This window comes from Panthera tigris, chromosome B1 (assembly GCF_018350195.1).
Source record: "Panthera tigris isolate Pti1 chromosome B1, P.tigris_Pti1_mat1.1, whole genome shotgun sequence".
NCBI classification, from domain to species: domain Eukaryota; kingdom Metazoa; phylum Chordata; class Mammalia; order Carnivora; family Felidae; genus Panthera; species Panthera tigris.
The window spans coordinates 202970748-203247859 of NC_056663.1; the positions used below are offsets into that span (position 1 = coordinate 202970748).

The window sequence follows — 277112 nt, forward strand, 5'->3', positions numbered from 1 at the left end:
CCCCCAGAGACCAAGAGCTGGGCAGGCCTCGGCCAAACACAGCCCTCCTCTGCCCGGCCACCCCCAGAACGAATTCCTGGACGGCGGCGGATGGCCACGGACAGGCCACAGGTGCAGCTGACCTGCCCTGGCCCCCAGCCCCTTGGGACTCTGCACGCTGGCTGCCGTGTGTCCACAGCAGGCAGCTGGGGAGAGGCAGGTGCCGTGGGGGTACATCCGGAAGCACCCCTACAGTGGGGACCTCAGGGGGTCTGGGGGGACAGGCCAGGGCAGCGGGACCCCTCTGGGAGCCATGCCCCCGGGGGGCCTCAGGAGGTCTCAGAGGCCTCAGGCCCCGCCAGCTCTGTGGCCTCCACTCTCCTGGGTTGGGAGCTGCAGAGCCTGGGAGCCCCGTGACCTGCTTGGATCAGGACACAGAAGCAGATCCTCGGTAGGCTCAGGAGAAGAAGGTCCAAGTGGGAAACCAGGATGGATGGATGTGGGCACCACTGCACGCTCCCCGCTGACCCTGGCCTCTCCTGGGCAGCGACCCAGTGGCCGGGCCAGCCGTCCCCACCCATGGCCTGGACCAATCACAGCCCCACGCAGGGCGGGAAGAGGAGGACAAAGGCCGAAGGGGGATGAGGGAAGAAGCGAGAGGAGAGACAATCAACTGGGAGGAGAAGGCCTGCAGAGCACGGGCCACAGAGCCCGCCTGGTCACCTCTGCTGACCGCCAGCCCAGACGCCACAGGAGGCAGGGGCTGACCGCCAGGGGTGTCCACTCTGAGCAGCCCCACCTGCACGCGCCCTGCCTGTGGCCAGGTCTTCCACCAACCACCCCCACCTTCTCCCCTTGAGTAGCCAAACTCTCCCCCCAGAAAGGTTCTGCACCTGACCCTGCCCAGAGATCTCACCCCTTTGCCTGACCCCCAAGGGTCCCCCACTGTCTTGTCTGCCAGCAGGCCGCCATCGGCCCGTCAGCTTGGCCACAGGGTCTCCCGTCTCCTTCCCTGCCATACTGACACCTGGCCTGTAGCCAGAGCTCAGGAACGGCCGAGGGCCCCCCGCCCTGATGGGCCCCTACCAGCCGGCCTGCCCACCATCAGGGTTTCTGGCTCCCCCCACACACCCAGGCCAGACCAAGTCTCCCCGTACCCCGAGCCGCACGGCCCCGTCGGCTAGCCTCCCTGCCCCCGGGGCCCCTTCCTGCAACCTGCTGAACGTCTCCGGGGGGAGCAGGGCACACCCTGCACTCACACCCAGGGAGACCATGGCCCAGAAAGAAGAGCAGGGCCGACAGCAGGGTCCTCCCAGCTCCTAGCCTGAGCCCCGATCTGCTCCTGCGGCCTGGGCCTTGGCACCAGCTAGGTGGGCTTTGCCCTTCTGCAGAAGCTGGGACTCCGTGGAGGCCGAGAAGATGCTGAGTTCAAGCTGAGGAAAGGGGCCAGGAAAGCCGAAGGTGCCGAAGGGCTGGGAATGGGGGTGGGGACAGGGCAGGACAGGGCACCACAGGCTGGGGCTGGCGGTGCCAAGGTGGGGCACCCTTGCTCCGGAAGCCTTGCTGCTCTTGTCCCCGTGACCCGCAGCTCCTCCCTAGAGCTCACCAACCGTTCGGGCCACACGGTCCCCTCTCCTCAGCCTAGGAACCCTCCGGCACCTGGGAGACCCCAACACCCCAGAGGGCTGAGACGCAGGCTCCCTCCTCCAGCTGGCTCAGGACATGGAGAAAAACATGTGGCCCTGCCTCCCAGGACCCAGCCTGCCTCAGGGCCAGCCTGGAGGACAGAGGACAGCCCCCAAGGGCTGCAGACCCTTCTAGACCAGACCCAGGCCCTCCTTCTACAGAAGCCCGGGGGCTGGGGCAAGACCCTCTGCCTCACTAACTGGCCCAGAAACCAGAAGTGGGGGCGAGACTGAAAACCCCTGCTCTTGCAGGGCTCACAGCCCTCAGCGACCCCACGGAGAACCTTCTCGCCACCATGAGGTCCCCCTCCGCCAGGGCCCTGGCCGCTCCAGGCCAGCCCAAGATCCAGCAAAGCACAGCAGAGGGGCCCGAGGAGAGGTGAGAGAGATCCCACCCGCTCTGAGCAGCAGGCACCGGGGAAAGGGCATCCGGAAGGCGGCGCTGCCCAGGGCCGGCTCAGGACACACGCACCAGCCCCCACGGGACACAGGACAGAGGCCTGGGGTCTGTGCGGAGGCTCGGGGGCCTTGCTTCGGCACCAAGGACCTAGCTCCGCCTCCCCCAGCCCTTGCCGGCCCGCTGCACCCCCAACCCCCCCGCCAGAGCCCTGGCTCAGAAGACTCGGGGCCCCGGATGCGCCAGCCCAGGCCCGCCCAGGCCCGGTCCGTCCCCCCAGGCCAGTCCCCGGGCGGCTGGCAGCGTGAGGGTGGCCCCGCCGGAAGGAGGGGCGGTGGGAGGGGCGAGGAAGGGGCCGGAGACACGCGACTCACCGGGGGGCTTCATGTAGTACTGCTCGATGTCGGCCATGTCCGTGTGCAGAGCGCAGTCCAGGTAGGCGAGGACCACCTTCCGGCTGTAGTAGTAACGCAGGCCCAGCAGCCCCGCCGGCACCAGGCACGTCAGCAGCAGCGAGCGGGTCAGGGCAAAACACAGCACTGCGGGGAGAGGGGGGCCCCGGTGAGCAGCGGGCGGAGCGGGCGACCCCAGGCTGGGGGAGAGACACCCCCCCCCCCCCGGCAGCTCCCTGCTAAACAAGCCAGCCGGGCACATGCGCCCAGCACGCCGCGGCCGCTTCTCCGCGGGAGCAGCGGGTCGGCCTGCCGGCCTCTCCCTCTCTTCCCTCGCGGCAAACTTCCCACCGTCAGGACGCGCCGTTCGGTAACCTGACATCACGGGATCTCTAACCGCTCTGAGCACAGCGGCGGCTTCTGGGCAGCCGCCTTGCATGGCTGGCAGGAAGAGCCCCCCGGGGCGGGGCTCCTCGTGGCCCGTGCCCACCGCCCATGTGGCCCCCATGTGGCAGCGGCCGTGCACACACCCCTGCGCCCTCGAGCGAGGCTCGGACAGGCTGTCCCACCTTGTAAACTCGGGGAGTCGCAGGGGGCACCTTCCGGCAGAGGGCCCCAGGGCCAGCCCCCCAGTGTTCTGAGGTGAGGGTGGGGGGATGAGGGAGGGAAGCCCGAGATGGTTTCCAGACCCATCTAGGCTGCCAGGAGACAGACGCGCCTGCAGTGAAAGTCACTTCTGCTGCGTGACCTTGGGAGAGCAACCACCCCCGGCCTCGAGCTCATCTGTGAAATGGGGGCAACCGCCCTCCGGGGCTCCATGGAAAAGGCCTCAAAGCCCCTGCGGGGGCTGCCTCCCCCCCCCCCCCCGGCCCCCTCGCTCTGCCTCCTCGGTACTCACCCTCCCCCGGCACCCGGGGAGCTGGCTGTCTTCCCCTCATAAATTAGCACTTGGAGCCGCCGAGGCAGCCTCCCCCGCCCCGCGGATTATATATAGTTACACGCGCCAGGCGCGGAGCCTCAGCAGCGGGCGCTACCTGCCGCCACCCCGCCCCCACCCGGGATGACCGCGGACGGGACCGGAGAGGCGGGGCCGGGCCGAGAGGGGACGCAGGTGGAGACCCCGGCTCTCCCCCGCCCTCTCCCCCGCCCGCGGCCCCCCACCCTCCGCCGGCGCTCGTTCCCACGCCCCCACCCGGCGCGCCTTGGCCAAGAGCCCGGACGCCGCCGCCGCCGCCGCCGCCGCCGCCGCCGCCGCCGCCGGGGGCCACCTCGCCCCAGGCCACCGCAGAAAGCCGATGGCGTGCGGGTGCGCGTCCGTGCGCGTGCGAGAGGGCATGAGGGGGCCTGAGGGGTGGGCTTCCCTCCCGGGGCCGGGCCCCGCGGTGGGGGCGAGCGGGGCTCGGGGGGTCCTGTGCGTCTGTCCCCGGGGGCGAGGGGGGCGGGCGGGCGCGGACTGCGGCAGGCGGAGCGCGGCGGGGTCCCCCGCGCACTGACCGGCCAGCAGGGCGTAGAGCAGCTGCGTGCGCGGGTGCTGCCGCAGGCCGCGGAAGGCCGTGTTGGGGATGCGCTCCATGATGCCGTCGTAGAAGATGCGGCGCGCCGCCTCCTGCTCGGCCGCGCGGAACTCGCGGATGTACACGCCGCGCCCCCCCGGCGGCCCCGCGCCCCCCGCGCCGCCGCGGGGCTGGGGGCCGGGCGCGGGAGGGGGCGCGGCGGGCGCGGCGGCCGGCCCGGGCGCGGCGGGCAGCGGGGGCCACATGGCGCCGGCGGCGGCGAGCAGCGCGTCCTTCTTGGCCCCCGGCAGCGCCTCATGGTCCTCGGCGGCCACGATCTTCGTCTCGCAGACCATGTCGGGAGGCCCACAATGCATGCACCCGGCCGGGCGGCGCAGCGCGGGGACGCGGGCCGGGCTGCGGGCGGGCACAGCCCGGGCCCAGGGCAAGGGCGCGGCGCCCTCGGACCGGCGGCGGCGGCGGCGGCGGCGGCGGTGGTGGCGGCGGCGGCGGCGGCGGCGGCGGCGGCGGCGGCGGCGGAGGCTCAGGGGCGCGGGGCGGAGGCGGCGGGCGGCCGGGGCGCGCGCAGGGAGCTGCGCCGCATTTTGGAGAAGTATTTATAATGCAGCGGCGCCGGTGCAGTCGCGGCGCCCGGGGTCCCGCAGGGTCCTAGCGTCCACTGCATTGGCTGCCGAGGGTCACCATGTGATCTCGGGGGTGGGAGCAGACACCGCCTCCGCGCCCGCCCGATGGCACACTTGGGCGCTGCGCCGCGGCCGGTGCGGGCGGCCGGCGGGAGTGCGCCTGGGCGGGGGCGGCGCGGGGCAGCCCGGGGCACGACGGAGCGGCCGAGCCCCGCGAGGTGGCCGGGGACGAGCGAGCGCGCGGCCGGGGTTCCCGGCCCGGAGGGGGCGCTCCTCGGGGCTCCTGGCGGGGCTCCTCCCGCCCGGCCCCGGCACCTCCGCGCCGCCACCCCTCCGCGCGAGCCTGGGAGCGTCGGGTCCTGGGGCCGGGCCGTTGGAGCCCGCAGCGCCGCGTCCTCCTCCTCTTCGGCCGCCGGGCTCAGTCACGGAACCATCTCCATCTCCTGCCCCTTTGTCTGAATGCGACGCCCGGCCGGGGCCCTGAGGACCAGAGCCGCGGCTTCCCGGGCCTGGCGCCCCTGGGAACCCGCGCCCGGGGCCACACGGGCTGGACGCGCGGGTGCGCGGTCGGAGCAGGCGCTGATGCCCAGGTCGCTCGCAGCCCCTCGCGTCCGGGCGCAGCTCAGCAACCTTCTGCTCCGACACCGAATTCCCGCAGCGGGCACGGGGGGCGCTGGGCCCGCAGGACCCCTCCCGGCCCGGCCCCCCGCCCTCCTCGGCCCGCGCATGCGCTCCAAGATCTCGGTGCAGGTGCGGGGCGGGGGGGTGTGGGGGGGTGGTTCTTGCTGAGTCTCCCCGGTCCCCGCGAGCTCTACCTGCCTGCCGGCGCTGCGGGCCGGGGGTGTGATGGTTGGTGAGGGTGAGGGTGCGGGACAGGTAGTCCCAGATCCCCCCTCTAACTCTTTGAACCCAGCCCCCCTGCAACTGTGCTCCCCTTCCCCGCGTCCTTTCCCGCGTCCCCCCGCGTTCCCCGCGGTGACCCCGCAGGGCAGCCTAGAGCCGAGTTTACCGCACCCTCAGGGTTGGAGTCGAGACCTAGGGCACCAGGCCTAAGGACCCTCGACCTGCGTTGGGGCCCAGCGAGGCCGCTACGACCACCTAGAGGCAGGGAAGGGGACTAGCCCTCGCCAGCGTCATGCCAAGGGACCCCCGCAGAGTGGGGAGGACCCTGCACCCAGGAGCTGAACTGGTCGGAGGCCAGGATCGCCAATGCGAGCGCCGTGGCGGGAGGGGGCAAACGGGAAGCCAGCTCACATCATGTTTCCCAGATGCGAGGATTTGTCTGGCGGTTGTCCTCCAGGAGAGGAAAGTGGAGTCATGGAGCCTCTCACAGGCGCACACAGATCCACTCAGAAATCCCTCCGTGTGCTGCCTGAGTGCTGCCGGAAGCTCGGACCAGCCACCGGGGGACCAGGCTCCAGGGTGTCCTGAGGTTGCCCAGGTGGATGGCAGAAGTGTTGCAAAGCCAGCACCATTAGCAAGGGGTCCAGGCGGGAAAAACAAGGAACGGAGAGGGGCAGCTGATGCGGCTTCAGAGGAAGGGGTGGTGGAGCTTGGGACTTGAGCCTTGAACACCGTATCAGGGATTTGGGGGACACTGTTGTGCTGTGATGGGGCCAGGAGAAGGGAGGACCGGGTCCAGGGTCCAGGAGCTCCTGGTCCCTGACCTCTGATCCCAGACTTGGTGTGAAGAGGTCCCTCGGTGCAGAGTGGCCCAGCCCCTGTAGGGCCACAGCCTTTGCTGGCTACCACCCAACCCACCTCACCCCCAGACCCTGGGCTTGAGGCTACCCCTCCCCTGGCCCCCAAGAGCCAATGGAGAAAAGGACCTGGACTTCCACTCAGCCTGATCCTGGTGGCCCCTCAGCTCTGCATCTGCAGAGGCTCCTCCCTCCTGGTGGCCCAAGTCCTTGAAAGCCACCACCCCCCCCACCCCCCCACCCCCACGGGCCATAATGGCTTGACTAGCCTAATGCTGCTGCTTCCTGGTCTAGAGGGCCCTGCAGAGTGCTGGGACGAGGTGGGGAGGAGGCAGCCAGACTCAGCTTGCAAGGGGCAGAGCTGGACCCCAGGGACAGCCACCTGGAAGGTGTTGGAGACGTCATGGCCTGGGCTTTAGCACTCTGAGTAGGGTGGCCTTAAAGGGAAGCCTGCACAGGCTGCAGAGTGCTCCCAGGCCCGCCAATGAGCCCGTTTCCTCCCGGGTGACGTGAGGGTGCCCCCTGTGTGCCCTCTGCCCGCATGAGGAACCCATTTCACAGACAAAGAAATCAAGGGTCGGCGAAGTCGGGCCAGTCTGTTCTCCCCGCCCATTTTCCCGGGCACCCCTCTGGCTGCTGCTGCCCGGAGTCTCCTCCCCACCGGCAACGCCAAGGCTGCCCCGACCACCTGCAGTCCCACCCCGAGCCCCTTGGGTCTGGACACTGCAGTCAGAGCTAGGCAGAGGCCCAAGGGAGGTGGGGCGTGCGGGGGGGGCGGGGCAGGACCCCTCCCGGACTCCAAAAGCTGCAGGGGGAGGGAGGGCGCCAAACACCAGATGGTGCATTAGCAGAATAGTCCTCACCCCAGGTGAAGGGACCCTTGGGTCCATCTGGGGGCAGACCCACGTCCTCTGAGAATGTGGCAAGGGCCAGCCGGTCCCTCCCTGTGGGGGGAGAACTGGGGACTGAGTCTGAAGCTTCGCTGGCAGTCAGAGGTACAGGGGCCTGGGAAGCGACAGAGGTGGGTGGGAGTGCTGGAGGAAGGCCAAGGGGTCTCCAGGGAAGTGAACCAAAAGACCAGGGGGTAGGAAGAAAAAAAGAAGAAAAACAGACGAGATGGGAAGGCCGTGTGCAACTGACAGGCGCTGCCCCAGGAGAAAAGGGGGTGGGGCGCAATAGTGATTATTATTATTGCCCCAAGCTAAGGGACTGAGTGCTGAGTGAAGCCCGCCCAGCACCCTGCGTGGACCTTCAGTCCCCAGAGCTGCCTGGGTGGGGAGGGAACAAAGCTCCCGACAGGCAGCGGTTGCCAGCAGCTGGAGGCAGGTGGACCCAAACTGCTCAAGCTTCTCACCCAGAGTTCATGCCCCAGCACCCATCCTTCCCTTGCACACAGGTTCAGTGAGTGCCCACCCTCTACTGGGTCCTGAAAAGAACAAAGCCCTGTTTGTTGTCCTGAGGCTTTCCAATCCAGTGAGGGAGGGGCAGGAAATAAACTAATGAAAGAGATGGACACTGGGACAAACAAACCAAAGGAAGGTGCTGTAAGGGACTCAAGACTGAACAGGTCAAGGAGGAGGCCAAGTGGGTAACTCCACGGAGGAGTGGTGACAGCCTGTGCAAAGGCCCCGAGGTAGGAAGGGCCATGAATTGAACACGCAAGCAAAAGCTGTCTTCAGACGGGCCAGCTCAGAAAGTTCGCTTCCCACAGTGTTTCCTAGGAAGATACTTGAAGACATGCAACATGGAGAATGACACGAGGTCTAGGAGGCAGGGCTCTAAACCGGGGGCTCTACCCCTTCAGGGCAGCCAGTGGGCAGTAGGAGTGCCCAGCTGGCTGGGAGCAGGAGGGCAAGGGCCTGGCAAGGGACAGAGGAGTGACTCGAAGGTAAGGATGTGACAACAGCAGACAGCACTGAGACACTAAGGCAACACCAAGCCCAGAAAACACAAAAGCTGTCGTGGAGATACTTCATTTCCGGTTCACTGCTTAGCGGACACAGTCTCGGCAAGTGCTCTTGATGGACTGTGCCTCAGATGCGCAGGAAAGCCACGTCCCAGCCCCGCGACGGCTGTTCGCCTCGAAAGACTAAACTTGCAAGTTGTCCGCGCCGACTCTCCCCACCTCCACTGCCTGCCACGAAACCTCCATTCAGGCCTTCCCCACCCACAACTGACCCCGTTCTTACCAAGGGCGACAACGACCGGTGTTTGTTCTGGTGGTCCGGAACCAGGCTTGGCCCTCGCTTGACCTCAGCAGCACGTGACACGTTGACCCCTCCTTTCTAACCGAAGCCCTCACCTGTCTCAGGGCTCTTCCTGCCTCACGGCTGCCCCCTCTCCTCTGGGGCCCCTCATCTCTCTTCCCTCTTAGCGCTCACCTCTGCTCTGGCCGCCCCCAGGCCACAGGGTCTCGGCCAGCACCTGTGTTCCTGACCTTCTGTCCCCAGCCCCTTTCCCAGGCACATCTACCCAGTTGCTCCCTGGACCTCTCTGTCACCTTGAGGGGTCCAGAACATACCCCAAGACTAGCATGGCAGGCATAGCAGCATCCTGGCCCCTGCACCTGCCACTCCAGGCCCTGCCTGCGGGGCTCGGGCCCCTACTTCCTCCCCAAGGGTGCTCCCAGGAGAGGCTTTCTGAGACAAGCCCTTGGCCGTCCTGATCTTTCACAGTAATAGAAACCCCAATTTGTGCCAGGGCTTGTGGCTGCCCACAAAATACAGGATGCCCAGCTAAATTTAAATTTTGGATATATGAATAACTTGTAGTATAAATAAGTCTGAAACATTGCACGGGACACGCTTCTACTTAAAGAGTACTTACATTAGAAGTACTTGTACCTTCTATACTGAAAAGTACCTGCCGGTCCCAGATCTGTATTTGCTACATCTGACCACCCAAGCAGAGAACACAGGGTGCATCCCCACCGAAGCCAGCCAACGGAACACCAGCACCCTCTGGGCGGGCCCCGGGGGAAGAGGCACTTGCCTCAGCCACCCCTCTGCTCCATCCTGGGGCCCCAGGACATTGGAATTCTGATGCTATGCCCCCCCCCACCCCCGTGTACCTCGCTCATTTCCAGAATCGAGCGCCGGCCTAGGCTTCAGATGGCTTCGGCACCCCTTTGTCTTTCCCTGGCCTGTTTTAGAGACACCGTCGCTGCCAAGACGGTTACCTCAACCTCCCACCGCGACCAAGGTAGGACTCTGGTTTGCTCACCGTGGCCCAGACACCTGCATGCTCACCTGCAGGCCAGGCACTTGCAGGCGGAGAAGCACCGAGGGCCGAACAGGCCACGGGGTGGGAGCACCGCCCTGAGGAGCTCAGAGGCCCAGAGGGAGGGTCTGAGCGAAAGTGTGCGCACGAACCCTGACAGGGACAAGCTGGGGGCGGAGAGCCGGGAGCCCCTCTCTGGGAGCCGACCGGACCAGAAACCCCCACTCACCTGCCCACCACAGCTGCCAACACACCTGGCCTCCTGCCTGGCACTACTCATGGGTGGGTGACTACGGGCCTGTTACCCACAGGCACAACACTCCTATCCAGATTCCAATTCTCTGGTGCCCGGGAGCTGGGCTCAGGCTATGGGAGGGGCCCGGCAGGCTGGGTGGAGACCGTGGGGACCGTGCCGGCCCTCCCTTCCCGGAGGAGCCTTCCCAGGCTGCCCGGGCCGCCTCCCTCTCCCCGCCTCCCTCTCCCGGTGGCCACGGCAGGCTAGGCTCCGTGGGAGTCCACGGGCTGGGCCTCCACGGAGCTCCCACCAGAGCCATCCCCAGGACAGTGCAGGGGAGCCCTTGGGGGCTCAGCACCGGGGCAGCTGTTCCAGGGGAGCGGGCCAACTTCTGTGCTCCCCTGGCCTCAAAACAAGGGCAGGCAGGCAAGGAAGCAGGTCTCTGAAGGCGGACTGGCAGTGGCCACGGTGCCTGTGGGTCCAGGTCCACACGTGTGGCCACGCATGCCCATCTGCTTGGCACTGGCGCTGGTGTGCAGCAGGTGCCCAGTGGGCCTCAGCCCAAATGGAACAGCTGGGGGTCCAAGACCCACAGAGGAGCCCACCCAGGGACGTGGGGGGCGATGCAGGTGGGCTGTGGTGGCCAGAACAGGGAGACAGGACACGGCGTGCTGGGCTGGGCATTTATTGATGAGGGGACAGTGGTGTCTGAGGATCCTCAGCGCCCGGCAGGCCAGCAGGCACACAGGGCCCGGCGCTCGGCCTGCAGCAGGAGGGTCTCCGTCTGCAAAGCAACAAGGCGCGGTGACGGAGGGCACTTGTACGACTGCTGCCCCCCACCAGCTCCCGTGGGCACTCTGCCCGTGTCCCCCCAAAACCCACAGGCAGTACCCTCTCCACCAGCTCCCCAGACCTCAGAGCCACCCCCCCCCTACAACGCCTCCCCACCACTGATTGTCAGACCCTCTGCTACTGGGTGGGCCTCCTCTCCTCCCCACTCCCCTCTTCCAGGAGGGAAAGAGACTCTGTGGTTTCTGCCAGCACCGCAGTCCTGCCCTGGGCCCTGCACACGCCGATCCCACACCTGGACTACTTCTCACCCGCTCTCCTTCTATGCACATGCCCCTTCCCAGGCTGCCCCCAGCACCGGCCCAGGATGGGCTGGGGGCTGCTGCTCTCAGGAGCCTGGCCTCAGACTCTAGGAGATTCTGGATCCTCAGACCCTGGGGGGCAGTCTAGGCTTCAATCTGGGGAACCCTGGGGGGGCTGCCTAGAAAAGGGGATCAGAGTGGGGTCTCCCCTTCTTTCCACTCTTGGACACTCTCCCCTTTCCCCAGAGGAGTACCTATCTCTGTCCTAAGTGAAAACTACCCTCCCTCCCCCCCCCCCCCCCCCCCCCCCCCCCCCCCCCCCCGCCAGACCGAGGGACAGCGAGGACATGGGAGAATGTGGGGAGGCTGTGTTCATTCCAGATTTGGGGGGGTGATCCCTGTGCCCTGGGACCCTGTGTGCACACTCGTTCCTCCCCAGGTGAGGCTGGGGAGTGAGGAGCCTCCCAGACCAGACGGCTCTGCCCAACCCTCCCCCACCAAGCCCTTTCTGACTCCCTGCCCCAGTTTCCCCTCCCCACTGGGTCTCACTGCCCCGCGTAGGGAATGCTGAACTGAGGCTGGCGGTGCCCGGTGGGGCTCACAGGGAATAAGGCCGAGAGGCCTGGGGGAGAAGAGGCACCCTCCCTCACTGAGGCCGGAAACGGTGTGCCAGATGAGGGCGGGAAGATCGCGGGCGCTGCGGGAGGTCCTACCCCACCCCCACCCCGTCCCCGCCCTCAGGCAGCACCCTGAGCCAGTGGTCCGGCCAGGCCAGGCCTCCTCCTGGCCAGAGAGGCTCACCCTCGAGTCCAGGCTGTAGGCCGTCTTCCGAAGATCCTGCAGGGCGCGCTGCATGAACTCGAACGCGTGGCAGTCCACACACGGGCGGCCTACGGAGATGCGCATCAGGGCGGCGAGAACGTGACCCTAGCCCGGTCCCACCCGTGCGCCCCCCACCCAAGGGGTGGCCCGAGCGCCGGACCGCGGCAGGGGCGCCGGGAACAATGGGGAGGCACGGCGCTCCCGCACACCCGGGTGGAGTCACGGCCCCGCGGGGACCCTCCGCGACGCACGTACTCTGCGCGGGGACGGCGCTCCCAGCGGCGGGCTCGGCTCGGGCCTGGGAGCCCAGCAGCGCCACACTCAACAGCAGCAGCAGCAGCCACGGCGGCAGCGACCTCGGGAGCCTGCACGGAGGCGGGGGGGCCATGGCCGAGCGCAGGGAGCCGGGGCCGCCCTGCAGCAAGGCACAGGGGTCAGCCCGACCCGTTCACCCACCTGGGCGACGCCCCCCGCGCCCGCGACCCCTCCCAGCCCGCCCTCACCGGGGTTCACGGACTCCCACCCCGCCCACCCCGGGCCCGCGAACCTCTCCCACCCCGCCCTCACCCGGGCTCATGGACACCCCCCCCACCCCGCCCACCCCGGGCCCGCGAACCCCTCCCATCCGGCTCTCACCGGGGCTCATGGACCCCACCCACCCCGCTCTCACCCCAGTTCATGGACACCCCCCCACCCCGCCCACCCCGGGCCCGCGAACCCCTCCCACCCTGCCCTCACCCCAGTTTATGGACCTCCCCATCCTACCCCCCGCCCCGGGCCCGTGAACCCCTCACACTTCGACACCCCATCCCCGGGCCTGCGAACCCCTCCCACCCCGCCTTCACCCCCGTTCATGGACCCCTCGCCCCGTCCCTTCCCGGGTTCGCTAACCCCTCCCACCCCGCCCTCAGCTAGGTCCCAAGACCACCCCCCACCTCTGCACCCCGAGCCCGCGACCCGCCCCCCGGGCCCGCGAACGCCCCACCCCGCCCTCACCGCGGTTCAGGGACCCCGCGACAGCAGCGCGGGCGACTCGGGAAGACGTGCCGCGTCGGGCGCGTACCGCGCATGCGCTCCGACAAGACCCCGCCCGGGTCCCCCTTCCGCCGTTGTTGTCATGGGAACCCCGGGACTGCGCGAAGCACCGGTTTAAAGGGACCGCGGAAGCTCCAGGACTCCGAGTACTCAGCCCTGGCGCGAGCTGCGCTTGCAGCCCCCGTCAGGCTCACAGGCGTTGGAGTCGGGAGGGCTGCCGGGAGGAGGCGGCATCTGGGCAGAACCTCCAGAGCCACTGGCGGCGGGAACCAAGCTGAGGAAGCGGGAAATTTGCTTCCAGCGGTGCGGGGTCTCGGGGTGTCCCTGGGGCCGATCCTGAGGGTGGGGCTCTATGCACTCTAGGAGCTGGGGAGGCTCCCCGCCGGTCGGTAAGGTCCGGTCGAGTTGGATTGCCCCGGGGAGATCAGGGCCAGGAGCGAGCCAGGCCGTGAGGTGGTGGGGAATCCGCGCTCCCGGGTCTTCACTCGGCCCAGCCTGGCCCCCGACCCTCCCGGCCAGGAAAGAAGCCCGCCGGCCCGCCAGGTCCTTCCTCTCCACCTTCGGTGCACGGACACCTACTTGCCACTCCCCTTCCGCCCGCCTTTCCCAGCCTCCAGGTCCAACCACCTGCCCCGGCTGTGTGACCTCGGAGGGGTAGCTTGGCTTCTCTGTGCCCTTTTCTCCCTCGTGGAAGCGCACGGTTGTTGGAAGTAAAGAACCTCGCTTGACCCCCCCCCCCCCAGTAGGTGCCAGATGCGCGCGGGCTTCAGGTCCTCGCCGGGCGGAGCTGTTCCCTCTGGGAAGGATGGGCTCCACTTGGCGTCTGCTTGCTGCCTCCAAGGCCCAGCGCCTCCGGGGAAGGCGCCCCAGGTCCACGTCCCGGCCGCGTGAGTGCCAGAGAGCCCAGCGGCCCACGCTGTTCGGGGCAGCGCCGGGTCCCCTTCCCGAGCCTGCACGCCCTCCACCCCCTCCGCCGGGCCTGGGGTCAGCTGTGGCCCCGGCCGGACGCGGGCTTCCTGACCCAGGGGAGGGGCCCGTGCTCGTGACCGCCACCCTCTCCTCTTCCCCGTCGGGCGGACGCCGGGCCGGGCTCCCGGTCTGGGGCTCTGGGGCTGGGGGACTGCGGGCCGCGGTCCCGGACGTGCGCATTTCCGCGCCCTTCTTGGCCGGGAGCCCCACGTCCCGGTCGCGAACGGAGCCCAGAAGGCGGAGCCTTCTTGCGGGGCCACTCGGTTGAGACCTGCGCGCCGACGCCACACGGCATTGGCTTTTTCTACCTATGGGTCCCAAGCTTGTGACCTGCGCGGGTCCCCCGTCCGCGCACAGGCACAGGGCCGCGTCCACGCGCGGAGGGGGAACTAGCCCACCCAGAAGCAAGGCTCCGGCTGGACCTCGGGCAGCGGTGCTCTTGGAACCACGTTCTTCCCCGCACCGCTGCAGGCTTGTCGAGCGCGTTCTGCTCAGCGGGGAGCGGGTGCCGGTGCGCAGCGTCCCCAGCGTCCCTCCAACACCGCGGATCCATCATCGCGTACCTACCCCCCCCCCTTCGCCGGCGCCCCGGGATCCTCTCCTTTGGACTCACTTCATCGCACCTTCCCACCCGACCCTCCGGGGTCGAGACCCCCTGCCGCGGCCGTGCGCCCCCTAGCGAGGGGACCGCGCCGCCCGAGGGGGCAGCGGGATGTCGGGGATGGAACCTCGGGCGGCCCTCGGGGCTGCCAGGGTCTAGAGTGCCGAGGCCACACGTGCTCTGTCTCTCTGCATCCCCCCAGCAGAGATGTCCCCTCGCCGCAGTCTGCTTCCCCCTCCGCCTCCCCCTGCCCCTCCTCAGGGCACTGGATGTTCCCTCTCAGCTGGAGCCTTCTCTTCAGCGAACAGGCTGTGATTTATTTTCTATCCAAACGAAACAAACCTCGCGAGTCGCGAGCCCCCACCCCACCTCCGCCGCACCTCTTCTTTCTCTCGAGCCCACTCCTGCCCTGTCTGAATCCTCGCTGCCTTGACCCACCTGCGGAATCTGGGGACGGTCCTCAGTCCCCCCCCCCCACGTGACCATCAGCAGCCCCCGCAGTCCCCTTCCCCTCGGCGCTCCACCTCCGCCTGCACCCTCAGGGCGCGGCTGGGCAGACCTTTGCCCCCCACTTCATGTCCCTCCTGAGGGTCCCGTCCTCTGTGACTGCTTCCGATTGCGGCTGTGAAGACCAGCCATGCAGCCTCGGATCCCACGTCCAGCCGCCTCCTGAACGCCACCACGTGGACAGCTGACTTCTCCATGTCAGCAGGTCCTAAACTGACCTCCTGATTTCACCCCTCCGTGTGCTGCCCCACCCCCACCCCAAGATAAAATGCTCCGGCCTTCCCTGTCTCAGGTCCAGGCAGACCGTCCCTGCAGATGCTCGGACCAAACCTGCAGCAATCCTTCTAGAAGTTCTGTCTGCCCCACTCTCAGAGCACCCAGACTCCCTCTCCCCATCCCATGGCCGCTGGCCCTGCCCCTGGCCGCCGCCCCTCCGGACTCTTGACTCGCCGCGCTGTCTTCCTGTTGCGCCCCCTTGTGGTCCAGTCTCCCTAACAGCCAGAAGGACTTTTTCTTAGACCTTCTTTCTTTAGTTTTTTGAAGTTTATTTATTTTGAGAGAGAGAGAGAGAGCTCGCCCGCGAGTGGGGGAGGGGCGGAGAGGGAGGGAGAGAGAATCCCAAGCAGGCTCCGGGCTGTCAGTGCGGAGCCGGACACCAGGGCTGCGTCTCACCAACCACGAGACCATGACCTGAGCCACCCAGGCCACCCCCATACCTTCCTTTTTACATTGCAGTAACGCATACATACATGCAGTAACATAAAATATACCATTTTAACCATTTTTAAGTGTCCGGTTCAATGGCAGTAAGTACGTTCACACTGTCGTGCAGCCGTCCCCGCCCTCCATCTCCGGGAGTCCCCATCTTCCCAAACTGACACTGTCCCCATTAAACACTAACTCCCAACCCCCGGCACCCACCACCCTACTTGTCTCTGTGACTCTGGCTGCTCGAGGGGCCCCAAAGAAGTGGCCTCATACAGTGTTTGTCCCTTTGTGACTGGCTTATTTCACTGAGCATAGTGTCCTCAAGGTTCATCTGTGTGGTGGCAGGTGGTAGGAGGTCCTTCCCTTTAAGGTGAGTAATACTCCGCTGTATGGATGGGCCACCTTCCGCTTCTCCATTGACCTGTAGGGGCACCTGGGCTGTTCTGTTGTAAATACCACTGCTGTGACAGAAGGACCGTTTTAAATGTTTTTAAGTCTTATTTGTTTACTTTTGAGAGAGACAGAGATAGCTTGAGCAGGGGAGGGGCAGAGAGAGAGAGGAAGAGAGAGAATCCCAAGCGGGCTCTGTGCTCCAATTCACGAAACCTGTGAGATCCTGATCGGAGCCAAAACCAAGAGTCAGACCCTTAACCAGCTGAGCCACCCTGGCGCCCCCTAGAAGGGCCGTTTTAAATCATCATCAGACACTGTCCCCTGTCCGCTCACAGCCCTCCCGGAGCCCATCTTACCCCAGGGACAGTCCAAGTCCTTATGTGGCGGAGAGGCTATGAATATGGGCAGGCAGATGTCTTTTCAAATTAGTGTTTTCTTTTTCTTTTCTTTTTTTTTTTTCCAGATAAAAACCCAGTAGTAGGATTGCTGGATCATGGGATAGTTCTATTTTTAAGTTTTTCAGGAGGCTCCACACTGTTTTCCACAGCAGCTGCACCAATTTGCATTCCCACCGACAGTGCAGGGAGGCCCCCTTTTCTCCACATGCTCACCAACACTGTTTGCTTCTTGTCTTTTTAATGCAAGCTGGTCTGACAGGGGTGAGGTCATTCCTCACTGCGGTGGTGTCTCTTATAAGGACACTAACCCTACAAGATTAGGGCCCCACCTCTAGGACTTAGTTTAACCTGAATGTTTTTCCATAAAGCACCCCCCAAATGCAGCCACACTGGGGGTTAGGGCTCCACGACATAGATTTGGGGGGATACAAACCTTCCGTCCGTAACACCCCCACCCTCCCCAGCCCCCTCTACCCTGTCCTACATTCTTTATTGTCCTTACAATTCTCACCTTCTGACACTCTCTGTACTTTATTAAATATGTTGATTGCTCATTGGGCGCAGAGTTCCTGGGGGGAGGGGAGGAACTTTGCCCTCAGGGATATCTGGCCGTTTCCGGAGACTTTTGGGGCCGTCAGGGCGCAGGGCAGAGGCGCGGGACGCTGCCGGAGCTACACCGCCGGGAGAACCCTGCCGAAGAGCCGGGGCAGCACTTGGCCGGATGTCCGCGGCGCTGCGGGGTGGGGGGTGGGGGAGGGGCGGTTTCTGCAGCATCTACAACTGAGGGCCTTCGGAAGGCATGTGTGCGTGGGGACCGGGGTGCGGGGACCGGGCCGGGGGCAGGAAGCGGCCTGGCGGGCACAGAGCAGGCTTTTCTCAGGGCTGGCAGGAGCTAGGACCAAGGGGCACGTCGTCAGGAGGCCGCTGGGGGCAGATGTAGGGAAGCCCGTGCTTGCTGGGTGACTGGATACGGAGGCACCACCTTGACAGATGAGGGAGTGAAGGGGTGCTGGGAGAGTGCTGGGGGGAAGCGGGGAATTCTCGCCAGAACCCGGCTCTCCCGCCTGGCCCCGTCGGGTTGGAGACTGAATGTGGGAGTGGTCAGCACAAGTGTGGCCTCTGCAGTGACACCAGGAAGCTCTGGGACCACGTTTTGTTTTTTTAAGTAATCTCTCCTCCCCACATGGGGCTTGGACTCCTGACCCCGAGAGCGCCCTGAGCCAGCCAGGTGCCCCGAGGAAAGAATCCTTTGAGGCCACCCACCCCAATGCCCGGAGCCCTCAGCCGCTCCTTGTCTCTGTGGCTGCCGCCACCTTGTGCCCCGGGTGAGGGTCTGGGCCCTGGGGAACATCAAAGAGACGGGGTCGGCGGCTTTGTGCTCGCCTTGGGCTCTGCCTGCTACCGTGTCTCAGGGACCCTCGCCTCCTTCCAGAGCAGATGCACCCACAGGTCCACCATCCCCAATCTCCAGCAGTCAGCACGCCCTCTCCCGTCACCCCTGCATTCACCTTCCAGAAGGAACGACCACGTTGGAGATGGAGCCACGGGAGTCACAGAGGCACACGGGGTGTGAGAGAACCAGAGGAGACGACGAACGATGGCATCTGGTACAGCCTGGGGGAGACTGGAGGCTTGAGTCCCGGGTGCCGAGGACCAGGGTTTGGCCTTAGCCACGTCAGGTGAGGTCAGCTGAGGCCGTGAGAGCCGGGCAGGGCTAGGAGAACAGAGGTGGGCTTCGTGGCCCCAAAGGTTAGCTGGCTGAGCGCTGGGGTCTGACGCATACACACAACAGGTGAAGCAGAAAAGGGAGACCCAAAGAAAGCCCTGCCTTTCCTTGCCCCCAGGCCTGGGAGTGAGCTCTCTTGATGTGGAGGGGGAGGGCAGAGAAGACCCACCCCTGAGAGGCTGTGACACCGGTCCAGTGTGGAATTGACAACCAACAGTTCTACCAATTAACATGCTAAGAAAATGCAGGCCATGAAATTCTTTTAAAATGGTTTTGGACCAGCTACTCATGGCAACTGGCAGAAGTTAATTCGAATGACCCCAGGGAGAAGGTTTCTTCATCCTTCGACCCAACCAACAATCTTTCAAGGGCAATGAGTGGTACGTGGTTAAAGCAAACTAGGCGTGCACAAGGGAGCACCCACCATGAGTGGGGGGAAGAGAAACTGACCACAAATGATCAGAAATACAAAAATTATCAGACACAGGTTTTAAAGTAGCTATGCGGAAGGAAGGGAGGAAGGAAGGAAGGGAGGGAGGAAGGGAGCAAGGAAGGAAGGAAGGGAAGAAGGAAGGAAGGAAGGGAGGGAGGGAGGAAGGAAGGGAGCAAGGAAGAAACCTTGAGTATATCAGGAAACAGGGAACAGAAAAGGTGATGAATACAATTTGAAAAAGAACCAAATAAGAATTCTAGAGCTTAAAAGTGCAATCCTCAAAACCCAGTTAGCAGTCTTGGCTGCATATTGAACACAGCTGAGAAGCATATTAGTGAACTGACGGGAGTCTGGGGGGCTCAGTCGGTTAAGCGTCCGACTTCAGCTCAGGTCATGATCTCGCGGTTTATGGGTTTGAGCCCCCCATCGGGCTCTGTGCTGACTGCTCAAAACCCGGAGCCTGCTTCGGATTCTGTGTCTCCCTTTCTCTGTCCCTCCCGTGCTCGTTGTCTATCTCTCAAAAATAAATAAACGTTAAAAAAAAAAAAAAGAGTATTAGTGAGCTGAAAGATCAATAAAATGCCCAGAATTAAGAACAAACAGGTTGGAAGATGCGGGACAGGTGGCATTAACACCAGAACTCTGCTCCCCACCTGGGGCGGGGCAGGGGCAGAATCTCACGTGTGGTAACTGATGGTTAATTTATATTAATTTCCACTTTCACGGGTAGCACGGGAGCCGCTACCCAGCCCACAGCACACAGCTGTGCATGGGTTTCTGGAGCAGCTGGCCTTCAGCGTGCGGGAGCCAGGGTGGGCAAAAGGGACCCTATCCTGTGCCCTCTGGGGATGTGTTTTGATGACTGCTTTTGATCACATGGGTGCAGGCACAGAGGTGGGTGGTCGTTGTCGTCGCACCTCCCCCATCATTGCAAGACCCTTCCCATCCCGCTGAACTGCCTTCCAGGGGATTGGAGGGGTGGGGCCCTTTTTCTCCTACTCACTTGATCTTTTTTCCTCCCTCTGGGAGCCGGGCATCGAAGGCGAGGGTGTTCAAAACAAAGTGCTAGTGAGGGGAAAATCGGGAAGTGATCGTGCCAGTGCTGGGAATGCTCAGAACTGACCTGAGAGGACCTTCAGTAAGGCCTCCGGCTGATCCTCAGCCCAGAGACAGCCGACAGCAATTAAAAAAAAAATTAATAATAAAACAATACCACAAACAGCAAACCCTGAGGAAGGAGGAACATCTGATTTTCAGAGTTGCCACATTATTATATTCGAATGTCCCGTTTTCAACAAAAAAATCAATCACAGGGCATACAAAGAAACAGGAAAGCATCCCATTCAAAGGTATATAAAAAAAAATTCAACAGAAGCTGTCCCTGAAAAAGACCTAATGACTACTAAAGACATTAAAACAATTGTCCTTAGGGGCGCCTGGGTGGCTCAGTCGGTTGAGTGCCCGACTCAGGTCATGAGCTCATGGTTCGTGAGCTCGAGCCCCACGTCAGGCCCTGTGCTGGCTGCTTGGAGCCTAGAGCCTACTTCAGATTCTGTGTCCCCTTTCTCTCCGCCCCCCTCCTGCTTGCTCTCTTTCTCTCTTTGAAAAAAATTTGTTTTTAAAGAAACATCTTGGGGCACCTGGGTGGCTCAGTCGGTTAAGTGTCTGACTTCAGCTCAAGTCATGATCTCACAGTTAGTGAGTTCGAGCCCCGTCTGTGCTGACAGCTCGGAGCCTGGAGCCTGCTTCCGATTCTGTGTCTCCCTCTTTCTCCGCCCCTCTCCCACTTGTGCTCTGTCCGTCTCTCAAAAATGAATAAATGTTAGGGGCGCCTGGGTGGCGCAGTCGGTTAAGCGTCCGACTTCAGCCAGGTCACGATCTCGCGGTCCGTGAGTTTGAGCCCCGCGTCAGGCTCTGGGCTGATGGCTCGGAGCCTGGAGCCTGTTTCCGATTCTGTGTCTCCCTCTCTCTCTGCCCCTCCCCCGTTCATGCTCTGTCTCTCTCTGTCCCAAAAATAAATAAAAAACGTTGAAAAAAAATTAAAAAAAAAAAATGAATAAATGTTTAAAAAAATTAAAAAAAAAACACAATTGTCTTTAAAGACATTCGAAGAACTGAAGGAGGATGTGGAAAAAGCCAAGAAAACTATGTGGGAACAGAATGAAATATCAAGGGGGCACACGGGCAGCTCAGGCAGTTAAGCATCCGGCTCTTGATTTCGGCTCAGGTCGCGATCTCACAGTTCCCGAGACTGAGCCCTGTGTTGGGCTCTGTGCTGACAGCAGAGCCTGCTTGGGATTCTCTCTCTCCCTCTCTCTGTTCCTCTCCAACTTGTGCTCACTCTGTCTCCCCCTCTCTCTCTCTCAAAATAAATAAATGTGTTTAAAGTTATTAAAAAAAAAAAAAAAACCACACCAGAATGATTGAGTCGGAGGAACAGATGGAAAAAGAAAGTGAACATAACCCAGGGACGTGTGGGACACTGTGAAGCAGACCAGCATATGCATTATGGGCATCCTGGAAGGAGGAGAGAGAGAGAAAGGGGCAGGGAGACTACTGGAAGAAATAGTGGCTGAAAACTTCCCAAATTTGATGAAACATATAAATACAGATACTTGAGAATCTCCGTGAATTCCAAGTAATGGGAACTGAGAGAGATCAACACCCAAACATATTATAATCAAACTTTTGAAAGCTAAAGAGAAAGAGAGAATCTTGGAACCTTGTGTGTACTTACCACATATAGGGGATCCCCAATAAGGTCAGTGAGAAGATTTCTCATCAGACACTTGAGAGGCCAGCAGGCAGTGGGCCGATACTTTCAAAGTGCAAAAAGGAAAGAAGAAAAGGAAGGGAAAGAAAGAGAAGGGAAGGGGAGGGGAGGGGAGTGATGCCTGTCAACCAAGAATCTTGCGTCTGGCAGAACTGTCCTTGAAGCATGAGGGAGAGATGAAGACCTCCCCAGATAAAGAAAGGCCGAAGGAGATGTGATCACCTCACCTGCCCAGGAAGAAATGCTAAAGGGATCCTCCAGGTGAGACGAAAGGACACTAGACAGTGTCTCAAAGCCACATGGAAAAATAAAGATCTCGAGAAAGGTAAACACGTGGGCAATTATACAAGCCATGGTAACAATGGTTTGTAACTCCACATTTTGTTTTCTAGGTGATGTAAGAGATTAATGCATTTAAAATAATTATTACTGGAGCACCTGGGTGGCTCAGTCGGTTGAGGGTCCAACTTTGGCTCAGGTCATGATCTCGCGGTTTGCGGGTTCGAGCCCCATGTCGGGCTCTGTGCTGACAGCCCAGAGCCTGGAGCCCGCTTTGGTTTCTGTGCCTCCCTTTCTCTCTGCTCCTCCCCTGCTCATGCTCTGTGTCTCTATCTTACAAAAATAAATAAACATGCAGAAAATTTTTTAAATAAATAAATAAATAACATAATTATTACCTTGTGTTTGTAAAGATGTAATTATGTGGCATCAACACCTGAAAGGGTGGGGACAGAGCCGTAAAGGAGCAGAGTTTTTGCATGTTGGTGGAGTTATGCTGGGATAAAGCCAAGTTAGAGTGTTACAACATTATTTCCATGGTAACCACAGAGAAAATAGCTATAGAATATACACAAAAGGAAATGAGAAAGGAATTTAAACATTTCACTACAAAAAATAATCAGCTAAACAGAAGACAGTAATGCAGGAAATGAGGGACCAAAAAAACTCTATAATGTACAAAGAAAACAGTGACAGAAGTCCCTCCTTACCCATAATTACTTAAATATAAATATAAATGGGTTAAAATCTCCAGTTAAAAGAGACTGGAAGAATGGATAAAAACACAAGATCCAAACACAGGTTGTCTACAGGAGACTCACTTGAGATCCAACGGCACAAACAGGTTGAAAGTAAAAGAATGGAAAACACAGTCCAGGCAAATGGTCACCGAAGGAGAGCAGGGAAATACCAGACAAAACAGACTTAAATTCAAAACGGTTACAAGAGACAAAGGACGGTGCATGTTGATGAAATCCCGACACAAGAAAACATAACAATTACAAACATGTACACACCTGACGACAGACCATCGAAATATATGGAGCGAAAACTGACGGAACGGAGGGAGAAGTAGACAGTCCGGCAGTGGTGGTGACCTGAATCCCCCACTCTCACTGGTGGATAAACAACAGACCGAAGAGGAGTCCGGGAAAGAGGACGCAACCCAAGCCACCAGCCAGACGCAACAGACACACAGAGCCCGCCCAGCCACGAGCGCACACGTTCTCCTCACGCGCACACGGCCGTCTTCCGGGACAGACCGTGTGTCGGAGCGCGTGGTGAATCTCAGTAGGTTTTAAAAGATGTGTCTTCTGTGACCGCAACAGGATGGAGTTAGGAGTCAATAAGAAGGAAAACGGGAACATTCACAAATTTGTGGAAATTAAGTAATAACACTCTTAAATCAATTGATCAAAGAAGAAATCACAAGAAAATTAGAAAATACTTAGGAACAAGTGAAGATGAAAACACAACAAAACTTAGGGAAGACAGTGGGGGCGATGCTGAAGTTAGGGGAGATGTATAGCTACAAACACACTGAAAACAGAGAAGATTTCAAATCAGGAACCGAAGTTTACTACTTAATGAACTAGGAGGAGAAGAGCAGGCTACACCCAAAGCCATCAGAAGAAAGGAAATAATAAAGGTGAGAGCGTACATAAACAAAACAGACAATGGAAAAACAACAGGGAAAATGCATGAAACCAAAAGCTGCCTCTTTGACAAGACCAACAAAGTTGACAAACCTCTAGCTATACATGGACTGAGAGACAAAGAGAGAAGTCTCATTACTAAAACCAGAAACGAAGCAGGAACATTATTACCGATTCTACAGAAATAAGAAGGATGGTAAGAAAGTATTGTGGACAGTTGTCCACCAACAAATCAGATCCCTTTAGATGAAACGGACCAATTGCTGGAAACACAGGACCTGCGGAGACTAAGTCACAGGGACACAGGAAGTCTGAATAGACCTACAGCTGGTATGGAGACTGAATCACTAATCAAAAATCTCCCAGCAGAGAAAAGCCCAGGACCTGTCGGCTTCGCAGGTGAATTCTGTCAAATATTTAAAGAAGAATTAACACCAGTCCTTCCCAAACTTTTCCCAAAAAATTTGGAACACTTTCCAACTCATCCTACGAGGCCAGAATTACCCTGTTACCAAAGCCAGACAGGAACACTGTGAGAAAACTACAGACCAACATCCCTTATGAACATTGATGCAAAATCCTCAACAAAATACAAGCAAACAGAAGCACATGACAAGGCTTACCCTAGGAGGGGGCAATGGGATGATTCCAGCCTGTGGGTAACACTCTAGTTCTTTCTTTTTTTAATTTTTTAATGCTTATTTATTTTTGAGAGAGAGAGAGCGTGAGCAGGGGAGGGGGCAGAGAGAAAGGGAGACACAGAATGTGAAGCAGTCTCCAGGCTCTGAGCTGTCAGCACAGAGCCTGATGTGGGGCTGGAACCCACGAATTGTGGGATCATGACCTGAGCTGAAGTTGGACACTCAACCGACTGAGCTGCACAGGTGCCCCTATAGTTCTTGATTCAGACGTTGGAGACACAGTGCATTTCCTTTGTGGAAGTTCAACTGTGCATTTATGATTTGTGCACGTTTCTATATGCACTCACTATAAAGTTTATATTTTTAAACAAAAGATGAGGCAAAATAAAGACATGTTCAGACAGAGACAGAAGGTCCTGAGGAAAGAAATGCCGAGGCTGTGGTTCAGGCTGAGATCCCCGTGGAAGATGCGAGATATGAGAGAAAGCAGGACCAAGGCAAGAGGAGCATCTGGCGGGAAACATTAAGAAAACATGTCTGCTGGGGCACCTGGGAGGCTCAGTCAGTTTAGCGTCTGACTTCAGCTCAGGTCATGATCTCGCCGTCCATGGGTTCAAGCCCCACATCGGACTCTGTGCTGACAGCTCAGAGCCTGGAGCCTGCTTCCGATTCTGTCTCCCTCTCTCTCTGCCCCTCCCCCTCTCATGCTCTGTCTCTCGCTCTCTCAAAAATAAATAAACATTTTAAGAAAACTTCAAAAAAGTAAAAGAAAACATGACTGCCTTCAACAACAACAGAAGGATAGAAATAAGGCAGATGATAATGAATAAATCAGGCAAGGGTAAATGGAGTTATATTGTTCTAGATAACACACCCCGAAGACCTGTGTTTACAGAGGAGGTGCAGGCATTGTTTGTTTTATCACTTTTGTACAGGTTCTGTTGGTGTTGATCAGTTTTGACACAGATGCATACCTATGATGCCATCACCACCTTCAAGATCACTGGGCACTCCCTCCCTCTGCCTCTCGCTGGCCCCTCTCCACAGACCACCTGCCAACCCATGTGCTTCCTGTTGCTATAGATTAGTTTGCATTCTCTACAAGTTTGTGTAAGTGGAGTCATATATTCTATGTTTTGCCTGTCTTCTTTGAGTTAGTATCATTATTTTGAGTTCTATCTCTGTCGTTGGGCGTATCACCAGGGCTTCCTTTTTTCAGTGAGTCGTGTTCCACTGTATGGAAAACCAGTTTGTTTATGCGTTCACTTGCGGATGGACGTTTCGGTAATTTCCAGCATTTGGCCATTACAAATAAAGCTGTTCTGAATAATCATGTATGTGTCTTTATATGGACATGTGATTTCATTTGGGTGTTTTAAAACCTCTACTTAACATTTTTAAAAATTCCGGCATAGTTAACATGCAGTGTTATATTAGCCCCAGGTACACAATGTAGTGATTCAACAATTTTATACATCTCCTTTTTTTTCATCTTTTAAAATTCAAATTTCAGTTAGTTAACATACAGAGCAATAATGATTTCAGGAGTAGAATTCAGTGATTCATCACTTACATACGATGCCCAGTGCTCACCCCAACAAGCACACTCCTTAGTACCCGTCCCCCATCCAGCCCATTCCCCACCCACCTCTTTCCGTCAACTGTTTGTTCTCTATCATTAAGGACCTCTTGTATACATCTACATTTTTAATCTTTCTTGTAGCTTCCTGAACATTTGGAATACAGTTATGACTTCTAATGTCTTCATCTGCTGATTCTATCATCAATGTCCTTTCCTGTTCAGTTCTGAATAACTGATTTTTTCCCATCTTTATGAATTGTATCTACAGGCTTCTTTGCATTTATGGTAAGTTTGACTGGGTGGCAGATATTGTGAATTTTACAATGTTGGGTCATGGAGACTTTCTGTTCCTTCGTGTACATACATTTGGGCTTGTTCTGGAATGCAGTTTAGTTACTTGGACATGAATTGGGTCTTCCTTTTAAATTTTGTTAGGTGGGCTCAGAACAATCTAATCCTTTTTTTTTTTTTTAATGTGTATTTTCGAGAAAGAGAGAGAGAGGGAGGGAGGGAGGGAGGAAGGGGCAGGCAGAGAGAAAGGGACAGAGGATCCCAAGGAGGCTCTGTGCTGAGAGCAGGGAGTCCGATATGGGGCTCGAACTCACAAACTGCGAGATCATGACCTGCAGTCGGATGTTCAACCGACTGAACCACCCAGGCACCCCAGAACAATCTTTAGGTCAATTTGACCATGGCTGGTGGGAACACACCCTATCTCTGGACCCATGTGAACTCTGAGGGTTGTTCGTCCTTATCCATCACAGTGGTTCTTTCCCTAGCTGTGGGTGGTTACACTTGTGGGAAACAAAGGCAAAAGAAAAAATTAAATTTCCCTTACTGCTTACAGCCCACTGGCCAGTCCTTGAGACACGCAGAGTGACCTTCCTCCGGGAGCTTAGCTGCTCCAATATTACTGCTTTGCCAGAGGCAAAGAGCGACCTCAGCTGGACATGAGTTCGACCTCCACGATCCTGTAAGTCTTCTTTAACATATAAAAATCTCTTTGGAAAATTCCTCTATCTCTACCTGTACCCCCCACCCCACGATATATATTAGCAGTCATCCCCCAAGCATGTGGCCCCCTGACGGACAGCTGAAGGGTCTCGTGACTATCTCGCTAGACAACAGTAAGTCACCTTAACAGCAGCTAGCCCCCTCAAGGTCCTGGGAACCTTGCTCCCAAAATTCCTCAGACGCTTAGGCTGTCCCTAACCCCCTCCCCACCTGAAGGTATACAATCAGTCACCTGTCATAACCCCAGTGCGGCTCTTTCTGCCCACGGGTCCTGTCCCCGGGCTTTAGGAAAACCACCTGTTTGCACCGAAGACGTCTCAAGAATTCTTCCTTGACCACCACTTCAAACCCCATCAGTTACTGCACATGCATGTTCGATCAGCACTCAGCTGGGGATTTGCAGGGCAAACCACAAAACCCGGAGCTCTTCCCTCTCTCTCTGGTACTCTGTCCTCGAACTGCTAGCCACCCTGGGCACCCCAAACTCTGAACTCTGTCCCTTCAAGTCAGGGTTACTGCCTAGCTTTCTTGGGTTCCTCGACCCTCTCCTGTAGCCTGGAAAATTCCTCCGGGAGTAGCCTGGGCTAACTGTAGAGCTTCCTGTGTTGTTTGCCTCTTTCAAGGATCCCTGTTGCCCGCTGCCTGCAAAGCTGTGTTTCGTATTCTGCCCAGTTCTTTAGATGTGGTGGATGTGGGAGTTCTTTAGATGTGGTAGACCATATAGCCCTAAGTGGAAGTTGGTATTACTCATTTTTAGTATGCTAAGCAGACCCATTGTGATTTCTTGTGAGTCGACTACAAAAAGGCAGAGTGGATAACTTTTATTTTCTTTTTTGAAATGGATTTATTGATGGATAACTTTTAAACTAACGTGTGTATTGATAAAATGAATAAGGAACAATCAATCCAAAAGAAGACACAAAAGGAGAGAACAAACGTATCAATGAGTTTTATTCGACGATAATGGACAGAATATCCCAGTTAACAAAGATTTTATTTTTTGAATAAAAAAGCGAACGCAGCACAGCTATATGCTGTTTATATGAGACACAAGTACATCATAAGGACACACAGAAAGGCTAAAAATAAAATAATGGATAAAAGGCATATTATGTAAACGCTGATTAAAAACAAGACTGGTATCACTCTGTTGATATCAGATAGAATAGATGTCAAGGCAACGACAAGAGAGAAACAGATGAATCTGCTACTGCAGCGGGACATTTCAACACCCTGCTGGCAGGGGGCAGAGAATCGCGAAGGACATGGTTAAGACCGTCCATCATAGTCCTGAATCTAGTCTCTAGTGGACTCTAGGCCACTTCACTCAACAGTGGCGGCACACACATTCTCCGTAAGCTCGCGTGGAACGCTCCAAGACGGTTCACGTTCTGGGCCAGAACACTCCCCTTAAGAAACTTGAAAGAATAGAAATCATACACTGTCTGCTCTCTGACCACAATGGAATTAAATTAGCAATCAGTAAAGAAAGAAGCCTGGAAAGTCCCCCCAAATACTTGGAAGATTAAATAGCACTCTTGTAAATAACATGAGTCAAAGAAGAAATGGCAAGAGAAATTTTAAAATATTTTGAACTAAATGAAAATGAAACCCAACTTATCAAAATTTGTGGGATGCAGAGAAAGCAATGCTTAGAGGGAGATTTATAGCATCTAATGCATATATCAGAAAATAAGAGATATCTATAACCAATAATCTAAGTTCTACCTTAGGAAACTAGAAAAAGAAGAGCAAATTAAATCCAACATAAGCAGAAGAAAATAAATAATAAAAATTAGAGCAGAGGGGCACCTGGGTGGCTCAGTCGGTGAAGTGTGGCTCTTGATTTCGGCTCAGGTCATGATCTCAGGGTTCATGAGTTCAAGCCCCACATTGGGCTCTGTGCTGACAGTGTGGAACCTGCTTGGGATTCACTCCCTCCCTCTTTCTCTGTCCCTCCCCTCTCTCTCAAAATAAAAATAAACTTAAAAAAATTAGAGTAGGAATGAGTGAAGTTGAAGAAATGAAATCGATAGAAAAAAATCAATGAAACCAAAGCTAATTCTTCGAAAAGATCAATAGAATTGATGAGTCGCAAGCCAGGTTAACTAAGAAAAAAAGAATAATATATATAAGCATCAAGTCATTATATTGGACACTTGGAACTAATATATGTCAATTATAGCTCAATTGAAAAAAAAATTAAAAGAGAGGATACAAATTACTAATAACAGGTTATCACTGCAGATCCCACGGACATTAAACCCGATAATAAAGGAACACTGCGAACAACTCTATGCCCACACATTTTTTTTTTCTAGAAATTGACAAATGATTCTAAAATGCATACGGAAATGCAAAGGGTGTAAAATAGCCAAATAACTTTGCAAAAGAACAAAGTCAGAGGACAAACACTACCTGATTGCAAGATGAATCATCAAACTATAATAATCAAGACAGTATGGTGTAAAGCCAGATGAATAAATCAGGATACAGAAGTGTCCACAGATATACCCACACATATACGGACAACAGATTTTGAACAAAGGTTCAAAGGTGGTTCATTTGAGAAATAGTCTTTTCAGCAAATGGTGTTGGGACAATTAGATATCCACGTTTAAAAACAAAAACTTGTAGGGCATCTGGCAGGCTCTGTCCGTGTGGAGCGTGTAACTCTTAATCTCAGGGTCTTGAGTTTGAGACATTGCGGGTAGAGATTACTTAAAAAACGACAGCAAAACTTTTGACTTTCTAATTCTGCAATCGAATGGGTATAACGGGGCATCTCGTTATGTTAATTTGGACTTTTTAGGTTACTGAGAAGTTTAAGCATCTTCCCTGCTTCTCAAGTATTTGGGTTTTTCTTCTAGGAACTATCTCTTCCTTCCTGGGTGCCCTTTGGTCACTCCCTCCACTGTGGGGCATGCACCTCCCAGGTCCTCACACACAGTCCTGGAGGGACTGGTAGGAGGGTCCACATGGTGGGTTGTCTGTAGGGTGGGCAACTAGAACCAATGTGAGGGTTTAATCCTAGAGGAATGGAAAGCCTGAATGTGGCACATTCAAGATTGGGCATAATCTCACCATCCGAGACACAAACGTACATGTAACACTGAAGGTTTGTTAATGAGACACACATCAGTACACACTCCCAACACATTAGAGTTGGGGCGGGGGGAGGTACCTGGAGAGAGAAGTGAGCCGTGGGATTGGATCTGAGGGGTCTGGACTGCAGATCTGTCCACCAGCCAGGTGCAGAAGGAAAGGGGAGGCAGTGGGTGTGTCCCACCTCCCTCCCCACAGCCGTCTTAATGAGGTGGAAAGATGGAGCCTATGGGAGTGGAGAGCGGAAGGAACAGGTCGGAAGGGGAGATTTGGGCACAGGCATGTTCCTGAGACAAGGAGGTCCTGGCTGTGACAGGGGAGGGGTAGATGTGTGTGGGGGGGGGGGGAGGTGAGGCACTGGGAGGCCGGTACCTTCCTGAGCCACTGAGGTGCTCCCAGTGTGGTCGCCCTTCCTCCTGCTCACTACCTGCCGTCTCTTCCACCCTCGGCTGCAGTGTCCCCTCCTCAGAGACATGGCCCCAGCCATGCCATGCCATGCCATGCCATGCCATGCCATGCCATGGTGAGCACGTCCTCACTCCTCCTGGTTTGTCACCATACTCCAGAGCACCTCCTGGTCCACCAGAGGCCCATCCTCTGAGCAGGACTCTGAGCGATGTCTCCAGCTGGCCTGGGGGAAGGACGGGGTCGGCCAAGGTGGAGAGGGCCCCCTCCAGGCACAGGGGCACTCACTCAATTTTGTGCTTTCCTTGATTATATGCCCAGAGCCGGCTGGAGCCAAGGCAGGGCCGACTTCCTCTTAAAAAGGGCTTGGCTGCTGATTCTCCCCTACTTTGTATATCTGGAAAGGGCAGGCCCAAGTCTGGCAGGCGTGGGTGTCCGGGACAGGCCCCGGGAAAGCTGCCTGCAGCTGACCTTGAGGACATGGAGCCACCCAGTCCTTTCCTGGGACAGCTGCCTGGCCAATGGCAAACAGCGGCACTGGGGACGAGATGGTTTGGCCAGGCTTCCGTCCTCCCATCACTCCTGCCCACTCCCCCCACCCCCGCCCCCACCCCCGCGCAGCTCTTTCTCTCCACACCACCTCTGGATCGAGGAACCCAAAAGGCGAAGTTTGGGTCTGTGCTCGCTACTGTATCCTCAGCACCTGGAACAGCACCAGGCACAAAGCAAGTGCTCCGTGCACTTTGCTGCATGAATGAATGCAAGCAGGAAGGCATGCATGCGCAAGGGAAGCACGCGTGAGCCTGCCTCCGGGCCACCCTGGACAGCCTGGCCGGCGCGGAGCCGGGCCCCATCTGCTTCGCGGCCCGACGGGGAGCGAGCAGGCACGCGCAGCCGGGCAGGCGCCCCGGGGCGTCGGCCAACCCAGCAAGTGAGCACACGCAGCACCCGCTTGGACTTCCGCCGGCCTCCGCCGGCCTCTGCTCCCAGGCGCCCCGCCCACCCGCCGCTTGGGCACGACACCCCCTCTCCTGACGTCATCTCCCGCGGCCTTCCAGAGAGCCGGCCGCGGACGCCGCCATGCTATGTTACGGCGGCTGGCGGGCCTTCCTCGGCGTCGCTGCGAAGCGTCTCGCCGAGGCCCCGCCCCCCCGGAAACGTCACCGCGGCTCGTCCGGGCGGGCGCCGCCATGTTGGGGGTCCTCGCCGCGGGCGCGTAGGTGTCTTCATAAGATGCCGGCTCGGCGGCGTCCGGCTTTCTCCCCCCCAAGATGGCGTCCATGCGGGAGAGCGACACGGGCCTGTGGCTGCACAACAAACTGGGGGCCACGGACGAGCTGTGGGCGCCGCCCAGCATCGCGTCCCTGCTCACCGCCGCGGTCATCGACAACATCCGCCTCTGCTTCCATGGCCTCTCGTCGGCCGTGAAGCTCAAGCTGCTGCTCGGGACGCTGCACCTTCCGCGACGCACCGTGGACGAGGTGAGGCGGGCGGCGGTGGGGGCCCGGGCCGCCCCTTCCAGTGACCAGAGACCCCGGGTCCTGCTCCCTCCCCCCCGACCGTCCCTACGTACCCCCTCGCACCCCTGGCCCTGACCCTCACGGCCAACCGCCCCCTCACCCCCCCCCCCCGTCCCCGCGGACCCTCATTCCCGCCCGGGACCCTCCCCCTCACCCCGCCTCCCCGCGGACCCCCAATCTCGCCCGGGACCCCCTTCCCACACCTCCCTCCCCGCGGACCCTCGTTTCCACCTCGGACCCTCCTCTTCACACCCCTTCCTGCGGACCCTCATTCCCGTCCCGGACCCCCTCCCCACACCTCCCTCCCCCTCCGACTCTCATTCCTGCCCCGGTCCCTGGTCCCCGACCCTCATCCGCCCTCCCCGCGAACCCTCATTCTCGCCCCGGACCCTCCCCCTCACACCCCCTCCCCGCAGACCCTCATTCCCGCTCCGGACCCTCCCCTTCACACCCCCTCCCCGCGAACCCTCATTCCCGCTCCGGGCCCCCTCCCCACGCCCCCTCCCCGCAGACCGTCCTTCCCGCTCCGGACCCTCCCCCTCACACCCCTCTCCCGGAGGATCCTCTTTCCCTCCCGGGACCCTGGTCCCCGACCCTCACACCCCCTCCCCGCGGATCCTCACTCCTTCCCCCCAGGCCCCGCCCCCCCCCCTCCGGCCCGTCCCCCGCCACAGGCCCCACCCTGCTCGCGCCGGTGTCCCGGGGTCGGGAGCGGCCGGTGCGCCCTGGCCGGGAGGGGAGGTTGGGGCGGGGGCCGCGGGGCCGGGGCACCTGTTGGCGGCAGGGCTGCGGCGGGCTCCCGCGCTGCGAGCGGCCTGGGGGGCGGCGAGGCGTCTGGGACGAGACGGGAGGAGCTGCGGCCCTGGTGGCCCCGCAGTCTCGGTCCCTTGCAGAACAGCCGCTCGTTCAGGGCCCCGAATCCTTGGAGTCTTGCCACACTCCCGTTTTCCGTCTTCCGGGTCAGTGGGCAGGGGCGTGTCTCTGTGCTTTCCTGGACGGTCCTTGGCGTCGCTTTTCGTGCACGCGACACTAGTTTTCCCGAATACCGAAGCCCCGCCGTGGTGCCGGCGGCCCGCAGCCGCGCTGCGGTGGTGGGTGGCTTGTGCGGGAGCTGTGCCGAAGCGCCCGCGGGGGGCCGGTCCGCGCCGCCCGGCCTCCCCGCCCGCGGCCCGCGTGCCTTTACCGCGGCGGGTGCCCGGCCGGTAGTGGGCGGGGCTCGGCTGGAACGGGCCGGGGGCTGCCGCTTCCCGCGTGGCGCGTGCGGCGTGGCGCGTCCGCTCTGCCGCCGGCCCTGGGCCGTTTTCCTGGCGAGTGGCCTTCCCTTCCCGGGGCAGGCAGCTCTCCGTCCACCCCGACCTGGGGAGACCGTGGCTGGCGGCCAGCTTTGTGCGCTGGCGTCCTGCTGTTGCCCGCGTCGTGGTGTTTGCGGTAGGGTGTCCGTAAGCGTGTCTCTGTCCAGGGTACAGTTTCTGGGATTGGAACTCGGGGGCGGGGGGGGGGGGGTTCGGCGCGATGCTGAGTTGTTTTTCCAAGTGGTTGTATCAAATTGGACTCCTCACCGGCGCCTGCCGGCCTGGAGGGTGTGGGAAGGTGTTTGGTGAGGCTTTCTTGTTTGCTTTTTCCCAAAGTACCTACTCCATTTTTTAGATTGAGGTATAATTGACATACAGTTACATTAGTTATATTCGGCCGTGCAGCATAACGATGCAGTGTTTGTATGTATTGTGTGATCACGTGAATACATCGATCATATACGCAGATCGTTTCCTGTGATGAGAACGTTAAAAAAGTGTTTAATGTTTACTTTTCAGAGAGAGAGAGAGAGAGAGTGTACGAGTGTGTGTGTGTTGGGGAGAGAGACAGAGAGAGAGAGAGAGAAATGGAGACACAGAGTCCGAAGCAGGCGCCAGGCTCGCAAACAGATCGTGACCTGAGCCGAAGTGGGAAGCTCAACCCACTGAGCCACCCAGGCTCCCCTAATGTTTATTTATTTTTGAGAGGGGGTGGGGGAGGGCAGAGAGCAAGGGAGACACAGAATCCCAAGCAGGCTCCAGGCTCTGAGCCGTGGGAGCAGAGCCCCTTCAGGGGCTGGAACTCAGGAGCCATGAGACCGTGACCTGAGCCCCCCAGGAGCCCTGTGACGAGAACTTTTAAAGACTTACTCTCTTAAAGCTTTCAAATGTGCACTACAGTATTAAGTGTAGGCACTTCATTCAGTGGCTTTAACTTGTGTTTGCCTTAATACTATTATGGTTGAGCTACTACTACTAATGTGGTTCATGTGTTTATTCACTGTGTGATTTTATTTGTTGTGAATATTCAAATCTTCTGTGTTTTCCTGTCTTTTTTAAATTGCTTTGTAGGTTGAAAATATCCATACATACGCACGTTGGGTAGCAGTCCTTTTTCAGTTATATATGTTACAGACGTTTTCCAGTTTCAGCTTGACTTGGCCCCTTTCCTGGAACCTTTGGACGTTCAGAAGCTCTTAGCTCCCAAGTGTGTGCTTGTACCAGTCCCGCCTCCCTCACGATTGGGACGGATTTGATCTGGTCTGGCATGTGCCTCCCTGTGGGGGGCGGGGGGCGGGGGGGGGGCGGGGGGCGGGGGGGGGCGGGGCTCCTGCTGTCCGGTTTGAGCTGCACAGTCTGCCTTTCACTTGCCAGCCTTCAGTCCACCTGCAATTGACTGTGCTGTGAGGCTGGGAGTGCAATTTCACTTTCCAAATGGATGTCCAGTTAGTCCAGCACCACTTGCTGAAACAGCTGTCTCTCCCGGTTGATTTGCACTGTCACTGCCTCGGGTCGGGTCGTTTCTGGGCTCTGCTCTGTTTCTTCAGGCTATTAGAATGCGTCATTGTGCTCATAGCCCACTGAGTCCTCTTACTGCCACTTGGCACAGAGGCCTTGACAAGCAGCCCCTCCCGTTTTGCTCTTCGGGGGCATCTCGGGCTATTCTTGGTCGTTTCTACTTCCACGTGTGTTTGATCTTCCCTTGTGAGGTTACACATACCTCACGTTGGGATTTTGACCGACATCGAAGACCGACTTGAACTCCCGATGCACTCTGGGGTGAAACCGTCTTAATAATACTCAATCTGATAGATTGTGAATATGGACATATCTCTCTATTTAGATCTGCTTTGATATTTGTTATGAACTGTTAACGATTTTCTCCACAGAGGCCTGCCATCCTGTTAGATGTATTACTCGATATTTCACATTTTTCATGCTGTTGTAGGTGGTATCTGTTAAAATTTTATTTTTTAGATGAGTTTGTGAATAGTATCTGTGCCAAAGGCTTACTAATTGCGTTAATTTTTTCTGTAAACTATTTCTCTGTGTCTTTCCTATTCTCTTTCCAGTTATGTTTTTTCTTGCCTTACTGGGCTCACCAGGACTCTGTCTTGTTTTTCATCACACAGGAAGAACTTGGACTGTTTTGCCAGTAAAGACTATGTTTCCTACTATTTTAGATGGCTAGCTTTTGTCTGGTTAAGGAAATTCTTCTCTATTTCTAGATTTTGTTTTAAGTTATAATCATGAATGAGTTTCAAGAGTTCTATTTAGATATAATTTACAAAGCATACAATTCACTCATTTGAAATGTACAGTTCAGCAGCTTTCAGTATCTTCACATTTGTGTAACCATCGTTCTAGACAATTTTAGAACATTTTCATCAGCCCCCAAATAAAGCCTGTACCCATTAGCAGTCTCCCCCTCCAGCCCTACCCCCCTTCCCTAGCCTGAGGCACCCACTTACCTGCTTTCTGTGTCTAATGATTTGTCTATTCTGGACATTTCATATGAACGGAATCATACAACGTGTGGTCTTTGGGGACGGGCTGCTTTCAAGGCTCATCCATGTTGTAGCACGTGGAAGTATTTCATTTCTTTTTTGCAACTGAATGATATCCACTGTATTGATAGAACACATTTTATTCATCAGTTGATGGCCATTTAGGTTGTTTATACTGTTTTACTATTATGAATAATACTGTGAAAGTTCATGGCAAGTTTTTATGGGCATATGTTTTCAATGTGGACATTGGATGTCAATTCTCAGGTATATGCCTTGGAGAAGAATTGTTTGGATCATAACTATTTTGAGGAACTGCCAAACTATTTTCCATAGTAGCTTCAGCATTTTTACATTTTACACGAGTGATTTTTGAGTGTTCCAATTTCTTACATCCTTCCCAACTTTGTTGTTATCAGTCTTTTTGGTATAGCCATCCTAATAGTGTGAACATGAATGGATTTTGAAATTTGTCAGATGGTTAAAATATCCCTTGGCATGTAACTCACCACATTTATAGAATAGTTTCAATTGTAAACCAGCTTTGCACCCCTGAGGTACAAACCTAATTTAGTCATTTATATATATGTTGCCCAGATATTTTGTGTAAGAATTTTGTATTTATGTTCCTGGGTGAAATTAACCTTTAATTTTACTTTTTGAAATTGTCCTTGTCATATTTTGGTACTGAAGTTATGCTATCCTTATAAAAGGAATTGTGGTGTAGCCTCTGTTTTCCTTTTCTTTGGAGTTTAATAATCTAATTATTTCTTCCTAAATGTTTGGTAGGACTTAGTAATAAAGCTATGTGGGGGAGCCTGGATTTCCTTTGTGGGGAGATTTTTGAGTATTGATTTTTTTTTCTTATTTATTATCTTTATTTTATTTTTAAAGTTTATTTATTTATTTTGAGAGAGAGTGCTGTGTGCATGTGTGTGAGTGGGAGAAGGGCAGAGAGAGGGAAAGAGAGAATCCCAAGCAGGCTCCACGATGTCAGCACAGAGTGGGATGCAGGGCTAGATCTCATGACCCTCGGATCATGGCCTGAGCTGAAATCAAGGGTTGGATGCTCAACTGACTGAGTCACTTAGGCACCCTGTTTTATATTCTTCTTAAGTAAAAGTTTGATGTTATTTTTTTTTAAAGGATTGACCGTTTCTACTAAAACTTCAAATGTATTGGCATAAAGTAGTTAATATCCTCTTGTCTTTTTAATATCAGAAGCATGTGTAGTGATGGTCCCTTTTTCATTTTTCTTTTTTTTTGATCTATCTCACCAGATATCTGTTAATTTTATAAAACTTCAAAGGACCAACTGTTGGCTTTGTTGATATTCTCTGTTATGTTATGTATTTGTTATCCGTTTAACTACTTTTTTTCATTTTCATTATCTTCTTCCTTGTATTTCCTTTTTTCTTTTGGTCTTTTACGAATCTCTTAAGATGGAAGCTGACCTCGTTTTCAATGCTTTTTCCCTAAGATACACGTATAAAGCCGCAAGGTTTTTTGTAATCACAGCTTTAGCTGCATCCTGCAAGTTTTGTTAAATAGCATTTTCGTTAAGTCGCAATACTTCCTCATTTCTGTGATTTCTTCACTGACACTGTGTAGTTTAGAATTGTTTCTTAGTTTCTGTACATTGGAGAGGGAGAGATTTTCGTTATGTTTTGTTAGTGATTTCTAGCTGTATTGAGTGCTCATCAGGATACAGTCTACATTATTTCAGTTGTTTGAAATTTAAGATTGCTTAATGGCAAAATATGTAGTCAATTTTTGTAGACATTGCGATTGAACTTGAGAAGCAGATTTATTCACTAGTTTTGAGTTCCATTGCCCTGTATATGTTCATTAGGTCAGTTTGTTTATTGTATTGTATAGGTCTACTGTAGTCTTAATTGATTTTTAAAAGAATTACTTCATTTATTAGTGAGAGGGGTATGTTGATCTCTGTTATGATTATAGATTTGTCCATTTCTCCTTACCGTTTTATCAGCTTTTGCTTTATATATTTGGAGGCTATGTTATTAGGTGCATGCAAGTTTAGAATTGTTTTAGTTGCCTGTTAAGCTGAACCATGGATCTTTACATAGAGCTTTCTGTATGTGGTAATGTTTTTTGTGCTTAAAGTCTTTTTTGGTCCAACTTTAATATAGATATATCAGCTTTCTTTCACTGATATATATCAATATATGTAGTTCTGGGACTTCATAATACCAAAACAATTTTTATTTATTTATTTGAGAGAGAGAGTATGCATGTGCACGCATCTGATTGGGAGAGGGGATGGGGAGAGAATCTCAAGCATGCTCTACCCAACACGGAGCTCTATCTCATTAACTGTGAGATCATGACCTCAGTGGAAAATAAGAAGTCCAGAGTCAGAGCTTTAACCAACTGAGCCACTCAGACCCAGGCACCCCCCACACCAGTGTGTGTGTGTGTGTAAGGTAAGCTCTACGCCCAGTATGGGGCTTGAACTCAATGACCCCAAGATCAAGAGTCTCATGCTATACCAACTGAGCCAGCCACGTGCCCCTATATTACAAGAAATTACAATAAAGGAATTATTGGCTAGGTTGCAAAAGGATTAGGCCATTCTGGGTAGTTTACTTTTCTGAAAAGCATTTTTATTTTCTTGGTATAAAACTTTTTTATTTTTCCCATTTTTTAAAATGTTTATTTATTTTTGAGAGAGAGGGGGTGTTTGTGAGCAGGGAAGGGGCAGAGGGAGAGGGAGACAGGGTCCGAAGTGGCCTCTGTGTTGACGGCAGAGCGCCTGCTGTGGGGCTCGAACGCATGAATCATGAGATCATGACCTGAGCCAGAGTTGGGTGCTTAACTGACTGAGCCACCCAGGCGCCCCTCTTTTTTTTTTTTTTTGTTAGTATTTTAAGTAATCTGTACACCCAGCATGGGGTTTAAACTCACAACTCTAAGATCGAGAGTCTCATGCACTACCAACTGAGCCAGCCAGGTGCCCCAAGCAAATATGCTGAAACATCTTAATTCACTTAGCTATCTTAATTATCTTTAAGTTATTTAAGTATCTAATACATTTGAAATGTCATTCTAAAGATTAAGTTTTTCTATATAAGACTGTAGATACAGGGGGACTAGATGATTGGGCTGGATGTGTCCACAGTGTGTTAGAGTTCTCCAGAGAAATAGAACCAACAGGGTGTGTGTGTGTGTGTGTGTGTGCGCGCGCGTGTGTGTGTGCGCGCGCGCGCGCGTGAGTGCACGCCCTATAAATACTCACATATGCCATATACGGGGGTGGTGGTGGAAGGAGTTGGCTCACGTGATTAAGGAATCAGAGAAATCCCAAGATCTGCAGCAGCATGCGAGACACCAGGGAGAGCTGATAGGTAGTGCTAGTCAGAAAGCCAGCAAGCTGGAGACGCCAAAGACTGGAAAAGACCAGTGTCCCACTTTGGCCAAGCAGGAGTTCTGTCTTCAGTTGGTTGAATGAGGCCCACCCATATCAGGGAGGGCAATCTACTTTATCTAGTGTACCAATTCAAATGTTAATCTCATCCAGACACACCTAGAATTGACATTTGGCCGATGTCTCGGCACCCCCTGGCCCAGTCACGTTGACACATAAGTTTAACCATCACAACAGCATCTGCTACAACCTGTGTGTCATTGTGAAATCCTGAAACCAGTTTACTAGTTTTGTGACGTATCTAGTCTTCTTAAAAGCTAAGTAAACAACAGTCTGTGGCTAATACCAGGGGGAGGAAAAGAGATTTGGATGATCCGGTATTTTAGTTTATTTAGTAAGGGGTACAGAAGTAGGTTAGGGCTCCTGCTCTTTAAGAAATTTTTATTCTGGCTAGGGGAGTCAGAATGATGCCTTGAAAATGGAGGCGAACGATCTCAGGATATTATGTACGTGAGGTGTTTTGCTGACTACAGAGTGTCATAAAATGTAAATAGTGACTTTGGGATGTTTGAGCTGTATTTGAAAAGGCATTCTAGGAAATAAATGCTACCGGATAACACCAGCGACCACTGTGGTCTAAGACACTGACATTGGCGCCAGTGGAAGTCTTAGAAGAGCGGGACTGGGAGATTCTGTGTATTCTGTAGAGTTAGCCAAGTCCGGGGTGACCGTGGGAAGTCTTGGGGATTCCAGTGACCAGTGACCGGGAGGGCGAGAGATTTCTCAGCTGGAGGTCAAAATGACAAGGCCAGCTGCACAGGGAATGATACCCAGTTTCCCCCAAGGACACACACTGCTGCTGTGAAGTGCTGAGCCTTCCCTTGCGTGGCTGTCTTACTGAGAAACCGTTGACTAAAATTACAGACTCAGAAACTTGTTTGTCTGAACTCAGGAAGAAGGAAATGTCCCACTTGTACCTGCAGGATCTCAGATGCTTAGACACAGAGAAGCAGCGTCAGTTTCCAACCCAGGGGCGGAGGGTCAGATGAGGAGGGTCTGAACGGGACTTCTACCTCTCTTACCTGTGTTGTTTCCAAGGACACTGGACCTGGGTCTGCATCACAGTTCTGACACAGACCTTTTTTACACACGGACTCACCACTTCATTGAAATTTCACCTAAACTTTGCTGTCCCCCTGGAACCTAGTACCTCTGTTGTTTTTCTGCGATGGTGCCCGTGAGCCTCTGGCCTGCAGCTGTGTCACCACGGCGAGCCAGCAGCCTGGCACCAGGCCGTAGGCTCGGCTGTGATGGTCCCAGACCGTTGGTGCAGGACCGTGGTTCACTCGGCCGTCCTGCGAGTTTCCAGTGGCACGTTTTGGTGGGCTTTTCACATTACAGTTATCTTTAACCTGTCTGTTCTAGAAAATCTCAGCAGTTATTTCTTCAAATATTGCCTTCACCCCAGTTTCTCTCCCTTTCTCCCTGATTCTGCAGTTAGGTGCATATGGGACTTTCCTCTCTTTCCTGGGTAGCCCCTTCCATATTTTCTAGTGGCTTCCTTTCTTTGGTATGGTCTGGATAGTGCCTGACTTACCACCCCATCCCTTACTTCTGTCTGCTGTTAAACTTTTTACTGGCTTCCTTTTCCTTCCTACGAAGTCTGTTCTGTCGCACTTATTCTTTGACCCCTACATCCTGCTCCCACGTTCCCTGTAGGCAACAACCATTCTGTTCTGTTTAAAAGAGCGTCTTGCTTTTAGGTAGGGACTTTTCTTTCCTTTCAGGTGTAAGTGATCTAAGCTGCCTGTATTTAAGGTGTGCAATGTGACATGTACACACCTGTAACATTAAGACAGTGAAGGTACCGGCGGATCACAACCCACGTCTCCTCCTGGCCCTGTCCCGTGCAACTGCTTTCTGTCACTACAGATTAAGTTGCACATTATAGAACATTATACACATGGAATCGTACAGGGTGGGTTTTTTAGGTCTCGCTTCTTTCACTCAGCGTGTAATTTTGATATTCACCCATGTGTTACGTATGCTAACAGTTCATAACTTTTGTTTTTAAGCTTATTTCTTTAAGTGATGTCGACACCCATCCCGGGGCCGGAACTCACAACCCCGAGCTCTAGAGTCGCACGCTCCACTGACTGAGCCAGCCAGGCTCCCTGTAGTTCATAATTTTACTGCTGAGTAGGTTGCCTCGCTATGGGCATGCCCCATTTACGGCTATGTCCCTGCGTGCTCTGCTGTTCTCTGGAGGACGCGTGTAGGAGAGGGATGGCTGGGTCCTTTTTCTTTTTAACGTTCATTTGTTTTTGAGAGAGAGCCTGCACGTGCACATGAGTGAGGGAGGGGCAAGGAGAGAGGGGGACAGACGATCCGAAGCAGCCTCTACGATGACAGCGGGGAGCCCGACGTGGGGCTCAAACTCACGAACCATGAGCTCATGACCTGAGCCCAAGTCGGACACTTAACCGACTGAGCCACCCAGGCACACTGCTCCCCAAGGTGACGGTACCACTCACCTTCCCACCAGCGACATACAAGGGCTCCAGTTGTCTTCCACATTTGGTAGCGCCTTTCTAATTTTAGGCATTTTTTCAAAAAGATTTTATTTTTAAGTAATCTGTGTGCCCAACATGGGGCTCGAATTCACAACGCTGAGATCAATAGTCGCACAGTCCCCTGGCTGAGCCAGCCAGGTGTCCCTACAGTCAGGCGTCCTAATAGGTGTCAGTTTGTACTTCCATAATGATGGTGACATTGAGCATCTTTTCTATCAGTCTTACGTTGCAAGTCTTCCATATTTTTAAAAAACCTTTTGAAGTTTATTTCTGAGAGAGAGAGAGAGAGAGAGAGAGAGACAGCCAGTGGGGGAAGGGCAGAGAGAGAGGGAGAGGGAGAATCCCGAGCAGGCTTGGTGCTTGTCAGCACGGAGCCCAACCTGGGGCTTGAACTCATGAACTGTGAGGTCATGACCTGAGCCGAAATAAAAGAGACTCGGACTCGTAACTGAGGCACCCAGGGGCCCCTTCACATATTTAAAAAAAAAATTTTTATTAATGTTTAATATTTTTGAAAGAGAGACAGCAAGCAGGAGAGGGACAGAGAACGAGTGAGACACAGAATCCAAAGCAGGCTCCAGGCTCTGAGCTGTCAGCACAGAGCCTGACGCGGGGCTCAAGCTTACAAACCACAAGATCATGACTTGAGCTGAAATCGGCCACTTAACTGACTGAGCCACCCAGGCACCCCCACTTACTACTTTTAATTGATGTAAAATTATATTGTCTACGTACTTCAGCAATTTTTTTTATTCATTTATTTTTTTAAATGTTCATTTTTGAGAGGGAGAATGCACGGGCACGCAAAGTGGGGGAGGGACCGAGACAAAGGGGGACAGAGAATCCCAAGCAGGCTCAGCACTCAGTGCAGAGCCCAGTGTGGGTCTTTGAAGTCATGAACTGTGAGAACATGACCTGAGCTAAAGTCGATGCTTCGCCAACTGAGCCATCCAGGTGCCCCACTTCAGTTCATTTTTTGTAAACAAAACATTATTTTTAATTATTTTCAGCCATGTTGCTGTTTATCTAATCCAAGGGTTGATAAACTGACCTGTGACCTGTCTGTATGGTCTGTGAGCTAAGAATGTTTGCACGTTATTGAAAAGTTTATTTAAGCCTGTCTCATATCTTCCTCCCTCCTCCCCTCCCCTCCCCTCCCCTCCCCTCCCCTCCCCTTCCCATGTGGCCCACAAGCCCTAAAATAGTCACTGTCCGGCCCTTCAGAGAAAAGTGGGCTGACTCCTGCTCAACTGTGCCCCCGCAGTTGGTGTCCCTGTGCACGTCCCTCCAGCCCTGGGTGGCAGGCTGCAACCAGCTTGGTTGTAACAAGCAGTGCTGTAGCACAGGGCTTCTTACCCCTGGGTCACTGTGGAGCTGTCTTTGAAATCTGCGCCCAGGTGGAAGTGTTGGGTCACAGAATGTATCTGCTTAAGTGGTGACATTGTAGTGTCCACACTCCCACCTGCAGCGCCTGAGGGTACCGATTCCCCCTCACTCTTCTCACACCTGGTTTTGTCCACTTTTCTGGTTTTGTGGATCAGATGGTTGGAAATTGATAGTTTGTGTTCATTTGAGGCATCTGTCCCCTGTGTTCTTGCCTTGTCAAATTTCCTTTGTTTGTTGCCTATTAATAGCATCTGCCTTTGTTTCTGTTGGGGTTGCTGTCTTGTTGATTTGCAGGGACTCTGTATATTTTGGGTAGTAAACGCTGCTGGTTTTGAACATTACAGGTTGCATCTGCCATTTTGTTACCTGTTAACTTTTTCATTTGTCTTTCCCTGAACAGAAATCTTTCATTTTAATACACAGTAAGTTTTTGGTTTATGTTTTGTGCTTCTGAAGTTTTAAGAAGTCGTTAGATGTGCCTCTTTTGTTTCTTTTCACTTTGTAGTTCTTCCTTTCACAGGTAGGTCTTTAATGCGTCAGGAGTGCACCTTTGTACGTGCTGTTATATTGGAAGCCAGTCTCACTTTTCTCTGTTCTGAGTCCGAGATCTGTGTCCAACCATGCATTTAGATGCATGCATTTTTCTCATGGATTTGTGACGCTGTGTGTATGTGAGAGAGAGAGTGTGTTGTGTGCATGCTTTAGGGCATGCAGCGTTGCCCTCTTGGCAAGAACTAGAAGGTCCTTACTCAAGCATCTGCCTCCCCCCAGAGACCCGATGAAAGCTACCATGAGAACACGGTTGAAGATAGGATTCTTCTTTTTTTTCTTTTAATGTTTATTTATTTTTGAGAGAGAGAGAGAGAGCATGAGCAGGGGAGGGGAAGACAGGGAGGGAGACACAGAATCCAAAACAGGCTCCAGGCTCTGAGCTCTCAGTACAGAGCCCGACACTGAACTCGAACTCACGAACTGTGAGATCATGACCTGAGTGGAAGTCGGACACTTAACCGACTGAGCGACCCAGCCGCTCCTGAAGGTGGGATTCTTGCTGAAGATTTGGTTTAATCTAAAAATGGTTTCGGGGTGCCTGGGTGGCATAGTTGGTTAAGCATCTGACTTTGATTCAGGTCATGATCTCATAATTTGTGAATTTGAGCCCCGTGTCAGGCTGTCTGCTGTCAGCTCAGAGCCCTATTCGGCTCTTCTGTCGTGCTCTGTCTGCCCCTCCCCTGCCTGCACTCTCTCGGAAATAAACATTTAAAATATAAATGAATGAATGAATGAGGTTTGGTCTGCCGTAATGAAACACAACACAGCAGACATTCACTTTCTTTTTTTTTTTTTTAATTTTTTTAATGTTTATTCATTATTGAAAGACAGAGACAGAGCACAAGCAGGGGGTGGGGTGGAGCGGGGCGGGGGTGGGGGGGGGGTGGGGGTGGGGGGTGGACACAGAATCCGAAGCAGGCTCCAGGCACTGAGCTGTCAGCACAGAGCCCAATGCTGGGCTCGAATTCAGGAACCGCGAAATCATGACCTGAGCCAAAGCTGGATGCTCAACCGACTGAGCCCCCAGGAGCCCCAGACATTTACTTTCTTACAATTCTGGACTATAGGACATCGAGACCGAGGTGCTAGCTGATTCAGTGTCTTCTGAGGGCTGTCCTCCTGGCCTGCAGACGGCAGCCTTCAGGCTGTGTGCTCACACCGTAAGAGAGGTCTGGGATCCCTTTTGTAAAAGGCAGGCACCCCTTCCCTCAGGACCCCGTCTCCTCCCACTACCATCACATTGGGAATTAGGGCTTCAGCGTGTAGTTTGAGGGAACACACATTCAGTCCATAACAATAGTCTTTTTGTTTTTAACCTCCGTGCCTTTTTTTGTTAACATTTTTATAAACTACTGTCCATTTTGCCTTAGGGTTGTTGTATTAGTTTGCCAGGGCTGCTGTAACAAAGTAGCACAAACTAGATGGCTTAGAACAACAGAAACATAGTCTCACGGCTCTGGGTGGCCTCTCCTGACTTGGGATGGCCTCGGCTGTTTGGTTGCTCATAGGAGCATCGCTCCAGTCACAGAGCTGTTTTCTCCCTGTTTGTTTACCTTGTCTTTCTTCTGTGAGTATCTCCTGTGTGTCCAAGTTTCCCCTCTTCATAAGGACACCAGTCACAATGACTGCATTTTAACTTGACCACCTCTGTAAAGGCTCTGTTTCTGAATAGAGTCCTATTCTGAGCCACTGGGCATTAGGACTCTGCCATATCTTTTTGGAGGAGTACAGTTCAACTTAAAACACTAGGTTTACAGGGCATCTGGGTGGCTTAGTTGGTCTAACATCTGACTCTTGATTTTGGCTGAGGTCATGGTCCCAGGGTCGTGGGATCGAGCCCTGCATCAGGTTCTGCACTGAGCGTGGAGCCTGCTTGAGATTCCCCCCCCCCCCCACACACACACAGCAGCTCTCACTTGTCCTCTTAAAGAAAACACCCAAAACAGGGGCGCCTCTGACTTCAGCTCTCGTCATGATCTCACGGTTCAAGGGTTCAAGCCCCACATTGGGCTCTGAGCTAACAGCTCAGCCTGGAGCCCGCTTCGGATTCTGTGTCTCCCTCTCTGCCCCTCCCCCACTTGTGCTCTGTCTCTGTCTCTCTCTCTCTCTCAAAAAAAATAAAATAAATTAAAAAACCAAAACCACTAGGTTTTTGTGAACGCAGGTGGGTTCTCAGTTTATTTTGTGCTCATGTGTGAGCTGTTTTGAGAGCACGTCTTGTGTCTTGCTTGTTTCTGCAGCTCTAACACCGCACCTCACCTGGCTCTCGGGAGAGACTCTGTCTATAGAACAACTAAGTCATTAGAGGGTCTGGTTAGCTGCACATCTCCTCTTGGGGAAGCTTGGGGAGGGGGTCGCGCACGCGTCATTCCCTTCACTGCCTCGCAGAGTCTGCTTTATCTGGTGGGTCTCTTGGTGGGCGCAGAGCTGTTCCCGTCTTCCGCTGCCGGGAATGCTCTGCCTGAGTGTCCTGTTGCCTAGGTGTGCAAGAGAGCCGGAGGGCACGTTCTTCTCGCCCGGGTGTGCAAGAGAGCCGGAGGGCACGTTCTCGGAAGTGCTGACTGCCCTGAGAGCACATAGCATTTAAATTGTGACGCATGTTGCTAAGGTAAAAGCTTTGTAGACGTTATGCCCGCTTGCGTTCTGGCATCAGCTGCTGTTCCTTTATTCGCGGAGGGGAGTTGTGGCACAGGCACGCCTGGGAATGTGCCCGTGCTTTTCCAGGGAGTGGTGACAGATTTGGGGTTTGGCCCGAGGTGGCTGAGTCCAGGCTGTTCTCCCAGAGGGGCCGCGGTGGTCACCTGCCCAGGTACCTGCCCCGCGCCGCCAAGCTCACGCGTGGGAAGCTTGTGTCCTTTCCGTTTGCATTTCTTTTACATGGAGTGAGGCTGAGTATCCTTTGCATTTTTCAGAGTTTTGAATCGTTTTCTGGTAAACCTTTTCTTACTGACTTGTAGGATCAAGTGTGTGTGTGTTTGATGCCTGTGATAGGAGTTGCAAGTACTTTTTCTCTAGCTTGTCGCTGCTCTTTTGATTATATTTATGGGGTTTGGACTTTTTTGGGTTTTTCCATGCCAAAATAGTTGTGTAGTAAAATTGATATTCTTGCCTTTTGTGGTCCTTGGTTTAGAATCATATGTACAGACGTCTTTCTCACTTAGCAGTCACAAAAAAGATTCCTGTGGTTTCTTCTAGTATTTTTACAGTCTTATTTTTCCAACTGAAATCGGATCCACTTGCGGCTTATTTGGAAATAAAGTGAGAGACAGGGAGCGTTCTCCCTCGTGTGGCACATTCATAACATTTTCACATCTGCTAAGATTAACGCCCTCTCGTTACCTTCCTTTTAAATGTTTCTCTTATTTTTCTTTGTCGATTTTCTCAGAGGAATTTGGAATCAGATTGTCCGGTTGTGTGAAGAAAATCAGGAATTTGAGAGGGGCGGGTGACCCCACACTTAGCGGCCGAAGGAGAACGGCCTTCCCTGTGGCATCGCGTGCCCTCCCCTCGCCCGCCAGGTCGGCGCAGGGCTCCTGCCCTCACTGCTCCGTTACCTTCTGTTGAACTCATTTCTCTGCTTTATGTTTTTATTGGAGACAGCTGTAAACATCCATGGCACTGTAACCGGCCACCAGCATCACACGCTCTGGAGGAGTATTTGCCGAGTACTGGATTTTGCCTCTCTTCCTCTTTGCTTCGACTCTGGCTGTGACTGTGCCAGTGCCTGCAGAATTAAAGCTCCTTTTGACCCAAGTACATGCTTCCTGACCCAGCTGTTGTCAGAGCTGCATCCTGGTGATGGGGACTGTCCCAGGCCGGCCTGGGCCGCCTCCTGGAGACACCACCCGGCTGTGCCTCTTGGGTGCTCAGGCGTGTGACGTCACCCAGGCAGGGGCCCGGGCCCGGGGGTGATGCCGGATTTGGAGACATCCTGCAGGCTTTGGCTAAGTTTCCCTCGGTTACCCTCCCGGGCACGTCCCCCACAGATTTTTCTGCCTCGCATAATTTCTCAGATTGAGATATTCATACAGGACTCGTTCTCTGCACGTGCAGTTTGGTGGTCTGGGTACGTTCACAGTGTTGTGCAGACGTCACCACTCTCTAATCCAGAGCAGTTCGTCACCCCAGCAGGGTGTCCTGTCCTCATTAGCAGTCACTTCTGTTCCCGTCGGGCCCCTGTCACATCTCTACAGCGCACCTGGAACTGGTCCACTGTGTGCTCTTCTAGTACCGGCTTCTTTGACTCAGCGTCACGTACTGAAGTTCAGGTTGCATCTGTGCTGTGGGTACACCCTGGTCGAGTCACCCCTTCACTGCTGAGCTCTTAGGAAGAAAGCCGTTGGCATGCAGGTCTCTGGGTGGACGTGCGTTTTCGTTCTCTTGTGTTTGTGCAGGGAGTGGAGCCACGGGTCGCACGGTCAACTCCGTGCGCGTCTCACTGAGGGACAGCCAGGCTGGCTCCCCGCGCGGCATCATTTTGCATTGCCGGCAGCGGTGTCCAGAGGGTTCCGGTCTCTCTGCCCCTTTGCCCACGTCGCCCACCTGTTTGATTCTGCCCTCGCCCGGCTCGTGAGGCAGCGCCCGCCGGTGTGGGCCACGTCATGTTTGCAGCCTCTCGTCTGCGTGGTCGTTTGCGAGTATGGACATTCGGGAGTTTCCTCAGACGCAGTCTGCGTGTGTTTCTTGTTCTTCGTGCTTCGGAGCCGTTGCCCAGGGTGGAACCTGCGATCTTTCTGAGCCACTTAGAATGCTGGGCGCTCAGTACGTGTCATTTTCTTAGGCACAATTTTAGTTGGCCTGGGACGTGTTTTTATGCTCTTCTTGTAGCAAGGGACGCATAAAGTTGTTTTAATTTGAGGGGCACCTGGGTGGCTCAGTCGGTTAAGCATCCAACTCTTGATTTCGGCTCAGGTCACAATATCATGTTTCGTGAGTCTGAGCCCCACGTTAGGCTCTGTGCTGTCAGTGCTGAGCCTGCTTGGGATTCTCTCCCTCCCTCTCTCTCTCAAAATAAATAAATAAACATCTTTTAAAAATTGTTTAATTTTTTGGGGCGCCTTGGTGGCTCAGTTGGTTAAGCATCCAACTCTTGATTTTGGCTCAGGTCATGATCTCACAGTTCATGAGTTCGAGCCCCACATCAGGCTCCATGCTGATGATGCAGAACCTGCTTGGGATTCTCTCTCTCCCCCTGTCTTTCTGCCCCTCCCCTGCTCGCTCGCGCACTCTCTCTCTCTCTCTCTCTCTCTCTCTCTCTCAAATAAACTTTTAAAAAAATTTTTAAATTGTTTAATTTTTCACTTTGTGCTTTTTTGTTTTTAACGCAGAACAGAGCTTATATTATACCTCGATGAAAGTAAAGGGGAAGGCAGTGGATGGCGGCACTCTTCTGTAACAGCAAAAAGCCCCCCCTACCACAAATGTTTACAAATAAATGTTTGCTGCTTTTCTTCTTTTCGAATATTCATTTAAATTCTAGTTAGTGAACATATAGTACAATGTTGGTTTCAGGGTTTATCATTTTTACCATCAAAGAACATATTTCTGCATATTTCAAGATATGGCCTTTTAGAACTGGTCAGCTGGCACCTGACCCTGTGTGTGGCTGGCAGGGGAGGGGGGCCCACCCTGAAGCTTTGACCTCACACGTGGGTACCTCTCCTCCAGTGGGTGGGAATGGGAGGGGGGCAGGGAGCTGTGGTGCAGGTGAGAAGGGCGGTTGCTGCCCCTGCGGGGCGAGGAGTGAGGAATCACATGTCTGAGGGATGGAAAGACCAGTGACCAGGTGGGGTGAGTGTAGGGCTAGTGTGGTCTTGCAGCGGCTCAAGGGTCCTGCCTTCTCCCCTTCCCCGGCCCTCTGTCTCCTGCATCCGTGCTCCCCCGTCAGGACTGTGAGCTCGCCTCTCCTTCCTGAAGGTGCCCCATCAGCGGGTTTCCTAGATGGGGGTGTGGGCCTGGCAAAGGCAGGGGCTTGTGTATGGACAGCCCTCCCTCCTGCTGCTGTCCTGGCACACGGTCACCGGGTGCCGCTAGGAGCCATCTAGGAGGCTGTGGGGAGAGGCTGCTGCGGGAGGGGGAGTGGGCAACAGGCGGAGGTGGGGGCGCTCAGTGTGAGTGGGCATCGCGACCTGGCAGAGGCCGTGGTGGCCCAGGGGAGCGGGATGGCCCTGGGGTGGGGGGAGCACAGAGGAAGGGGAGCCCAGGTTCCCGTGAGGAGGGGGCCCGGCATGGAGGCGGTTGCTGTGGAGGCTGGACGCTTCCCCACAGAGCTTCAGTGGGGTGTGAAGGGGGCTGCTGTCTGTGTTTGGGAACAAAGGTGTGCAGACACCTGCACCTGCGGGGGCTGCTGTCCCCAGCTGGTTGCCAAGGCCTGTCAGCAGTGGGCGGGGCTTCCGGGAGGGGTGGCCGTGCAGCCCCCAGGCTCAGGACACTGTCTCTCCTTTCTCTGCAGATGAAGGGCGCCCTGGCGGAGATTATCCAGCTGGCTACCCTGGACTCGGACCCCTGGGTTCTCATGGTAGCTGACATCCTGAAGTCCTTTCCCGACACCGGCTCGCTTAACCTTGACCTTGAGGAACAGAATCCCAACGTTCAAGATATTCTAGGAGAACTTAGAGAAAAGGGTATTTGTGTGTGTGTTTTTTACGTGGGGAGGAGGGAAATGTGAACTTGACATCTACAGTGTTGCGTTGTTTGCGGGGCAGTTGCTGTGGTTCCGGATATGTTATCTGTGTGCATTTTCCACCCCCACCCCCACCCCCCGCCAGAGCTGCTGCCCAGCTTCTGGCCAGTCTCAGAATACCAAGCGTGTCAACAGCCCACAAGCCGCTCCTCACTGCTCAGCTCCTTGAGGCCATGGGCTCTGCCCATTCAGGTTGCGTCTCTAGAGCGTAGAACATTCCCTGGCACAGAGGAGATGCGCAGAACTGTGTGTTTAAAGTATCACCAGTTGAGTTATTTTGAGCTTGAACTGAAAATTATTTAGAAAATTCTCGTAAATGATCAGAGAAGACATAGAAAGATGAGGAGGGCTGTTCCTCCCAGATCTCTCTCTGTGTCTGGAGACAGGTGCTGGTGCCCCTTAAAGATGGAGCCTGTGCTGCCACAGGGCCAGTAGCCTGGCCATTCCCCCCACACAACACAGAGTCTTTGGGAGCCCTGGGAAGCAAACCCGGGACGTCTTTGTCCTGGTGGTTATCTTGACCAGGGTCCAGGTGAGGTCTGCCTCTGAGGTGGGGAAGGGCCTGCTTTGTCTTCGGCTGCAGGGGGCTTCTTGGCCCCTGGAGGGGGGTGGGGCCTGGTCCTATCGTGGGGGGGCAGGAAAAATAGGGGTGCATTTGAGCTCCTTCCTCAAGGGTTTTCCCTGAGTTCTGACTCTTGGGGGGACAGAGAAGCCACCCGAGTGCTGCTTCTGAGAGCCAGGATCCAGCAGAAGCCAGAAGAGACCACTGACAGGGGCCCGTGGAGGCTGCAGAGAGAAGCCTGTGGTGACCACAGACTCACCTTACCTATTGCTCGGGGTGTGTCTGGGCATTTCCGAAGCCTGGGAATGCCGGAGACACTCTCCAAAAATTGTTGTATTGATGTACACCGGTGGGGCCCCGTCCTGGTGGGTGGCCACCCACTTGACCACCAGCCACGTGGGTGGCCTTGACTGGCGGGCGACCGGTGGAGTGGAGACGCTGGGGAGTCCGTCTTTGACGGATCAAAGCGGAAGACCCGCAGCTGTAAACAGGAAACTGCACTTTGGGTTGTGTTTTCACGTCAGTGGTGGCGACGGTGGCCTGGGTGAGGGAGCTCCTAACGAGTTGTGTCGGTTCTTGAATGAGCAGTGAATGAGTGTGAAGCGTCGGCCATGCTGCCACTGGAGTGCCAGTACCTGAATAAAAACGCCCTGACGACCCTCGCCGGACCCCTCACTCCCCCAGTGAAACATTTTCAATTAAAGAGGAAGCCGAAGAGTGCCACGCTGAGGGCAGAGCTCCTGCAGAAATGTGAGTGTCCGCTATCTAGGCGCCGGGCTGGCGGGGACCCTGTCCTCTCGGGGCCGCCCTGCCGAGCTCACGGCCGTGCTTCGGCCTCGGTCTGTGCTTTCACCTTCAGAGTTCTTTGATTTATGGCTCCGAACCTGTCTTTTTGAGACCGAGGTCTGCAAAAGTTTTTTAGAAATACTTACTGCTACGCTAAACTGTGTCTTCTAAAATCTGCTCTAGAAACTTCAGAATTTTCGGGTTAAAGTGTAATCTTGTTACAGAAAGTGAAATCTGCAAACAGCGATGTGGGCAGTGATAGGTGGCCTGGCAAAAGCTCCTGAAAGGCTGGCCCCTCCTGTAACTGCCTTTTTCTGGAGTTGCAGATGGCATGCATTTCACTGTAAAGATGTTTGAGCATTTTATTTAACGTTTTCTCAGATAGTAGCATGCGAAATGGGTGTGGAAGTTATTTGCTAGAAAAAAGGCAAGGAAGTTGATTCTTTTCAACCAAATTGCAAAACATATCCCGATAAACTTTTATTTTGAATGGCTACAGAATTGGTATCGATGACATGCGTAAATGCCCTGGTTGCAAAGCATCTGGGTAAAACACACCAGCCGTTGTGACTCTTAGTTCAGAATAGACAGTGTCTTGGGTCTGGTGCTGTGCTGTGGCTGCATGGGGCTGGTGGCCCCGCTGTCCCCTGTGGCAGAGCCTAGTGCTGGGGACCAGGCTTCCGGCCCCGCCTCGCTGCTCCCTTCCCCTTCCCCAGCACCCACTGAGCCATCTCAGGAAAATCTCGTTCCCTCCTCATACTTCTGCGTCTGCGAGGAGAAACGCCACACACACTTTGCCTGATGACCACGGTCATCAGTGTCCAGTGAGGACACTCCCATCGGGGCTGCCCGATTTGAGACCTCACACAGGGTGCCCGGGAGGCCTCCCTCCAGCCCCCCTGCCGGGCCCCTCTGGAGTACGGTTCTGCCCCTTCCGGGCAGCCCCACGGCTCTCCTTACTTGAAAGTAGGTCTTCTAAGCAAAAAACCATACCATTTGCAGTCACATTGGGCTTCGGGGAACGTATGAATGTGTCTTTAGGAAGAGAGACCCGTGTGTGTGTGTGTGTGTGTGTGTGTGTGTGTGTGTGTGTGAATACTTACAGCACCTACTTCCTAGCGAGTCATTTCGTGAGCGCCACACACATGTACCGCGGGACACGCTGCTGACACGTGCAACCCTCTTACAGCCACTGAGACGGCCCAGCAGCTGAAGCGGAGCGCGGGCGTGCCCTTCCACGCCAAGGGCCGGGGACTGCTCCGGAAGATGGACACCACAAGTAAGGCCTTGCCCGCTGCGCTGCGCCCTGGCAGCCCGGGCACGGAGCCGCAGGACTCCTTCCTGCTTCCGGGCTTGCCTCTGGGTCGGAGATTGGGGTTTGACTTCAAAGACGGTTTTTCCTGGTTAGCCACACCATTTAAATGTTGGGCCCCAAAGGTGCCTTAAGAGGTGTTGGGAAAGGAACGCTGGAATGAGGAGAGCTCAGGGTTAATGCAGGTTTTCCACCTACGGAAAGACCTGGAAGGATATACGGGGACATGCCAAGAGGAGCAAGACCAGAATTTGAGCAGGATGCGGGTGGGGGGGGGAGGGAGAGGGCGCCCCCTGCACACGGTGAGTGCCGCCCCACCGCAGAGCTTCGGGACTGACGGGACTGACGGTGGACTGCGAAATGCCCCGGTGGCTGGTGCTCCTGGGCCGTACCTTCTTCCTTCCCTCAGGGCTGGAAACAGCCCTGCGCGCACATCACCGGAGCAGATAGGAGGAGCAGAGAACAGGTGGCCTGGAGCGTGCCTCCAGAAGGCACCGGACAAACCAACCCAAGGGCAAGAGGCAGGGCCCGGGGTGACCAGGCAGCAGGGGAGGGGTGTCACCTGAAAACAGAGGGCACCCTGTTGGAGCCGACGGGGAAGCCTTGCGGGGTCCCTTCTAGAGGCCCGCCCACCCCGCTCACCGGAGAAAGCTCTCAGGTTCTCCACACCCCAGCGACGTGTCCTGAGGGCAGTGCTGGCCAGAGGCTGCGTGTGCCCTGGGCCTGGCTCACGGGGGGAGACCTGAGCAGGAGCAGGCCTGCGGGCTGAGCATGGAGATGGGGTCCCGGGGGCGAGGGTGGGGAGGTGCTAGATGCCCAGCGGTGGGGGGGCAGGCCCTGCTTGAAAGGGAAGGTCGCTGTGTGTCAGGTGACTTCTTTTTGACACACTAAGGACCAACTTGAGGAAGGGAGGGAGGGAGGGAAGGAGGAAGGAAGGAAGGGAGGGAGGGAGGGAGGGAGGGTGATTCTGGCTGCAGTGTGTGGGTATCTAGCCTTTCATGGTCAGTTTGCTGGGAGGTACAAGAAGGGAGCGTGGGTAGAAGTCGCGTCCGTGCCGTCGGAAGCTCGCTGTGTTAGGATGGATGGCTGCAGACACGGTGTCTGTTTTTGTTCACGTTTTGGCAACAATATCCTAGATTGGCTGTGATGTCATTGCTTCCTATGGCCTTGCCCTCAGACTCGACACCTGAGCTCTTGGCCACCAGGAGAGGGTCGCCCAGGGTCGCAGGTGTGCTGGTGATGTCGCCTCCACCCACCCTCGCAGAGACACGGCGGTCCGTGGGAATTGGGGTTGCACCCGCTGGGCTCGCGCATGGTGTCACGGGGCCGGTGAAGCGGGCGGTGTGCTGGCAGGGTGGCCTCGCTCCTCAGAGGGAACCGTGAGAGTGGCGGGAGACGGGCCAGTCCCTGAGGTCCCCACCTCTTTGCAGCCCCACTCAAAGGCATCCCGAAGCAGGCGCCCTTCAGAAGCCCCACCACCCCCAGTGTCTTCAGCCCCGCCGGGAACCGGACCCCCATCCCGCCTTCGAGGACCCCCCTGCGGAAGGAGAGGGGAGTGAAGGTAGGCACTTCCCCTCTGGTATCCGCGGCCTCGCGAGACCGGCCTCGGTGTCCCTCACACCGCGGGTAAGGGCCGGCTTCTGTCTGTTTCGACAGCTGCTCGACATTTCTGAGCTGGACATGGTGGGAGCCGGCCGAGAGGCAAAGAGGAGGAGGAAGACGCTGGGTGTGTACACGGGGCTCCCTACAGGGTCTGGGCTGCCCTCCGCCCGGGCGCTCGGTCGGGGAGCCGGGGGTCAGGCATCGGGGTGGGTCTGGGCTGCAGTCCATCTGGGGGCTGCGCTTCCTGGCCGGTCCCTCTCCCGGTGACTCGTCCCGCCGGTGGCTTTTATCTTGACGCTAGGTCCTCAACTTGGGGCGCGGTGATCACACGGGGCAGGACTTCTGGAAAATGAGCTCACTTTGTTCTTTGCCTGGAGACCGTGTTTGAAGCACACGTTCAGTGTGGCGGTTCGGGATTGCACCCCGGGGGCCCGCTGGGCCTGCTCGTGGGGTGCGCGCAGTCGGGGCCACTGGCGAGGACTCTGTTTTGTCAGCAGATGCGGAAGTGGTGGAAAAGCCAGCCAAGGAGGAGACCGTCGTGGAGAACGCCACCCCAGATTACGCGGCCGGCCTGGTGTCCACACAGGTGGGGCCTGGGCGCTGCAGGGGCGCCTTCCACAACCGCCCATCTCCCCCCCCCCCACCCCCCCCCAGCTCCTCATGCGGCCGACATGTGGTTAGCCACACAGTGTGCCCTGTAGGGAGCGTGTGTGTGTGTGTGTGTGGATACGGGTGCGAGAGGCGTTGCACTAGGGCTGTGTGTGCGTGTCCCACATGTGCTCTCCGGGGGGCTCTATGGTGAGTCTCCTCACCTCTAGGCCTTGGTTTCCCCTCTCTAGTGGGGACCTGTCTTTGGGGCCTCAGTCCCGCCCACAGTGGAGGGGGTCAGCGGGTAAGCATAGTCTGCTTCTCGGATTCTCGTCCACGCAGACCATCCCCACGCAGCTTGTGGGGATGGGGCCATGGGCCAGGGCTGGAGAAAGGCCTTGTGAGCATGGCTTGTTTCCGGCCCAGTTTCCTTCTGTTGTGGAGTGGTGTTTTCTCTCCTCCTGGCTGGCTGGTTTGGGAAGCCCCCCCCTCCCCCGCCCCCCACTGAGGCAGGTCCAGATAGGGGCTGAGGAGAGCAGTGCCCGCTGTCCTGCCCCAGGGTTGGGAGTGCCTCCCGTGGGGGTGGAGGATTGAGTCTGAGGCTCACAGGGGAGCCGGCACAGGCCAGCGTCCAGGGGAAGCACTGAGCCCTGGGCCTCTTCTGGGAGGGATTGTAATAAAATCTGTTCCAGAAACTCGGATCCTTGAACAACGAGCCTGCGCTGCCCTCCACGAGCTACCTGCCTGCCACCCCCAGCGTGGTCCCGGCCTCGTCCTACATCCCCAGCTCCGAGACCCCACCAGGTGAGCGGGCAGGTGTCCGGCTCAGCCTTCTCCAGACCCCTCCCCAGCACCCACCCGGGACTGCCGCCCGCTGGGGAGGGAGCAGATCCTCCATTGCTCACGTGGCGCTTCCCTGGGCGGCAGGACATCTGTGCTGGTGCAGACCCCAAGTTTTCACCTGCTCTGTCCTTTCTGGAGGCCCCTTCGTAGGGCCCAGTGGGGAGTGGGGGAGCTGGAGGAGGGGGAGGGGGTTGCCCAGCTGACGTCGAGATAGGGTCCAGGGATCCCCTCACAGTCCCAGAATTTCTGACAAAAAGGTGGACCCAGGGTAATGGACTTGACTCTGGGGCTCTGGCGTCACCGGGCTTAGCTTTGCCCTCCGGGAGCGGAAGTGGCCAGAGAGGGCCATGGGGGCCAGCAGCCCTGTTGGGCTGGAGGAGGCTGCCTTCCTGTGTTACCGGGGCCGTGGGGGGGGGTGGGGTGTCGGTAGGGAGGGGTGCGGGGAGGGGGCTGGGCCAGGCCTGGACATCTCCTCTGCCGTCTGGAAGAGCCTGAGACTCCCTGCTCCTGCGGGGCCCGGAGGTGCTGCCGGTGGTTCAGGCTTAGGCCCCAGCTTCGGCCAGACGGCCTCCCACTGGGGACTCAGAGGCAGGACGGGGTCTAGCAGTCAGGGCCTGGGAGGTGGAGCAGGACCTGTCCCCTTGTTCTAGGGGCAGTGGAGCCCAGGAGAGCTCAGGGGGGGGGGGGGGGGGGGGGGGGAGGGTGGTCCCGGTCCCCCGCCCCCTCACCAGACCGCATTCTACTTACAGCACCGTCTTCTCGGGAGGCTGGCCTGCAGGCCAGCCGGCCGCCTGAGGAGCCCAGTGCCCCAAGCCCTGCGCTGCCAGCACAGTTCAAGCAGAGGGCACCCATGTACAACAGCGGCCCTAGCCCTGCCGCATCCACACCCTCAACGCCCACCTCTCCCCTGACGCCCACCACACCCCCGGCCGTCACCCCGGCCGCCCAGACGCCTCCGGTGGCCATGGTGGCCCCACAGACCCAGCCCCCTGCCCAGCAGCAGCCCAAGAAGAACCTGTCCCTCACGGTAGGTGTGCCCTGGGCGGGCTGAGGCCTTGCCCGCCCACAGCTGCAGTGGGGGCGCCTGCAGTGCCCGGATACCCACACCCCTGTCCACGCTTGCAGAGAGAGCAGATGTTTGCCGCGCAGGAGATGTTCAAGACGGCCAACAAAGTCACACGGCCGGAGAAGGCCCTCATCCTGGGCTTCATGGCCGGCTCCCGAGGTAGGTGTGTGTGGCTGGCCCCGGGGGGGGGGGGGGGGGGGGGGGGGGGGGGAATGGGGGGACGGCGGGATGGGGGCGGGCAGGGGGACAAGGGCCCCGGGAGGGGCGGGGGGACGGGCTCCTCAGTCCCCGGTGCCCCGCCCAGCAGCCCCTGCCCTCCGCAGAGAACCCGTGCCAGGAGCAGGGCGACGTGATCCAGATCAAGCTCAGCGAGCACACGGAGGACCTGCCCAAGTCGGACGGCCAGGGCAGCACCACCATGCTGGTGGACACCGTGTTCGAGATGAACTATGCCACAGGCCAGTGGACGCGCTTCAAGAAGTACAAGCCCATGGCCAACGTGTCCTAGGGGCCGCCCGCCGCCCATGCTGGCCTTCGCCGTGGGGCTTGGCGGGACGGCCGCTCCCCGGGCTCCACCGGGCCCCAGCCCGCTAAAGCTTTAGGTTCATTTCTCGGGGGTGTTCTGGACTTGTTTTTTAAATTTTAATATGGGTTACCTTTTGTGTGATTTCAGATACTTTTTTGGATTCAATATTACATTTTTGAATGTTCAAGTTAACCAGAAAAGTTATAACTTCCTAATTTTAGCGACAGCTCTGCTTATTAGACTTTTATCTTTTTTATTTTTTCTTAAATTCCACTGACCACGAAGGAGGGCTTTTCCTTGCTAGTGCGACGCTCTCCCCGCCCCACGAGGTTGAGGGGACCAAAGGGATGCCTGGCGCGGTGGACAGGGTGAGGTAGGGCTGCCGAGTACCCCAGGGCGGGAGATGCGGGCCGCGCTCACCGCCCGCAGCTTTTGTATTTGTCTTTTGTACGGTTGTGAGCGTTGAGACCGGTCTTCTGGTACCTGTTTTCATTGTAAAACTATCTGAGTAATTAAAGTCTAGCTTTTCTAAAGAAAGCCCCGCGGCGGTGTTTCGGGCCGGCCCGTCCTCTCCTCTCTGCTCCAGGGCCGCAGCCCCCATTGGGGTGGGTGGCGGCGGGCTGGCAGGATGGCCACTCCCCGACTAAGGGGAGCCAGGGTCAGAGGCTGTCCTCAGGGAAGACGGAGGACCCGGGGCAGGGCTGAGCGTCCGCTCAGAAGAGTCGGCAGCTCCTGACCATTTCACCCTCGATGGGGATTTGCTCATCAGAGTGTTTAAAAAGGGGGGAGGGGCATTTTTCCGAAAGGAGAGCTACACTTACTGTTTGTGGTGTTTGCTATCCCTCCGAGGCCACGGTCAGCTTCTACCAGGGCAAGTGAGCGGTGGAGCGACAGCCTGAGGACAGAGCCCTTCCCGAGGGAGGGCAGGCGGGGCTGTGCCAGCAGCCTCGGAATGACCACGCAAAGTAAGCGGAAAAGTGGGAAAAAGCCCAGAACTTCAAAACGCAATCCCATATAAAATAAGTTTAAGAAAAAAAGCCTTTAAAAAGTTTTTAATACAAAAATACTCACATACAGTTTTCCAAACACAGCTTCCCACTTTAAATGCTATTCTCCGACTGGCGGTTCCCGAGCCTACAGTTCGTCTAGCCCCCCCGCCCCCCGCCCCCCCGCAGGAATTTCAAGTTTTTAAGTCTAGCGAAACCGGCGAGAGCACCGAGTGTTCCTATGAGGAGCCTGACCTCATTCTGTATGAAGCGTAGACACCAACAGGCACATTTAAATTCATATTTAATTTCTGACAGGGCATTTCACATCTCAACAGGGTACGCTGGACAGCACGACGCCCGCGACAGCATATTTCCCTCTAGTGACTAACATCCAACACTATGCTGCTCAGAGGATATCGAGAATTTGGCAACAGTTCTTTGCGTTAACTTTCCTCAAAACAGGCTTATCTTTAATTCCTGGAAACCAGGTAGTTCTGGAAGATGGGCACGATACACACTGTGGTTTTTATGTCAAGATAAGAATTTCAAAGGCGTCAGACGCGCAGACCTGAGTTCGTGTGAGGCCCAGGAAGCAAGGGAGGCGGGCTGTCCACGCGGTTCCTTACCGACCGGGGCAAACGGGGTCGCTGGGCCACTCCAGTCCCCACAGTGGTCCTATTTCCTGACTGCCAGAGTGGACGTGTCCTTGTGCCCCGTGCGGTGTGCGAGGCGCCCGGGTCCCCGGAGGCCAGTGTTGGCACGGGAGGGCGAGACCTCGCGGGCCACGGGCACAGCACCGGTCGTTCTGACGCTGAGGGATCCGGAGGTGTCGGGGCGGCTTTCGTTTTGTTTCTGCTTCACATTGGTGACAAAGGGGTGAAGCTGACGTTCCTAAAGACCGAATCACCCCCGCCCTCCTCCCCCCCCCCCCCCCCCCAAAACGAGCTCTCCCTCAGATTCAGAGCAAAGCCCTGGCAGGAAGGCCCTTCGAGCTCAGCCGCCGCGCCTCAGCCTTGTTGTACTCGGATTCGTAAACCAGTTTTCTAGAGATTTTCAAAGTTAGTGTTATTTGCTCATTAGTTTTAAGTTTTTGGAAAGAGGGTAACCATGTTTAAAATAATTTTTCCAGCATTTCCTTCAGATCGTAGAATTTGAAAATATCAAAGTGACTCAAAACTCACAAGATTTTACTACTGTCAAGTACAAAAATAAGTTAATCTGCTCCCCAAAGTGCGCTGCAAAGCCAGTCTGATGGTCTGACTTCTGGTGGGAGAGGAGAAGCGAGGGGCGAGGCTTCACCCAAGGCCCTGGGCCATGAAGAGCGGAGCCCGCAGGCCTCGGGGATCCCTCAGGCCCTGAGCCGGAGCGCCAGGGCATGGGAACGCTGCTGGGCTCGTCGTGGGAACAACCTTCCAGGTTGTTTGGGGAAGGAGGAGCATAAATCTATGAACCAATCCAGTATTTTCTTGGGACGATTCGAGAGAAACGAGTTCTACGCGGAAGCACCCCACAGTTCCCCAGGTCCTACTGAGCAAGTGCATTTCCAGAGGTCACCTAAGCCACACGCAGGAGGGGTCCGCTGATGACCAAGCTCTCGTGTCTCCTTCGTGGCCGCGGATGGCTCCTTCCTCCAGGATCACGATAGGAGAAGGGCAGAGGGACGCCCGGGTGAGACCCTGTTCGTAGCGAGTGAGGCCCCGTCGGTGCCACGGAGCCTCATACCCGAAGCAGACTCTTCCCCGTGGTCCGAGCCCAGCAGAGACCGCTGCCCCCAAGAGCTCACGTCACCAAGCCACGGAGAAGCAGTTAAACGGGGGGGTCCGGGTCCAAGCATGTCCTGCAGTTGCATGAGGCAGAGGCAATGATGGAAGAGAAACAGGAGAGACCTCGGGAGTTTTCAACAAGGGACGTGTGTACATCTCTGTTCTCCTTCGGTTGTTTTAAGAAGAACGAACCAGAAACAAGCATCTGCTGCCGAGTATTCCATTCCCTTCCCTCCCATCGTCAGCATGGAGGCCGCGGGCCCCACGGGGCGCACTTGGCTGCCTGGCGTCTGGGACCCCCGCCCTTGGTGCTCCGGACTCCCCAGGGTCAAGAGACACTTCCAAAGAGAAGAGACCTTCGTGCTCCCAGGAGCTCCTCCCATGGTGCGGCCAGGCCTCGTAAGGAGTAAAAGTTAGTGACGTCTCACAGAGAAGTTCCAGGCCCGACACCCACAGATGGCGCCTCGGACCCCCAACACGAGTGCCTGGCGGTGGCGTCCTGGCTGGGCGCGTGTGACCAGCACAACTCCCGTTTTCTATGAACAGACCCCCAGGGGTGACGGGAGAGTAGCAAGTAGGTGCAACGGTCCTAGACTCTGCGTCTCTCCTCAGACCCCGAAAGAACAATTTTCGGAAAAGCCCGTCTCCCACGTGCTCTGGGTCCCCAGGGTGGGGAGCACCTGGCCGTACCCTGCTGCCGGGACTGTCCCCTGCCGGGCCGCGGGCGCACCAAGCCCCGACAGAACCATTTCTGTGAACTTGGCGCTTCGCACAAACTCACTGCGGGGCCGCACCCCCACCGAGTTGGCCCCTTTCCCTGGGAGAATTCAGGGCCGCATCAGTAAATACACGTTTCAGTCGGTGGTAATTTGTGAAAACAAGTTTAGCAAAAATATATTGAGAATAAAAGCCAGAAACTTGGTAAAGAAAAGCCCAATGAAAAAAATATACAAAGTCTTCCCCCAAATGTTGGTAAGAACCTAGTGCGTTCAGGGACAGGCCCAGGTGAGATGTGCCAGACCTGGCCTGGGCCGGGGAGGCCGCTCGGAGAGGCCCCACGCTTGCAAGGGCCACGGGGTGGCGCCATTCAGTCCAAATCCACGACAGAAAAAACTACGGGACAGCTTACAACACTGTCACTATCACCACTCCTGGGGCCGGCTCCTCACTAGGATGGAAAAGAAGCATTTTGAGGAAAAATTTCACATTAGTACAAAAAACCCCAAAACCATACAGCTGTTTCAGAAGAGCAAAATAATGATCAAAATCATGGTTTCCAAGGAATCCAGGGTCTGAGTCCTTGCCCGGGCCCCGCCCTGGTCTCTCCTGAGTGACGAAGGCAGGTGAGCTGGCCAAGTGACTTTGTTAAGATGAAAGAGATCATAGTGAGCCTTTAGAAAAATACTACCCTCTACATTTCAGGTGAGATAAAAACATTTCATATGCCAATTAATTTTCAATTATAACTTTAACCTACAAAAATAGAGTGGGAGGGAACCTTGACATTCTCAGAAATTCAAGTGTAGCTGTAATGCTGTGTAGTAAGGCTTGTTTGTCCCGGAACCTTCTGAACCTCGCGGCTCAGACGGGTCATCAGTGCAGACGCAGCGGGCGCTGCCGAGGATGGCTCAGTGGTGGACAGGCACTCCCTCCCAGGAGGCCTACACGGCTGTCATAGCGGCTTCGAGCTGGGTCCTCTGGGCCAGGACCCCCCCTTCCCTCCCCCACCCCACCCCCGCGGCCCTCCCCCCACCCCCCTCCCGGAGCTGGCCAAGCCACTGCCTGGCGCTATTTGCCTTCCGTGACCCTCCGCCAGCACCTCCTTCTCTTCCTCTTCCCCTTGGACTTGCTGGGTTCCGGAAAGGGTTTCCCAGTCTGGGCGCTCCGGGCCGACACGGCCCCCAGGTCATGCTCGCAGCAGCATGGCCGCCCGTCCCGCGTGGAGCCGAGGGCCGCCCCGTCCTGGTGCTCCTTGCAGAATGAGTTGGGGCAGAAGTGGCAGAATGACGTGGAAGGTCGGCCACACACGTCACAGTGGTGCCAAGGACATTCCCACTTCCCTGCAACGAAACACGAAACGTGAGCCGGAGCGGCGGAAGCATCAACGACTTCTAGCGTTTGCGTGGACCGTCCGGTGAGACGAACAGAGACGACACCGCTCCTCCCCAGGTGACGTGGAGAGGAGCGGAGGCCAGGCGGGCCGGCCCGGCGGGGGACGCGGCCCACCCCCGGGCCCCGCTGGCACTCCGGCTTCTCTGTGACCTCGCCGTGGCCTGGACCGGCTTTCTACTGGGGATTTGATTCTTTCCGGCGTTAATCTGCACCAGCTTGCTGCTCAGTGGGGTCACCACCCCGTCACCTGCACACTTCCCTCTCACGTCTGTCCAGAAAGTCTCGTTCTGTCATCTTTTGCACACGATCTGTTTTCTTTTACGATCAAACGTGTTTGGCTTCCCTTTGTATAGATTTTGGTTTGCATGAGGATCTGTTTCGCTTCTGGACAAGTTAACATGTCACACACCCTCACCCGTCATCCCTCCAGAGCGAGGCTGTTGAGAACAAGGCGGAGCCCGCCCCGTGTCCCCCTCCCGGCCCCGCGCGTCCCAGGCTGGCCCCGGGGGCCCCCTTCCTACGACACCCAAGGCTGGGCAGAGCTCTGTGCCCGGAGCCCGGCCCCACTCCCACGCCGGCAGCCCTGGCTCGGCAGCCACTCGTGGGACCTTGGCCCAAGCCCCACTCCGGGCGGTCCGAGGGGCTCCCCGGCCGTGCCCGCCGCAGGCCCTGACTCCACGCACGGACCTCCCTGGGCCGGGCCTCGCTACCTGAGTCACCAACGAGTCTGTGACCGGGAGAGGAGAGCCATCGACAGGGACCCCCAAAGGCCGCCGGGGGGGCCCGCTCACCCACCGAAGGGCCGCTTGCCCAGGCCCAGGCACGACAGGTGGTAGGCCTTGGTGCAGGATTTGCGGTCACACAGCACCAGCTGGCCGCCGTCCCCACAGCGGAAACACTCGTCCTCGGACTCCTTCTTCCCTTCGCCTCTGGTTCTCCGCCTCCTCGTTCTTTTCTTGGTCTTTTTGCCCTTTTCCTCTGAAGAAAGGGACGTCGAGGTCTAAAGTGAGAAACAAACGTGCTTTGTTTACGAGACATGCGTGGACCAAAGCAGTAACAAAAGGAACCACAAAGAGGGAGCACAAGAGCCATGGTGCAGGTGCGTGCATCTGCAGACGCTTTCGCCTGGCGAAGACCGAGCGGGGACCAGGCGTGTGCCTCGGGGGGGTGGGGGGGGCTCATCCCACACACGCCTGTTCTGCCCCACGGGTGACCACTGAGCACAGCGAGGAGGACCAGCTCTGCCAAGAGCCTCTGTAGTAGCGGCTGTCAGCGCCTCCCGGATCTGCGGGCGGGACGCACAGGCCCGGAGCGGCCCCGCCCCCACGGGATGCGCCCCTCGCTCTTTCCAGTAAGAACCGCACTGTGAGCGACAGAAACAAAATCGTGCCCTCGGCGGAAGCGGCAGACCCCCGTGGACATCCCAACTCCGGGCCAGATGCCCGTGATCCCCCCGTGTTTGGGGGCCTAGGCAGGCAGGTAAGTGGGCCCCAAATTCATGACCTGCCCGGAATCTCAGAACGGGATGCTCCTTGGAAACGGTGTTGATGCGGATGTAATGCGTTAGGATGAGGTGCGGCTGGGGCAGGGCGGGCCCTTAACCCAGAATGACTGGCATCCTCACGAGGAGAGGAAGGGACACAGAGACAGGGAGAAGGCCCTGTGCAGATCAGGGCAGAGACGGGAGTAATGCGTCCACCAGCCAAGGAACGCCAAGGCCGGCTGGAAACCGCCAGAAGCCGGCAGAGCCTCCGGACAGAGAGAGGCCCGGACGGCGCTCTGGCTGCAGACTTCCGGCCGCGTGAGCCATAGGAGCCCGGAGCCCTGCCGCCCACACCCTGCAGGGACCCCTCCTGCCCGCCAAAGCTACCCGCCAGCCCGGAAGAAGGGACGGACGTGTCCGCAGACGTCAGAAAGGCTGGCATCCGTGACTTTACCTTTGGTCTGTCCCCAAGGAACCCGCTGCAGTTGGAGGCCCCACACCGACAGACTGTCTTCTCGTTACCCAAACAGTCGAGGTTGTAGTTGAAGGTCAGCTCCGTCCCTAGGGGAGAAGAGACACGCGGCCACCCTGGAAACGCGTTCGTCAGGCCCACAACACACACTCCTACTCGCTCACGTCCACACCGGTGTCACGGCCTCGGGGGAGCCCGCGGATATGTCGTACCTGCGGGGATGTCGCACACGGCAAACAGGCCCACGCGAGTGTCCCCGTTCACCGTCCACTTGAGGGTCTCACAGTTGGGCTGGCAGCTGTGATTCATGAACCGGGAGTAGTTTCCTTTGGGGCCAGCATCAATTATCCGGTCCTGTAAGGTACAACTCAAGTTTCAAGTCGCATTTAAACGCGGGGGTGACCCTTAGCCATTACGCCCTTCTTAAAGGGAATTTTCACCGTCTCTCCCACTGGCCGACGATGTTGTACTGGAAACCGTGGTCTCCTGTGTCCACTCGGACAGGACGCCCCCAAACCAGTTCTCTGTTTCTCTCACTCACGGAGGGCAGGTCAGGACCACGTGGCGAGGACCAAGCCCCAGCGAGTCCCGGTGAGGACGGGGCCGCCAGCAGGCGCTTCCCCACACCAGCCAGCAGGTGACAGACAAGCCAGGAGGGACGGCAAGGTGTCACCACTGACAGCCGCCAGAGACTCACATCGACGGGACACAAACGACAGGACCCCGGTTCCAAAGGAGCAAAGGATAGAACCACACGATTCCCGAAGATCTGACCCAGACGCACAAGCACTTTGGGAAGGTGTCCACATTGCCAAGCAGTGGAGGAAACGCAGGTGAAAAGGACAACGGAACCGGACGCACTCGGTGACCGCAGGAACGGGTTTGATTAAAGCAGCCCGGCGCTGGCGAAAAACCACAAATATGCGCACGCCGTGGCCCTGCCCTGGGGCCGAGCCCGCGACGCAGCACTCGTGCACACGCCATCACCGTCCAGCAACGGGACGGTGCGGCTGGAGGTCCCTGCCCCGTGAGGGGGGCAGCCGAGGTAAGAGATGCACGGGGGAGGAGGGCACTTAAGATCAGGCACATACAGCACTGTGGTCACGAGCTTGTGCAAAGCTCTGTGTGAATGGGGTGAACAAACGTGCAAACACACAATCTGCACCCACACCAGGTGTTCCTTTCAATACAGAAATGCGATCAGAACGGGCTTGCTCTGCAGTGTGCCCTTTCCCTCCGCATAGGGGCCTTTCACGGCCCGCACAGTGTTCCTTCCCACAGCGGCGGAGGCCCTGGCCCCACAGCTTCCACAGCGTCACCAGCCCCAGGGCTCCAGGGTGCACTTCCTGGCTGAGGGCTGAGGGCCAGCATCCCTGGGCGACCTGGTGATCTGCAGCTCCCTCCCTATGTGTGTGTGTGCGCGCGCGCACGTGTGTGTATGTATATTCTGGATACCAGACCCTTGGTGACTACGTGTCAAATCTTTCTCCTAGGACAACACTCGATTTTTAACTTGATGGTACCTTTTCTCGCTCAAAACTTGCCCGGTTTTACACAACTGATTTTGTTAATCCTTCACTTTATGCGTTCGGGGTCTTCGACTAGCCTCGCACAGCCTTCTCGAACCCCTAAGTTACACAAGAGACCTCCGGTGTTTCCTGGCTCCTTACAGCATCTGGAAGATCTACTCTTGTGAGTGCAGTGAGGGGGCACCATTGCCCAGAGGTCTGTCGTCTGCCGCCCCGTCACTTGCCGCTGAGACTGGGCCACACCGTTCACGGGAACGCCACAGAGCGTGAGCGAGCGCCGTTCAGTCCTGCGGGCTTCGCCGTCTGCGTGGGCTCTAGATGGCCCATCGACACTTACTTTTATAATTTTTTTTAACGTCTGTATTTATTTCTGAGAGAAAGCGAGAGAGACAGAGTGCTCTGCGGGGGCAGAGAGAGAGGGCGACACAGAATCCGAAGCAGGCTCCAGGCTCCGAGCTGTCAGCACAGAGCCCGACGCGGGGCTCAAACCCACGAGCTGTGAGATCATGACCTGAGCCGAAGTCGGACGCTTAACCGACTGAGCCACCCAGGCGCCCCCAACGTTTACTTTAAATTGTTAATATCTGCGTGGAGATCACAGCGATGTGACATTTGGGAAGACGCACATTGTGACGCCATTTCCTCTCAACCAGAAACGGAGCCGTGTCTCGTTCATTCACGTCCTCTCACGTGTCCCGCGGGAGGGCTGTCGCCAGTGTTTCCGCGTGTGTGGGGGGGACCCGACGCCGGTGCGCAGGTCGTCCATGAGCCTTCCCCCATGCCGCCGTGTCCGGGGTCAGGAGCAGCAGCCACGGCATCTTGTCTCCTTCCTGAGCCTTCCAGGCCGAGAGTCTGGGACAGATTTTCACAGCTTCACCAAACTGGAAGAAACTCCCTTCTTTTCCCGGTTTCCGAGTGTTCAGGGAGCGGGGCTTACACAGCCTCAGAGGATTCCGCGGCACTCGTTAAGGTGACAGTGGGTGTGCCTTCCTGTGTCTGTCAGTCCTGGGCTGTGAAGGCCCCTGCGCTCCCGGGGGGCGGGGGGGGTGCTTCTCAGGGGCGCACCCTCCCCTCCTGTGGGCCCCAAGCCCGCTCCCTCTGCCCCATCACTGGGCCGGGCCTGGGATCTGCCCCTGGGGTGGGGGTGGGGGAGGGGGAGGGGGTGTGTCTTTGGAAAGTACTGGGCACCGTGTTGGGGGGGGGGGGGCGGGGAGACGGATGTGGCTTTTCACTTGTGCTGTTTGCTAACTGCTAAAGTTGTGCGTTGACTTCAGTTCCCTCATTAACCGTGTTCTCTCTGTCTGTCTGTCTGTCCAGGGCCCCTCCCTCTGCCTCGGAGGCAGACGCATGGCAGACCGGCTCCCCCAGCCTCTCCTGGCCTCCCTGTTGCCGCTCGAGGGATGTGGCGCCGGGCACGCGCTCTGCACGAAGGGGTCCTTGCCGCCATCGAGGCCTTCCTTTGAGCCCCCGGACACGGTGGGGCCGGAGTCCGGCCTCACCTGACAGGGGCCGCCCGCCCCGCACACGACTTGACGCTCCAGCTTTCAGAATCTTTCTTTCTACGGACAGCAGAGAAGCAGGCTTTGCTTTACAGACCACTTGGGGAATCTTTAAACAGGTGAGTTAATTCAATTCCCTGTTTACAGATAGGACGATACGCCGCGCACAAGTCTGACCTACCAGCCTGTTCTGTTCGCACGCGGGCCTCTTAAGCCTTTCACCGCGAAGGAACGCGGATCTCGTTACAATTTTCCTGTCCTGTTGGCAATTTGGAGTTTTGTCCTCCCGACCGCCCTTTATAAGCAGCCCGGCATCTCCAGCCGTGTGTGGCACCCACGGGTCTGCCACCATGGCCTCAGTGACCCCACCTCGCCAGCACCGCTCGGCCACCTTCGGTCTCCCTCCGGGAGTTGCCGGCTCCGATCCCCGGCTGCCACCGGAGGTGACCTGGGCTGCCCTTCCCTGTGTCGGGCACGATACCCCAAGCGCGCTGTGCTCCCGGACAGTCTCCTGGCTCCGCGCCTCACACTCGAGCCTCTTACCCTGTAGCCGCTGCCCCTGACGAACCGCTCAGCTGGCCGCAGGGTCTCTGGTCTCTGGCCCTCTCTTCTCCTGAACACCGTGTGGGAGCTGACCCTCTGTGCTCAGGCGCGGAGCTCTGTGTCCACAGCTGGCAAGCCAGCCTCATTCCCTTCCCTGGCACGCAATTCAGTGTCTTCGTCTGGCTACCGGAGGGTTTTGTCACACCCATAATTTTGATACAATATTCACTACGCTGGCCATTCTGGATGGATTTCCCGGAAACACAGCACCGTCTTCACCTCCTTCCGGTGTCCGGAGCGCCCGCGGTCACGCAGAGACTGTCCTCGGCCTGTGCCCTGTGTTGTGCTGGTCTCGTCCTTCCCCGCTCTCTCCCCGCCGCGTCCTGCTCAGTCCCCGCGTCTGTCCCACGTCTGCCCCGCGCTCCCACGCGTTCCGGGCAGCTGAAGCTTCTGCTGGGAGATGCCGGTCTCCTCCCGTTCCACCCCACGCCCCCTGCGTTCCCGACTCAGCCCTGCCTGCCGTCCGGCCGCCTCCGACTCCTCACTCTCTCAAGTCCAGTGCTTTGTGACGGCACCCGTCCCAGTGGCTTCTCTCCACCACAGGCAGCTTCTGTGGTCCCTTCATCACCCCGCTCGGAGGGCGCCGGGGCTCCGCAGCAGCCGGACTCAGGGAACGTGCACCGCGTGCTCTGTCTCGGGCACCTTCTCTCTCTCGGAAGACGGCCCTTCCCAAGCCCGTCGCTCCTGCCTCCCAGGAGCCCCCACACCTCCTGTCTCCGCTGCCCCCTTCCGAGACTCAGTGCTGCTGCCCAGCAGGTGCCACCCGCAGACGGCTCTTCGTCTCTTCCGACAGAGGCACTTCCAGGCTGATGGCCTGTCTGTCCCCAGCCCCACCGAAGACGTACTCCATATACTTTTTGTTGCTGTTGCTCTGGGAGCGAGCAGCCACCCTCTCCTACCACAGTCCCACATGTATTTTAATGTTTACAGGTTCCTGTTGCTGCACCGTGGGTCCGCTCCTGTCTCCTGTTTTCTTCGTTGACCTTCTTTTAAGATCTCTCCAAGCTGTTAGATACGCATTGAGTTCCTGGGTCTCTTCCACCCCCACAACTGCACCCAGTAAGCAGGGGAGTGAGGACCCTACTAAGGCCTCCTCCTTGGCTGCTGTGGCTGTTCAAAGTCTACCTTATCTGATGCTAATGTACTACGAACAGCCTTCTCTGCACTAGCCTTTACTAAGTTTTTAATTTTCTAGTACACTTACAAGCTTTCTGCTTCCTTTTTTTGTTTAACTTTTTAAAGTAATCTCCACACCCAACATGGGGCTTGAACTCATGACCCCGAGATCAGAGAGTCCCGTACTCCACAGACTGAGCCGGCCAGGCACCCTTCTAGTTCATTCTTAATACATAAGTCGCAGAGCTTCAGATCAGATTCCTGGGGCGCCTGGGTGGCTCAGTCGGTTAAGCGTCCGACTTCAGCTCAGGTCATGATCTCACGGTCCGTGAGTTCGAGCCCCGCGTCGGGCTCTGTGCTGACAGCTCAGAGCCTGGAGCCTGCTTCAGATTCTGTGTCTCCCTCTCTCTCTGGCCCTCCCCTGTTCATGCTCTGTCTCTGTCTCAAAAATAAATAAACATTAAAAATTTTTTTTTTTTTAAAAATCAGGTTCCCGTATTTTAGCCAGTCTAAACCTTAGTCTTATAAATTAAGCCATTTACATTTATTGTGATCATTGCCACACGTGTATTTTTGTATCCCATGCATGGTTTTTTGTTTTTAAGAGAGAAAAAACAGAGGAGATGGGTAGAAGAAGAGAGGGAGAGAGAGAGAGAGAGAGAGAGAGAGAGAGAGAGAGAGAGGCCCAAACAGCCTCCATATTCATTGTGGATGGAGCCTGATGCAGGGCTTGAACCCACAACTTTGGGATCATGACCTGAGCTGAAATCACGAGTTGGACACAGAACCAGCTGAGCTAAACCCATGCTTTCTAATTACCCTCTTTTCTCTTTTTACCTCCCTCCTACCTCACTGTCTACTTTCCTCATGCTCCTTTCCACTCAGTCGACGACTTGGAAGTCACACCTTCTGTTTCTATACATTTAGTAATTTTCAGTGTAGCTTTAACATGTGTACTTTGCCAAAGTGGAAAGTTGGTGACACCTCACCCCCGCATCCACACAAAACAAGCAGCTCGCAATGGCTCCGTGCCACCACTTCTAACCCCTCTGGGGCCGTCAGCCTGCCCTGCCCCTGACACCACAGCCCCTGCTGCCCAGCAATCACCACCGTGGTTCCCACGGTGCCAGGCAGCCAGACCCGTACAGGTGTGGTGTGCCCACTGTGGATTCGCGTGCACACCACACCTGCTTGCGTCTCGCAGGTCACTTCTGAAGCTCACTCTGCTTCCTCAACTGTGGTGGTGCTCAACTGTGGAGTGGGGGCTACCACCTGCCACTCTGTGCCGTGTCTTCAGGCCGCGGGTCACACGTGGAGGAGTCTGACTGTCGCTCCTGGAACGTGCTCCTCTCTCTGCCACTTTCAGTCTCTGGTGTCCCTGCTACATGTCTTTGCTACGTCTGGGTTTTTTTTTTTAATAGCATCTCTAGGTATACGTTTATTTTTAGTTATGCTATTCAAAACTTGGGTCAATTTCCATCAGATTCTAGAAAATCCTTTTGCCACATGACCCTTCCCCCATTCTCTTGTCTTTCCTTCTGGAGCATCCGAACATGTCTGCCTTCTGCGCCTCCCGGCCTCTCCGACAAAGTTTTCATCTTCCCTTCCCGTGCCACGGCCGACAGCCTCTCCGGTCCCGGCTTCCGCTCCAGCCGTTTGCCCTGTGGCTGCCCAGCGTCTCCTCAGCCACCTTCTGGGCTCATCTCGACGACTGTGTGTTAGCTCTCGGTGTGAGGCGTGATCGCCACGTCTCCTTTAATGGCTTCGGCCGTTTCTCACACGCTCACTGAAGACTTGGTGCCAGACTTCAGTCTTGCTACTTCTGGCTCCCACCAAAAGCTGAGACTTTGTGAAGGTCCTGCTTGAGGACATCTTGTTCCACGGCCCGGTAAGCGCTGAAGTGGGACTTGCGCTCTTTTTATGGCAAGGACGTGACGTGAGGTGTGAGTTGTTTCTCTCTCGTGGGCCTTTGGCTTTATCTTCTCTTCAGTCAGGGAGCCTAAGTGAATTATTAGGGTTCAGCAGTTTCAGGGACCAATCTGTGTGTTAAATGACGAACCTGGCATTTCTTACAACACACGAGTGGTTTACATTTTGACTCCAAAACCTGGTAAGACACGCGTTTCAAGTGTTAAACTTCTAATAAAACAACCTCCCTCACCACTACCGTCTAAAAGGGAGGGGGGTGGCAGCGGGAAGCCTGAATCCGCTACCCTCGGGGCCAAGCGTACGGGCCCCTCGCCTAGGACTACCGCCCTCTGAGGGGTCTACACGGGTGCCTCAGCTCCAGCTGCCCGCCAGGCCTCCGAGCAGGCCTTGGCGGTGGTCCCCACACGAGGGTCGGCCCCCGGAGGCTGCACGCGCTCGCCCCTGCTTCCGAGAAGCGGCCTCCCTGCCCCTCACCCGCCACCCTACACAGGTGTTGTGGGCAGTCGGTCCTCCCCCATCCACAGCTGGGTGTTCTCGTACCACGGGATCCCTGTTTGTCAGCCTGTGGGGTCTGCCGGACCCGCCTCCGGCAGGAGCTCCGGATGTACTGTGCCCCCCGACGGGCCCAGGGAGGAGCTCCGCCCCCCTCTGGTGCAGGACCCTCACCTTTCTAACCAATTCCTTCACCTTGAACGATTTCGAACTTACAGGAAGAAACACGGAATGCTACAGCCGACGCCCGTACCTCTCACCCGGACACGCCGCCTAACTGACGCTTTCGCACGTTTGCTTTCTCCTCGTCACCTAGCCCGCAGAGGTGCCCGCGCACACGCTCCTTCCCTCGCCCTCTGCCAGTGAGTTCCTCGGACACGTCAGCGCTGTCCTCACGAGGAGCTCCCTGTGCAGACACTTAACCGTCACGGACGGCACCGTGTCCACAGTGGGGTTTCCCGCACGGTCTCCAGGGGGTCCCGTCCGGCATCCCAGCCCCAGGGTCTAGGGTCCCGGCAGGAAGCGCACACGGACCGCGGCATCTGCCTCGTCTCCTCGTGGTGGGGCCGCGGCCTCCCTGGGGACGACCCTGCGAGGTCCCCGGGACCATCCTAACCTGGTGCGTGATCATCTTCTACCTCGTTTCCGGCCATCCTTCGCGGTAGCCACCCGCTCCTGCTGGACGACGGCCTCAAGGCCAAGCAGCGGACACGAGCCTCGCGACCGCCTTCCCCACGCACGGCGCTCGGGCACCACAGAGGCCGCCCCTGGGGTCAGAGCAGCCCGCCGCGCACACACCCGGGAAGGGCCGTCCCGGCGGGCGGGAGCCGGCCCGTGAGCGTCCCGGATGCACCTTCTTCCGTTCACCCCCACCGGCAAACGGGCGGTGTGGCCCCTGCTCCGAGGACATCGGTCCCTCTGGCCGACGTACCCTGCAAACTGCACACCTGGGCTGTGCGGCCGACAACGTGTAACTCTCATCTTTTCTCCTCTTTTCACCGACCCTTGGTCCGGCCTGTGTGGTACTTTGTGCGCGCACCAGCGGACGCACGCGGCCCCAGGACGCCCTCACGCGGACAGGCCCTCAGGCAGCTGCCGGAAGGCGCCGTGCCCCTCAGGAGAGAACGCATAAACGGCTGAAGACCGGGCCATGCGGACGGGACCACAGACGGGCCTGTGGCCCCGGGGCACAGCGCAGCGCACGGCCCCGTGGGGAGCTGGCAGCACTACCTTGTCTATGGTGAGCATGTAGAAGTGTGTGATGTCGTTCTCGTGTGCGTGTTTGATCCTCGCCATGCACTCCTCCTCGTCGATCAGCTCGCCGACGTACTCATTCACGAACTCTCCCTGCAAGGCAGAACAGCACACCGTGACCGTGGTAAACAACGGGGTCCGGGTGCAGGAGCCCGCGCCCGAAGCGCCCGGAGCCGGCACCGCGCGCGCGTCACGACGCGGTCCGGGGCGCGTCTTCCCAAGGCCCTGCAAGTTCAGGTCTAGCTCGACGACTCCATGCTCGGCTGTCAGGGAACACTTCACCCGAGCGTCCTTCCCAAAGCGGCACCCTAACTCTCGCTTCCTGCAGCAACTGCCTCTGGGCACCCTGGCGGCGCACCGCAAGCTCCCACACGGCCGGCTGCCACGGCTCGCCTTCCCTAGCAGAGTCTACGCGGCGAGAGCCCGGAGGAACTGGCCGCCGAGGCGGGCAGTGGAACCAGACCCGCAGGGGCCGTGCGCGTTTCAGAGCCGCTGCTCCCGCCCGGGATCGGCCCTGAACCAGGCCTGGGGTCTGAGGCCGCCGCCCCCCAGGCCACGGCCTGGCCTCGTAAGCCAATTCCGGCTGCCCCTCTACTTCCGGCTGCCCAGCCTAGGACGTGGGCAGGCCGTGTGTGTGGCCTGTGGCCTTGACGGACGACCCGGTCCCGCGCTGCCCCGGACGGAACAGCCGCCCGTCCAGGGCAGGGCTCCTTCACGGTCTTTCCTGTCATAGAGCAACCACCAAAATGCCAAGTGGAGGCCAAGTCAGGGGCCTGCTGAGTTTTACCTTGCTGGACAGCAGGCACGTAACGTTTTACGACATTCAACCGTAGAAACTCAGACTTTTGAAAAACCCCGTTCTCACGTGCGTGCAAAAGCGTACTAAGCATATCCAAGCGTGAGCCGCCAGCCGGCCCAGGATTTCTTGCAAGCAAGGAAAGGGGCTCGGCACACACCTTTCTGATGTCCCGCTTGGCGACCAGGCCCCACCCTTTGCCGTCCGTCTTGATGATCTTGGTCTCGGGGTACTGGCGCTTGGTGAAGCACTGATTCTGGCAGTACTCGCCCGCGGGGCACACCTGCGGGTGGCACTCGAACATCAGCATCCGGTTCAGACACTCCGAGTCGAAGCCGCAGGGGTTCTCGTCGGTGGGCTTACAGTTGCACTTGGGGATCTCAGAGATGTCGGCCGTGTGGATCTGGACTTTCCCATAGGGCTTGTTCACCTGCCGGGGACACGGGGGCGCGTCAGACAAGAGAGCAAGCACCCCGGCCTCCCGCCGGTCCCCACGCTCCAGAGGAGGGTGGCGGGGGGGAGGGGGGGCACGGCCCCCACCCCGCCCGTCACTTCACGTCCCTCGTCCACGCTTGCCCCGCCAGGCTGCCAGAAGACAGGCGCACAGGCACGTGCTGAGCACGGGGCAGGGTCCCTGTAGCCGGGGACCCGCAGGCAGGTGACCAGGGAGGCTCTGCCCCGGCACACTCGCGGTTCACGGTGACAGCACAAGAGCAACCCAACCACAAAGCCACAGACAGAGCGGAAGAGGGACCGAAGCAGAGGCCAGTAAGGCGAGGGGAAACGTGGCGGAAGAAAGGCCCTCCTCACTGCTGGGCCGCGACAGCGAAACACAGAAGCGCGACCTGAAAACCCGCCTCAGGAGCCCTCAGGTCCCAAGCTGTTTGACCCAGGAGCTCCGTTTCCACGAAGTCATCCCCGAGGAAACGCTAACCCCAGAGCACGTGTCACCTGCACACACACCCAGGGCGCGCCGCCCGGATCTGAGGAGCAAAGACGCGGCCCTGAGCGGCCGGAAGGCAGCTGACACACTGTGCTGAGAGGCTGCCAGGCCCCAGGCGGCAGGACACGGTGACATCGGCTCACCCAGCGTGACTGTGAGGAGCTCCTGGACCTCTCTCCCTCCCACTCCATGGGGACGTGGGGACCCAGGTTCCCTGCCGGGACTGCCGGGCTCGCCGGAGGCAGCACGGTCGCCCCCGCAGTCCTTGTGCGGCATCCACACCCTCTACGGCGGGAACATCGCTTTGTCTCCAGGGCTCCGGCTGACCAAGCCACGTTCCGGCCGAGCACCGGCCCGGGCTGGCCACCTCTCATCCAAGCTCGTCCCCAGCACCGGGTGACGGCGGCGTGCCCGCCACCACCCCCGCGCCTCACGGGCTCCCGGCTGGAGCCTCACACGAGGGCAAAACCCAAAACCGCAGAGACCCCCCCCCCCCCCGCCCCAGCCCTGCCCGCGCGCCCTCCCCGCCCCCCAGAAAGGACACACGCTGGGCAGTGGCTGCACCTGCTCTCTGCCCGTGACCTCAGGCAGCGGTCCACACGGGGGCTGCAGATAGCTGCTTGCTCACGGCAGCCCTCTTACCCACCGCGGCCGGAGGGCCCACCCACGGTCCCCGCAGTGACCCCTGACCCGGCCCCCCACCCCCGTCACCTTAATGTGCTTGTACGGCGGGGGCTTGCGCTCACTCTCCTGCGTTTCTCTGGCTTCCCTTTGAAGTTTGATTTCACGAAAACGAGCTTCAGCTTCCTGCAGTGCTAAAAAGTCCACGAAATGTGAGCGTGAGTAAGAGGTTTAGTAAATTCACACCTCCACCTACAGGCTCTGCGTCTAAGCGGCCGACGCAAGCCTCCGTGTCCCGCCAAGTGCGGTTACCAGTCTCCGGGAGGCTCTGGGGTGCGCACGCTGTTCAGGGCGGGTGCTTTAAATGCCGCGAGGGTTTTGCACCCAAGATGCTCAGAGAGCGCCGGGCCGAGGAGGCCTGGGAGGCGCCGTGCTGTGCCACCTGCCACCAGGAAGGCCCAGGGCGGGTTTCTCTGGGAGGGTGATGCTCCGGCTCCCACTGTCCACGGGGCTCTAACACCCTCCCGGGAGGGCATGTCCTCTGGGAGGGGGCGGGGGGGGGGCGCCGGGCTCAAGCGAGGGCGGAGGACGCCATGCGTGCTGGGGCCACCCTGACCCCCAGGACTCAAGTCTGACCTCACGACCCACCAGCACGTCAAGTCTCAGTTTCAACATCTGTCATCTCATTACGAGTTTTGCAAATCTTTCTCATCAGACCTTTGCCGCCCGCTGTGCGTGAGGCCCGCAGGAGACGAGACGCCGGTCTGTCAGCACAGCCCGCCCAGCCACCCCCATGTGCCACCGGCCGCGATGCGCCCACCCTCCCCGGACTAGGACGAGCCGAACGCACGCCAGGTCCCCCTTCTGTCCCACTCACTCCCGGCCCCGAGTAAGTGCCACCTCCTCCAGTCAGGTGGTGGCATTCCCATCCCGTCAGTCACCCTGGCTGTGGAATCAGAGAGCGGGGCACCAGTCTGCCTACCCACACCTGGCCCTTCCCGGGGCACCCGGTCTAGACGGCGGCAAAGTCTTCTCCACATTTCTGTCTTACGTAACAGGCAAGGCAGGAGCCATCTCTGTAAACCAGTACTGGAATACTTCTTCAAAGTAACTTTCACTGCGGGGCACCAGGGGGGCTCAGTCGGTCAAGAGACCGACTCTTGCTTTCTGCTCAGGTTATGGTCTCGGGGTCGTGGGATCGAGCCCCGCGTCGGGCTCCGCACTGACGTTGCAGAGCCTGCTTGGGATTGTCTGCTCTCTGCCCCTCCCCCGCTCTCTCAAGATAAACCTAAAAAAATTTTTTTTTGAATAAAAATAGAGCTTCCAATGCATGTGAGTGAAATTAATCCCAAACCAATGCTGTAAACGTTACTCGGGAGTACATTTTATCCTGTGCCTCAACAAATCAGTCTGCGAACCTACGTTTTCCTAATTTAAAGCACCGCTAGAATGCTCAGCCTGGTGTTTTCTACAGAAACCAAACTTTCAAACAACAAAAATCAGGGTTAGCAGAAGGTACCCGCGAGTGCGGTTTCGCTCCGTCTGGAAATGTCCGTACCGTTTTTGAAGACTCTTCCGATCCCTCTGACCCCCTGGTAGCGGCTGCCCCGGTCCCCCTCCATGTACGGGAACACTCGCGCCTGATGCGTCCAGTAATAATCTTTAGACCCAAAGAAAAACACAGGGAATTCTCCAATCTCGTGCTTCATTTTCTGAATATTTGGGGGAACATTTTTGGGATGGCAAACTTCTGCCGGCCACCATCTATTATAAATATTAAAAACAGGGTTCACAGACTCTTCAGACAGAGTGACAGTCATTCAGCGCTTTCAGTCCTGCAAAGTGAAAAGAACACAGTGAACAGGGAGGCAGACAGGGTTCCGGTCCTCACACCTGTAGTTCCCCAGTTTAACCCAGACGACGTCCTGGAAGTGCAGCTTCTTCCCGGCTCGGCACTCGTTGCAGAACCAGCTGCCGTCGGGCATCTCGATGCTCAGGCAGTCGGGGTGGAAGGCCGCCGGGCAGGACTCACAGCACAGCAGGCTTCCCCTGCAAGGGAGGGCGAGCGGCTCGCACTGGCCCTTCCCCACCCGCAGCCACCCCGCCCCTCGCCCCACGACGCGAGCCCAACCACGGCCGGCCGTCGGGGCGCAACCAAACGAGCCCGTTCTATTGGCATCACGGAGACCTCGCCCTCCGGCGGTGCGCCGGCCTCCGTGAGCTCAGAGATGTCACGGCGCACACCGGCACGGGAGCACTTGGGAGACATCGGGAGCGTCCCCACCCGGAGCAGGGTGGGCGCGGGGGCCCCAGGGGTTACCTGCGAGAGCTGCGCGCGAGGGAGCCCAGAGAAGCAGCCCGCCCTGGCCGCCCGCCGTGGCGCCAGCCCTCACCTTTGGAGCACACGAAACACCAGCTCACGTTCACGTGCGCGTGATGCCGCTTCCCCTTGCGGGCAGTGAAATGGCTTGTGCAGATGATGCTGTGGGAAGCGATCACGGAGCAGCCGGCCGCCAGACAAGCGTCCCCTCCGTGGTAGGCGACGGGGCAGCGGACGCACCGCATCATTTTCCCTGGGGGCAGAGACACGCGCTGAAGGCCCGACGGCGAGCAGGGCGGCGAGAGGCGACCGAGCCCCCCACGCGTTTAGAAAATTCATGCTGAAATAAACTCGGCGTATTTGACGAAAGCAGTAACCAGGATGGAAAGAACACTGAATAGATGTTACAAAAACACATCTCCCCCAGGCGACGGTGCTTCAAAACCATCGAGAGGATAGTCAAGCGCTTAAAATGCCTTATTCTCTCTCTTTTTTTTTAAATAACAGTTTATTTATTTTTGAGAGAGAGAGAGACAAAGCACGAGTGAGGGGAGGGGCAGAGACAGAGGGGGGACACAGACTCTGAAACAGGCTCCAGGCTCCGAGCTGTCAGCACAGAACCCGACGCGGGGCCCGAACCCGCAAACTGCGAGGTCGTGACCTGAGCCGAAGTGGGGGGCTCAACCCGCTGAGTCCCCCAGGCGCCCCGCCACATTCTTAAATAAGGTCAAGCAGGGCTGATAAACCCAGGCACCGCCAGCCCGTGGGGCCTGTAGCGCGCCTCGCAACGGCTCCGGCCTCTACCCACTGGGTGCCAATCTGCGCCCCCCCAAGGTCTCCCCAGACGTGGCCAAGTGTTCCTGGTGAGCAACATCGCCACGGTTGAGAACCACCGGAGTCAGAAGCACAGGTAGCCCACCACCCTCAATCCCACACACCTAACGTGAAACAAGGCAGATACGGCTTGATGTTAAAGTATCTTCCTCGGGGCGCCTGGGTCGCCCAGTTGGTTAAATGTGCGACTCTCTTGCTTTCAGCTCAGGTCATGTCACGATCGATCGTGAGATCAAGCACGGAGCCTGCCTGAGATTCCCTCTCCCCCTCCCCCCCCCCCCCACTTTCTCTGCCTCTAAACGAATAGATAAATAGAACATTTTTCTCATATACGAAGAAGCAGTAAACCTGGGACACACATACGGGCACCTGGGAGGCTCCGTCAGTTAAGCATCTGACTACAGCTCAGGTCACGATCTCGCGGTTCGTGAGTTCGAGCCCCGCGTCGGGCTCTGTGCTGACAGCTCCGAGCCTGGAGCCCGCTTCAGGCTGTCTCTCTCTCTCTCTCTCTCTCTCTCTCCGCCCCTCCCCTGCTCATGCTCTCTCTCTTGAAAATAAATTTCAAATTTTTTAAAAATTAAAAACTGGAACAAACAGAACCTATCAGAATGGTTCACAGGCCCCCCTCCTAAAGTGGAGGCTCCGGGAGGACGCGGAGGGCAGGAAGAAGGCACGGCAGGGTGGATCCTCTTACCGACTTCTCGAGAAAAACCCTGCTAGCCGGTGTCGAGTCAGTAACAGAAAGACAACCGCCACTCCAAAGAAAAACCGAAGGCCTTTGGGGACAGACCTTTCGGCCACCGCGCCCGCCTCCCGTGAGCGCCCGTACCTTTCGAGGGCCTGGGGTTGGAAGGGTTGGACGCGTGGCAGGTCACGCAGCTGTGCAGGGGGCAGCGGAAGCCTCGGCTCTCGAACACGGTCAGAGGGTACTTCCTCACACAGGCTTCGTGGTAGAACTTCCCGCACTGCGACACGACGCAGCGCCTGACGTCCGTCTTGCTCTCCTTACACACGAAACACGAGTGAATCCCTAGCAGACGGTTAAAGAGGGGCAGGGAACAAGAATTAAACTGTCGTCCCTGAGCCACCGAACTCCAGCAGCCCCGTCAGGGGCGGCCCGTGCTGCCGAGGCCTCGGGCTGTCTTCGGACCTCGGTGCCCGGTCCGAGCACGCTTCAGAAAACGGTCCCACCATCAGGGCCGTTACCTTGCCGTGAGATGGGCTCCAGCTTCCCCGGAGGACAAGGAAGTCTGAGCAGGAGGCGGCTGAGGTGGGGACACCCCCTCGAATTAGCGGGAAGCCGGAGAGCAGGCATTCCTCCGAAGGAAAGCTTTTGCTCTCCCTCCTGAGCCATTAACCAAGTACAGCGAACCTTCACTTAGAACCAACCACAGGCAGCAGAGGCAAAGTGCCGTCACATCGGATGACCTTGGCTTGGGACGGGAGGGACTCGGGAAGACTCCACGTGTCTTCCTAACCTAGGACACGCGCCCACGAGAGCCAGGAGGCCCTCAGGGCTGCGCGTGGACAGGAGGGGCTGCATCTGAGCGGCCCCTCTTCCCAGCAGGCCCCAGACTGCGCCGGCGAAGGAAGCGGTGCGGCAGAAGGAAGCCGTGGCCGCTCGGAGACGGGCACGTCCTTGCCGTTGACCCCGGAGTTCAGGTCCGCGCCGCGTGTCTACGGAAGCCCACGTGCCCGTGAACGTCCGTGTCCTGGGACTGACCGGCCAGCTCACCTGTACTGGTGACGCCGGGCCCTCTGACACCGGGGCACCCACGCCGGCCGCCTCCCAGCGCGGGGCTCAGGACGGCCCGTTCCGTCACTCTGCCGGTTACCTTACACCGCTCTACCTCCCGGTACGGCCACCGAGGGGAGCGCGTCACGCTGGAGAGAGCAGGCCGTGGGGACGCCGAGGGGAGGCGCGCACCCGCCGGGAGGGGGGGGGGGCCAGGCCCGCGAAGCGGGAAGCACGGAGGCAGGCGGGCCGGGGGGCCGGGGGGGGGGGGGGGGGGGCCGCGGAACTTGCCTGAGGCGCACTCGCTGCAGGTGAACCTCCCTTCGGGTCTCCGGGCCAGCCCGAGGCAGGCGAGGTGGAAGGCTCCGCAGCAGGGCCCCTCGCACAGCAGGAGGCTGCCCGGCTTCTCGCACAGCTGCGGGGCGGAGGCGCGGCGGTGAGGACTGAGGACTGAGGACGCCGGTGCCGGCCAGGCTGAGCCCGGGCGACCCCCCCCCCCCCCCCCCGGCCCACCCGCGGCTCCCCTGCCTCCTCCGTCCACGCCCGACTTCGCACGTTCGGAACACGCGTGCGCCACACGTCGCCACACGGCGGTGACACGAAACAGCCTCACGCGGACGCACGAGCCCGGCCAGGGCGCTCGGTCCCGGGTCCCGCCGCGGCCCGGCGCCCTCACAACAGAAGCCCGTGTGACCGCGGGTGCGAGTGCGGGCCCGGGTCAAGGACAAAAGCAAGCGGCGGCCGACCCCTCACCTGACACACGTACTCCTTTTTGGCGGCCACGCCCCGCTCAGACTTCTTGGAGGAGACGGACGCTTCGGTCTGGGTCTCGTCGGCGCTCTCGTACGGGGACTCGGCGGGCTCGTCTCCCGGGCCGTCCGACACCTGGGGGCGAAGGAGGCGGCACAGGTCACCAGTGCGGGCGGAGGCGGCCCGACTCCTGCTCGGCTGCGGCCCGACTGCCAGCTCCTGGCCGCAAAGGCCCGGCGCCCACGGTTTCCTGGGAGGGCGCGGCGGGTCGACCGAACTGTGCGGAGGCGGCTCAGAAGCGGACTTCGCCCTCTCCGCGCGGGCAGAAGGGGCACAGGGGCACGTGTCTTCGCGTTCCTGCCATCCTGACCAAGGAAGGAACTGGTGAAAACCCCACGTGTCCCAGCAGGTGACCTGGGACGGGCCCGGGACTGGGAATCTTGACCTCTGTCGCCCAGTCGCTTACGGCCCAGCTTTTCACAGTAAGAGAAGCAGATCAGCACCCAGTGACTTTCCAGAAGAGCCAGAGCGAGGGGCAGGAGGGGAGCCTCCGCACGGCGGGCCCGGCCGCTCCTGGAAGCCGCCAGCACACGCAGTGTGGGCCGCGACTAACGGGCCGTCCCGACTTGCCCTCTGCCTGCCGCCCGTGGTCCCCGGACAGGTAAGCGGGCGAAGGCAAGGTCAAACCTGCCGGCTCTGGTGACACGTGAGCCCAAGAGAAAGCCCTGGGAGAAAAACATTGGCAATCGTGGAGCAAACAAACCCCCCCCCCCTACCATCCCGGTCGTATTTCATCCCCCTTCATTATCAGGGATCAAGGAGACCAGGCTAAAGCCTCCCTCTCATCACTGTATGCAACGTCTTGCCCTCATTTGAGCAGCAAGAAATCTCTAAATAGAAATCAATAAATCTTGAGTAAGAAAACGTTCTTCTATACCAAATTGAAACTGAAAAAAAAAAAAACCTAAAAACACATTTAGCATTTATTTGACGTTAGGTAAGTGGAATGTTGAACACTGAGTTTTTCAACACAGCAAAAGTATAAACTACATTTCCTGTATACCTTGATAACCACGACAAGTAATTATGTTATAGGCCTGCCGTTTACCAACGACTACAAGGCTAGAAATTAAAACCGGGCCACAATTAAACAAAACAGAACAAACCCCACCAGCCAACCCACCCAATTCTGTAGTCTTATCAATTAACTTCCTCCAGACTTAGCTCGATGAAATTACAGGGAGAAGAAAAACACCCCAAAACACTTAGAGCTGGTGTTAGCGGGCTGGTCTTTGAGGGACACGCTGCCTCTGGCTGGTGTGTGTATCAGTTGGGGGGGGGGGGGGGGGGGCAGGAGGTCGGGCCCAGCTCTCCGCCCTTGCTCCTCTATGCTGACCCCTCCCGCAGTAACAGTCTCAGGAGGAAGCCGCCTTTACACTCCCAATTCCTCACCTTTTCCAGGAAGACGGAAACAGCGGCATGAACGTACACTAAGTTATGGGGGTCTCACACAGTAGTAGGTCTCCCCTGCCCCCCAGGCTGGCCAGATGGTGCCCCTCCCTATCAGCTCAGCTCATTTACTCCTTTATCATCAACATCCAGAAAGAAGGCAACTTGAAAAAAAAAAAACAAAAAACCTCTGCGTTCAAACCCCAATTTTAACATGTCCATCGTATTCGGAGTCACAGATGGGCGGGGTCTGAGACGCTAGGGGTGCTGGGGAGCCCGGGGCGTTGGGAACACCGGCCACACCTCGGGGCCCCGGTCAAAGGGCAGCCCAAGGCTGACCCGTCTGACGAGGAACCGAGGCCCAGAGAAAGGGCCTTCAACAGGGGCTCGGGGAAAGCGAGCCCGGTGCCCTGCCCACCAACCCACATTCTTCCCTTCAATGTGGTCGGAACAAATTTAAAGCTTTACCAAAAAAAAGAAAAAAAGAAAAAACAAAAAAAAAAAAAAAAGGAAAAATGCATGGAGAGAAAGACAGAAAACACAGACCAGTCCTGGGTCGAAGAAAGGAACAGCACCTTTTATTTAAGATTTACAGAAAAAGTTAGCACGTTTCCACTTGGAGATATTTCCTAAATTAACAAAGTCTGTTTTGAGGAAATAAACACTGAATACATATTTTGAATGGAAATATAAATGTTAAGACACACATGAGGCTTGTTTCCTGATTGGGGTCTAAGATACACATACAGAATACAGACCTTACAATATTACAGTCCGTGACACAGATGCGGGAGATTGCGACCTTCGGCCCAGCGAACCCCTTCCCAGCGACCCAACGACCACTAGCACAGTCGGAGGGATCCACCGGCTCTCCGCTCGGCAGACCACCCACAAGAGGAGCAAAGCACGCGGGCACCGCGCCAGCCTCTACTCCGGGTGCAGGGCTCCGCCTCCACGGGCACCAGGTGACGGTACTTACTCGGAGATGCCGTTTGTGAAAGCGACACCTTCACCCGAATGGTCCCGACACGGTCCCAAATCTCAGTCTACGACATCTACGGTCTATTCCATATCCAATAGGATGCATTTGGAAAAAGAGAAATGTAGTAACTGAACGGACACAGACTGTCAACAACTTTCCCGTTGCTTCCCGATCCACCAAAGCCACACCTGTGGCACGGATTTCCAAGCGGCTTAGTTCCTGACTTCTCCGAGTTTTCTGGAGTCTGAAAACACTTTCTCTACCCTCCACTCAGTATGTGATAGTATCAAATTGCCTATTTGCCTTAGAAATACGTTCCTTTAGGGGCAGGGAATGCTGTCTCCACAGTAACGCAGGGATTTTTCAAGATGATATTAATGAACACAAAGTAACCTAGTGAACATATTTGAACCAACTTCAGGAAACAATGTAGCCGTTTAGGGGGACTAAGGAACCCCAGTCCTCTCTGCTGTGACTGGGGGGGGGGGGGGGGGGCGGCGGCCTGTGCCTCAGACGGCAGGGTACAGAGTGATTTTTAAATTTTTTGACAAAACAAATCCCTTCACAAATCGAATTCCACATCATTTTTGAAATACAATTACAGACCTTGAACAATATATATTTCTATAAACCAACATTATTTCCATGTTTACGTTACGCTTTTGTAAAGGAAGAAAGAACTATAAGTACTTTCACATAGCATCTTGGATTTACAAACGATAAATATCCTGTGCTCAGCAGAGTTAATGAGCTTAAAATGCAAAGACCAATCTCAGGTCCTCCAAATTAACATCACAGTGAAATATTAAGAGTGGAATTAAAATAATTTGTAAATCAGTCATTCACCACCTAAAACACTACAGTTCAGAGTAACTTTTATTAAAGCGACCCTCCTAGATGACCTCGACTACAATGTCCTGGGGGCGCCTCAGTTCTAGGGCTGGGCCGGGTCACCGAGAAACACACACACACACACACACACACACGCACACGCACACGCACACGCGCCCCACCCACCTTCTAACCTGGAAGCCTCTGTGTCGTCCAGCGGCCCCAGAAGGTGCCAGTGAGAGCCAACAGGTCGGCCACGGCCACAGCCACAGCCATCAGGCCATGTGGTGGCCGCTCCAGATCCAGATTCAAGGCTGGCCATGATCGTAAGAGGAGTCTCTACAATGTCCTATCGACCCGACCCCACTCCGTCCCAACCGTGTCCTCAGCAGTGGGGGAGGGGCCAGGGCCAGCCTGCTACAGGCGGCAGCAATAGCAAGGCAGGGCAGCTGAAAACAGTAGCAAAGCTCCCACCTGCAGCTGAGCAAGCCCTCCCCCCACACCCCTGCACCCCTGCATGGGCCGACATTTCTTAAAGATACAGTGTGCCTGAATGATCAGCATGCTTTAAAATGTACACCAAAGAATTATGTGCCCAAACTCAACAGCTCTGTGTAGGCCAGAAGTTATAAAGCGCATCTAATGTGTAACTGTCTAGTCGCTGTCAGGTTCTTGGACGGACCCTGAGGGACATCCTCCCTGGCTGGTGACAGCGCCTGGAAGGGAGTGTGGAAGGGAGTGTGCGTCTTCCCAGACAGTACAAGGAACAGGCTGAATACAGTGCATGCCATTTTCCACCTGCTAAGGGTAGCTGGCTTTCCATCAATGGCCAAGTAAGTCAGTGGTGATTTCTAACAGGCTAGGTAAAACAGCAAAACAGAACTGAAAAGGCATCAACACCAATGTCCCTAACCAAAAATCCTAAAATACAAAGGAGCCAGTATACTTCTTAAAACAAAAAAAGGGAAGAAAAAGGAAGGAAGGAAGACAAACCTAAGAGCCAAGAAGCAGCCAGTGACAGACTGACAACGTGTGGAGACTCCTTTTCTAACCAGACTCCATTCTTTCAGCTAATGGCAATCCTTTAAATTCATATCCAAAGATAACCAGCAGGCCTCGGCAATTACTTTCTCCGTCTAAAGATTTTTAAAGGCTGAACGTAACGGTTCTAAAAGCGTGGAACGCTACCGCCCGCACGAAGTAGAAAGAGGCCTCACCAGGCCGCACACGAAGTCTACCTGATCAGAACCACCTTAAAATGGACTTAACAACCTAAAGGGGCTAAACGTGGTCGAGAAGCGTTAGGTCAGAAACCAAGCGAGAAAGGAACCCAGAAGACCTGCCCACGTACGGACGTCTGCCCTTTCCGACAGGAGCACGGCCTCCTCTCCAGCTTGGCCACGCGCGGGGCCTCTGGGTCACCAAGCCTCCCCTTTCCGCTGCGCTGGATGCAGCAAATGGAGGACTGGACTCAAAAACGCTCGTGCTGTTACCAAAATGGCACACAAAGTCACCGCTCGTGGTCTCCCACAGCAGGCCCCACACCACTCACATCAGGCTTCGGCCAAGACCCCTCTTCAAGGGCATCCCTTCATCATTTGAGTTTCACATCCACACGTGGGTGCATTTTTTTGTCTTTCGGAACCAGATGCTAACTTACAATCTCAGCTTTATTCTCAGCTTGGGGACAGACCCTTGCTGGGCATGCACGTCACCACCCCCGGGCAAACGCTGGCTCTCCTCACACACTTCTGCTCCCAAATCTTAGGCAGGCAGGTCAGGGCCAAAGAGACCACGGGAGTCCCGATCGGGTCGCTAACGGTTCAGGTCTCACACGGTGCGTGTGGCCTGGCCGGTAACACCCCAATTACGAAAAATCCTGTAACGGCCACTCCCGTCCCACCCCCCCAAACCCTGAACACTTCATCTGAACCCCTTCTGTGCTTGTGCGTGACCTTCCGGCGAAAAGCTCGGCCTCAGACACACATGAAGGCGGGGGACCCCACAGCGATCACCCACGAAGCAGGCTAACCCTTCCTGGAGGGCGGGACAGACAGGACTCGTCCATGCACCGTGCGGGTTCCGTTCACCACACGGAGCATCCTTGTCATGAGGTCCGGCCTACATTTCCTGTTGGTTTTTAGGAGCTAGCTCCCTCTTGAAAAAAACGGGTTATTTTCAGTTGGGAGACAGAGATGTAACAGACACAATTACAAAGAGGGTGTGGAGATGCACCCAAATCCATCACCATCAGAGGCAGACGTTTAACTCTTGTATTAACTCTGGAGGGAGGCCCACATGGGAGACAGAAGCCCCTAACAGGTGCATCAACAGAACGGGAACCTGTACTGCCGATAGGTGCACGTACTTCACGGGACCTCTATCGTCGCGGGAAACTTCCAGTCTCAGAACAGCTACAATCTCAACTTTTACATATTCAGACAGCTTTCACCTCTTCCGAATGCCTTGCGCTCCTTCTCGTAGCTACCGCCGCTGACCAGGCACCAGCGTGGGGTAGGAAGATGGGCTGAAGCAATTAAGTGGGGCCGTTAACAACGGTTCTATGTACAAGAAAAGTCACCTCCACAACAAGCAGCTCAAACGGCAAGACTAGAACGTGTTCGGTGTCGTTCTGATCTCTTTACGAAATGAGGGAATTTATGTTTGGTTAGTAGCATAATGGATGTGTATCGTGGCAGACAACCTTCCTTGCCTCCTAAGCTCTTTTCAGAACAGGAGCCCTGTCCACTCACCTTCAGGAAAAGCCGCGGGTGGGAGCGTTCCCCAGCAAGACCGCTGCTGCCATCTGGAGCGGGACGGCTCTGCCCCACGCGGGACCGTCTGCCTCCTGCAGGAGCTGAACACACCTGCCACTGCCTGGCCGCCCGCCTGGTCACTTCCCGACATCCTCGGGGCGGGGGTGGGGGCGGTGCCTTCCCCCGTGGAGGAACACCGCGTGACCCCCATCCCTGCCCCACCCCACACCCGCCTGTGTCCTCGGCTGACGCCACTCAGGGGACGTACGGGCCCGTCATCCCGGCAGGCGCCTCAACGGGGAGGAAAGCCCCTGCTCTCCGGCTGACTTCTGGCGCCCCCGGCGCAGGCTGGGAGCCGGCCGGCCACCTACGCAAAAGTCACCGCGCTACAGTTTCAAACGGGCTCGACCTCGCTTGCGATAGTTTCCTGAACCGGGCCACTCCTACACGACCTTCCTTCACACCTTCCGATTTCGTAACGAGTTCTCCGCCAGCCCTGCCCACACTCACGTCCGGGCCTCCCGCCGCGTCCGAGCAGAGCCACCCGCCCAGCGCTCAGCCACAGTCTAGCGCCCGGCCGTGCTCCTCAGACCCAGCGTCTGCCACTCGACCCCCACGTGCACGGGGCAGTCAGGAGGAGAGCTCTTCATGCCAGAGCAGAATTTATACTTTGGGATAAAAATGGAATGATGGAGATTTTATTGTTTTTATTGTTATAACCATTATTGTCACAATAGCGAACCACCGAGTCCCTGCAAGGCGTCAGGTACCCCAAGTGTTTTACATGCGTTACAGTACTTAACGGTTAGAACACAAGTATTAGTCAGAAACTTCCATTAAAGGTAGAACGCGTGTGAAGAGTGTGCTGGGAATGACCGAGGGCTCCTAACACGGTAACGTCAACAGCAGTCCTGCCTCCGGGAGCTGAGGGGCAAGGGTGGCCTGTGCCCCTCCATGCAGGCATGCGGACGCCCCGGGGTAGGACGGCGGGCGACACCCAACAGTCATGTAATGTGACAGCTGACGTCCTACAAAAGCAACCGATTAAGCTGTGGTTGTAAATAACCTGATCGAGGTATCCCCAAGATACTGGTCGCTGCATCAAAAGAGTTAAATGGCTCGTATGATACTGAAAATGAGATTCTTCCTACAAATTCAGTGTCTAGTGTCATAGTAAAACTGTGTAGTAAAAAAAGGACAGAACCGAAACCCTTCCTGCCTTCGGTGTTGGAAAGCGGTTTCGTGTCTACAGTGCTGAGTGCATTCCAGCTGGCAACGGGGCAGCTGACGCGGGCTCCTCCTACTGTGTGCGGCTCGCTCTCTCTCCGGCGGTGCGGGCACCGGCAGTGTTCGGGACAAACTCGGTAAGTCATGAGCCAGAGGACGAGGGTGGCCTCTAGCAAGGCCAGCCCCTTCGGCGCGGCGTCCTCGTCGCAGGCCCAGGGCAGCCCCGTGTGGCGGGCGTCCCTTCGGCCTGACATCTACGCGGACCGCTGCGGGAGGAGTGTGCCTCTATCGTGAGATGAGCGGGATCGGGTAAATGGCCTTGCCTGGGCATCTTACCTTGCTCTTAAAATTTGTTATCTGTTCTCTTCATTTGTGTGTGTTATTAATACCAGTAAAAACAGATTGTCACACATCTTCCATAAAATGACTGGGGCACGAGTGTCACTGAGTGCGTGCGTGGACGTGCCACCTGCAGCAGGCGTCTGGAATATTACAGCATTTAAGTGCGGTACGGGGCAGCTGGGTTCACATCCGACTTGGCCGATGTGGGCTCCCGTAAAAGCTGTTACCAGTGAAGGCGAAAGAGGTAAGAATTTGCTCTACTAAGGGAATAAGAAACGAGGTTACAAGACACTGAAATCACGTTAACTCCCTCACAGGCCTTTGTCACACAAGTGTGCGATCTCCGTCTATTCTCTTCGTCGTCTCACCATCAGGGCGACGAAGCACTTGGTAGCAGTCATTCCGATATAAGTTTTATTTCCCACGTTTACCTTTTTTGAGAAGAGTTTAAACCACGAGTGACCTAAGAGATCTTGAAACACCAGCTCTGTGACCAGCCCTTATTCCAATCAAGGGTGACAAAAGTAGGAAGGAGAAGCAGCAACGGGTGCGTGGCCCGAGGGAGGGCTGCTCAGCGCAGACCGCAGCCCCGCGGGGCCTGACTCCCTGCGCCCCCGGACCAGGTCTGCACGGTGCTTCTGTAACGCGCCCTGCGCCTCCTGCTCCCGAAGGCGGCCAGCACAAGTACGCCGTGAACGCGTGCTGTGGCTCTGGAGCGTCAACACATAACAGACAAGGCTTTTCGTTCACCCGAAGTGGTTTTAATGAACAACGTAATCCTGTGAAAATTAGCTCTAATGGAAGGCTCCTGCAAGCCACGCAGAAGTGGCCTGACATCAAAGGCCTGGTGGTTTAAACGTTGTTGGATAAGGAGCTGAACGCACGTGATGGGAACTATGTATCGCCTTCAAAATGCAGGAAGGTATAGGATTATAATGTAGTTAATATAGAATATAAACATAATTAATAAACTAACCACTTCTAAAGTCCCAAAGAATTAAGAATCAGTTAAGTCTACTGATTATAAAATGCTTCCTCTAAGTCTCCCCGAGTTCAGAACAAATGTCTAAACCGGGAAGACCACACTCACCCTGGTTACAATGAGAGTCAGGCTGCCCGACCCTAACCACCCCCCGCTCCCCACCCCCACCCCCCACCCCCCGCACCTCCCTGCCCTGGGCCAGGGGGCCCCTGAGCCCAGGCCTCTGACTTGTACAGCTTCTGACCAGGAATGACAGAGAAGATTTCAGCAGCCTCAGCGCCTTGCCTTTGATTGGATCTGACGATGGTCTAAGTAAAAACTCAACTGAATGGTGGATCAGAATGCGATGACAGAAAAAAAAAAAAAAAACCCATTAAAAATCTTTTTACATATAAAAGCCGACTTTAAGCAAAAGGGATCTACGGACCTGAAACTTTTTATTTTTAGTATTCTTTTTCTTTGGGATGGGAATCCTCATTTTTAAAAATTCTTTACGACACTAATCATAATTCCGACAAGAAAAAAGGAAAAAGGAAAAAAAATCTGTATAGAATTGGTCTCTTCCACGTTTCAATCAGCCCCCTGGAAGGTTAGTGAGTGCCTACTGCATTTTTGTGAATGTGCCCGAACAGAAGAGAGGTCTAGTCCCCTGCGCACATCAGATGGCAAGGAAGTTCCAGTCCCGCGCACGTGAGCAGCCCCCACCGCTACTGGTGCTGAGTCCCCAGAGAAGACCCCTCTCCGGGTGGCTCTCTGCACCCGCACCCCATCGGACTGCCCACTGCCTGGGCCCCCGAGGACACCTCACAGGGGAGGGGCCCCCCCGTCTAAAGGGAGGAAGCAGCCGAGGCTGAGAGACAGTGACCGTGGCAGGGGCCGGGTCACAAGGGCCACCTTGTCACCCAACAGGGCGAGGGGCTACTACCTTGTTCGAAAAAGCCCAAAGTTAGCAAGTCCTCATAAATGTTCTAAAAACAGGCCTCCTGTCTACAGTGAGGACGAGAGGCCCCCAGGAAACAAAACAACAAGGAATTAAAACTGGAATAGAAGCTCCTCGGGTAGTCACTAGAATCGGGAATCCAGAGCCCCCTCTGGACAAAAAGTGCTACGCTTGCATTCTGAGGCTGTTTTTTTGTTTTGGTTTTAGAGTGGCAAAGACTTTAGATTTGATGACGAAGTCCAGATGTCATGATACAAGGGTGGGAACAGCCTCAGAGAGCTGTCACTCTGCTTCTGTGTGTTCTGCAAATCCAGAAAATAGAGGAGTCGTATTACCATGGTAGCTGTGACTCACCTCCACACTCAAGTACCTAAGAATATGCCAGAATTTAAAGGACCAAAACCAGGGAACGCGGGAGGACATTCCTCCGGGAGCCCAGGTCCAAAAGCCGCTGAGAGGCGCCACGGCAGGTAAGCCGCCCTTCTTCCCGCCCGAGGTGGGTGAGTGCACGACGGCCAGGGTCAGCTCGAGTGACACAGCGCGTCGTGCCAGGGCCAGAGCGGGCTTGCGGTGACGTGGGCCAGGTTACAACGTGAGGGCTACACGGAGCACGTTCCAGAGACAGACTGCGAGAACAACTGCACTACGTCCAGACCGGAGCACATGCACGCCCGCCTGTGCATACTCTGCGTGCATGCGTGTCTGTGGCGCTCACGGAGGCTGAAGTCGTCGCTTCTTCCGCCTCCGACTCGCCCAGAGTTTAAATGACCTGAGACTCACCTACGTTCGCCTGTGGCCAACACCAGTGTCACGCGTGTCAAGTCTGACTCACTGGTGCTTCCACCTGGGCAACTAAATGGCCTTCACGTGAACGCCACAGTTAACGCTAGGATTATGATTTTACCTCATTCTCAGTTAGGGACGCAGAAGGAGATGAACTTTTGCTAAAAGGAGCGCACGACGCTGCTGCAGACGCCCGATTTCGCTTCTTCAGTGGTTTGCATGCGTCAGACAGGTGTTTCGTTGCTGTAAGACAATTTTGGTTTATAGAGTAAAACTTGAAGTCTTCCGCCCTCCATCTCCTTCTCTCCTGCTTTAAAATCACCCCCCCAGTAAGTGAGGTTCTAGAGATAAATTTCCCGGGCCGCTTTGTGACACTAAAGGCTTAACTTTTTACCGCGAAAAAACCTCACTCTAAACAAGGGCGGACTGTACAGTGAGCCCCACTGTCCCCCTGCCTGGCCCCCGAATCCATCAACCTGGGGCCCAGAAGGCTCCATCCACGCCTAGTTTCACGTCCCCCCGGCCACGTTCTTCTGGCGTACATTCCACACCCCGTTTCACCTGTAAAAAGCTCAGTACGTGTCTCTGAGACAAAGTCTTCAATACAAGCACCACACCGCGACACCTTTCTTACAAGTAACACTCGATCCCTTCGTATCATCAAACAGCCACTCAGTGTTCAAACTGCTCGTAAACGTCTTCCCTCCGACAGTCTATTTAACCGAGTTTTAAAAACCAGCACAGCACTTGCTGCGAAATAAGGGAAATGAATCCATTTCCAACCCCCACTCCTCCCGTGAATGTTTCCTTTCCTAGGTACGAGCTGGGAGATGGTAAACCCCCTGTGATAAACTATCAGATACGATAAAACGATAGTGAGAAGGCAAGGCGGCCTGACTCCCCCTTCGTTGTTTTGACGGTTACTTTTCACAAACATGCAAAGCCAGTTTTCAACGCGTGAAAGGGAAACAACCAGTCACGACTTTTACTTCCGCTAATGCAGTAAGTGAAGGACCGGCTCCTAAGAAGGGGTGGAATCTACAGCAACAGCTGGCACCAGCAAGTTAGAAACGTGGATGTTCCTGGTTTAAGGAACTTTTCTAGCAGCATTTTAAACTGAAAATGAAGCCCAACGGAAATCAGTAGAAAAATAACTTCAATAAAACGCAGCTGGATCATTCGAACAACTTACACATTCGAGCAGTTGATCTTTCAGCTGTGCGAGAACGTCCCTCCACCTTATCCTTGGACCCTGGGCCGTCAGAGCCCCGGGCTCCCGGACCCTGGCCCAGCCCAGCTCCCCGTCCGTCCACCTGCAGCCCACCAGGCGCCTGGAAGGGCCTGCCAACAAGGAAGAAGCGCTAATGCCCACATTACCTGCCTGGCTCTTCAGCGAGGTGGCGGCCTCCATGGCCTTGCAAGAACCTGTTCGGGCCGTCTTGTCACTCGCCGTCTCTCTCTGTTGTTAAACACGAGAAACAGGAGAACAAGAGGAAGGGAAGAAATGTGACGTGAACCGACATGGGTGGCTGAAACGTGCGACAGAAAGGTCTTCCTCTGGAGATGGGCTCCACGCGCGCCAGGAGGGGGACCCCGCCTCACCCCTCTCCACTCTGCCATCTGCTGGGACAAGGGGGCCAGCGGGGCTGCGCCTCACGACCTAACGGTCATGCTGCCGAGACTCTTCACGTGAGCGGCATTCGCTGTGCTACTCAAATCTGCCTCTGAATTCAAAGTGGAGTCGGGGGTCCGCCCCCCAGGCTGTCCCGTGAACCTGAAGGGGCCCCGGGTCAGTGCCGATGTCACCGTGCTGACCCCCCACTCGGAGGGGCCCCGACTCGGAGACCAGCTCCAGGTGAAATTCACAAAGGTCATCCGCAAAGCATGTTTCACCACCGAGAGACTCCACCCAAAAACACGGTACCGGGACCGTTTTTGCCTAGCACTCGGAACCAGAAGCAGGGGTAGACAACCTCTCCCGACAGCCCCAGGGGCCAGGGGACCGGGTCACAGGACTGTGCAAAAGGGAACAGGCGCACGGGGCGGCACCTGGCGCATCCAGGGCTCCGCGTGTTGGGAATTCTGTAGGACGCGCTTACTCAGATTGATAACTAAACCCGGGGAGACACCACTACTCTCTTTGTTTGCTATTTCCTGAGCTATCAGCTAATCAAACATTTCTACCTAGCTATTTAATGCGAGTTTTGATATTTCAAATGTCCAGGGCCACACATTTTTTTAAGGTAAATATGAAATGCAAATATTTCAAAGCAACCGAGGTCACTACGATTGCCAGCAAAGGGCTGCTCTAACACCAGGTGGCCAGAGGGCACAGTCACCACACGCAGTGCAGCGACTCAAGGTGAACGTTACCTATCTCAGCACTGGACACTTGACAGGTGCCCCAGAAGAGGCCCTGGTGGCCAGACACACTGGGCAGGGCCCGTGTGCCCCCTGAACTGCAAAAGCAGCTTTGAAGTAACGGGGGCGCCCACGTGGCTCAGTCGGTTGAGTGTCCGACTCTTGGTTTCAGCTCAGGTCGTAACCTTGCGGTTTGTGGGATCCAGTCCCGTGCTGGGCTCTACGCGGATGGCTGGAGCCTGCTTGGGGCTCTCTCCCTCTCTCTCAAAATAAATACATAAACAATTTTTTTTTAACGCTCAAAAAAGAGAAAGAAGACAGAAGATGTGGTGGCCGCATATTTACGCTTCAACGATACGCGGAATTCACTTTCCATTCCAAAAATACAGCAAAACAATAAAGGAGCCTCTTAGGTTAGAAGATGGTATGAGCCTTTACTCAAAACTGTAAGTGCACAACTGCTCTGTCACAACTATCGCTAAACAGCTTTACGCTAAGACATAAGATGCAAAGCCTGCTGGGGCACCTGGGTGGCTCGGTCGGTTGGGCGTCCGACTTCGGCTCAGGTCACGATCTCGCGGTCCGTGAGTTTGAGCCCCGCGTCGGGCTCTGTGCTGACAACTCAGAGCCTGGAGCCTGTTTCACATTCTGTGTCTCCCTCTCTGCCCCTCCCCCGCTTCCACTCTGTCTCTCTCTCAAAAATAAATAAACTTAAAAAAAATAATTAGGGGCGCCTCGGTGGCTCGGTCGGTTAAGCGTCCGACTTCGGCTCAGGTCACGATCTCGCGGTCCGTGAGTTCGAGCCCCGCGTCGGGCTCAGAGCCTGGAGCCTGTTTCAGATTCTGTGTCTCCCTCTCTCTGACCTTCCCCCATTCATGCTCTGTCTCTCTCTGTCTCAAAAATGAATAAACGTTAAAAAAAAAAAAAAAAATTTAAAGATGCAAAGCCTGTTTACGCTCCCGGTTCGTGGAGAAGCTCACTGGACGTGTGAGCCAGTTTCCATAAATGACACTGAGTCATAACGCACATTGGAAAAGGCTCACGCTCCCTGCAAGCATGAGCACCGTACACCAGGTGGGAGAATCCACCGTCTCTCTAGCTACGTGGACCCTGGCCAGGCAGACTCGGCCCCCTGATGCACGTTCGACACCCACTGAGCACCACCCCAGAGGAAGGCCTCCTGCCTCCCACAGGCATCCACTGAAGAGTCACACGGGAGGGCCACAGTCCTCCAGCCTGGACAAACCCGGGGTGCAGTTACCTTCCGGAGACCGTGCTTGTCGGTCCTGAGTCTTTTCCTGGGTGCGTCTTCAATTTCAACGTCTTCAGGAGGGTCCTGGGTCCTCTTGGTATGGTTTCTTTTTTTCCCATTTAAGTTACCTTGGAACAGAGAATGGGCGAAACTGACATGAAAAGCACTCCACGAGCCACCCTCCAAAGCACTGCTCCCCCAGCCGGGGCACTCTGCACCAACCCAGCCCAGGAGGGTCTCCTGCAGGGCCGTCGGTTCCCAGGGCCCAAGAATTGAGGACCAAACCTCTCTGCATTCTGCACACGTAACATCGAATACTGGAGAACGCTTACCTAATCTACAGATTATTACATTGGTATTTCTCATGATAACATTTTAATGTACTAGAGCATTAAATGTAAACATAACCCAGGAGTTTACTAACACTCAAAGATGGAGGAATTTAAGTGGAACTTTAGAAAGGACACAACTTGCTACTTTTCATACATTTCCTTAAAGAAGCATGTTGGGTAGCAGCAACACTGCTGCGGTGTCTGCAAACCAAGGGTTTTCTACCAGCGGTTTGTGCCAATTACGTGTTTCCACGAATATCAACTAATCCAAGTCTTAACGTGTTCAAACAGTACTGACCTAGAAAAGTGAGACATAAGGTAATCTTACGGTGCAGTAAGAATTCGCAGTGCAAATTCTAGAGAGGTGATTAATTTGAACAGGCCGATGTTGATTTCAAACGCAAACCCAGCATTTCCGTTTGCATGACTCTCTTACAGAGGTGCAGGGCTTACCCCTGGACTGTCCGGGAAAAACGTCCTGTGGGAGGGCAGCGCTATCCTCAAACCTTCCTACCAGGCGGGACAGAGCCCTCGGGCCAGGAGTGTGGCGCCCAGCAGGAGGTCACCCCGGGCCGGGGCAGACCCGAGCACAGAGCTGAGCGGCCGGGCAGTCCCGGGACGGCGTCAGCCGGCCCCCTCCCGGCCACGGCACCGTGGGCTGCCGTGGCGGCACAGGAGAGGTGTGCCCGTGGAGCTGTGGGGGCGGTGGCGGCTGCTAGGAGGCCGTCCCCACGCCACCGGCACAGGGCACCGCCAGCCCGGCCTGCCGCAGCCTCCACCGCCCGGCGTGCCCAGCCTCCTCGCACGTGTCCACTGAGCCACAGACACCCGCTAGCAGCAGCCGCCATCCGGCGGCTCACCTTCACACAGGTGAGGTGGGGCCGCAGTCCTCGCGGAAGACGTCCCCTGGGCCCGAAATGACACAGCAGGGGCTTCGTACACAGGTAAGCAACGTGGGCATCCGCCTGACTTCCTCACACTGAGGCCGTGGCACAGCTTGTCCCACAAACACAGTCCACCCGCCATCTTGGTTACCGGCACGGGGGCCCCAATGGGGAGGCCGGAGGGCCCCCAGGACAAGCACACGCTGGACACACACACGGAGGAGACCAGCCCTGCCCCCCTGTCTAAACACTCGGTAGCCGTCCCAAGTGACCACACACGACCCACAACCACCTGCACACTTACTCCAAGGATAGTTAAATCTGGCTTCAGGAAAACCCGACTCCTTCTTAAGTAAGCCAGTCATTGAAAAGGGACACTCCTCTAGATGTAGGGTCGTGACAGAGTCAGGTGATCTTTTGCCTTTTAAAGAAAGTGCACGAATCCAAAATATGCTTACTAGTCTACCTGACAGCATTTGCAACAAATCCTGAACTGGACAAAGTCAGTATTAACACATGAGAGAGTCGATGTGGAGACCCAGAGGCCCTAGAATCAAGATCCTCCGTGAACGAAACAGAAAGGTCTCTAGTGCGTGTGCAATTGGTCAGATGCACCAGTGCTGGTCCAGAAGCACGAGCAGGTGCCCACGAGGAAAGTGCGACTCCTTCTGGCTCTCGCCCCCCTCTAGGGGGTCTTCGAACACTTTACATCTGGCCCCTCCAAAGCTCTTCAGGGCTGAACCTTGAGGTACAGAACTGTTCTGTATTTAAACGGATAACCAACCCATCACACTTATTTTTTACGTTAGAAACGTCGGTTTTCCACAACACGTGTCCAAGCACGCACAGATGACAAATCTGACCGTCGTCACGGTTCCTCCAAAAGCTCACAGTGTTAAGTCTCCCTTCTCTTTCCGTTCACCAATGCAAAGTAGCATTTTTTTGATATTTAAACTGAAGGCCTGTGAAAAACCAGAGGTCACCCACATTTAAGGTCAGTCCACAGTCACCTTCCTCACCCTGCGAGCTCTCCAGCAAAGAGGCCAGGAAGGCCCCCCTGCCTGTAGGGGCAAAGCCCCTTGCGAGGGGCAGGCACAGCCCCTGCTGGGAGGGCAGCCTCGCCAGGGGGGCCACAGGCCGCGGTCGGACTCTACCGTGCCACGTAAGCCCGGGCCCCCTTCCTTTGGGCGTCCTCCCCTACACCGCCCCGCCGGCTGCAGGGGTTAGAGCGCCCGCTGCGCTCGGGCACAAGAGCGAGGGGCCCGAGGCCAGACGGAGGGTGACACCGAACGGCTCTCGTGCGATGATGAGGGAAGAGCCCCAGACAGCGGAGGTGGCTTGATCGCGCCCACACACACCCTGGCTGCCGGCACGGGCAGCAGGGGCAGGGCTGGGGAGGGCGGCCCCGCCGCCCCCGGGCTCCCAGACCGGGGCTCGGCCGGCCCCACTACGCACACCGCACACCTCAGCAGAGCGCACTCGCTCGGCTCTAGGTTTACCGGAGTCTTCTTCAGACTGGGGAGAGGCCACGAGGGCAAACTTGGTGTTATAGCGCGCCTTCTGCTTCTCGTTGAGCATGTCCCACTGGGAGCCGAGCAGCTCTTTGACCTCCTCGGCCGAGGCGTCCGGGTGCTCTGCGACCACCTGCGGGCACAGCAAGGGCGGGGTGAGAAAACCACACACTGCAGCCCACTGCGGGTCCGTCCGCACCAAGTCCAGGCACGGCCCCCGAGAACCCAGCACGTGGCACACTTACCCCCGCGTCACGGAGCTGTACCCCACAAAAGCTTCAAAGAGAATTAGTGAGGATCTGCTGCTATAACTCGTCAGAAGTTTATAAATGAAAGCAGCGTGGTGAAAACAAGTCAACGGAATTTATGACAACTCAGGAAATGATAAATGGCAAGAGGAAAATACATACTTTCCCCAAATCACTAAAGTATTAGTAAGTTACAATTTTCTAGGCATCCTTGACAAGTCAGCAGTGGGAAAAGTGCCCCGCGAGCGCTACCTGTCAACACGGGGGGGCGGAGGCTTGGCTTGGCTTTCCATGACCCATGACTCGGGCGCGTGGCCTGGATGGATGACACAGGGGATGAGGCAGGAGCACCAGGCCCCATCACTGCCCGGGTCGGCACACAGACACGGCCCTCCAGCCGCGCAGGGGCTGCCTGCGCCAGCACCCCAGAAGCAGGCCAGAAATGTGGACCTCGGGCCCCACCCCGGTCTTCCCCAAGGTCTCCGGGGGACCCAGAGTACCCTGATCAGGTACCCTGAAGCCTGATTCCTGGGCCCGCGGCCTTGGCTGCACGCTAACAACCCGGGGAGTTGGAAAACCTCTGGTGCTCAGGCCACACCGAGGCCGGGTCACGCTCTGGGCCTGACGTGGCTGCTGTGAGGGCTCCCGGGGGCCCCGCTGCACTCCCAAGCTGGAGAGCCACCAGCAGCAGAGGCGCAGAGGCGCAGAGGCTGACAGATCGCGGCCTGCAGGCCAAGCGAGCCCCACCTGCTGTCCTCTGTGTGGTCTATGAACCAGGAATTGATTTTACACCTCTAAATGGTGGGGAAGAAGAACACTTCGTAGCTCGTGACAATTACAGGAAGCTCGGGTATCAGTGCTCCTATCTAGTCTTACTGGAATTCGGCCCCAGGCACCGCCGGAGGCCTCCTTCCGGCCCCGGCAGAGCCCCTTCGAAGGCCTGCTGCCTGATTCTGAGCACTGGCCAGAACGCTCTGGAGCCAGACCCCAGTCGGCACGCGGCACCTGCACTCACAGCGACGCGAACTCGGGTGAGCAGAGGTGTGGTGTCGTCCTCTGCGATGCGGCCACCCCGATCTCCCGCCTGTCCGGCCACCATGGGCCACGTCTGGCCCAAAACGCAGCCCCCACTCACACCACGGTCACCACAGTCGGCTTCCTACAGCCTCCCGTGTCCCCCACTCGTCCCCACGTCCCGGCACGCCTCCGGCTCCCCCAGCCTTGGGCCTCAGAGCACGTGCACCTCCACGTGTGGGTGCACAGCCACCCAGCCCTCTGCGCCCTCCCATCGCAGGGCGCCTCTGGCAACCACAAGTCCAGCCCCGGTGCCCCGTGGGAACTGTCCCCATCCCCACCCTGCCCCCGCCGCGGCCCCACACACACCTGCCCTCCCCTCTCACCTTGGGGGCTCCCTCGGCCTAGGGGCCGGCAGGGTTCTGTCCCGCCCGCCCAGCCTGAGGGATGAGCTCACCAACCCCCACGCTTCAAGCACCGAAGGTCTCAGACCTTCAAGCAGCAGAGCCTTCTGTGCACGGCTCAGACTCACAGGACGCTTGCCTTCTAGAACTCTCCTCTTGAAGATTCCTCAAGATCAGCACATGCATTTGTGGACCCCCCCCCACCCTATCACCCGCCCCTGAGTACAATGTCCTCAATCAGAATTAATCCTAACAGTGTTCACAGCCACCCCCCCCCGCCCCCCGTCAAACAAGATTCCCCACTCCTCCTTGAGGCCCCCTTCCCCCCTGCACCCACATCCCTGCCAGGCCGGCCAGCCCCTCTCCCAGATGCCTCTGCACCCACCCCACCTGGATGGCTATGGTTTCAGCAACCGGTTTTCTGGCTCTTGGTCCTATCCATCGACCTGCTGACATTCCCACCCTAAGAGGTCTCCCTCTTGCACCGAGAGGGACCATGGCCTGGCCCACACGTAGGGTAGAGTCCCTGCCAACGGACAATGTCTTTCATGGCCCCTCAGAACCCGGAGCCCATCCTCACCCCCCTCTAATCCCTCCCCGGACATCTCTGCACTCGGGGACATGATGGCTCTGTCTCTCCACAGGCCCTTCCCTCCCAGAAACATTATCTTCCATCAGGCTGACTTTGGAGCGTCCTTCAGCTACAACGCTGCCTGCCTGCCTGCCTGCCTTCTGGCAGCATCCGGAGCTAGGGGACAGGAAATAGTGTCGTGGCAGCCACCACCCCACCTACAGCACTCACCTCACTTTTTCACCCTAGTCGCCCACCCAGACTCTGGCCGGGGCCTCAGGGTCTCCCTCCCGCATCTCAGGTTCAGGAAGCAGCGGCTGCCCAGGAAGGTCTGCGGGGTCTCATCAACGCAGTTGTGCGGCACAACAGCTGCACGTTCAGCGTGCACACACGTTCGTGTGCACAGGCAGGCACACACGCACACGCTTAGGGCCAAGTCCCACTCCTCCTTCCTGCCTGCGTCCCCCCACTGGCAGAGGACGGTCACTTTACGTGTCTGGGTTCAGCGTAGCCAGCCCTGAGACAGGGATAACTTGTGCCAGCCTCAAAAGGCCTTCGTGACAACCGAATGTGATTTTTTCCAGGAGAGCCTGGGTGGCTCAGTTCAGGTCAGGATCTCACGGTTCATGAGTTGGAGCCCCACCTCGGGATCCCCGCTTGGGATCCTCTTTCTCCCTGTCTGCCCCTCCCCGCTCGTGCGCACCATGTCTCTCTCAAAAGAAACAAACTTAAAAACAATAAATAAGATGGTCGTCACAGTGGCAGACCAGCCACATTCCTCACAGATGGCAAGCACTCAGCGGTGGCCACTGCCATACTTTTAATAAACTACTTCGGACACACAAAAAGGCACAGCAGGCTGGATACCCCCAAGCTCACACACTGCGCTGCCTCAACGACACCGGAACAAAGATTCCGCGCACCCCTCAGGGCTCGCACTCCCTGCCCCCGGCCCACCTGTCTCCCACGCACCCGTTCAGACCTTTGTGCCGCCTTCTAGACTTCTGGGATGGTCACGGCGCCACCCTCCGAGGGGCCCCGGGAGGCGCTGCCAGGACTCCCGCCTCCCTGCTGAGTGGCACTGCCAGCGTAGCCAACGCACAGTGTAGACAGGCAGCCCACCGGCTTTCAAGTCTGAACTTCCAGAAGACGTCGCCCTGCCCTCCGGGATCACCCGTTCCACCAGAAGCCTGCCTCGGTGCCACCCCACGGACAGGACCAAGCGCTGAGGCCTCCCGCAGGCGCCATCAGTGCAGCACCTCGGAAGACCATCCCCCAGCCCAGCCCCCCTCTTAACTGTGACCTCACGGGACACCCTGAGCCGGAACCACTGAGCTGCTCCCAAACCCCCGACCTGCAGACACTGTGGGCGGATCCACGTGTGGTGGTGGTGGTGGTGGTGGTGGTGGTGGTGGTGGTGGTGGTGGTGGCGGCGGCGGCGGCGGCGGCGGCGGCAGCGGTTTTCAGGCCGGCTTCACACCCAGTGCGGAGCCCGACGTGGGGCCTGAACTCACCATCCTGAGACCAAGACCTGAGCCAAGATCAAAGTCGGACGTTCAACCGACTGAGCCACCCAGACGTCCCTATGCGTGCTCTTGTTTTAAGCCATTAGGTTCTGAGGCAATGTGTTATGCAATACTACATAACTACCACGAACGTTCGTACAAAGAAAGACATGAAGCACGGTTCGCTTCTATGGCATTGATAAAAAATTGGGATCAGGGAAGGTGAAACAGATTCTTTAAAACTTGGAAACTGAGACCACACACATCAGTAACCAATGACATTGCTACTGATGCCGGAGCCTCTGGGAGATCCTTCCTGGGATTTTCGTCACAGTGGGGCTCCCCCAGCTGCTCTCCCTTCCTTGCCTGCAAAGTCCCCCCACACCCCCACCCCCGCCCAGGTCCTCATCAGCAGGACTCCATCCCACTGCGGGCTTTGTCTCCCAGCAAACTATTCACCACCCCCACTGCAGCCCCATCACTGTGCTCCAGGGACGCCACAACAGACACTTGTGAGCTGAGCCTGCTGGACAGAGAGAACCAAGCAAAGCACGTTAATGAAGAACTCAACCCACTTCACAAGGCAGAATATTCTCCTTCGTTTGCAAGAAGGAACTTGAACTTCAAAACAAAAGCCCGCGGGTAGCAGCCAAAGATCCCTGAGAGTCACAGTCTTCTATCTAGTGACCCTGGAAAAGGGGGCAGGAAGCAGAGGGAAGGCTTCATCCAACTCTGTTCCTCAAGGGTTGGCCATGATTCATCAACTAACTACCAAACAAAAGCCATCCTTGGACTCACCGTCACCCCTCAAAAAGAAAAAACCACCTAGAGAGACCCAGATCATTTTCCAGGGTGAATCAGAGAGCAGCCTCCCCAGTTCAAGCCTAGAATTACTTATCACAGAACCAGCACAAACACGCTTGTATTAACAACAAAGTCGCTGAAACAGTTAAAGACCATCCAGGCGTCATCACTCTTCTGACGACGATAATCGCCCCAAACCAAGCAACACCTGCACCCAGCTGGGAGGGAAGGGGCCCATGGGCCTCATACCCCATCCCCAACAGAGACCGGGTACAGGCAGGGCAGGGTAGGGCGCCTGTCTTGAGTGTGAACTGAAGCTTCATCGGGCACCCTTCAGTTTTGGCTTCTGCATTCAGCAGGACGCCACGGCAAACCTGTGCGTCACGTGCTCTGGAGAGGCGCTCGGAGCTGAGGGACTCCGCGGGTGCCCGGCACCTCACACGCGCAGTGTCTGGGGTGAGAGGCTTCCGTTTGCTTTTGCCACTTTCCTTGGTACTAGAAAGGCCATCCTGAGAGCAGGATGGGTCCCCAAAGGCAGAAAGGGTGGTCTCAGGAAAGCGGTTTGAATCCTCAGGCACCCGCTTTTCTCTCGTCATTTCAGATGCGCGGAGAGGCCAGGGACAAACAGACGGGAGTGTGGCTGGCTGGCTGGCTGGCTGGCTGGCTCGGGTCGAGAGCCCTGCCCTGCTTCCCAGAGCACGCAGCTGCGCGGCAGCCACAACGGGGGCCCGGCGGGGACCGTCCGCGCCGCTCCGCGCCCCGTACCGCTTCCAGTCCGACAGAGGCCGCGGCTCCTCCCTGGGCAGACTTCTCCGCTCCGGGACGCTGCTCTTCGGGGACAGATGAGGCAGATGGGGGGGTAAAACGGGGGGTGCGCTGCACTTTTCACACTTCCCACAAGTGACGGGATCTGCACGTCCTTCGGCCGACGGCCTCCTGCTGGACTGGCGGCGGCCCCTTCGCCGCCGCCCCGAGTCGGCCACAGGAACACACGAGCCCTGCCCCTCCCTTAACCACCTTTCAGTTGCAAACACCATGCCACCTCCTTGGGCACGTGGGCCACCTTCTGCAGGGTCAGTACCCGGGAGTGACCTTACAAGACAGAAAAAACATGCATCTTCGGGGCACCAGGCTGGCTCAGTGGGAGAAGCATGTGATTCTTGATCTCAGGATTGTGAGTTCAAGCCCCACGTTGGGTGTAGAATTACTCAAATGAATGAAAAAGTAAATTTTTAAGATAAAAACTTTAAAAAAAACACAAAAACAAAAAAACACGCATCTTCAATTCTGCAATACGTCACCAAATTTCTCTGGAAACCAAGGCGAAGAACGATGGGGCTCTCTCTGCCCGTCCTTCCCGAGGCGCGGGGCTGGGGCGCTCACCCGGCAGCCGCGGACAGTCCTCTGTGGTTCCCTGGCTGCCAGCGAGGCAGAGTGACCTCTCTCTGTGGATGCACTGGCTGCCCAGGCTCTTCTAGAAATTGCCATTTTCGCAGCCTTCAGAATGGTCTGAGCTCCGTACCCAGTTTGTCCTTTCGTTTTGTTCCCGGTGTCCCTGTCACATAAACTTTCCTTTTAACGTAGCTCCTCAGGGGCCTGTGATCGGTTTGGCTTAAGAAATCCTCCCCTCTCCCCAAGGACAAAGTTGTCGCGCAGTGGCTGAGTTCTGAAAGCCCTGGGCGGTCCTGGCACCCGTCCAGACTGTCCAGCTGCCCGCGCCCCTTCCCCATCTGCTTCCAGGTTCTTCTCTGGGTGCGGCCGCTGCCCTGAACATCCCCGGCCGACGCCACTGCCCCCAGCAACAGAACCTCCTGTGTGGTGGGCAAGTCCTCAGGCCGGGCTTCTCCTCAACGTGGCTACTCATCACCCACTTACAAAGTGCCAACAAATTCCTACTGGGAGTTGTATCGGGATTATATGGAATTTATAGTTTAACATAAGGTAAATTGACAACCTCAACTTCAGAATACGGAACCTTCCTATATATTAATGTGTGTATTTATTCCGGTCTGCTAAAATACCAAGAGTTATTTTTCCCAAAGTCATACATATTTTGTTATATTTTCTTTTTTTCCTTCAAATTTTTATGTATAATTCTTAGTTAACATATGTAGTGTGATGTCGGTTCCAGGAGAATCCAGTGTCTCGTCACCTCCGCACAACGCCCAGTGCTCATCCCAGCAGGCGCCCTCCGTGGTACCCATCCCCCATCGAGCCCACCCCCCACCCACTTCCCTCCGTCACCCTCCGTGTGCTCCCTGTCCTTACAGTCTCCTGTGGTTTGTCTCCCTCTCTCCCCTCCCTTCCCACGTGTCCATCTGTTTTGCTTCTTAAATTCCACATAGGAGTGAAATCACGTGGTATCTGTCTTTCCCAGACCGACTGATTTCGCTTAGCATAATGCCCTCTAGCTCCATCCACATCATCGCATATGGCAAGATTTCCTTCTTTTTGATGGCTGAGTGGTATTCCATTGTATACATACATCACATCTCCTTTACCTGTTCATCATTTGGGCTCTCTCTGCACTTTGGCTGTTGTTAATGCTGCTATAATGCTGCTATAAACAAAGGGGTGTGTTGTATTTATTTCTTGATACCTTATATTTTTGTTGCTGTCATAAGTGGTATCTTTTTTTTTTGGCAAGATTTTATTTTTAAGTAATCTCTACACCCAACGTGGGGCTCAAACTCACAGCCCAAGATCAAGGGTCGCACGCTCCACCAACTGAGCCAGCCAGGTGCCTCAAATGGTATGTGTCTTATGTTGATTTCCTCTTTGTTACTGTTCTTGTATACCGGTCCTAGTGAACTTTTATCAATTCTGAAGATTTTCTTTTTTAAATATTTTTTTAGATTTTTGAGAGAGAGAGCACGCACATGTGCGTGCTACTCCACCTCGGTGGCACCCGGGGCGGGGAGAGGGGCATCTGAAGTGGGCTCTGAGCTGACAGCACAGAGCCCAACGTGGGGCTCAAACTCACAAGCTGTGAGATCATGACCTGAGCCAAAGTCGGATGCTTAACCGACAACCTCTCAGGCGCCCCTGTAGATTCTCTGAAGCTTTCTACACAGACCTCTACAAACAATGACAGCTTTATTTCTTCCTTTACAACTATGCCTTTTTTATTCGTTATCCTTATCTTACTATACTGGCTAGTATTTTCACTACAACACTTAATGTAAGTGGTAAAGAAAGGCATTTTTGTCTTGTTCACAGTTTTAAAGAGAATGTTTCTAATGTTTCATTAGTAAGTGTGATGCTTGCCGAAAGCTTCTGATTGATACCCTTCCACAGATTAAGGAAGTCACCTTCTAATCCCGGCTTGCTAACTTCGTATCAAAGAGCAATGAATTCTATCAAATGCCTTTTCTCCGTCTACCGAGTGGATCATTGATTCTGCAACACAGTGAGTCACACACTCGATTTTCTCCCATTACGCCTTTCTGTTCCTAAGGAAAGCCCCTCCCAACCCGTGTATCACTACACGTAATATCGAACATAACCAAGGCCGGGGGCCTAATCCCTTCAGCTCTTTACAACCAAGCCTTATCACCATGTACTAACCGATGCCACATTCTAGGAAGGTGATCAAGAAAAGTGTTCCAACGCTTGCCCTATCGATATATTTCTGTCCCTGCTGTCTCCTCATCCGCAACGGGAGGGACGTTCTAGTAGCCCAGAGCACACAGGCAAGCATCTCCGCCCTCCAGGACGAAAGTGGCGGTTCCCTAACGCTCACGTATTACAGCTCAAACCTCTGCAAAGCTCACTACAGACCGTGCAGAGAGCACCGCGGAACGGAAGGACTGCGCTGAAAGGATGTTCCCCAAACTCAGGAACCCCCAGAATAAACGCCCAACTGAGAACCCGGCACAGTACCGACCTCATCCCTGTGCTTCTGACAGAAGACCAGAAACTGGGATGCCGCATCTCCCTTCCTGCTTCGTGGAGCGGAGGCCGTGGCCTTCTTCCTCCCAGGAGGAGACCCGACTCCTCTCTTGGGGTCGGCCTCTGCCATCTTTTGAGGAGTACTCTGTACTGTCCCAGGGTCACCCGCTCGGTTTTCGGCAGAGCTAGACAGCTTCACTCTCCGCCTTCTCTTGACGGGAACGCCCTCTTCTCGCATGGACTTGGGGTCAGCAGCAGCTTCCTCGGGGACTCCTGAGGGCTCTACCATGGGTCCCAGAGGCGGAGCCTCCACAGAAATGCCTGCCTCCTTAGCTACGTGAGGGTTGAGGTGAAGCCGCTCCCCCACGTAGAGGAAAGTGAACTTGGCCTTCCGCTCCTCCACCGACATGCTTGCAGCTTCTTCTGCTTGAACGATGCCCGTTTCCCACTGGGCCCTCAATTTCCCTGAAATAGGTTTCAACAGCTGAAAAGAGAAACATAAGACACTGTAAATTTCATTATACAAACAAAAAAGTTAACCCACTTTAAAGAAGAATATTTTTAGAATTCCAGACAAATTTAGAAATCAAAAGCTATAAAAACCAATTTACTTGAAGGTTTAGACAGAATTCAGCCCAATGTAATAACTGTTTCTTTAAACCAATTCCAATCCCATTTAACTAATGTAACATATGCACTACATAGTATATATCATAGATAACATTTCATGTATTTTTATGTATACAAAGAAAAATAAAAATTATAAAAGAAATTATCTGATTATCATCCAATGAGTAAAACGAATAAACTAGGTCTCTAAGGACACTTGTCGTATTCTGTAACACAGCATACTTGGGCAAAATCAAACAATGATAGACAGAAATCATTATAATATATCAAGCAACCATAGTTTCAAAATAAGGTAAAAATTAAGAGTAAAAATTATTTTGGTCTAAAATTATACTTAAGGAACATCTATCACCTTAATTTTCTCAGCTTTCGTGGGTGCCTGCTTGGCACTTTCCTGGCATAATTTTTCAAACTGTCCTTCTCCTTCAAAAGCTACAAGGCTCTTCTCAAATATCCAAGCTCTTTCTGGGGCATCACCAAAGAATTGTACGTGATACTGGCGTGCACTCTTTTTCTGACCTAGTTTTTAAAATAAAATGTTAGAACTTGAAAGTTAGAATTTGGGATCAAATTAGGCAAGTCTATTAATAATTAGTGATATGAAGTTGGAAGCTGCTTTGAAGTTGTTTTATTTGGTTCTGTTTCAGTCTGTTAACCTCAAAAAAAGGCCTACTCTTTTTACCCCACCAAGCTCCATGTCAAAGAGAAAGGAAACACATTTATGAGGGACTCAGGTAAGATTCAAATTTGACTAGGAAAGAAAGTAAATAAATGCTCTCCTTTATCTCCTCCGTCAAGATCCACTTAAAAAGATTACCAAATAAAGAAAGTAAGAGAGGACATCAGCAAAAGGGCCATTCAACAGAGAGGGTTCTAGGCAGCAATGAATGGGATACAGACTGGTGTCAGATGGCCCGGGTTCAAATCCCAACCCCATCACCTACCAGCTGGGCAACCTTGGGCCGGCTACTCACTCACAATGCTCAGAGGGGGAATCAGGGTACCAATGACCTCTGAGGGCAGCCATGAGGCCACAGGGTAACCCCTCAGATGTCCACTGCTGTTCCTCTTAGCAGAAAGGAAAAAGCCACATCCTACAGTGCAGCCAGAAGGGAGATGGGTGAGGAAAGAGACACTTGAGCCCAAAATCCAAGAGAGGATCCCAAAATGCCATATTTGGCTGAACAAGAGTGAGGCTGAAAACAAGCAAGCTGGTTAAAAGGTCAGACCTCTGTGCCAAGTGGAGGGAGAAAGGGGGATCTCCGTGGGAGGACCGCCAGGCCCTGTTCCTTCACAGAGAACGTTGGCCAAAAGAAATCCAAGAACACTTTCTACAGAATCAACACATCCAGAGGAAAAATGTCTCCATTGAGTCTTTTGGAGATCCCCCCAACTGAGTGGCCGATGGCCAGCTGGACCCTCTAAGATAAGCTGTCCGTCTCCCCACACACGGGCTGCAGCAGCTCTAAGTGGCGCTCTCTCAAACGCAAACACAGCATCCAGGACTCCCGGGACCCAGGGAAGCCTCTAGCATAAACAAGCCCAAGATACACAAAAATAAGCAATCTCTGCAGGGCCACACACACACACACACACACACACCATGCCAGGAAGAGAGGACACCTGACAAAGAAAATCTCTAGTTTGCTATGTAAAGAAAACAAAAAGAGCTATCAGAAACTTTAAAATACAATTATGAAAAAATAAAATTAAGAAAGCTTGGAAGGTATGTTAAGAAATCTCCCAGAAAGAAGAAGATTAAGATGAAAAATATCTACTCCTGTAAGAAACCTATAGGATCAATCCAGGAAGGACCATACTCAAGTAACTGTCCTTCTAGAGAGAGAAACAGAGAAAGTTGTCAAAGAATTAACAACACAAGACCACGTCTCAGAACTAAAACAATTCTAAGTGTCTCATCCAATACCCACACCAAGGTACATCTTTGTGACATTTAAGCCGTTGAAGGAAGACAGCTTCCATGTTAATGGAAAAGTGTAATAGTACTTCAAGAACAATTTGGATGCTAGAAGGAAATCATGTAATACCTTCAAAATTCTGAAAAGAATTATTTTCAACATAAAATTCTACGTTGAGCCAAACCATCAATCAAATGTGAAGATAGAGAAATAGCATCCTATGAACCACAAATTTACAACCCATACACACTTTCTTACAATACCAAAAATATATTCCAGCAAAAAAGGAAAACTGACCAAAAGCACAGTGTGGAACCACACAGAACAATGCACGTAACTCAGGAAAGCATCTTTAAGAAGTCTAAGATTACTATAACGCAAAAGGTTAAAAGAGTGCTGGCAGTCCAGACTGAAGCAGGAAAATGGAAAATTCTAGCACAGAGCTCCAGGGGAAGAAAAGATGAGAAAAAAGAACACTTCCATAGCAAAAGAAAATCTGAGCAGCAAGGAAGGACGGTTAAAAAATGAGATCCAGGGAGCAGAAAAGGAAAATGGCAAACACAGGTTTTCACATTTTCCCCCCAACAGAAAAATCTATATAAAAGGAGGAGTTTCAGGGACAGAAAAATAAATAAGGCTGTATAGACAGCAAAGCACAGGATTTAAAAGTAAAAGCAGCAGTGCCTGGCTGGCTCAGTCAGTGGAGTATGTGACTCTTGATCTCGGAGTATAGGTTCAAGCTCCATATTGGGCATAAGAGCCTACTTTTTCAAACAAAACAAAACAAAACAAAACAAAACAAAACAAAACAAAACAAAGGCAATAATTAACTCCAGGGGAAAAAAAAGGTTGTATAAGAAAGAAAATGCAATTATAGAACACACTTCTCTTTTCACTCAATGATATTTACACAGTCAAAATTATGTGAACATTTATGTTTGATGTAATAAAAACAGCAAGTTAATTATATGCAGAGGATGAAAAGAAATAAGAAATAATGGAAGGGATCACTTTCCATAATAGAAAATCAACAGAAAATATCTAAATGATAAATCAAAAATGGTAGTTAATCGGGAGTCTGGGTGGCTCAGTTAAGCATGTGACTTCAGCTCAGGTCATGATCTGATGGTTAGCGGGTTCAAGCCCCGCGTCGGGCTCTGTGCTGACAGCTCACAGCCTGGAGCCTGTTTCAGATTCTGTGCCTCCCCCTCTCTCCCTACCCCTCCACCACTCACATTCTGTTTCTGTTTCAAAAATGAATAAATGTTTAAAAAAATTTTTTTGAATAGTAGTTAATCCAACTATACGACATTCTGAAAACAGCAAAACTATGGAGACAGTAAAAAGATCAGTGTTTGCTGGAGGTTCAGAGGGAAGGAAAGATGAATAGGCAGAGCACAGAGGTTCTTCAGGGCAGTGTAACTATTCTGAATGATACTATAATGATGGATATAGGTCGTTACACATTTGTCCAAACCCATAGAATACACAACACCAAGTAGGAACCTAATTTAATCTACAGACTTAGGGTGATTGATGTATCACTGTAGGTTCATTGATTATAACAAATGTACCACTCTGGTGGAAGATGTTGATGGGAAGGGAGGCTGTGCATGTATGTGGGTGTACTATCTGTACCTTAATTCTTCTGTGAACCTAAAACTGCTCTGAAAAAAATAATAAAGTCTTTAAAAAAAAATAAAAGTAGTTAAAACTAGAAGAAAATGTTGGAAGTGTTAAAAATACATTAGCCCTAAGGAGGAGACTGGACTATTTTTCACTATTAAACTCTCAATAGAATTTGATTTGTTTGTTAAATGTGCACACTTCTTTGGGGTATGTGGATGGCTCAGTTGGTTAAGTGTCTGACTTTGGCTCAGGTCATGGTCTCCCAGTTTGTGGGTTCAACCCCTGTGTCAGGCTCTGTGCTGGTAGCTCAGAGCTTGGGGCCTGCTTCAGATTCTGTGTGTGTGTGTGTGTGTGTGTGTGTGTGTGTGTGTGTGCGCGCGCGCCTCTCCCCCACCATGCTCTCTCTCAAAAAAATGAACATTAAAAAAAATTTTTTTTAAGTATGTACACTTTGATTTTACAATAGGTGAGATTAAAAACTATGTTAAGAGATTTGTGATTTCTTCCATTACTTTAATACTTTGAAAGAACTTTCCTTGGTCACGAAAATGACTATAGGCATATGTCACACCATTCGCATGACAAAGAAGGTCTGTTACAGTGCATATAATGAAACAATATGAACTTACATTATTTTCTATCAATAGTTAATTACACAAAAAAATACTCCTTACAGATAAAGTGAAAAAAAAAAAAAGCAGAGAAAAATACTATAGTCTGATCCCAGGTTTGTAAAATAAATATAATTAGTTTTGAAGTTCTTTCCTGTCTAGAAATTTGGTAGCAATATAACCCAGTTGTTTTCCTAGTTTTGTGGGTTTCTTTAATCCATATGAATTTCACTGCTTCAAGAGGTGAACATCTCAGTGTTTTATTTTACCACATAATTAACCAGTTGTCCCACCATTTATTAGTAATTATTTCTTCCTGTGATTTCTAATGTTCATCAGTCATGTTCAGTATGAAAACACTTGTCATTGACTCCCCCTACCCACACAACCTTCTAAAAGAACCTATCCTCCACCAATAACCCAGGTACCTAATTTTGCACTACAATCCTTTTGTCCCCATCATGGCCCATTGGACTCAAGGTGACCCTCTGGCTAGACCCTCTGGGCTAGGTGACCCTCTGGGCTAGGTGACCCTCTGGGCTAGAATGAGCTAGAATGAGCCAAGAATCTCTCCAGATTCTGTGAATCCTTTGAGTTGACAGCAGTCACCCATGCATGCAGAATGGACCCCACAAAGAAACAAGGCTGCTTTGCAGCTGAAGCTCCAGGCAGGAAGAGCAGCAATTAAAAAAAAAAAAAATGCAGACAAGTGTCTACAGAAGCAAGAATAGAGAACAGGGACAAAAATCACAAGGACATGACACCACAGAGTTCCACAGAAAATAAAGGACAAGCATCACCATGCCTGAATTTCCTGGTTTAGTCCCTGGAGGGCACTAGAGCACCAAAACAGGGAAAGCAGACACTGACAAAAAACTGCCACCAGAAGAAGGCAGGTTGGCTGTCAGTCGATTATTTTAACATACCTCTCTTGGTAACTGAAAGAATAAGCCAAGAAGAAAAAATCAGTAAGGAGATCATACTATGAAGCGATACGATAACCCAAGATATGAGAAGGCCAGATTACCTATCATATTTTTTGAAAATGCTGGAATTTAGAAATAAAGCAATGAGGGTGACCTTCCGTAACAGAAAATGTGACAAAAATTTTTTCCACAACAGAAAATGACTGGACTCCAGACGGCAGTTATCTGATGAGGAGACTAGTGCCATACGGGCGTACCCTGGACACGGTGAAGCTCTCAGGTGCAAGAGAATCGTTCTCTTCATAGTGTAGCATCTAAAAACCTACATTTATCTTCTGTTTCCAACTTGAGTCAGGCCTCAAAGCTGCTCATCCATCTAAGATACCCTGGTAAATAACAGGCCAGACAAGTCCTGCTACTGCGTATCACAAAAATGCTGTCTTAACGTTTGTTTATTTATTTATTTCGAGACAGAGTGTGAGCAGGGGAGGGGCAGAGACAGAGGGAGAGAGAGAATCCCATGAAGGCTCCACACTGTCAGCAGAGAGCCCGAATTGGGGCTCGATCCCAGGAACCGTGAGATCATGACCTGAGCCGAAATCAAGAATGGCGACACTCAACCGGCTGAGCCCCCAGGCGCCCCTGTTACAAACATGCTATTAAGACTTTCATTAACTTAGCTTCTCAAAGGGAATGTACACTTTCAAAGGAGCCTGGATTGAGCTGTGGTCTAGGAGTTGTATTCTCGTCCGCATGAATGTTGAACATCAGGTTTTTAAATCTGAGTATATTACTAAGATCCAGATTCAACCACAACTATAAATCCAAGTGTGATAAGTAGAAAAAAAAAAAAAAAAAAGTACGCCTACGCAAAAAAAAGAGAAAACTTGGGGTGGGGTAGGGGTAGGGTGAGGGAGTTGCGCCTCACAGGGAAAAGATCCCCATGCTCAGCCAGCGCCATGCCAGAAGCCATCCTTCCTTCGGGTCCCTGTCCTGCCCCAGTGAGGATGCCTGAGCCCCCAAAGCTTGCCCATCACTCACCATGTCACCCCACCAGGGGCTGCTGCATGCCAAGTGTTCAGAAATCATAAACGGACCCCAAAGTTCCACCTGCAGCCAGGTCTCCGTGTCCTGCCTGGAGACCTACCTCACACATCCCTGGTGAATTCTCGGTCTCCCACAGCCATGAACACAAGCAGTGCCCACACGTGGGCTTCCACACACCGCCGTCTTCTAAAGGACCCCGCTTTCCTCCCAGGAAATGGCGGACACGGCAGAGTGTAAGTGTGCATGCAGCGTCTTGGGGGTCTCCGCAAGGAAGCCCTCACGGGCTCACTGAGACACATCAAAAGGACACAGCTGAAAGGGACTTAATGGGACTTCTGCTGGTTAAATCTGGGACAACGAGGGCATTAAAGAGTGAGGACTGTAATACATAACTAAGTGTTTACGAAGAAGCTCATCTTCACAGAAAAATGCCACTTAATTAAACACAGGAGGAAGCAGGATAAAAACGGGCAGGTACACTTGCTCAGCCAGTGGGTCATAAAGGAGTGGGGAGGGCGTGGGGAAGGGCTGGCGGGGGGACGTGGTGCCCACGCATGGCCACGGGGCACTCACTAGTGACAAAAAAGGACTGCACCTTTCCACTGGAGAGCTCTGTCGGCCACCAGCGACCGAGAAGTGGGACAGCAGACACCAAGAGCTCCCGAAGCAATTCCACCAGGACACGTGTCCTCATGGTTTCCTCTGACCCCTTTTCCTTTCAGAGGTCATGTGAGCCTCCTATCAGCTGGCAGGAGGGCAGGGCGTTCACCTGGGCCCTCCTCCTTCTGAACTACTTTTCAAAAGCACAGTACCGCTCTTCCCAAGGTGATCTGCTTGTAATCGTGAGCGCCCCCTCCCCTGTGTCCCCAAACAACTCCTGGAGGGACGCGCTGCGAGGAGCAGGTACTTGGTGACGGGCCCCACATAAGCCCCCTCCCTCAACACCTACACGGGACTCCTGAGTCTGATCACGACACGGCAGCAGAGTTAAGAATGGGGCTGAGGGCACAGAGCGCTGTGCTGGACCGCGGGGGCCTGAGGAGCCGGGCCAGCTGGTGCAACGCAGGCACCCTATCCAATCCCGAGGGAAGGAAAAACACAGGCACAGGGAAAATCCTGGGGAAGTCCACCCAAGGGCCGTCGTGTCACTGCTGGAGGGCTCCCCTGCATGTAGCTGGTGCTGAGCTGGGCGGGAAGCGGTCCCTGGACTCAGAAGACCCCGCTGACGTGTACAGGTGAGGCACCAGGAGGCCTGCGCCTACGTTCCCGCGGGCTGGCAGAGAGAGAGTGTTCACAGACAGAGAGAGATGGAACAGGTCAAAAAGAAACATCTAAAGTTCACAAACACAGGTGAGGGTGCACGGGTGGCCAGCATACCGTCCCACTTTGAACTATATGCTCGGAACGTTTTTAAATAGAAGACGAGCAAGCAGGGACGCCTGGGGGGCTCAGTCAGTTAAGCGTCCAACTTCAGCTCAGGTCACAATCTCACAGTTTGTGGGTTCAAGCCCCGCGTCAGGCTCTGGGCTGACAGCTTGGAGCCTGGAGCCTGCTTTGGACTCTGTGTCTTCCTCTCTCTCTGCCCTTCCCCCACTCATGCTTGCTTTCTCTCTCTCTCAAAATAAATAAACATTAAAAAAAAATTTTAAATTCTTTTAATGAAAAAAAAAAAAGCAAGCAAACAATAAATAAAACATTCCACAAAACAAACAAAGACAAGATGGAACTCAAGTGTGACTCTTCAGCACTGCTGTAAAAGCCAGGCCACGTCTGGGGACGTCAAGGGACTAAGAATGGCACAAAATTCCTTAAATTAAATGACCCAAAAGTAGGGCCGTGCAGGGGAGAACAACTGGCCAAACAGGAACGTTGTCAAGAAAGAGCCCTGATTCTGAAGGCCCACTACTCACCACGCTAAGACTTTCCCGAACAAGGGCTGGTATCATTACCCTCCGTTTTCATACAGAGGGAAACGGGGGCTTAAATTAAGTGGTTCATTACCAGACCAAGTTGCTGAGCGGGGCCCCGGCAGGCTAACTCCAGAGCCCACGCCTCAGCTGGAAGAAGAATGCTCCAATGTTGTAGGCAAAAGAGTAAAAATCCTGGGCCGGAGTGAAGGCTCTAAGAGTAAAGAAAGAGGAAGTGAGAGATGAATTAAAACGTGCTGTGTCTGCACGTCATTTGGACAGGCTGCTGGAGACTGCGGGAATTCTTTTGCTCTACATCGGGGAAGATGTAATGAAATTAAAGTTAATTCATCCCAGTAGCTGGAACAAAGAGACATTCAAAAGCCTCCTTCAGTTACAAGGGTCGGACAAGCTAGGAGCTTCACATAAACAGAGCAGAAATCCCCAGACACTAAAAAGAAATTGCTTGTGATGTGCTAGGCAGACCAAGAGACGTGGAAGCCATGAAGGCCCCACTGACTTTTACTTCAGTTTGCTGTGTGGCCGGCTTGTTTCTTTATTTTGAGAGAGAGAGAGAGAGAGAGAAGAAGAAGAAGAAGAAGAAGAAGAAGAAGAAGAAGAAGAAGGAGGAGGAGGAGGAGGAGGAGGAGGAGGAGGAGGGGGAGGAGGAGGAGGAGGAGGAGGAGGGGGAGGGGGAGGGGGAGGGGGAGGAGGGGGAGGGGGAGGGGGAGGGGGAGGAGGGGGGGGGGGAAGAGAGAGAATATGCACGTGTGCACTCAAGCCGGGGCAGGGGGTGGGGAGGGAGAGGACGAGAACGCACACATCCAGTGGAAGCGGGGAGGGGCGGGGGGGAGACAGAGAGAGAACCTCAAGCAGGCCCCACACCCAGCGCAGAGCCGGACTGACGTGGGGGCTCACGACAGTGAGAGGACGAGCCGAGGACAAATCAAGCTGGACACCTAGCCGGCTGAGCCCCGTGCCGGCGGCTGAGCCCTGAGAAGGGTCCAGCAACGCCACACGTCTGCACCTGTGTGGCCACCCAGCTTCCGTCTCAACTACTTCTTTCCACGCTCCAGGTCTAGATGCCTCTGGGGTGCATCCTGGGGCCCCCGAAGGCTTGTGGAAGAGACCCCCCACACACACACACACACCAATTCTGGCAAGCTGAGGATGCCGACAGTCCTCCACGGGGCGGGAAGCGCAGCCGGCCCGCCACAGCACGTGCTGAGCAGGTGCGCGTCCCCGAGCCTCAAGGCAGAGGCCAACCACCTCCAGGGACAGCAGGCCGGGCACAACTCAGACGGAGGCACTTGCCACCGCAGTGTGGACCTCTTCGTCCTGAGCCCATCCCCCCACTCCGGTCCGCTGGCCGGGCAGGCGCCCCCATGCCCCTTCCCCAGCGGCCAGCCGGCGTGAGCAGCAGCCCCACCCAGGGCTGCAGCCGGGCAACAGGGGGGCCGCGTCCCGAGTCCCGCCCAGAGGCCACACGAGGCTGACCGGACAACCGCACGAGGAAGCCCAGGAGCCCGCCCGGCCCAGCCCCCGGCTCTAGTCACCCACACTGCGGAAGGGTGCACAGCCCTGTGGGGTGCTACCTGGCTCAGCTCCAACCCTGTACTCGCCACCTAGCGCCTTCTTCAAACTCAAGTCAAACCTTAAAAGAACTTTCCAGAAAAATCTCAAACCATCCATTTTTCGCTCCAGAAACACAAGAGTCTTTATGTTTTGTGAGTTCTCCAATTACTGCTTATGTCAGGATCTGCTCTAATCTGTATCAACACGTTGTATTCTTACCCTGTTCTCCAACTGCTCCGTGCAATAATTTATATTCCCAAGTTTCATGATGCAAAGATCATTTCTGGTTTTTCCTTCTCCCCACAGGCCTAAAAAGTAAACTGGGACATCTTTAGAACTCAAACTTAGCATAAAATACGATTTCTGGGGTGGCACCTGGTGGCTCAGTCAGTTGAGCATCTGACTTAGGCTCAGGTCATGATCTCACGGTTTGTGGGTTCGAGCCCTATCAATTGTGCTGAGAGCACAGAGCCCACTTTGGATCCTCTGTCCCCCTTTTTCTGTACCTCCCCCACTTGTATTCTTTCTCTCTCTCTTTCTCTCAAAAATAAACAAACAGTTTTAGGGGTGCCTGGGTGGCTCAGTCGGTTAAGCATCCGACTTTGGCGTAGGTCACGATCTCGCAGTCTGTGAGTTTGAGCCCCGCATCAGGCTCTGTGCTGACAGGGGCAGCCCGGAGCTTGCTTGGGATTCTGTGTCTCCCTCTCTCTGCCCCTCCCCAACTCACACTCTTTCACTCAAAAAATAAACATGAAAAAAAATAAAAAGTTTTAAAAATGCTATTTCTGAAAATCACGCTGAAACAAGCAATCATTATATATCTAAAACGATAATAAATTAACATGAAAAGCAACATAAAGCCATGACCACTCCTCAGTTAATAATACTAATTCAATCAGGTAAGGTAAATGTCTGAGTTGGATATAAAAAGAAATGGCAATGTGTTACATCCCAATCAAGTATGAGCTTTAAAGTTGCAAAAATGAACCACAGTAAATTCAGCAACAAAAAAACCAGAATCGGATTCACATACGGGCAAAGGGCTAGTACAGACACTTCTGCAGGGACATACAAATGGCCAATAAGCATGTGAACAGATGCTCAGCACCACTAGTCCTGAGGGCGCTGCAAACCAAAACCACAAAAAGGAGACAGACGATGGAACGGTGGGCGCCAGGGGCCAGGAGGGGCAGGAATGGGGGTCAGCGTTTACTGGGCACAGAGGTCCAGACCCATAAGGTGAGTGGGCTCTGGCACGGACGCTGGAGATGGTCGTACAATGCTGTGAACGTGTTCAATACCACTCAGCTGCACACTTCAAAGTGGTTAAGACGGTCAGTTTTATGTTATGTGTACTTTAGCACAGTTTTTTAAAGTAGGAAGACAAAAAAAGAACCACCACAGTAGGGCTGTTGAAGGAAAGGTAAGAAAAAAGTTTGGAGATTAGAAAGATTAAGTGCAAAAGGAGAAAGACAGAGAAACAGTCCATGAACACAATACCTTTAAGTTTGGTGTAGTTGTGAAGGAGTGGGTCAGCAGAGACCATGCACGGCCACCAAGGGTAACCGGACACTTTGGACCACACCAAGTCGCCAACACTGTATTTCAACAGGTGGTCTTTGTCTCTGCCAGTATTTGGACAGGACTCTTTCTTAGCCGCAACCTGAAAATGAACAACAAAATACATACTAACAATCTAAGTACCCCTAAATCCAATCTTCTATCCAAAGATTACGCAGGCTAGAGGTTCCCCACACACACACACACACACACACACGCACAGTGCTTCCCCTGCTATCACTTCATCAAACCGCACACAGTAGGTACCCGACTATGAAGGGCCCTACATAGCTCTATTTCCTTGGTGTGGTGGGTGGTCTTTAATGGTGCTTTACTCAGCTAGTCAAATAAGTTATTTTCGTGGAAGCGTGGATCCATACTCTGACCCTCCCGCGCCCCCCGGCCATGTGTCTGTCAGTTCTCGGGAGCACTTGTGTCACCCAGCACAAAAGGACCCAGGGTGGCAAGAACCTCAGGAGGGCTTGGCAACAAGTCTCAGCTGCATTGTGATCTGGGTCCTAGGGGTCTCTGAGCCTCCATTTCTCTTCCTGAGAACGTGAGTCACTTAGGAGCTGGAGGCCTGACCGGGGCCACTGCTGTCCCACTCCTCTCTCAGTCCCTCCAGTGGGACAAGAAAGGTCAGCATGGCTCCTGGCCTCCTCCTGACTGTGACTTCCCGAGCCTTCTCCTAGAGCTCTACATACCTGGGCAAGTTGCTGAACTTGTTTGGGCCTCAGTTTCCTCGTCTGTAAACCAAGGATAAGGGCTCTGAGATCTCACTGTGTGCTATGAGGACCCGTGCGCACGGTGCTAAGGGCTGGCACACAGCTGCTACGTGCTGGCTCTCCGATTAGCCCACAGCACCCCAGCTTTGCATTTTCGTGTCCTCTAAGCCACGTGAGAGCCCCATGTGGAGGATCACCACCCCACTCTGAAGATGAGAGTCAAAACTCAGGTATTTACCCAAGTTTATCAAAACCGACTGGCAGAGCAGGAGTAACTTGCACCAGCCTCTTCCCTGTGAACGAGCGAGGTCCCCCACAACCACGGGAACTTCAGACCCTCGTTGCATCAGCCCAGCTCGCTAAATTCATCTATTTTTTTTAAAAATTCACCGTGGCAATTACATTAACAAGAGCCAAACAGCTCCTGAGCACTCACTTTTCTAAACCTTAAAAAATCTTCATTATTTTAACGATTTCAAAGGAATTTTGAACATTTTCCCTTTTACCTGTGGAAACTGTAAATAAAATTCCTCAAGTGTCATTTTAAACTACATATTCCAACCTCGGTGAGGATACCAACCCAAAGTGGTTTCAGGCTCCCTCTCCCTACCCCTGCAAGTGGGCCTGGAGCTTCAACTAAAGACCGAAGGACCCCAGGCCCCTCCCAGCCTCTGTTCACATAGACCACAGACGCCGTCAGCCCTTGGCACCCTCCCTAGTTCCTTCTGCCAAGGCCAAGGTTCCTTGGCTGCTTTACACGGCTTATACTCATTTAAGCAGTGGGCCATCGCAGTGCCACTTTAAGACATGGTGACATAAAGCCCTACAGTCCTTCATCACCAGCAGGGGTTTCCACCCGTCTTTGATGACTGAACACCTGCTCACACGTGTTCAAGTGCTGGGCTCCGCACTGGGATCCAAGAGCGTGAAGGTACAAGGCAGACCCAGTCCTCAAGGAGGCGGACCGTCTGCGGGACCACCGGGTAGAGGAGACAAGAGCCGATGGCAAACCATGTGGAAGGACAGGAGCCCCCCTGCACAGCACCCCCCCCCCCATGGCACCAAGAAGCCAGATCCCGGCTAAGTCCTGAAGGTCAAGGGGTGTGGAACTGGCCAGACCTGGGTTTCGAAACCGGTTTTACCTCTTTTTATCCATTTCACTCTCCAACACTTAGTCAAGTCCCTATTTCACAACTGGCTCTGTGGGCTGCTGTGAGACTTAACACAGGGTCGCCTGCAGCCACAGCCCGGCTCCCTTGTCAGCCCGGTGCACCCAGGGCAAGGGGGCACACTCTCCTCCCCTGAAGGGGCCTGGCCGGAGCCGGCTGCCGCGCTCGACCCCACCCGGGCCACGACTCCTCACGGGCACCTTTTTGTCGGAGGGACTCGAGATCCTGGACACCAGCGCTGCCTCAACAAGACCGTGCTCCAGCAAGGAGTCGTACTTTATGCTCCGCTTCCTGTTCCTTCTGGCCTTATTTTCCGGTTTTTGTCCGTGTTCTTCCGACTGGGACACGGCAGCAGCACTGTCCCCACAAATCGAAGATTCAAAGAGAGGTTTCCCGTTCATGTACGTTTTGGTGATCTTCAGCTTAATCTCCGGAGAGCCGTTTTTGATGGGGGTGGTGCTGGGCGGCGTCCCGAGCGCCTTCACTTCCTGGGACTCAAAGCGCAATCTGGCATCATGAGCACCAGGCTCGCCATTAAACACACGGGACGTTAGGTCCTTCAGCTTCTCGGATGGAATAAAGGGAAGTGCGTCGTGGCCGTTGAACTTCTGCATGACCCCCTCCTGTAGACTGGTAGAGAGCTGGGCTTTGCTGAGGAACACGGAACATTCGCGATTCACTTCACAGTTCTGGGACTTCCCGTTCGTGCTGCCGAGGGTCTCCGGTGCCTGCTTCATCTTGACACGCTTCGCAATCTTCTCGACAGAAAGAGGACCCTTTTGATGCTAAACTGCGTTCAGCCCAGGCGCTCCGTATCTAGAGCACTACAGTGTTAGAAAAACAAAAAGAAAGAGAAACATCACGTTTAGAACCTAACAGAAGTATCCCGACACCTCTACGGCTTTGTGTGGTTTATCGTGAGACCATGTATGACGTTTACATAATCCCTCGGTCATAGGAGGCAGCTCCAGTATCATGGAAATGAGACAGAGTCACAAAATGATAAAGTGGAAAGGAAAGGGAAGGGGGAAGGGGGAAGGGGGAAGGGGGAAGGGGGAAGGGGGAAGGGGGAAGGGGGAAGGGGGAAGGGGGAAGGGGGAAGGGGGAAGGGGGAAGGGGGAAGGGGGAAGGGGAAATGGGAAGGGAAGGGGAAATGGGAAGGGAAGGGGAAATGGGAAGGGAAGGGGAAATGGGAAGGGAAGGGGAAATGGGAAGGGAAGGGGAAAGGGGGAAGGGGGAAGGGGGAAGGGGGAAGGGGGAAGGGGGAAGGGAAGGGGGAAGGGGAAAGGGGGAAGGGGAAATGGGAAGGGAAGGGGAAATGGGAAGGGAAGGGGAAATGGGAAGGGAAGGGGAAGGGGGGAAGGGGGAAGGGGGAAGGGGGAAGGGGGAAGGGGGAAGGGGGAAGGGGGAAGGGGGAAGGGGGAAGGGGGGAAGGGGAAGGGAAGGGGGAAGGGGGAAGGGGAAAGGGGGAAGGGGAAAGGGGGAAGGGGGAAGGGGGAAGGGGGAAGGGGGAAGGGGGAAGGGGGAAGGGGGAAGGGGGAAGGGGGAAGGGGGAAGGGGGAAGGGGGAAGGGGGAAGGGGAAATGGGAAGGGAAGGGGAAATGGGAAGGGAAGGGGAAATGGGGAAGGGGAAAGGGGGAAGGGGGAAGGGGGAAGGGGGAAGGGGGAAGGGGGAAGGGGGAAGGGGAAAGGGGGAAGGGGGAAGGGGAAGGGGAAATGGGAAGGGGAAATGGGAAGGGAAAGGGGAAGGGGAAATGGGAAGGGGAAATGGGAAGGGAAAGGGGGAAGGGGAAATGGGAAGGGAAGGGGAAAGGGGGAAGGGGAAAGGGGGAAGGGGAAAGGGGGAAGGGAAAGGGGGAAGGGGAAATGGGAAGGGAAGGGGGAAGGGGAAAGGGGGAAGGGGGAAGGGGGAAGGGGGAAGGGGGAAGGGGGAAGGGGGAAGGGGGAAGGGGAAAGGGGGAAGGGGGAAAGGGGGAAGGGGAAAGGGGGAAGGGGAAAGGGGGAAGGGGAAAGGGGGAAGGGGAAAGGGGGAAGGGGAAAGGGGGAAGGGGAAAGGGGGAAGGGGAAAGGGGGAAGGGGGAAGGGGGAAGGGGAAAGGGGGAAGGGGAAAGGGGGAAGGGGAAAGGGGGAAGGGGAAAGGGGGAAGGGGAAAGGGGGAAGGGGGAAGGGGAAAGGGGGAAGGGGAAATGGGAAGAGAAAGGGGGAAGGGGAAATGGGAAGAGAAAGGGGGAAGGGGAAATGGGAAGGGAAGGGGGAAGGGGGAAGGGGGAAGGGGGAAGGGGGAAGGGGGAAGGGGGAAGGGGGAAGGGGGAAGGGGGAAGGGGGAAGGGGGAAGGGGGAAGGGGGAAGGGGGAAGGGGGAAGGGGGAAGGGGAAATGGGAAGGGAAGGGGGGAAGGAGGAAGGGGGAAGGGGAAATGGGAAGGGAAGGGGGGAAGGGGGAAGGGGGAAGGGGAAATGGGAAGGGAAGGGGGAAGGGGGAAGGGGGAAGGGGGAAGGGGGAAGGGGGAAGGGGGAAGGAGGAAGGGGGAAGGGGGAAGGGGGAAGGGGGAAGGGGGAAGGGGGAAGGGGAAATGGGAAGGGAAGGGGGGAAGGAGGAAGGGGGAAGGGGAAATGGGAAGGGAAGGGGGGAAGGGGGAAGGGGGAAGGGGAAATGGGAAGGGAAGGGGGAAGGGGGAAGGGGGAAGGGGGAAGGGGGAAGGGGGAAGGGGGAAGGGGGAAGGGGGAAGGAGGAAGGGGGAAGGGGGAAGGGGGAAGGGGAAATGGGAAGAGAAAGGGGGAAGGGGGAAGGGGAAATGGGAAGGGAAGGGGGAAGGGGGAAGGGGGAAGGGGGAAGGGGGAAGGGGGAAGGGGGAAGGGGGAAGGGGGAAGGGGGAAGGGGGAAGGGGGAAGGGGGAAGGGGGAAGGGGGAAGGGGGAAGGGGAAATGGGAAGGGAAAGGGGGAAGGGGAAATGGGAAGGGAAGGGGGAAGGGGGAAGGGAAGGGGAAAGGGGGAAGGGGAAATGGGAAGGGAAGGGGAAAGGGGAAATGGGAAGGGAAGGGGAAGGGGGAAGGGAAGGGGAAAGGGGGGAAGGGGAAATGGGAAGGGAAGGGGAAAGGGGGAAGGGGAAAGGGGGAAGGGGAAATGGGAAGGGGAAATGGGAAGGGAAGGGGGAAGGGGAAATGGGAAGGGAAGGGGAAGGGGGAAGGGAAAAGGGGGAAGGGGGAAGGGGGAAGGGGGAAGGAGGAAGGGGGAAGGAGGAAGGGGAAATGGGAAGGGAAAGGGGGAAGGGGAAATGGGAAGGGAAGGGGAAAGGGGGAAGGGGAAATGGGAAGGGAAGGGGAAGGGGGAAGGGAAAAGGGGGAAGGGGGAAGGGGGAAGGGGGAAGGGAACCACTTTTAAGGGGGAGAACACAAAAGTCAGGCCAGGAGACACAAGCCATGCCACCACCACGAGCCAGCAGTGTGGCTGTGACAAGCGGCTCCATGGGCCCCATGGCGGTGAGTGCTGGTACCTGAGGTGGCTGGCACAGAGACAGGCCGGCCTTTGCAAAAGGGTAAGAGGGAAGGGCTCAGAAACCAAACCGATCGTCTGGGCACGGCTGAGGGGGGCTCCCAGGCAGAGGTTCGGCAAATGCCCAAGGTGACTGCTCAGCACAGCCGGAAACGAGATCTCCCAATGCCTGGCCCATCACTAGTTCCAGACTGACGATGGGGGGAAGCAAAACATCAAGAGTAACAAAGTGAGAAGACAGCCCAAATCAGGTGTGCTTTATGCTCAGGCCAGTCATCTGATCTCTGTCATCCACCCCTCCCTGCCCAGGCCCAAATTAAGGGCTGATGACAAGAAGCATCGTAGTAATGGTGCCTTCTATTCAGCTGTCTCCTGGAGATTCACTACCAAGGTCAACACTGCTGAGCCATGACGTACTTTCGCACCGTGCCGTTCGGGCCGCTGGGGGACCCACGAGCATTAGGAAGACCCCTCAGGCTGCCTGTGGCGATGAGGTCTTTGCTGCAGGACTGCAGTCCCCACGTGGGGACACCCAGTGACGGCATCCAAGCCCAAAAGGCAGCCAGGAACAAGGAACAGGCAGGCACCCCTTCACCAAGAGTGCCCTGGGACCCTACGAGAAGGCGGCACAGCGGCAGGGGCGGCAGGGAAAAGCCAAGTGCGCGAGAGTGCACACACCAGAGAGGTCCACACGTGCACGGCAGCCGCTCCCCATGCTGCCCGAGGACAAACGTCTGGCACCGATTTTGACTGTTACCACTGGGGAGGGGGCAAGAAGCCCGCTAAATGCCCTTCTCCGCACAGGACAGCCCCTACGACACAGGATCATCTGGCCAAACACGCCGACGGTGCTGTGGTGGAGAGACCTCCAGTGCAGCCACGAGGGCTTGTGGCCTCCGGGGCTTCCACCAGACCTCGCAGGAGACACAGGAGAGGAGAGCAAACTTAACGGGCCAAGATCCGGCTCGGCGTCACGCACACCGGATGGCCTGCTAACACCAGGAGACGTGGGAGCGCACGTGGTTTCGCTCACGCAACACTTTTTTAAAGGCAAATGATTCCAGCTCATGTCAGACCAAAGTGGGCAAAAACATAAAAAAAACAGGGATGCCTGGTTGGCTCAGTCAGTAGAGCATGTGACTCGTAACCTCAGGGTGGGGAGTTCAAGCCCCGCATTGGGAATGGAGCCTACTTAAAAAAATAATTACGGGGGCACCTGGGGGGCTCAGTCAGTTGAGCGCCTGACTTTGGCTCAGGTCATGATCTCACGGTTCAGTTTGTGGGTTCGAGCCCCACGTCGGGCTCTGTGCTGACAGCTCGGAGCCTGGAGTCTGCTTTGGATTCTGTGTCTCTCTGTCTCTCTCTGTCCCTCCCCTGCTCGTGCTCTGTCTCTCAAAAATCAACATTAAAAATTTTTTTTAATTATGTAACATGTATATATGGCACAATTACTTGAAGACACACGGAGAGACAAAAGCAGGAAGAAAATAAATGGGACCCTGCTCCTCAAAGAAAGGAACAGTGCTGGGCGAACGTCCTGGCTTCTAGTTTCGCGCCTAAGGAGGGTCTGAGAGGACCCCGGAACACCCTACAAGAAGTAAGACTCCCAACGGGTGAGAGCCGTGGAGGAAGAGCTCCGGATCCCGCAGACAGACTGTGCCCAAATCCCAGGCCGACACATATGTGGGGCAGAGACCACACAGCCTGGCTTATAAAGTAAGTGCAGCGAGATTCCAGCTGCTAGACAAAAAATAAACCACAAGACCACTTTTAAGAGCAAAACCACAATGAGATCCCACCTCACACCCAGTGGGATGGCTACTCTTGAAAAAATACAGAAAGCAACCGGTGTTGGCGAGGGTGCGGGCAAACTGGGGGCCTGCGCGCTGTCGGTGGGAATGTGAAGTGGTGCAGCCGCCGTGGAGGACAGGGTGGAGGCTCCCACAGAACTAGAGCCACACCCAGCACGGGACCCAGCACCCCTACCTCTGGGTCTGTACACAAAGGAACGGACAGCGGGGCCTCGAGGAAATGTCTGTACACCCACATCCACAGCAGCACTGTTCGCATCAGCTAAGACGAGCAAGAACCCAGAGTCCGCCGACAGACGCGCGGGTGAGAAAACGTGGTCCATCCGCACGGCGGAATGTTCCTCGGCCTCAAACGGGAAGGACGTCCCGCCGCCGGCCGCCACACGGATGGACCTGGAGGACATTGTGCCCCGTGAAATAAGTCGCGAGGGGACAAATACTATATGATTCCACTTACAGGAGGTCCCTGGAGCGGTCAGATCACAGAGACAGAAGGCAGCTGGTGGAGCCGGGGGCTGGGGGGAGGGAGGACGGGGAGTCGGTATTTGATGGGCGTTAGAGTTTCGGACTCACAAGATGAGGACTTCTGGGGCTGGACGGTGGGGACGACTGCACAGCACGGCGGATGTGCTTAATACTACTGAACGGACACGAAAAATAGTTAAGACGGGGCACCTGGGTGGTTCAGTTAAATCATCTGACTCTTGATTTCAGCTCGGGTCATGATCTCAACAGTCGTAAGACTGAGCCCCAAGTCAGGCTGCCTGCTTGGGATTCTCTCTCTCCCTCTGTCCCTTCCCCACTCACACACATGCACAATGTCTCTCTCTCAAAAAACAACAACAACAACAAACTAGTAAAGATAAATTTCATGTTACGTGTATCTTAAGAGAATTAAAAGTAAAAAAACACTACCACTCTTAAGGGGAACATAACAGAATCCAGAGCATCTACAGCATATCATCAAAATATCCAGGATATGACCCAAAATAACTAAACATATGAAGAAACAGGGAAACCACACAAACTAACCCTGAAATGGCCCAAATATTAAAATCCAGCAAATAAGAATTTTAAAACTTTTTTTAATTAAAAAAAATGTTATCTGTATTTTAGAGAGCGAGCAAGTGCGCACAGGCAGGGGAGGGGGAGAGAGACGGAGGGAGGGGTAGTGAGAGAGAGAGGGAGAGAGAGGGACAGATCGAGCGAGTACACATATCCCAAACAGGATCCATGCTCAGTGCAGAGCTTGATCCCACAGATCAAGACACAGAGCTTGATCCCACAACCCTGTGATCATGACCTGAGCTGAAATCGAGAGTCCAACACTCAACCGACTGAGCTACCCAGGCATCCCAGCAGATAACAACTGTAAAGCATCTATTATAACCATGCTCAAGAACATAAACAAAAATGTATTAATAAAATAATAAACTGGAAATGTAACAAAGAAATAAAAACTATTTTTTAAAAAAGAGCCAAATGTAAATCTTACGAGACAAATACTGTAACTGAAATCAAAGCATCATTGGATGGATATTAGATATATATCCAAAGCATATTAGATATGTCAGGAAACTTGAAAACAGATAGTTAAAAATTATCTTGTCTAAAAAACAGAAAAATTAATTTAAAAAAGAAAGAGGGGCATCTGATGGCTCATTAGGTCAAGCTCCTGACTCTTCATTTCAGCTCAGATCATGATCTCATGGTGAGTTCAAGCCCCATGTTGGGCTCTGTGCTGTCAGTGCAGAGCCTGCTTGGGATTCTCACTCCCTCTCTCTGTGCCCTCTGCATTCTTTCTGTCTAAAAATAAATGAGTAAACTTTAAAAGAAGGAATAAAGTGAGTGAGCGAGCCTCAGCACTCTACAGAACAATATCAAAACGTCTGGATTCCCACTCACACCCACAAGGAGAGAAGGAAAAGAATGAGACAGAAAAAACGTTGGGGGAAGAACCAGCTAGAAGTATCTCCCAAACTGGGCGAAACATAAATTTATAGATGCAAGAAATGTAGCACAATAAATCTAAAAGACCCAAGTGCACATCAGTCAAAATGCTGAAACACAAGATAAAGGGAAAATCTCAAAAGCAGTCAGAAGAGGGGCGCCTGGGTGGCTCAGTGGGGTGAGCGTCTGACTTCAACTCAGGTCACAATCTCGCGGTTCATGGGTTCGAGCCCCGCGTCGGACTCTGTGCCGACAGCTCAGAACCTGGAGCCTGCTTCAGATTCTGTGTCTCCCTCTCTCTGACCCTCCCCGCTTGCACGCTGTCTCTCTCTCTCTCTCTCAAAAATAAATAAGCACTAAAAAAAAAAAAAAAAAAAAAAAAGAATGAAGGCAAAAATACATTTTAAAAGAAATACAAGTTAATAAGCTATCAATAGATCTCCACTACAAGAAATGCTAAAGGAAGTTCTTCGGGGGAAGAAAAATGAGACCAGACTAAAATTTGGATTTTTTTTTTTTAAGTTTATTTATTTTGAAGGGACAGAGTGCAAGCAGGGGAGGGGCAGGGGAGAGGGGAAGAGAGAGAGAGAGAATCCTAACCAGGCTCCACACTGTCAGTGCAGAGCCTGATGTAGGGCTCAAACCCATGATCTTTGAGATCATGACCTGAGCCGGAATCCAGAGTCGGACACTTTAACCGACTAAGCCACCCGGGTGCCCCTTGAAACTTGGATCTTTGAGAAGGAAGGAAAGGCACCAGAAGTATTGAATAAATGAGTAAATATAAATGACTATTTGTTCCTCTTAGTTTCAAATTCATGTTACCAAAGCAAACTTTATGATTGTGGGGACTGTAACTTAATAGATACGTATGACGACTGTAGCATGGGAGAGGAAGTAAATCAATCTAGACAGTTGCAAGAATCTTAAACTTTCAATGAGGTAGAATATTAACTCTGAGCAGAGCCTGATGAGTTAAGTGTGAAAACTGCGATCCTAGTTAGAGCAAAACCACAAAGAAAACAATGCTAAGAAGTAGAGCCCACCGGTAAGTCAAGAGTTTAGCTGCCGACAGTTAAAGTTTGGGATATTTTACACAAAATTCAGATTTCTGGCTTCTCTCAGAAGGTACCCAGGATCACAAGGCTAGAAGTCCCGGGGCCAGGATTCAATGTCAAGCCTAGGTTTACGTGAATCACAACCTGACGTATGAACCACACTTTTCAAGATAGCTGGTTCCCATTTTAAATCCTTAAACATGTTAAACCTGTTTTAAGTTTGTGGACTTCACAAGTCTGTTTTCACTGTTGTTTTTTTAAGTCTCATTTGTGTTGCTGGTCTCCTTGCCTCGTCACTGTCTCCTCCTCATCTGGGCACGGACGGCTGACGCCCCGGGACCCCACCTGCGAGAAGTCTCCAAGGCGCAGGGCCGCCACAGGCCACTGGCCTTCACCTCCCGCGTAGCAGCGCAAGTCAACGACCACTTCGTCTTATGTTTCTAAAAGTTCTGCTTTTTACCGAAGTCATAACGATAAATTAGAAAATCTTTCACCGTGTCCAGCCTTTCAAGAAAAACCAACCGTAAGCAAGGGGTGGAACGCCTGAGAGGCCCAGAGCCCACAGAGCCCAGAGGGCCCTGCTCCCCACCGCCCCGCAGGGACCCGTCGTTCTCGCCGGGAGGGGAGGCAGGGGTTTGCAAGTAGGAAGCTCGAGGCACAACAGGCCAGAACCCCCCTCCCCCCCCCCCAAAGGACAGTGTGTTAGCCCCAGGCCACATTCGCTTCCAGCCGTCTTTATACGGAAAAAAGAGAAAAGGAGAGGAAAGGAGAGGAAAGGAGAGGAAAGGAGAGAAAAGGAGAGAAAAGGAGAGAAAAGGAGAGAAAAGGAGAGCGAGAACTCCAGACAACAGCACCCACAGACCTAGTGCTTCGGGCTTACTCTGGGGTGCTCGGTACCTGAGAACTGGAAAAGGAAGTGCACGCAGCACCCCGTCCGTGGGCCTCCTCTGGTCAGACCGCCCGCCACCCACAACGGCCTGCGGCCTGCGGCGGGTGCTCGCATCCCATTTCCCGGGCGGGCGCGGAGACCGCGACAGCCGAGTCATAAAGCGGGAAGGCACAGGGGCGGCGGCGGCGGTCCAGCCCCCGGTGCTGCCTCCCACAGGTGTGGGTTGGAGGAGTGAAAGCCGGCCTCCTCTTGAAGCCAAGTCTCATCTGCCCTTCCTCAGAGGCGATTCCCGTCACAGGTTCACTGGGCATCCTTCCAGCCTCAGGCGTGCATCCGGCAACAGAGTTGTCTCGTGGGTCCGTATTTCCACAAATGCCATCACACACCGATCGACCTATCTTTACTTCCCCGTGTCGGTATATACCAGTCGAGCTCAGTCTTTCCAACTGCTATGCCTTATGCATCACATAAATATCATTCCCGCTGTTTAAATTACTCCAGAACGTAGAAAATACTGGAAAGTTTCCCAAAACATTATAGAAGGCTGGCATAGCTCTCATACCAAAACCAGAACATTGCATGCAAAAGAGAGCTACAGACCGAGATCAGTAAAAAAAAAAAAAACACTGTAAATAATATCACAAAACAGAAGTAAATCAAACCCCGTCACTACTACACTGAAAGATGCCAGAGAGGATTTACCCAGAAACGACGATTTGGTATCAGGAACTCTATTAATGTTATGTCACCGTGTTAACACACTACAGGAGATTTCTGATGAAGGTGGTCAAGTAGTTTTTTCTTTTAAAAAAAGCCAGCTATGCTGCCTAATTCAGAGCAAGAAAGGGAAACCTTCAGGTCCAGGAAGGAAAAGCAAACAGCAATCAGCCTCAGCGGGCAGAGCCCGCAGCTGTGAGTGAAGCAGAGCTCAGGAACAAAGCGAGGGCTTGGGGCTCCTGGCTCCCCAAACAGAGCCTATAGCAGATCAGAAGGGTGTGGAGGGCAGCGGGCTGGAGTGGCTCAGGGCACAGCGTGGAGGCCGCTGCCTAGCCTGGAATCCGGGCTCTAATGCTTATTAACCATCCAAGTGACAACATGCTCTCCTCCACACTCCACCCCCTGAGGACAGAGGACCGACTTCATAGGGTGGTTCTGAACACTGGGGAGGAAGAGCAGGCATCACCCAGAGCAGACCGGAGTGCCTACTGTCACAGTGCCATCAGCATCTGAGCCGATGGCCAGCCTGGGGCAGAGCCCTCAGCAAATACCCACCAGAGAACAGCGGGGAGACAGAATCACTCTGGAGAAATCTGCCTCAGAGGCTGTGATATCTCGAATCCTGAGCCAGGAAACTTAAGTAAAAACCTCTCTAGAATGAATGATGCTGGTAGGGCCCCGCAAAGGCAAGCTGGAAACTGCTCGGGGGATCTTGTACAACCCAGAGCAGGCTGGAAGATCTCCCTGCTGCAGGAAACCAGGAGAAAGACATCACACAGCACGCAAACCCATCACCAGCAGAGAGGAATATCCAAGGAGCCAGGCACAGCTCCTAGCTCCGGAGAACGAGCTCCTAGCTTCCACAGAGTAAGAACAGGAAGTTATTTTTCTCACAATTTGCAGATTTGGAAAAGAAAAGAAGGCACTGGAATTAAAACACTTGAGTTGAGGGGCGCCTGGGTGGCTTGGTCGGTTAAGCGTCCGACTTTGGCTCAGGTCATGATCTCACGGTCCGTGAGTTCGAGCCCCACATCGGGCTCTGTGCTGACCGCTCAGAGCCTGGAGCCTGTTTCAGATCCTGTGTCTCCCTCTCTCTCTGCCCCTCCCCTGTTCATGCTTTGTCTCTCTCTGCTCAAAAATAAATAAACGTTAAAAAAAAAAAATTAAAAAAAAAAAAAGTTGAATTGAATACAGAGGACTAACCACAGCTAAATATATAAATAAACTAATTAGAAGATAAATCTGACCAACTCACCAAGCCGTATGGCTGGTAAAGACACGTAAAATATTTAAGAGGGATTAAGAGACACAACATTCATGTTTCATTCTTTCAAAAATTTCTACAGTGCCTATGCTGTGCCAGACACGGGATTTTAGGCGCTGGGGCTACACTATGGAACAAAACAGGATTAAAAACATTCTGCCATCCTAGCTAATGCAATTAAGACAAGAAAAGGAAATACAAGTATACAGACTGGAAGCAGTAAACAAAGCTGTTGTTCACTGATGACATGGTGTCTATGCAGAAATCTGAAAGAATCAAAAAAAGTCTTGGAACTAATAAGCATTCATATCAACATTAGAGGACACCAGGCTAGCATTCAAAAAAGTCAATCACTTCCCTACATGCCAGCGATAAACAGGTGGAATTTGAAATTAAAAACACCATTCACATTAGCGCTCCAAAAAATGAAATACTTAGGAATAAATCTAACAAAACATTTGCAAGACCCTTTGAAGGAAAACTATAATGTTTTTATTTATTTTTGAGACAGAGAGAGACAGAGCACGAGCAGCGGACGGGCAGAAAGAGAGGGAGACACAGAATCTGAAACAGGCTCCAGGCTCCGAGCTGTCAGCACAGAGCCCGACGCAGGGCTCGAACCCACGGACCGTGAGATCGTGACCTGAGCAGAAGCCAGACGCTCAACTGACTGAGACACTCAGGTGCCTCTTGAAGGAAAACTATAAAACTCTGATAAATAAAATCAAAGAAGAGCTAAACAAATGGAAAGATGTTCCATGTTCATGGATAGGATGGCTCAATATTGGCAAGATGTCAGTTCTTCCTAACTCGATCTAGAGGCGAAATGCAATCCCACTCAAATCCCAGTAAGTTACCTTGTGGATATTGACAAACTGATTCTAAAGTTTATGTGGAGAGCCAAAAGACCCAGAAGAGCCAACACAGTAATGAAGGTGAAGAACAAAGTAGGAGAACTGACACTACCTGACTCTGGGGTTCCTATGAAGACAGTACACTAAGGAAGGTAGCGTTGTACTGGCAAAATCAGAGATAAGTGTTCAACAGTAAAGAAGAGACAGACCAGAAACAGACTGCCATAAATACAGTCAACCGATCTCTGACAAAGAAGCAAAGACAATACAACGAAGCAAAGGTAGACTTTTCTACAAACAGTGCTGGCACAATGGGACAACCACATGCAAAAAAAAAAAAAAAAAAAAAAAAGACTCTAGACACAGACCTTAACCCTTCACAGAATTAACCCAAAATGGATCATAAACTTAAATGTGAAATTTAAAAAAACTACAAAACTTCTAGAAGACAACACAGGAGAAGACCTATATGACATCGACTTTGGCAGTGACCTTTTATATACAACACTAAAGGCACAACCCGTGAAAGAAATATCTGATAAACTGCACTTCATTAAAAAAAGAACAAAAAATACCAAAACAAAACACCTTACCTTCTGTGAAAGACAAGGTCAACAGAATGAGAAGACAAACCACAGACTGAGAGAAAAAATTTGCAAGTGACATCTGATATAAGACTGTTATCCAAAATATAAAAAGAACTCTTAAAACTCAACAACAAGAAAACAAACAACCCAACTAAAACATGGGCCAAATACCTTAAAACAAAACACCAAAGAAGAAATATAGATGCCAGATAAGCATATGAAAAGACGTGTGATATCATAGGTCATCAGGGAAATGCAAATTAAAATGAGGTAGAACTCCACACACATCAAAAAGGACAAAATCCAGAACACTGACAACACCAAATGCTGGCAAGGATACGGAACAAGAAGACCTCTCCTTCACTGCTAATGGGATGTAAAATGGTTCAGCCACTTTGGAAGACAATTTGGTGGTTTCTTACAAAACCAAACATAATTTTATCATAACATCTAGCAATCCCATTCCTCGGTATCTACCCAAAGGAGTTAAAAACTAACATCCACAAAAAAACCTGCACAAAGATTGGCTCTACGCCCAGTGTGGAGCCCACTGCAGGGCTTGAACTTACAACCTTGAGATCAAGACCTGAGCTGAGATCAAGAGTTGGATGTTTAATTGACTGAGCCACCCAGCCACCCCCGCACACAGACGTTTATACCAGCTTTTGTTCATAATTGCCAAAACTTGGAAGCAACCAAGATGTCCTGCAGTAGATGAATTAACAAACGGTGGACCATCTAGACAATGAAATATCACTCACGCTAAAAATGAATGCGCTATCGAGCTAGGAAAAGATACGGAGGAACGTTCAATGCACGCTACCTAGGGAAAGAAGAGACTACACACCGTATGCTTCCAACCGTAGGACATCCTGAAACAGTGAAAAGGTCAGTCAGTGGTTGCCAGAAGGAGGGCGAGGAATAGGCAGAACACAGAGGATCTTTAGGGCAGGGAAACCACCGTGTACGATGCTACGACAGTGGACACCTGCCGTGATACGTTTGTCCAAAACCACACAACGCGCAACGTCAAGGGTGGGCCCTGGTGGAAACCGCGAACGCCGGCGATTAAGACACATCCGCGCAGGTTCATCAAGTGCAGCAAAGGTACCACCCTGGTGGAGAATGTCGGTAACGGAAGGCTATGGATGTGTGTGGGTGGGGGGCAGGGGTATATAGGAACTCTCTGTACCTACCTTCCTCTTAATCTCGCTGTGACTCTAAAACCGCTCCAAAAAAATTAATTCTGCCCATCCAGAAGAATTTAAAGCAGAGACTCAAAAGAGGTTTATAATCCAACAATCACAGCACCATCATTGGTAACATCCAAAAGATGCCCGCCTGTCCATCAGCAGGGAATACGCAAAATGTGTACATAGACAGCGTCCAGCCGTGAAGAGTGATAAATTCCTGCACACTACAACATCCGTGAACCTTGAAGACATTATGCCAAGTGAAAGAAGACAGTTATAAAAGGAAAGGTACTGTTTTTTAATTTTTATTTGTCTACTTTCATCTTATTTCAGAGAGAGCGTGTGTACAAGCAGGGGAGAAGAGCAGAGAGAGACAGAGAGAGAGAGAGAGAACCCCAAGCAGGCTGCCCACTTGCACTCCATCCCACAACCCTGGGATCATGACCTGAGCCATAATCAAGAGTCGGGACACTCAAGTGACCGAGCCACCCGGGCGCTCCTTTTTAAAAAAAATTTTTTTATTTTTTAGTAATCCCTACACCCAGTATGGGGCTCAAACTCATGACCCCGAGATGAAGAGTCACATGCTCTTCCAACAGAGCCCCCCCATTTTTTGAAGTTTATTTACATTTACTTTGAGAAAGAGAGTGAGTGCGGTGGGAGCACAGTGGGGGTGGGGCAGAGAGAGAGAATCCCAAGCAGCTCCGCAGCTGTCAGCACAGAGCCTCCCGTGGGGCTCGAATCCACAAATCGTGAGATCGTGACCTGAGCTGAAGTGGGACACTTAACCGCCTGAGCCCCCAGGCGCCCCTTATTTACGTGGGTATGCACGTATTTACTTACTTTTAGGGCAAACACTGTACAACTCCACCTACACGAAGGACCCAGAGTGATGATATTCATACAAAGTGGACCGGTGGCCGCAAGAGAACGGAAGCAGGGTGGGGGCTGGTGTTCGATGAGGGCGAGGTGTCGGTTTGGGAAGGTGAGACGGTCCCGCAGATGGAGGGGGGCAATGCCTACACAGAGGTGAACGGACTTCATGCCACTGAAGTCCACACTCAAGAGTGGTGAGAATAGTAAATTTTACGTCGTGTACAACCACCACAAAAGAAAGGATACTCTGCCCTCAGGAAGCTGACGTCCCAGTGGAGTTCTGGGAGAGACAGGGAGGATGCGGGAAAGGCAATTTCAAAGGGATAATGATGGAAATTTTTGCAGAGACGAAAGGAAATCATGTTTTCAGACTGAAAGAGCAGCCAGGGTTCTAAGCAACATAAATAAGAGCAAGTCGGTGTTCAGAGTCATGACTGAACATTTAGATGAACGCATTCTCCTAAGACAGCTCATACCATGTTTAAATAGCTATAATTATTTAAAACTCCACCCTGACGTTGTTGACTTCAGGCCTCGCCACACTGAAGCCACACAACATGAAGGACAAAAAGAAAATCTCAAAACCCATAAAGAATAAGCTAACTAGGGGCACCTGGGGGGGCTCAGCCGGTGGGGCATCCGACTTCGGCTCAGGTCATGATCTCACGGTCCATGGGTTCGAGCCCCGCGTCGGGCTCTGTGCTGACAGCTCGGAGCCTGGAGCCTGCTTTGGATTCTGTGCCTCCCTCTCTCTCTTCTCTTCCCCACTCATGCTCTGTCTCTGTCTCTGTCTCTCTCTCTCTCTCTCAAAAATAAATAAACATTAAAAAAATTTTAGAAAGAAAACATGACTGCTGGGGCACCTGGAGGGCTCAGTCAGTTGAACCTCCGACTTCGGCCCAGGTCATGATCTCACGGTTTGTGGGTTCAAGCCATTCATTGCTTCGGTCTCTGTACTGACAGCTCAGAGGCTGGAGCCTACTTCGGATTCCATGTCTCCCTCTCACTCTGCCCCTCCCTGGTGTGCACTCGCTCTCTCTCTCTGTCTGAAATAAACATTTTTTAAAAAAGATTTTTTTAATAAAAATAAATAGGGGCGCCTGGGTGGCTCAGTCAGTTGAGCGTCCGACTTCGGCTCAGGTCATGATCTAATGGTTCGCAGGTTCCAGCCCCGCGTCAGGCTCTGTGCTGACAGCTCGGAGCCTGGAGCCTGCTTCGGATTCTGTGTCTCCCTCTTGCTCTGCCCCCCCCTCTGCTCATGCTCTGTATGAGTTCCATATGCACGTCCCTTTTACAAAAGAAATGCTAAAAGGGCATGGTAGCAAGAACATAAACCCAGAAGAAAGAACAGGATGCAAAAAGTAAGGGAAAAGAGGTAATTCTAAAACAATTTTTAAAATTATGGGGCGCCTGGGTGGCTCAGTCAGTTACGCAGCCGACTTCGGCTCGGGTCACGATCTTGCAGTCCGTGAGTTCGAGCCCCGCATCGGGCTCTGTGCTGACAGCTCGGAGCCCGGAGCCTGTTTCAGATTCTGTGTCTCCCTCTCTCTCTGACCCTCCCCCGTTCATGCTCTCTCTGTCTCAAAAATAAATAAACGTTAAAAAAAAAAAAAAAATTAAAAAGACTGTGAGAATATTTCTCACACGCATGTACACTCCTTCCGGAAACCCCAATAAAAATGACAGCAAAGGAATTTCAAGAACTGCGTGAACCCCCAGGGACACAGGCAGCAGAGGGAGTGGGGGCTGCAGGTGCCCCGCGTGGGGGGCCCGCAGGGACCGAAGCCGCCTCACAGGCACGCGGGAAGAGAGAGGCCAGTAGCCCAAGTCCTCTTGTGCATAAACATGGTCCCTGCCAAAATGTCTTCCAGGAACGAATGTAGCACGGGATCGTGGTAGAAAGGAAAGAAAACACTGAAACAGAGTGAGACACGAAACTGTGGAAGTTAGACCGAAATTAGCAGCTCCGAGCTACGGGTGGCTTTTCCAGGGGGCAAGTGCAGGGGGCTACGCACCCTACCGCTGCCGTCCGCGACGAGCTCTCCAGGGCTACGTAATGACCTCCTCGTGTGTCACAGAGCACGTGTCACACGACCGCACACGTCAAACGGCTGGGCAGGGCCACGTGGAACAGAGGAGGGTCTGCAACGTGAAACAAGGCACGCTGCTTTCAGGAGAAAGGGACAAGTCACCCAGGAAGAAACGATCGGCATTCAGAACGACTTACGGGCACCAGGCCCGCTCCAGCAGCACCTGGAAACAGAGCGGCAGGTAAAGCACATTCCGTATTCTTGTGGAGCTAATATTCCAGAGGAGCAAGAGATTTCAAAATACAGACGGAGTATGTGAAGGAAAAGAGGAAGGAGAAAGATGGGGTGGAAGGCACAAGACGGCAGGAAGAGCGTCCTCCCCAGACCAGAGCTGAGCACTCTCCAGAGCTCATCTCCGTGGGGCCCCGCTGTCCCACACCCCCGGCCACTCGAGCATTGGGCCGCGGCCTGTGCTGTCCATTCTGGGAATCCAACCGAGCAGAGTCACTGCGGAGAAGTCTCGATGCTGGACAGCAGTAAGCCCTTCAGGACATTCCCTAGAGCCAAGCCGGCGGAGGGATCAAGCTCTCGGGTCACTCCCCCAGGGGCAGACGAGAGACTTACCCAGAAAGCCGGGAAACCGTAGCCTACAAATAAATCTGACTTGCAGACACAGACGCAGCTCCTTCCGTACTCCCTTGCTTTCTAACATGTCACACTCATCTGCCTGGAATATACTTTTCTCCTGCCTCCGCTGAGTGACGGCCTCCATCCTCACAATGAAGACTGCCGTGGGATGAACAACGAAATCAGGATGGCTTGCTATAGAACCAGGGTTGAGGACAACGGCCACTCCAAGTCTCTCATGAAAGAGAAGCTTTACTCTACAAAATTTAGAATTTATAGCAAAAGTCTGCTTCTCCTGCAGAAATGCACCTAGAAAAGTCAGGACTTTATAAATGACCTGTTTCTTGTTTTGTTTGGAAGCTCCGAGCCTCAGGCCGATCTCGATGCTAGCCTTGGGCCTACCAGTCCGCTTGCCTCCCCTGCTGCTCCAATCCTAACCTCATGATGATACCCAAGTTGGTATCTTCCTTGGTCCCATTGCTGGTTTTTACTCTCAGTGTTACATGTCAAATCTCTGGACCCTCCTACGCTGCTGGCGGGGATGTGAAATGGTACGGCTGCTGTAGAAAACAGTCTAGCCATTCCTCAAACGGTTAAACACAGGGCTCCCACGACCCAGCAATTCCACTCCTCGGTGTCTACCCGAGAGAGAATTGAAAACATACGTTCATACAGAAACTTGTACAAGAATCGTCACAGCAGCATTATTCATAAAAGCAAAAAAACCCACCCAAATAATAATGATAAACTGAGGAAAGAAATGTGACCTACCATACAATGGAAGAGTCAGCCATAAAAAGGCCACACATCATATGATTCTATTTATAAGAAACATCCAGAACAGACAAATGCATGGAGCCCAAAAGGAGAAAGGTGGTTGCTGGGAGCTGGGGCATGAGAGGGGACTGAGAGTGACAGCTAGGAGTACTGGGCTCCACACCAGAATGATGAAAACAGGCAAGAATTACACGGTGCTGACGGTTGCAGAACCCTGAGACATACTGAGCAAACAGAAAGGAAAAAACAAAAAACAAAAACAAACAAGAAAAACATTGAAGTATAAATCTTAAAATGGTTTAAGTGGAAAATTTTATGGTATGTGAATTTTACCTGGTTTTTAAATATCAATTTATTTTGCTGAATAGGAAGGGTATTAAGCATATTAACTTGTATTGTTTATAGCTGTGAAATATTTTTTCCTATTTTCCCTCTAAAATACACCTGACGCGGACTGAGAATTCACCACATGCAGCAGGGGCATCCGCCACAAAAACTGGGAAGAGCTGGTGTCGGTCCAAGAAACATGCAGTCCCAGCCCTGTCCCAGCTGGACACAGCCTGGAGTCTAGTCTCCGGACGGGGCGCATCGGAGGGGCGCGCTACCGAGGGGGGAGGGGCGCTCAGCGCAGCAGCGAATTCTAAGACAGCTGCCAGGACCCAGGGGGAAACACCTACCAAGCCTGACGGTGGGGTCCCGACCAGTCAGCCGTCAGTCAAGCCCCCACCCAGACCCTGCCACCAGCTCCAGGACCTCCATCTTCACAACAAACCTTCACTGAGAGCGGCGATCAGAATAGCGAGGAAACTCACAAGAAACAAGAATTTACAAAGGCAAAAGCGAAGCAGCAGCTCAGAGGAACACCTCGTACACAGAACGGGAGAGCCCTCAATGTGACTCCCATGGGAGTTGAAACAGACACAGCCTCCCACCTGGGTATTCTCTGCCCACCTCTGGTGACACGGTGGCCTCTAGGGAGGTGAATCAGGTGGCTAGGGTATGGGGTGGGAGAGAGATTTTCACACCATAACTTTTTAATTCTGAAGCAGGAGAACGTATCATCTAGGCTCTTCGTTAGATTTTTAAAGGAACGTTATGAAAATGTAAAAATACTCCCAAAATAATTAAAAACGACAGCACTGTCTGTAGTCACATTTCAATACCGTCAAGGGGACAAAAAGAGACAAGACATCATAATCTCCTAGTCTTGCCAAAGGGCAGAGAGGAAGGAAGGAGGGAGGGAGGGCAGCAGGAAGGGAGAAAGGGGGAGAAGGAGAAGAAACAGGGAGCGGTGGAAGGAGGAGGAAGGCAGGAAAGAAAAGAGAAACACTGGAGAGAAAAAGAAGAAAATCTGAAGATCATGCTGACACAACAGCCATGTGGTAAGAGTTCCAAACAGAAACAGAAGGTTTTAAAAATTATAAAAGAGCCCTAAACAGACATTTGTCCAAAGAGGGCCCGCAGACCACCAGCAGGTACACGAGAAGAGGCCCAGCACCACTCATGGTCACAGAGAAGTCATTCAGAGCCACAGTGAGGACGACCTCACCCCTGCCAGAATGGCTAGCATCAAAACACAAGAAACGAGCACGGGCAAGGAGCGTGCGCTGCTGGTGGGAACGTGAATTTGGTGCAACCACTGGGGAGGCCAGGATGGAAGTTCCTCAAAAATATTAAAAACAGAAATACCATCTGAGGAGTGTCGGTGGCTCGGTCGATTAAGCGTCCCACTCCTGATTGTGGCTCAGGTCACGATGCCACGGTTCGTGGGATGGAGCTCAAGGTCAGGCTCTGGGTTGACAGCACGGCCTGTTTGGGATTCTCTCTGCCGCTTCCGTGCACGCTCACGCGTGTGCTCTCTCTCAAAATAAAAAAAGACATTAAAGAGAAAGAAGAAACAGCACGTGACCCAGCAATCCCATTCTGAGCATTTATCTGAAGGAAACAACATTGCTATCTCAGAGGCATCGGCTACCCATGTTTAGTGCAGTGTTATTTACAACGGCCAACACATGGCAACAACCTCTGTGTCCATCAACCCACCAGCTGATGAAGAAAATATGGTAGATATATACAATGGAATACTATTCCATTGTATATATCAAAAAATTGCCCCAATTAAAAAAAAAAGGAAATTCTGCCATTTGCAACCCAGACGACATTATGCTAAGTGAAATAAGCCAGAGAGGGAAAGCCAAAAACTGTGTGATCCCCCTTACATGTGTAATCTGAAAAAGAAAAAAGAAAAAAGTCACACTCATAGAAAAAGAGAGTAAAACAGTCAGGGGCTGGGGGTGGGAGAAACAGGAGAACATTGGTCAGAGAACACAAACTTTTGTTTTGTTTTGTTTTGTTTTGTTTTGAATCTGAGAGACAGAGAAAGGGCACACCTGTGCTCGCACAAGCAGGGGAGAGGCGCAGAGGGGGAGAATGTGAAGCAGGCTCCAGGCTCAGCAAGGAGCCCAACCCGGGGCTGGATCCCACAACCCTGGGATCATGACCTGAACTCACTGACTGAGCCACCCACGTGCCCCAGAGAATACAAACTTTCATTTATAAGATCGAAGACGTAATATACATTATAGTGACTATAGTTAATAATGTATTTCACTTGAAATTTGCTAAGAAAGCAACTTTTAAGCACACTCACCACACACAGTTTATATTGTACGCTTGAAACTAACTTAACACTGTATGTTAACTACACTAGAATTAAAAACATCTTTTTTTTAGTATTTATTTTTGAGAGAAAGAGACAGAGAGAGGGACAGAGACAGTGCAAGCAGGGGAGGGGCAGAGAGAGAGGGAGACACAGAATCTGAAGCAACTCCTGGCTCTGCAGAGCCTGACACAGGGCTCGAACCCACAAACTGCGAGATCATGACCTGAGCCAAAGTCAAGACGCTTAACCGACTGAGCCCCCCAGGCGCCTCTAAAAACATTTTTAAAGGTAACTTTTAAGTGATGGATAACTTGATTATGGTACTCATTTCACAACGTATATGTATATCAAATCATTACCTTGTATGCTTCAAATATATAACAATTTCGCTGGTTATACCTCAATAAAACTGGAGAAAAATAGAAACATAGTCAAGATTTTTTAATTATGGAAGAGATAACTTAAAATGTCCCAGAATCAAACGGTTAAAAAGACCCACCAAGTCATCAAGTGCCAGCATAATGAGTGCAGAGGAGACCCATGGCCAAGGGCGGGGGCGGGGGCGGGGGGGGGGGGGGCAGGGTGCAAATAACAGGTCATAGGCAAAGAATCAGAAACCGCGATAGCATCAGTGTTCCTAAAAGAGAAAATACACATGGCAAGCCCCAAAATACTGAAGCAATGCACTTCAAATTTGTGAGAAAATTATTTCCAATCCAAACCACGTACGCAGCCAAGCTATCAACCGACATAGGAGATTGTTTTAGCATGCCAGGTCTCAAAAAATGTCGCCTCCCGGAGCACATTTAAGAGAAGCACCACAGGTTAAAGTAAATCATAGAAGACAAGAGACCCAAGAATCGGTGGTCCACCTGTGAAGGGAAGAACACGCAGCCGTGTCACAGGCCCGTGGGGACCCAGTCTGGAGCAGGAGGGCAAAGAGCTCCGAGGTCACCGAAAGAAAAACATGGCAGTGACAGAGTCCAGCTGACCATCACTAAAGGCTCTTTACACGGTTCACCTGGAAAACCTGGGACTGAATTAGTAATAGACGCACGGGAGACCAGGCAAATGGAAAACAACATAATGCTTTCCACTAAGGAAACACGAAAGCAAATATTACCCAGCACACTGTATGGTTCAGCTGAACAATGTAACAGTTGCTAAATATCCATTTAAACCAAAAACTGTTATAAAACTGTGGTGGACTAAAGATGGCCCAAAATTCTCTCTCACTCCCCTGCACAAAGAAAGGTCTATGTTTCCACGCCCTTTGTCTGGCCTGGGGCTGTGACTGCTTTCACGGAAAGAGCATGACAAGAGCAACGCCACACCAGCGCCCACCTAACCTTGGAGAGCAGCCACCACCACGCTGAGAGGAAGCCCAAGCAGCCTTGTGGGAAGGCCCACCTTGGGAGAGCGGAGGCCTGCAGCCAAGAGCAGAACTGCACACACATAAATGCTGGGTTTTCAACCACCGAGTTCTAGAACAGCCGACCACGTAGAAATAGATTCGCCAGCACCACAATATTGGGAGGAAGCAGGGAAGGGAGTGGGAGGCGAGGGGACAAGAAAGACCCTTAACTCCCAAAGATGGAACCTGACACATAACATTAAACCTCAAAGTTCTCAACTCTGCCAAAATGAGCAAGTCCTTTTTTTCAGAGTGCAGATAGAGTCTACAGAAACGACTAACAAGAGCGCAGCGGTTGCCTCAGGGGATAGGGGAGCAGAATTTGTTCTTAGGGTTCGTGGTCCAGTTCGATAAAGGAGAAGCTAAGCCAGAAATAGCCATAAACATTTTAGTTGGTGAGGTTACGTTTCCTTCCTTCCTACACTTCTGCATCATACCAGTTTTTCACAAAATGTGTTTTCTGATTTAAAAGTTATCTGTAATAGGGGCGCCTGGGTGGCTCAGTCGGTTGAGTGTCCGACTTCGGCTCAGGTCATCATCTCACGGTCCGTGGGTTCGAGCCTCACGTCGGGCTCGGTGCTGACAGCTCGGAGCCTGCTTCAGATTTTGTGTCTCCCTCTCTCTCTCTACTCCTCCCCGGCTTGCACGCTCGCTCGCTCTCTCTCTCTCTCAAAAATAAAGATTAAAAAATTTAAAAATCATCTATTATAATAATTAAGCTTCCTATTTCGCCTTAATGATGTGTCAAGAGTTCACGCATCCTTGAAAGTAGGACTTCTATGAACTCCAGCGGGAACTCAAACTCGGGTTCTGCTCCACCCCTACCCTGCCCATCACTCCTGTGCCCAGCGGTTCATGAAGGGAGAAGAGCAGTGAGGTGGCGCCAGGATATGAGCAGCTACAAAGAAGCAGCCCTGAGATCTCGGCCGCGCGTGGAGAACAGGTAGCTGGCGAAGACCACGGGAGGCAACGCTGGTTTCTATGGGACGCAGACAGCCCACAAAGGGGCTCAACCACGAGCGGCCGCCAGGTCCAATGCAACAGCAGGTGCACGTCCCTCCCACACCCGCGCTGGCCACGCTGGGCCCCACAAGGAGTCTCCCTGGGGGACTCAAGAGGCTGCCGGTAAAGGAAGAGCGAGGTCCTGTTATTAAAACGTAACGGGCCGCCAAGGCAGATTCCCTCTGCCTCAGACACTTATCAACCTACAAAAACAAGGAAGGCCCCTCTCCAAAGGAAGCAGAGAGGGTAACGATCCAGGATTTCTTCTGAACCAGGAGACAGCCCTCAATCACACTCCACTGACCCGTGGCGGGCGGCCGACACGAGAGCACGGGACGCCACCCTGTTTCTGCCCTTTACTGACGCCACCTGCTGATTCACACGGGTCCCTAGAGCAGCCGAGAGCACTGTACTGTCTGAGAGACGCACGCGAGCTTAGCCTCCAAAGGTGGGCAGTGGACAACACGAACCACTCTTATTTTTTTTTCAAACAAGTTATAAGCGGTTGAATTTTAAGGAAACGAATACTTTTTTTATACAACTTTCAGAACTAGACAGAAAACAACCCAATAACCTGTTAACGTGATGCGTAATCCCGACTCAGGTCCCACAAAGCACAGAGCTTCAGAAACGGAAAACCCACCATGCTGCTCTGCCAGCAGTCCCGCTTGCAAGCCTTCATTCCGGGCACTGCTGCTTTCAACAAAACATGCTTGTCCTCTCCCACCTGAGGAGGACTAGGCCGCCCGAAGTCAGACAGCTTCCCCACGCCCTCAGGCCAGACCTTCCCACAGAAATTCCAACAGATGAGAATCAGGGGCCTCGCGACCAGATGCCGGACAATGCTCGGCAGCACCCCAGTCACACGCAGACCAAAACCTGAGCGGTTCTAAGTCGCCCGCACTCCGTCCTGCTCACCCCCCGAGGCCGTGGTGGGTGGCTGCGCCCTGCTCTCGGATCTGGCCACGGGGACTGCATCCGGTGCTGACCCCTCAACAGGCAATTGTCTGTTCGGCTCACACACGTCGAGTGCTTGCAGGGACACAGAAGTGAACTAGAGACAAGGGCCCTACCTTCAAGAAGCTTCCACTCGAGGGGGAGGGGCAATAAACAAAGTAACGGCTGTTGTGGAGAAAAATAATCAGCCAGGGGGATCTGGGGAGCAGACAGGACACAACTTCAAAGCCGGGGGGGTGGGGGGGATCAACGTGAGCTTCACTAGGAAACTGATATTTCCACGAAGACATCAACAGAAGTTTTCATGATTCTTTAATAGGCTGTTCTTGGTTTCTGAACCATGAAACCAAAGTAGATATAAATTGTTCTTACAGAAGAATATTTTGTCTAGACGGTGAATGGCACCCCATCTATCTGGTTTTATCAGACAAAACTTATTAGGGGCCACCCCAAACATCTCTCCCATCCCAAACAACAGGTCTTATCAGTCTTATTCCAGAATCCTTCCTACACACACCCACCTACTTCTCCCCACACCCACCACCTCGGCACTAGCCCACCACCAGCATCCTTCACCGGACAAACACCGGACAAACACCGTAAGGTCCTAACTGGCTTATCAATCAGCAAAGTCACAGGCAGTTCTCCTCGACGTAGAAAGCATCACAATCACGTGAAAAGCTCATCTGAACATAGATGCCGGGCCCCCCTCCAGAGCTTAGGACTCAAGAGGCCAAGGACAGGCCCACGAACGTGTGTGTCCAACAAGTTCCCAGGTAAATATGGTGCCAGTCTAGGGGCCAGGCTTGGAGACCCAAGGACTAGGTCATGCTGCGGTGACAAGCCCCAAAGCCATCACCTGTTACCTGGTTCAACCCAAAGGGTTCTCTCCTGCTTACAGTACAGATCTGTGTGCTCCCACAATGAGAGTCAAAAAAGAAGATATGATAAAGCACACATCTCTCAGATCCTCCGGTCAGAAGCAACAGGTCACTTCTCATTGTCCAAAGCAAATCATACGGCCACACCAAACTCCACGGGGGCAGAACTGTTCAGTCCTATCGGGCACCAAACGTCCAAAGCAAGGACAACTGGAAAGATCCCCGTGCAAACGGACAGCAGCCACGGCCTGGCCTCCTGTACCCAGCTCTTCACGCTCCCCCGTCCTCCCATCACCAACTCTACAGACGACTCCAACAAAGGCACTGTCCAAAGCCAACGGATGTGTGTCTCACCCACACGCCCCGCCCTTCCTTAAACCCTCCAAGGGCCTCGTGCTGCTCTTAGGAGGAAGATCCTTCCTACGGCCCCAAACTCCTGCCCCCTTCTGACCTGTGCAGCTTCATTTTGCACACGGTCCCCTCACCTTCCGTTCCCGCCCCAGGGTCTCTGCACAGGCTGCCCCCTCCTCTACGTACACGTGCCTACCTCAACCAGGTGTGTCCCCCACCAAGCCCTCTCCTGCTCTCTGCTCCAGCACCCATCCCATCGGGAAGTCTTCCCTGAAAGCCAGTCCCCAGCTACATAGAATCTCCCTACAGATGCTACCAGACGCATCCGAGATGTCCTTCACGACTTTCCTCTTTTCTGTCATGGAGAATTCTAAACACACATAAAGGTAGATAGAGCAGGTACAGCCCCACCTTCCCACAAGGTAATTCCGACTCAGGGATTGTCCTTCCGTGGGGACAGCCCCACGTTCCCATACCAACCTCGACCTAGGTCAGTCCTGATCCAGCCAGCCATACATCCACTGTCCCCTCTTCAGAGAATTGTGAAGCAAATCCCGCGTGGCGCATCATTTCATAGGTCAGTAACTGAACGTGTCTCTAAAAGGTACAAGTTCTTTTCGTAAGTAAGCTCCGTGCCCAATACGGACGGGGCTTGAACTCAGGACCCTGAGATCAGGTCACATGCTCTACCAACGGTGCCAGCCAGGTACCCCTCAAATTATGTTCTTCAAACATAACAAAACCATTATGGCAGCTAAAAAAAAAATACCTCCTTAACGACACATCCAGTCAGTGTTCCGGTTCCTAAGTATCCCGGCTATCACAGGTGATGTTTAGCCACGTCTCTAACCAACGGGCCTGTCTTGGACACAAATAAAATGTCCACAGAACACTTTTGTTCCCTGTTGAAGAGATCAGGCCACTGGTCTTGTAGGTTCTGCCAACGGCGACCCTATGGTTTAGCTTAACGTGTTCCTCTCCCCCTGTATTTCCCATGAATTGGTTGCTGGACACAGAGCCTTGATCAGATTAAGGTTCGACGGTTTGGCAGGACTATTTCAGGGTTTCCAAAGACGTGTCTCCCCTGTTTCATCCCCCTCACAGGTCTGTAAACTCCACGGGGTGAAGGCCATAGGCTCTGGTTCATCGCTGGAACACAGCTGATACTCAGTGAGCGAAGAAATGTTAGAAAGAAGTGCACCGCCATGCTGACTAACAAAAACAGAATGGCCCACCCTCCCAGCCACGTATAGACGGGCTTCTGTTAAAACATCCCGAGAGGCAGAACAGTAAGCTGCCAGAGACGGAAACAAAGGCCAGGCCTTGCAGGGGCTCTAATCACTTATGGCCGCGTGCCTTTGGGTCAGTACTTAATATCTTTGGGTTTCGGCCTCCTGCTGTGAGGGTTCGACAAGAGGTAAAGAATATTCAGTGCTGGAAGCTGCAGAGAAAAGCTCTATGCAGACGGCACCAACTTCAAATCTTTTGGGGGAAACGACACAGAAGTCTCTTATTTCTAACATGTATTTTAATCTAAAAAATGTAGGAATTCACACTTTCATGAAACAAAAAGCTTCAGGAAAAGAGAAGACTCCAAAGCTGTCCCCACTTGTTAACGGAGTACTCAGCGGCACTGTTCGAGGACCAGAAGACAGGTCAGAAGGTCCTCCCCCTGAAAAAGTCACGACCTAGAAAAGAGGAAGGGACGGGAGCCCACACAATGTGCTGTCACGACAGGGCCTAGCATTCATAAAGCGATGACAAACTTGGGAGCAAAAAAGCCAAACAACAAAGACCCTGTATCTAGTGCTGTGGGTGCTGGGTGGGCAGCACCAGAGGCAACAGGTCACCAGAGCTGCAGCACCAGGACAGCGAGGTCTTGGAGCAGCCAACAGAGATGCTGGACAAACACGCAGGGGCCACACACTGTGCTCAAGACCCATGGCCTCCTCTACGGGGCAAACAGGAAAAGCACCAGGGATACTCGTGGCTGGCAGGTGAGATCAGGGCTCCTTTCTGCAGGGAACAGAGATCAGAAACTAGGCCCAACTTCCCTCTCACGAGTACACAGGGAGACAAAAATGGTGCCCCAGCCACCAGATTTTTCAAATTATGAATACTGGAGTCACCTGGACCAAATCTGTCCCCTGAATTTGAGCCCTATGCTGTGCCCCAGCCCATCAATCCCACTTCAGCCCCCTTTCTTGTATCTGCCCGCTCTTCCCATCCCTACCTCCGGGGCCTTGGAGAGCCACAATTCTCTAGCACTGGTTCGTGAGCCTCCTCTCTGACATCTGTCACCTGCCCATGGCCCTCCTCTGCCTTCCCAACCTCACAGCAGGGCAAGCATACTCACAGCACTTCTGAGACTGTATACACTCAAAATCAAAGAACTGAGAGTCCACTCATTCAAATAATCACGGAGCAACTGATGGTCACTTGGGCACCACCCTAGGCACTTGGGCGTATGAGAGTAATCAAAGCCAGGAGAGAACAAGTCCCCACCCTACAGACATGTCAATGGAGCCAGGCAGATGGACAGATCAATAAAACACAGTGTCAGGGGATAAGTGCCAAGGAGGAAAGGCTAAGGCAGACGGGTAGTGCCAGGGTCTTTTAAGTCAGCGGTCAGGGAAGGTGCCTGGGAAGAGGTCTCAGCAAAGACCTAAAGGCAGGCAAGGAGCTAGCCGTGCAGGTGTTCAGGGCAGAGCATTCTGGGCAGAAGAAACAGCAAATGCAACTACCTGAGGCCACGCGTGGCCGCGGTCCTTGCGATGGGCCAAAGAGCAGTGGGAACGGAGAGTGGGCGAAGGTGGGCGAAGCACAAAGCGCTCCCGGCATAATTACGAGGGCCTCTCAAAACAGGCAGAGACTTGGGTGGCCCTGTGGGAGTGCGGTCCAAGCAGAGAGTTGAGCGAGAGGTAAGAAAAGCCAACGGTGCCCACGTGCGCACTAGGGGGTGTGTAGGCAGGGAGGTGGCAAGCACTGACCATGCAGATGCCCAAGGGAATGGGCCGCAGGACGAGACAAGTGCAGCACAAGCTGAGGGGCCAGGGACACTGTCTCGAACCCTAAGGCAATGGAGATCCTTGAAAAGTGGGGCCTCACGTGATCACACGTGCACTTTTCACAGTCGAGGCAGGGTGTAGGGAGCTGACTGAAGGCGGTAAAACTGGAGTCAGAAACACGTTTTCTGATCTGTTGGCCTCCAGAATACAGCAGCAGAAACACATGAAACGTTACCAGAAACACGAAGGTGCTGCTGATATAAATATATCCTTTGACAGCATAACAAACAATTCACACCATCAACTCTTTCCATGACAACCCAGTCAGCTTAAACACGAGGTCCCAATTCCTTCCAGGAGTAAAGAGTGTTCCCTGTGCACCTGCTAGGAAACTCTCACTACTGGGAGCTTTAAGCTACAGGCCAACACTCAGCTTAACCAAGACTTTGCAATGTCTGTGCCTCTATGTTTTGTTGAAACCGTTTAAGTATCAGAGAGATAAGTGCTTTGAAGACGCTTATGTGGCCACTTGCTTGTTGGAAGGCAGACTCAAGGACAAAACAACTTTGTGGTCCATCTTCAGTTTTTTTACCTAGCAATCCAAATTTCATCGAACCAATCAACTCCTTCAGGAGCTATATTGCAACCAATAGACAAATGAAAATGCTGACAAGTCCCTGGGGCAACCAACTTAAGTCTCTTTCTCCCCAAAGGGCTTAGTATAAATAACCATGCCTGGAAAAGAAATTAACAAATCATACAGGGGGTGCCTGGGTGGCTGAGTAGGTTATTCGTGGGACTCTAGATTTCAGCTCAGGTCGTGATCTCAGGGGCATGAGATTGAGCCCTGCATCTATCTGGCTCAGCACGGAGCCTGCTGAGGATCCTCTCTCTCTCCCTCTCTCTCTCTCTGCCCCTCCCTCGCATGCTCACTCTCAAAAAAAAAAAAAAAATCACATAAAGACTGTGTGTAAAGTAAGAGCCTAAGCCTCCCTCCATTCACCTCTTGTTTCTCACCTCTTGTTCTGTATTTGCCCCGCAAGACAAACAGGTACAGTCAACACATCACTGCTTGCTTCATCTTGGTGGTAGATACAGGCCTACTACTCGTTACACTTACACGCTCGCAGTGTCTCATAATCAACTTTTATTTAACATTCAAGTTAGCTATGATGAGAGAAGGAGACAGCCCTGCCTGGCAAACACGGTCTCAGCTCCCCGACCGAAGCCGGGTGACCCTGGGCCAGCCGCTTACGTTCCATACTCAGCTTCTTCCAGAGCATCCCTCTCTGCGCCAACGAGACTTACAGAAAATAGAGGCAAACGGGTCAGGTGCTGACTTTAAAATGGGCTGTTTGTTTATCCTAAGTCGTATGCCCCTATATTCAGCATTCACGGAGTTCTTGCCGTGAGGAGGCACCCCAGAGCCTGTGCCGCCCAAGGCCGGGAGAGCCCTATCTTCAAGAGCTAGGCCAGGAGGGGGTAAAGGCCACCGCCGGCCACTGGAAGGCCGGGTACTCCGCGCTCCAGCGGGAAGGACAAGCAGTGCCCCTGGTCCAACAGCAGCCTGCGCAAAGGCCTGGAGCCAGGGCAGGGCACCGCATATTTGGGGAACAAAGACACACTTGCTGGAGTCCAGCAAAAGAGGAGAGTGAGGCTCAGGCAGCTGAGACGCTAACCCGAAACTGCTCACGTTCTGTCACCAAGCCAGAACCACAGCAAAAGTGCGTACCAGGACAGGGGAGCGTAAAGCTTAAACCTCCAGTTCCCACTGGCTAAGGAAAGTGCTTGCTTAGAAAGGTTATTTGTCCAGAATGAAAAGGGCAGAGCAAAACAAACCTAGACGGCAAACCTCAGCATCATCTTAGCACCTTTTATCCGGGCTGTGTCTCACGAGGCACACCTTTTATGGGTGTTTTCCATCGTCTGCCAGCACCTCTGAGTCTATCCCACCTACTCTTACACCCGAGCGTCAAACCCTAAAAAGGAAGTAACTAATTACTTGACATTCTGCCGTAGGAGTTGGGACTTTTCAAAGCTGGGACTCCTTGTAGGAGGAAGGGGCATCCAAACAGGTGGAAGGCTAGACCCACTCCTCCTTAACCAGAGCCGCGGAGCCTCTCATTTCTGGCGTCGAATTCCCACAGTTCCTCACCGGGCTCCTCACATTAAAGCGCTACCGTTTTAAGAGTTCCATGTGAATCACGTGCGTAAAAACCCTAAGCCTAGCTGCCACACCTGGTGGCCTGTTTATTGTTTCCACAAATCGCAGGTCGGTTTACTTTGCGTAAGAATAAAATTGTCTCTCAAGCTTCAGTCACTTATCCGAAACTCTTACACAAGAAAGTTTACAGCTGGAATCAGAGGCCAGTCTGACCCGCAGTCATGTAGTCGCAGGGAGGATTTTTGTGCAGAAGAGATCAGAGCTCTCCACAAAAGCTCTCACCAACTCACAACCACGCAGCACGCCCTCTCTTTACCAACCATCAGCCCCAAACTGAAGGCTGCCGGGCGTCTGAGAAAATGGAAGAAAAGAAAAGGAAATGACTCAAAGTAATCATGCTTAAGGCATGAGTCCCCTTCACTTCCAGTCGGTAGTTTAGATTTGAACTATGGACGGTTGTGGGGTAAGAGCACACAAGGCGAGGGTTGTGCGCACAGGGCGGGTTTCCTCCGTCTTGCCGTTTGCAGCTGTACTTTTAAGCACTGTGGTTCTCACACTTAAACAGACACCGAGGGCATTTAAAGCATTTGAAAAAAGAAGAGGTAAGGTCCCAGCTGCGTGAATGGGACGGCTTCTTAACACCCCGACAACCTTATTTTAAAATACACCAAACACAATGTAACCGGTGCGCGGGGTACCTACGTGAGCTCCTGAAGTTGTTCAGTGATCAAGGAAGCTCGGGGTTTAACTCACGTAAAAGTCAAGGCCCCCAAAACCTAAGCGTGGGTTGTCAGCGCCCAAGCCTCGCGCTCACGCCCTACCACAGCGGCGTGTTCCTCGCGGGCTCACGCTCACGCTCTCACTCTCGCACCCGGAGCCCCCACTCGTCTGCTGCACCAGCGTGCGGCCCGGCGGAAGGGCAGCCGCGATACTAAGTTTCCACCTGGATGTCAAACCTGGGGCGGCTCCGGCCCCCCCCGCCCCGGCACAGCGGGAGAGAGGACTGACGCCGCGGGCCCGCGACCTTTCCACCCAGACTCAAGACCAGCATTTTTTAAACGCCGGGATTTTCAACCGCCCTTCTCGCGAGTGGGGCCGCGGCAGCCGTGCGGTCGGCGGCCGGGCTTCCGCGCGTCCCGAGACCCCCGGGGGGCTCCCGGTCCGCGCCGGGTGGGGGGGTGGGGGGAGAGGGGGCCGGCGCGGCGCGCGCCGACAGCCCCGGGCGGGGTCCCCGCGCCTCCACCTGCCAAGGCCCGGCCCGGCTCCGGGGCGCCCGCGCTGACCAACGGCCGGCGCCCGCGAGTGTCACCCGCGGACCGTCCGCAGACAAAAAGCGCCTCCCCGCCGGCCCGGCGCGCCCCTCCCACCGCCGGCCGGGCCCCGCGCCTCACAAAGGCCGGCCCGGCCCGCTCGGCGCCGCCGCGAACAAAGGCCGCCCGGCCCGCAGGCCGGCACAGGTGCAGCCGCCGGCGGCCGGGCCCAACATGGCCGCGGCCGCCCTCCGCCCGGCCCCGTTAGCCGCGGCCGCCCCCGCCCCGCCGGCCGGCCTGCTCCTCCCGGCCCCTCAGCCCCGGCCCCGCGGCCCCCGCGCCCCCGGACCCCTCAGCCCCTCGGGGCCCGCGGCGGCGGCGGCGGTTGAGCCGGCGGCTCCAGTGACCTGTTGTGCGTCGCATCCTCCGGCGGCGGCGGCTCTCCCGGCGCGGCGGCTCCGGCGGCGGCGGCGGCGGCGGCGGCGGCGGCGGCGGCGGGCCGGGGAGGGGGCCGGGGCCGCGGGGGAGGGAGGGCCGAGGGAGGGGAGGGGGCGGCGGCGGCGGCGGGCGCAGCGCGGCCAGGCCGAGGCTCTCCGCGCGCGGCGCCGACCCCGCCCCCGCGCCTCCCGCCCGCCGCCGCCGCCGCCGGGCCGCCGCCGCCTCGCAGAAGCCGCGGGAAAGTGCGCGCCGCTGATTGGCTGCCGCGCTCGCGGGGCTGCGGCCGGACTTTTCAAATCCGCGCCGGGCGGGGCGCGCGGGCGGGCGGGGCGCGGGGGCGGGCGGGGACCGGGAGGGGGGGAGGGGAGCGGGGGGGGAGGGGAGCGGGGGGGGAGGCGCGCGCGGGGGGCGGGGACCGGGCGGGAGGGGGGAGGGGGCGCGCGGGGGGCCGGGGCCGCGGGACCCCGCGAGCCGCCTCAGAGCAGCGCGGAGCGCGCGTCCCGCTCCCGCTACTCGGCCGGGCGCGCGCCAGGCGGCGGCTAAACCCAAAGCCCGGAGCCGGGAGCCCGAGGCCGGAGCCAGCGGGCGCCGGGTGACGTCACGGCCGCGCGCCCAATCGCGGCCCGCGAGCGGGCCCCGCGCGATCGCGGCCCCTGCCGGGGGCGCGCGGCGGTGGATCTGGGACGTCGGGCAGCCGCGCGCGTCCTCCTCTCAGCACGAGCCACTCGGGCTGCGGTGCGGTGGCCGGTGCGCGCGGCACCGCGGGGCCAGCCCGCGGGGGCTGCCAGCCCGGCACCCAGGTGGTCACCCACGCCCCTACCTCGGGGGCGGGAAGAAGGCGCCCGGGACAGGAAGCGCGGTGGCGCGGGGAAGGCGGAGGTCAAGTTCCAACTGCCCCTCCACACACACACACACACACACACACACACACACACACACACACACACACACACACACACACACACACGCCTGCGCTCCTGGAGCCTACGCTACAGACTTGGCTTCCGATGGTCCCAAACAATGGGAGGGAGCGTGGAGGACAGGCCGGAGAAGGATTGGCCCGCTCGCTGGTGTCGGAGTCTTCCTGCAGAGTATCTGCAGGGCGTGGATTCAGCGGTTCCCCACCCCGTCCCCAGTCTCAAGTCTGGCCTGGAGCTGGGTGGAGTGGGGGATCTGTGGTCAGAGTGAGGACTCGGTCCCTGGAACTGCTGGGCGATGTGCCATTCCAATGAGGCTGCAGCGGGGCAGGGCGGCTTAGGAATGCCAGCCTGTGGTCAGAGCACAGCTTTGAGAAGATCACTCTGGCTGTGGTAAGGACAGGGGGCGGTATGGTGGACACGACGATGTGCCGCTCAGGTCCCCTTTCAAGCAGGGTCTTCCTGTTCGGCCCCCAGCCGCCACGTTCTTCGGGGTTGGCCTCAGCTGCAAAGAGCCATCTCACCACAGGTCTCCTTCCCCGAGCAGCCGCGTCCCGTGTCTGAGGGCCTGGGGATACAAAGGCTGTCCATACAGTTCCGCCAATGTAGGACCCTGGTAGGAAACTCTGCGTTAGACGTGGGCACTTCAGAGTCCCCACCCTGACCGGCTCCAAGCTGCTTCCCACCAGAGCAGGGACTGGCATAGGGCAAGCCGGGGCAGGGATGAGACCCTCCCCAGTGTCACAAGTGAAAGGAATTAGGGAATTGCTCACGCTTCCAGCCAAAAGGTATACATGAGGTCCTAATGTGTGCTGTGTCCTTGCAGGGTGCTGGAGATCCCGAGATAACTAAAGAGACCCCCCAGCAGTCACTGCCAGACTCCACCGGAGCTCCTGGCAAGGTGTCCAGCTGGGCGGTGGCTCATTCATGCTCCCATTTGGCCTTGGTATCTGTCCGGCAGTGGGGAGAATAGGTGTCCTTGTCCTTTCTGGGGGCCCAGGATCCCTCTGGGGAACAAACCTGAAAACTGTCTTATAAATCTCGTAGTACAAGACAGATACCACCATCTCTCATTTGATTTCACAGATTTGGAATTAAAGCTCCTCTCCTGAGGAAAAAAAAATGCATTTAGAATAGTGTGATCAATATGCAAATTTATTCAAAACATGCAAGTGTGTGTTTAGATTCTCTTGAAGAAAGTGATTTGGGGCTGGCTGGTCTTTTCCCGCCCAGTGCAGTCCTCCCTGGGCCCAGCCTGGCTGACTCAAGGAGGTCCTGAGCCCTTTTCAGCAAGCCTGACCAGCAGGACAGCCCCCCAGCCCTGCACACTCCAGGGGTCTCGCCCTGTGGAGACCATATTTCCGATGGCTGAGTCTCCCTCAGTGTGAAAAAGAGGCTCTCAGAAGACTAAGGACACCCCCCATGCACAGATGGACTGCTGGGTGAAGAGGCCTTCGTGTGCGGGTACATCTGTGCCCCCCACAGGTGTTCACGTGTGAGGCTTCCACAGGTAGGCAGTCGTCCCTGGGGTGGCTATTTCAGTGCGTACAGAGCTTGGCAATTCTGGGAGCCCGGGTAGTTCCGTGCGGGACAGGCTGAGAAAACATGTTCCTGGAAAACAGGCCCCAGGCGTGCGGGGGAGCGCCATGAGAGGCACAGCCCCAAGCCCGGTGGGCCCAGAGGGATCCCAGACACACAGGGACGGCAGCAGCTGGGGCGGGGTCTCAAAGAGACTCCTGTCGTTTCTCTGGACAAAAACTCCGTACTCAGAGGCGGGCGATTAACAGATGATGGAGCGAGCGCTGCCCCGCTCTGGCCTGGTGGGGTTCGGCTGCCCTCCATCTCAGCTCCCACGGCACCCCTCCCACCTTCTCAGGCAAGGCCAGCTGGGCAAGGCCTTTAGAACCAGAGGACTCCAGGCCTGCCTGCTGGCAGCAGCAGACAGAACAAGGGCTCGAGAGGAGCGGGGAGTCCCCTGAACACGAGGTCTGCTGCTGTGCCCCTCTAGCCGCCTGCCTTCCACTAGCCGCCTACTCTGGGCATGCGGCTCCAGGAGGCACACTGCAGTCTCCCTCTTGTTTCCAGTGCGGCCGTGGCTGAAGCACTCTCTGCCTCCCTGCTTCTCCCCACCACAGGCCCTGCAGCTCACCGCCTGACCTCCCCGGAAGAGCTGCTGCCAAAAGCAGAGCCCAGGCCCCTGAGCCCAAGGAGCCCCATCCCCTGCCAGGGCCAGGGTCCCTGAGGGGCCAGGCTCATCGCTGTTTCCATGGGGATGTGTGCACTCTGACCCCAGCCTTTCTCCATCCCTGGCCAAATAAAGAGGGCTTCCAAGTGGAAACTGGCAGTCTTAAGCCACCCCTCCTCCCATGCCCCAGGTGGCCCCTGCCTCCAAGGAGGGGAAGGAATAGAGGCCCTTCCCCCAGCCCAGGCAGAGCGGGGGGGGGGGGCCTCCCCGCACCCCACCTTCCCAGCAGCCCCTTCCCAGCCCTGCCCACTCGCTACACTCTCCAGACTTGGAAACTTGCCTTTTCCGAGGTCTGGCTCTGCCTGTGCTCCCACCTGGCCCGAGGGCCACTTCAGTCTGCTGGGACAGCCACCAGGAGCCAGCAGGCAGCACTGCAAGGCTCCTCAGGGCCACAGTGGCCAACCCTCCGTTGCTTGGGGGTCGCTGTCAGGCAGGGAAGATAGACATGTGGACTGAAGCCTGGCTGAGGAGTCTCCCAACCAAGTCCTGGCTAAGAGGCCTGAGCAGGAGGTTTGTCCACCCTCTCTCCTTCCACCTTGGGGCTGACCCCCCCCAGAGCCTCCCAGAGGCCTGAAGCACCTGTCATCAGAGTCTCAGTGGTCACCTCCAAGAGCAAACCAAAGCCCAAGACCAGGGTCCGGTCCTGGAGGCAAACACAGACCCTCCTGCCCCCAAAAGCCGCTTCCTGGAGACCCCACCTAGCATTCCCCCACACCCTCCAGGGACTCCACTTCCTACGTCCCTTCTAATCCAGCCTCTCTCCAGTAGGAGGCAGCCTTGGCCCCCTCCAGTCCATGCTCTGCATTCAACCAGGAGAATGTTTCTTTTGTGTGTTTTTTTAATGTTTATTTTATTTTTGAGAGAGAGAGAGAGAGAGAGAGAGAGAGAGAGAGAGAGAGAGAGAATGTGAGCAGGGGAGGGACAGAGAGAGAGGGAGACAGGATCCCAAGCAGGCTCCAGGCTCTGAGCTGTCAGCACAGAGCCTGCCACAGAGCTCGAACCCATGAGCCATGAGATCATGACTGAGCCGAAGTCGGAAGCTCAACTGAGTTACCCAGGCGCCCCTCTTTTTCTTTTTTAAGTTTTATTTATTTTGAGATAGAGCATGCACATGAGTGGGGGAGGGGCGGAAAGAGAATCCCAAGCAGGCTCCCCACCGTCAGTACAGAGCAGGGAATGTTTCTAAACCACAAAACTGACCATGTCAGCCAACTGTTTAAAATCCTGCTTGACTCCTCGGGGCGCCAGGTGGCTCAGTCAGTTAAGCGTCTGTCTTCGGCTCGGGTCAAGATCTCAAGGTTGGTGAGTCTGAGCCCCACATCGGGCTCTCTGCTGTCAGTGCAGAGCCCGCTTCAGATCTTCTGTCTCCCTTTCTCTGCCCTTCCTCCGCCTTGCACATGCACTCTCTCTCTGTCTCGAAAATAAACATTAACAAAATAAAAAATAAATAAAAATAAAATCCTGCTATGACTTCTCCATGTCCTTCACACAAAACCCACTCCTCAGCCAGTGTTGGACTTTCAAGAGTGGGAAGGACACTGCCTGTGCCTCTCCAGCCCAGCTCTCTCCCCAGAGCTCCAGTGTCTGAAGCTGACTCCCTCCCCGCTGGATGTCACCCCTTGGACAGCCACACCCACCCACCCTTGTTGGATGTCAAATTGAACTTCTTCTCCCCCTGCCCGCACATCAGATCTGAGCTGGGAGACTACTTTCTCCAGAAGCCTTCCCAGGCTGGCTGAGTCCCTCTGGAAGGTACACACAACTCTGTGTTTATCTCCAGGTGGCACTGCTGCCTGGACCTGGATGGCCAGTCTCCTAGTCCTGGTTGCACTTTAACAGGTAGTTTAGGGCCCCACTAAAGTGCCATCAAACAACACAGTTACTGTTTCACAGTTGTGGAGTCCAGAAGCCTGAAGCTGGGGCACATGTAGGGCCATGCTCCCTCTGAGGCTCTCAGGGGGCATCTTTCCTGGTCCCTTCCCAGCTTCTGGTGATGATGGGCAGTACTTGGTGTCCCTAGGCTTGCCTTGGCATCGGTCCACTCCTGGGCTCTGTCTTCACACAGCCTCCTTCTTGTGTGTCCACCTGTCTGTTTTATCTTCCTTTTTTTTTTTTAAAGATTTTATTTTTTAAAGATTGTTGAAGGAGAAAGAGAGAGAGAGCGAGCTTGCACACAAGCCGGAAAGGGGCAGAAAGACAAGGAGTGAGAGAATTCCAAGCAGGCTCTGCCTGATGTGGAGTCTGATCACACAGACAGCAAGATCATGACCTGAGCCAGAATCGAAAGTCGGTTGCTTAATGGACTGAGCCACCCAGGCATCCCCTCTTTTTTTTTTTTTTTTTCAAAGACTTTTTTTGAGTAATCTCTATACCCGAAGTTGGGACTCCCAACTCATAACCCCAACCAAGAATCTCATGCTCCACCAACTGGGCCTGCCAGGTGCCCCTATTTTCTCTTAAGGACGCCAGTCATTGGATTAGGGCCCCCCTAAGAACTTCATCCTTATTTGATTGCATCTGCAAAGGCCCTATTTCCAAATAAAGTCGCATTCACAGGCAGGGGGGTTAGGACTTGGACATATCTTTGGGCGGACACCGTTCAACCCACATCTCTCTCACTAGCTGTACGACCTTGGGCAGGGTGTGAGGCTTCCGTGTGCACAGCGGGGCAGTAGGGCAGCGCCCGTGGGGAGCGGCTGGCAGGAAGCAATGGCCGCGTGAGGTCAGAGCCCGCCTCCCTGAGGGCACATGCTCCCATTTGCCCGGCGGCCTTCCCTCGAGGAAGCGCGGGGCACGCCCGGCTGGGGGGGGGGGGCGGGGGGATGGCGCGGGCAGCCGCGGCGTGGGGGTGGGCGCCGAGGGGGGGGCGCGTGTAGCCGGGCAGGCAAGTTCGCGCGATCCGGCCGCGGGATAGAGAGGCGGCCGCCGGGCGACCCCAGAGGTTAGGGACCTGCCCCAGCCGGGGACGCGGGGCTGCCTCCGCCCTGGCCCCGCCCCACAAGCGCCGCCCGGCCCATTGGCCACGCGCCTCGAGGCCCCGCCCGCCGCTCCGGCCCCGCCCGCTCCCGGCTCCTGGGGCGCTTCTTCCTGCCTCCGACCTCCCGTGGCCCGGCTGCCGGCGGGTTGGGTCTCTGCAGCCTCGGCGGAGGGAAGGAAGCGATGCCGCAGCACCGAGGACAGTGATGAGAGGAGGGGCCACCTACGCCATGCCGCGCCCGTCCCTCCGGCGGCCCCCGCACCCTCGTCCTCCGCGGGGACTGCCCCAGGTCGAGGACCACTCGGGTCAGGGCTGCGGCCAGCGCTGCCCACTCATTCAGGCTTTTGCTAAAGTAGCGCTTCTTTTTCTAATTATGAAGATTGCAGGAATTCAAAACCCAAAACAACAAAGAGAAGAACATGAAAGGTCTTCCCAAGCCCTGGGCCTGCCGGGAATTGTAAGCACTGGTAACAGCTTGGGGGACGCTTTGGACCACGGCTGTTCTGGACTAGCGACCGGCTTCACCAGCCTGAGTTGGGGGCTGACCGGAGACAGCAGGAGCGGCCATTCAGAGCCAGCCGGCTGGGAAGCCACACGGGACACAGAGCCTGGCCTCTCTCCCTTACTCCTGTACCAGCCAGATGGATCATTTAACATTTTTTATTGCAATAATGTCACATTTACAGGAAAGATGCACAGATGACACAGAGCTCCCCCCACCCATTTCCTTTAATGTCCACACCTTACATTTCCGTGGTAGCTTTATCACAACTAAGAAACCAACGTCAGTCCATTACCACTGACTAAATTCTAGGCTTGATTCAGAGCTCACCAGGTTGCCCACAAATGTAGAAAGTGCTTGCCTTTGAAAAAAAACAAATTTGATTGAGGCTTCCGTATGGGCTATTGGAGAGAATCCTGTGCCAGACTGGCCCTCCACTGTAACCAATCATTAACATGGACAAAACAGATGAGGCAGCCCTTCTCAGGTGTGAAAAACAGGAAATGCAGGACTGCAATCCCCAGGGAAGGGAAATTCCCGAGGTCCACCTTGCCCACCCCAGCTTGCTACTGTGGCAGTCTCCCACCCTGGCGTCCAGCCAGGCCACCCCGTATTACTGAGCTGAGGACGCAGTGGTGCTGCTGGAATCCGTGGAGAGGGGAGTCTCAGAGTTCCCACTGTCCTTGGCTGAGGACGGGGCTGCACGGATGGTGAGGCCTCCAGGCTTGCCAGAGAACAACTGTCGTGGGAGCTCTGGGCCCGCTGGAGTGGACACCTCGTCCAAGCCCACGAACGTCTCTGGCGCATGGCAGAGACACCGGGATCCATGCCCCGGGAACTTGTCTATTCTTGATTGTCATGTGTCACGTTGCCCCAAAACTTAATGATTGAAAACAACAGTAGACATCGGTTATCACGTGCGGTTTCTTTGGTGGGGAATTCAGGGTGGGTGAGCCAGCTTTGGGGAGGCAGGTGGGCTACCAAGATGGCTGACTCGGGTGTTTCTGGCTATTGGCAGGCGGCCTCCGTTCCACCCCACAGGGGCCTCTCCACAAGCTGCTCCAGTGTCCTCCCAACACAGGGCTGGCGTCCCCTGGAGTGGGAATCCGCAGGAAAGAAGGCGCAAGCTGCAGAGCTCTGAGTGATCTGGCCTCGGAAAGCGCACACTGTCGTCATCAAAAGAAGATAACAGAATCTAGAGACTATACCGTATTATCCACAACAACCAATGAACGATAAAGTCACTCAGCATGCAAAGAAAACAGGAGACGTGGCTATTATCAAGGAGAAAAAAAGACAATCGACAGAAGTCAACCCTGAGCCCCATTTTAGGTTTGACAAAGAAAAACTTTAAGGCAGTTGTTTTAAGATACTCAATAATTAAAGGAAAGTATGGCCTAATGAATGAAGAGAAATCTCAATAGAAAATAGAAGCTGTTAAAAAGTACCAAATAAAAATCCTACAAATGACAAAAAAAATCACCATATGGGCTTCACAGCAGACTGAAGCTGATAGAAGAGTGAATTTAAAGACAGACTAAGGGTCATTATCCAATCTGAAGAACAGGAAAATGTTGAAGAACATGAGCAAGCCGTCTCAGGCACCTGCTGGACAATATTAAAGGGTTAACATATGTGTGTTAGAACCTGAGAAGGAGATGGGGTGCCTGGGTGGCTCAGTCGGTTAAGCACCCGACTTTGGCTCAGGTCATGATCTCTCGGTTTGAGTTCGAGCCCCGTGTCAGGCTCTGTGGTGACAGCCTGGAGCCTGGAGCCTGCTTCGGATTCTGTGTCTCCTTCTCTCTCTTCCCCTCCCCCACTTGCGCTCTGTCTCTCTCTCTCTCTCTCTCTCTCTCTCTCTCTCTCTTAAAAAATCAACAAACATGGGGCGCCTGGGTGGCTCAGTCGGTCAAGTGTCCGACTTCAGCTCAGGTCATGATCTCACAGTCCGTGAGTTCGAGCCCCGCGTCGGGCTCTGTGCTGATGCTGGCTCCGAGCCTGGAGCCTGCTTCCGATTCTGTGTCTCCCTCTCTCTCTGCCCCTCCCCCATTCGTGCTCTGTCTCTCTCTGTCTCAAAAATAAATTAAAAAAATTAAAAAAAAATTTTTCAAATCAACAAACATTAAAAAAAAAAAAACTTCATAAAAAACAAAAAGAACCTGAGAAGGAGAGAAAGGTAGGACTGACACAGGAAAAAAAAAAAAAAACAGTTGTCAAAATAATGGTGAAACTTCCAAAGTTGACAAAAACATTGACTTACATATCCAAGAAGCTCAGCAAACCCCAAGCAGCCCTGCTGGGGTGCAAGCACACATAGGCACTTCCTGCTCAACCCGGAAGGGCCCGCAGCATGGAGAGAGTCAGGGGCCCTAAACAACCGCAATCCAAATAGCCCACTCTATGAACTTTCCCCAAAAAGGAAAGAGCTATGTGAATGCACTGACTTGCCAGAGGCTCATGGAGGTTAGTGGCAGGGGGACTGTGCCTCAGTTCAGAATGGTTAGTGGTCCGGGGAACAGCCGGCCAATGAGAGAGAAGGGAAGAGAAGAGAGTCCAGGGGCACCTGGCTGGCTCAGTCGGTAGGAGCATGTGACTCTTGATCCCAGGGTTGTGACTTCAAGCCCCACGTTGGGCATGGAGACTAATTAACTTTTAAAAAGACAGAGAGAGAGAGAGAGTCCAGAAACAGACCTTCCTGGTAGAACTTTGATATAGGACTATCCAATAAGAAGGCCTGGGAAAGGACTGTGTTATCTACAAGTAAAAAATGAACATGGGCTCGCATCTCACACTACACGCAGAAATTCCTGGAAACTCCAGATGGGTCAAGGAAGAACGAAAGAAAATCTTTAAGGGGTGCCTGGGTGGCACAGGTGGTTCAGCGTCTGACTTCGACTCAGGTCATAATCTCACGGTTTGTGGATTCAAGCCCCACATCGGGCTCTCTGCAGCCAGCACAGAGCCTGCTTGAGAACCTCTCTCCCCCTCTCTATGCCCCTCTCCTGTGCTCTCTCTCTCAAAAATAAATAACCATTAAAAAAAAAAAAACACACACATCCAAACAGGCTTGAAGAAGAAGAAACTGGAGGTCTGACAGCACCATATACCAAGACAGGTTATAAGGCTAGAGTAACTAAAACCACTTGGTATTGGCTCAAGTGTAGCAAAAACAACAAGCAACAGAATAGGGTCCCGACGGGCTACCTGCTGGCTAACAGACGTGCCACGGTTGCATCAGGGGTATGTTAGTTGTTTGCTTCCGTAACAAGTTCTCACAGACTGAGTGGCTTAGCACAACACAAACCGATCGTCTCCAAGTTCTGTGGGTCAGAGATCTGATGCAGGTCTCGCTGGGCTGATGACCACATGTCATCAGGGCCACATTCCTTTCTGGAGGCTCCAGGAGAGAACCCATGCTCTCACCTTTGCCAGCTTGCGAAGGCTGCTCGCATTCCCCGGCTCAAGGCCCTTCCTTCACCTTCGAGGCCAGCAAAGGCTGCATCATTCCGACCTCTTCCTCTGTATCAGATCTCCCTCTACCCTTCACCCCTGCCTCTGTCATCCATTTCTAAGGATGCTTACGATGACATTGGCCTAGCTGCCTATTCCGGAATAATATCCCATCTCCAGATCCTTAATACAATTATCTCTGCAAAATCCCTTTTTCCACGTAAAGCAACATATTCCCAAATTCTGGGATTACGATGGGACACGGACATCTTCCGTAGCTGTGATTCCGTCTACTGAATAAATCGTGCTGGATCTACTTTGTACCCATAGGGAAAAGTAATCCTGATGCCTGCTTTACAGTATACAAGACAAACACCAATTTTAAATAATCATAAGCCTACATGTGAAATATAAAACAATTACGTTTCTAGAACAAAACATAAAAGAATGTCCTCATGACCTCGGGGTAGCAAAAATTTCTTCAACTCACCAAAAAAGAGATTAAATCATTAAAATCAAGAATGATTCCTCAAGGACACCATTAAGAGTTGAAAAGGTAATCTACTGAAAGGAAGAAAATGCTTGCAATACATACATCTAAGGACTCATATCCAGAATACACCAAGAACTCTTACAAATCAATAAGAAAAAGGCAGATGACTGAATGGAGACGTTGACAAAGAACTAGCCTTACTTACATAGACACTTCCCAAGATAGCAAGTCCAAATGGTCGAGGGTAAATGAGAGGACGCCTCAAAATTTTCAGTCATGCAAAGGAATGCAAAATGAAAGCACAATGTGCCTCCAGAATAATTATAGTCATAGTCACAACAGAACTGAGGGTCAGTGAGGGTATGGAGCGGCTGCATCCCTCCTGCTCTGCTGATGGCGGGCTAAGCCGAAAGGACCCCTTTGGAAACCATTTGTCAGTCCCTACGAACATTGAATTTAAGTACACCCCTGACCAGCAATTCTCCTATCAAAGCTGTATGTATGTGCAAAAAAGGCACATGTGAGAACATTAATACCAATGTTGTTCACACTGGCCAAAAGCTGAGGGCCCATCAACCCTCCCAGCACTGAAAAATGAGCTGTGGTATACTCATCAAAACACATAATGGGATACTGTGTATCCCATTGAAAAATTCCCGATTGTATATACCAATGAAAAATAACGAATGTGACTCACAACAGTGCTGATGAGTTTGATAGACACAGCGTTAAATGAAAGTAGCCAGATTTAAAAAGCATCCACCACAGTTGACTCTTGAACAGGGGCACCAACCCCTCCACCCTTGTGTACTGGAAAATCCACGTATAACTTTTGACTCCCCCCAAACTTAATTATTAATAGTCTAGGGCTGACCAGAAGCCTTACCAATAACAAAAATGGTCGAGTAAGGCATATTCTGGGGGCGCCTGGGTGGCTCAGTCGGTTGAGTGAGAGTCTGACTCTTGATTTTGGCTCAGATCATGATCCCAGGGTCATGGGATCGAAGCCACATCGGGCTCTATAGAGTGTGGAGCCTGCTTGGGATTCTCTCCCTCTCCCTCTGCCCCTCTCCCCCACTTGTGCTCTCTCTAATTTTCTTAAGTTTATTTATTTGAGAGAGAGAGAAGCAAGGGAGGGGCAGAGAGAGAGAGAGAGAGAGAGAGAGAGGGAGAGGGGGAGAGAGAGAATCCCGAGCAGGCTCCACAGTATCATCGAGGCAGAGGAGCTCAACGTGGGGCTCGAACTTGTGAACCTCAAGATCATGACCTGAGCCGAAATCAAGAGTCAGTTGCTTAACAGACTGAGCCACCCAGATACCCCACTCTAAAATAAATTAAAAAGAGGGGCGCATGGGTGGCTCAGTCGGTTAAGCGTCCGACTTTGGCTCAGGTCATGATCTCAGGGTTTGTGAGTTCGAGCCCCATGTTGGTCTCTGTGCTGACAGCTCAGAGACTGGAGCCTGCTTCGGATTCTGTGTCTCCCTACCTCTCTGCCCCTCCCCCACTCATGCTCGGTCGTGCTCTCTCTCTCTCTCACAAGTAAATAAACATTAAAAAAAATTTTACAAAAAATGATCCAGGGGCACCTGGGTGCCTCAGTTGGTTAAGCGTCCAACTTTGGCTCCGGTCATGATCTCACAGTTCATGAGCTCAAGCCCCTCTAACAGCTCAGTGCCTGGAGCCTGCTTTGGATTCTGTGTCTCCTTCTCTGCTCCTCCCCCACTCGTGCTCTGTCTCTGTCTCTTAAAAATAAATAAATGTAAAAAAAAATTCTTTTAATAAATTAAAAACCAACAAACACAAAACAGGCCAAAGTGGTTTTGAGGCAGCAGTTAGAGTGGAAGGTGGTGTCTGAGAAGGGGTGACAACAGAGGGGGCATGAGAGGCTTCTGGAGCGCTGGCGGCCTTCTGCCTTGATGGGAGAGGGCCAGCACGAGTGTGCGCACAACAGGGAAACGCGTCAGACTGTTCGCTTAGGACTCGACCACTTCACTCTACATACATAGGTATGTACACTTTACATACGAGTAAAATTTAAAGTTTATTTTAAAGTTAAAACCTTTCATTTCAAAAGTTTACAAAAATGTACATTTGCATCACATTGACTCAGCAATCTAGCTTTTAGGGATTTTTCCTTGAATCCGTTATGATTAAATTCACCTTTATACACAGAAACCCCTTCAAATAACAGCGACTGAGAAAAGATAGATGTTTTCTCACTTTTAAGTCAAACAAGTCCAAGGTTGGCAGTCCAGGGTCCTTTCTTTCCATCCCATCACCCTCAGTGCTTTGCAGGCAGAAGGAAGAAGGGTCAAGGGAGGCCGGTGGACGGAGAACCCAGCGTTCTGTTACAGAGACAGGGAGAGAACGGGCGTGGCCGTGGGCTCTGTCTCAGCCCCACAGACACCATTCTTGAGGACTCACGACCCAAATGAATATCTCTTCCATACCCGAGCCCGGGCCACTGCCCCGTCACGCAGGTTGTTCTGACAGGTGAGAGGGCTGGAGGCCAGCGCCCACCCCTTCTGCTGCGTGTGCCCGGTGAGCCTGCTTTCAGTCGGAGGAAGGCATGCCTTTCCCATGGCACTCAAAGGCGTCCTGGCTCTTCTACCCAAGGACATTGGCCTCCAGCCTCACTTGAGGCTCCTCTCCCGGGCTCACTTCCTAGCCCCTGCCGTGGCCAATAAATGTGGGCCACCCACCACCCACTGTGAGCACCCCCCTCTTGCTCTGGTACCTGAGTCCAAACCCTCTTCAGGATGAGCAGCCTCCACAGGCCAGGGGTCCTGCCGCTTCCCACCGTCCGGCACTGCTCCCAGCTCTTCCACCCTTCCCCCACCCCCCGCCCCAGTTTAAATTTCCCAGTCAAGCCTTATGGCCACTCTTCTGCACACATCTTTACTCCACTGTCCCTCTCCTCCTTTGTCACGCTTCTGGGCAAAACTCCAACCCCGTCAAATCCAGCTTCACCTGCTCTGAGCCTGATCGTGGCTGCAGCACGGCACATAGCGGGGTCTTTCTCTGATCCCTGATCTGCCTCCTAACCCGCCTCATGACCACCCCCCCATTCCCAACCTGCCTCCTAATCAGATGTCTAACACGACCCAAACACACACATCCCTAATCTTGCCTCCCTAACCTGCCTCCCTAACCAGATGTCTAACATGACCTCCCCCCACCCCTAACCTGACTCCTGGCCTCACCCCTAGCTAGATTCTCTGACCTCCCTAGCTGGGACACCTGTGCTGCCTGAATATTCCACCCTGTTTCTCTGAAGTCTTGTCACTTATGTAAACGTGGAGCGACTATGGAAAGTTGTGTTCAACTTGTGTGGAGCACAGGGAAAATCAAAAGGCCTGTAAAAAAAAGAGAAGAGAGAAAGAAAAGAGAGAAAAGGGTCCATGATACAAAACCAGACCTGCTGTGCCAGGATTCTGTGCACTTGGACCTACTGCATGAGGGGCAGGGCAGGAAGGCAGCTGTTCATACGGCTTAAAGGGTATGCACGGCAAGCTGGCAGGATGCCAGATTTCTACTTCTTTTTTAAAAAAAAATTATTATTATTTTGTTAAACAAGCTCTATGCCCAACATGGGGCTTGAACTCATGATCCTGAGATCAAGAGGCACAGGCCCCCCTCCACTTGTTTCTTTGTATTTTTTACAAACTTGTTATAATAAGCACATGCTCCTTACCTAACTAGAAAACCCAAAGTTTAAAGTTACTCTTGAAAAAATGAATTTCTCTAGGGGTATCTGGGTGGCTCAGCTGGTTGAGCATCTGACTCTTGGTTCTGGCTCAGGTCATGATCTTGTGGTTTCGTGGGTTCATACCCCACCTCAGGCTCTGTGCCGACAGTGCAGAACCTGCTTAGGATTCTCCCTCCCTTTCTCTCTGCCCCTCCACTGCTCATGCTGTCTCTCTCTCAAAAATAAATAAACCTAAAAAAATTAATTTATCTAAAACTCTATCCTGGCAGAGCTGTAGAAAGCATCCCAGATGGTGTTCAGAAGCGCCCACCCCCACCCCCTCAACATTCCCTCAGTGGACACCCTATTTTTGGCTTCTCCCTCTCATGCAACCTGGCTAGGCCAGAGGTGAAACATCCCAAGGGGAAGTGAACGATGTTGCCACATTTCCTCACACCAGTCCCTCAACCCCTGGGGCAATACTGAGGCAAGTGGGGCTTTCCCTCCACTCACTGTCCTTCAGAGTCCCACGGACTTCTCATTCCCCCTGTGGGGCCTGCCTCCTTGCCCCTTGATGGCTTTGGAACAGAGCCTTCGGGAGCTGAGGGCCAATGCCAGCTACCAGCACTAACACAAGCTTTCTCCTGCACTTGCGGCTTTGAAAGACCAGTTCTGTCTGGTCCTGAGCACCTATTTGCCAGGACTCAGACCTGACCCTGGGTAGGGGGACAACGATTGCCCTTCCTTATCCCATCCTTGCCTCCTGGGGAATGTATAGAAAAGAAGCCTGGCTTTATGGTATTTTTGGCTTTGGAGGCTTCAGTTTCAGGAATCCACGTGCTTAGATTAACTGCAGTTGAAGTCTCACTGCCCAGTGCCAATGCAAGCACCGCCTATCATCTCCCAAGTGCCCTGTACTACCTAGCTCCATTTTCTCCCACCTGAGATGGGGACTGCAGACCCATCCCAGTCCAGCGTCAGGCAGTTCTGGTGCAGGAAAACCACTTCAGGCGGGCTATTTCTTCCTGAAGGTGAGGGCTGAGTGCTGGAGGAGCCTCCTAGGGAGAACGCCATTCAGCCAAATTCAGTCTCTTTAGAGTGGGGAGCCTGCTAAGACCAGGAGTTCCACATTCGCGCACCCCGGAGAACAGATTTGCACTGAGCACGCACTGCAGGACCTTCACCAAGCGACACCCTGGGATAACATTAGCGAAAAAGAGTCGGGCAGAAGAGGCCAGAAGGAGGGAAAACACCTTCCAAGCAAAAGGTCGGAGAGGAGCAAAGCATGGGAGGGCGGAAGCAGTGTGGCGCGTCCCGAGAAAGCGCCTGGTGCCACTGGGCTGGAGCGCAGGCTGGTGGGAGTGGCCTTCCGGGGAAGACCTTGTCCACTGGGCCCCAGGAGCTGGCCACCCCATTTCGCCCAGCCTGCCTTCCCTGCGTCACCTCATCCATCCCCGCACGACCTTCGCGGATAGGACACCGTCTTAGGAAAGGGGAGTGTGGGGCTCAAAGGTCCTGCACGGAGAGATCTGGGAGCAGGCGTTTGAGCGGTCAGCCCGGTGGGCCGGGCCGCGAGGTAGGGGCGCCGCCCTGGGCCGGATCCGAGACCGACCAAGGGTCAGCCATTCCAGCCGGGCCATTCAGCCTCCGCAGGGCCCTCCCCGAAAGCGTCCCCGCGGCCGGACGCCGAGCCACCGCCGCTCGGACGCGGAAGGGCCCAGCACGCGTGCGCAGCGGGCACGCCCGGCCGCGCGCCGGCTGCGCGCTGAGACCCAGAATGCCGCGCGCCCTCGGGGGCCGGCCGTCGCGGGGCATGCCGGGACCCGTAGTCCGCGGAGGCGCGGGCCCGCCCCGCACCTGGAGGGCGGCGGGCGCCCGAGGGGCCCAATGGGAGCGGCGGCCCGGCCGCCCCGCCCCGCGCCGCCGGACGCTGTGCCGGGACATGGCTGCCGCCGGTGCCGGGTCGTTGAGCTGAGTGTCGGCCGCCGGGAGCCAACCGCCGCCCTCAACCGTCCGCGCGGGCGGGCCGAGGCGCCGGCGGGCCGGCGAGCAGTCGCGGCCGCCGCGGAGGACGGGGAGGCAGCAGCAGGAGGCCGGAGCGGCCGCCGCAGCCGGGCACATGGCGTCCATCTTACTGAGGAGCTGCCGCGGCCGGGGGCCCGTTCGCCTGCCGCCGCCCCGCGCCGCCGCCCCGAGGGGTAAGCAGCCGGCCGGGGCCGGGTGGGGGCTGGGAGCCGGGACAGCGCCGGGGCCGGCGGCGGCAGCGGCAGCGGCGGGGGTCCAGGGGCTGGGATGGGACCCGGGGGCCAGGGGCGTTAAGAGGGCCGGAGCAGGGGGGTCCGGGTGTCCCGGCCGGGGCCGAGACCGGCGGGCGGCAGAGGGCCTCGGGCCCAGCGGCCCCGCGACTCCCCGGCGCGAGGCGGCGCCCCGGTGGGGTGGGTGGGTCGGGGCGCTCGGGCGCGGCCCGGGGCTGGGGTCACGCCGGGCCGGGACTTGGGGCGGCCTCGCCCCTCCGCCCCGCCCCGACCAGCCGGTTGCCGGGGCGTGAGTGCCGCGTGCGGGGCGGCCCGGCGCGGGCGGCGGCCTGTGACTCACTCGCGCTGTGACCTTAGCCGCCCGGCTGCTGGCCGCTGCGTCCAGAGCGGGTTTGGGAAAGTTTTTTGAAGGGAGCGCGCTGACGGCCAGCCCTGGGGCTGTCTGGGCGCTCCTCTCGTGGTTAAGCTTGGTGGAACGTGGTATTCACTCACGAGGACAGTCGTGCCCTTGGGCCACGTTTAGGACTCTTCACAAGAGACGGCCTGGGTCTGCCGCCTTGTGGGACATCCGTGGGACCGATATCCGTATAGGACTGTGTGGGGCATGTGTAGAGGGGCCCCAGGCCTTGCCGTGCATGGCCCCAGGCTGGCCCCTTTGTACCCCCAGGCTCTGTGACCCTAGCTGTCCACACAGATCACACCTAACTCGGGGCTCTTAGGGGTTCACATGTCAGCAGCCCACACCCCCTTTCTGACTCTCTCCCCTTTGACATTAACCTTTCTGAGTTCCTTATTTGTAAGATTGGGACTTGCCCTACAAAATTTAGATTCAAGTAAAATAAATTTCAAGGTACTGTACAATTCACAAAAGCACTCCCAAGAAACACGATTCTTGTAATTTTTAAGTGATGGCTGGTTGGCTTCTTAGAACTTTGGAGCCATGGGAAGGGCATTGGGCCGCAAGAACTGACGGTGTGAATGGTCTAGGTGCCCCGTCAGCCTCCCATCTTACCACCTGCCCTCAGAGTTTTCCGTGTTTAGGATGGTAATGAAAATGGTTTGGCCACTTCACGGCTCTGTGGCGTGTTCACAGTTTACAAGTTAGCGGAGTTTGACCTGTGGTGGCATCGTTCTGGGACCACCGGCGTTTCCTGTAGTTGGCACTGTTCTGTATTACACAGGAGGGGGCTGAGAGGGGGTCAGACCTCCGGGTTGCTGCGGGACCAACAGGGAATCCAGAGCCTGTGAGACCCAAGACTGGACCGTGGGGCGCAGTCCCAAACCCTCCGAAATGGCACTCCCAGCTGGGCACAGCAGTCCTTCTCTGGAGCACTTTTCCCCATCGTTAACTTCTTTTATCAGTATGGCTCGTTGTCGTAATTAGTAAACCAACTTTGAAGCATTATTATCGACTGAGGTCCTATACTGTATTCGGATTCCTTTCGTTGTGTTCCATACTTTCTTCTGATTTTTGTTTTGTGATTTACATACTCTATCTTTATTCCGCACGTACTTTTCTACTTGTTGGAAACATTTCCTTTACTTGTTTAATTTGCACACATTTTACTCTGATGTCTTTCTTTGTCCCAGGATCTTACCCAGGACACCACGTTACATGTAGTTGTTATTTCTCTTTATAGTCTTGGCTGTGACACGTTGCTCAGGCTTTCCTTGACAGTTCTGAGGACTGTTTAGATCTAGTGTAGAATGCCCCTCTATTGGGATTTGTTTGGCATTTTTTCTGTTTCTTTTTCTTTTTTTAGTTTTTAATTTTTCTTTTTTCTTTTTGAGAGACAGAGTGTGAGTGGGAGAGGGGCAGAGAGAGAGGGAGACACAGAATCGGAAGCAGGCTCCAGGCTCTGAGCTGTCAGCACAGAGCCTGACACGGGGCTCGAGCTCACAGACCATGAGATCATGACCTGAGCTGAAGTCGGACGCTTAACCGACTGAGCCACCCAGGTGTCCCACGTTTGGCATTTTTTCATGGTTAGACTGGGGTTATGTGTTTTGGGGAGGAAGATCACAGGTGTGATGTCCTCATCACATCGTGTTTAGGATGCCTGCTAGCAAGATGAGTTTTGTAGTCAGTATTGACCTTGATCACTGGGCGGAGGTAGTATTTGTCAGATTTCTCCACAGTGGGGAGTTACTTTTCACCCCCTTTTTGTGCCATGCTTTGGAAGTTGCTGTGTGGGGCACATACTTGGGAGTGGGCTGGGGCCCTGTAGCGGGGGGACTGACCGGGTTTGCCACAGACTGGGTGAGAGCCGTGAGGTCTTGGCCTTTGGCGACTATCGAAACCGGGGAGGACTCGGGGAGGACTCGGGGAGGAGCAGGCCGGGGCAAGCCCTGGGTTCTCAGAGCTGTTGGATGGGAAGTGCTCAAGGGACCTCAGAGTCTCCTATGCTCACAGGTATTCCAATGCAGGGTGCCGGGGAAGGTGCTGGAGGGTGGGTAGGGAGGATCCTGCCTGGAGCAGCTGGTGGAGAGAACCCAGAGAGCCCTGTCTCCTGGAAACCAGGTGGAGAAGGTGTGGGATATGATGAAATACACTTGGTCTGTGCCCTGTCCCTGTTCCCAGCAGAGCTCTTAGAACCTTTGATAGTTCCTGCAACAAAGCGGTGTTTTGTGTTATTTATAATGAGCCCCCTTTCTTCACACCTATGCTAACAAGGTACCTGAGATTAGAGGGTTGGCTCTTCCAGCCCAGCCCCGACCTTCAGAGATGGGAAGGGATCTGGGGATTGAGTTCAGGCACCAGAGGCCGAGGCTGTAGTCAGTCACGCCTAGGTAAGTGAGGATGACTCTTGACTAGGGAGGCTTGGGGAGCCTCGGAGTTGGTGGCTTCTGCAGATGTGGACCCCACAGGGACAGAGGCTCCTGCCCTTAGGAGTCTTGGAGACCTTCCTTGGGTACCTCACCGTCTGGCTGTTTTTCCTGTCCTGTCTAATAAACTCTAATAGTAGGCAGAACACTTTGCTGAGTTCTGTGCTGTTCTGGAGAATTAACAAAACTGAAGGTGATCGTAAGAACCCCCAAATCTGTAGCTGGCAGATGTGTGGGTGGCCTGGGGACCCTGCTTGCAGCTGGTGTCCCTAGTGAAGCAGTCTTGTGCTGAGTGCTTAACCAGTGGGTTTGCATTAACTCCGGATAGAGTCAGAATTGAATGGTGGTTGGGGCGCCTGGGTGGCTCAGGTCATGATATCACAGTTCATGAGTTCGAGCCCCGTGTCGGGATCTGTGCTGACAGCTCAGAGCCTCAAGCCTGTGTTGGATTCTGTGTCTCCCTTTCTCTGTGCCCCTCCCCTGCTCGTGCTCTGTCTCTCGAAAAATAAAATAAAACGTTAAAGGAAAAAAAAAAGAATTGAATCGTGGGTTGCCCAGTTGGTGCTGGAGAATGGGTTGTTGGGAAAAAAACAAAACAAAAGGACTTCTAGAAGGAAAGAGTGGCCCACCCATGAGCCATATCTCAAGAGTCCCCATCACCTCCAGGAATGGGGTTTCTCAGAGGGCCAGGGAAGCCTTCGGAGTGGGGAGATTGTGGGAAGGGACCAGGTGGGACTGGGATGCACAGTTCACACAATGTAGAGATGGGGGGTAGGCCAGCAGCTCTGGGAGCTGTGATGGCTTGTGTGCTTGCTGGGGGTGATGGCTTGTGTGCTTGCTGCGGGGGGGGGGGGGGGCAGTGTGCAGGGGAGTGCGTAGGGCAGGGGTGTGGGGGGCAGCCCAGGATGGGAATGCAGGGGTGGGTGTCCAGGGTGGGGGTGCACTGGGGGAGTGTACAGGGCAGGGGGCTGGCCCAGGGAAGAGGATATGGAGGGTGTGCAGGGCAGGGATGCAGAGAGCAGACCCAGGACAAGGGGTGGGGGGGTGTGCAGGGCAGGGGGCTGGTCCAGCGCAGGGGTGTGTGTGTGGGGGGGGGGGTGTCCAGGGTGGGGGTGCAAGGGGGGAAGTGTGCAGGGCAGGGGGCTGGTCCAAGTCTGGGAGTCCTCTGTTTGGTCCTCAGCTAGAGTGAGAAAGACTTGGTGTGATTGGAAATGTGGTGTTTGAAATGGAAAAGGTTACTTTACGAACCACAGTGACCACATGTGAGCCCAGACCCCAGCTTAAAACAAGGCTGTCACTCATACTACAAGGTCCTAAATTTAATGTTTGATGGGAATATGAGAGTTGCCTATGATGACATCGGGCTCCTTCTGAGTTACATAAAGTGACAAGGGGAAGTGTGTGTCTCCAGAGGATCCACTGGGAGCAGCTTGGATCTGCCCTGCCTGGTCTGCTCCGAGCTTGTCCAGGAGTCGGCACCTGTCCCCTGCCGTGCCTGTCTTCTCTCCTCCCTTCTCACGCTGGCTCCCCGAGTAAGGCCTCGGCACCCCAAGCCCGCTCTGTGCACTCCTGCTGCCTGAGGGTCTTAGGGTGCTGGCCCGGCTTTCCAGCCCTGCTCTGCCCTGCCAGCACGGTGCCTGTGGCCCTGCCGCCCCAGGATTGCCAGTGCCTGTCTCGTCCCCTCCACCGCTTGTGTCCGCAGCACAGGGTCTGAGCACAGGTCGTGTGACTGGACTTGGAATTTATGCTCAGGGAAAGTGTCAAAACTACACGAAAATCCTAAAAGCGTGCTGTACGCTCAGCGGTAGTGTTTATCCAAGATATGGTTTACTTGCGGTGTTTGGTCTACGAGTGGTTCTCATAACCCTCGCCCTCCTGTGGGCAGAGAAGTTGGGGGGCCCTTTGGATCAGGCCCTTGCTTGCCCTGTGGGGCTGTCTGTGCACTGGGGGGTCCCGCGCAACTGCGCAGCAGCTGGAGCGAGTAGGGAGGGGTCCCGCCTGGGGAGACCTTCAGGCCCGGGCTCTGGGCCCTCGGCTGGTGGAGCCCGGTGTCCCCGGTAGGGGTGCGTGAGGCCAGGGGCTGCCTCAGGTCCCCCTTCTTCCCTAGAGCTACCCCAAGACACCGTGTTCCTAATGTGTCCCTTCGCTTAGCAACACCCTGAAACCTTCCGGCACTCGGAACACGCTTCCAGACACGTACTCTGTGAAAGACACGGGGCACCCTTTCGGGCTCTAAAAGGTGGTGTTGGTATAAAACGCCTGGTTTGACACTAATTTTCTTGCTTTTTCTTTGTCTCTGTCATAGGTAGTCTGGGAGAGCCCGCTTGTCTCAGTTGTGCCAACGCCGTGGGGTTGATAAGCCACTTGTAAGTAAATCGTCACTTACCGTCCTTCTGTAAGCGGGAGCTTGGAAGTGCTCGAGTGACATGTGACTCCTGATTGTGGGGAGACAGTACCTCCTGCTTTGCTGTTTTTGTTTTTCTTTCTTTTCACCCTTTATCTTTTCATTTTGAAACATAACCACATGTTAGTGGGTCTTTGGAAAATAAACATTCATAATTTCAGTGTCTGTTACAAATATTGTTAGCATTTTGATGTATTTTATTCTGGTCTTTTGTTCACGCATCTGTTTTTTATTTGTTTATTTAAATGCTTTTTATTTAGTTTTGCGAGAGTGCGAGAGTGTGAGCAGGGGAGTGGCAGAGATGGGGGGGACAGACGATCGCTCTGTGCTGATGTCAGCAAGCCTGACGCGGGGCTTGAACTCACAAACCGTGAGATCCCGACCTGAGCCGAAGTTGAGCATCTGACTTCCCACTGAGCCACCCAGACGCCCTCGCACGTCTGTTTTGGAAAGCTGCGCCGGGTACTTCGCACCGCGTGCTTTGCCCTGCTCACACGGCTGCTGTTTTCAGTGGCTTTTCATGGACTTTGCAAAAAGACGTTGGGTGCTCCACGCAGCATTGCAGGTGTGGGGCTCCCTCGGTGAACACACTAGACCCTCGCTTGAACCCCGTTTGGTCCTTCACGGAGCGTCATGTTGAGCGAGTGGTGGCCGCAGGGCTTACTTACCCCCACCTGGTTCTGGGGATATGTCTGGAGTGTGGATTTAGCCCTTCCCTCTGGTGAGAAGTCTGTGATACTGTTGTGAGGCTTGGAGGGCTTCCTGGAGGGAGTGGCATCCACTCTTCCCTGTCCGCTGTCGCAAATGGACTTGAACTTCTCTCAGGGTTCCTGTTCTCTCCCACCTGCATTCCCTCTGCCCAGCATCCCTGAGCACAGTTTCTTTCTGATCCCCCTCACCTACGTGGTGGGATGCCCAGACCTTTCTTCCTGATACCAGGCCCTTGTCCCAGACACCCAGAGTGGAGCCTGTCTCTCCCTTCCATCCCTGATTCTCCCTGTTGGGAGAGTGCAGGACCCCCTTCCCAGGTGCCATCCAGGTGGCCCCTCACAGCGTCTTGCCCATGGAACCATGGGGGCTTTTAAGTTTTTTTACTCATTTGAGATCGTTAATTTGTTACCTCATCTGGAGAGGGGCCCCTGAGTGGCTTGGCTCAGTCAGCTAAGCGTCCGACTTCGACTCAGGTCATGATCTCACGGTCCGTGGATTCGAGCCCCACAGTGGGCTGTGTGGTGACAGCTCAGAGTCTGCTTGGGATTCTCTCTCTCTCTCCCTGTCTCTCTGCCCCTCTTTTGCTTGTCTCTGTCCCTCTCTCTAAATAAATAAATATTTTTTTTAAACAGACCTTTTTTCTCTCTCACGTGAAGGTCACTTTCTTTGTGTAGGCCACGTGCATTAATTGAAGGCAGTTCCCAGATGTGTTGGATTTGGTCTCGTTAATGGACCTCTTGTCTCATTTTTTGAGTGGTTATTGCTGGCACGTAAGTTACCAGCTGTCTTGTGTCCAACCACTTCTCACAGCTCCCTTTACTAGGTTTTAGCTCCTTCTATAACACCTTTCCTTAGTGGTGGGGGTGGTCCTGGGACGTGGCCACAGTAACAACGAGTGTTTCTTCCTCTGTCTAGCTCTTGCTTCTGCTGCTTTTGGGTTCTGTCCGCAGCCGGGTCTCGCCAGAAGAGCTGCAGGCAAGAAGTAGAGTGTCTAGTGTTGAGTCTGGAAGGTTGGCCTTTGTTTCTAGTACTCTCTGCTATGTCTTTTTATTCGTAGTGCGCGAAAATGTTTTTATTAGGAATAGTGTTGAATTTTTCAGGCACCTTTTAAGAGTCAAATGTACCTGCATTTAATATTCATATTAAAATATAAGCACTCTGTGCTTTATTAACATGAATTTTTATAAGTTAACAATTTTTAGAAAATTAAACACTTTTTTTTACAAAGTTAAGCAATGAGGGGCACCTGGCTGACTCAGTCTGTGGATCATATGACTCTTGATTTCAGGGTCGGTCATGAGTTCAGGCCCCACGTTGGGTGTAGATTACTTAAAAATAAATGAAATAAAATTATATGTAAAAAAAAAGAAAAAAAGGAAAGTTACATAATGAGAACTATAAAGCTGTTTTGCTGAACTCATGCATTTGAAATGAGCAGTTATAGGTGAGAGTTGAAGTTTTATATCACATCCAGCACACGTTACTTGTTATTTTGATGGCACAGGTGAGTACCGGTGACCCTTGAACAAGAACGCAAGGCGGGGCTGGGGGCGCTGGCCCCTCCCTGTGCAGTCGAAAGTGCACCTGTAACTTTTGACTTCCCTGGAACTTAGCTACTGACAGCCTGCCCTTGACCGGAAGCCTTGCTGAACATGAAGAATCAATTGACACGTGATTTGTATATGTATCATATGCTGCGGTCTTACAATAAAGCAAGCTAGACAAAAGAAAACTTAAGAAAATGGTTAGGAGGAAACGCTTACGGGACTGTCCCGTGTTTATGAAAAAGCCTCGGCGTGGACGCGGTCCCGGCACAGAAGTCCGTGCGTGGCGCGGGCCTGTGTGGTGGCAGCGCCCCGTGAGGGGGTCTGTCATCTCAGTTTTCAGCTCTGGTGGTCCCGACCCCAGAGCGTGAGCGGCTGCGGAGTTTCTGATCCAGGACCACTCGATCGATGGGCGTTATCTAGCTGCCCTTGACCTCCTTTATCCTAAAAGTGAAGGCAGAGAGGGAGTCCAGTAAAGTGCAGCCCCTTGGTCGCAAAGCCCCCCAAGCACAGGGGGTCGTTCGGCGGGAGGACGGGGCTGCCGTGAGGCTCTCGGGCTCCTGCATGGGACCACTCGGAGGGTTGGTGGCGGGTGCTTGCCTGGCCCCCGGAGTGTCCTGCAGGGTGCACTGGGTACCACAGGGCCTGGAGGGCGCTAACAGGGGTCCCAGTGCCGTGGGCGGCGGCCTCCCGTTCCCCAGCTGAGGGGCACCTCGTCCTGCGGGCAGTGTCACCTCTTGTCTCTGGGCAGAGAGGCACCCTGCGCTTCGGGAACCATTCCTCCTGGTCCTGGGACCGGTGGCTTTATTGTCCGCCTCTGCTTCCCTTGCTTGTTGCCGCTGTCGCCGCCCTTGCTGATGCCATGTCCCTGAAGAACTGAACGTGGCACGTTGAGGGTTGGCGCCCTCCGTGGCCCAGCCGTAGGCCGTTGTCTGGGTGGGCTGTCCCCTTGGGAGGGGGACGTGTCAGGTGGCCCGCAGGTGTTGTGCCTGTGGCATCTTTTCAAGGGTCCAGAAGGTGCTGTGGGGAGAGCAGGCCTGGGTCCCTCTGCCTGCCATCCTGTGTTCGTGCGGCTGATGCCATGAGGCCTGGGAAATGCTCTGACCCGCAAACCACTCCTCTGCCAGGTGCTGCTTAGGACTTCTCTCCTTTTTTTTTAAGATTTTTCTTTTCTTTTCTTTTCTTTTCTTTTCTTTTCTTTTCTTTTCTTTTCATTTCATTTCATTTCATCTGTTTATTTGAGAGAGAGAGAGAGAGAGAGAGAGAGAAGATACCAGGCGGGCTCCGTGCTGTTAGTGCAAAGCCCATTGTGGGGCTCGATCTCGCAAACTGAGAATTCACAAACCCCATGATCAAGAGTCGCATGCTTGGGCGCCTGGGTGGCTCAGTCGCTTGAGTGTCTGACTCTTGATTTCTACTTGGATCACAGAGGTTGGGCTCTGTGCTGTGTGTGGAGCCTGCTTAAGATACTCTCTCTCTCTCTCTCTCTCTCTCTCTCTCTCTGCCCCTTTCCCTTGCTCATACTCTCTGTCTTCAAAAAAAAAAAAAAAATTATGCTTTTTGAAAACAGCTAAACCTTTCTGGGTAGAATATTGGTAATGTTAGTTTCTAGCGTGCTTGAAGATAGCCAGATCCCGGAGCCTCGCTGGCCCCAGTGGATATGCTGGGTGCCTTTCAGCTTGCTGTGTTTTCGCGAGTCTCTGCTTTCGCCTGTTGGCTGTGCTGTCCAGCGCCGACATCACGCCTTCTTGTGGAAGCCACTTGCTTCCTTGTTCGTTGAGTGTCGGGAGCCTGGATCATTAAGTTCGACAGAGACAGGATGGCAGGCTGATCCCTGCATCAGGAGGTGAGGCTGAGGCACAGAAGGCACAGTCTGTGGCCACAGTCCCACAGCCGCAAGTGACCGAGCGGGTCTGCTGTGCTCTGTGCAGCCTGTCCCTCGGCAGCTGTGACCCAGTCAGGGCAGGGTGGGTTCAAGGCCGCGCCCTTCCCGCTCAGGTGTTGACTGTGGGGCTCTGGGGCTCACGGCACAGGACTGACCCTGCCCTTTGAAGGCAGGAGGCCGTTGAGGGGTTGCTCGATGGGTGGCGGGTGGTGCCCTGTGCCAGCTGCACCCACGTGATGCAGGCTGTGAACCGAGGCGGGCACGCCTCTGGCTGTCCTTCAGCATTCCCCACCTGTAAGAGGTACAGCTGGACCGGATGTTCCCTGGCTTCCTCCAGCCCCGATTGGCAGCTGCCAGCTCCCTGGTGGGTGTCGTATGCACCTGGCGCTCTGGGTACTTCACGTGTCTATTACTGCACACATTTACAGAGGACGCTCACGAAGCACAGAGAGAGGTTAATTAACTTGCCCGAGGTCTCAGCATTAAGTAGTGGATTGGAATTTGGGATGGGGCGGGCAGCTGCGGAGCCCCGGTCCCGTGAGATGCTCCAGCCGACGGGAAGAGGCTGGGCTTGTGTCGGTTATGAGCACGGGCCTATGAGCTGACTTGGAGCCTGTGGCCTCCCGGGGGTGGGGGGAGCGTCGTCCAGTGTGACGGGTGGGGTACGAAGGAGATCCCGGGGCTCCAAGAGTCGTGCAGGTAAGGTGTTCCAGCGCTGGATGTCATCGAGGCTCTGGGCTGAGCAGAAGCAGCAGCGTGGGGAAGACGGAGGAGCGGCGGGGCGTGATTCGTTGGGTTTTCGCCACTTGGTACAAACGTCTCTGCTGGACAGTGCACGGGTTTGGGTCCCCGTGGATTTGAGCGTCCTCGCTAACTTCCGAGGCTCGCTCAAGAACTGCAGATCTTCGTAGAAAGTCACCTGGTAGGGAACAGACCTCCCTGCCCTGCCTCCACCCCCCCCCAATTCCCCAAGTCTGGGAAGCCGCCTGGGAGACCTGCCCCGAGGTCGGTTCTGTAGTCCGGGGGTCAGGGGCCAAGCTCTGCTATTTGTGTCCAATCTGCCCTTCCTTCGAGCCCCCGGCCCCTTGGTGCCCTGGTGCCACCTGTGAGCCCACGGGGGCCGACTGCTCTCAGTCCCTCGCACAAGCCCCTTCCCAGCAGCCCCTCTTCCTCCTGATGTGTTTCCCGGGCACGCAGACGCGGTGGGGAGTCGGTGTCGGTGCTGGGAAGATTGAGTGTCTGTGTGGTTGTGACGCAGCCTGGCCCGTGTCGTGCTTGCGGGTTTGAGGTGCCAGGAGGTCGCCCCTCATCGCTGTTTTCCTCTCTCTCCAAGGAATGTCTCGTTTCGCTGCTGCACTCCTGCCCACCCCGTGTACCTGTCCTTCAGGACCGATCCCCGTGGCTGCTGGACTGCGAGGCCCGGGCGCGTGTGCTCGGTGGCCCGAGTGCCGTGGGCCCCCGCCCCCGCTGGCCTGTTGGTCACAGGGCCTCAGTTCCTCCCCACGCGCTGCTGGCACTCCACGCCCCCGCTGGGTGACGACTCTGTGGTGGAGAAGTCCCTCAAGTCCTTGAAGGACAAGAACAAGAAGCTGGAGGAGGGAGGCCCCGTGTACAGCCCCCCGCCGGAGGCGACCGTGAGGAAGTCCCTGGGGCAGAGGGTCCTGGACGAGCTGAGGCACTATTACCACGGCTTCCGCCTGCTCTGGATCGACACGAAGATCGCGGCGCGCATGCTCTGGCGGGTCCTCCACGGCCACAGCCTCACCCGCAGGGAGCGCAGGCAGGTAATGGGCGCTCGGCAGCTCCCGGTCGGGCCGCCTCTTACGTGCTTTCAAATACTTCCGGGGCTTTCCTTCTGCCACTTGTGGTTAGAAGATAATAATAACAACAGGAAACTCTAACCGTGAACCTCCCTGTACCACCGCTGATAATCTCTCGGTGCCTCCGCGGCCAGAGGGCCTCACACACCCCGTCTGTGGTCTCCCGTCGCTCTGGCCTTGTGCCACCGCGTTGGCCTTCTTTCCTGTCGGAGGCCTGTGCCCACCCCAGCGGACTTCTTTTGCAGGGTAGCTGCCTTTTCTGTCTCGTTGCTTTCCAGATGTCTGTCTTTAGGGCTGTGCTTCTCCCTCTGTGAGCTGGGTCTTACTTGTTGGCTCTGAGCTCCTGACTCAGGTCTCACCTCTGTCATCGGCTCCAGAACCTGCCCGCCCACCGGCTCTTTAGCTGCCGGGAGCTCTGGTTCAGCATTCGGTACGCCAGCTTTCTCCGCCATTCACCAGCTCTTTTATTTTTAAACCTGTTTCTTCATGTTTATTTATTTGGAGAGAGAGTGAGCGTGAGCAGGGGAGGGGCAGAGAGAAAGGGAGAGACAGAATCCAACTCAGGCCCCTCACTGTCAGCCCAGAACCTGACTCGGGGCTTGAGCCCACGAACCGCGAAATCTTGATCTGGGCCAAAATCAAGAGTCGGACGCTTAACCGACTGAGCCAGCCAGTCACCTCTGCCCTTCACCAGCTCTTGAAAAAAGACTGTTCCTATTTTTCAGGAGCTCAGACCTTCTGGGTGTCGTATTTTGCCTGAAATAACTGACAGTTACACTGTGGACTTTTCTTTCTCCCCTTCTTGCTCTTTTCTGGTGAGTCCCCAGGGGCCAAGGGGCAGCTTTAAGTTCTCAGTGCCCTAGGATTCTCCGAGGAAAGGTGCAGAAATGTCTCTTCCCTGGAAGTTGACTGCCAGAAGATTCCTTTGTGAGAAAACAAGGACTTGACTTTAACGCAACCTGGGGAGTTGGCCGTTATGGGTGAGAGTTCCTCTGGCTTCTGATTTCATACGTGTTCTCAAGAACTTCTGGAGAACCTGGGTCGTGGTTGTTTGACTGGCTGGGATTTCCCCTGGGATGCCACGTTAGAAGGGAGCAGATGGAGAATTGAAAGAAGGATAGTTGTATTGGAATTTCAGGATCATCCTGTTAGTGTCTTTCGGATGTTGATGACGAGGCGTGTTGTTGAGTTAATCACAATGTAATGCTTTGTATCCTGGACTCCCGAGCGCTGCTCCCCTACCCCGCGAGAGCTGTGTGCATTTGCTGCTTCCGTGAGGATGATGAGACTTCGTAAGAACAAAAACAAAAGAGTGGGAGCAGATGAGCACGTCCCAGCGAGAGGTCCCAGTGAGAGGCCCCAGCGAGAGGTCCCAGGGAGAGGTCCCAGGGAGAGGCCCCAGCGAGAGGCCCCAGCGAGAGGTCCCAGGGAGAGGTCCCAGCGAGAGGTCCCAGCGAGCGGCCCCAGGGAGAGGTCCCAGCGAGAGGCCCCAGCGAGAGGCCCCAGCGAGAGGTCCCAGCGAGAGGTCCCAGCGAGAGGCCCCAGGGAGAGGTCCCAGCGAGAGGCCCCAGCGAGAGGCCCCAGTGAGAGGTCCCAGTGTGCATATGGACTTGGCAGTGGTAGCACATGGGAGAGGCTTTGTGGGGCTGTGCTTTCTTCTCCTTGTTTCAGGGCCTTCCAGGTGATTTGAATTTGGACAAAATGTTGGCATATAGAAGAGCGACTCTTACAATTAGGATATTTACAAAGGCAAGCGGTTGTAAAATAATTTGTAAGAGTCATTTAAGTGGAAGATTTGAAATGTGAATTTAACTCTTGCTGTTGTCGTGAAGCAGAATTCACCAAACGTTGGGTTGTTCCCCCCTCAGGGAACGTGAGCTGGGTTTGGACCACTGTGAGACAAGTTAGCTGTACCCCACTGGCGGGGCGTGGTTGCCATGGTGATCCTCAGTCCAGAGGAGGCGCAGTCCAGACACCTGGTGTATGTGCTTGGCCGAGGCTCCAATGGGGCGAAGGTGCCATCTGTGGGATTATGACTGACCACCTCTGAGTCAGAATCCTGCCCAGGCGGAATGATAGGACAGCGCCACGGGGCCTCGATGGCCTCGGATGGCTGGTCCCCCGCCGGCCCTGCCGGCTGGCCCTGGTGCGTCGGGACCAGGGTTGGGTGCCGAGAGCCCCTCGTCCTGGGCAGCAAGGCCGCCCCCTTGCCTGTCATGCAGCGCACGTTCATGGGGGAACCTGGTGCTTTAAACCATTCGTGGACGACCGGTTTCTGAGTGGTGGCTTCCCACATAGCACAGCAGCTCCCTCACTGTGATCAGCTGAAAGTCAGCCCTCCTTAAAAAAAAATGAAATGTGAATTTAAGGTCACAACTGTTGAATGCATGCTGATCATGTGAAACAGAGAATGACAGAAATGTCTGAGGATTACTGTGGAATAGAAGTATTGGGAAAGTAGTTTTGTGTTATGACCTTGGGCCCCGTGGACCTGCCGGGTTTGGAAGGACTGTTTCTGTCCCCCAGATGCTCACAGCAGAGTCGGCGCACCCTGGAGATACCTCTCGGTGGCAGTGTGAACGTTGCAGCAGGGAGGATGGAGAAGCAGGGCTGAGGTCTGGTCACGGCATGCGTCTGTTGACAAGCGTCCGGCGGCCGTGCAGGCAGACTCTGTCCCGTTACCGGCCTGCGTTCGCGCTCAGTTAGCCGAGTGTTCCTTTAGGTGCCTCAGCACCGTGCGGGGGGCTGCAGCCGGGGCCTGGCCGGCGCGCTCCCGGGGGCTCTGGGGAGCCGAGGGCGGGGGGCCTTCGGGAAGGGGCTCCTCTTTCCAGAGCTTTCCCAGCACGTGCTTGCTTAAGCTGAAGCACGTCGGAGGGCTGATGGCCTCATCTGCAGCAATGCTCTTGGGACGGTTAAACCGCTCGCTGGTCCTCCTTCGACGCCGGGTATGTGGTTGGGGGTCACCGAGGCTTCTCCGAGGCCCCGCAGTGAGTGTTACGTCCTCAGAGGCTCTGGCTGCACCAGCCTGCTCTCATCTGGTCCTTGACCCCTCCTGTGGTCGAGCCTTGTGCTCCAGCAGATGTGGCAGCAGCGACAGCCTGGTAGCAGTGAGCACACTGGGCCCCCAGCCCTTGGCCTCGCTCCTCCCCACGAGGGGGAACCAGGGCTCCTTGGAGACCGAGCTCAGCAACAGCCGGGACAGCAGTGGTACAAGAGGAGGAGCCTGGGTCAGAAAGTAAAGAAAGAACGCGGGCACCTCTCGGCGTGGCCGGTGTGGAATAAAACAGATTTCTTGTTTCATTTCTTTTTTTTTTTTTTTTTTTTCAACGTTTATTTTATTTTTGGGACAGAGAGAGACAGAGCATGAACGGGGGAGGGACAGAGAGACAGGGAGACACAGAATCGGAAACAGGCTCCAGGCTCCGAGCCATCAGCCCAGAGCCCGACGCGGGGCTCGAACTCACGGACCGCGAGATCGTGACCTGGCTGAAGTCGGACGCTTAACCGACTGCGCCACCCAGGCGCCCCTTGTTTCATTTCTTTCAACAGTGTTGTGCAGTTTCTTTTTTTTCTTAACGTTATTATAAATAGGTTTTTTTGTTATAAAATAAACAACCTAAAATTTACCCTTTGAGCCATTTTGAGGTCTGTGCTTCTGCGGCACTGAGGACCTTCCCAGTGTCGTGAACGTCCCTACCACCCATCTCCAGAACCCTGCCGTCTCCCCAGACTGAAACTCTGCCCCCGTTGCACACTCACTCTGCACCCCCTTCCGGCAGCCCGACACCCACCACCTCCCTTCTGTCTCCGTGATCTGACTCCCCTGGGGCCTCACATAAGGGAGGTCACAGAGCATCCGTCCCTTCGTAACTGGCTAATTGCACTTGGTCTACTCGGAGTTCACCCGTGTGGCGGCAGGCGGCAGGAGTCCTCTTTTGAGGCTGAGGCTGAGTAGCACTCCATTGGGTGGACGGACCACACTTTCTCACCTGTCCATGAGTCACGGACACTGGGTTTCTTCCGTCTTTTGGCTCGTGTGGGTGAACAGAGCTTTTAAAATTTCAGTCTCCGTGTGTTGATTGCTAGTACAGGTGACCCTTGAACAACACAAGTTCGAACTGTGTGGGTCCATCTCTATGTGGGTTTATTTTTTATAAATACACAAACAAGGAAAAAATATGAAAACGTATATGCTACTATAAATGTACTTTCTCTTAAGATTTTCTTAACGTTTCCTTTTGTCTGGCCTTATTGAAAGAATGCAGCATATGATACCTACAACATACAAAGTGTGTGTTAATTGTTTACGTATCGCTAAGGATTGTTGTCAACAGTAGGCTATTAGGCTCTTAGTAGTTAAGTTTTGGGGGGATCCAAATTTACGCGAGGATTTTTGACTGTATGGGAGAGTCAGTGCCCCTAACCCTGTATTGTTCAAGGGTCAATCGTATATAGAAATACAACTAATTTTTACGAAGCTTTTTTAAATGTTTGTTTATTTTGAGAGAGAGAGGGGGAGAGAATCCCAAGCAGGCTCCGTGCTGTCTGTGGAGAGCCTGACGTAGGCCTCGAACTCACAAACTGTGAGATCATGACCTGAGCCAAAATCAAGAGTCGGACACTCAGCTGACTGGGCCACCCAGGTGCCCCCACAACTGATTTTCATATATTGATCTTAAATCTTGCAGAGTCACCAGAGACGGTTGTTCTGGGATCTTTTTTGTTTCTTTGTTACTGTTTCTAAAGATTTCACATTTGTTTTGTAAACATTTGTTTTCCCATTTTTGTGAGCATTTGTAATCTTTTGTAAAGATTAACATTTTTTAAAAAAACATGTATTTTGAGAGAGAGAGAGAACGAGAGAACGCGAGCGGGGGATGGGCAGAGAGCGGGAGACAGAGGATCCACAGTGGGCTCCGTGCCGACAGCAGAGAGCCTAATGCAGGGCTTGAATTCGTGAACCTCGATATCATTTCTTGACCCCTAAACATTTTACTTTTAAGTGATCTCTACACCCAACATGGGGCTCGGATTCACGATCCCAAGATCAAGACTCGTATGCTTCGCCAGCTGAGCCAGCCAGGTGCCCCTCTGGTATCTTTTTTGTAAATTCCATCAGAGTTTTTATCAGGAATGGATTTTGGGTTTTGTCAAATGCTTTTTCTGCATCTGTTTAGATGATCATACGGTTTTCCGCTGATTAAATGTTTGAGGTTGTAAGATGAGATTAAAAGGCGAGACCTAACTACATGCAGTCTGCAAGAAACACCCCTTAAATGTGAAGACACAAATAGGGGCGTCGGGGTCGCTCAGCCAGTGGAGGCTGTGACTCTTGATCTTGGGATTGTGAGTTCGAGACCCACGTTGGGTGTAGAGATGGCCTAAAAACAAATCTTTAAAAAAAAAGTAGAGACACAAATAGAAAGTGTCTCACACAAAGTGAAAAAATGGGAGAAGGTAAGTGCTGCTAACGGCAGTCGGAAGAAAGCTGATGTGGCCACCTTAATATCAGACTGAGGTGATTTCATAGCAAAGGTGCCCAGGGATGAAGAAGGTCATCCTGGCATTTAACATTTCATAATGTCAAAGGGGTGCAGTCATCGAAAGGACATAACATGCCTAAGCATTTGTGTGTGTCATGGCAGAAGCCAGATGCCAGAGAATGTCTTCTACGGTCCTGTGTAAGCAAACTTAGAGAAACAAATCGATTTACTGTTTTCCTGGGGCTGAGGGTTGAAATGGCCTGCGGATGGACATAGGGCACTTGATGGTATGATGACAGTGTGCTAAAGGTGGATTTTGGTGATAGTTTCGCAAGCTGTAAATTTACCAAGAATCATTGAATTACACACTCACAGTGGGTGAATGTCACGGAATGTAAATTCAACCTTGAGAGAACTGCTGAAAAAAAATTAAGGAGGAATGTCAGAAAACACAGACACCAGCTTGAAGGGCCTCTTCTGGGACCATTTGAGCATAAAAGTAAAAATAGTAATAAATTGTAAACAAGTGAAAAAGTACAGGAATCCGTGAGTCTGTTTTGACGACAGATAGAAAAGTGAACGGGCAAGGTTTGTACGTGGGAAGACAGGCTCGAGGTCGGGGTCCCTGTTCCATGACCCTTGGAGCAGAGACTGGTTTGGGAAGAGCTGGGGTGAGTGCTGCCCAGGGAGAAGAGCCTCAGGTGTCTCCTCCACAAAGTGCTGGGGAGGGGACCCTTTGGCCCGGTGGTCACAGTGCACACCACCACGGGGCAGGTGGCTCCCAACTGCCGCGAAGGGCCGCCAGGATCTGGGGAGCGGCGCCCCGGCGGGAACATGCCACATGACCGTCATAAGTGTCAGAAGAGGCCAAAACGAAGCGTTTCTAGGAATGACCTCACTTTTCCGGAGACGTGTAGTTGACGACAGTGGAAATGCACACCTCGACCGGCACGAGCGTGCATCTCGGTTCCTGTGAGCCTAGGCAGCTTGGGGTCAAAGGTGTTGACTGAGTAGACTGAAGAGAAGGCTGCCTGGGGACCCAGCAGCGAGTGTCCGCTGAACGTCACTCGGGGGCTTTCGATGCTTTCAACTTGTGGACGTCTTCACTGGTGTCAGCAGTAGTGGGGTCACGCCGAGGAAGCGTTGGGTTTTGGCCTAAGTGTTGCCGTGTGGTCAGACCCTCTCAAGAAACAGCCGTGACACTCTCTCTGCGGGCTGTTTGTGGCGGGTGGTGTGGCCACAGCCTTCCCTGGCGACCTCGACCTGCTACTCTCATCCGGCTGGCTTCCGAGTTCAGGGGGCAGCGCGGTGTCTGCGTCAGGCTGTCTCCGCAGAGCGGGACCCCCGGTGGACGGGGCGAGAAGGGATGGGCGGTCCACTCCCCACGCCGGCTTCCGCCCCTCCTAGCCTTTCTGAAGGCTGTCTTCCCGCGGTGTGGACGCTGGAGAAACAGATGCCTTTGGGAGCAGCGTGCTGGGCTGTCGGGACTTAGCGCCCTCGCCGACCCCCGTCGGGCTTGGGCTGCCGTCGCGCCCCTGACGGTCGTTGTGAGCGGTGTTGACGCCTCACCCCTGCTCCCTTCCGCCTTTTCCCAGTTTCTCCGGATATGCGCTGACCTCTTTCGCCTGGTCCCCTTCCTGGTCTTTGTGGTGGTGCCGTTCATGGAGTTCCTGCTCCCTGTCGCCGTGAAGCTCTTCCCCAACATGTTGCCGTCCACGTTCGAGACCCAGTCCATCAAGGTGACGGGGCGTCGGGGCCGTGAGCTCGTTTCAGAGCAAATTTGGACGTAGTTACAACATCCGCGTTGTTTGTGACTGACGTTCAGATGGTCGATGGTTTTGAAGTTGTATGTTTTCTTCCTAACTTGGTCATGCTGTGCTGTGATTAGTAGACGGTGGGTTACGGAGTTGTTTTTCTTTGAATGTGTTTTAAAGTACGGTTTCTGTAGCCCACTGTCCTTCAGGCCACGGGGAGAGGCCGCCCGTGGGCGGTGCGACCTGCGGAGGGCAGGGCCCATCTGCTGTCCCCGCAGTCACAGCGTTGTTTCACTCACGGCCCAACGGCCCACCCACGAAGCTTAAAGCTTCAGCGGCCGGTCCCTGCCCTGAGGGACCCCACGACTGTCTTCTCAGGCCCCGAACTGGAAGCGCAAGTCTGGGAAGGCACAGTCCCCGGGGGGAGCGCGCCCCGCGCCGCTCGGGAAAGTGCGGGAGGTGCCGGGCTGAGGGGTAAAGCGGACCCCGTGCTGGGTGGAAGCAGGCGGGGGCCGGGGTGCGGGCCAGGGGAGGGTAGCACCCCCTCTTTGACCTCACAGGAGGAGAGGCTGAAGAAGGAGCTGCGGGTCAAGCTGGAGCTGGCCAAGTTCCTCCAGGACACCATCGAGGAGATGGCCCTGAAGAACAAGGCAGCCAAGGGGAATGCCACCAAAGACTTCTCCGTGTTTTTCCAGAAGGTGCTGTGATGCTTCAGAGCCCTGGGGGCCTCAGCCCTGTGGTCCCGAGTGCCGGGTAGAGCCTCAGGGCCACCCTGTCTTACATAGGGGCGCGCCTCCCGTCCCTCTTGTTCACTGGTCTGCGGGATGCGGGGGTGGAGCCCCCAGTTGGCCGTGGGCTGGTGCCCTAGGGGGTTTAACCCTGCTGGGGATGTTGGTTGGGCCTGCTGTCCTGAGCTTGCTGACGTCAGAATTATTTGCCTGTGGCTCCGTACTTTGCAGCAGCCCCAGGGGAGGCAGAGTTCAGTAGATTCGGAACTAAGACCCTGCCGTTGTGACGAGCTGGGGGGCCAGGCTGGGGGGAGGAGGGGATGGGCCCCGAGGCTGCTCCACAGCCACAGCCACAGCCACGGCTCTGCTGGCATGGGCGGGAAGGGTCCACGAGCGGGAAGGGGGCTGGAAGCTGCAGGGAGGCATCACCCCGGGGGAGCCAGTGCTGGCTGGGCGCCTGGCGCCCTCGAGGGGCTGCTCCCCAGGAGGAGCCTGGTGACCAGGGAGATCCGAAGGGGGGTTGTGGATGGTCTGGGGCACTTCCAGCCGGGGCGTGTGGCCCGAGGCCGTGGGCGGTGCTAGGGAGCCCCCCACCCAGTGGGTGGCTCGCTTGATTGTTCCCACAGATCCGAGAGACCGGCGAGAGACCCAGCAACGAGGAGATCCTGCGTTTTTCCAAGTTGTTCGAGGACGAGCTGACCCTGGACAACCTGACGCGACCGCAGCTGGTGGCCCTGTGCAAGCTGCTGGAGCTGCAGTCCATCGGCACCAACAACTTCCTGCGTTTCCAGCTCACCATGAGGCTGCGCTCCATCAAGGCCGACGACAAGGTGGGCACCCGCACTCGCGACCACCCTCTCCAGGCACCTGGGGCTCCGGTGTCCTGACCGTAGGAGAGGCGGAGTCACCAGCGGTCCTGTCGTTCCCAGATCGCGGCGGTGGGCACTTTGTGCCTCTGCCCACCGTGGCCCGCGTGCACACACCCAGCGTGCGCGTGCGTCTCCTGGAATGACGTTGGAACCGCACGGCCCTTACGGTCTGTCCCCTGGCGTGACATTAGGAGACCTGCCCGTGTCGCTAAGTATTTGTTGAAAAGGTGAATTTTAGTGGTTGCCTGATGTTTCATGGTGTGGACACGTCGTGATTTATTCACCGGTACTTTAGCTAACGTTTTGCCCCCTAAGCAGCGCTGTGATAAACGTCTTTTGGCAGCTCTTTCTGCCCACGGGTCCTGTCCCCGTGCTTTAATAAAATCATCTTCTTGCACCAAAAAACAAAACAGAAGCCACCCTCTTTTGACACAGATTTTTGTTACCGATCTTTGACAGTTTTCATAAGAAGAGTGACCTAGGATTGGGGCTCCTGAGGAAAAGGGCAGGAGGTCAAAAGCAACCACCTTGCTCCTAGGGCTGTGCTGACCGCTGTGTCCCCCCACCGGGCCCGCCCACAGCCCAGCGGCCACACTGCATGTGCCCTCCAGTGTGTTTCCGGGAAGAGCTGCTAGACCTCTCCCTTTTCTCCGAGAGTGCTGCTGGCCCCGGAATCTGCGGCGTCTGCTGGCCGAACAGGCACCTCGGAGGTGTCCGGTCTCTTCTCCCGGCCGCTTCTCTGTGTTCTCGAACGTGCTCATCATAGTTCGTGTCTGACCACTCCAGTAGCTGTGGTCTGTAGGTCTTTTTGTCCTGTTTGCTTTCTCGGGCTGGTTTGCAGTGTCTCCTTCCTGGACCTAGACGTTGTCTGTGGGAAGTTTCCGAGGTTCCAGGCAGGGCCCGCCTGGGTCTGCCCCGCTAGAGAGGGGCCGCTCGGCCTGAGACCACTAGCCACGGATCGGGGCCGGCCCTGCTGCCTCTGGTTTGCTCCCCTGACAGAGTGTGGGCTGCAGCTCCCCTGTGTCCCTTCCTCGCGGTACCCCCTGCGGACCAGAGCCCAGGAGCACCCCCTGCTCTGTGCACATTTCCTGCCCGGCTCCTCGCTTGCGTGCTGCTTAGCCGGACACCCGACGCCAGAGTGTCTCCTGCGCTTCCCTCTCCCTGGGCGGCAGCCTCTTGGGTCTGGCGGGGTGTCTCTGCCTCTGAGCAGGGGCCTTTGGCCTGGACTCTGAGCCTGCGCTACGCGTCGGCAAGTGTCGCCGGGTCCCCAGTGGCTCACACCCCCGTGGTTGCCCCGTCTTTCCCGGTGTGCGTAATCTTGCTGTCCCCGAGCCCTGTTGTGCTAGCTTTCTGGTGCCTCCGAGCCTGTGTCTGTGTTCGTTTCAGCTGGTTTTTCTAGTAGCTGTCAGCAGGGGTGCCGATCTGGCAAAAACCGGCTCCTTGCCGTAGCTGGAAGTGGCAGGCCATCACTGCGGGTTTGTAGGGTTGAAAGGAAGTCCTTCCTCCGCTGTGTACGCATTGCATCTCGGAGGGCGCTCGGGACACCCACTCTGTGGGCGTGAGGGGGGCTGGCATGGGCAGTCCTCGGGGGGCCACCTCACTCCCCGGGAGCCTGCGTGTGGCTGCCCCCACCTCAGGAGAGGCAGCTAGGGGCAGGTGGCCCCCGGCTGGAGTCCTGGCCACTCCTTTGCTTTGTGACCTTGGACGAATCACAGCTCAGTGCCTCAGAGCCCTATGAAACAGAACAGCCTGCCCTGTCAGGAAGGTGGCCTGGGCCTCCGCTGTCCTGGACGTGAAGTAAAAACCAAATACAAGAAGTCTCTGAGAAGTGGGAGAAGACGACCCTGGGACCCCAGGACCAACCAGGTGGGTCTTCGCGCCCTGGTGCTGAAGGAGCGGCCGCTGAGGCTTGCTGATGAGTGCGGACTCCGGAAGCCCTGACGGGCAGGGCTCTTACCAATAGGGTTGTAAGTTCGAGCCCCACGTTGGGTAGAGGGATTATTTAAAACACACACAAAAACAACCCTGAGAAAAGCCTGCTCCCTCTGGCCAGAGGACAGGAAAGGGGCTCTCCAGGGGCGCCTGGGAGGCTCAGTTGGTTAAGCGTCCGACTCTTGATTTTGCCTCAGGTCATGATGTCACGGTTGGTGAGGTCTTTCTCCCTCTCTCTGCCCCTTCCACGCTCGTGCTCTCTCTCTCAAAATAAGTAGATAAACTTTTTTTTTTTTTTTTTAAGGAAAGGGGCTGCCTAGCAGGACAGAAGTCTTCAGACAGTAACGCTCTACTCCAGCCAGACACTAGAGGAAGTAGTCCCCCTACGGCAGGCGCCGGTGGGTGAGGGCTGAGACCTCCACCCTCTTCAGGATGTCACAACTGGGGTGGCGTCAGGGAAAGCTGACGAGGCTGCTCCTTCCTCCCCGGCGGGTGGTAACGAGCTGCCGCTCCGGCCCCCGGGGCGCAGTGTCCATAGAGACCAGCAGGGGGCTGGCAGTTCCAAGACCTTCCCTGCACACCCCGTGGGGATGGCGTCCAGAGGCCAGGTGGGGCCAGCCTGCCCCTGGCAGCCCCGGAGGTGCGTGGAGGGCTCCCCGCTACCCCGGCTTCTCTTCTGGGGCTTGGCGGAGGCTGAATGGGGAGCCTGGCAGCAACGAGGCAGCCCCCTGCTTGTTCCAAACTACCACGGGTGTAATTTGTGGGTGTAACCGAGAGGGGGCACAGACAGATCGGCCATCAAAGGGAGCTTGTGACTCACGTTTGCGCTAGAAGCGGGTACAGCCCCTGCTCAGGACTACGTGAGACGCTGATGCCCCTGGGGACCAGGAAGCGGGAGCAAGGGAGGACGTGGGACTCGGCCTTTGTTACTAGTGTGGTCAGAGTGGCCAGCTGCAGTAAGCGACACGCAGGGCTTAGGCTTTGTGTTCGGAGGGCTTGAGAAAGGATTCTCACGTCCCCGTGAGAGGAGCCAAGCAGTGGGGCCAGCCCGGAGACCGGAGGTGAGGAAGCACACAGCAGGCCCCAAGGAGCCGCCTGTGGCGCCTCACCGGGCAGCTAGGGAGTGAGCCGCGTGGAGACACAGCCTCCCAGGAGAAAAGAGGAGGAGACGGGCCCCTGGGGGGCTCAGTCGGTTGGATGTCAGGTCTTGATTTCCGCTCAGGTCACGAGCTCACAATTGGTGAGATCGAGCCCCAGGTCAGCTCCACGCTGTGAGCGCGGGGGGTGCTCGGGATTCTCTCTCTCCCTCCCTGTCTCTGCCCCTCCCCTGCTTGCGCGGTCTCCCTCTAAATACATAAATAAGCATTAAAAAAGAGGAGGGAGAAAAACCAAATGGAAATTTAGAATTGAAAAATACAATCCAAAATAAAAAGCTCAGTGGATGAGCTCCACAGGAGAAAGGAGAGGACAGGAGACAGGATCAGTGAACTTTTAAGATAAAACTGTAGAAATTGCCCGTTTGGGGCACTGGCTGGCTCAGTTGGAGGAGCGTGCCACTTTTTTTTTTTTTTTTTCAATGTTTTATTCATTTTTGAGAGAGAGGGAGACAGAGTGTGAGTGGGGAAGGGGCAGAGAGAGAGGGAGACACAGACTCTGAAGCAGGCTCCAGGCTCTGAGCCGTCAGCACAGAGCCCGAGGCGGGGCTCGAACTCACGAACTGTGAGATCACGACCTGAACCGAAGTCAGACGCTTAACTGACTGAGCCACTCAGGTGCCCCAAGGAGTGTGCGACTCTTGATCTGAGGTTGTGAGTTCAAGCCCCACGTTGGGTATAGAGATCACTTAAATAAATAAAAACTTTAAAAAAAATCACCCATTTGAACATCTGAGAAAACAGTTAAAAAACAAGCAGGGTTTCAGCCACCTGTGGGACTAGAGGAAAGCATCTAACATACTCGTCATCGGAGTTCTGCAAAGAGGGGAGGGAGGCTAGAGCTGGGAAGGTGCTTGAAGAAATAACTCCTGAACACTTTCCACATTCAGTAAAAGACCTAAGTCAACACATTTTATTTGTATTTGTTTTTAAAGCTTATGTGTTTTGTGAGAGAGAGCATGCACGCATGCACGAGTGTGTGAGCAGGGTAAGGACAGAGAGAGAGAGAATTCCAGGCAGTGTCCGTGCTGTCATCGCATCGCAGAGCCCGACACGGGGCTCAGACTCACAACCTGAGAGACTGTGACCTCAGCTGAAATCGAGAGTAGGATGCACGACCAACTGAGCCACCCGGGTGCCCCTGAGGTCAACACATTTTAGAAGCTGGGTGAACCTCAGGCAGGACCAACCCAAAGAAATCCACACGAAGACCCGTCACCGTGACACTAAGCAGCGCCGAGGACAGGTAATTGTGACGGCAGTGAGCGAGACCGGCGTCTGGCACAGGGAGGGTGACTCCAGGGACAGCAAGCTGCTTATCAGAGACTGTGGCAGCCAGGAGGAGGGAACAGTATTTTTCACATACTGGAAAAAACCCGTCAACTCAGAATCCTGTATCCAGCGAATATCCTCTGAAAAAGAGGGGAGAATCAAGACCTTCTCAGGAGAAGGAAACAGAACGGCCAGCAGCACGTCTGCCCCGCGAGAACCTGGAGGAGGGTCTCTAAACAGGAAGTAATCAACCCTTGAACAACATGGGGCTTAGGACACTGGGCCCTGCGCTCCCCCGGCACGGTCCCGGCACAGTAGAACTTTCCTTTACGCATGAGTGAAATAAGGTTACAGCATGTAAGTTAACACAGCTGCAGTCATACCGCGTGGCAAAATAAATTGTCTAGAAGGCAGCAAAAGTCCATGGTGAGTGTGTATAAAAAGGCAGTGTTTACAGTTGCACTTGTTACAGGATTCTTGGCTCTGTGATGTTTCAAGTTGAGTTCTTAGAAAGAAACAAAATGCCCAAGATTAAAGGGAAAAATACCCAAACCACGTGGATTTGACTCCATTAAAAACGGCAAAGCAGAGGGAGCGTCCTGTTCTCTGTTGCCCCACCGTGGGCCAGCAGGTGGCACAGCCCCGCCCTCCGTGCAGGACATTGGGCTCCCCAGAAACTTAACTGCTGATGGCCTACTATTGACCTGAAGCCTTACCGAGAACATAAACGGTTCATTAGTCCCTATTTTGTGTGTTACGTGTATTTTATACTGTGTTTGTGTAACAAAGTAAGCTAGGGAAAAGAAAACGGACGTTTACAGCACTGCTGTGTCGAGGGACACCTGTGCATAAGTGGACCTGTGGACAGTTTAAGCCCGTGTTGTTCAAAGATCTCTGGAACACGAAGAAGAAAGAAGGTGGTCAGCAAAATATGGGTAAACCCAGTAGACTTTCCTTCTCGTTTGCCTTCTAAAGTCCGTGTGATAGTTGACACAGAAGCATTAAGATGAGCTTAGAGTAGGAGTAGGAGAGTAGAGTAGAGTAGAGTAGGAGAGGGCTGAGGGGCGTCCGGGGGTGAGGTTTCCACATTTCGCTTGGACCCGAACAAGGACGCAGAGGGCGTGCGTCCATCGGTAATACCCAGAGCGACCACCGAAAACGCCATATGAGGAGATAGACTCGGAAGCGCCGTGGAATTCGTGTTTCCCACAGGAAGATGGGGAGAGGGAAAAAAACGAGGTTTTCCATTATAAGCCCACACCGGAAACAGCCCAGTTGTCCTGCGATGGGAGAAGGTCAGCCAGGATGGTCCTACCGTGCAGTGCTAGTTAGCACCCGAAAGAGAAGCCGTTGTTAACGTGCTCGACAGCCTGCAGGAGTCTTCCAGGAATCCCCAGCAGCGTGTGCGTGCGTGCGTGCGACCCCACCCGTGCAACATGCTTCACACACAGACATGCGCGTGAAGGCTGGATTAGTGGTCGCCACGGGTTCAGGAGGTGCCGGTGTGTCTGTAGAAGGACAAGAAAGGTTTTCTGCCATGACCGGCTTGGTGTTCTGCCGTCATTCTGGGTATGGTTTTGTCACTGTGGTTCGTGAGACACTACCGCTGGGAGAAACCCTGTCACACCTGCGTGTTGATCTCCAGTCAGCCCGGGATGAGACGCTTCCTTTGGAAAAGGGCAGTGATGGACCCGTCTGCCTCGCGGGGTCGTCGTGAGGTTGAGTGGGGCCGAATGAGGTGGCGGGTGCACCCCTGCGTGGCATCGACCTGGGGCCACTCTGGTTCTTTCTTCTCTCCCCTCCCCTGCCACGCCTGCACCGTCTCCGCGACATTCTGTGTCTTCTGTCTCCGGGACTCTGGTTTATTTTTCTCCCTTGCGTCACCGTAGTCTCAGGCTGAGGAGGAGGGAGGGGGCTCTGGCTGCGGTCAGGCTCGCCCCGCTCTCCCTCCTTCCTCCTCTGTCCTGAGGATCCTGAGAACCCGTGGCGGGGTGGGGAGGAGAGCCGGGGTGTTCACAAAGAGGCGGCGGAAGGGGAAGGGGGCGCTGAGAGCGAGGAGCCAGGCCTGGGCAGAGGCCGGATCGGTCCTGGCCGCCGTGCGCTTCCCCGAGGCCCCCGCGCCCCACCGGACAGCCTGGTCACTCCGGACCCAGAGCGGAGGCCTCAGTGGTGGCGATTCGTCCTGCGCTTGGTGAGGCACATCAGGGAAGCGTCTGGCATTCAGACGCTGGGTTCCAAGCGTGTCACATAAGCGCCACCACCTCTGATGACCTTTCCGTGTGTGGTTTGTCGACTTTCTTTTGTAGCTAATCGCCGAGGAAGGGGTGGACAGCCTGAACGTCAAGGAATTGCAGTCAGCGTGTCGGGCACGAGGCATGCGGGCCCTTGGAGTCACAGAGGATCGTCTGAGGGAGCAGCTGAAGCAGGTGCGTGGTTGAGGGGCTTTCCCTTCCGTCGGGCCAGCGTCGATAGGCTTGTTGTGCCAAGACCTCCCCGGGATCCGGTGGCGTCAGCCCCCCCCACCCTGGCTGGGGGTCCGGACGAGGGTGTGGTGACCCTGTCACGTGCCCTGTGTTCACGGCTCTGAATGTTGCCTGGTTTTTCTCCCCTGCTCTTGGTCGATAACGGCCTTACTGTCCCCTTCTGGTCATCTGTGGACAGATGAGGATGAGGTTAACTTCCCTTGAAATTTCAGTCGGTCTCTTAACCGAGGCCAGAGACCTCTGGGTAAATAGGCCCCGGGCCAGCCCACCCCAGGGGCCTCTCTCGGCTGTCTTGACGCCTCTGGCAGCCCGGAGGGCCCTCGATCGGGACCCAGCGGCCAGCTCTGCAGCTGGCATCAGGTTGAGTGGGAGGCGACATTCCGCGTTCACAGCGATTCAGCTGTCGCGTCCGAAGACATATGGCGTGTCCGGTGCCGGCCGGCACCCTCCTTGGCGGTTCCCCTCCGCGTGTAGACGGATATATGTCAGTACCCGCTTCTCCTTCGACACAAGCGGTGTTTGTTATGTGGCCCCCAGACGGAGCCTTCTCTGGGCGGTGAGTCTCCCCGTGTCTTCCCCCACGCGTGCCTGGGATTGTGTCCAGTCTTCTCTGAGCACGCTCAGGACACGTGTGAGTGTGGGCGCTGCCCCCGCGGCGCTGTCGGGGATCCGAGTGTTTGTGCGTCTTCCTTCTTGTCCCACCTCCCGTCCTGCGTCCAGATAGTGTCCACACATGTTCATGGGCTTCCTTGTCACTTTGAAGGTCGTCTTTGTATCGCGAAACAGCCGTAAGCAGTGCGGGCGCTCGGCAGGCATGCGGGGCCCTGAGGGCCTCATGAGGCCACGGGTGCTACCGTTGTGGTTCATTTTTTTTTACGTGACTTCTAAGTGAAGAGCTTCGGTAACAGAGTCTGGGCGTCTCGCTCAATTTCTTCTGAGCCCGGCCGCCATGCCGTGTGGCATCTTGTGCTTGACTCCCTGAGGGCGGGCGGCAGGTCGTAAGAGGCAGCGGTAGGTGGGCGTGGTGGAACTTGAGGACCCCCGTTCTCGGGAGAACTTCCTTCGGCGACTCGGTGCGCCCACCCACTCGAGTCCTCCTCCCCCATCAAGCCAGAACAGAGACGACCGTTCCAGGGTCCGGGTCCCGGGTTAGGCAGACGGGGCGCGGCCAGTGGGTGAGTCTGTCTCGAACCCCCGATTGCAGTGGCTGGAGCTGCACCTTCATCAGGAGATCCCCACGTCCCTGCTCATCCTGTCCCGGGCCATGTACCTCCCCGACACCCTCTCGCCCGCCGACCAGCTCAAGTCCACGCTGCAGACGCTCCCGGAGATCGTGGTGCGTACCGCCTTCTGCGGCTCACTCTGGAAGGGGCCCTCTCGCTTCTGGGGGGAGCAGCTGCAGACAAGGCCCCCTCCTCGGCCAGGGCAGCCCTTGGATCCACCCCCCTGCTTCTCTCTCGTCTCATCTTTTCTCTGAACATTGAGGACTCCGGTGGTGTGTGCAGAGGGTGACCCTTGGCCGCCTGGTGGCCTTTGCCCGCGGCTGGGGTCCCCGCGGTGTGATCCATTCCCCTCGGAAGCCCGGACGGCGGCCCCTCTCAGAAACACAGGCTGGGGGCAGGGTGCTGTGTGAGCCTCTCCGGCATCCCCCCCTCACAGGTGTCCCCTCTCTGAAGGCGAAAGAAGCGCAGGTGAAGGCGGCCGAGGTGGAGGGCGAGCAGGTGGACAACAAGGCGAAGCTGGAGGCCACCCTGCAGGAGGAGGCGGCCATCCGGCAGGAGCACCGGGAGAAGGAGCTGCGCAGACTCTCAGAGGCGGCGGTGAGCGGCCAGCAGGGCCCCTGGACCCGCCCAGAGAGGGGGCCGCATGGAGCGGGGGACAGGCCGCAGGTGGTCTTCCGGCCTTCCCAGAGACTGCTGGTGGACCGGGTCCGGGTCCCTACGGTCCGCCTCCTTGGTCCTTCCTGGAGCCGTCGGGTGGCACAGCGGATGCAGGGGTGCTCGGGGCGGGTGGGCTGCGGCTCTGAAGTGGGGGCAGGACCTGGCTGGCAGGTCACGTGGGCCTTGAGGTGTCTCCTCTGGAAGGTGTGGGCAGCTTCCCAGAGCTGTCAGGGCAGGGCCGAGGATGGAATCAGACTCCGTAGCCGCTTTACACAGGGGCCTTGGTTGACCTGGGAAACGCCAGCGCCCAGCCCCCCGGGCCGCGTCACTGCACCTGTTGGGGTCCCGCCGCGAAGCCCACAGAAGGCGCGTCACCTGCTGCTGGTTGACAGGTTCTTACAGCGCCTGCCAGCTCGGAGCAGGCCTGTTGAGAGCGCGCCCCTAGCCTGGGCCGGTGTGGACGCCTCGGGACGGCGGCCAGAGGCACTGAGCTGGCAGTGGTCTTGCATTTCAGAAGGAAGCAGAGCCGGACGTGACGGCAGAGGCCGTCCCTGGGAGGCCTGTGGCCGAGCTGCAGCCAGAAGTGTCTGAGGTGACTCTGCCGTCAGAGGCCCTGAAGGACCCCGCCCCCGTCCTGGAAGGCTCAAAGGTAACCGCGCACGCGCCCCCTCCCTCCCCTCCCCCCCCAGGGGTGGAGGCTGTGTGGGAGCTCAACCCGAGGGTGAAGGGGGGCTGGCTTGTGCAGCAGGGGCTCCTGAGGAGACAGGGCCACGGGGGTCACGGCCTGGCTTTGGACAATAGTAGGTAGCTGTGGGGTGAGGAGGTGAGGCCGCAGGTTGGCGATGTTTCTGGGAGGCCCACTGTGGTGTGAGAAGAGCCAGCTGGGCTCCAGGCTTTGGGCCTGAGCACCTGGAAGGTCGAGGCATCCATTACTTAGCACCCCCTCCTCCCAGCCCTCTGTACCCCGAGTGTCAGGGCCCCCCATGCCTGGAGGCAGGTCCACAGGCCCTTTTATTGGCTGGGCTGTGCAGTGGGAGGGCCCGCCTGCTGTCACCTGTCCCATCCCCTCCCCTGCCCCAGTCTGATGTGCTGTGCATCCTAGGGGTTCTTCTCAGGGTGGCCTCACTGTCCTGTCTGTAGCCCCCTCCCCTTGTGGGACGCCTTCCGTCTTGATCTCCCAGGAGTCAGGTAGACAGATGGCGGAGGAGGAGTGAGGCCCGGGCAGCAGATCCATGTTGGGGGATTTCAAGCAGGGTCCCAGGTGGCCTCCAGGTCCAGAGGTCAGAAGAGACGGGGCTGTGGAGGCCCCGCTTCTGCGGTCCGACACGTTGACGCCTGGGTAGAGGGGGCTGCGTCCAGGGGAGGGTGGGCCTTGTCAGGGGTATTGAGGGTCTGGTGGGGGAGGCCTGAAGACTGACTCCAAATGGGTAGGGGGAGGTGGTCTGTGGCCTTGGCGGGAGCAGTTTGGAGCAGAGGTGGCAGGAAAGGCCCCCTGGGGTGTCTCAGCCTTCTTCAGGCCTTGGGGGGGGTGGCGCTGGAGCAGGTGGCAGGGAGGCCTGGGGCTCAGGGCAGACCTCTGCTGGGGGGTGGGGACAGTGGTGGGGAGGGAGGCCAAGGCCATCCTGGACCTAGGAGACAGATGGAAGCAGACCTGTGGCGGTATTGGCACATCGGGTGGGGGACAGGGGCGGGGAGAGAGGGTCCCAAGAACTTGGCCAAGCTGGCCTCAAAGGGTGACCCAGGGAAGGGTCAGGGCCAGGGCCCGAGGTGTCAGGGTTGTTTTTAAGGTGGGGCAAGGCGGGGATGTAGACAGCTGAGCAGAGATGGAACGCGGCTGGGCCCACATGGTTCAGGAGGAAGGAGGCACCTGTCATTAAGTCCAGCGGGAGTGCCCAGCTGTCTTCACGGAAGCGGATGCACCCCGCTTCCAGCGGATTAAAGACCTAAGTGTGAAAAAACGTTTAGGAGTCTCAGGAGAACTAGGGCTTAACAAGGATTTCTTAGCAAGAAGCACAAACCTTTAAAAAAATTAAGTGCAGGACCTTTCTTCCCCAGAAAGATGCCGTAAAGAGTGGGTGGAACAAGTGGCTTGTCCCCTCTTGCAGTGCGGCCTTGTAGGTTTTAGCGGCGCTGACTGTCTGCAGGGCCCGGATGGAGAACCCTCACGGCTCTCCCTCAGCGCAGAAATCGAGCTTGCGCCGAGAGCCTTTCCACGGAGAAACCCGGGCCCACGTGGCTTCACAGGCGAGGCTCCTGTGAGTCCAAATGTGTAGGGAAGGGGTCCCACACAGGCTGCTTGCAGAAAGCGAAGGGGGGTCGTTTCCTCGCTCACTGCGGCGAGCATCGGCAGCATCAGCCAACACCAGGTCCGCAGGAGAAGCCTTCGGAACCGCGTCCTTTGTGAACACGGTGTGAAAGTTGTCGGCAGACGTGCAGCGGGTCCCTTGCATCTGTTCTGTGAAAAGGATAACCGTGGTCTCGGGGGGCTTGTCCGGGAACACGGCACAGTGGCAAGACGCTGAGGGGAAAAGCCACAGACGATCATCTCTGTAAATGCGGAAGTACTTCACAGAATCCAGCATCTTCCTGATTAAAAACACACTTCTCGGCCAGCGGAGGGGAACCCTCTCACCCCAGTGAGGACATCTGCAGGGATGCCGCGGCTGGCATGGCCCCTGGCGAGGGCGCCCACTTTTGCTACGCACCGTGCAGAGGTTGTGGCCAGGACACCTAGGCAAGAAAAAATAAAACCACTCCGTCAAAAGGAAGAAACGAAACTGCCTGTTCACAGACGGTGTGAGCAGCTACAAACCAGCCGTGTCCTCTGTACTGGTGATGAGCAGTGGGGTCGAAATTTCAAAGAGTGTATCATTTCCAGCCCCTAAAGTGAACTAGTAGGGAGAAATTTGACCTGTACGTTGAATGCTGTAAAGTGTTGAGATTGATTACCTAAATCAGATTTCCTGTGCTCGTAGATGCGTGCGAGGTGTTAGTTCTCCAACCGACGTACAGATTCAGAACCATCAAAATCCCAGTAGGCTTTTTGTTGACACAGACAGACGTCTTCTAAGACGTCTGTGGAAGCTCAAAGGAGCTACAATATAAAACGGTGGGTGAGCGCGCTGGGTAGGTGCTCCGGATGGGATACTGTTCAGCACTTGAAAGGCGTGAGACAGCGCGGGGTCTCCCACTCAGAAGGAGAGCGAGGGCACGTGTGCAGGAGCTCGCTCTCTGGGACCTGCTCCCCGTGTGACCCCCGGGCTTTTGGGGTGGCCGATGGTTTCCTGAGTGCGCGTGCACGTCGGATCCACGCTCGGGGCGCGCCCGGGCACCGCGCGTCTCTGCTGGCCTCTGCCCACCGCGGTGGGAGCAGACTCTCCGGCGGGGTGGAGGGGGAAGGGCTTTCCTTCGACCGGGTTTTCCCTGCTGTGCCTTTGTTTTCTCCACAGGAAGAGGAAATAACGAAAGAGGAAATCGACATCATCAGCAATGCCTGCTCGAAGCTGAAAGAGCAGAAGTCGTCCCTGACCAAGGAGAAGGAGGAGCTGGAGCTGCTGAAGGAAGATGTGCAGGACTACAGCGAGGTGGGCGGGGCCGCCAGGTGGGGGGGGGGGGGTCAGATGAGGGGGTGCCAGGTGGGCGGGGCCGCCAGGTGGGGGGGGTCAGATGAGGGGGTGCCAGACGGGCGGGGCCGCCAGGTGGGGGGGGGTCAGATGAGGGGGTGCCAGGTGGGCGGGGCCGCCAGGTGGGGGGGGTCAGATGAGGGGGTGCCAGACGGGCGGGGCCGCCAGGTGGGGGGGGGGTCAGATGAGGGGGTGCCAGATGCGCGGGGCCGCCAGGTGGGGGCGTGCAGCAGCGGAAGCAGGACTACAGCGAGGTGGGCGGGGCCGCCAGGTGGGGGGGGGTCAGATGAGGGGGTGCCAGGTGGGCGGGGCCGCCAGGTGGGGGGGGGTCAGATGAGGGGGTGCCAGACGGGCGGGGCCGCCAGGTGGGGGCGTGCAGCAGCGGAAGCAGGACTACAGCGAGGTGGGCGGGGCCGCCAGGTGAGGGGGTGGGGGCCGCTCCACAGACCTGGACGGGGAAAGAAATCCCAGGGTGCTCGGTACCCCTTCTGCTCCACGACTGATGAACGGCACCTGCTCCAGTCCTGCGGTGCTGGCCGTCCACCCTCCTCGTCCACAGGGGCCTGCCCCTTGTGGTTTCTAAAGGCCCGTGAGGGATGGGATAAAAAGCCTGGTCGTTTGATAAAGGAAATCTTAGTTTCATTCACATTTCCCGGAAAGAGATTTCTTTGTTACGTACGCTTGTGTGTGTGTGTGTGTGTGTGTGTGTGTGTGTGTGTTTCTAAGGAAAACGTGTTTGTTTTCTAAATATTACTTTCTAACCTGCTTTCAAAGAGCTGTGTTTTGGGGCACCTGGCTGGCTCAGTTGGTGGAGTGTGCAACTCTTGATCTCGGGGTCGTGAGTTCTAGCCCTACGTTGGGTGCAGAGCCTACTTTGTAAAAAGGTGTAAAAGAGCTGTGTTTTCACAGACGTACTCGGAAGAGACGGTTCCTCGTCTCTAGCCCCGTTTTCCATCCTCCCTGTAATGCTGCTCACAGGGAAAATCATGACTCAGGGTTTAAGAAGACATTTCTTGTTCCTTAATTCTTTCAACCATTTATTTATTCTCTTAAAAGAAACATGAAGAAAGCTGAGACTCAAATAGATTCCATTCTTTGCTACAGAAACAGTATTTGGGTTTGCAGAACCAAGCTAATAAGACTTTGTAGCCTTCCGTGGCTGGAATTGGTGGGTTCCTGTTTTGTTAATGACCTGGAACTTTTTATCTTTGTGATACCACTTTGGGTTAATTTAATTGTTACAAGATAAAGTTAATTTTGTTATTTCCTCTTCCTGTGGATTTTTTTTTTTTTTTTTTTGAGACAATCTTTTATCGCTAAATCATTTCATTAGGACTTGCAAGAGATCAAGGAACTTTCAAAGGCGGGCACAGAGGTCTGTGTGGAGGAGTCTAAGGCCAGCAAGAGGCTGACGCGGAGAGTGCAGCAGATGATCGGGCAGATAGACGGCCTGCTGGCACAGCTGGAGGCGGACCAGACGGCCGGCAAGCTGGGCACGGCCGCCGCCAGCCCGCCTGCAGGGTGAGTGTGCCTCAGGTGCCGGCCCAGGGGAGCCCAGGGCCTTTCTGGCCTTGGAGTGTTTCTCTGCCGTGGTGCCAGCCCCTGACCTTTGACCTAGTGGTTCCAGCCAGAAGCCCAGCCACATCTTTTCAGTGTCCACTTCTCAGTGATCGTTTTACTGAAGGAGCTCTCAGGGTGGCCTCTTCTGCACACGCACACGTGTATGCACACACATGCACACCTTGGCCACTGTCAGGACCACAGCTGTGGCTTGGCTCCTCTCCCCCTGGCCACCGTAGTGCACACCTCTCTCTCTCCAGGCTTCTGTCAAGCTGGTCCTTCCAGAATGTACATAGGGTTACAGCTCCCCTGGGAACCCCCAGCCTCTCCTCCCCCTCCAGCCACAGCTACGCTTAGTTCCTGTTCTCCCAGATTCCCGGTGCTCTCCTGCCTCCTCCCTCTTCCCGACCCCTCCACACACAGGCACTCGGTGATGGCCCCCACTCTGGAGGTCACTTTGTGCCAAGGAAACGACTCTGCCAGGTGGTAGCGGCTGACACTCGATGCTCCCGTGGGCTGGGCACTGTGCTCTGAGCGCCCACGTCTCTGAGGGGCGGGTGGGCTGGCTGCAGAGGTCCTGCTGTCCTCAGGTTGGGGGGCCTTCACCCCCAGGACAAGGTCAGTGTCCCTTCCCGGGGTGACCTACTGTGCAGGGTGGGCCCACTCTGACCACGGCACGGGCAGGCCTGAGGGACCTGGTCCTAGTAACCACGGGACTCCCTGTCCCCATCACCAGTGGAGAGGCGGGGCTCACCGGGGGACCGCGCACACAGGGAGACCTTGGACTGACTGATGGTTTCTGGTTTTGTGTCCGAGTTGGCCGGGCGTTCCCAAATGCAGGGGCGAGGGGCCCTGGAGGGAGGGAGAAGTTGCCCGGGTCGAGCTGACCCGTGGGAGGCCTGGCGAGGCTGGGGTACGTCTGTGCCACATGCAGGCTGTGTCCCCCCAGGGAGACTGTCATCAGCGTCACCGAGCTCATCAGTGCCATGAAGCAGATCAAGCACATTCCGGAAAACAAGCTCATCAGCTTGGTCTCGGCACTGGATGAAAATAAGGATGGCAAGGTCAACATCGATGACCTCGTCAAGGTGAGTCGGCGGGGCCGGGTCAGGGCCGCCAGGCCCAGCCGAGGGCTTGCTCGGGGGGCGCGTGTGGCACGTGCGGCCCCGTGTCTGCCCTCAGGCAGAGCGAGGAGTGGTGCGGTTGGAATGGCCGTCCAGAGCAGCCCACCCGCTTTTTGACAGGACGCTTGGCTCCCCCCGCCTCCCGCGGCGCCGCGGCGCAGTCTGGGAAGCGTGTTAGCAGGGTGCCTGGGGCACACTGACCTTGGCGGGCGGCTGCGGGTCGCCTTCGGTCCTCGTGGTGAGCCGGTGGGCGCGGGGGCCCAGGGAGCTGGGCAGCCCGGGAGACCCAGAATGGGATCCCCCTTTGTAAGGAGGCCTGTGGCCTTGCATTTCTGAGGAGAGAGCCCCTTCACGGGTGTCGGAACGGTTCCTGGTGTTTCCAGCTAGTGATTTTTTTACACGTTTCCCGAGCGTATCCGCTAACTTACCGTGTAGTTCAGCCGCGAGGCCAGGCAGTACCAAATGCACGTGCTGGGTCATTGCTCTGCCGGCAGCAGAGGCTGGGAGGCCCGAGCCCCCATCACCCGCCCCTTCCCTGGGGCCCCTTTCCTTGGTGTGGACGGCAGCTCACGCGTTCTCGCCCTGCACTCAGAGCGCTGCACTCTGTCCGGGGCGGGCCCCCCGGCCTCGTGTCCACCTGGCCTGCCTTCCGCTGCTCCTTCCTGCACGCCAGGCCCGTAGGAGGCGCACCCAGCACCCTCGAGAGCCACGCGTCCCCTGCCTCCGGAGCCCCTCTCCCTCGTGGCTTGTAGCTTGGCCTGGGGCTTGGGAGCCTGTTGGCCTCCTGGGGGTGGGTGGTGTCTAGTCCTCAGAACCAGGGCAGCTGAAGGGCCCCGGGGGCTCCCCTGCTGGGACGTCACTGATGGCCATTCAGCCTGGTAGCCAAGGACGCAGCTTGGAGGGGGAGCTGCGCCATGTTCCCGGCGTGTCCCCGGCGTGCTCCTCGGGGAAAGCGCCGCGCAGGGACAAGGCCACCGCTGAGTCCCCTGGTCCTTTCCCGTGTGCGTAGGTCATCGAGCTGGTGGACAAAGAAGACATTCACATCTCCACCAGCCAGGTGGCCGAGATTGTAGCCATGCTGGAGAAGGAGGAGAAGGTGGAGGAGAAGGAGAAGGCCAAGGAGAAGGCCGAGAAGGAGGCCGCGGAAGTGAAGAACTAGGGGCCGCCGGCTCGTGTGCGCCTCGGGCCCTTCCCGTGTCTGCCTCCACCCCGCCGCGCCGGCTGCCGCGGTCCTGCTGTGGTAGTGATGGCTGTGAGGTGATTCTTAGTGACGCATCTAGTATTTTGTCTGGAATAAATCAGAAACTTCCATAATCAAGTAATTTTTAATTTTCATCATTCCACGAAGATCCATTCAGTCTGGAATCCCCGAACCCTTGCAGGGAATCACGTCCGGATGCACACGGTGGCACGGTGCCGCAGTGGCCCCGGCCGTGGTGGCCGCACGTGGGCTTCGTGGCTCCAGAGGTGGGCCCGGCCAGACTGGGGCAGGGAGGCGCCTCGCCGAGTGCCGCACGCTGGCGGCCCCTGTCCCGGGAGGAGAAAGGACCGGCCGCGTGGACCCCCGTGCCCGTGGAGCCTGCGGCGTGCAGATGGGAAGGAGGCACGCGCGGCCCTCCCCAGCTCTGGACAAGCGTCCGGCAGTCAGTCTGCGGACTCGGATTCCTGCCCGTCGGCGTTAAAAGCACCGATTCGTGCCCACTTCCAAGGTCGTCTCTGTAGCGACGGGGATCGCGTGGCCTCTGGAAAACCACAGTTGTCTGGCAGGAATGTCGTGCCTTGTGCGAGTCCTCTGTCGTGGTGTGTCAGCTCTTCCTTGCTCTAACCTTTGATTTTCACCTAGTCCCTCACCAGTTGACTAGTACAGAATTTGTACACACGACGGTCCGCCTGCCACGTGCGTAACAGCTAACGCGAATCATGCCGTGAGAGATGGTAATGAAGCCCTTGAAAATGAAGCATTTCCGTTTGAGTAATTTACCACCCTCTTGTAGCTTTCAGAAAGTTTCCCAGTTTGGGTCGTTAGCACCTCATCGCCCCTGTGGGTGATCAGAGCGGGTCCCCCTGCGTGTCCAGGCCTACGCTCTCAGTGCGCCTCGCCCACCATGGCTCTGCAGCCCCGCGGTGTCCTCGTCGCTCCCGGCGCTGCTAACTCGGTCCCCCGGCCCCCCGCCCCCACCCAGGACAAGTAGGCCGCTGGCCGTGCTCCTGGTTCTGTGGGTGGTGCGTCCTGAGGGGGCTTTGGAAAGGCAGGATCCTGCCGTGGGTCCGCGTAGGGCCGGCCTGGTGCGCCCCTGGGGGGAGCGGGGCGGCCTCCCTGGGCTTGGCGCCCGGCCCTGGCCTCTGGCCGTCTCAGCACCTGGCAGCTGAGGTCGGTGGTGCTCAGTGGGCGGCCTGTGGTCTCAGCTCTGTGTCACTGGTCCTTCAGAGGCTGGGTCCGTTATGGGCCAGAACGCTCTCTCAGGGGAGGCCAAGCAGAGGAGCTGGAAGACATAGGAACTGAGTGGCCAGAGCAGCCAGGAGAGGCGGAGCACCCAGAAACGATGGATCTGAATTACTTGAAACTTTTCATTCAGCCGTTAAAGAGGAAACTTGACAAAATAGGAATACGATTATGTATCGTCAGACGTAAACCTTTGTAAAGTAGCAGCTGGGTTCTAAAGGGTTTTTCCTTCAGTTGTTTGAGAAGGAAATCTATATATTCTAGATGCTTAATTAATATCTGTGAATGACCTTACACGCATCTCAGTAGCCTGGTTTTCAGCTGTAGGGACCGCGTGTGTGTGCCAGCTGTGGGTGGCCCACGTGCCCCGTGGATGGCGGTTGTCTTTCCAGCGGGCACTGCTTTGGGGCCCAGCAAGCCGCGCCCACCCCCTGTCTTCAGCCTCGGCGCCCCGGACGTCCTCACGGATGCTGTCCCGGCGGCGACCAGGCGCTCCTGCCATGCCCGCTGCCCTGGAACCCCCCTCCTGGGTTTTCTGCGCTGTCCGGGAGCAGCGCTCACCCCCAGAAGCTACGGAGGGCTTCTCGAACACACGTGGGCCTGACCTGCTGGTGGCGGCCTTCCGTGTTGGCGAAGTCGGCTGCTGGCTCCCTCTCTGTCACGCGTGGGCTTTTACTGCCCTGAACCTCACTTACTGCAGCCGAAATCAGCGTCTGGGTGCGGGCCCAGCACGTCGGGTCTAGAGAGCGGAGGCTTGTGCGCTAAGGTGTTCAGAGGCGGCTGTGTCCTGACCGCCTGCGGCCGAGTCTTCCGGCGCTCTCTCCGGAGGAGGCGCCCGTATTTTCGGGAGCCTGGGAGGGCTAAGGCTACTTAAAAATGAAACAGGAATTCTTAGCACAGGCCTCATCCTTCACTCCGCCTGAATGCCCACTCTTGTACTTGGGATTCAGGAAGTTGGCACGTGGTTCCTAGAGCCCTTTTGGAACGTCAGAGCCCGGCCTTTGTAAGTGAAGGGCACTTTGTAATTTTTGAAGAATGACCTGCGGGGCGGTGGTTCTCACAGAGCGGCCCCGGGGTCAGCAGGGCAGCACCCCCTGGCCTTTGAGCACTGTCTGCATGTGTCCTCCTGGGATCCCAGGGCCCGCTCCACTGAGAACCTCCCTCCTGGGCTGTGTATAAACATCTTTTTTAGAAATAGTGTTTTTATTAAAATAGGACATTGCTGCTCCCGTAACAGTTCAGACTAAGGTCTTTGAGTCATGTGACACATCGGAAGCCAATGGAAGACGTCAGGGTGGTTGCAGCGTCTGCCTTTGTGACAGCCTTGTGCCCCACGGTCTGGTTCTGCCTCTGCAGCGGAAGGGGATGGCGGGTGACCATGGGTGTGAGTGTGCTGCGTGAGGCCAGATTCCAGATGGAGAGTCCCCTTCCGGAGCTCTAGCCCCGGCCGGGGTGCCTGCTTGTCTGGTGACAGCGGGCCTCCGTGTCGCGTCAGGCCGTGCACCCAGACCGATCCCTGTGGTGGGGACTAGACGCTGAATTGGATGTAAGGAGAAGGTTTAATAAAGCACTGTCTCCATGACCTCTGCCTGCCGTGCGATGGCTGCTTTGTCCAGACTGGCTCCCCCTCCCGCAGCCCGCAGCCCGCAGCGGGTGCCTTGGGGCCAGGGTGGGCACAACCGGGTTCCTGGCCCAAGGGTCACCCAGGAGGGCACGGTTCTGTGTGAAATACTCTGGTGGCTCCTGGGAGTGGGGGCTGCGTGCTCCGCCGAGGGGGCCCCAGATGCTGCAGGGGCCCTCCCTACCCTGCAGCCTGCTCCCCAGAGCGCCGAGGGGGCACGTGGGCAGTAGGGCTTCCTTGAAGCTGCCTGTGCTCTACCCTAGAGTGAAGGGCCGAGGCCCCCCGTTGGGGGCCACCTGGCAGAGGGCGCCGGGAGCAGGACAGGCACAATGTTCCCTCCCCCCATCCTGCCACTCCTTCCGGCCCCGCTCCGGGGACAGATCACAGCCCTGAGCCCGGGACCTCCACCCTGTCTCAGGCGGCCTCACCCCTTCACTGGCCCCAGGCTGCATGGGGCGCTGTGTGGGATCCTTCCACGTCTGCTGGGTCTCCTCCCTGCCCAAAGGCCACCCTAACCCGTGTCCCTTCTCTCCCTGAGGGTAGCCTTGGCCATTGTCCCCTCCGCCCCATAGGTCTGGAGAGCTGAGGGCCGCCGGGGCCTCAGCCCTTGTCTTCCCCCTGCCTGGGCCCTGGGCCAATGGCTCCCATCCAGGTTCATTGTGGTGCCCCTGGCAGGCATCCAGGCATGTGTTCACTCCGTGGGGTCCTTCCCCAGGCCACGCCTGGGAGTCAGTGGCCAGGGACAGGAGCCATGTGAGCCTGTGGCCAGCAGCCGCCCCAGAACACAAGGCCTGGTCTGCGGCCCGTTTCTCGGTTCCACGGCTCAGAGGGCCACCAGGGCTCTGGAAAGGCTGATCTGGGGCGGAGGCAGGGATTGCTTATGGAGGTGGCGCTGCAGGGACACAGCAGCTGGCCCGGAGGGATGCTCCTGGCCCAAATGAGGACAGAACGAGTATGAAACAGCAGAGAGAGCGTGTGGGTTGCAAGCAAACATCCACGCCCCTGCTGGTGCAGATTATTGCCCTGGTTCTCGTCTCAGGAGAGTCTACCCCCGAAGCTCTTTAGGGAGAATCTGCTGGTGGACCCGCAGAAGCGCTGGAATCCACTCGTCCTGCCTTGCCAACCCCACAGAATGGTGCCTGGGGGTGGTGGGGGCAGTGAGCCGGGGCCCCTGGGTGCTGCGGGAGCCGGGTGGGAGGGCTGCTGGCCAGGTGCCCTGGCTCTGCCCCCTTCCCCCACGGCGTTCCTGCCCCAGGTGCCCGGCCAGGAAAATCTGAGGGCCCCACGGGAGCACCAGCATATCCAGGACATGGCTGCCCCCTTCAAAAAGTTGCCGGCAGAGAGAAGGTTAGGGGCTATCCCGGTCCAAGGAGAGACAGCAGCGGTCAACTGTGCGGGAGGCGATTGGAGTGTGTTTCGTGTGGGGACGCAGCCTCTGAAGACCTTGGCAGCCGCCGCCGCCGCGTGGGGAAGAGGACGCAGGGTGCGCGGATGACGGATGACGTCCAGTTTAGCGGGACAGGCCGGCGGGGGGGCGGGCAGCGGACCTCGTAGGAACCAGACTGCGAAGGCTGAGCCTGCAGGGGGCAGGAGTGTGGAGGCACTCGACCCAGGTGGAGCCGGCCCGGAGCGGAAGGCGAGGGGCGGGGTCGGGCCTGGAGGTTCGAGAATGGGGGAGCTCGCCACCCGCCGAGGCGGGGTAGCGTGTCGGCCCTGAGGCCTGCCCGGGGGCTGGGTCGGAGCCGACCGGTTCCGGGAGACGGACAGCCCGGGTGGCAGGTGAGGGGCGGAGCCGCAGGTGCCGCCGGACAGGTGCAGCCCTACAGGGGCCGGGCCGCGGGAAGAGGCTGAGCCCGCAGGTGAGGTGCAGAGGCTCGGGGCGGCGTGGAGGGTAGGGCTGCCCTTGCCTGCCCGCCTGGTCCGTTCCTCTCCCGCCCGGGGTCTCCGCCGGCGTCCGGAAGACAGCCTCTCCCCCCGCGGCCAGGCCCCTCGTCCCGAGCGCGCACCCGGAGCCCAGCGGGACCGCGCGGGAGAGGTGCCCGGGACACGGGTGGTGGGAGGGGGGGTGGGGCGGGAGGCGGGGGTGGGACGCTGCCCGGCAGGCACTAGAGGGCGCTCCCGGCCCGCGCTCCGCCCGCCTCCGCGTTTCCTGCTTCCCGCCCCCCGCCCTCCCCCACCGGCTCCCTGCAGGGCTCCTCCCCCTCCCCAGGTTCCCGCCTCTTCCCCCCCCCCCCCCCCCCCCCCCCCCCCCCCCGGCCCGGGCTCCCCCCAGGGCTCCCCGGTCCCCCTTCCCATCCGGGTCCCCCCCCCCCGCCCTCCCCCCGGCCCCCCCGCCCCCCCCCCCCCCCCCCCCCCCCCGCCCCGGGGCTCCCTGACTCTCCCTGGGCTCCCGGCCCCGCTGCTTCCCGCAGGGCTCCCCGCCTCCCTGAGAGTCCTTCCGCCCCGTCCCCGGGCTCCCCAGTCCCCTACCCAGAACCCCACTGGGCTAGGGCGCACGTGGTCCACGCCCTCATTGGCCTCCATCGCTGTTCCTGTCCCCAGCGCGCTGGACACAAAAAACATGGGATCTCTGGCAGGCTGGAGGGGTGTGGGGAGTGCTCCCCTGAGTGGGGTCAAGGTATTGAGCGGCACCGGTTATCGGTTACCCGGAGGCAGGACCCTGGTAGCCTCGCCTGCTCTCCGGGGAGGCCCCACAAACCCGTCACTCGTCACTGGTGGAAGGTGAGTTGAACTCAGCCACAGGGGAGCCAGTTTCTTAGAAGCCAGAGTAAAAGCGCACACAGCCCAGTGGCTAGTTAACCAGCTGCGGCCCTTCATGGTGAGACCTGACAATGTGAGGAGCCACAGGGGAGGGAGGGCACGCGGTTGACAAACCCCTGGGGAGCTAGGGAGGGCTGGGCAGAGCTAGGCTCCAGAGGGTTCTGTGCGAGTCTGCGCTCGGGCACCTGTCCCAGAACCCTCTTCAGTCTCACCGCCCAGCGGCGGCACCATGGTCTCCCTGAGAGTAAGTCTTCCCAGACACCCCGCCCCCCACCCCGCCCCCCCCCCCCAGCCCACTGCACTGCTGTGCGGGTGGGTGCCCCTTCCGTGGCCCCACTCCCTCAGACCCCGGAGCAGAGGGGGCCAGATCCTGTCACTGGGTCCTCAGTGCCCCCTGGTCAGTGAGCAGCATCTGCCCAAAATCATAGGGGGGAGGGGGGGGCCGGCCAGGGATGGGGAAGGGAACGTCCAGGAGCAGGAGTATGGCCAGCAGAGTGGAGCCCACTGTCCCTGGGTCTGGTGGATCAGAGGCCAGGTGAGAGCTTTGCTTACATGTGGCTCCATGGGGGTGGGGGTGGGGGGACCCACCTAGAAACCACCTCCCCCTCCCCGGCTGATTGGGGGGAGGAGGGGGAGGCCTCGGCCCCCAGAGCCCACGTGGACTCCAAGAGCTGGGGGCAGCCAGGGGGCTTGGCAGGCCTACAGCCCCCCAAGGAAGGGGAGGCCCGCCCCGTGATGGTCTCATCGTCCCTCCCGTGGACACTACGGTGCCTGCCCCCCCTGGCCTTGGGGACCTCGGACTGAGGCAGTGAAGGCCACCGGTGGTCCTAAGGCTCTGCCCTGCCGGGGCCGTGCCCCCATGCAGCTGGACACACTGGACCACGCTGACCCTGGCTCTGCCCAGGGCTTGTCCTATCCCAGCCAGAGACCTGAGCTGGAAACCCGTGGAGGGCTTGTGACCCAGGCAGCCGGTGACCCCGCCCTCCTCGGGGGGGCAGACGACAACCTGTCCCAGGTGGAGAGGACGACACTGCCTGGGGTTCCAGAAGGGCAGGAAACCAGAAAGCAGAGCAGGGATGTGAACCAGTTGTCTCTGTTTATTTTTTGGAAAGCGCATCTGCCAGTTTGGGCCGACACCTTTGACCCCCATGAGGCTGGGGACCTGAGAACAGAGACCACCCTGGACCGCTGCCCGGCTGGCGGGCCGATGAGCAAGACAGCCACCCAAATGCGGGCCATTAACAGTACAAAAAGTAACAAAACTGAATTCACGGCTTTCTCTCCCAAGCTTTGAAAGGTAGCAGTCTGGGCTATAAAAGTCTAAAAGCATTGCGTAAGAGGTGTTAAATCTACAGCAAATACATCTTGTAAAAACTCAATAAATTATATATATAGATATATATAAACTTGTAACATCTAATAACATCTGAACCTGCGTGCAGGGTTGCCCACCCCCCCCCCACCCCCGGAAACTGCCTCCTCACTCAGAACACATGGCAATTAGAACTTGTATGAAAATACCAGCTTGCTTTGAAGTCCAAAAAATACATCTCCTAAAGAAAAACCCTATAGAAACCTAATTCCCCTGTGAAAGAAGGCCAAAGGAAATAAAATATCCTCACTAGAATCACCTCAAACTATTAACGACCCTTAAGGGTGCAAGGGACCTGGCTGGGCTTTGGGGTGAAGCCCTTAGCGGGCCCTCTACATGAAGCAGGAACCTTCTCGGCTGTTAATAAGTTAAAACTGAGACCTCTCTGCCACGCGGCTGGCTGAACACTATGAGCACCGGGGGGAGAGGGGCACAGGGCCGGGGGTTCTGGGGGTCGATAAATAGCTTTACAAATATACAATTTTTAAAACAAAACTGCGTTGCCAGAAAAGCCTCTCGATCTCCTGCTGGTTTTCACGTTGATCTCAGCAGATCCCTCGGGAACCTTCCAGGCCGGCGGCTGCGCCTCCCTCCTGCACCCTCAGGGTCCCGTGCCCGTTAGACCAGCCCTCCTCCCTCCGTATAGATATCTCTATATATACGTATGTGTAGATCCTGTACACAGCATCTATTTATATAAATGTACACTCATTTCTGGAACGAACCTCTCGGACAGAAGTTAAAGCCTCCTGCCTTCAGGTACCCGTAATTCAGTCTCCCAAGGAGCAGGGTGGGAAGTGGGGAGGCCTGGAGGTGGGGGGAGGCTGCGGGCTAGCACTCCCCCCCCAGGCCCAAGGTGCCTCTTGGGTGGGAGGTGTGCCATGGGGGGGTGGGGCGGGGCGGGGGGAGGCTTCCCTGCAGGCTCAGCTTCGGCAAGTGGAGGGGCCTCGGTCCACGCTGGATGCCAGAGCTTGGCCGCCCCCCCCCCCCCCCCCCGAGTGCTCCCGGCGGGGCAGCGATGGGTGGGGGGAGCTTGGGGGAGGGGCCCCAGGGAGGAGCCCCTTTACATTCTACATTCGGTCCCCCTGGTGCTGCCAGCACACGTGGCCAGGAGGTCATCATACAGCAGGGCGGGCACCCCAGGGACCCTGCGCCGGGGCGCCGGGGGCCTCAAGACTCACGCGCTCACACACGCGCACACACACGAAGCTGTCTGTCCATCCGTCCATCTGGCCCAGGTCTGAGGCCCAGGCCAGGGGGCCCCTGCGGTCGACGGCGGCACTGTGAGCTGGGGTCTGCTCTCACATTGGTGGGGGCTCGGCCTGCAGGCCGGCGGCCCTTCACGTCCGAGGGCCCCCGCCGCCGCCGCCGCCGGGAGGGGCCGGAGGCAGCAGGTCGTGGGCAAACACAGAGTCGTCCCCGGAGGAGCTGGAGCTGGGGGTGTCCTGGCCGCCCGGCGAGTACTGCTCGAAGGGCACCGACAGGTCTAGGTATTCCTGCGGGGCGGGGGGGGGGCAGCCGTCAGGGCCACGCCCCCCACGTGCCCCCTCCACCCCCGCAAGGTGGGTGGGAGCCGCACTCACATCGGTGGACGTGACGGTGAGGATGCGGTCCAGGTCCTCCACCAGCTGCTTGAAGGTGGGCCTCTGCGAGGGCACCGCGTGCCAGCACTCCCTCATGATCGTGTACCTGGCCGGGCGCTCAGGTGAGGCTCCGGGCCCGGTGCCCGCACGGGCCCGGCCCGCGCTCGCTCCCCCCGCCCCCCCCCCCCCCCCCCCGCCGCCGCGGGCACCAAGGCCACGCCCCCGGGGCCCAACCGGGCAGCGGCCGAGGGGCCCGCGCACTCACAGGTCGTGTGTGCAGTTGGCCGGCTTGTCCATGCGGTGGCCCTCTTTCAGCAGCTTGAAGAGCTCCTCCACGGGGATGCCGGGGTACGGCGAGCCCCCCAGAGTGAAGATCTCCCAGAGCAGGACCCCGAAGGACCAGCTGGCGGAGAGCACGGCACCGTCAGCCCGTCTGTCCTACCACCAGAGGTCCTGTGCCCTCTGCAGCCCGCCTGCCCCAGACGCACCCCGCTGGCAAGAAGGGGAGATCGGCCACAGGAGCCACCGCTGGGGCCCCCTGCCCTGCGTCCCACGCGGCCCCCCCGGCCCCGGCCCTACCACGTACACGTCACTCTGGTGGGTGTAGACTCGGTCAAACAAGGCCTCGGGTGCCATCCACTTCACGGGCAGCCGGCCCTGGGAGGGCGAGGCGGGGAAGGGGGGGGCACGTCGGCCACCAGATGCCCTCCTGGTGCCTGGGGCTGCCCACTCCGCACCCCCCTCCCCCCACCTCCACCCACCCCCCCTCCCCCCGCCTCCCCACTCCTCACACCCTCCCCCAGCCAGGCTCACATTGGTGGTCTTTTTGTAGTAGTCAAGGTTGTGCACGTCGCGGGCCAGACCAAAGTCCGCAATCTTCATCACGTTGTCCTCGGTCACCAGCACGTTGCGGGCCGCCAGGTCCCTGTGGATGCACTGGGGGCGGGAGGGGGCAGGGCTGAGGCTCCCGCCAGGCCCTGACCCTCCCCCCCACCTCCCCTGCAGGCCGGGGTGCCCTTATCGGCCCCCGCCCTGCTCACCTTCTGCGAGGCCAGGTACTCCATGCCCCGCGCCACCTGGTAGGCACAAGACACCAGGTCCTTGCAGGTGAGTTGCTCCTCGGGCAGCTTGCACGTGTCGAAGGAGTAGTCCATGCCTGGCGGCCTCCGCGCCCGCAGGTACTCGCGCAGGTTCCCCTTGGCCGCGTACTCCACCAGCACGTACAGGGGCCCTGGGGGCCCAGGCGTCAGAGGAGGGCCCCGCCCCGCCGCCCCCACCCCTGCCCGCCTGCCCGCCCGCCGCAGCCTACCGCCCTGCGTGCAGGCCCCCAGCAGGTTGATGATGTTCTTGTGTCTGCCGATCATTTTCATCATCTCCATCTCCGACACCAGATCCGACAGGTCCTTGTCCGTGGCGTCGTCTGCACGGGAGGGCAGGCGCGTCAGGCGCTGCTGCCCCCCCCCCCGGCCCCGCCCCTGCCCCCCCCCCCCACAGGCTCCCCTCGCCACATCCTTCCCTCCTCCCTCACCTTTCAGCATCTTCACGGCCACAGTGACAGGCTTGGCGGCCCGGTCCTTGTCAATGCCGATGGCCTCTGCCATGACCACTTGGCCAAAGCAGCCCTCCCCGAGAGGCTTGCCCAGGGTCAGCCTGAAGGCAGAAACCGAAAGGCAGTGAGCACCCACACCAGCTCAAGGCCCTGTACCGGACAGTCTTTGAGGCCTAGCGTCGCTGCCTCCAGGAAGCCCTCCACGCTTGCCCCCATGACTACTCATAGGATAAAGGACGTTGGCCGGCCAGCCTCTCACCCTGTGTGGGGCCATCCAGACAGCACTTTGCAAGGGGCGCCGACACCTCAGGAGCACCTGCCCCTGGCCCGGCCTCCTCTGGTCGACAGTTGCCACGCCGTCAACGGTGTGGACTCCTACCATACTCTGATCTGAGTCCGATCAGGTTTCTGAGTGGTGCCCCCTCCCCCGCCACAGGACCGCACCCTGTGTGTGCCCCCACCCCCACCGGGTCAGGGCCCCAGCCCCAGGACACATCAGTACCCCGCCCCACTGACCGGGCCCTGGACAGCTCCCACTTGGGGTCAGCGGGCAGCTCGAGCTCGGAGACGTTGGCCAGCGCAGGACCCTCCCCGGAAGACAGCCGGGCGATTCGCACCAGCGGCGTGTTGGAGTTCATGGACGAGTTGGACTCCAAGGACACCTGCTTGGGTCGGCAGGGACAGGTTGGTGCCAAGGGGCCGACCCACAGGGTCAGGGGGGAGGGTGAGACACGCCCCAGGGGTGGCGGGGCCGTGGCTTTGCCCAGGCGGGCAGGGGGCATCTGACTTCCACTCAGCCCTAAACGAAGGAAGGCCCTAGAAGTCTTACGTTGCAGGGTACCCCAGGCTCCTGGTGGAGCCCGCGCAAACCAGGGAGGGGGGCGGCTCAGCCACCGCAGAGACCTGCATCCCCGGGAGGCCCCAGGCCTCCCGCACCACGGGGAGTAGTCCCTGAGCTCAGGAGCTCAGAGGAGCGGTCCCCGGGGACGTCCGGGCAGCTCGGAACCCGGTAGCTACTTTCTGTTACCTGTCGCTTGAGTGGAAAGCGGGAGACCTTGTGCACGGTGGGCGAGCCCAGGCCCTTCTTCGGGGGACTGTGCAGACGGCACAGTGTCACGGCAGCCACCACCAGGATGAAGAGGAGGAAGCCCGCCCCGTAGCTGAGGACGCCCGCATACACGCTGCCAGCCGCGCCGGCCTCCAGCAGCTCCTCCTCGGCTGCAAAGATACCGTCGCTGCAGGCCGGGCCCCACCTCCCGGGAGCCCCCGAGGGCCGGAGCCCCAGGCGCGGCGGGAGTGGGGGACAAGGGGCTCGGACCCCTGGTGGGGACGCCGAGGCCTCAACGTCCCCCTCCCTGAGGGTCCGCGGTCAGAAACGCCGGGTCAGGAGGGGCGCACCCAGGAGAGCGAGAGCCCAGCGGAGCCGGCAGCGTTGACGCCCGCCACCCGGGGTGACACCGGAGCCGCCACACGGGCTGCTGGGGACCGAGCTGGGGGAGGGGGGGGGCTCGAGGGAGGCCCCTCGGAGGCAAGACAGCACGTGCACTTTATCCCCACACCAGCCCGGGCCAGGAGCTCTGCAGAACCAGGTGGCCACGAACCACGGCGTCCCCCGCCCGCCCTCGGCAGCTCCGGTGTGACCCAAGCCAGCGACCCCGAGAGGACAGGGACAGAGCAAGCAGCAGCAGGAGCCAGTACCTGGCAGCACCACCAGCCACGCAGAGTGATGGGAAAACCCGATAGAATTGCCCGCCAGACACGTGTACTCCCCCGCGTCCTCAAAGGTGACATTGCGCAAGGACAGAACCTCTAGCTCCTTGTCGGTGCTGTTAGCGCCCGCCGTCTACAAAGAGAGAACAGAGCGCGATAGGCGAGCGCCAGCACCTGCCACGGGCACCACAGCCACAGTCCACACGGCGACGGTCCAGCCAGGCTGCAAGGAAAACGCCGCCGCCACCGCCACCACCACCACCGCGGCCGCGGCGCCACGGGTCCTCCGCCTCGTGCGTCCACACAGAGCCCGAAGCCAGTCCCTCCACCGGCGAGTCCTCTGTCCCAGGCGAGCGCCAGGCGTGCGGCCGGCAGCGCTGCACAGACGCGGCATGCGGGGTGAGCGCGTGTACGGGGCGGGGGCGGGCGGGGGGGGGGGGGGGGGCGCCGGCGGACGGACACGCGCACGCACACGCCAACGGGGGGCGAGCGGGCAGCGGAGCCAGGGGCAAGCGAGGGTGAGACAGACGGACAGACGCACGCACACGCGCACACGCACGCACACGCGGGGGAGGGTGGGGCGGAGGCTCACAGAGGGCAGCGGCCCCTGCCGGGGCTGGAGGCCTTCTGGGGGTGCGTGTAGGGCACAGGCAGGGGCAGCACAGGCCGCGGGGGCTCGAAGCGGGCGGTCACAGTGGAGGCCAGAGGCACCGGCACTGCAGAGGTGGCTCCGGCCGGAGCGCCATGCGAGCCGCAGGGCAGGGAGCGAGCAGGACGGGGGCGCACGGCCAGGGCGTCGGGAGCTGGAGCTCGGCGTGCCAGACAGCGTGGGACAGAGTCGTTACCTGCTTGGGGCCCGTGGACATGCAGCCAAAAGGCCTTCTCAGCCACGCCTATGAAATTGGAGGCTCGACAGAGGTACTCGCCCCCGTCACGCTCGGACACATTGGCCAGGCGGAGGCGCGCGTCGGCCTCCACACTCTCACTGATCCAGGACTGCGGGGACAAGAGACCCGGCTCAGGCGCGCCCTTGGCAGCCTGGCCGGGCACAGAGTGGCCGTGCGGGAGCAGGCCCCTGGCGCAGACCCCGCCACGAGGGTGGCCCTCAAGGAACGGAGTGGGGGCTCGGCGAGGGCAGCCAGCAAGGCTGCCTGCGGGAGGCGGTGGCGGGCTGTGGTTTCACAGGAGGCCCCTTCCCCGCGTCCACCCACCAGGGCCCCCGAGTGCGGCCCCGCAGGCACCCCTCGGAGAGGCCCTCCTGGGCTGGCACTCAGCCTGCCTATCCCTGGGCTCCGGGCTGGGCCTGCCGTGACGATGCCCGGCTCACGGTGAGCGTGTTCCCACGAGTGCAGAGAGATCACCCACCGGGGCCACGGCAGCCTCCCCAGGCAGATCTGGACCCCTGCTCTCAGCCCAGGCGCCTGGCCCCCCACGCCCCCACCGGCGGCCGACGTCTCTCTTCGGGCTGAGTGTCGCAAGCACCCCAGCTCCGGCGGCCCCCCGCCCTGGGGCCGTGGGAACCAAGCTGAGGCTGCCCCAGGCGAGGGCCGAGGGAGCCAGGCAGGCAGCGAGCCGCGCTGCACAAGCACTGACACAGCCCGCTCGGGGTGACACAGCCTGATCCCTGATCGGGGCGGCTGGAGGAGCCGCGGCCTGCGCCTGGGTTCCAGAGCTCGCCGGGAGGCCTAGGCTGCCACCTGCCTGCCCCCGGGCCCCTGAGCTTGAGCCCGGCCCAGGGCGCTGCCTGCAGGCCCACCCTCAAAGCAGAGGGGGAAACTGAGGACTCACTGCGGGGCCGTGTGCTGCGCGCCCGACATGCTGGGACCCAGCCCAGACTCCCCAGCCAGCCCCCGGCCCCCAGCCACCCACCCCCGGCCCCCGGCCCCCGGCCCCCGACCCGCCAGTGCCGGGCCGAGCCCTCCGCCGCTCCTTCCCCGACGGTCCGATGCCTGGGCCCCACCCGCAGACCCCGTAACCCAGTCCCCGGCCGCGGGGGGCCAGCAGGGCCAGGCCCAAGGGCCCAGGCTCGGCCGGTGGCGGTACCCACCTTGAGCACGGTGACGTAGGGGGTGCCGTCGGGCCCCACTTTGCTGCCGTTCACTTCCACGTGCTTCAGCCACTGGATGTGGGGCTGGGCGTCGCTGTATACCTTGCAGTGGAACTCAACGTCGCTGCCCAGCACCGCCGTCTGGTTGGCCGGCAGCCCCGCCTGCAGGATGGGCCGGTGCGGAGAGCGCTCTGCGGGGAGGGCACACGGGGCTCAGGGGCCGCTCCGGCCGAGCCGTCGGGCCACCCCACCCTGCCCGCGCCGGGCCTCACCCAGGACGTCCAGGGTGTAGGTCTGTCGGATGCTGCCGAACTTGTTCTCGACAACGCACGTGTAGTTGCCGCGGTCCGACGGGACCACGCTCTCCATGACCAGGCTCCACTGCTGGTGTCGCAGCTGCGGGCGGGCACGCGGGTGAGCAGGCAGCAGCCCGAGACCCCCACCGGCTGGCGCCACCCGCCGCCAGGCCCACCTTGATGCCCCCGATGCGGTGCTCCCCCCGGAACTCCTTGCCGTTCTTCAGCCAGGAGATGGATGGAGTGGGGTTGCCGGCGGCCGGGCAGCGGAAGCGGACGGTGTTGGCGGCCGGCACAGCCAGCAGCTTCTTGTCCATCCGCTCGGGCCGCGTCCAGTAAGGGGCCCCGGCTGGCAGAGGGGCACGCAAAGGCCATAAGCAGGCTGCGAGCAGGGCACGCCTGACCACCCCCCCCCTTCGGAAGCTGTCCCACCACCCACCCCTCCAGCCTCAGTTTCCTCCCTTGCACAGAGAGTGTCGGATTTTGGGGCCCCCCCGCCTTGGCGGGACAAGGCTCCCGCCGACCCCAACACCGCCTCCCAGCATCCTCGAAGCCAAGCCACACATCCCCTCCTCTCCCTGTCCACTGCCCCCAAGCACCCACACCAACCAGGAGGGCCCAAGGGTCCAGGATAATACACCCTCACCCGGGAGCCTTCAAGACACAAGGGTATCTCCCAGGAGAGCACCCAGACACCCAGGGAGGCACCCACAGGGCAGGCCCGCTGAGGAGAGACCGGGCCAGCCGAGGAACCGGGTCAGCCCAGGTCACAGAGCCCAGCCAGATGGACCAGGGGCCGGGCTGCGGAAGCAATTTAGTGGGACGTGAGGCCCAGCCCCCGGGAGAGCCCAGAGTCTTGAAGGTGGCCAGACTCTGAGACCGAGTCACCCTCTCTAGCACTCCAGGATCTGGTGGGCAGTGGGAGGGGCCATGGTGACGAGGCAGTGACGTGGCACGTGGGAGGCCCTGCCCCCTTCCTGGTTCTGAGGGTTGTCCCCGCCCCCACCCTAAGTGGTTTCCATCCTTCTTTGGAGCTGAGGTGGGGACCGCATTCCTGCCACGGGAAGTAGGCAGGCAACCCCCGGACAGGGAAGGGACACAACGCACCCCTCGCCCCCAACCCCTGCCACCTCCAACACAGCCACCTTGCAGAGGAGGGTGCTGAGGCCCAGGCTGGGGGCACTCCCGGGGCAGAGACTCTGGGGTGACCCAGGGAGCCCTGCAGGCCCAGACGATGGTGGCTGAGCACGGCTAGAGACATTGCCCTTGGAGAGCAGCCCTGCCCGTGACCCCCAGAGCCCCTGAGCCCACGGGGTTTGGGAGGGGGGTGGTCAGAGGGACCAGGAGCACTGGGCCTGGAGTTTTGCTCTGAACTTCCTGGCAGCCAAAGGAAAAAGGGAAAAGAGAAGAAACCCAGCAGCCCCTCAGCTTTCCTGCTTATCTCAGAGCCCAAGGCAGAGCTGCTGCATGAGTATCCCGGCACCTGACTCCTCTCCCGCGTCCCCACCCAGCTCTGTGTCCCTGGCCGGCCCCTCCTCACCTCTTTGCCCGCTAGACCCCACAGGGCCCCCCAACCATGTCCCACATCTCTCGGCCTGGCTAACCGGGCTCCTCGGAAACAGCCCGCTGCCCCTCCCTGCCCCCCACCCCCCACGACAGGCAAGGTGGCCCCGCCACCGTCCCAGGCTGGAACACCCCGGTGGCTGCCGCCCCTCCTGCTCTCCCGCACCCGTGGCCTGTCACCAGCAAGTGCTACGGTATCCCCTGTACCATCAACACCCGCCCAAACCTGGTGTCCCTGGCGCCCACGGCCACCCTCCTCCCCCACCTCCTGGGCCCCCGACCCCTTAGCCCACTGGCCCCGAGGCAGCCCCCTGAGTCCCCTGCCCTGCCGTACTCACACTCGGCACAGGCTACCTCACCCGAGGCCACAGCAGCCTCCTTGCTGCTCCTCAAGCCCCGTGCAGCACGGTCCCCCCTCCCCCAAGCTGGGGCGCACAGGCCCAGGGCTCACTCGAGGCCACCTCGCCCCGAGGAAGACCCCGCACTCGGTGGGACCCTGGGGAGATGGCCCCCAGGCCTCGGTCTCCCACCTGCCTGTGAGCAGGAGGCCCCATTCCCAGGGAGCACGGGGCTTGGCAGTTAGGAAGGCGGGTCCCCAGCCCTGACTCGCCCTGCGCGCCTGGACCCCGGGCTCACCTGTGTCCTCAGCCTCATCCTCTCCGTCTTCGTCATCCCCGGAGGACGGGGCATCTGAAACACAGGCAACAGAGCGTGTGGCCGTGGGACAGGTGCCCCTCGCCATGTCTCCCGTGCGGCACCCTCCTCTCTACCAGGGACCACCGAGACTCCCAACGTGGGGAGCTGCAGAGCACCGCCCCGAGACCCCCCGGGCACTCAGGGAGCTCGGAGGACCCCGGCGGGCACGTACCTGTCACGCGCACGCTGAAGTCGCATAGCACGCGCTGGGTAAGCCGCTGCCGGCAGCTGTAGGCCCCCGCGTCCTCGTGGGAGGCGTTCAGCACCTGCAGCCGCTGAGGCCCCACCAGGATGCGGTCTGAGGGCGCCAGCCCCACACCGTCCTTGACCCAAACGCTGGGCCCTGTGGGGCCACCTGCAGGCAAGTGGCAGCTCAGCTCCACGGTGTCCCCGCTGCCAAAGACCAGCTGCTCCTGCGGGCCGGGCTCAGGTCCCGGGGCCTCTGTAGGTGATATGGATGTGACCCTAAGGCGGGAGCCCCCAGAGCGGGAGCACCGGGCGCCCGGCACCCCGGGAGGCACCACGGCGTGCCCACTGTATCGACACGCGGTGGAGGCCGCAGGGAGGGGGCTCGGCGAGGGCCCACGTGGCCCTACACGAGGGAGGGACCAGTGTCCAGAACCTGTGGTCCTGCAGAGTGCCCCGTGAAGGGCAGGGGGCGGAGGGGGACAATATTTTCCGGCCGGTCGCCGGAGCGCTGACAGATCACAAGCATATGAACGGACGCGTGCGGCCCAGCGCACACCCATCAGAACATGCGTAAGGGCGCTGAAAATCCAAATTTCGGTGTAAGTAAGTCTTCTTTGTTTTTCTTTTTTTTAAGTTTATTTACTTATTTTGAGAGAGAGAGAAAGACAATCCTAAGCAGGCTCTGCCCTGCCACCACGAAGCCACACGAGGGGCTCGAGCTCACGACTGTGATATCACGACTTGAGCTGAAGCGAACAGATGCTTAAGCTACTGAGCCGGCCAGGCGCCCCCTCCTCGGACTTGCTCACAACCGTTTAGAAACGCAAACTCCATCCCGAGCTCACAGGCAGTGCCTCACACGCCTCCGGCTGAAGCAGAGGCTGGAGGCAGGGACGCTGGGCTGGGGACAGGGGCGATTTGCCCCAGGAGGATGGGACCCACTCGACGCACCCCCCCCCCCCCCTCAGCTCTCATCCTGGCTTCGAAAGCAGTTCCGGACCGGACAGCAGACGCTCGGCCTCACGAGAATGGAGCCGGCACTGGCCATGGGCTGGTTACCAAGAGCCGGCGCACCCCACGGGGCGGGTCAGGGCGGGGGCTCTCTGGGACGAAGGACAACTGCACCGTGACTAGAGAGGAGGGTCTTGCACGCGAGCGACACCTCAGTGGTACACCAAACACACGGTAAGAAGCAGGTCGTAAATAGGATACTATGTCTGGACGACGGTGTCTCACAGGCCCGTGGGAGGAGGGGACCTGGGACTCCCGTTTCACAGCCGAGGACACGAGCTGCGGGAGGTGGGACTTGTCCAGACTGAGCCAGCGAGCAGGCCAGAGCAGGCCAGAGCAGGCCGAGGTGCCCTGGCCCACCTCACCGTGTACACGCCACGTTGGGGTAGAGGAAGGAGCCTTGCCAAGGGCGGGTGTCCACCGGAGAGCCCCGGGGTCCCGCACCGCTGCCCCGCGGCTGCCTAGCTCTCAAGGGGCCGAGGCCTGAGATCCAGGGACACATCACTGGTGGGGCTATCACCCCCAGGCCTCCCTGCCAGGGCCAGACAATGCCCGGCGGGCAGCCTGGGCTTGGGGCCCGGGACAGGGGTGGGTGGTCCCAGCGCCCAGGCCTCCTTCCCCAGACCCAGCTGGGTCAGTTACATCATCACTTGTCATTCTGCCGACGCGTGGCCTAGATTCGAGGGCCCAGCTGCCCGCTGTTAGCCACACCGGCCCCTGGCTCCCTGGACAGTCCCGATTCTGCCTACCCACTTCAGGTGCCTCACCAGCCCCGTGCCCACCGGGAGGGTCTCTCAAGTACCTCTGAGCCTGCGTCCCTGAGGGCCCCACTGTCGGAGGACTCCTGACCCGACCTCCAGCCCCTCGGTCCCGGCCACTGTGTCCTGTGGGGACCACCCAGTGCCGGGAGCCGACTGAGGCCCCCCAGAAGGCGGAGAACAGGCTGGTCATGGCAGCCTCAGCCCCAGGCCCCGGCCCAAGGGCAACAGTTGTTGGTTCCGGTTTGGTCTGGGCAGCATCAGCAGGTCAAGCCATCCACACAGTATATTCACTTCAAGCCGGTCCAGTGTGGGATTGACGGACACAGCAGCCCCGGGGCCAGCCATGCCCGGCAGCCGTCCGCTGGTGGGCGGAGGGAGGTGGGGGACGGGACACCCCTGGACCAGGGCAGAGACTGGCAGAAATCTCCGCCTCCGGTAGATCTGATCCACCAGGCCCGCCCTGAGCCACGGGAGACCCTGGGGGTGACCCGCCAGTGGCGTGAGCGGGTGGTGTCAGGTAGGGGGACAGAGAGCAGGCAGGACTCCAGGCGACAGGCATGAGCGGATGCTGAAACGGTCACGGTCTGGCTCCACTCGGGCAGTGGCTGGGGCATGTGCCGCTCGGCCCCAGGAAGGGGTCTTTCCCGATCAACAAAAGGGGGCTCTGGGGCCCACACACGCTAGAGGACGGAAGTCCTTTGTGCCACGGCAGGTGCCCACGTGCCACTGAGGGGGGTGAGCACAGGCGGAAGGTCTGACCCTGTGGGTCCCACGGCGCCTGCTCCTGGCTGCCACCCCCGCCCCGGTGTGGGCCACACGCCAAGTGCAGCCCACAGGCACAGCCCAAGGACTACTGCGTCCTGGAAGGGCCCAGCTGGGCTTGCGGGGATGTCCCCAATCAGTGTCCTCCTGACTGTTACTCAATGGCCTCATACCCCAATTTCCCCCACTGTGGCACAGGGCAAAAATCCCACCCGCAGGCCGGGGAGGCCACCACAAGCGGTTTAAAGTGCTGGAGGGGCACCTGGGTGGCTCAGTGGGTGGAGCTTCCGACTTCAGCTCAGGTCACGATCTCGCGGTTTGTGGGTTCGAGCCCCGCGTCGGGCTCTGTGCTGACAGCTCGGAGCCCGGAGCCTGCTTCGGATTCTGTGTCTCCCTCCCTCTCTGCCCCTCCCCTGCTTGTGCTGTCTCTCAAAAATAAATAAAGGTTACAAAAAATTTATTTAATAAGTAAATAAAGTGCTGGAGCGTGCGACAGCCAGGCTGAGAGATGCCACCAGGCTGTGGTCAGGGTCAAGCCTCCCCCAGTGTGTGGGGGGGAAGGGGGGAGGCACAGGGATCCTCAGAAGGGCCTTCGGGGTGACCCCAGAGAACACCCAGCAAATTCAGACCTGATTCAAAGGAACCACTGGAGCTGGCAGCTCCCGAGGGATTTGGGTTTTGGGGCGGAATGAGGAACAAAGGGTTCCGGTTCAGGGTGCGTGGTGAAGCTTTCCACTCTTTCCAGGGGGTGGGACCGGCTGCCAGGGACGCGCTTTAAAACAGCCCAAGGGGGGCGCTGGGCAAGCTCAGTTTGTTAGGTGTCCAACCCAATTTCAGCTCAGGTCATGATCCCATGACGCTGCGATCGAGCCCCGTGTCGGGCTGGGCTGCACGATGACAGTGCAGAGACTGCTTGGGATTGTCTCCCTCTGTCTCTGCCCCTCCCTCACTCGCTCTGTTTCTCAAATAAATAAACATTTAAAAAAAGTCCAAGAGGGACGCCTGGGTGGCTCAGTCGGTTAAGCATCGGACTTCAGCTCAGGTCACGATCTCGCGGTCCGCGAGTTCGAGCCCCGCGTCGGGCTCTGGGCTGACGGCCCAGAGCCTGGAGCCTGCTTCCGATTCTGTGTCTCCTTCTCTCTCTGCCCCTCCCCCGTTCATGCTCTGTCTCTCTCTGTCTCAAAAAAAATAAACGTTTAAAAAAAAAATTAAAAAATAAATAAATAAATAAATAAATAAAGTCCAAGAAAGGAGGGGTGTCTCAAAGGGACCTCAAGTCAAGGGAGAGGATCTGATCTTCCAACCTCCCCACCTGGAAACTTTCTGAAAAGTTTCATAACCAAGGAAAAAAAGGGGGATTTGGAAACCCAGCAAGCTAATGTGGGCTTACAGGATTATCCAGCCTAACCTTCCCAGAACCCTGTGAGTATCGTCCTCACACACACAGGTGAGGACCCCCAGCAGGATCTAGAGTCGGGAGCTCCCCTCCCATCCAGAAGGGACTCCGGGAATTGCTTACTCACTGGTAAATCGCTCAGGCCTGCCTGGCTGCCCCCCCCCCCCTCCCAGCCTGTCCCTGCCAGGGCTCCAGCTCCCCTATAGTTTCAGTTGTGAACCAGGGCACAGCCAGGCCCCCGGTCAGTCCCAAGGAAGACCTGAGGCCCTGCAGGGGTGCTTCTCAGCTCAGTGCAGGGGCTGAGGCCAGAAGTCCAGCCTCGGCTCCACCAGGTTAATGAACCACCCAGGGCTCAAAGTCCAGCCCTGATGAAGCGGTGGGGGAGGCTGCAGCCAGTGCTTTTGTGGGAAATGCCCTGTGCCCCCCAAGAGAGACTCCTGGTTGGGTGGGCTCAGACTGCAGGGCACGTGGCATACGCCCCTCCCCCCCCCATCAACCTCCCTGAGCAAGCCCCTCACACAGAACACTGGCCCCATGTGGACATGAAGGCTGCCCAGGTCAGTCCAGGGGCGAACGCCTTCCCCACCTTGACCCCAGCGGACTGTGGCGTTTTAATTTATGTTTCCTGGCAAAAGTGTCAGCTGGAACCTCTAAGTTTCAGGAGGTCTTCGTGTTTTTACGGTCTGGTTCATCTACTTAAAGAAATGGTTTCAGTATACCGACCCATGTGTTCAGTACCTGTCTTCCCGGCTCTACTTCGGGGATAAGGGGGGGGGGGGGGTGGTTCACCTATGCTCTGGTGGAGGAAAAAGTCCCTGTACCTCCCACCCGCCACCCCTGGGGTCCCTCCTGCTACTGTGCCCCAGGCCTGCATCCAGTGGGGGTACCACAGGCTTTGCGCCCCAGGACCGGCCTCCCGCGGACTGCCAGTTGTGGGGGGGGGGGGGTGTGGAGGGCCCCGCACGCCGCAGGGGGTCCAGGCGAGGGCCCGGAGCCCCGCCCGCCGCCCCCTCCTTCGCCCCCTCCTCGGGGCTAGTTGACATTCCTCGGCCGTAGGGAGTAATATCTTTATCTGAATGCGAATGCTAATTCGGGGCTCCCCCCGCGACCGCCTATTCGGCGCCCCTGGAAGCTGGGGCCGCCTAAGCAGGCGCTAAAAGCGCGCGCTGACCTCGCGACGGCCTCTGTCACGCCGCTGAATGACACACGCATTCAAGCGCCAGGCCCACTTCATTCATAAAAAAATGACATTGTTCCGGGAGGCTGCAGCCGCCGCCGGAGCAGGGGGCGCGGGGGCGCAGGGAGGGGCGGGCCGCCATCTGCCTCCGTCCCGCCCGCGGCCGCCGCCTCCCTGGCACGGCGCGCCCGCCGCCGCTCAGCTCACACCTCCCCGCGAGGCCGCCGCGGCCGCCATCAATGCGCGGTCTGTGGCCGCGCCGGGTACAAAGGAGCGGCTGTTCGGGTCTCGCCCGGGTGGGGCGTGAGCTCACCGGGAGAGGGCCTCCCTCCGCGCGGCCGCCGGGACGCAGCGGGGCTGCGCGCGCCCCGGGGCCCGCGGCCGCCGCCCCCGCACGCCGCCCCCTCGCGGGCGCCCCGGGAGCCCGGAGCCGGGAGGCGCGCGTGCGGGGCTGCGGCTCCCGGGGCGCCCGGCGGGGGGCCGCGCGCGCCGCACCTCGAGGGCCTTGGCGCGTGTGCGGGGCGGGGCCCGGCGGGCCGACGCGCCCCCGCCCCTCCGCGCCGCTCGCCGACCCCCGACGTGCACCGGCCCTGGGCAGTCCGCCGGCGTCCGCGGCTCCCCGTCCCTCGGACAGCGGCCAGGCGTTCGGCGCGCGCCCTGGGACGGGGAGGTTGGCAGACGCTGTCACCCACCCGGCAGGGTAGCAGGGCTGGGAGCGGAGGCACCAGACGCCGCGGCCTCGTCACGCGGCCCACGGGGGGCGGGCAGGGCCCCGGTGGCAGGCTGACGCTCTCACACCCTCCCTCCGAAATGCGGTCTCTCGCTCGGGCCGAAGCCGGCCACGAACCCGGACGGAGGCGGGCAGGGGCTGCGGCGCCGACAATAGGAACTTGCCATCAGTGAGAACCCGCAGAACAACAATGGGAATCACCGCGGAAACGTAGCCCCCGCGCCCTCCGGGTGATGCCCGGGATCACGCTGCGCCCCATTAGGAAACCGCGGGGGGCGGTGGCCGCGGACTCCACGGTCGCGTTCAGCTGCCCGCCGCGGCCTCGCACTTGGGTGGGAGCCCTGAGCCTCCAGGGGCCCCACAAACTGCCGCGCCAGCTCTGGCCCGGATCTCCGGGGAGCGAGGGCGGCAGGAACCCGGACACGGACTCCGCAGTGCCAGCCCAGGGCGCACCCTCGGGCCCACTCAGACCCAGCGCCCCAGACCCACCCAGGAGCCCTTTCCTGGGCCCCGACGCCCCTCGCCGGTACCCGTCGGGTCCTTCCGTACCTGCCGCTCTCCGCACGACGCGCTGCTCCATGCCGGGGGGCCCCGAGGCGGCGCCGGTCACGACCGCCACGGCCACGCAGAACGCGAGGGCGCGAGCCAGGGCGCCCATAGTGGGGGCGGGGGCTACGACGTCCTCAGGCGGCGCGCGCGGGCATGCTGCCCCCCATGGCCCCGCTCTGGCACCGGCGGGAGGAGGGCGCCGCTAGGCAGTCTGCGGGAGGAGGCGGGCAGCTCGTCACCCCGGAGGATCCGGGGCGCGCAGGGGCGGAAGCGGCGGTGGCTGGGCTCCTGCGCCCCGGCTCCTCCGACCCCCGGCCGCCCCGCCCGCCGCCGCTGCCGCCGCCCAGGGCTCCCGGGCCGCCTGGCGCCGGCCGCCTCCTCCCCGCCGCGGTCCCTCCCTTCCTCCCCCTTCCCTCCCTGACTTCTGCAGAGCCCTCCCAGGGCGGCGGCGGCGGCGGCGGCGGCGGCGGCAAACTTTCCAGAGCGGGAAGCCTGCGCCCCGGCCGGGCCCCGCCGCGGAGACCGCTCGGGACGTGAGCCCGCCGCGCGCTCCGGCCTCGCCGCGCGCCCGCCTCGACCCCTCCGCGCCCGCGCACCGACCTGGCGGCCGCCGGCGCCCACTCGCTGCCCGCGGCGCTTGCTCCGGCTCCTTGTCCGCCGGCCGGACGCCTGCGCCCCGTGCCTCCAGCGTCGGCTCGCCGGTGCGTCCGTGCGCCCGGCGGAGCAGGATCGCGCGGCGCCAGCTGTCCGCACCGCCGCCGCCGCCGCCACCGCGCACTGAGCCCGGGCCGCCAGGCGCGCGGCAGCCAGCGGGGGCTGGCCCGCGGCCGCCACGCCCCCAGCCCCGCCCCGCCCCGGCCACGCCCGCCCGGACTCGCCGGGCGCGGGACACGCCCCTCCCCTGAGACGGCCCGGAGGCGGGGCCGCGGCTCGCCCGGCCCCCGCCCGCGGAGGGGATTAGAGGGGGCGGGGCCGGGCGGGGGCGCCGGGCGGTCTCGGAGGGCGTGGGAGCCGGGGCCGGACGCGCGAGGCCCCCTGTCGCACTACTGGGCCCCGCGAGCGCGCAGAGGGGCCGAGCGCGGACCCTTAGTTGCGCAGCGCGCAGTCCCGGTGGCCACCCTGCTGCCTGCCCATCGGGGCCTCAGGTCAGGGAACCCGGGGACGTAGAGAGGGCGGTAGGTGAAGCCCGTCCGAGAGGCTTCACGGAGAGGGAGCTGCTCACGCTGAGTGAACCCTGAGGTGTGAACAGCCAGTCCTCAGGTGGAAAAGCGCGGAGCGGCATCGAAGCAGGCGGAACCGTGTGCGCAAAGGCCTGGGAGTGAAGGGCAGCTCTGCCTGTTTGCCTGGGGCTGAAATACGAGGGGGCTGTGGTCTCACTGCTGCTTTTATTGGGGGCCTGTGGTACACTTGTAGCTAAGCTGCCTGAGTTCCCTGCCAAAGGGGATCCTCACCCCCAATCCTCCAAGAGGAAAGAAGTTTAGAGATTGGGTGCTTGCCAGCCATCAGAACGGAGAGCAGGGGCTGGGGGCCTCAGACAGGGACACCAACGCCCCAACCCCAGGGCTCTGAGGAGGGATGAGGGTAGCTGGTGGCCAGAGCTGTGCCAGGTGCTTGCTCGCTGTTGGGTGGGACAGAGCCGAGCTGGAGAGGACCCAGTGTGCCCACCTTCGCAGGGAAGAGGGCACTCCCACCTTCAGGCAGACCCAGAGGACCTACAGGCGCCAGGTGGGAGAGGAGGGCACCTGGGCATGGCTCTGGCATGCCCCAGCCAAGTGTCTCTGGACCACCTGGCTCGCGGCTTTTGAGACTCGGCTTGCTCATCGGGAAAATGGCCATGAAAGCCCTTCTGTGACTGGCTGCTGACCCCACCCCACGGCCGTAGGTGCAGGCTATGCTTTGAAGACACCAGCCTGGACACACCCAGCCTCTGAGGCCAGACTTCAGGGCCCTAAAAGGATCCCGCCCCCCCCCCCCCCCGAGGGAGCCCTCAGGGAGCCCCTCTGTGCCTACCTGACAGATTAGCATCTCTGCTGTGTGCTGCCCTCCCTCGTTGCCTGCTCTAGTCAAGCCCATGCCCCTTCTACTGCATCCTAGCTGGGCTGTCCAGACCCCTCCAGTGCCCGGCCACCCCACCCAGGTCCTCTCCCGGGAGACCATCCTAGGGCCCACAGCAGCACATTGTGCTCTGATCTATTAACCAGTTACTTAATCAGTGACTTAACGTACCAGGATGGGTGTGGGATGATGGTCCCCTTTGCCCTCTTCCTCTGCGTGGACTGGATTGAGTTTGTCCTCCCAGATTCCCTGGTGGATAGAGCTGGCAGGCGGGGCCAGCGTCTGCTCAGAGTGGGGCAGGGAGGAAGGACCAGCCGCTGGCACCTGGGGGCTGGCTTCCCAGGGGGCCCTTCCAAGGCCCAGCAAAGGCTCTGTATCGTTCCTTGCAGTCCGCTCCCAGGACGGTGCCCACGGTTCCCTCTCAGGGGTCCACCCCTGAGAAAAGAGCCCTGCATCCCTGTGACTCTGAGAGGTGAGCATCTATCCATCCTCCTGCGAGTGGCTTTCTGCCTCTCAAGACTGTCTCCTTAGCAGAAGTGCCCATAGGGGATTGCCCGTCTGTGTTAGCTGTTTCCTCGTGTCCCTTCTTCTATCTGTCCCAGCAAGCCTGACCCCACACGCGGCGTCACCGGCCCTGTCCTCTGCGGCTTCTGTGTGGATCTGACCATCAGGCAACGCTAGCAAGAGGAGAGGTTGCTGGGAGACGGGGCCCATGCTCTTCCGCCCTGCCCCCTCCCCCTCAGGCCTGCGGGAAGGGGTGCGCCCCCCTCTTCCTCCAGCGCCAGGCCTGGGTTGACCCCTGGGTGCCTCACACTCTGTGTTCCTTTCCTAAGGCTGCTGTAACAAGTCACCACAAACCGGTTGGCCGAAATTTAGCTTCTCACAGTCCTGGAGGCCAGAAGTCTGAAACCAAGGGCCCTGCTCCCTCCAAAGCTCCAGAGGAGGGTGCTTCCCGCCTCTTCCTGCCTCTGGAGGCTCCAGGTGCTTCTGGACTCGGGGCCGTATCACTGCAGTCTCTGCCTCCATAGTCACATGGACTTTGCCCCTTCCAGCTCTTCCAGGAACACCGCGCATTGAATGTGGGGCCCGCTCAGATAATCCAAGACCACCCCGAGACCTTAATTTAATGACACCGCAAAAAATAAGGTCACCTCCCCAGTGTCCGGGGGTCTGGATGCGGACTTGTCTCACGTGGCGGCACCCACAGTCGGAAGGGATCCCTTCATTATGGCCTCTCCTAAACGTCTGGTGGCATTTAGGTCAAAGAACAGGAGGCTCCTGTGGCTCTCGGCTGATTCTGCCAAACTGCTTCCAAAAGGTCCAAGCACTGCCCGTCGCCAGCACCAGGGGACTCGTCTGGTGTGCCCCGCCCTTGCCACCAGGGAGGGCATCGCTTGAAGGCATTTTTCATTGTTACTGGGAAATAATTTAATTGTTCACCATTGTTCTTTCCAGGTCCAAGCATCCACGGGGCCTTCCCTTGACGTCAGGGCGTTGCCCACCATGCTGTCTGTGCCTTGCTCCCCAAGGTCTCAGCGACCCTTTGCAAAAATTGGCCATTATAGCCGCTGTGCCATCTTGGCCCTCTTGACGGAGCATGTCTCCTGACTCGGTGTCCTGGACCCCGTGAGGGAGGCCGTCTTTGGGCGCATCCGGCAGGCGCACGGGTGCAAGGGAGTGGAGAGTCTACTGAGGGTCGGTGCGGTGGCCGTAGGAGTCCTGGCCGGGTAGTCTCCCTTCAGTGTTTATACCCCACCCCCGCTCCCCCCACACAGCCACCCATCCCCCCCCCCACACACAGGGGTCCCCAGTGAAGGCGAGCGGAGGAGGCCTCGGGCAAGAGTGGGGGGCTGACGGGCAGCCCGGCCCAGCCCAGCCTGGCCAGTGACTCAGAGCTGGGCGGCCCGGCGTGCTGGGGCCTGTGCAGGTGGAAGCTGAGAGGCAGGCTGCGGGAGGGGGGCTGGGCCGCGGGGCGCCTGCCCCGGGTGTAGGGATGGGTCCCTCAGCCCGTGTGGGGACTCGAGTCCACATCCTGCCTGCTGTCCACAGCACCGTTGGGATGCCACAGTCTCCACGGCTGCCACCCAGTCGATGCCCATCAGGGCCTGGAAGCCAGGGCACGGAGGGCCCCTGCTCAGAGCCTCCTGCCCGTCTACCCCTGCGATGGAGTGCCTGGCCCAGGGGTGCGGCTGCTGCTGGGGGCTTCTCCCTGCCCTGCCCCAAGGCCCAGGGCTCCGATGGGGGAAACTGAGGCCCCAAGGGAACTTCAGGTCTCGGCCCCATTCACCTGGGGCCCCCCGGGGCGGACTGCCTGGTCTCCCCTTGGAGCTCTGCATCTCCTAGCGCCCATCTCCGCCTGTTCGGGACACCGTTGCTCCCGTGTGGGCCCCAGGGACTGGGGCAGGCTACCGCAGGATGGGGGAGGAGGTGCCGAGCTGGGCTGGGCTGACCTTGTCCCCCAAAGAAGAACGGATTTGAGAGAGGCCCCAGCTGCTATGGATCATGGGTAATCTCTGCCTTTTAAATTTATACACAGAAAATAGGAGGAGGATTAAAATAAAAAGCACAAATGATTCGCTCATTACAACAGAAGTGGGGTTTTAAAGAACATGGAGAAGAGAATATATTCCAAAATCCATTGGCCAACACTAGCTACTGTATAAGATCCTTAATGTTAGCTCTGAGCTTCCTGGCAGGCTGAGCAAAGAGGGCAACACCATAATCCTGTGCTGTTGGGAGGCTGTCTTCTGGGAGGCGCAGCCCCGGTCCAGACTTTCTGGCCTCTTTACCCCTTGGTTTGTGCAGGCCACTAGGCCTCAAATCCTGACTTCAGGTTTGGAAAGCGAGGTTGCTACCAGATGAGCCAGCGGGGAGACCAGGGCTGTCTGTAGATGCAAGGAAGCTGTGGCAGGGAGTGGGGGAGGGAGAGACGAAAGAAAGCTCAAGCTTCCACTGGGCTCCAACCCAGGCTGGGGGTGAGGGGCCCCCAGCTCCCCATGGGGAGTCCTGGCCCATCGGGCCGGCTCCATAGCCCAGGGGGCGGAGGGTCCGACTGGGGAGGTTCCCTGGGGGGGTGGGCCCGGGCATCAGGGCCCCGTGGAGAGGTGGCCAGAGCCGGCCCAGGCCCAGGAGCGGTTAAGGCCTCTGCCGCTCCCGGGGCTGGCGGGGGCCAGGCCGGTAGCCGCGGAGCAGCTCAGAAATCTATTTTTCTAAGCACTTGGCATTCGCCTGAACCCTCAAGTGTATTTTCCCTAAGTTTTATTTTTTCTTTGACCCCAAACTCTGGTAAATTTAAGGGAAATTTAATTATGGTGTTTTGGGTCCATTTACACTTAAACCTTCTCAGCATTTTTTCCAAGACCCTTTTGGAGTTCAGCACGTCTTGGGAGCCTTCTAAATGAGCGTTTTTATTATTATTATTTTTTGAAAAGGCTTCACTCCCCCCACCCCCCAACATCGGCCTTCCTGCCAAGAATAAACAAGCCCGGCTTGCAGGCTCCCGCTGAATTAGGAATCCAGGCCTCAGGGGCCGCTGAGCCAGCCCCGCGTCACGCCCTCCTCCCTCCTGGTCAGCCTCCACCCTGCTTCGTGGAAGGCCCCCGCCTCTGGGTCCCGCTGGCCAGTGTCACCTGCTCTGGGAAGCCCCTGCGAGCTCTGCCCTGAGCCTCAGCCTCGTCAGGGCCTCTGTCGCTGGCCCTTTGCCCCCGCTGGCCTCTGCACAGGTCACCCGTGGAAAGCCCTCAGTCCCGCTTCCAGCCAGAGCCAGCGAGGTCAGAGCGGCCGGCTGGGTCCAGTGGGCAGGGGAGGCCTTCACCTCTGCCAGCTGGAGGCCAGAGCCACTGTCTAGCCCAGGCTGGGGCCAAGGGAACCCCCCAGAACTCAAGGCGGGGCAACCTCCAACCGGTGGGACCAGGAACAGGAGGACTTAAATTGGTGGTGATGGCGGCTCTGACAAAGAACCTCACACCTGCTCCTCAGCCGTGCTTGACGGGGGGGAAACCGAGGCACAGAAGCTTGGGTGGCACGGCCCGCCCAGGTACACAGTGACCTGGGGAGATGTCCACTGAGCTTGGGCAGGGCGAGGCGTTCTCTGCAGCATTTAGGGAGTCCGTGGGGCGGGCCGCCCCCCCCCCCACCTCCAACAGCCTCAGGCCCGCGCCTAGCTGCTGGAGGGAGGGCCCGCCCGCCCCGCCCCCAGGCCCTTCCCCCGGATGCTGGCGCGCAGAGCCGCACCGAGCTAATTGGAGGAGGCAGCTGTTTGCAGAATGAACTTGCCGAGGAGGCCGGGCAGAGGCTGCTGGCGCACCAAGCCGCCACTGTCGTCAGGAGCCCTGTTCTCGGGCCCACCGTGAGCTCAGACTCAGGCCCACCGTGAGCCCCGATCCCCGCCCCCCCCGCCCCCCTCCAGGCCTTCTGCCCGGGAGAATGTAACATGGGGGCACGCCCCGCTCCAGGATGCCCCAGTGGCCAGCTCAGTCCCGCGGCCCTGGCTGACACGCTTGGCCTAGGGGTAGGCTGCGGAGTGAAAGGTCGAAGCCTGGCGTCTGGGGCAGAGTCCCAGATCTGCCCCAGCACCACTGCTGCCCGGTCCTTTGGTCTCGGACAAGGGCCTCGTCTCCCATCTGTAGAGGGGCCGTGACCGCACCTGGGTGGAGGGCGGTCCGGAGGAAGGAGGCAGCTCTGGGAAAGCGTTCGTTCGGGGCGGGGGGCCTGGGGTGGGGGGGGCGCCTGGGCTTCCTAGGGAAGGGGGCCTGGCTCTGGGGATTCTGGAAGAAAAGCCGTAGCTGACCTCTGCTGATCCAGGGCCCTGTGGCCGTGTGCCTGCACCCTCTCCGGCCCTGGGGAAGGAGAGCTGGGGAGCAGTGGCCCATCAGGGGCTTCTCCCCAAGCCCAGATGCTGGGCTTTTAGGAAGAGAGGCTACCGTTCGTGTGGGGGTTCATGTGGGGTGTGGCCAGCCCCTGGCAGGAAGCCCCTGCTCTGGTCCCACCCTCCCAGGAGACTGGGACAGGGGTGAGTGCTGGGCGCCTGCTGAACACAAGGGGAGCACCTCAGGAGGACTGTATCTCACCAACTGCTTGCTAAGGGCGCTCCCCCACTCAAGGGGTCTCTCAGAGTGGGGGTGCCATCACCATGCAGCTCCCAGCCTCAGTTTGCTCCTCTGCCTAATGGCCCTGCCCTCCCAGTGGGCCCTGGTGGACGGTGAGCCTGAGGGCCACCTCTGCCCATGCTCGCCCCCTCTTCCAGGTCCTGGGAGGCCCTGGGGCTGGGCAGGGTCTGCGGCCCCCTAATAGAGATGTCTTTGCGGGGCCTCCCAAAGCCTCCTTCCCCTGCCACGCCTGCCTGCCTTCCCCATGGCCCAAAGCTTGTGACAACTTTATTGTCCAGCGGGCCTGCCCTGCAGGGACTGGGGGCGTGGTTGGGAGAGCCCCCTGGGCTATCCCAGGCAGAGGGTAGCTGTCATGGAGAGGGTGCCTGGGCAGTGTGCCACCATCCACACAGAGCAGTGTCCACACCTGTGCCCACGCTGTGGTACAATTCAGGTCAGACAGGGCTGCTCAAGGGGCCACAGCCAAGGGGCGGCCTCACGGGGGGCCCCCAGGCTCAGGGTGAAAGCAGTGGGGAGCCAGGGGGGAGAGGTGTCCACTCCCAGGCCAGTGAGGCCAGATACAGCCAGGCCAGGGCTGGGGGAGGCCTTGTAGACCAGGGCGGTTTCCAGGGGGAGGCACGCACCAAACTTCCCTCCCTGCTTCATGGGGTGCCTGCTGGGTTTTGGCTCAGGTCACCCCTGCCCCAGCCTCCCACCGAGCCTGCCCGGAGAACCAGTCACGTTCTGGGCCAGGGTCTGCCCAGGGCGCCGAGGGTGGGGGCAGGGTGCCTTGGAGAGGACAGCTCGGGCCAGGGTCTGTGGCTTCCAGGTCCAGGTTATCTCAGGATGGGGGGTCTGTGTTGCCTCAGTGCAGATCAAAAGGGCTTATCAGTCCAGAGCTCCCTTCCCACGGCCACCCTTCCGCACTCCCTCCCTTCCCCCTCCCAGCAGGCTCTGCCCTGGCAATGCCCTGCGGCCTCCCTGCCCATCCGGACCCTCCCTTTCACCCCTCCTCTGGGACGGCTCCTGAGGCCTTCCTAGCCCTTGTGGCTCCGTGGGCTTAGCCCCAAATCCATGACCTCCCAGGATCCTGGTCTCCAGCTGGGCTATGACTGACCTCCAGGAAGGGGTAACCGGGGAGCACTCTGCCAGATCAGTAGTGGGGGCCCACGGGGCTTGGCCCTTGGATGATGTATTGGCTCGTCCTGAGGTAGGAGAGGAGGTGGGCAGGATATAGGGGGGCCTGGAAGCAGCTGGCCCGCCCCCAGGAGGTGGGGTCCGGAAGCCTCAGAGGGGGCCCCGCGGATACACCTTTGAGCACACGCACTTGGACCCCCACACAAGCCCATGTCTGCACCCGTGTGTCCCCAGGAGCCGCCTGTGCCCCAGCCCTCAGCACATCGAGCTAGCTGGGTGCCGCCGGCCCAGGGCACCCACGTTGCTGACGAGAAGTTCTGCGAACTTCCACTGCCAGTGCTGCCCGCCGGGCCGGGCCTGGAAAACTGGGTCAGAGCAAGGCTGGGCAGGCTCCCCACACCTGCCCAAGCACACACCCAGTGAAGGCAGGGGCTTCAGATCCCAGCACACCCTGGGCCCGGGCCAAGACTGGGTGCACACGTTTTCGCGTGTGTGTTTCTGTGCTCACATGTTCATGTCTTGGGGGCACGAGCGGGTCGGAGGCCTCAGCTGACGGCCTCTGCTCAGGGCTCTGGGTGGCCCCCGCTCCCAGCCCCACAGGGACCTGACTTGGCTGAGGACAGCCTTTGGCTAGTGCAGACTCCAGGCTAACCCACAAAAGCTGGGTAGCCTGGGGATCCTGACCAACCTTGGCCGGCTCAGGAAAGGGCTCCCTCTCCCAGCCCCTTGGGCCTTTGAGGCTGAGGAGGTGACTGACCTCAAGCAGACAGATGAGGAATCTACTTTGATTCAGGGACGATAGCCACCTGTCCCAGGACACACAGCAAATTGAGAGCAGCCTCTCCCCCTTGGCGTGCGTCTGGTCGTGCCTTTCCAGGGCACGGAGTGTCTTCATTAGCTGCCCTCCCGGACAGCCTACCCTTGACTTCCACCGGCCATGTCCCCTCCTTTCCTTGGCAGAGAACTTTCCAAGGGTTTGGTGAGGCCTGTCCGCCATGGCTTGTGCTCAAGGCTTCTCCTACTGGTGCTGGGGGCCTGCAGGTGTAGCGTCGTGGGCAGCTGGGGGGGGGGGGTGGATCTCCAGGTCCGCACAGCCTGAGCCCAGCCCACAGAGGCGGCGGGTACAGAGGAGGAAGGGCTACCGGGCTACCAGCCGCCCTGCCGTCCCCCGACCCACACCCAGGCCACTTCCTGCCTTCACGGTCCAGAGTGGCTGGGGGACAGATTCACCACGCCGGCCAGAGGAGTGGGGCCATTCACACACTATCCTGGGCTGGGGGCCGGTCCCCCAGTTCCCGGGCTGGCCCCTCTCTCATGCCTCCCACCGCGTCCATCCCGCTGAGGGCTAGGGGAAGCCGCAAATCCCTGAAACCAAGAGCTGGGAGAGCCGCAGAGACTTCTTTATTCCCACGTCCCCATCCTGCCCTAACCACGTCCTGCTCCTGCGTGCACGCATGCGGCCCAGACAACGTGTTCTCCGTGTAAAGAGCTTAAGGGATTCTGGGCTGTGCGCTACTGTTGAGCTCACAGAACTGGTGATGCCAGAAATCTGGGCTGGCCGGGCAGGTGGAGACTGGCTGTGGGCCGGCCCACCCCCCCGGAGGCCTCCCGCTCAGGCTCTCCCCAGCCCGCCCTGCCCCTCTGCTCCCCAAAGATCGCCCTCAGAAGTGGGGAGCTAGGCACGGGAGCCACCTGCCCCCTCTTCTGCAGACCCCTCCGCTCTCCTGGCCTCTGAATGTCCCCGTGCCCCCCGGGTTTTCGGTGCCATCACCCCTGGCCGCCCAGAACCTCCACCCAGACCGCCCCCATCCCATCTCAGGAGTGTTGCTAGCCCAGAAGGCACTGGATGTAGGGGGCCCAGCGCTGCCGGCACTTACTGAGTGGTCTCAGGCATGTTTGTAAAATGGGGACAGTAAAGGTGCCACTCGATGGATGAGGTGACTGGAGACTGGGTCTTTATCAGAGCGCCTGGGACGTGTGGTACAGGGGCTGGCCTCAGACCCTTCCCATGGCCCCTGCAGTTCAGCCCTGTCCTCTCCAGCCCTGAAGGAGTCGCCGCCATGAAGTCAGACCCTGTCCACTGTCCTCCACCAGAGACCCCTGGAGGGGGCTCGCCTGGGTCCCCCAGCGCAGGGCCAGCTCACCCACCACAAGGCGGGCGTCCCTCGGCAGCTGAGCTGGCCCAGAGACCCTGGGTCAAGGAGGATATGGGAAGGGGCTCCTCGGGGAGGGGTCTCTGAGGTCTCCGGGGGGGTGTATGACCCTAGAGGTTAGAGCTGGGGGCTCAGAAGCCACCTCAGAGCTGTGCCAGCCTGTCCCCTGGCAGACATCCCCAGTCACCTGCAGCATTGCCTCTGTGGCCGTGGCTGCAGGCTTGACCTTCTCCACACGGGTGTCCCCACCACAAACCAGACAAATCTGGGTCCCTGTCTTCAGTTCGCCAAGGCTGGCCCTGCCCTGGAAGGGGGTCTGTCCTGCTGGGGGGGGGGGGTCTCTGCCAGTGCCCCCCCACCCTATGTCCTATGTCCACCCTCGGGTCTCTAACCCTGCTCCCAAAGGCTGTCTTCAGTCCTGGACCCCCAGGGCCCCTGATACGAACTGAAGAGGCCAGCTGAACCCCCCGAGCCCCTGCCCAACCCCATATTCACAGAGCGGCTCTGGGGCTAATGCAGCGAGTTTCAGGATGGGCGAGGAGATTCTGTTCCCTGACAGTCAGGACCCCTGCCCCCAGGACAGCGGCTGTTGAGGCTCAGAACAGCTGTGTGAGGCCGAACGGGGTGGGGGTGGGGGGGGCTGCCGGCCTCCGCCCTGTGGGAGCAGTGAGTGTGCCCTTGAGGACAGCTGGCTGGCGCAGGGCACAGAGCGCGCCCTCTGCGCGGCGGGACTCCCAGCGGCCCCAGGATGTGCACCAGTCCCCCCCCCAAGGCACCCACATCTGGGCCGTGTGCGGCGGCCGGCTGCTGCCAGCTGGAGCCGGGACCCACCAGCAAGGACACATCTGTCCTGCCAGGTGGGTAGGGTTAGTGGCTCTCGCCGAGCACAACGGCCAATTGACAGTGGCCCGAACACAGCCGTCCTTACTGGGGATGCCTGCCAGTCCCCAGGCCCAACAAACCCCCAGCCAGCTCCCCCAAACCCAGGGCCCTGCCCTCTGGGAGCATCCAGACAGACAGACCTTGGCTAGGCCTGGCAGGTGCCAGGTGTAAGGGCTTCTCCATCTTCCCCCAACCCGCTCAGGGCGTGACCCTTCACGGAGCCTCGTGCCCGCCATCGCAGCTCTGCCAGTGTCTTGGGCCCTGATGGCATCGGCTTCAACCCTCCAGGAACAGGAAACTCACCCCTGCTCAGGACACCCCTTCTCCCTGGGAGGCACCTCGGGGCGCAGGTGAAGTCCCCAGGTCCTTGACAAGGGAGGTGCAGATGTTGTGTCTGTGTGTGTTGATGCCCTTGGGGATGGGCTGGGGTCTGCCCCCCTCCCCACCCCCACCCTGGCGGGTCTGAGAACAAGCTTTGCGTAACAGCAGGGGCTTGGCTCCGAGCTGCCCACCCCAGGGTCCCGGCTCTCAGTGACCGCTTCTGACCAGGGCCAGGGCGGCAGGTTCAGGTGGCGGCTCTGCGGGGACCAGGGCTGGGCCACGGCGGGGGCAGTTTGGGGCTGACGCGGAGGAAAGCGCCGCTCGCTCTGGGAAGTAGGGACGCCTGCTGTGCGGGTCTGAGCTTGAAGCTGCTGAGAAAATATGCTTTTCCACCCTGGATTTATTGAGGCCAAGAAGAGAGAAACAGCCCAGAACCTGGGGAGCTCTTGAGCCCTTAGCTTGATCCCGAGCTCCCTGGAAGCCAGGGCAAAGAGGGAAAGCCTAAGGCCAAGTCTTCCCTCTTAGGGCTGAGACCACGGCTCCCACCCTGCAGCCGTGCCCCAGAGGGCCCTGGAGGGCCAAGGCGCCGTCAAGACCAGCCGTGGTCCTGGATCGCACCCCAGGCAAAGGGGAGCTGAGTGGCAACAAGCAAGGTCGTCTGGGGCTCAAGGAGCTGCCCAGGCCTGAGCACCAGGTAGGGCCACAGTGGGCTGGGACCCCTTGGATGGGTGCAGCCCTGTTGGCTGGTCTGTCTTCCCAGAGCCTCCTGGTACCTGATCTTGGGCCCTGCCCCCTCAGTCCCGCCTCCCCAGGCAGCCGAGGGTCCTGCTGAAGTCTGCATGGACCACATCACCCTCTGCTCAGGACCCCTGTGGCTCCCGGGTTCCTGGCCGAGTCTCAGCACAGCTGAGGCCTGAGAAAAGCCTCTCTGACCACCCCCCGCCGGCCGCTCCTCAGACACAGAGTTCATGGATACCCCGGGGCCTCTGCACAGGGCCCCTCTTCCCAGAGCTCTGCCCTCCATCTCCCAGCACCCACCTTACCCGCGGCCATGGGCAAGGGCGCCTCACGACAGCCTACCCCCCAGTTATGGCCTGGACACGGGCCTGGGGGTGTGTCTGGGAGGAGGGTGAGAGGCGGGCCACGAGGAGCTTGGCGGGAGCCCGAGGCAGCTGGGCAGTAGCTGGGCTTGGGGTGTGTGGGCTCCCGGAACAGGGCCCTCCACACCCCCAGGCCTCGCTGCCCCCACCCAGCCTGACAAAGTGTGGACGATGGGGGCCCGCGGGGGACCCGGGGTGCGGGGTGACTTCTTGGTGGCCCTGCTCCTGTGGGCGTCACGCCCCCACTCTACTAGGCCAGCTGTCCCCGGGCTTCCCCTCAAAAACGAGGCTGGTGAGGGGTCCCCACATGTGCAAGTCCAGCAAGGACGGTGCCGCTCAAGGAGCTGAAGCTGGACAGCCCGCGGGGCGAGGGAGGCATGGACGGCTGCTGCAGGCCGACAGGGGTGTGGTGGCGGGCCAGGCCTGGGGACTCCGCAGTCCCCTCCACTCCCCGGTGCCTCTTGCCGTCAGCCTCAGCTCTGCATTATGAAGCGTCCCTCCGCCCGTCCATCCATCCATCCATCCCACAACTATCCGCTGAGCACCCCTGGGGTGTCTGGCATTGTTAATGGCTCTGGGGGCTACGTGAGCCGCACGGAAGGACCGAGTGCTGCCCTTTCATCCCCGGCGGCTCCCGGAGAGCCCAGACCCTGCCCTCAGCACCATGCACCTCGCTTGTCCGCAGTTCCCTGCCACCTGTCTGGGGGACACGCGGGCGGCTGTGCCTGCCTGGGATGTGTGCCAGACCCCAGCAGGCTGTCCGCCCTGGCCGAGGATGCCCCCCCTTGCTCTTTTCCCCCCTCTCAGCCACCCCCCACCCCCGCCCCCTTGCACCCAAGAGACCAGCGGGTGAGTTCACCTTCCCAGGCAGGGCGGAAGGAGGTGTCCTGACGGGGCCGCCCTGCCGCCCGCAGGCACCAGGCCAGCCTGTCTCCTGCCCCCGAGTTCTCTCCCAGGTGGGGGCCCTCGCAGCCCGGCCTTTGTGCCTCCTGGCCACCCACTGCCCGCTGGGACTACTCCTCCTGGGCTCAGGTTCCCTGGCATCCGACCTGACATCCACCCCCCCACCCCTGCCGCCGGCCTGAGACAAGGCCTCAGACACGGTCTGAGGGGAGGGTCGGACTGTGCCCAGCCGTGGAGGGCAGCAAAGCCCAGGGTCCTGTCCGGGTGACCCATCTGGGTGAGGACAGATTCCAGTGAGCCCTGCTGAGTCCAGCAGCGGGCCTGTGGTTGGCTCCAAGGAGGGGGTCAAGCCCTTGGGCTGCCTCACGAGTCGGGCCTCCGCCCTCAGGGCCCCAGTGTGGCCAGGACAAGGGGTCGCCACCACACCACCTTCGGTTTTCCCTCAGGGCTGCTGTGAGGCTGCTGTGTCCTGTCTGGGGTGCTGGGGACGGGTCCTGGCCATGCTTGTGGGCATTAAAACCCCGATTCCTCGCGTACACGTGGGGCCCCTGATGGCCAGGCTCAGGACAGATGCTGACCGCGAAGCGGGGAAGGAAGTCCCACCTCCACCTCCGGGAGGCTGGCATTGTGGGCGGTGAGGACACACTCGGGGGAGAAGGCAAGGCTGGATGACAGCAGGTGACGGGGAGTGGGGGCGGGGGCGCCGCTGGGCAGGGGAGCCAGGTGGCGGCCAGGGGTGGGTGGGGGGAGACAGCGGTCAGTAGGTCGAATGGGAGAATGGCCTCTGTGCCCGTGGGCACTGGGTGCACCAAGGGCTCCAGGCAGGAGTGCCCCACGACCCGATGACAATCCCGTCTCTGGCTGTGGCGGGAGGGGTGACAGGACCACAGCTGTGCGGTCAGTTGGTCAGTCATGAGGACCCAGGCCCGTGCCTGCTCTGGGCGCAGGAAGGCACGAACCGGGTCCCCCGGGCAGGTGACATTGGGAACACTGGGAGGCGGGTGGGAGAGAGGAGGGGGGGATCCTGAGTGGAGGGGCACTGACGGCTCAATCCCGCCCGTCACCGCTCAATGGGCCCTTGTCCCTGGCCATTGAGTGCCGCATTCCCGGCCCCCTGGCGACCGGCCTGGCCGTGGCCATCTCCGGGGAGGCAGGAATGTGGCGGGCGGGGCTCAGGCGGGGGGTGGGGGCTCCCGTTCTCACGCCCGAGGCCACTCAGGCCGACTCAATTGGAATTTAAATGCCGGCCATTGTTGTCCCCAGAATAGCCAGGAGTCAGCACTGCCCTGGGGGCTGGACCAGGCCAGGACTGGGGCAGCAGCCAATCCCGCAGGCCAGCCCTTGTTCTCCTGTAGGCATCTCCCCCAGCCCCTTCCTCCAGGCAGCCCTCCTGGAGCCCTCCAACCCTCTCTACTGGCTGCCCAGTTCTGGTTCTGTCTGTCCTGGAGGGCAGGGAAGTGGAACCCGTCACAAGGGCCCTGCCCGGGCTGGGACCTGACTGGAATCTACTTCCCTTGGGGAGCCCGAGCTGTCTCCCTGACTGGCTGGGCCAGGCCGCTCTGTGAAATACAGACTTTACCATCCCTGGATCCCCACTCCAGGGGCATCAGAGGGCTGAGGGGCTCAGGGCCATGCTCTCAGGGTTTGGTGCAGGTCTCTGTGTACCCATAAGTCTGGTGGTGGTGACAGAGGAAGCTGGGGCAGGGGGTCTAGCTGACTCTGAGGGGTCCTCAGGGCTAGGCTGGGGGCAAGGGGGGAGCGCAGGATTCTCAGGGAGGCCTGACCTGGGCAGAGGGCGTGAGAGCAGGGCACAGGTGCCCTCTGGACCCCAGGGCTGGGGGCTCAGGTTCAGGTGCTCGTGTCCCACCCTGGACAGCAGTGCGTGGCAGTCCCCAAATCACACCTGCCTTTCGAGGGGCTCAGGTCCACCAGGAGGGTCCCTCCTCTGGGCTAAGAGTTGACTCCGGGTCTAAGCTGGGACCCCAGAAGATTCACAGTCAAGGGTGGCACCTAGCTTGCAGGAACACAGAGGACCACGTGCAGACCCGTCACCTCTCTTCACCCAGGCTTGGGGCCTCCGATCCTGTCCTCCCTGGGGGGCCCATGATTGCTGTGGGACAAACCAAACTCCAGACTGAACCAGTCTTAAGCCTTTGTGGGAGCCCTCAGTGTGACCCTTGTGATGCCTGGGCCTCATTCTCCTCAACAGGCTGGGCAGGCATGTCCCCTGTTATCCCGGCCGGCCATCCTCTCTGTCCCTAGCCTGTGTGCCTCCTGGGATGCCAGTCTGCCCCGCCTCCCCCCAAGCCCGGCCCCTTCCCACCACCTCTTCCTCTCGGAGACTTCATTCATTTATTTATTTGCTGAACCTCTGAGGTCCCTGAAAGGGGCCTTTGTCCGCACAGACAATCAGTGGTACAAATGGAAATGGAGTTGTGTTTGAGGAAAGTCTAGTGTGTGTGTCTGTGGGGGTGGGGCCATGGTCCAGGCGCAGGGGGCGGGGGACAGCCTCGGGGTGGGGGGGGGGGAGGGCCTTGAGTATTCTCAGCCCTCTGGGAGCCACAGACACCCAGAGCAGGGGACACAGACCAGATCCCCAGCCCTATGAGCCCTAAGAGGGAATGAAGGAGAGCCTTCCTAGCTCCCGTGGCCACCGTGCTCACCGTGGCCAGCCAGGATGGCTGACTTCATCTCCAGAGAGGCCGAGCCGAAGGTGGGGAGAGGGAGCACTGAGTAAACAGCCAGAGTTCTCGCCCTGACCACTAGACCACATGACCCTCTGATGCACAGGGAACAGTGCTTCAGACCTAGGGAACAGCCCCTGCAGGAACCCGGAGGCTGGGTCCTGCTGGCAAGTCTAAGGAAGTGAGGCGACCGAGGGGGAAGGGGAGAGGCCGTCTTGCAAAGGGTGCTGACTGCCTCAGGCACGAGCACAGCTCGGGACCCAGGCCCCCTTGGGCTGGCGTGCCGGTGGCCAGGAGCTTGCAATGAAGTCTCAAACGTCAGCTCCCTCTGGGGACATCCCGGTCCTCTGAGGCCAAGGGTGACAGACCCAGCCGAGGCCCTCAGGGGGTGAGCTCTGGGGCCTTGTGGGCCTTATTCAGCCCCTCCTCCACCAGTGTCCCCAGACCTGAGTGCCCGGCAGTCTATCCTCTTGGAGGAGGGAGTCTGCTTGATTCTGACACGTTGACATGCAGGATGGTGATGGTCACCCTCACCCGCCAGCTCCTGGCTGCCCGCAGTGGTGTTGCTGAGAAGCCCCTGTCTCAGACCCTCAAGCTGTGAGGGCCCTGGTGGAAAGTGGGCACTGTCCCTTGGGTGGCCTGCAGAGGGTCCCAGGCGGTGGCTGGGTCCTGCCATGAGCTCTCCCCTTCCCAGCCCCCCCGCGTCCTCCCGACGCCACCGGCCACAGCCTCAGCCCATCCTCTGATTTGGCCGAGACGTGCCTTCCTAAAAGCAAAGCCGTGTGGTTTTGATATGCTCGGGCCACATCTGGGGACAGAGTCCAAGTGGGATGGGGTTCTCGGGGATGCTGGAGCTGGACTGCAGGCCACGGATGGGTCCTATGTCACCTCCCTTCCGGCCGCATTCTGGGGCCCGGGTGTCCCCTGGGCCTGGAAATGACTGACAATAGCCAATGGGACCCACAGCCCAGACTCAACGGCCATGGGGCCTGCTCTGGGCCCGAGGGGGCAGGTCTGGGAAAGCTGGCTGAGCCCGGGAGTGGCCTTCGGTCAGCCCAGGGATGGTGTGGAGAAAGCGCCCACTGTGTGTGTGGCCTGGATAGGGGGACAGAAGGACAGCAGGTGAGTGGACGGCCCAGAGCTTCCAGGCAAATCCCCAAGATGTGGGGATAAAGCAGAAGCAAGAGAGAGGTCAGAGACCCTCCGTGAGAGGCGCTGCTTGGACCGGGACTGCAGGACAGTGGCCGGGGCAGGAATCCAGATGCTTCTGCAGAGGAAAGGGTGGGATGCAGGAGAGCAGGGAGGTGTTGACGAGCTGCCCAGGTGACCAGCAAGCTGGTTAGGACTGGTGGCCAGCGGAAGGACTGTGGACACGGCACGAACTAAAAGCTGTTCTAGAGGACCAGCAGGCAGCTTCAGGCTGCCTGGCCCAGGGAGGGCTGTGCGGAGAGCCGGAGAACAGGCTGAGCCCCCGGAGAGCAGGCTGAGCCCCCGGTGGGTTTCGAAACTCCAGGAAGATGAGTCCCTCCCACGTCCACGTCGCCCCGTTCCCAGGGCCCACTGCCCCACCGCGCACACTCAGCTTTGTGGGCATCAGACACACGGGCACTCGAGGGGGACGGCTGTGGGGCCCCCTGGAGGAGCCATCCTCCCTGGGAACCCCCATCACAAGCAACCCGGGCCAGGAGGGGGCGGGCCTGGAGTCAGGGGCTCCAAGAGGCTTCCCAGAGCAGGGCCCAGCTGGCCCGTGGCCTGAGAAGTGAGGACGTGTGTGCTTGGTGGGGAGCACTGCCTGGGTGGGCACCGGGTGTGCACAGGACCCGGGAGGGGCCCAGGTGGCGGCCACAGGTGGGGAAAGGCCTGCAGCCAGCATGTGAGTTGGCCCGTCGTGGCGACTCCCCCCGCTCCCCCGGAACCGTCTGGGCACAGGGTGCCCGAGGGAGGGTTTTGTGAGAGCAGTAAGTCCACACCGGTGCGCACCCCTGCTCCCGGCCCCCATCCTGACCCAGATCTTGCTGCCACCTGAGCAGGAAGGGAGTTGGGATCTGAGATTCAGCCTCCCCCAACTCGGGCACTGAGACACCAAGACCCAAGATCCCCCTCCTGTCCCGTTGTCCGGTGTCCTCCCCACCCTCCCCACCTGGCTCACTCTGGAACCCACCTTATCTGGGGGCAGATCGATCTGGGAGGGGCTGGGACAAGGGTCCTGCTAATCTCTGCTCCCAGGGGAAGGACCGCCAGGTTTGCGGCAGGTGGGGGCTGGGGGGTGGGGTTGGATTTCCAGTTGGCCCCTTCCCAGGCGCCGACACCTGCCCTGGGTGTGACGAGCCCATTCTGCCCCTGTCACAGATAGCACCTTCGGCGCTCACCGGCTGTCCGGGGAACAAGGGCTGGCACCAGGCTCCGGCCCGGCGGGGAGGCGGGCGAGAAGGGGCAGGGCCCGAGGGAGGCACAGGTGGGAGCGCGAAGCCTGTCCCCTCCCTGTCAGCTTCTCTCAGGGGCTCAGGCTTCCCCTGCTCCTGAGTGGCGGCCACGCACCTCCCTGCCCCCAAGCCCTGAAACCCCGGCCCAGGGGCAAGGTTGGAGCCGACTTGTCCGAGGGGGTCCCTTCCCCCCCGAGAACACAAAATACCCCTGCCCCGGACCGGCCTCAAGCTCCAGGTCAAAGGAAGTGGCCAGAAAAGAAGAGGGGGAAGGAGGCCAAGGGCGAGTAGCCCAGCAACAGCATGGCGACCGGACCGGCACAGGACTCGTCCCTGCCCCGCAGCCCCGGCCCAGCCTGGGTCCCCAGTCCAGCTCACGGGACCCCCTGCCTGGCCATGGGACCATGGGCATCTTTTTTTTTTTTTTTTTAATGTTTATTTATTTTGGAGAGAGCGACAGAGGCAGAGACAGAGACAGAGCGTAAGCCAGGGAGGGACAGAGAGAGAGGGAGACACAGAATCCAAAGCAGGCTCCGGGCTCTGAGGTGTCAGCACAGAGCCCGATGAGGGGCTCGAACCCACGGACCATGAGATCATGACCCGAGCAGAAGTTGGCCGCTTAACAGGCTGAGCACCCCCCAGGCGTCCCGAGCCCACGGGCATCTTTCAGTGGCTGTGACCGCCCTCCTACAGTCTCTTTTTCCCACCTGGGGAGATGGCCTGACCCGGGGCGCCCTGCCTTCACTGGATCTCTGGGAACACGTGTCTGGGTAGCTGGCTTTGGCCAGACCCTAGGTGCCCCAGCCCACCTTGGGCCCCCTGCCTGGCTCTGGCCTTTCCAGTAAACTGGATCGCACAGCCTCCGGATCCCTTGCCCTGCTGCCCAGCACCAACACCCAGTGGGCCCCGATCCTGCGGTGGGCCGGGCCTGAGACCTGTGCCCACGTGCTCACTCCTGTGCCCCCATCCACATGCATGTGCCCGTGTGTGCCGCACGGTTGTGTGCACGGAGGGTCAGGCTCGGGTCCTCGGTGGGGCCGGCGGATTTGGCCCTGGACCCCCGGGTTCCCCTAAGCAGTCAGGTAAGCAGGGTGAGGGTCCCAACACACGTTGCCGGCCAGGAAGCCGAGGCCTGTGCTCCGCCAACCCCCCTTACACACCCTGTTGCTCATCTCTGGGCCTCTGTCTGCCAAGGCCCCTGTTCCCCCCTTCGAAGTCTGGGGCCCCACAGGCATCCTCCATAACTGGAGGGGGTATGGGGGCGGTGGCTGCACCGACCACAAAGCAGACCCAGAGGCCCCAGCGAAACCGCGAGGCCCTGGCTCTGAGCGCCCCCCCCCCATCTGGTGGATGGGGCGTGGGGGAGGGCTCCGGGCCTGCAGTCCCAGCCTCCCAGGTCCCCACACACCCAGCCCGGCCTCCAAAGAGGGGCAGGGCAGCACCTCCGAGGTGGTACGGCAAGGCAGGATGGGCAAACAGAGTGGGGGCAGCCCCGGCAGTGACACCCCAGCACCCCCTAGCCAGCCATCATGGCCTCCCAGCCCCCATCTCCCTCCGCCAATTGAATCCTGCTTCCACCATAGCTCCCAAATGACCCGAAGCCCTGGGTTGGGGGACATTTGCTAAACCCACAGAGACTTCCAGGGGCCTCTCAGGGCTTCTCTGTCCAGTCTGACCTAGGCACCTCAGAAGTTTCTGGCAGACTCTCTCGGTCCTGACACCCACCCTCTCCAGCTCCCTAGGGCTGCAGGGCCTGGAGCACCCAGCCTTCACCCCTGTGGGCCCCTCACCTGTCACCCCAGGGCCGCAGGCCACTCCGTGGAGTGAAGGTGCTGGGAGAGAAAGCCTCCCAGGTGTCAGGACGTGTGCCCCCCTCTGCCTCAGCCCCGAGTCTGGGGTCACCAGCCCTCCACCAAGCCCTGTGGCCACCAGCACTCGCCCTCCAGACCCCAGCCCCTGCCTGGCTCTCGCCATGTGCGAGGATGTCCTGACCTGGGAGCCCGGCTGTCTGGGGGGCTTTGCACGGGGCGGGGGGGGGGGGGGCAGCCCCTGCTGTCAGGTGTTTCTCTTTCACAGGGGCGACTCAGAGCTCCGCTGGCAGGTGGGCACAGACAGGGGAAGTCCCTTGGGTCTCCCCTCTGGAATGGTCCCAGCCCTCCCCTCCCCCCAGTCCCACCGCCTCTGCGCCCCCCTGGCGCGGAGCCCAGCAGCCCACGGAGCTCATTAGCGCCGCGGCAACCCTGCCGAGCTCGCTTTAATTGGGGCCGGCAGGACGTGAGAACCTGAGGACCCCGTGCCCGGGCCGCGGGGGGAGGGGGCGCCTCCCTGAGCCGCCCGCGGCGGGCCCAGATTATCTCGGCTCAATGGGCCCAGCGAGTGGTAATTAAAGCTGCCCGCCCGGGCCGCGGCGACAGAGGGAGGCTGTGGTGCCCGCCCTGGCTGGACCTGCCGTGCGCCCCGTGCCCACGGGTCCTGGGAGGCCACCTGTGCTCACCCGGGCCGTCCTCCCATCCTCCCCGCCCGCCGGGGCCTGCCTCGGCTTCCCCTCCTGAGAGTTAGGTGGCCCGGTCCATCATAGGTTGGTGTGTGACCCGAGGCTAGTGAGTGGGGGCGTTGGTGTGACAGCCATTCCAGGCCTCTGGGGACCCTGCCCGGGGGAGGCCTCCCAGGGGCTAACGGCCTGGCTGGGTGGCTGGACACTAGACCCTGAGGGGCGGCCCGCACGCGGCTCTGGGAAGCTTGGGCTGAGCCCGGCGCGTGTGCGTGGGCGGGTCCCCGAGGGCACAGGTGTGTGTGTGTGTGTGGGTCCCCGAGGGCACAGGCGCGTGTGTGTGTCCCCTCAGGAGCGTGTGCGTGGGTGGGTCTGGGTGGGGCCAGGGGCTGCAGGACACCTGTGGCCCTCTGTAGCTGCTTCCACCTGAGCTCCCCGGCCTTCACCTTGGAGCCCTGCGGCCCAGAGGCCTGGGACGGAGGAGCCAGATTGGCCCAAGGAGAGGTGCAGGTGACAATGCGGGGATGCAGACCTCCCCCTGGCCTGACGCCCCTCTCCAGGAGAGCAGTTCCAGAAGCTCCAAAGGTTCTCAGGGTGGGGGAGCCTGGTGTGGGCTGGCGGAGGGGGTCAGGCGGCCAGGCTCGAGAGAGAGGCGGGGGCCCGACCGGGCCAAACGCAGAGCGGAGGGTGGTGTGACGGGCCTTGAGGCCTGGCTTCTGGCGTCAGTGGGAAGTGGAGGAATGGGGTCCCTCTGCTGCCGATGGGCCTGTGGCGGGGCCCTCGGCCGGCCACCCCCACGTCAACCCTGTCATTAGTTGATCGGGTTTCCCGACGCAAACCCCAGGCTCCGTGTGGTTTCTCCAGAGTCATAGGATCTGGCCAGGCCGGTCCTTGTCCTGGCCAGGCGGGTGGGGGCCCCCGGGCAGGGGAGGGTCTGGACTTGCCTCTCTTGCCAGGGGCAAGGGGCGAGAGGCAGTGGAGACCTGAAACCAGCGAAGGCAGGACTCCTGGACTCGTCATCCCAGTGGGGCCAGAACCCAGGCGGCCTCAGTCCGGGGCCTCCCGCTGCCAGGGTTCTCCCTAAGGCCCACAGGCCCCCAGCTTGTCTGCAGCCAGTCCCGAGCTACCTGGGGCACAGGCTAGGGGTCACAGGACACTCAGGAGGCAGAGCTATGGGCCCATGGGCAAGACAGCTTGGTTTTCTTAAAAAAAAATTTTTTTTAATGTTTGTTTATTTTTGAGAGAGAGAGTGAGACAGAGCATGAGTGGGGGAGGGCCAGAGAGAGGGAGACACGGAATCTGAAGCAGGCTCCAAACTGTCAGCACAGAGCCCAACGTGGGGCTCGAACCACGAATTGTGAGAACATGACCTGAGCTGAAGTTGGGTGCTTAACCCACTGAGCCACCCAGGCACCCCAAGACAGCTTGGTTTTCTTTAGGCAAGATCCCATGGGGAGACGGGGCAGCCCTGGGGGCCCTACGAGCCTTGAGAGCCACTCCTCGGGGCAGGGGGCAGGTGCAGGGGCAAGGGGCAGGGGATAGGGGGACAAGGGAGCAAGGAGGCAGGGGGACAGGGGAGCAGGGGGGCGGGGGAGCAGGGGGCAGGGGGAATGGGGGCAGGGGGGCAGGAGCAGGGGGCAGGGGGAGCAGGGGGCAGGGGGAATGGGGGCAGGGGGGCAGGAGCAGGGGGCAGGGGGAGCAGGGGGCAGCGGGGCAGGGGCAGGGTGACAGGGAGGCAGGGGAGCGGGAGCAGGGGGCAGGGGAGCAGGAGGGCAGGAGCAGGGGAGCAGGGGGTAGGGGGGCAGAGGCAGGGGTAGGGGGTAAGGGGGCAGGGGGAGCAGGGGAGCAGGGGGCAGGGGGGCAGGGGCAGGGGGAGCTCACACTCAGAGGCCAGCACTTGGGGCACCACACTGCTACCTGCCCAGCTGATCCCGTAGGCCTGCCCGGCCCGCGCTCCCCACAACACCCGCCCGTTGGGAGCCTGTTCTGTGGAGGAGGGGGGCTGTCAATGTTTTACCACCAAACTTGAGAGGCCATTGACTCCGGGGTGGTAGCAGGAGTGGGGCCCACGGGCCTCCTGGGTCTGGTTTGGCCACATTTTTTCTCTCGGGAGACAGGTCTGTTGCTTCCTCCGGAGGAGATATTTACTCTTCCCAGGGTGGGGGCACTGCTGTGGTGCGTGTGCATGCGTGTGCATGCGTGTGCGTGTGTACACATGTGGGGCCTCGGGCACGGGTCCAGGTGGCAGGTGGGCTGGCGCCGGGCTCCAGCCACCAGCAGGAAAGGAGGCCCCGTGCAGGCCACACCTTGGGGACGTCCGGGCCTGGTCATGCTGGGCAGATGGTGAGGGCCCCAGGGCCAACAGGCGCCCCAGACAGGCGGGTGGCTGGGTTAGAGGGTGCAGGGGGCCTCTCCCTGGGTGTAGAGTTTGACCCCGACTGCTGGCAGTGTGACCTTAGGTGGCTTCCCTGCCCAGCACCCCAGTTTCCCCATCTGTGAAATGGGGGCAACTAGTAACACCTTCTCTGGGTAGTTTAGTCTGGGACAGGTGTCAGGGACAGGGTGTGGTAGGCAGACTGCACTGTCCCCAGTCCCACCGGGGACGGTGTCTTCTCCTATCTGTAGTCTCCTCTCTGGCCTTGGGAGTCACTGGCCCGGGGGCCTCAAGAATTATCTTCAGAGGAAAAGGGGAGCCTCTAGCTGGTGCTGGGGGAGGGATGCTAACCCACCGAGGGGACCTTGGAGTCAGGGGGTTCCAGGAGGAGAAGGTCTGGGAGACCCAGAGGCCTGGAGCTCAGTTTGGGAAAGTCCAGGCAGGCCGCTGGGGGGAAGAGACGCTTGGGTTAGTGAGAAGGTTGGGAGCGAGGGACGGAGGTGGGCGTGGGAACAGCCGTGCAGAGTTCTAGGGGGCACTCTGCGCCCCTCTTCCCATGTGCAGGCCACTTTCCCACGTGCGGAAAGTGGCTGGGGCTCTTCCCAGGTCACCCCCTGCAAGCGGCGGGGGGATAAGGGGGCTGGGCTTCCCCGCGGGGGTGCCTGCCCGGCTGGGGTTGGGGGAGAGGCTCCGCAGGCCCGTATGTCCCGGTCCACCGAGCGGCGGGGCGCCTGCTTCCCGTCCAGGCCGCCCCTCGGCTCCGGACTGGGGTAAAGCCCGACCCCGAGGCCTGGCACCCGAGGGCGGGGGATCTGGACCCGTGGCGGCCGGCCGGCCCCTCCCCTGCCCCCAGCACCCCCCCCCCACCCCCGCCCGCGGGCCGGCGGAAGGGGCGCCCTGGGCGCCGCTCAAAGGGCCGCTAATGTGCGCTAATCCCGGCCTTTCAGGCGGCCGGCCGGGCTGTTGGCCCAACAACCCGCGTCTGAAAGAGGAGCGCGGGGCGCGCGGGGCCGCTGCCCCCCGGCCGCCACGCCCCCGACCCCGGCGGCCCCCCGCCCCCGGGGACCCCGAGCCCGCAGGACGGGGCGCAGGTGCGCGGGCGCCGGCCGTCCCAGCTGGGGAGACCGAGGCCCGGGGCGGAGCCGCGGGGTGGGGCTGGGGTGCAGCCACCCCCCGCCCCCCGTCGGGAATCGGGGGGCCCCCCGGTCGGGCAGGGGGGAGGGGGGCTGGCCGGGCCGCCCCCTCCGGCTGCGCGGCGGTTCCCAGGCCTGGGAGGGGCGCGGGGAGCCCTCACGTCGCAGACGGGGCCGGGCCCCTCCGGAGCGTGACCCCGGCTTTCAGCGCCGCCTCTGGCCCGGCCCCAGCGCCTCGTTAGGGATTTAATTAAGGAGCCGCCGGGGATTTGCATAATCTCCGAGCCGGGCTGGGAAGCCCCGGGACCTGGAGGGCTGGGCGGGGGAGGAGCCCGCCGAGCAACTATTTGGGCTGGGGGGTCTCCCAGTCCAGGGGACAGAGGGTCCCGGAGGAGGCGATGGGACAGGCTGGAGGCAGGAAGGACCCTTTTGTGTCAAAGCCGCCGCCCCCCCCCCCCCCCCCCCGCGTCCCACTTGGAGGGTCCCTCCCCCACCACAGCTGACTGGGCTGTAGACTCAGCTGGGCCTGGGGCCCCAGGACCCGGGAGGGGCCCCAGGCACCACCCCCCTCAGGCAAACAGTGAACGCAAACATTCCAGCCCCAGCCCCGCCCCTGCTGTCAGGTTCTAGGGAGTCCGGGCTCCGTGTCCCGATGGCAGCTGGGGTCAGGCCATCGGGGGCTCCCAGCCTGGGCAGAGTTAGGGTGGAGGCTGTCCACCCTCCCAGCGCCGCCCACCCGTCCTCCCCAGTCAGTGCCCGGCGGAAGAGGGCAGGGACCCAGCTCTGCACCCCACTTCTGGCTGGAGCTTCTGGGCTGACCACCGAGTGGTGGCAGTGGCCTGGAGATAGAGGTTAAAGAAGGGGCCTCCGGGACCTGCTTTTTTCTGGGCCCTTGTCGTCAATGAGGCCGACGCTGCAGGGGTGAGTGGGGAGGCATCTCTCTTCCTCACGTTCTCAGAATCTCTCTGCCTCTACTGGGAGCACGGGTGGGGAGACTGAGGCACTGGGCACAGACCTTGTTCTCTGCAGGGTCACGGAGGGTGGGTACCTCAGCCCCCATTGCCCACTGGCGCGTCAGACAGGGCCAGAGCCTGACAGTGTGGCCTTGGGAAGGTGGCCAGGGCTCAGCCAGGAGGCCCTTTCGGCCCCCGCCGCACCACCGGCAGCCCCCCTCCTGGTGCCTGGCACCCGCCTGCCCTGCGGGCGTTCCCACAGCCTTCAAAGGGCACTGTGGGGGCCCGAACAGGGCAGGGCCAAGCAGGGCCTTTTATCTCCCGGGTGGTAGGCTGTGAGCAGGAGGATCCCAGGGGGCACAGTCACCTCCCAGGCCCTTCCCCCGTGCCCCTGCCCAGCGTGGGTTCTGCCCACTGCGTCAAGGAAGAGCCCCAGGGCAGGCTGCGGGGACAGGCAGCGCGGTACAAGGGCCTGGAATTTCGCCTCTTCCCCAGGACTGGCCCGGACCCCAGCCCCCTCCGCAGGGCCCTGCCACCCTGCCCGGTGCCACTGGACATCTGTAGTGGCTTCTGTGACTACAGCCAGAGTCTCTGCTGTACCCAGGGGCCCTGCTGTACCCAGGAGGCCGGAGAACCCGGTGCCCTGTGCCCCGGGGCCCCAGGTTCCCACCTCCCCCCAGCTCCATCTACTCCGGCCACTGGGCCACCGGGGACCCTGTTCAGGGCCACTCAGGCCTGGCTGCTTCTTATCAGTCAGGTCTCAACCCAAGGTGCCCTCCCTGCCCTGTTGCTGCGTACTCGTATCACTACCCGAGTCCCTGTGATCGGTCTCCGGGTGGGAGGCCAGCCCCGCGGCCGGCCGGTCTGGTTCACAGGAGCCCCCCACCCGAGTCAGAGGGCAGATGTGAGTTGTGGATGCCCCGACAAGGGGGTGGCATCTGCAGATAGCGGCTGTGTGAGCCCTGGAGACCCACTCACTAGCTGGGGAGGCCAGCTTTCTGAAGCCACGCGGGGAATCCAGGCAGGCTCTGGGAGCAGCACGTGCTTAGACAGGCTCGGGCCGCGCGGAGCGGGTCTGAGGAGTGGAGACCGCACCCCAGCCCGCTGCGGGGGGCATCCTGCCTGCACAGCGGCCCCCGCTTTCATCTCCTAGAGGAGAGGGCGAGTGGGCAAAGCCAGAGGGGGCTGGGGTCAGTGTGAGTGGTGACGGGCCATTCCGGCCTGGTCAAGCCAAGGGGGTTCCTTTGGGCTAGATGTGACAGAGGTGGCAGTCCGGTGGGCCTGGCCTGGGGACTCTGAGGACCAGGCGCTGCCTGGGCACATCGAGTTGTGGTTCTGACAGCCCCTCCTCCCACCAGGCTCAGGCTCCGTCCAGCTCTCTGTGCCCCTGGGAACCTCTACGCCCCTGAGAGCCAGAGGCGGGGGGACAGGAGGGTCCTGCTGCAAGGACCAGAGGGGACGGGGAAGCCAGATGTGACCCGGAATGGGGCAGCCCTAGGCCAGGCTTGGAGCACAGAACATGGCCGCCCGGCTGAAGCAGGAGGACATCCCTCCAGCCCGACGGGGAGGCGTAGGCAGAGGGGCTCTGAAGCTCAGAGGGAGACTCCACCCTGCGCTCCAGGCCCCGTTTTCGGCTGAGGTGTCTGGAAGGTCCAGAGGGCATGGGCCAAGGCCGGGGCCAAGGCCGGCTGCACTTCAGCGGAGAGGCCAGATGACCCTGTGCTCTGAACAAGGCCTTGCGTGCCAGGTGTGGTGCCTGAGGTCTTATTAGCAGACACTTACCCTGCTGGGGGCTTCCAGGCGGAACAGCTCGGCCCTGCCCTCCCGCAGCAGGGCGGGGAGGAGGGGGGCAGGCCTCGGGCCGCAGCTCCCACCGTGGCTCTCGGGGCTGGGGTGCTCGGGAGGCTAGGGGCACAGAGGTGGTAGGCGGGGGACCTGGCTCAGGGGGAGAGCCCCTACAGGGGCTAGGCTGGGGGGGGCCAGGGCTGCGGGCCACCAGGGGCTTCCTTTGGGGGTCAGTATGTGGCAAGAGCCACACTCGGAGCCCCCCTGAATTTCTATTCGCTCACCATGCCAGGGTCTGTGGAACCCTAGAGTCCTCCTGGTTGTGGGAGGAATAGAGATAAGGCCCCTGGTTTCCATTCATTTCCACCTAAATTGTCTAAATATTATCCTAGGCAGCTTCTAAAGCCCCCCGGCCTCCTGTGACCCAAAAGCTGAGGAGCCGGGAGCCCGTGGATGCCTGGGCAGGGGGCTGTGCCCGAGGGCTGGCCTGTGGCCGCGGCACCCCCCCCCCCCCCCCCAGCGGAGTGCCACTCAACTGAGCGGGGCCTGACGCCACTGGGGGCCAGTACGGGGCCTGGGTCTTCGTGCCCACGCCTTCCCTGATCCCCAGGCTGTCCCTCGCTCAGCCCAGACAGGAAGGGGAAGATACAGCGCTTGGGGGTGGAGGCGGCTCACCCAGGAACCCCGCTCTGGGGTGGGCGCCGGCCGGCTCCGGGGATCTGCGGGGGCCCAGGCAGCGTGTGGGGGACAAGCGTGGGGCCGGCCGAGGAGTCTGCAGTGTGAGCCTCCCGGTCCCGGTGCGGGAGCGAGCCCCGGCCCCATGGCTGGAGCCGGTCCCTCCCGACGGGACCTTTTTCCGAGGCCCCGGGGTGCGGCTGGAGCCCCCCGCCTGCCCGGTGCCCGGCCCTGCTGTTGGCGCCTCCCAGCCGGGCGGCCACAACCCTGATGTTGCTTTAATAAAACAAAGTTTTTCTTTCGTGCGCAGCCTCCAGTGGTGAAAGGGCCGATTTACGGACGCCCGCGCCCCCTCCCGCTGCCCCGCCTGCGCTGCGGTGGCGCTGGCCTCGGCCGGGTAATTTATAGCTTCAACTTAGCACACTCTCGCTGGGCCAGCCCGGCGGCATGACTGGGGCCATTTATCCCGGGCCCCCCTGGCTGGCCGCAGAGGACGGCCTTTCTCCGGCGCTCACAGGCGCCATTCACGGCCCAGCCGCCACGCTCCCGCCCAGGCCACGTTCCTTATTAAGACTTTTGGAAACTCTGCGGAACCCCGTGGGGGAAAACAAGGCGGGCTGTTTGTGCCCCGGCAGCACGCGGCCACCGCCCCCACCTCCGCCAGCCCTGGCCACAGGTGAGCGGGCCTGGGCGGCCACCGCCGCAGGGACAGTTTCCTTTCTTCCTTTCTGTTCGGCGGGACTCCAGTGCGTCCCAGGAGCACAGGTTGCTCCGAGGGGACCGGAGGCAGGCAAGTCACAGGAAGGTCATCGGGTTTGGAGGCTCGCGGGTTGAGGGCCTGCCTGCCCGAGGCCAGGAAGTGGCTTCATTCCTGGCCATCCTAGAACTCCCACCCGAAGAAGGAAGGCGCCTGTAAGAGGGGCTGGGGGCCTAGAGCCCAGCTGAAGTTCATCGTCCCGAGGGCAGTCGTGCTGTGGGGGCAGAGCCCAGGGGTCCCGGGGAGGACCGTGCGTGACCCCTCAGCGGGGGCCGCCTCTCTCACTCGTGGACACACAGTGAGGGCCTGGACGTCAGCACCCGCCACGCACACCCACCCTGGTGGCGCTTCCGGGCCCAGGCCCAGCTCTGGACCGGCCTACACAGGCCCATGGGCACACGCACGTGGCACGGGCACAGAGGGATGCTCGTGAACATACAAATGTGTCTGCACTTGGACCCGGCCAGGGGGCGTCTTGACTGGGTGTCCCGAACTTGACAGGCTCGTACTTTGCTCCTGACCCTCAATCACTGACCAGCTCTCAGCCCTGATCCCTGGGTTCTCTTAGAGTCTGTCCAGCCTCCAGCCACCTGGATGCCCCGCTGAACCTCGGCCTCCGCTCTGGCTGGCCTCACTCACACTCCCTGGGCCATCACAGCTGCCCCTCCCTGGTCGCCCTGTGTCCACCTGGCCCCATAGTCTGTCCAGTGGAGGGGTCCTGGGGAGATGTGGGTGGTGGGTACCTGCCAGGGCTGAGGTCCAAGAGCAGAGGTGACCCTGTGGAGAAGCCCTGACCTCTGTCTACCACCCGGCTGGTCTCCCCAACCTGAGTCCACCTGGACAAGACGGCCCTCCAGTAGTAGCTGAAATCATATCACTCTCCATTTTCTGGAGTCTGTGTTTCCGGCCCAGAGTCCGCACCCCAGCCCAGCGCGTGGAGCCAGTCCAGGGCGGAACGCGGAGCCCATTCCTGGAGGTGGGCTCAGGCCGCGGAGGCGGGCCCTCCTCCACAGGGATCTGGCACCCAGGGGGAGATGTGCCCTGCCTGGTGCTCCCGAGGGTGCCTCCTCCCACTGCCGCCCCCCATGAGCGGTCCTGGCCGGCCGCCTCGGGTGGTGGGGGGAGGGGCTGCTCACTCCCAGCACCCCCCTCGGTGCTCTCTCTGGATTGTCCGGTGTGGCTGCTACTGGAAACTTCCATCTGTTGCGCCTGGTCCTACGCTGAGGTCAGGAGGCAGGAAGGTTGCAAGCCCAGAGGTGCTGCCCCCCCGGCGCGTGTGTGTCTGCCGTGCGGCCCCTCAGTCTCACCTGGAGCCTTGGGCAGGGGACTGGGGCACAGGGCGCCGGGGTTGATGCCTCGGGGACCCGGGCCCCTGGCCCTGTTCCTTTAGACGAGATTTTCTTTCCGTGCCCCATCTTAAGGGGTCAGTGATGGGGGCTTGGCTGGGCGTGGGCAGCCCCAGGGCAAGGGCCCGACAGGGTTAACGAGCTGCCTCCACTCCCGCCGTTATAGTTGGGTCATTAAAACCCCATCTCCTGCCTGTGTCCCAGCCCTCCCGGGGCCTCCCGGGCCTTTGTCTCACTTTGTAAGGCTCTGACAGGATCGGCTGGGTGGGGGCCCAGGAAGAGAAGGGGGCCTGAGTGTACAAAGCCCCCCTCCCCCGGCCCTGGCGCCTCCTCTGCCACTCCCAGGATGCCCTCCTCCGGGGGCTGGCACGGGCCAGGCCAGGCAGGCATCCCCCAAGCCCAGCCTGGGATGGATCCGCCCCGGCCGCACCCCACGGCCACCCCTGCGCTGTTCCCAGGCCCTCCTCACATTTGCCCACGCTCGGCTGCAGGTTGCTAGGAGCTGGCTGGGGGGTGGGGGCGTGCGGCCTGCGGCCGGGCCGGGCGGAGGATCCGGGCAGGGAGGCGAGCGCCCGGGGACAAAGCCCGCCTGTGATTAAGTCATCTGCCCGATGGCACCAGCCGAGGGCCACTCCTGCCCACGCTTTGTGGCCACCGCAGCCCACCCAGCCTCCTGTCCAGGGGGCTGGGCTCGAGGGGTGTCTGCCTCCGTCCGCCTCACCGCTCTGAGCAGCCTGTGCTGCCCATGGCACCCTCCCAGTTCTGCCACTGACCTGCAGGTGACCACAGCCAAGGCCCCTTTGCTCTCATGTGCCTGTTGTGCAGGCTGGCTGAGTATATGGCCCCTAGTGCCAGGCTTCGAGACCCCACATCTCCCAGGTGCCTGGCCCTCGTCCCAGTGTCCCACCCTGATGCCCTGAGGCCTTCCTACCCTAAGCTCCCATCTCAGCTGGAGGGGGCCCGGGAAGTGGCCGGGGTGGGTAGGCGGGCCACCATGCCCCAGCTGCCTTTCCTGCTGCCCCTGTGTCCCCCCAACCAGGTCCTCTCCCCTCCCTGGGGGCCTCCTGGGTGGGCTGGATTTTCCCTGTGTCACCTCCCTGGGAAGCGGGGGCTCTCCAGTCCCCACTGACCAGGCCATTAGACTCCCTTGCATGGACCCCCACCACTTCAAAGGCAGGGTCCAGTCTGGTGGGGACCTGGGGGCCACCAGGTCTGGGGACATGAGAAAGCACAAACCAGCTTCCTCGCTGAGCCCTCACCCAGGAGCCTGCTGGTCCACCATTTATGGGGCCCTGGCCTGGCCACGGCAAAGCCAGGTGGGGAAGGTCCTGGGGACTCTCAGTCAGCTCACGCCTAAAGTGGGCGGAGAAGGCTGGCGTCTCAGGGAGGGCCAGCGGGTGCCTGCCGGTGGTGGCGGCCTCTGGGGCCAGGCCTGCCCCGGATGGGTGGGATCACTGCCCAGGCCGCAGATGGAGTTTCAGGATGGGGCGGGAACTTCCCGGGATTTGCCCTTAATCAGGTCCTGGGCAGGCAAGTTTATCCGTGCCTCAGTCACACGTTATCTCTGCTGCACGGGGAAGGGGGGCATGGTGGCGTCCTGACTGGGGCGGGGGGGGCCCCCCGGGGCCACACACAGCTGAGGCATGCGGGTGGGCACCAGAAGCCTTGACGTGGGACCCGGACCTGCCCTTCTTTCTCAGGCCCTGAGCCTCCCCAGGCATATCCAGGAGGGTGGTGGCGGTCAGTTCCCTGGGGAGCCGTCCAGGGTCCCAGGGCCCCCTTCTCCCCAGGGAGCTGCTCTGTGGCCCGGGGGACCTTGTGGGCATGAAGGAGATGCCCAGAGAGGGTGTGAGTGACGGAGAGGCCTTCCTGCCCCCCGTCCCTGTGCTCACGGAGGGTGGGGTTCAGCTGGACGCCGGGATTTGCACGGGTCGCCACCACTCTGCTCTACCGGGGACCTTGGCCAAGTCCCAGCACTGCCAGAGGATGGTCCTCTTGAATCGTCCTTGGTTTGAACTCCAATTTTCCCAGCTCCCACTCAGCTGGGCAGGGGACCTGGGGTTACAGGCAAGCCAAGAGGACACGCTCCTCACCTTGCCCCTGCCTGGTACTCCACCAGCTATCGACCGAGCGGCCACCCGTGTGACTCCAGCCCGGGTGCAGCGCAGCGAGGACCGCAGATGTCCGCCCTCCACCTGAGGCAGCTTTGCTGCCCGTGGCTCTCAGGGGCCGGGGCCATGGGCCCCGACTGAGAGCAGGAGGGGGCCCGGTCTCCCTGTTCTCAGGGGCGTAAGGGGGTCAAGACCTCGGACCAGGTGCCATGCCGGCCCAGGGGACGTGGCGGTGAGGCAGAACCACCCTCTCCCACGCCGTTGACAGTGACTCCTGAGCCCCATGGCCACCTCCCACTGCCTGCAGACCCCCCCACCCCAGTTGTGGGGGGCACAGGGGTGGCATTTTCTGATCCTCACGGCCTCACGGAGCTGGTTCTGCTGGCCTGGTGCCAGAGCCCGGGGCGGCGGGGGGACTGGGGGGACCGACACTTGACAGCTTTCCCCAACCGGCGCCCCGGAGATCCATGTTCGGGGGCACCTTCGACCAGAATCTCCCCTCACCGCCGGGCGTGAAGAGCAGCCGTGGGGGTGGGTAGGCCCCAGCCCCGCTGGTGGGATCGTGCCGTCGCTCCCCGTAGCCGGATTCCAGCCAGGGAGCCCTGGCAAAGCCCAAGCAGGGCCTGCAGCAGGCAGGTCACGATGGGGGTGTCGGCCCCGGCCCACCGTCTGCTGGAGGGGGGAACCGGATGGGAGGGAGGTTTGCCTCCATCGTGCCTGCTCAGGCCTGTCCGGGCCAGGCCTTCCCGGAACCCCAGGCTGCAGCCCTGGAGGGGCGGGGGTGGGGGTGTCTGGTCGCCCCTCCCCGCTTCGAGCTCCAGGCTTTGGTGTGGCCCTTACGCCCCGGGGGGGGGGGTGGACCCTTCCCTCACCCCCACACCCAGTTGTCCCAAGATGGCCCTCGGCTCCTTCCTGGGGTCCCAGACTCCACTTACCAGGTCTGTCGTCCCCCACACGCCTCCTGGCCCACCCCCCTCAGGACCCGCCAATTGCCACCTGCTCGCTAAAGCCCCCGTGCTCCTGCCCGCCTCGCGTCACACCACACCCACTTCGGAGCCGGTGGCCACCCCACTCAGCCGATCCACTGGCAGTGTCCTCGCCGCTGGCGTGGAAGCTCCTGGGCACGACCTTGCCCCGGGAGTGCCTGGGTCCACACGCATGGTCAGTAAATGTTTGTCGGTGGATGGATCCGCCACTGGTCCAGTGGCAGGACGGGGGACGCAGTGAGGGGATGGTAACCAGAGGAGTGCACACAGCTGTCTGGTGAGCCAGTGGGTCTGTGGGTGGCCCGTGGCATGGGGGGCTGCGTACACACTGTGGGGTGAAGAGAAGGGGAGGGCTGCTGGGCATACAGGGCTCTCGTACGTGGGAGGCAGGTGGGTGATGAGGGTGTGGAGGGGTGAGGATGTGGAGGGTGGCGGGCGGGGGAGGGGTGAGGATGTGGAGGGTGGCGGGCGGGGGAGGGGTGAGGATATGGAGGACAGAGAATGGAAATGGAAGTCAGTGTTGGACGGAATCCTGGGAGTTCACACCCAGAAAGTACAGCTTTTTGAGCTGCTGGTGACAGTCCATAGGGGAGGCACGCTTGGTCTGCTCCGTCCTGGGTGTCAGAGAGCATGATGTGTCGGGACTGCTGGTGCCAGGTGGCCTCGGGTTGGGAGGTGGCTGCTCGCGTCACTGGTGCGGGGTTTGGGGGGGGGGGGGAGCCGGGGAAGGACCGGGAGGAAGCTGGACTCCACCAGCGTTGGCCAGGGTCCGGGGAGGCCTGGCGCAGAGCTGAGGGCTGTTTGTGGGTGGGGAGGGGTGAGTCATCAGCCTTGGGGAGCCCGGGTGAAGGAGCACACCCACACCTGCCTCAGTGGGCCCATGGAGCACCTTCATTATTCCCCGCGGAGGTGAGGCCGCAGGATGACATCACGTCTGCCGCGGGCGCCCCAGGGCCTGGCAGCAGGCATGGAGCCCCAGAGGTGTGGCGGGTAGGGGTGCTCTGCCCGGTGCCGGACCGGGTCCCCGCCGTGACCCTGCCAGCCTCGGTTCACTCGGGGTCATCCCAGGGTCGTGGAGTGGGCGGGGCACGAGGAGGAAAATCCTAGTACCAGGCAGGCTTCTGCAGCCTCAGCGCTGACCACCTACTGACCTTTCTCTTCCGTCGCCCGCCCTGGGCGTACCCTCGCCCTCGCCCTCTGGGGCTGGGTCTCCCTGAGCGGGCAGAACCAGGGCCCCCAGCTCCCACTCTGGTCCCGGCCCGGCCCCCAGGTGTCTCTCGAAGCTGGGAACGATGCTGGCCTCTGGGCGCTTCCCTGCGTGGAGGGGCACGGGGAGGCCCGTTCGGCCGGGGAAGGGGGCCCAGGCAGCAGCCGGGACACAAGCCGTGGGACGGCACTGTGCTCACTTGGAGACAGGACGGAGCTGCATTCGGCGGTCAGCAAGGCGGTGCCGTCCAGGCCCTCTGCGGACCTGAGGCCCGGGCCAGTGACGGACGTCCCTGACACACTGGTCTCCTGCTGGCTCCTGCTCTGGGGTCTGGGCCTGCCCACTCCAGGGAGGCCGCTGCTCGGAAAGGCCCCCCGGGCCAGGGTACCAGCCGCTCTGCTTCGGGCTGCGCAGCCTAGCAGGTCCGGACCTCAGTTTCCCCATCTATAAGATGGCAATCATGAGCGATAAGAACTACTGCCATCTGGGCAGCGAGCCCCGTGCCCCGGCAGCCACTGTCACCCTGGAGGGAGCCTGGCCCGTCCTCCCTTCTTCCCCTCACCCCAGGGCTGCACAAAGCAGCCATCGCTGGGGTCCCCATCTGGAAACGATTGTGCTCGTGGCCCTCAAAGATATAATTAAAATATATTGGCTTTTTATGCTCTTTCCTTGGCCGGGTGGAATCCAGCCTGGTTATGAAACAGGATCGTGCTGACGGTAGGCACGGGGAGTATCTGACCCCAGCCCCGGCTGCCTGTCTTCATGGCCTCGGGCGAAACTCGGACGGGAGGGGGTGGTGGTGGGGGGTGGTGGTGTCTCTGAGTCCTGCCTGCCCCCCCACCTCCCATCTCTGGGTGACCCTGTTCTGGGGGGCGTCCCCGGCCGGCCCTCTGGTCAGGGCTACTGTCTGTGCGGCAGTGAGTCTGCCCAGCTTCGTCCTGCTCCTCTCCCCGGGAGCTGCCTTCCCTCTCCTGGCTCTTCATCCTCCAGGCCTTGCCTCCCCCAGGAAGCCTCCCTAGCTGGCAGCCCCATGGTGGAATGGGGGCCCCCCTTCCCCACACAGCCCCGTCTCTGAGATTCCAGGGTCATCCTGCCCGGGGCGGGGAAGGGTTTGGGGCCTGAGGGGGCCTCAGAGGGGTGCCTGCCGGGTTGAGGCCGGCCCCTCCCCCAGCCCAGGCGCGCACGCCAAACCGCTGGCTCCAGGGGCTGATGAGAACCGCCCCGCGGAAGCCTCGGGAGCTGGCAGGGCCCTGGGCCGGCCGCCTCCTCCTTCAGGGAGCCTTCAGCCTGCAGTGCTGGGCCACTCACCCCACCCTGGACTCCAGTTCCCCTGAGGCCCTGTCCCCCTCCCAACCCTGGCCCCAGGCTGCTGGCCTCTCCCCTAGTCCGGAGCAGGCATTGGTGGAGGGGGGTGGGGGGCGGCAGGGCAGGGGCCACCTGAGAATGTTCGGACAGTTTTACTGGAAGCAGCTGCTGTGTCTTGTCACAGCCCCTCGGGGACTCAGGGAGGGGAGGGGACGTAGAGGGCCCTGTTGAGACGTGGCTCCCACCGGGGCCTTCTGTGCGCCCGGCCCGAGCCCGAGCAGAGAGCTTCAGTGCAGGCCCAGGACAGTCGCTCACTGCCACCCCACCCGGCCTCCCGCGTCAGCTGGGGGACGGGCCCTGGCCTGGCCGCGCACCCTGCTGGCCCCTGGCGGTGGGACTCGAGGGTCTCCCTGGGAGGAGGAAGCCCCGGGGGCTGGCGGAGTGACGTTCACAACCCAGGGCGAGTGCCTGGACAGGGCCCCGAACGACACGCTCCAGCGGTTTCGGGCTGCGGGCCGCCTGCCCGGCCCTGGTGTGGCCCTAGGAGGGGCTCAGGGAGCCACAGTCACTCTGAGGATCCCTCCCCCGGGGCACAGGCGGCTGCCTCCCCTTGGGCCCCTACCATGTCCCCCCAGCCCCGCCCCCGGGGCTGTTGGTGCCCACAACCCACACCCGAGTGGGGGCCAGTTCCCAAAGGTCACAGCCCCGGCCATCCACCCTCTGAGAACCCTCTCGGCCCACACCGTCCCTCCCTGAGGCCAGCTCCTCCTGTGGACTTGGGTCCTGAGGCCAGGGCGCTGCCTCTGCACACCCCCACCCCCAACTCTGCGTCCAAGCCCCTCACCTGCCGGACTCTCCCTGAGCCTCTGGGCTGCTTCGGGGAGCCCGGGGTCTGTAAGCAGAAGTTCTCGGAAGGGCACATTATGTCGGGGTGTTTTTTGGGGAGGGACTTCAAGCAGCCCCCTCCCCCAGACCCCCGTGGGCAAGGCCCTGGCCAAGCTCGCCAAGCAGGGCTTGGTGGGAGAGTGGGCACAGTGCTGTGCGGACAGGCTGGAGACAGGAGCACGGTGGGAGCTGGCCTGACCGGCAGGAGGATGTGGCCCCATTGCCTATTGTCCCTGTCCGTGCAGGTGGTGGTCAGGAGCCCAAGTTTTAGGGCCCGGGGACTTTACTGTGAAGATGGCTTCCGGAGCCTGGTGAGAAGACAGCGACGCCTCGTCACGCGGTCTCTGTCTCCTGCCTCTTCCTTGGCCTGAGCTAACTCTCCGTCCAGAGTCCCTGCCTGCCAGCCTCCCCTCGGGCTGGTGTCCGGCGAGGCTCAGGGCACCTCCTCCAGGGAGGCAGCCTTGCACAGCTGTCCCTGACAGGAGGGAGGGGCATGTCAGCCCGGGCCCCGTGGGGCTCCTGATGCCAGACAAGCCTGGGCTCAGGGCGAAGGCACATTCCTGCTTTCTGAGCATATGGGGAGGGGGTTCCCAGAATCATCGAGAAGGCCTGGCCAGTGGCCCACGGGAGAGCCCGGCTCATCCTGCTGCCGAGAGGAGGGTTGGCCGCCAAAGCCCCGGAGCCTGCCCTCCGCCCAAGACCCGGAAGGCCTGCCCTCCCAGGCGTCCTGGCAGGACAAGGCCCAGCCGCTCGTGTCCCGCGCCCCTGGCGCAGCCAGGGTCCTGTCACTGCATTCTCTGGTGCTACGGCGCCCGCCTGTGCTTCTGTCCACCGTGCCCACCGGCCACCTGGCCGTCCTTGGCCCCGGCAGGGCCCCGCTCCGGGTTGTCCCTGTCCAAGTGAAGACGCGTCGGCTCAGGAGCCCTGGGGTATTCCGGGGCGGGGCGGGGCGGGTGTGGCCGAGATGGCTGTGGGACCTCAGGCAAGTCACGTCGCCTGTGGGGTACGGTACTGCCCCGGCCCGCCTCACCGAGGGGGAGCGCAGTGAGATCACGCAGCTGGCAGGCCAGCCAGCACCTGGCGAGTAGGGCGCACCCCCAGAGGGAAGCAGCCGCGCGGTGGGCACGTCAGGGCGGGCACAGATCCGGCCCATGCCTGCCCGGCCCAGGTGGCCCTGGGGCTGGGCGGGGCCTCCCCAGGGGACACAGCGACCCCTAGGCGGCCGGGCGCGTGAGCCACTGACCCGCGTTCTAAGCGTCTTCTGGGAGAGAGGCCCTCTGCTGGCAATGCCCACTCCCCCCTGCAGAGCCCAGCTCAGGAGCCCCCTCCTCCAGGAAGCCCTGCAGCGCTGGGCTGGTCCGTAGTGCTGTACCCACAAAGAGCGTGACAGGGTCCCAAGGCCTGGTCGCTGAGCCCACTGCTCCCGAGGCAGCAGCAGGGTCAGTCTGCTGGGGGGGGGGGGGGGTGTCCTCCAGTGCAGGGAGCCCCGTGGTTGCCAGGAAGGCCAGGACTGGCTCAGAAGGACTCTCTGAAGCCCAGAGGCCCGGGTCCTGCAGGGGCCAGGCTGCGGGAGCAGGAGGACTGCTCACCGGTGAGCACCCCTGACCTGCAGCTCTGAGGGCCCACCTCAAGCTGACAAGGTGGGGCGTGGAGGCCCCGGGTGTCAGAGCAGGGCACACTGGATGGCGCGTCCCAGGCGGGGACAGGCGGGTGGGGGCAGGGAGGCTGGCGGAGGCCTGCCTTTAGGTCCCGCCCTGGCTCTGCTCTGTGGGTGAGATGCCCTCGGGCTTGATGCAGAGACGCGGGGACACCGAGCTGGCTTGGCCGTGTGTTTCTGATTCCTTGGGGCCTCCCGGCGTGGCGCTTGTGCAAGATGCACTCCCCAACTAGGGGCAGGCCCGTGAGCGGCCTGCTCTGGCCACTTGGCCTGGTGCCCGGGGTGGGGGTGGGGGGACACACCCGGCGGCCCAGCCCGTCTGAGGGGTGCGGGTCTGGATCCCAGCGGGAGGCCGCCTGAGGGCCATTGGCCCAGGACTTCCGTGTCGCACAGAGAGGGTGAAGTGCCCCACCCACCTGCTCATTGGCGGAGCCGCTGGGGGAGGGGGCCGCCGGAGGCTCTTCGTGGGAATGTTCCACCGGCCCCTCCGAGACCACCCTGGCCCTCCCCCGGGCTCCCTGCTGCTCTGCTCGTGAACTCATTGGGTGGGGGCGGGGGGGGGGGGCGAGCACCCCAGCCCAGGAAGCTTAACACAAGTGGGTTAGCGTCCGCGGTGTGCGGGAGGGAGGGGTGCTGGGAAGCAGCCGCTGGACCTCGCTGGCCGGAGGGGCACCTGGAGATCCCCCAAGATGCACCTGTACCCCCTCCGCCCCAGTCTGTGCCCCTCACCCCCAGCACGCTCACCTCGGGGACCCTACTCCTTCGCCGCCTGTCCCGGTCCCCACCCTCAGCCTGAAGGCCGGCTCCTCGGGGCGGAGACTCTCCCCCAAGGCCCGGAGCAGCGCTGGGAACGGAGAAGGCGCTCTGCGCGCGTCCGTCGTGGGAGCGAACGGGTGACAAAGCCTGTGAAGCCATCTTAGAGTCTGGGGACCCACCTCCTCTCAGGGGCTGCTAGGGGTCAGGGTGGGGGTCTCCCCAGAGCTGCCGGCCCCGCCCCGCCCCCCTAGCGCCAGCCGCTGCCCGCGGGTCATCCGTGCCCACCGGAGAGAGGGTCCCGCGGGGCCCCAGCGGCTGGCTATGGGCCAGGGCCCCATGGCGTCGTGAGACCGGCCCGGCTGCAGCCCTGGGGCGCCTCGGGTCCCCCTCAGCCCCGCCGCCGCCGCCGCCGTCGGTTCGGCACCCCCCCTCCCCTCTCCCCTCCCTCCCCCTCCCCTCCCCCCTCCCCCCTCCCTCCCCCCTCCCCTCCCCCCCTCCCCCCCCCCCCCATCCCCCCTCCCCTCCCCCCCCTCCCCCCCCCCCCCCCCCCCCCCCCCCCCCCCCCCCCCCGCGCTCCACGGAGGGGGGGTGGTGGCCCCCTGCAGGCCCAACACACCGGGGAAACACCGCCCCCTGCTGGGGCCCTGGGGGGGGGGCGGCGGCGGTGGTCCTGGCTCCGGGCCACCCACCCGTGTGCGACACCCCCCCACCCCCGGCCCCTGCCCCCGCCCCCGCCCCCGCCCAGCGGGTCCTGCCGGAACAGCCCCTCCGCCAGGCAGGGCCGGGCCTGTCCCGCTAGCGCCGGGCACAGTGCCTTTGGACAGCGGCGGCGGGTGCGGGGAGAGGGCAGCAGCGTCAGTCACTCGCCGGCCGTCGGCCTCTCGGCAGCCCAGCTCGGGAGCCCCCTCCTCCGGGAAGCGGGGCGCCCGCCACACCTCCCCCTGCCTCTCCCGCCACGCCCCTCCCCCCCTCTCCCCCCCCCCCCCCCCCGCGCCCCGCGCCCCGCACTGGGTGCGCCGCCAGTCCAGTCTGCATCCGAGGGGGATGGGGGGACAGCGCAGGGCCACCGGGAGGGGGACTCAGGACACGGACGGCCATGGGGGGGGGCGGGGTGCAGAGGATGCTGCCTAAGGGAGCCTGGCACCCCTGTGTGAGCGCAGCCCTGGAACTCGCTCACTGCCTCACACACTCGCCCGCACACTCGCCCACACTCCCTCCCTCACACTCGCCCACGCTCCCTCCCTCACACTCGCCCACACACTCCCTCCCTCACACTCGCCCACACTCGCCCACACACTCCCTCCCTCACACTCACCCACACAATCGCTCCCTCACACTCGCCCACGCTCCCTCCCTCACACTCACCCACACTCGCCCACACACTCCCTCCCTCACACTCGCCCACACGCTCCCTCCCTCACACTCGCCCACACGCTCCCTCCCTCACACTCGCCCACACGCTCCCTCCCTCACACTCGCCCACACGCTCCCTCCCTCACACTCGCCCACACGCTCCCTCCCTCACACTCGCCCACACTCCCTCCCTCACACTCGCCCACACTCCCTCCCTCACACTCACCCACACTCCCTCCCTCACACTCACCCACACTCGCCCACACACTCCCTCCCTCACGCTCGCCCACACACTCCCTCCCTCACGCTCGCCCACACACTCCCTCCCTCACGCTCGCCCACACTCCCTCCCTCACACTCGCCCACACGCTCCCTCCCTCACACTCGCCCACACGCTCCCTCCCTCACGCTCGCCCACACACTCCCTCCCTCACGCTCGCCCACACACTCCCTCCCTCACACTCACCCACGCTCCCTCCCTCACACTGGCCCACACGCTCCCTCCCTCACACTGGCCCACACGCTCCCTCCCTCACGCTCGCCCACACACTCCCTCCCTCACGCTCGCCCACACACTCCCTCCCTCACGCTCGCCCACACTCCCTCCCTCGACTCGCCCACACACTCGCTCCCTCACACTCGCCCACACACTCGCTCCCTCACACTCCCTCCCTCACACTCCCTCCCTCACACTCGCCCACACTCGCCCACACACTCCGTCCCTCACACTCGCCCACACTCCCTCCCTCACACTCACCCACACTCGCCCACACGCTCCCTCCCTCACACTCGCCCACACGCTCCCTCCCTCACGCTCGCCCACACACTCCCTCCCTCACACTCGCCCACACGCTCCCTCCCTCACACTCGCCCACACTCCCTCCCTCACACTCGCCCACACGCTCCCTCCCTCACACTCGCCCACACACTCCCTCCCTCACACTCACCCACACTCGCCCAACACTACCTCCCTCACACTCGCCCACACACTCCCTCCCTCACACTCACCCACACTCCCTCCCTCACACTCGCCCACACTCCCTCCCTCACACTCGCCCACACTCCCTCCCTCACACTGGCCCACACACCCTCCCTCACACTCGCCCACGCTCCCTCCCTCACACTCGCCCACACACTCCCTCCCTCACACTCACCCACACTCGCCCAACACTACCTCCCTCACACTCGCCCACACACTCCCTCCCTCACACTCACCCACACACTCCCTCCCTCACACTCACCCACACACTCCCTCCCTCACACTCACCCACACCCTCCCTCCCTCACACTCGCCCACACACTCCCTTCCTCACACTCGCCCACACACTCGCTCCCTCACACTCGCCCACACACTCACTCCCTCACACTCGCCCACACACTCCCTCCCTCACACTCGCCCACACACTCGCTCCCTCACACTCGCCCACACACTCGCTCCCTCAACTGGCCTACACGCTCCCTCCCTCACACTCGCCCACACGCTCCCTCCCTCACAATCGCCCACACGCTCCCTCCCTCACACTCGCCCACACTCCCTCCCTCACACTCGCCCACACTCCCTCCCTCACACTCGCCCACACGCTCCCTCCCTCACACTCGCCCACACGCTCCCTCCCTCACACTCGCCCACACTCCCTCCCTCACACTCGCCCACACTCCCTCCCTCACACTCGCCCACACACTCGCTCCCTCACACTCACCCACACACTCCCCTCACACTCGCCCACGCACTCCCTCCCTCACACTCGCCCACATGCTCCCTCCCTCACACTCGCCCACGCACTCCCCTCACACTCGCCCACGCACTCCCTCACACTCGCCCATGCACTCCCTCACACTCGCCCACACTCCCTCCCTCACACTCCCTTCCTCACACTGGCCCACACACTCCCTCCCACACACTCGCCCACACACTCGCCCACACTCCCTCCCTCACACTCGCCCACACGCTCCCTCCCTCACACTCGCCCACACGCTCGCTCCCTCACACTCGCCCACACGCTCGCTCCCTCACACTCGCCCACGCGCTCCCTCCCTCACACTCGCCCACGCGCTCCCTCCCTCACACTCGCCCACGCGCTCCCTCCCTCACACTCGCCCACGCGCTCCCTCCCTCACACTCGCCCACGCGCTCCCTCCCTCACACTCGCCCACGCGCTCCCTCCCTCACACTCGCCCACACTCCCTCCCTCACACTCGCCCACACGCTCCCTCCCTCACACTCGCCCACACGCTCCCTCCCTCACACTCGCCCACACACTCCCTCCCTCACACTCACCCACACTCGCCCAACACTACCTCCCTCACACTCGCCCACACACTCCCTCCCTCACACTCACCCACACTCCCTCCCTCACACTCGCCCACACTCCCTCCCTCACACTCGCCCACACTCCCTCCCTCACACTGGCCCACACACCCTCCCTCACACTCGCCCACGCTCCCTCCCTCACACTCGCCCACACACTCCCTCCCTCACACTCACCCACACTCGCCCAACACTACCTCCCTCACACTCGCCCACACACTCCCTCCCTCACACTCACCCACACACTCCCTCCCTCACACTCACCCACACACTCCCTCCCTCACACTCACCCACACCCTCCCTCCCTCACACTCGCCCACACACTCCCTTCCTCACACTCGCCCACACACTCGCTCCCTCACACTCGCCCACACACTCGCTCCCTCACACTCGCCCACACACTCCCTCCCTCACACTCGCCCACACACTCGCTCCCTCACACTCGCCCACACACTCGCTCCCTCAACTGGCCTACACGCTCCCTCCCTCACACTCGCCCACACGCTCCCTCCCTCACAATCGCCCACACGCTCCCTCCCTCACACTCGCCCACACTCCCTCCCTCACACTCGCCCACACTCCCTCCCTCACACTCGCCCACACGCTCCCTCCCTCACACTCGCCCACACGCTCCCTCCCTCACACTCGCCCACACTCCCTCCCTCACACTCGCCCACACTCCCTCCCTCACACTCGCCCACACACTCGCTCCCTCACACTCACCCACACACTCCCCTCACACTCGCCCACGCACTCCCTCCCTCACACTCGCCCACGCACTCCCCTCACACTCGCCCACGCACTCCCTCACACTCGCCCATGCACTCCCTCACACTCGCCCACACTCCCTCCCTCACACTCCCTTCCTCACACTGGCCCACACACTCCCTCCCACACACTCGCCCACACACTCGCCCACACTCCCTCCCTCACACTCGCCCACACGCTCGCTCCCTCACACTCGCCCACACGCTCGCTCCCTCACACTCGCCCACACGCTCGCTCCCTCACACTCGCCCACGCGCTCCCTCCCTCACACTCGCCCACGCGCTCCCTCCCTCACACTCGCCCACGCGCTCCCTCCCTCACACTCGCCCACGCGCTCCCTCCCTCACACTCGCCCACGCGCTCCCTCCCTCACACTCGCCCACACTCCCTCCCTCACACTCGCCCACGCGCTCCCTCCCTCACACTCGCCCACGCTCCCTCCCTCACACTGGCCCACACGCTCCCTCCCTCACACTGGCCCACACGCTCCCTCCCTCACACTGGCCCACACGCTCCCTCCCTCACACAGGCCCACACGCTCCCTCCCTCACACTCGCCCACACGCTCCCTCCCTCACACTCGCCCACACGCTCCCTCCCTCACACTCGCCCACACGCTCCCTCCCTCACACTCGCCCACACGCTCCCTCCCTCACACTGGCCCACACGCTCCCTCCCTCACACTCGCCCACACACTCCCTCCCTCACGCTCGCCCACACACTCCCTCCCTCACGCTCACCCACACACTCGCTCCCTCACACTCGCCCACACACTCGCTCCCTCACACTCGCTCCCTCACACTCGCCCACGCACTCGCTCCCTCACACTCGCCCACGCGCTCGCTCGCTCCTCACACTCGCCCACGCGCTCGCTCCCTCACACTCGCCCACACACTCCCTCCCACACACTCGCCCACACACTCGCCCACACTCCCTCCCTCACACTCGCCCACACACTCGCTCCCTCACACTCGCCCACACGCTCGCTCCCTCACACTCGCCCACACGCTCGCTCCCTCACACTCGCCCACGCGCTCCCTCCCTCACACTCGCCCACGCGCTCCCTCCCTCACACTCGCCCACGCGCTCCCTCCCTCAAACTCGCCCACGCGCTCCCTCCCTCACACTCGCCCACGCGCTCCCTCCCTCACACTCGCCCACACTCCCTCCCTCACACTCGCCCACACACTCCCTCCCTCACACTCGCCCACGCTCCCTCCCTCACACTGGCCCACACGCTCCCTCCCTCACACTGGCCCACACGCTCCCTCCCTCACACTCGCCCACACTCCCTCCCTCACACTCGCCCACACGCTCCCTCCCTCACACTCGCCCACACGCTCCCTCCCTCACACTCGCCCACACTCCCTCCCTCACACTCGCCCACACACTCGCTCCCTCACACTCACCCACACACTCCCCTCACACTCGCCCACGCACTCCCTCCCTCACACTCGCCCACATGCTCCCTCCCTCACACTCGCCCACGCACTCCCCTCACACTCGCCCACGCACTCCCTCACACTCGCCCACACTCCCTCCCTCACACTCCCTTCCTCACACTGGCCCACACACTCCCTCCCTCACACTGGCCCACACACTCGCCCACACACTCCCTCCCTCACACTGGCCCACACACTCGCCCACACACTCCGTCCCTCACACTCGCTCACACATTCGCCCACACACTCCCTCCCTCACGCTCGCCCACACACTCCCTCCCTCACACTCGCCCACGCACTCTCTCCCTCACTCAACCACACACCCTCCCACACACTCACCCACACACTCCCTCACTCATCCACACACATACCCACACACTCCCTCCCACACACTCCCTCCCACCCACACACCCCTCACACTCACCCACACTCCCTGTCTCACTCACCCACACACCCCTTGCACACTCCCTCAACACTCCCCCCACACGCTCACACTCACCACCACACTCACCCACTCCCTCACTCACCCACACATTCGCCCACATCCCAACACTCACCCTCACCCACACACTTGCTCACACACCCCTCACACACTCCCTCACACCTCACACACTCACCCACATACCCCCCCACACTCCCATCACCCCCACACTCACATTCACTCACCTGCACACACGCTCCCTCACATACTGTCTCCCACACTGACCCTTGTACACACTCACTCACACAGCCCCTCCCTCATTCACACTCCTGTCGCCCCAGGCCTGTGCTTCGGGGGCAGGGCGTCCCCACCTCACCCCTGTCCTAGAGCGAGGGGGGCTGGGGGGCCTCTTAGCGCCCCTCTGTCTACCCTTGTTCACTCTACACATGCCTGCGAACCGTCCGGCTTGGGGCCCGGGGCCAGGCGGGGGACAGGGGTGTCCCTCTGGGGAGTCCGGCCCGCTCCCAAAGTAGCGCTGAGGTGTGGGGCGTGAGCCCCCGAGCCAGGGTGGTGGTTCAAGGGGCCGCCGTGCAAGGCCCACCCTCCCCCCACCCGGAACTGGGGGTGGGGGTGGGGGGTGGAGGGAAGGGGCTGGGCCCCCGCGGGTGACAGGCTCCGCCCCCAGGGACCTCTCTGGGCGGCCCTCGCCCGGCACCCCTGCGGCGGCTGGAGTTGCGGGGGCCTAGCCAGGTGGCGCACGGGGGTCCACAGGACAGAGGGGGGACAGGGGACAGGCGGCCCCTGACAGCTGGGCGGGCGGCCCGGGCAGGTGGCCGCCGGGTGCCCCCCGCCCCCTGCCTGGAGGTGGGGCCGGACCGCTCGGACCGGGTCGCTGCCGAGGCTGGAGGAGGCTCGGGCCGGCCCAATGGCTCCCCCTGCAGGCCGCCTGGCCCCGCGGCGCTCTCGCAGCCTTCACGGGCCCCGGGCAGAGAGCGTGAGGGCCCCGTCGTGAGCCGGGGACGCGGCGGCGCAGGGGTCCCGGGAATGGGGCCCTGCAGACGCTGGGGCCAGGGTGCGTGGGGCCGTCCGCACACGTGCAGCCCCCTCCTGGCATGCTCTCCACCGCGCGGACGGTGCCCCCCGCGTCTTAAGCACACCCCAGCAGGGTCCCCCAAAGACGGCCTCGGCTGAGTCAGGACCCCCCCTCCCTGGTCCCATGCAGCCCCCTCGGCCCCGCTCCCGGTTCCTAAGTGGTGTGGTGGCTTGCTGGCCCCCGCCCGCCGGGACCTCCCAACAGGACACAAGAGACACGAGCCCAGGCCCCCCCACCCCTCGCCCCCGGGCGGCCCGAGGGGCCGGTGAGGGGGCTCGGAGCCTGGGTTTGCACGCCGGTCACACAGGCGCACGTGGCACGTGACCTGGTCTTTCCCAGAGGGCAGGGTGGCACAGGTGGGCGGCCAGCTCAAAGAAGGACCTTTGGGGCCCCCGCTCGGCCACGTGGAAGTCCTCATTCCCTTCGAGGGGCCAAGGAGAGTTTGGGGCTCAGCCTGGGCGGGGCGGGGGGGGCAGCCGTGAGGGGAGGCGGCGCTCGACTCCAGGGCGCGGCGGGGACAGTGCCGCCGCTCCTCCCCCTCCCCCTCCCCCATGGGAACCGAGCCACGTGGCGGCCCCTGGCCAGGGCGCCCACATCTGCCTGGCCCGACGGACCCTCCCGGAGGGGTGTGGACGCGGCAGCTGCGGGGTCACAGGCGGGGCGGTGGGCGGGCCTCGGGCTGGGCGGCCGGTCGGCCGGAGTCTCGCTCGCTCGCTCGCTCTCTCCGGCCGCCCTCAGTAGAGCCCACGGGCTGCGGCTTACACGACGGACACCTCGTTCTCGCGGTCCTGGAGGCTGGAGCCAAGAAGGTGGCCTGCAGACGGCCTCCTTCTCGCCGTGTCCTCACACGGAGGACAGAGACACCTGTCCCCTCTCCCCCTGTTCCGTGAGGACACTGGCGCCACCCCGGGGCCCCACCCTCATGACCTCATCTAACCTCATCCGCCCCAGAGGCCCCCCTCCTCCACATAGGGGCTTGGGGGACGCAAACAGTTCAAAGGAGTGGGATTCTAGTGCAGGCTGGGGGGTCCGGGCCACCACAGCAGGGGCTCTCACCTCCGTGCCCCGGGAAGCCGGGGCGGCCCTGCGCCCGGGAGGCGGCCCCGGGGGTGCCCGGTCCACGAGACCTCTGTGGCTGCCGCCGCTGCCTTGCTGACACGACTTCCCTCCTGCTCGGCACCGGGGACTTGGAGGCAGCGCCCCAGGACGGCTCCCCATCTGCCCACGTCCCGTCCCGGCAGGAGGCCCCCGGGGCGCCGTGGGTATCACGCGCGGGGAACACAGGGGTGCGGAAGCTCAGCCCCGCCGCTGCGTGCCTGGCCCGGCCGCGTTTCCCCGGGCGAGCCCGGTGCCAGGCCTGCCTGGCCTCGCAGCCCAGAGCGAACTCCGGCTCCAGCATAAACACCCATTCAGCCGCACAAGGCCCCTTTGTCCCGAAGAGAGCTTCTTGGCCCAGGATGCTGCCTGGCGGCCCGTGTCCTCAGCACGGCCAGCTGCCCCAAGTGGCCTTCTCTGGGCAGACTCCCGGCCTGGCTCAGAGAGGCCCCGGCGGGGGTCGGGGCCCCCGTGGCGGCGCGCAGAGCGGCCAGAGAGGCCGGGCGGGCTGCGCCGGCCGAGGCCCTGCCACCACAGACCCCTTCGAGCGGCCCTGAGCCTGCAGAGAGCGACGGGAGCCTCGCGGCCACGTGGCCACCCTGCCCCCTCGGCCGCACGCGCCCGTGGGTGGGTGATGACACTGAGGAGAAGCAGCTGGTGAGCCTAAAGGCGCTCGCCCCCTGCCATCCCTGTCCCCCGCAGAAGAGTGGCGTCTGCCGCCCGTGCCCCGCCTGGCCTCTTCCCTGCCAACGGCCCTTGGTCCCCGTGGCTCTCAGTAGGCTCTTGAAACTCCTCCTGGGAGGGAGAGAAGAGTGGAGTCCTTGTGCAGGGGAGGGGTGGGATGGGGCAGGATCTCGTGCAGGGGCAGGTGGAGGGGGTGGACAGGGTTAGGGCTGACGGGGGTGGGGGACTGTACGCCGAGAGCAGAAGCCTGGGTCATTCGGGGGAAGGGGCCGGTATGACAAGGGGGGCCCAGAGAGCAGCTTCGGGGCTCAGGCGGGCCCCTGATCCTTGCCCACACCTCCTGCAACACCCACGTCTGCTCTTAAGGAGACGCCTTCCAGGGGCCGAGCCCCCCTAAACTGAGCACTGGGCAGGGCCAGCGAGGGGCTCCCAGACGGACCTGGTCGGGGCCAGAGAAGGTGGCTTTGAGGCAGGCGGTGACGGCCACGGGCAGCCTCCTGCCGGCCAGAGCCCGGAGCAGGTTCTGGAGCACAGGAGACTGCGGAAGGAACCCCCGGCGGCCACAGCCAGGTGAGAGCCCTGGAGCCTGGGGCAGAGTGGCCCCTCGGTCCCTGCCCCCAGCCCGGCCTTCGTCCCAGAGCCGGGCACTTTCCTGCACACGCTCTGAGAACAAACGGGTCCTCCACGTAAGGAGTCCTGGCCCCTCAGTCACCTCCTACCCCAGGCCTCGGGCCCTGGCCCGGGCAGCAACCTCTGGTGGTGGCTGGCAGGTCACTGCTGCCCGCCCTCAGGTCCGTTCCGGGGAGGGTCCTCGCCAGCCCGAGTCGCAGCTGGGTGCGGGGCACAGAGACGCTCAGAGGCCTTCCGGCCGGGCAGGCCTCGGGCTGGGTCTCTGTGTCGGGACGCCCGCTCGCTGTTCATGAGAGAAAATGCCCCTTCGTGGGCAGTTCCTCCAGGCCTGGGCATGAGCGTCTCCTTGCCTGTGTCCGGCTGCGGGTCTCCTCGCCTGGGCCCTGTGCCCGCTTGAGGACGGGGCGTTCTGGGCCTGGCAGCACCGGCGCCAGCTGGGACCAGGTCACGAGTGTGGGTCCTCAGCCTGCCCAGACCTACCAAGTCAGGCGCCAAGGAGGCATTGTGCCGCCGGCTGGTTGTGGGGATCGTGGTGTTAGGGACACAGCTCCGGGGCACTCAAGTCACGTATCAGCGGCCCCGGAGACCGGTGTCCGGCCAGTTCTCCGCCCGTCGACGTCCAGGGACCGGGGTCCCCTGATGCCCCTGCAGGCCCGGCTGCCGCCCGGTTCAGAAAGGCTCCTGGGGGCTGCTTTGAGCCCCACTCTGTGTCCCACCCCGAGAACCCCCCTCTCGGGCCCATCCCCTTACCATGTGGTCAGCGAGCAGGTAGGGGAAGGATGCGGGGAAGGTCCGTGCTCAGGCCAATGTCCGAGGGTTCAGAGGGCCCTCCCCTGGGACAGCCTGGGGGCCGGAGGGGTGAGGGACTCGGACACCGTGGCTTCGCCAGTTACAAAGGTCTGCTCTGGGGGCGGGGGGGTGGGGGGGGGTGTCCAGGAGGCGGCGCTCACAGAACCGGCCCGGGGGGGCCGTGGGCTCCAGCCCAGGAAACCTGCCTTCTAGCAGATGTCTGTCAACTGCACTAGAGTGCCCGTG

General features: G+C 58.2%; 6 protein-coding genes and 1 non-coding gene across 19 annotated transcripts in view; 2 read left to right on the forward strand and 5 right to left on the reverse strand.

The window, feature by feature from the left end:
• The window catches only part of NAT8L (N-acetyltransferase 8 like), a 6838-nt gene extending 2515 nt beyond the window's left edge, over positions 1-4323 (reverse strand). The window contains exons 1-2 of the mRNA XM_042982765.1: positions 3948-4323; positions 2436-2600 (exon numbers count right to left, since the gene is read on the reverse strand). Of these exons, the coding sequence (XP_042838699.1) occupies positions 2436-2600; positions 3948-4323 (541 nt within the window). The remainder of the gene's footprint in view (positions 1-2435; positions 2601-3947) is intronic.
• A 6096-nt stretch (positions 4324-10419) lies between these two features.
• CB1H4orf48 (chromosome B1 C4orf48 homolog) lies at positions 10420-12730 on the reverse strand. Its single transcript, XM_042982766.1, has 4 exons — positions 12654-12730; positions 11913-12072; positions 11637-11725; positions 10420-10528 (listed from the first exon to the last, which is right to left on the reverse strand). Exons 2-4 carry the CDS (start codon positions 12043-12045, stop codon positions 10463-10465), a joined length of 288 nt encoding a protein of 95 aa, XP_042838700.1. The 5' UTR covers positions 12046-12072; positions 12654-12730; the 3' UTR covers positions 10420-10462.
• An 18237-nt stretch (positions 12731-30967) lies between these two features.
• On the forward strand, positions 30968-57603 carry NELFA (negative elongation factor complex member A). 3 transcript variants are annotated; one of them, XM_042985141.1, is made up of 11 exons: positions 30968-31362; positions 49551-49722; positions 50932-51093; positions 52319-52408; positions 53872-54002; positions 54098-54167; positions 54541-54629; positions 55324-55435; positions 56224-56501; positions 56600-56703; positions 56848-56992. In XM_042985141.1, the coding sequence occupies exons 1-11, from the start codon at positions 31153-31155 to the stop codon at positions 56891-56893; spliced, it is 1464 nt and encodes a 487-aa protein (XP_042841075.1). In that variant the 5' UTR covers positions 30968-31152; the 3' UTR covers positions 56894-56992. The 3 variants fall into 3 exon arrangements, with proteins under 3 accessions (XP_042841075.1, XP_042841076.1, XP_042841074.1); XM_042985140.1 differs by having other exon boundaries at positions 30976-31362; positions 56600-56699; positions 56864-57603; XM_042985142.1 differs by lacking the exon at positions 50932-51093 and having other exon boundaries at positions 30971-31362; positions 56600-56699; positions 56864-57603.
• Positions 57604-60683: 3080 nt separating this feature from the next.
• NSD2 (nuclear receptor binding SET domain protein 2) lies at positions 60684-151373 on the reverse strand. Of its 5 annotated transcripts, none has more exons than XM_042985138.1 (23): positions 151294-151373; positions 119274-119897; positions 117120-117282; positions 106358-106524; positions 105371-105859; positions 96927-97071; positions 94221-94339; positions 91976-92057; positions 90720-90841; positions 80310-80441; positions 79848-79971; positions 78651-78851; positions 77061-77240; positions 76561-76717; positions 76226-76431; positions 74758-74861; positions 73264-73533; positions 72284-72400; positions 64098-64239; positions 63868-63974; positions 62726-62930; positions 61638-61878; positions 60684-60986 (listed from the first exon to the last, which is right to left on the reverse strand). In XM_042985138.1, the coding sequence occupies exons 2-23, from the start codon at positions 119808-119810 to the stop codon at positions 60944-60946; spliced, it is 4053 nt and encodes a 1350-aa protein (XP_042841072.1). In that variant the 5' UTR covers positions 119811-119897; positions 151294-151373; the 3' UTR covers positions 60684-60943. The 5 variants fall into 5 exon arrangements, with proteins under 5 accessions (XP_042841072.1, XP_042841068.1, XP_042841069.1 ...); XM_042985134.1 differs by having other exon boundaries at positions 61615-61878; XM_042985135.1 differs by lacking the exon at positions 151294-151373 and adding an exon at positions 150339-150593 and having other exon boundaries at positions 61615-61878.
• LOC122238277 lies at positions 64348-64474 on the reverse strand. The gene has a single exon (XR_006217222.1).
• A 16122-nt stretch (positions 151374-167495) lies between the features above and the next one.
• LETM1 (leucine zipper and EF-hand containing transmembrane protein 1) lies at positions 167496-204861 on the forward strand. 4 transcript variants are annotated; one of them, XM_042985144.1, is made up of 14 exons: positions 167496-167794; positions 172983-173043; positions 178555-179005; positions 186120-186263; positions 186839-186976; positions 187633-187836; positions 194540-194659; positions 195921-196052; positions 196393-196536; positions 197114-197245; positions 200046-200180; positions 201553-201740; positions 202729-202867; positions 203913-204861. In XM_042985144.1, the coding sequence occupies exons 1-14, from the start codon at positions 167716-167718 to the stop codon at positions 204060-204062; spliced, it is 2217 nt and encodes a 738-aa protein (XP_042841078.1). In that variant the 5' UTR covers positions 167496-167715; the 3' UTR covers positions 204063-204861. The 4 variants fall into 4 exon arrangements, with proteins under 4 accessions (XP_042841078.1, XP_042841079.1, XP_042841077.1 ...); XM_042985143.1 differs by having other exon boundaries at positions 167497-167794; positions 197111-197245; XM_042985145.1 differs by lacking the exon at positions 186120-186263 and having other exon boundaries at positions 197111-197245.
• A 7223-nt stretch (positions 204862-212084) lies between these two features.
• Positions 212085-227319, reverse strand: FGFR3 (fibroblast growth factor receptor 3). Of its 4 annotated transcripts, none has more exons than XM_042985150.1 (17): positions 227119-227319; positions 220716-220985; positions 220484-220537; positions 218461-218633; positions 218261-218384; positions 217989-218179; positions 215930-216074; positions 215259-215449; positions 214748-214893; positions 214211-214332; positions 213992-214102; positions 213723-213913; positions 213496-213618; positions 213269-213339; positions 212948-213085; positions 212683-212788; positions 212085-212595 (listed from the first exon to the last, which is right to left on the reverse strand). In XM_042985150.1, exons 1-17 carry the CDS (start codon positions 227225-227227, stop codon positions 212440-212442), a joined length of 2421 nt encoding a protein of 806 aa, XP_042841084.1. In that variant the 5' UTR covers positions 227228-227319; the 3' UTR covers positions 212085-212439. The 4 variants fall into 4 exon arrangements, with proteins under 4 accessions (XP_042841084.1, XP_042841083.1, XP_042841082.1 ...); XM_042985149.1 differs by having other exon boundaries at positions 214748-214896; XM_042985148.1 differs by lacking the exon at positions 215930-216074 and adding an exon at positions 216787-216937.
• Between the last annotated feature and the right edge of the window lie 49793 nt (positions 227320-277112).

What these genes read in the sequence shown, in the direction of transcription:
- CB1H4orf48 (XM_042982766.1), bottom strand. Translation starts at nt 12,045, where the DNA reads ATGGCCCCCCCGCCTCCGTGCAGGCTCCCGAGGTCGCTGCCGCCGTGG. An exon ending in GAGCGCCGTCCCCGCGCAGA is followed by an intron (nt 11,726 to 11,912) that starts GTACGTGCGTCG and finishes GCATCTCCGTAG; the next exon opens with GCCGCCCGTGTGTGGACTGC. An exon ending in CCTACAGCCTGGACTCGAGG is followed by an intron (nt 10,529 to 11,636) that starts GTGAGCCTCTCT and finishes GTTGCTTTGCAG; the next exon opens with ACGGAGACCCTCCTGCTGCA.
- NELFA (XM_042985140.1), top strand. Translation starts at nt 31,153, where the DNA reads ATGGCGTCCATGCGGGAGAGCGACACGGGCCTGTGGCTGCACAACAAA. An exon ending in CGCGACGCACCGTGGACGAG is followed by an intron (nt 31,363 to 49,550) that starts GTGAGGCGGGCG and finishes CTTTCTCTGCAG; the next exon opens with ATGAAGGGCGCCCTGGCGGA. An exon ending in GGAAGGAGAGGGGAGTGAAG is followed by an intron (nt 54,003 to 54,097) that starts GTAGGCACTTCC and finishes CTGTTTCGACAG; the next exon opens with CTGCTCGACATTTCTGAGCT.
- NSD2 (XM_042985134.1), bottom strand. Translation starts at nt 119,810, where the DNA reads ATGAAGCAGGCACCGGAGACCCTCGGCAGCACGAACGGGAAGTCCCAG. An exon ending in CTCGCTGAAGAGCCAGGCAG is followed by an intron (nt 90,842 to 91,975) that starts GTAATGTGGGCA and finishes ATTGTCTTACAG; the next exon opens with CAACGAAACACCTGTCTGAC. An exon ending in CGTCCCTAACTGAGAATGAG is followed by an intron (nt 80,442 to 90,719) that starts GTAAAATCATAA and finishes CTTCGCCCCCAG; the next exon opens with GTGTCGGACGGCCCGGGAGA.
- LETM1 (XM_042985143.1), top strand. Translation starts at nt 167,716, where the DNA reads ATGGCGTCCATCTTACTGAGGAGCTGCCGCGGCCGGGGGCCCGTTCGC. An exon ending in TGAGGGAGCAGCTGAAGCAG is followed by an intron (nt 194,660 to 195,920) that starts GTGCGTGGTTGA and finishes CCCCGATTGCAG; the next exon opens with TGGCTGGAGCTGCACCTTCA. An exon ending in GCAGACTCTCAGAGGCGGCG is followed by an intron (nt 196,537 to 197,110) that starts GTGAGCGGCCAG and finishes CTTGCATTTCAG; the next exon opens with AAGGAAGCAGAGCCGGACGT.
- FGFR3 (XM_042985147.1), bottom strand. Translation starts at nt 227,227, where the DNA reads ATGGGCGCCCTGGCTCGCGCCCTCGCGTTCTGCGTGGCCGTGGCGGTC. An exon ending in CCTACGTCACCGTGCTCAAG is followed by an intron (nt 216,938 to 217,988) that starts GTGGGTACCGCC and finishes TTGTCCCCGCAG; the next exon opens with TCCTGGATCAGTGAGAGTGT. An exon ending in AGTACCTGGCCTCGCAGAAG is followed by an intron (nt 213,619 to 213,722) that starts GTGAGCAGGGCG and finishes TCCCGCCCCCAG; the next exon opens with TGCATCCACAGGGACCTGGC.